This window comes from Gouania willdenowi, chromosome 21 (genome assembly GCF_900634775.1).
Source record: "Gouania willdenowi chromosome 21, fGouWil2.1, whole genome shotgun sequence".
Taxonomy (NCBI): domain Eukaryota; kingdom Metazoa; phylum Chordata; class Actinopteri; order Blenniiformes; family Gobiesocidae; genus Gouania; species Gouania willdenowi.
Genome location: NC_041064.1, coordinates 12,592,291 through 12,880,648, shown reverse-complemented (window position 1 = coordinate 12,880,648; position 288,358 = coordinate 12,592,291). Strand labels below are relative to the sequence as shown.

The 288,358-nt window shown below is 37.6% G+C and overlaps 15 protein-coding genes across 25 annotated transcripts in view; 4 read left to right on the top strand and 11 right to left on the bottom strand.

Annotated features, from left to right (window-relative positions):
• hat1 (histone acetyltransferase 1) overlaps positions 1-3,474 on the bottom strand; it is a 26,500-nt gene extending 23,026 nt beyond the window's left edge. For both annotated transcript variants that reach the window (XM_028436953.1, XM_028436952.1), the window contains exons 1-3: positions 3,319-3,474; positions 136-207; positions 1-31 (exon numbers count right to left, since the gene is read on the bottom strand). The exon at positions 1-31 is cut by the window's left edge and continues 45 nt beyond it. In XM_028436953.1, coding sequence (XP_028292754.1) covers positions 1-31; positions 136-207; positions 3,319-3,325 — 110 coding nt within the window. In that variant the 5' untranslated portion in view covers positions 3,326-3,474. The remainder of the gene's footprint in view (positions 32-135; positions 208-3,318) is intronic.
• Positions 3,475-6,952: 3,478 nt separating this feature from the next.
• LOC114455522 (calcium-binding mitochondrial carrier protein Aralar1-like) lies at positions 6,953-37,537 on the top strand. Its single transcript, XM_028436832.1, has 18 exons — positions 6,953-7,220; positions 7,569-7,622; positions 10,326-10,468; positions 11,474-11,589; positions 14,042-14,181; positions 19,167-19,313; positions 21,074-21,212; positions 22,167-22,260; positions 23,807-23,894; positions 25,074-25,149; positions 26,617-26,775; positions 28,235-28,287; positions 28,448-28,528; positions 32,612-32,752; positions 34,717-34,855; positions 35,980-36,138; positions 36,854-36,944; positions 37,027-37,537. The coding sequence occupies exons 1-18, from the start codon at positions 7,209-7,211 to the stop codon at positions 37,214-37,216; spliced, it is 2,022 nt and encodes a 673-aa protein (XP_028292633.1). The 5' UTR covers positions 6,953-7,208; the 3' UTR covers positions 37,217-37,537.
• dync1i2a (dynein, cytoplasmic 1, intermediate chain 2a) lies at positions 37,483-61,202 on the bottom strand. Of its 4 annotated transcripts, XM_028436836.1 has the most exons (17): positions 61,058-61,202; positions 59,160-59,274; positions 56,782-56,896; positions 55,437-55,524; positions 54,383-54,442; positions 53,976-54,091; positions 48,956-49,042; positions 48,711-48,870; positions 48,529-48,628; positions 47,610-47,735; positions 44,388-44,534; positions 44,197-44,310; positions 43,496-43,629; positions 41,663-41,807; positions 39,298-39,438; positions 38,327-38,452; positions 37,483-38,243 (listed from the first exon to the last, which is right to left on the bottom strand). In XM_028436836.1, exons 2-17 carry the CDS (start codon positions 59,262-59,264, stop codon positions 38,130-38,132), a joined length of 1,878 nt encoding a protein of 625 aa, XP_028292637.1. In that variant the 5' UTR covers positions 59,265-59,274; positions 61,058-61,202; the 3' UTR covers positions 37,483-38,129. The 4 variants fall into 4 exon arrangements, with proteins under 4 accessions (XP_028292637.1, XP_028292634.1, XP_028292636.1 ...); XM_028436833.1 differs by lacking the exon at positions 54,383-54,442 and having other exon boundaries at positions 61,058-61,201; XM_028436835.1 differs by lacking the exon at positions 54,383-54,442 and having other exon boundaries at positions 48,956-49,039; positions 61,058-61,201.
• A 138-nt stretch (positions 61,203-61,340) lies between these two features.
• cybrd1 (cytochrome b reductase 1) lies at positions 61,341-64,886 on the bottom strand. The gene is made up of 4 exons (XM_028436837.1): positions 64,571-64,886; positions 63,222-63,430; positions 62,127-62,281; positions 61,341-62,035 (listed from the first exon to the last, which is right to left on the bottom strand). The coding sequence occupies exons 1-4, from the start codon at positions 64,755-64,757 to the stop codon at positions 61,738-61,740; spliced, it is 849 nt and encodes a 282-aa protein (XP_028292638.1). The 5' UTR covers positions 64,758-64,886; the 3' UTR covers positions 61,341-61,737.
• A 2,534-nt stretch (positions 64,887-67,420) lies between these two features.
• Positions 67,421-74,095, bottom strand: dcaf17 (ddb1 and cul4 associated factor 17). The gene is made up of 14 exons (XM_028435988.1): positions 73,607-74,095; positions 73,419-73,522; positions 72,466-72,556; positions 72,237-72,373; positions 72,059-72,137; positions 71,446-71,535; positions 71,263-71,370; positions 71,077-71,176; positions 70,818-70,960; positions 70,162-70,271; positions 69,575-69,659; positions 69,271-69,354; positions 67,718-67,873; positions 67,421-67,638 (listed from the first exon to the last, which is right to left on the bottom strand). The coding sequence occupies exons 1-14, from the start codon at positions 73,718-73,720 to the stop codon at positions 67,501-67,503; spliced, it is 1,539 nt and encodes a 512-aa protein (XP_028291789.1). The 5' UTR covers positions 73,721-74,095; the 3' UTR covers positions 67,421-67,500.
• Positions 73,652-81,635, top strand: mettl8 (methyltransferase 8, methylcytidine). The gene is made up of 11 exons (XM_028435989.1): positions 73,652-73,784; positions 77,188-77,345; positions 77,481-77,572; positions 77,677-77,810; positions 77,890-77,958; positions 78,074-78,123; positions 78,411-78,471; positions 79,679-79,818; positions 80,159-80,265; positions 80,352-80,417; positions 81,006-81,635. Exons 2-11 carry the CDS (start codon positions 77,194-77,196, stop codon positions 81,149-81,151), a joined length of 1,017 nt encoding a protein of 338 aa, XP_028291790.1. The 5' UTR covers positions 73,652-73,784; positions 77,188-77,193; the 3' UTR covers positions 81,152-81,635.
• Positions 81,636-84,074: 2,439 nt separating this feature from the next.
• tlk1a (tousled-like kinase 1a) lies at positions 84,075-101,157 on the top strand. 4 transcript variants are annotated; one of them, XM_028436057.1, is made up of 21 exons: positions 84,075-84,267; positions 89,014-89,135; positions 89,224-89,295; positions 90,628-90,703; positions 90,784-90,827; positions 91,011-91,106; positions 91,187-91,279; positions 91,394-91,486; positions 91,573-91,683; positions 91,747-91,883; positions 93,891-94,079; positions 94,215-94,281; positions 94,729-94,826; positions 94,951-95,032; positions 95,121-95,212; positions 95,298-95,387; positions 95,465-95,634; positions 95,718-95,853; positions 98,555-98,666; positions 98,756-98,863; positions 100,100-101,157. In XM_028436057.1, the coding sequence occupies exons 2-21, from the start codon at positions 89,019-89,021 to the stop codon at positions 100,268-100,270; spliced, it is 2,154 nt and encodes a 717-aa protein (XP_028291858.1). In that variant the 5' UTR covers positions 84,075-84,267; positions 89,014-89,018; the 3' UTR covers positions 100,271-101,157. The 4 variants fall into 4 exon arrangements, with proteins under 4 accessions (XP_028291858.1, XP_028291856.1, XP_028291857.1 ...); XM_028436055.1 differs by having other exon boundaries at positions 84,075-84,277; XM_028436056.1 differs by lacking the exon at positions 84,075-84,267 and adding an exon at positions 84,335-84,542.
• A 665-nt stretch (positions 101,158-101,822) lies between these two features.
• LOC114455129 (Golgi reassembly-stacking protein 2-like) lies at positions 101,823-110,470 on the bottom strand. Its single transcript, XM_028436171.1, has 10 exons — positions 110,289-110,470; positions 106,993-107,073; positions 106,717-106,920; positions 106,551-106,637; positions 105,553-105,683; positions 105,267-105,399; positions 105,062-105,188; positions 103,469-103,552; positions 103,274-103,390; positions 101,823-102,195 (listed from the first exon to the last, which is right to left on the bottom strand). The coding sequence occupies exons 1-10, from the start codon at positions 110,349-110,351 to the stop codon at positions 101,963-101,965; spliced, it is 1,260 nt and encodes a 419-aa protein (XP_028291972.1). The 5' UTR covers positions 110,352-110,470; the 3' UTR covers positions 101,823-101,962.
• Positions 110,471-122,135: 11,665 nt separating this feature from the next.
• LOC114455185 (glutamate decarboxylase 1-like) lies at positions 122,136-139,684 on the bottom strand. 2 transcript variants are annotated; one of them, XM_028436244.1, is made up of 19 exons: positions 139,462-139,684; positions 139,221-139,228; positions 138,668-138,713; positions 138,478-138,587; positions 137,106-137,168; positions 134,822-134,983; positions 133,738-133,980; positions 133,522-133,612; positions 129,621-129,733; positions 128,591-128,706; positions 128,410-128,489; positions 128,270-128,324; positions 127,127-127,243; positions 126,982-127,046; positions 125,356-125,434; positions 125,094-125,243; positions 124,602-124,709; positions 124,252-124,341; positions 122,136-123,316 (listed from the first exon to the last, which is right to left on the bottom strand). In XM_028436244.1, exons 4-19 carry the CDS (start codon positions 138,572-138,574, stop codon positions 123,143-123,145), a joined length of 1,803 nt encoding a protein of 600 aa, XP_028292045.1. In that variant the 5' UTR covers positions 138,575-138,587; positions 138,668-138,713; positions 139,221-139,228; positions 139,462-139,684; the 3' UTR covers positions 122,136-123,142. The 2 variants fall into 2 exon arrangements, with proteins under 2 accessions (XP_028292045.1, XP_028292044.1); XM_028436243.1 differs by lacking the exon at positions 138,668-138,713 and having other exon boundaries at positions 139,221-139,684.
• A 9,615-nt stretch (positions 139,685-149,299) lies between these two features.
• sp5a (Sp5 transcription factor a) lies at positions 149,300-152,754 on the bottom strand. Its single transcript, XM_028436300.1, has 2 exons — positions 152,360-152,754; positions 149,300-151,882 (listed from the first exon to the last, which is right to left on the bottom strand). Exons 1-2 carry the CDS (start codon positions 152,408-152,410, stop codon positions 150,788-150,790), a joined length of 1,146 nt encoding a protein of 381 aa, XP_028292101.1. The 5' UTR covers positions 152,411-152,754; the 3' UTR covers positions 149,300-150,787.
• A 2,747-nt stretch (positions 152,755-155,501) lies between these two features.
• On the bottom strand, positions 155,502-226,730 carry myo3b (myosin IIIB). 2 transcript variants are annotated; one of them, XM_028435985.1, is made up of 36 exons: positions 226,590-226,730; positions 226,307-226,334; positions 220,992-221,175; positions 219,264-219,398; positions 218,179-218,283; positions 217,818-217,917; positions 217,229-217,305; positions 216,480-216,625; positions 211,383-211,448; positions 207,636-207,791; positions 202,248-202,332; positions 202,060-202,176; positions 201,790-201,894; positions 201,180-201,263; positions 200,881-201,083; positions 200,713-200,811; positions 200,505-200,619; positions 200,289-200,415; positions 198,605-198,815; positions 197,687-197,834; positions 196,270-196,423; positions 196,075-196,163; positions 195,597-195,726; positions 188,990-189,069; positions 185,686-185,763; positions 184,333-184,538; positions 180,685-180,796; positions 180,391-180,553; positions 179,881-179,961; positions 178,404-178,500; positions 176,776-176,827; positions 175,739-175,862; positions 164,418-164,518; positions 163,991-164,037; positions 163,459-163,612; positions 155,502-155,650 (listed from the first exon to the last, which is right to left on the bottom strand). In XM_028435985.1, exons 1-35 carry the CDS (start codon positions 226,654-226,656, stop codon positions 163,480-163,482), a joined length of 4,005 nt encoding a protein of 1,334 aa, XP_028291786.1. In that variant the 5' UTR covers positions 226,657-226,730; the 3' UTR covers positions 155,502-155,650; positions 163,459-163,479. The 2 variants fall into 2 exon arrangements, with proteins under 2 accessions (XP_028291786.1, XP_028291787.1); XM_028435986.1 differs by lacking the exons at positions 155,502-155,650; positions 163,991-164,037 and having other exon boundaries at positions 163,465-163,612.
• A 3,076-nt stretch (positions 226,731-229,806) lies between these two features.
• Positions 229,807-272,839, bottom strand: ubr3 (ubiquitin protein ligase E3 component n-recognin 3). Of its 2 annotated transcripts, XM_028435343.1 has the most exons (40): positions 272,124-272,839; positions 268,594-268,733; positions 268,218-268,370; positions 267,491-267,646; positions 266,911-266,951; positions 266,573-266,639; positions 266,109-266,239; positions 265,735-265,963; positions 265,329-265,508; positions 264,465-264,598; positions 264,225-264,311; positions 264,078-264,143; positions 263,903-263,992; positions 263,686-263,814; positions 263,560-263,612; positions 263,340-263,473; positions 262,583-262,668; positions 262,354-262,495; positions 261,433-261,529; positions 259,138-259,279; positions 258,753-258,857; positions 258,517-258,687; positions 256,885-256,917; positions 255,060-255,505; positions 253,579-253,667; positions 251,817-251,966; positions 251,141-251,274; positions 250,603-250,713; positions 250,204-250,404; positions 249,265-249,401; positions 245,317-245,402; positions 241,577-241,682; positions 237,359-237,459; positions 236,585-236,709; positions 234,537-234,644; positions 234,163-234,288; positions 233,836-234,015; positions 232,923-233,132; positions 232,334-232,473; positions 229,807-231,634 (listed from the first exon to the last, which is right to left on the bottom strand). In XM_028435343.1, the coding sequence occupies exons 1-40, from the start codon at positions 272,555-272,557 to the stop codon at positions 231,517-231,519; spliced, it is 5,568 nt and encodes a 1,855-aa protein (XP_028291144.1). In that variant the 5' UTR covers positions 272,558-272,839; the 3' UTR covers positions 229,807-231,516. The 2 variants fall into 2 exon arrangements, with proteins under 2 accessions (XP_028291144.1, XP_028291145.1); XM_028435344.1 differs by lacking the exon at positions 256,885-256,917.
• Positions 272,840-273,543: 704 nt separating this feature from the next.
• On the top strand, positions 273,544-275,941 carry mettl5 (methyltransferase 5, N6-adenosine). Its single transcript, XM_028436766.1, has 6 exons — positions 273,544-273,958; positions 274,049-274,233; positions 275,155-275,237; positions 275,345-275,396; positions 275,463-275,512; positions 275,822-275,941. The coding sequence occupies exons 1-6, from the start codon at positions 273,744-273,746 to the stop codon at positions 275,861-275,863; spliced, it is 627 nt and encodes a 208-aa protein (XP_028292567.1). The 5' UTR covers positions 273,544-273,743; the 3' UTR covers positions 275,864-275,941.
• Positions 275,548-282,751, bottom strand: ssb (small RNA binding exonuclease protection factor La). The gene is made up of 12 exons (XM_028436765.1): positions 282,630-282,751; positions 280,922-280,985; positions 280,735-280,838; positions 279,317-279,491; positions 279,065-279,172; positions 278,878-278,981; positions 278,072-278,143; positions 277,953-277,995; positions 277,732-277,872; positions 277,459-277,645; positions 276,110-276,238; positions 275,548-276,039 (listed from the first exon to the last, which is right to left on the bottom strand). Exons 2-12 carry the CDS (start codon positions 280,976-280,978, stop codon positions 275,960-275,962), a joined length of 1,200 nt encoding a protein of 399 aa, XP_028292566.1. The 5' UTR covers positions 280,979-280,985; positions 282,630-282,751; the 3' UTR covers positions 275,548-275,959.
• A 159-nt stretch (positions 282,752-282,910) lies between these two features.
• On the bottom strand, positions 282,911-286,889 carry klhl23 (kelch-like family member 23). Its single transcript, XM_028436764.1, has 4 exons — positions 286,789-286,889; positions 285,479-286,711; positions 283,958-284,110; positions 282,911-283,878 (listed from the first exon to the last, which is right to left on the bottom strand). Exons 2-4 carry the CDS (start codon positions 286,704-286,706, stop codon positions 283,565-283,567), a joined length of 1,695 nt encoding a protein of 564 aa, XP_028292565.1. The 5' UTR covers positions 286,707-286,711; positions 286,789-286,889; the 3' UTR covers positions 282,911-283,564.
• Positions 286,890-288,358: the final 1,469 nt, after the last annotated feature.

Here is a 288,358-nt window from a genome sequence, read left to right as displayed (position 1 = left end):
CTGTCATCGTCAATATCTTCTGGAAATCGAACTAAGTGGGGATAAAAAACAATCCTGGTCAGATCAAATGAACTGATCATCTACAAGGACATGATGACAGATCATCAATAAAAAAAAATAAAAAACCAAACTTACCAAGCTTCAAGGCTATGGCTTCATTGGTGTCACATTTGTACTCTGCTAGTTTCTTCTCCATGGTATTTATATCTGAGAAAAAAAAGCAGACGATAATAACTGTAGATGCAATGCATAGTTTGCTCCTCATTTAAACATTTTAACAGTGGGTACTTTTTTAGTGTCAAAATTTAAAAAAAATTCCTGGAATTTAATATATTGATATAATTTCTTCCCCACTGTTGCAATTAATATATATACATTCTAAGGATGCACCAATCGATCGATCGGTGCCGATTGCCTTTATTTTGGGGGTTCGGCAATCAGCCGATCCTTGCATTTGAAGCCGATCTTTTCCGCCGATCCTTTCTACCTCCGCAAAGGTCATAAAGTCAGTCATAGATCAGCCACTGTCCCCTTCTGCTGTGAGATGACTGACACGCCTGCCCTACGGGTCATATGTGCATGTGCGTGCTGCGCATGCCTCTACTACACAGGATAACAACAACACAACACCTGGAGCACAGTTAGCTTAGCATGTCTGCAGTATTACACAAAAAGAGAGAGCAAAAGATCGCAATTTGTAATTCCTGTAATGCGAAATAAGTCTTGATGGAGCTGCAAACAAAACACTATCTCATTCATCATTTAAAATACCACCACAGCGCTGAGTATGCAGCATTTGAAGCTAGTAATCAAGCTAATGCTAAAGCTAAAGATAGCGGAGCAAAAAGCCAGTGGTCCGCTGAGAGCACTTATCTGTGAGAAGAGCAAAGCGACTACGAGGAAAATGATGGAGATCACGGCTTTGGAGTTGAATAATAAGCTGCTTCTAATGTAGCTACAAATGCCTGCAATAAGTCTGAGGACAAAAAAACCTGTGCCATGTTCATTCTGTCATTACACGTTGACTTATGAAAATGTTACACATGATGCACTTTGTTATTTCTGTAGAATATTTGACTTTTAGTAGCTTTTATCCTGTAAGATGTTGCAAGTTATTTTTAGATTAATATTTTTACATTTAAATATCCACAAAGCTGCTGCATTTGGATATTTTTCATTTTTGCATTACATGGAAACCTAAAACTCTAGACAATTTATTGGTGCTTTAAGATGTTTTGTTAATTTGTCCTCTAGATTCTTATTATATCATCTACCCCAAACCCTGTGATTTTCTTTATTTGTAAAACCAAAATACTGCTGTGCACTTTATTTTTGACAAAGAGCTCCAAACAGGTCTGCAGTGAAAGTGAAAGACTTAAGGTGATAATTAGTATTTTGGACAGCAATGTTCCAATTTTTTTATTTAAATTTCAGATAACTACCTCATGTGCAGTTAAAACAACACATTTGTGTTGTTTCACAGGTATTTTTCAATGTTTTACAATAAAATAAGATTGGAACATTCAAGGTGTATGCTGTCAGTTATATATATAAAAAATTGGTATCGGTGATCAGCCAGAAAATTGCAATCGCTGCACCCCTAATATATTCGGTGTAATGTGGCTTTATTTCAAAACTTAAAATCGTTACATCTAAGGCTACATTCAGACTGCAAGCCTTGATGCTCAATTCTGATTTTTGCTTTTTTTGGGCAGTCCCATTTAAAATGTGACATGTATCTGATTCCACTGTGAACTAGTGTTTGCAGGTCCGAACTGACCCGCATGCGCCCTTGCCTCACGCTGTTGCACAAACGTAAGCATGGAGGAAGTTAGCATTTTTAATTTTTCTCTCAAAGTTTTTGTGCAATGGGAGCAACAAAAACAATGAGCAGGTGCAGAGGACGACATGGATAAAAAAAAACAGAGCCAAATTGTTTGTTTTGGCTTTTTGTGGCGCTTTTAAATACAGACCAGTTCAAACTTTGCTTGTATGGAAGTGTCACCCCATATACTTATTAGGTCCAAGACCTCACTTGCCCTCCATTGACTTGCTCCATCATTGTTATCAGCCAGTATGCACATGACTTGTGCTGATATTGCATCGAATTGATATCGGTATCGGCCAATACTCAAGGCAGCAATATTGGTATTGTATTGGAACTGAAAAGGTTGTATCGGGACATCCCTAGTATCAAACGTGCATCAAATCCCCCATGGCTGTTCATAGTATACAGAGGTCACATTGGAGAAAAAACCTGATCTGTATCTGATTCAGGACCACATATGAAAGTGGCCCAAATCTGTTCTGGAAAAAAAAACAGATATGGACCAGATTAGAGTGTTCACACTGCTTCTAAAAAATCTGACCTGGTCACTTGACTTCCAAAAAAAAAAAATAAAAAAAATATTTGGGTCACTTTTGCTTGCAGTGTGACAACATATATAGATTTAAGTTTTGTTTTTGGACAAAAAAAAAAAAAACATTATATACGTGTGTTTTCAACAGCTATTTTTGAAAAACTTAATGTGGTTGGTTGAATTCTTAAAGAGTGGGTCACTATTTAATGACCATGGCAAAATGTGTGGGTCCCAGGGTGAGACAAGTAGAACAATACAAAGGCATTGTTGAGCCAGGCTGACTTAAAGGGAGAACAAACTATGTGATGGGTGTGTGACATCTTCCAAGAAGTCCGTTATTAAGATGACGCCTATGTCATTCCTTGGAGCCTAAACGACTATTTTTAATAAATTAAACGGCAACACGTGCACAAATCAAAGTGTAGTAGTTAACTTTCTGCATCAATAAAACCTGTATTTTCTAAATGTATTGACTTGTGAAGTAAACCCAGAGTATATATACAGTAAGAACCACTATAAATAGATTACTGCGCCAAGCTCGAATCTGAGTGTCAATATTTTCAAGACAATGTGTTATATCCATTAACGGTCAAATGTAATAAAATAAACAACAATACAACAAAATGTCTGCAGATGAAGTTCAAAAGGTACTCGATATGCAACCTTAAATGTGAAAAACAGTCAGTCAAAGGAAAACTAAGCCCTCGTCCTGAGACTCTTTCAGACTACTAACATGCTCTGACAGCTTTAGAGCAGCATGATGCTAACTGAGGCTAACACACACACACACAGGCCTGCAGCTGCTTTAGCGACAACATTACCAAGCACAACACTCTGACAACATTAAGCGGTTTACAGCGTCCACAGGCTGAGAGCAGCACTGGAGAGCTATTTGACAACGAACACAACTTCACGCCAAGAAAAACTCCAAAGGGCATTTGAAAGCGTAGCTCCTTACCCGCCATTTCTGCTCTACGTTGTTGTGAGAAGCTTCGTCAGGCAAAAGACCCGCGGAAACACAACTACTTCCGGGTCTGCGTGTTTCCGTGAGAACGAGATAGCCTCGCCCCCACTTTAAACGTCACCCAGTTTCCCTTTGAGGGAACAAAAAACCCAAAACAATTTTATCAGGACATTGTTAACATTAACAGTAACAAAGTTACATACACTTTTCAGCACTGTAACGCGTCATACCAGTTAGTTAGAATATAATATAATACAATAGAATACACCTTTATTGAACCCCAGAGGGGATATTAATTTTTTCAGCAACACTATAAAAAGAGTAGAGAATAAGAAACAATAATAAATATTAACATACAATAATAGGGCAAAATGTAAGAACATTGGTTTAAAAAAAAAAAACACACACAACAATGTGCAAATGACAATCAAAGGAAAGTTACACATCTTTTAAAAAAAATAATAATTAAATAATCGATTCTCAACTGGTGGGTTGGGATCCAAAACTGGGTCGTGAAAAACTGTTTTCTTTTGACAGGCATCCTGTGTACTGCATGTTGCATAGGAAAATATATAGATTTATGTTTAAAAAAAATAATATATATTTGCAAAATGTGGGTCCCAGGGTGAGACCAGTTGAGAACCCCTGATTTAAATAACATTTTCCAGGCTAAGTTCACATCAAGATGGTGAAAGAGAAGTATTAATTTCATCCTACAGCCATTTACAAGAAAAATGCATTTTACTGTTTTGTTCTTTGTCCTTCTTATGCATCAAGTATACTATGGCAGTGGTTCTCAAACTGGGGTCCGTGGACCAAGCTGCAGTTTGGGGGTTGGTAAAATAACCTAATCATTAAACATTTTAAATGTATTATTTGAGTAATATCATTACAAAAGTGTATGACTACATGGGGACCAATTCACCAATAAAACAAACATGCTTTACATGTACAGTGTGTATCCTGGACATGACACACTGCTGTATTATTGTCAAGTGTGATTTCTGTCTCAATGGATATAAAATCATGTTTTTTTCAAATAAATGTGCACATATTTTTGTTTATTGGTAAAAAAAAAAAAAAACATTCTATTTTACATATATAACACAGCCAAACTCCAACCAAATCACATGATCAGCAGGAAATAAATAAATAAATCAGTGTGTGTTTTCACTGTGTGTACGTTTTCTTTGTTGTAATTCTTTGCAGGCTCTATACATTTGCCTTAAAAATGTATGTGTATATGTATGTGTACTGTATGTGCTCAACAATAACTCAATCAAAAATAAAACGTCACATTTCTTTAAACAATATTCTAATAGTTTATCAGCATTAATTAAATCATGTAAGAAAGCTTTTGCACTTTCAAAACATTATCTGAGTGTAAATAAAAAGAAATATGAAATATTTCATCTTTTAAAACATGTTATACAGTATACAACAGTGAGATTAGTCAAAGCTCATTAATTGACATTCAAACAATAAGGTAATTTTTGATGTTTGATAGTGAGCAGAGACTTTTCTTTATTTTTTTGTTTCCTAAAGAAATCAGCAAAGCAAAAATGTTTTTAAAATCTGGATAAATTTTTTTTTTTTAAATTCCCAGACAGGATAATTGTCCTGAATATGTTGTCTTGGTCATGTACACAAAAAGGATTGTGTTGAATGTATAACCACAGTACATGACAGGATTCAAACGAGGCCTTAATAATGCTTCAACTGTTAAAAATATTACCAGTTAAACCAGAAAAGCATCTTAACCAGTCTTTGTACAACTGGTTTTGATTTTTCATGTAAGTCTCACCTCTAGATGATAAATATTCACCATCCTATTTTACAGAGGAGTAGGTGGATAATTACCGTTTGAATGGTTAGGAAAGCATGTTTCATGGTTAAAAACATACAACAATCTTATTTTGCAATTATCTTTAGCAGGTGGTTTTACTGCAAATTAACTTTTTAGTTTTGCTTTTTGAAACATGAGTGCAGTATATCAACTGCCTGTAATGTACTGTATGTTGTGTATTTTAATTAGGGATGTCCCGATACAACTTTTTCACTTCCGATACGATACAGATATTGCTGACTTGAGTGTTGGTCGATACCGATATAAATCCGACACAATATCAGTGCGAATCATACATACTTTTATGACTTATTTTGTGGTGTGGAATGTTAGAAAAAGCTTGATCAAGTGATGTTACTCAAACAGAGAACAATAGTCAGCAACAGTAGGGATGAGAAATACTGACCCATTTATAATTAACCAATTGATTACATAAATTTTAACTTTCAATACAAAATCTACAGTATTCTACAATTGAATAAATATAATTTTATATATAGCAGAGATTTTAGATCGGGACGCCGCTAATTTTATTCTATATCTATATTTGAAAAAAAAAAAAAAAACTTGGGCTCCACATACTCAAAGAGCACTCAACATTTATTTAAATATACCTTGTAATCCAGTGATTCTTTACCAACGTCAGCTTTAAATAACGAGCCACGAAAATGAGCCAAATAATGAGCCACGACCCAAACAGGCTAAAATCGTTTTATGACTTTTATATTATGAATTTCATATTTTGATAAGCGCACTGAGATGACTTTGTTGTAAATTGAGCTATACAAATAAAGTTTAATTGAATACATGCAGTCCTACTATATGAGCTACTTTTTACTTGTACTTGAGTATTTTATGCATGAATTACTTGTACTTGAGTGCAATTTCAGTCAACTAACAGTACTTCTACTTGAATAGAGTATATCAGTACTTTTTACACCTCTGCTACTTGGTAATAAAACTCTTTCTGATTCTAATTACAAGTTATTTAAGACTACCATGCTTTCATCATACCAGTTAAATCACTGTATTAAAGTAATTGCATGCGGTGTAAATTAAGAGTGTGACGATATCTCAATACGGCCATATATCGCAATATTTTTTTGCACAATCGATTATCGATATGCTCGTGCTAAGTATCGATTTTTTTTATTTTCAAAACCCTTTTCTGCTTTTTTACTAAAATGGAACCAATATATTGTTTACTGGAATATTACACTATAATGGTGTAACTGGTAAGAAAGACCCTATTTTTTGTTTTACAGAAAGCACTATTATCCATACTTATTGGTTTACATTGGTATGTTGAAACTTATTTACAGAAATGTTGCACTAAAATAGTGTCCCTGTTCATAGGACACTTTTTCAATGTATTGTCTTTCAGAGATATAAAATAAAACATTTATTTTTTCACTTAATCTTTTTTTTTATTATGTCATAGATTATCGTAGATTGATTTCTGACCAATACATCGATAACCGCAGTATCGTCATATCGTGAGATAATCGCTACCGTGAGCTTTGCATCGTGTATCGTATCGTGAGGTATACCCAGAGGTTCCCAGCCCTATTCAGGATTACACATGCTGATACAGTAATGTACAGTATATTCAATCTATTTCTGTTTCAATCAACACAAAAATGTGGAAAACACATAAGAAGTCATGGCATAAGATGCTTTCTGTGACGAATTCCGTAGTTTAGTTTCAGTTTTCCTCTTTAAATGGTCATGGATTAGTGAAACCAGTTTGTCCACATCCACAGTTCCGCCCTGTCTGTCTGTTTGTCTGTCTGTGGTGCAGTGTACTGTCCGTAAAGAAGCAGCACGTCTGTCCTCGTCACTTCTGACTTGTTATCGTCCGTCTTCAAGGCTGCTGGAGGGACGATATTCTGCTAAATTTAGCTGGTTGTGTGTGTGTGTGTGTGTGTGTGTGTGTGTGTGTGTGTGTGTGTGTGTGTGTTCTGTGGCCGCTCACAACACACGGGCAGAGTCAGACCAGCGCCTGCGCCAGTTCACTACAGCTGACGTCACATCCAGCATGGCGGTCAAGGTGACTCTGTCAACATTTCTTATTCAGATATTCCCTTTTCTTCCAGGTTGTGTTCACTGCGGGCTGCTGTGTTAGTGAAAGCGGGGCGGAGCTGCATCAGACCCGGCCTGGTTCACACTGCTTGGTGCTCCTCAGCTCTGCTGCTTCTCTGTCTGTGCGTCTGTGCTTTAATCCTAGGCGGGTCTGTGCTGCAAGATCACTGACTAATAGTGCCTGTCTGTGATCGATGCTGCTGACTCACACAGTCAAAGATAAACACATAGACTGCTGCTCATGCATGGCCGAGATGCCTTTAAATAAAACCTGTGGAGCATCATCTGTAGAGCAAACCTCAACTTTGTTTTGTAGGTTCAAGAAACAAGAAGAGGTGATCCTAATGACTTGAAGACCATTTTTCTAAAGGTAAAGCTTATGAAGCACACACACACACACACACACACAGGATTCAGACAACATGGTGTATCAAAGATTCAACAACATCTTTATAACAATGTGTCATTCAGCAATAGAGCCGGGTATCGATTCGATTCACCACCTCAATGATGACAATAATACCTGCATCACTTGTATTTATGTATATATTTATCATTTAGCCTTTATATTTATTATTATTATTCGCACCAACTACCAAGTTAAGTTCCTTGTACTGTTTTTAAACTGTACTGGGCGAATAAAATCTTTTCTGATTCTGATTCTGAAGAGCCCGATTCGATTTGTGAATCAATCCGATTCCATTCTATTTTCTATTTTCAGACACAGTACCAGTTTTACTTGAACGTGGAAGATATTTCCAGAAAATGTGCTGTAAATAGTAGAAATGAACTCTTAGCTTAGTGCTTTATTAGAAATATTAATGTTTACATTAATATTTGAGCACTCAGCATTGGATTACACACGATAGAAAAGGAGTATTTATTGAATTATCGATTTTAAGACTTTTTGAATCGATATTGGTGGAATTTAAAGTAAAATTGATTGAAATCATTTGATCTTTTCTTTATTTATTTTTTTCACCGGGCCCTATTCAGCTTTTCATGACTGTGGATCTACTTCACTAGATCCTTATGGTAAACAGGTTTAAACGCACATCCACACACATATTACACTTTAAAGTTGTGTAACAAAGGCCCACTAACATGCTGTACCAGTGTCTCCAGTTTATGGTCCCCACAAAGTTCATTAGTACCAGTGTGTTGTGTGTTCTAATATTCCTACACACAGCTTTCACCCCATAGTTGTGTATATCACAACTGTGTGTCTGTGTGCAGTCCCCACAAAGTTTGTTCCACTTAATCTTTGAATCCATCCGTGTCCTCTATTCCTCTCTCCTTCCATGTCCTCTGACTGGGAGCGACACCATTTTCCATGAATGCGTAGATGTGTTTACGCTCGTCTTATTTGGTGTGTAAATAAAACTCCCTCCTTCTGCGTCCCCTCGCTGCACTTTCACAAGAAAGCATGATTTGTGAAGCACGTTCAGGTAGGATTGGTAATTACTGACATCTTGTTCTTCTACATGCCTATAATAATTTGATTAAGAACTACTTGAGGCTGACTATCAGGGACAAACGGTGTGGCATTAAATCCTCTGAATTGATATTTTCATTTCAATGATTACTTCAGTTGAATGTATTAAATTACAGTGTCGGGGGAGAAAAGGTTAAAACATGACGAGGTCTCTGCGTGCTTCCGCCCTGTTCTCCTCGCAGCATCTGAACTTAGCTCAGACCCGTGAGCCTTGCCCTTTCTGTTGCCAGTTCATGTTACCACAGCTTCTGTCTGATCCAGCTTGAAACCCAAACCAGGGTCTAAAAATGGACATAACATCTTAAGGTCTGATCACAGGTTCAGAATAGCACTGCTTTGAATGTTTCATGTATGAAAGAAGAACTGCAAAATAAAAAAAAATAAATAAATAACACAAGGCTTCAATGAGGCATTTCTTTTAATTACGCCAGAGGTAGGAAACTTTTATTACAGCGGGGGCCACAAAAATGTGTTTGTTTGATCGGAGGGCCACATGATCAACATTCATGTCAGCATTTAGAATAAGGCTGTGGCTATCCGTACAGTTGCCGTATCAATATACCGACATTCTATCTACATCACCCCTATTTGGCAAGTTTAGGTCACGTGATTGGTCAGTTATTGTCTAGTTTAGGTCACGTGATAGGTCAGTTTAGGTCAAGTGACTAAGCCTAAACCTAACCCTAAAAATTGTTGTGATATTGGGTTATAACCTAACCCTGACCCTAAAACGCTACGTACGTGTACTTCGGTAACCGTACAAATAGACACTTTCTTAGAATAATGAGTGATCTGAGCAATAATACAGGAAAGTGTATTTATAGTAATTTTGTGTGTTTTTTCTCATCCTGTGTATGTTTGTTGTTGTCTTGCTCATTGTGAGGCATTTTGTACATTTCTGTAGTCCTTTTTTGCATTTTTTGTGTATTTCTGTTGTCGTTTTGCTTGTTTGTTAGTACTGTGGGTTTGCAAAGTCATTTTGCATTTATTTATAGTTTTTGGTGTACTTTTGTTGTCATTTTCTGTTTATTTGTATATTTTTCTGAGTAATTTTGTCGATTACTGTTGTTGTTTTGTTCATTTTTTTACTCGTTTTGTGTGTTTTTGGAGTATTTTCAGTGTTTTTCTCTTGTCTTTTACTGTATTTTCTTGCAATAATGTAATTCTTTGTGTGTTTTTTATTGTATTCTTACTCTTCTTTGTGTATTTTTCTGTCATTTTGTACATTTACTTTGTGGGCCGCATAGAATTAGACTGAGGGCCGAACGTGGCCCCACGACAAACAAAACAAACAACAATGAAACAAAATTTCATCAAAATGGGTAAAAATGTTTTACCTTATTGAAAAAAGGTAAAAACTGTGAATATTGTTTTTCAAAACTAAATAACATAACATGTGCAATCACATATGGTAAAACAATAATAATGAAGTTTTATCTATCTATCTATCAACGTTAAACAAGGTCGTTTTTGCGCCCCCCAATACGAACTAAAACCTGCAGGACTGCATTATTGCACCCCTTATTTATAAACCTCTTCTTGTTTCACATCCACACACATTGCTCTTTTTGTCTGCAGTATGCCAGTGTGGTTGAGGATGGAGAACACTATATGACCCCGAAGGACTTTGTTCAGCGGTACTTGGGTCTGCACACACAACAGCACCACAATCCCAAAACTGTGGACCTGATAGCTGGAGTGGCTGATACCACTAAGGACGGGTGAGTGAGCGCGACTTTAAAAGCACAGGGTCACGTTTGAGCACATTTACAATTGTAAGTGCACCTCTTATTTTGAAAGTTTATACAAAAAAAAAAAAAAAAAAATTCAAAAAATCTGTCTAAATACTTGTTTAATAAATATCTAATAAACCTGGACACAATCTGTTCAAACTCTTCCCCTCCGGCAGACGTTACAGATCACTGTACGCCAAAACAACCCACCATAAAAACAGTTTCTTCCCCCAGGCTGTCACTTCTGTGAAATAACCCTGGAACTAAACATGTAACAAACTGTCACTTGAATGCTCATGTACATAAATGTATATTATTTAATTTAAATGTTCACCTACACTACTCATCACTGCACTACTGCACTATTATCCTATTATTATTATTATTATTATTATTATTATTATTATTATTATTATTATTACTATTATTATTATAATCTTGTTATATTATTTTATTTAGTTTTGCACATATTAGTCTTTAACTACTGTTTATATTTATGTTTATATTTTTTCTAGTTGATTGTTATTATTTAACGTTTACATTGTATAACATACATTACATGGCCAATAAAGTTGATTCTGATTCTGATGTATATTCAGTAAATATCTTAGTTTGATTATCCAGAAAAGCTGAGAAACTTCCAGCAAATCTGTTGTTGATGGTTAATGATTAATAATAATTGACGCTTGTGAAGTGAATAGTCGCCTTTATCAGTCACAGGCTTATCCACTGATAAGATAAGTCCACATAGAATAAACACAGTCGATCACTGACTTCCTTTTTAATGCTGATGGATTTTCACTAAAGCAAACAACATTCTCTCAAAGCACATTGTTTCAGTCGAGTGAACTGAATTTATAGACATTTTTATAGTAAATGTTGAAGTGCATCAACATCTAAATTTGTTTTTTGAATGTTCTTTAATTGTGACGATGAGCCTAAAGCTTCTTTTCTTCGTTCACGTTACACTTTTTCTCTCTTTCGTCCACACAGGCTAATCTCGTTCCAGGAGTTTTTGGCCTTTGAATCAGTGCTTTGTGCCCCTGATGCCCTCTTCATAGTCGCCTTTCAGTTGTTTGACAAGAACGGATCAGGAAACATCTCATTTGGTATGTAAAAGTGCCGTTTTTAGCTTTTATTTACGTATTTACTCTTTTAGCCTCATCCACGAAAGCTGACAGGGTTTCGTCGCTCCCTCTGTGATGGACTAGTGAAATGATTAGTGGGTATCAAAGATGAATTAAAGTTGACTTAAAGTAATCAGCGCCCAATGGGAGACATGAAGTTAGATGTGACTCTTGTTAAGAAATGACAACATTAATCTGTAACACATCCACGCAGGAATAAATCATGGCGTTTATCTGATAACTGGTTGGTTTGTGGGTTGTGCTCTGTGTGTGTGTGTGTGCGTTGTATTTTTAACAAGCAGAGGATTTGGTTTAAATAAAAAAACTTTGACTTTATGTTAGCAGTGAATTTTAACTGTAACCTAAGTGGGTTACAAACATTAAGATAATAGAACTTTTTTTTTTTTTTTTTTTTCTGTCAAGAATAGTCTGGAAACCACCATCATTCCCTCTTTTTTAGGGGTGAGTATTGGCAAGGATGTTGTAATACGATACGTATCACGATACTTGGGTCACGATACGATTTTATCGCAATATATAGTGGTGTAACCACCACTGAAATATTGCACAAATACACAAAAATATTGATTAAATATTGAAATCGATTTAAAATTGGCACCAAAAAATCGCGATATATCGTGAAATCAATTTTTTTTTCACACCGCTACTTTTTTTGTACGTTCATGTTGCGTGTTGTGTTTTCTGGTTGTTGCAAGATTTTGAGCTAAGTTGGATGAATAGATTCTAGATCAGTGTTTCTCAAATGGGGGTATGTGTACCCCTAGGGGTACGCGATGGCACGACAGGGGGGTACTTGAGAGAGAAACTGGAAAAATAACAAACCAAATTATATTTTTAAAAATGGGGTTTTATGATGTTTATTTTTAGTTAAAATGATAATCATAATAATGATGATGGAAATGATCTTGATTAGAACATTAACTGAAAATATGAGGGTCAGTCTTGGTCCCACATCAGGTGGGAGATGACCAGAAATGATAAAAACTATAGAAATACATTAATTGAAGATGAACAAAACACTGTTTAATTCCACTTATTTACAATGAGATTCTTTCAAATGTGTTTTATCACTCATTGTCTCATTCATTCAATCTTTATTCTCTATAGTTGTTTTTTTGTATAAAATTCTGTGCAAAATGTTGAAGACAAAGGGGGTACTTGGATTCAGAAATAAGAGAAAGGGGGTACATGAGCCGAAAAAGTTTGATTACCACGTTTTGTTTGTGGTGTGCTGTGTTGTTGTTATTATTATTATCGGAGCAAACTATTACACACAGTACGATCAAAACTGTTCAATACCTAATTTAAAAAAAAATCTCCAGATGTGGGGTCTGTAATGGATAAAGAAAAATCTCTTCAGATTTAGAAAATCCTTGTGTGTAAGGAGGATACGCTGTACGACTTTCATAGCCTTTACTGCAGACATGGGCAACTGGTGGCCCTGGGGCCACATACGGCCCTTGGTCTAATTTTGGGCAGCCCCCAAAGGAAACGCACAAAAGGACGCTAAAAACAGACAAAGTAACTGAAAAATACACAGAAGGGCCACTAAAACATACAAAATGACTCAAAAAATACACAAAATGATAGAATATGACACAAAATAACTGCAATTAGACACAAAATGAAAGAAAAATACACAAAAAGGACAAAAAAATACACATAACGACTACTAAAACATACAAAATGAATTGAAGAACACAAAAAAAACTGCTGTAAATGACTCCAAAAAGTTTCAAAATAATAGAATAAGACAAAAAAGGATTTGAAAATTACACAAAATAACAGAAAAATACACTAAAGGACAATGAAAACACAAACTGAGAGAGAACTAAATACTTTCAAATTGATACAAATTACAAATAACAATAGAAGTGTACAATATAGTTTAACAAAATGACTCCAAAAACATACAAACTGACAAATGCACAAATGTACAGTACAAAAATAGAGAAAAAAAAACACACATAAGCAATAAAAGTCAATAAAAATACACAAAGCCTTTGTTCTTTCCTCTGGTTGCCGTTCTAGTTGCCGAGCTCTGCTTTACTGAATCTGTAAATAGTTTAGCATGACAGTTAAAAGAATAGGATTAAGGAAATGGGGCTGATGAGGGATGATGGATGACATTACAGCGAAACAAGGAGAGGGCATCATGGGGGACAAGAGGGTGAATTCAGACAGAATAATGTCTTACAATGCATTAAGGTTCTCTTTGTCAGGTTTTTTGATGTTTTGGTGGAAGTGACTGCAGGGATTAAGAGCAGAAGATGCAGCCGGACCTTCATCTTTAAACATTTCAATTAATTACCTGATTTGTTTTAATTCAAGTTTCTCCCCAAATAAATCTCAACAGGTGTTACAGGTGAAGTATTTTCCTTCACATATTTGCTCTCGTGTCTCCATCCTGCAGAAAATGTGCGTGACATTTTCAGCCAGACCGCAGTTCATCATCACATCCCATTCAGCTGGGAGTGCGAGTTCATCCGGCTACACTTCGGCCATGAAAGAGACAAGAAGCTCAGCTACACAGAGTTCACTCAGTTTCTGCAGGTAAACACCCACAGGTGCTGGTGCTTCACTATCACCTAGGGCAGGGGTTCTCAACCTGTTCAGCCTGCGACCTCTAAAATAAAGGGGACCCCTACTGTGCCTGAAGGTGGTTAAACACAGACATGAACAGTCATGTGGAGACATCTATTGGGGGAATAAAGGAGAGAGCTTTTTAGGATCCATCCATTAAATCAGCAAAATGATGGTCCATTGTTCTATGAATCTGTGATAACAACATGTATGTATTTATCTGAATAATATCCACCATTATAAAGTTTATTATTATTATTTGGGCCATAGCATATAGTCATCTTAAAGATTTAAATCCTAGTTTTAATCAGAAATAAAATGAGTTAAAAGTGACCGAAAATTGTGGAAAAGGTGGCAAAATGGGATTTTTAAAACCACAGAAATTGGTTTAAAGTTGCACATTGGAATGGCCAAAAACGAACAAAAAAAGTGGTAAAAAAAAAAAAAGGTTTAAAGCGTTAATATTGGCTTAAAAAAAGCAAAAATGGGGGGGTTGGGTAATTTAAAAAGTAGGAACAATTAGTTTAAACTGGGCATAAGTCTTGAATGTGGATAAATTGGCAGAAATTAAGCATGAAATGTGGTGAAAAGAGCTTAAATGGTGAAAATAATGCTTCAACATATGCAAAAATAGATGACAAAAGTGGTGAAAAGGGTTTATAAGTGCCAAAAATGTCCTGAAAGTGGAACAAATATGCAGAAAAGGCATTGAAATTGGATGGAGAAGTGGCAGAAATGGGAGGAATGTAGCAAAAATATGGCAAGAAAAAGTGATGAAAATAGGTTCAAAATGTGGCAAGTTTGGTGTTGTTGCAGAAAAAGGGTAAAAAACAAGAAAAAATGGGCTCAAATTGTTAAAAAAAAAAAAAAAATTCTTAGTTTCTTGAAGGCGCCTGGCGAACCATTCCCACTGTCTCGTGATCTCAAATGGGGTTCTGCCCCTAAGGTTGCGAACCCCTGACCTAAGGGACACAGACTTTGTTGTTTGGATGATTTATTAGAATAACTTTTCCACCAAAGTCAGAAGGAATCAAATTAAACAATTGCCATCAGCAGTTACCACTTTAAAACAGATGTATGAACTCCTTATCTTTCATGTAAAGGTGATTTTGCTCCTTTAGAAGAGACAAATTCACTCTGCAGTTCCCGTGTTGGCAGCAAATATACTTCCTTCCATCTGTTTATCTTATTTACCCACTGGGGTGTTGGAGACTTCAGCATGCTTAATTCAGGGTGCTTTCACACCAGCTCTGTTTGGTTTGTTTTAAATAGTTTGCCTGTCTGGCCAGCTGTGAATGCACCCCTGAACTCAGGTGAACTCAAAATTGGATTCCGGTTCTCTGATCATTTGCAAAGTGAACCCTACGGCTCGGTTTAACAGAGTGAATGCAAACAGGCTTTCCATCCAATCAACAGAGAGCTGACATGCCGCTGTGGTTACACAGCTTTATGTGTACCCTGCATTCATCTCATGCACAGATGGATTTTGCTGCAAAAAGACTTGAACACACAAAAAGTGTGTCGGTTTGTGCCTTTAATCCTCCGATCGAAACAAATCCTTTGGCCGATCCTGGTGTGAAAGCGGTTTCTGGACACATCCTTTCATTCCTCTGGTCAAGTTCAAGTGATCGTAAATGGATTTCATCCCAAGTGTTCTTGTCGAGATGCAATGTCACAAACTTCAGAAGACATCAAAACTCAAAATATAAAATCAAAGTAAATTAAAAATAAATGAAGTAAACTATTACAGGGTTCCAGCGGATCCTTAAAAAGTTTTAAAAGGCATTAAATTCATGAAATAAGGCCTTAATTGTCATTAAAATGTCTTAAATCAGTGTTTCAAAAGTCTTAAATTTTATCAAATAAGTATGATTTTATGATTGGAATTAGTCTCACATTTCAAAATAAATGGTAACATTCGTTTAAATTTTTTTTTATATATATAATTTACCGTAACATTGTGCAATCACAATAGCAAAAACTTTTTTTTTTTAAATTTTGTTGTTTTATAGATTTCTGACTATTTTTGTTGTCAGTTTGTATGTTTTTTGATTATTTTAGTCTGTTTTATTTGTGTCATTTTCTGTATTTTAATTTGACTGAGGCTGTAGGAACCCTGTATTAACATTTGCTAAAACAAGGCCATTAAAACAGTAAAAAATAACACTTATATCACAGATATCACTTATACCTAAAATAATGTATTTAAAAAAAAATTATAAATTGTTTTAATAATTTGATGAAAAAGGAAATTGAAGTTTATTTACAGTGAGTTACTATGGAAAAGCTAAGCTACAAGGAACTCTTTTGTGCTTAAAAAGTATACGAATCAGTGAAATTCAGTGAAATGTTAAACTGAACGTTTAAGGGATTTAAAAACAGATCCGTAGGGTTTTTAAACCATAAGATAAAAATTGTTGGATAAAAATAATTTAATAAAACCTCCGACAGGACTGAGATTGTGCTTGTCGTGTGTTCTCGACAAAGTAAAACTTATAAGCATCAATAATCCTGCGCTTGTAGTTATAGGCGCTGTCATCCTGCTGTGGAAGTAAAATGGAAAGTGAAACTCCGTGCCGTACTCGATCTCCTGGAATAATAGAAAGGAAAGAGAGTGTGGAGCTGCGTCCTTTAATGGGCTCGGCTCCTCAGCTGTGCCGCTGGTTTTGCGGATGCCTAATGTGCCATTAAGACGCTCGATGTTGTTTTGCTTTATTTGATTTTGCTCGCGTCCCACTGAGGCTTCTGTGCCATTAAGGAGCAAAGAAGGAATGTGTTTTTGGAGCTCAGGGATGTGGTCTCGGGCAGAAACTGGGTGGTCTGAGCTCATCACGTCTCCACTTCAGAAGTGGAATCCCTCAGAGCACTTTGTGGTTCATCATACTCCACTAAAACTTCCCACTACTGCACCAAAGACCCCTCAGTGCACCAGAATCCATTGACCTTTTATCATCAAAGAAATGAGCGACATCATTTGTCAGGTTCAAAATCCATTCTAGTAAACTGTTCTTCTGGTAATCGATTAATCTATATTAACCAATTAATTCATTATTGATTATTTAAGACCAAATAATCGACATTGCCTAAATTAACACAACCTTTTTCATTTCGAGAGACTTTCGCCACTAGTTTCACCTCGCTTGGCTGACTGCTCCATGCGTCTTTGGGTAACCATGGCAACAGTTCAGTATCTGAAGTAAGAGCAGCAGTGCTTCAGGAATAGTCGTCTGGGTGGAGAGCGGTGCACAGAAGAGATCTGGTAACGATAATTACCTTCACCAAATGGGTTTAATAGTATCACCAGTGTTTATTCATTTGTTTGTCTGTTGTTAGCAGGATTAAGTCCAAAATATAACTGACATATTGTCACAAAATTTTAGCCAAAGATAAACAGCCATTTAAGATGCTATTAAATTCTGGAGGGGATTCGGATCAATATACTAATTCTGGATCAGTTTAAAAAAATCGAAAAATCCTAAACACTTATCGGCAACATTTCAAAAATTCACATCTTTTGTCTTAAGTGACCAATCTTTATCATATTCAACTCAGTTATGTCGGGTTTGTTCTTCAATTACTCCACCAAGTTTCATCCAGATCCGGTTTGCGCATTTCATCGGGAATTTTCTGAAAGTAACGGGGTGTCCAAAGAGGATATTTGGTGCTTAGCGGAGGTTTTCGTTGTCTGAGGGCTGTTGCTAAACAATGCAATTACTTAGACCACATGTGACAAACATCCGGCCTTTTAGAGCATTAATTCGGCCCGCAGGATGAAGTCGAAATTACAGAAAACGTGAACCATTGTGTAAAAATACCAAGTAATTCAGTGGTAGACAACTCAACCCTTCCAAATACATAAATTCAATGAATATCCCTTGTATTTGCAAAGGAACTCAGTTTTTCTACGCTTGTAGCACAGGATGACTGTCATTTTTAATCGCAAATTGTTGGTAAAGAAATCTTTATCTTTGCCAAAATCCTGTAATTTTATTAAAATTATTCCACAAAATGTTCCCAAATTGCATCACAATTGGTCAAAAACTCAAGGAAATTTAAAGATTAAATATGGCCTCAACTTCCATTACTTTACATATACTTATAGAGCAGAATAATGTTGAAATTGCTCTTTTTCCTGCCTATAAATGTGGGCCCACTTGAGATCCGACTGGTCCGTATTCGGCCCTTGAACTAAAATATGTTTGACACTCCTGACTTAGACAATTTGCTATGACCTATTTTCTTAATCCGTTTAATCAACAAATCGTTTCAGGCCTACAATAAATGATCAATGTTTCCAACAAAGAAACACCCGTTTGTAAAAGTCTGGCCCATAATCCAAACTCTTGATGCTCCAGGGAGTTCTCACAAGGAGAAGCGTTTGTAAAGTCTACTCTAATAGGTTTGTCTGCTCAGTGACTCAAAAGTACCATCAGCTGTTTTCAACAATATAATCAGCAGGCATTGTGGGAATTGTTCCCCAACAACAATCCTCTGATTAGGACATCACCAGAGTCTGAGGGAGGAAGAAACGGCTCGATGTTGCGGTGACGTTTCCCCCCCACAATCCTCTGCTTTTTCACTCGATGAGCTCTGACAGCAGACACTGACCCGGGGTCACCCTCCCCTTACATCCCCTTCTGATTGCATGGTTGTCATATTGAATCATCTCATCGCAGACACACCTGCTGGAAGTCTCACCCGCCGCTCAGTAGATCAGACTTCCCAGGACATGGTTTGCATTAGTCTCCAGAGACGGTGGTGATTACAAACAGCACTGTCACTCCTGATGAATTTCACATCTGTCTGATGCAGATATTGTTAGGCAGTATTCCTTAAAAGTTCAATTTCACCATTGATCCTTGTTACAGAAACACACTTCCTGCTCCTTTTTTGTCAGCTAACTGTGCGACCTTCCTGCTCATGCTGCGTGTGTGCGTGTGTGTGTGTTCCTGCAGGAGCTGCAGCTGGAACACGCCCGGCAGGCGTTTGCACAAAAAGACAAGAACAAAAGCGGCACCATCGCCGCCTTGGACTTCAGCGACATCATGGCCACCATCAGACATCACATGCTGACTCCGTTTGTAGAGGAGAATCTGGTTTCAGTGAGTTCTAATGCTAAAGCATCTGCTTTGATGTCCACGTTAGGTGATAATCATAGCCCTGCAGTCAATCAGCACGTGTCAAACTCGTGGCCCGGGGGCCAAATCCGGCACTTTGGAGTAGGGCTGCACGATTATGGCAAAAATGACAATCACGGTTATTTTGATCAATATTGTAATCATGATTATAATCACAATTATTTATCATGTTTACAGTGCAAAATGAAGATTAAAAAAAAAGAAAGAAATGAATCCAAGAATTTAAAATGTACCAAGGGTTAACTGAATAAATACACTATTACAGAGTGCTTTCACTAAATGCAACTTATTGGAAACAATTACAGCTCACATCAATCCACTAGATGACTCAAAGCTGCCGCTGATTATTGGCTGAGAAAGTCCTTGATTTAATGTGGTTAATTTGATCGTGGTAACCAAAATGGTGATCACAATAAAAATTCGATTAATTGTGCAGCCCTACTTTGGAGCATCCAATTCGGCCCACAGGAGAAAGTCAAAATGACAGAGAAAACATGAATTATTGTGTATATGAAACAGTTTTCCCGTTGCTAATATCGCATGATTGCAGTCATTTTTAACGTTAAACTGTTGAAAAAACTTAAAATTCTTACAAAACCTTAAATTTTCCTCAAATTATTACACAATATTTTCCTTTATTCAATACAAATTGGTCACAAAATCGAGCAAATTTCAAGTTAATTTCCTATCGGGACTGATATTTATCACTTATTGCTTCGACATTGTTAGTTTCTTACATATTTTGTATTTTATGCATACGTCATTGTTCGCGTGGTGTGCGAGGAAGCGCCACTGGCATGAAAAATTTTGACTCTCTTTGAGGGCCAAATTTTGTGAAGTAAAGCTAAAGTTTTTTGTTTTCTTTATCTTCGTTACTGCTTTACTTTGAAGCCAAAAGTTATTTGTTATTATAAGGGGTAGGATCATATAAGTCTATACTTCCTCCTACTCCTTTTCGAACATGTACAGGTTTCACATGCAGGATTTTGTAACCATTTATTCTCACTTTGCTTTGTTTGATTTTTTAATTACTACCATTATTATCATTTTCATTGTGGTAAATACACTACTGTTGTGTTCATGTTAAAAAAAAAAAAATCAATTAAAAAAACAGCAGAAAATCCCCTACGTTTCTGAAAACGCTGGCTAGAACCCTGTGCGTAGAAGCACAAACTAGGGCACAATAATGTTGAAATTACTCGGTTTTCTTTAATAAAATCTGTGGCCCACTTGAGGTCAAACGAGTCATGTCCCGATACAACACCGATATTGCAGCCTATGGCCGATATCAATCCGATACGATATCATCATGAATCATATGTACTTTTATGACTTTTTTTGTGGTGTGGACTGTTAGAAAAGGCTTGATCAAGTGATGTTACTCAGAGAACAATAATCAGCAACAGTAGGTATGAGAAAAGCTGACCCATTTATTATTGACCAATTGGTTACATACATTTGAACCTTCAAAATAACATCTATAGTATTCTACAATTGAATAAATATAATACAATATATATATCGGAGATTTTAGATGCAGCAGGATAATATTCGATATCGGAACGATTTCCAATATTGGATCGGGACATCCCTAGATTAAACTGCTCAGTATTTGGCTCCTGAAATAAAATGGGTTTGATACCCCTGAGCTAGAGGGACAACTGTTGTTTTAATCTGTAGTGCACAGATCCAGAAAGACAGACTGACCGGGCTTGTGTTCACAGGTTGCAGGAGGAAGCACCACCCACATGGTGAGCTTCTCCTACTTCAATGCGTTCAACGCGCTCCTCAACAGCATGGAGCTGGTTCGCAAGATCTACAGCACAATGGCCGGCACCCACAAAGACACGCTGGTTACCAAAGGTACACCCGAGCGTCTCCTCCACCGCTCGTCACGTGATGCATCACAAATGTTCTGTTGGATTATATTGTAACTTTCTTGACAGAGTGGTGTGAGTGAACACACAGGGAACATTTACTGTAGCACTAGATTACAAAGGTAAATGCACATTTTTAATCTGGTAATCAGATCACCCCCCCCTCCCCCCCTCCTTTACATGTGTACTGCCTCAGTGACGATAGTCGTACTGTCAGCCACATCTGTCCTGATTGTGTTTCCCATTGAGATGTGAAGTGTTGACTTCTCCTTTGTTTTGTAGAAAAGACTTTAGGCAAATAGTATTTGCAAATAAATTAGCGTTTCACTAAATGCTGTTAGCTCAACACTTGGTGTCAGCTTTGTAAGTCACAGAAAGAAAAAAAGTATAATTTTGCTCCTCAAGCTCCAAAAGGTTGGAAGCCTCGTGTCTAACAGGAAGGTCTTTGTGGGCAAAGGGAAAGAAAACTTACTTTCTCCACCTCCAACATCCACCATTAGGTTTCCTTTTAGAAAGACCACCTGATGGTAATGGAGCTTCTCAGCGGGCAGCAGCATAGAACTGAATATAAAGCACATATAAAAGAGTGGTGCAGGGTGCTGCTGAGAGAGAGCGCGTGTTCGGTTAGCGGCACGCCAAGAAAAGGAGATGAAGCTCATGCAGCGCTGGCTAAAAGGCTGTGTGTCTTTTTGTCAGTAATCTCTCTGAGTGCACTGTTTAGCTGCAAACATCCGCAGCCTCGCTGCAACACAAGAACAAAAGAATATTTGCAAATACTATGTGAAAAATGCCTACTGTAGTGAACTCCTGATGTTTTAAACCACTCCACATCCTGGTTGATTTCAATATTCTGAGGTTGTTTTTTGTTTTTTTACGTGTGAGCGAGTTCTGTTTGGTTTGACAGCATGTTTTCTTTTTTCCTGTCTTTGTTGAATTCTAGAGGAATTTGTTCGTGCTGCTAATAAGTTTGGTCAAATCACTCCGTTGGAGATTGATATCCTGTACCAGCTCGTTGGTCTCCACTCTCACTCTGGGTAAGATCTCATATACAAAAAGATGATTTTTTTTTTTTTTTTATCTGTTCACATTTTATTTTATAAGTACAATAAACAAGACTGGAGCTAGAGTAAATCTTTACTCAATCTTATTTAGTGTGGCAGTTTTAAAATGCTAGGTCACAATATTATGCTTGTTTTCCTCTCAAGAATTCTATATTGAGAAAAAAATAAAAAGCTCTTATCCAGGAATATTTCCTGCACTAACATCCGTCATACAGCCACAATTGGCCATATAACGTGTATCGTATTGTGATCTTACCATATCGTCCCACCTCTAATATATGCATATGTATTAATGGTGGGACAAGATATCGGGATATTAAAACATCTCAAGATGAATTGCAGAAAGTACGAGTGGTATTGCGGGACAGATATAAAAATAAAAAATCCACACAATCGACTACACACCAGATTGTTATGGTTTGTTTTTATTTTTTTTCCCGTTAAGTTGAGTAAGTTTGTATGTTTGTCCAGAGTTAAAGTCAAATAAAAGCAATTTTTTTTTGGTCATTTTTCCTTGCCAAAAATTGTATTATATCATGAGCCCATTATTGTTTATCATACTGTATCACAAACTCAGGGATACGATATGATATTATCATAATATGTATATGTAAAATATAAGAAAGTAAACGTGCTAAACTCTCATTTGTTTATTACAATCTTCATTAAATGCCAAATTTCCGAGTTTATTCAGAATGCACCACCTATAGTTTAAATTTTTTTTGTTGTAAATCCAAAAATTTGACAATTTAAAACACATTTAATGTCTGTTATGAGAAAAACATGCCAAAAAAGTGTAAATATGATCAAATAAACTTTATATCTACATTTTAAAACATTAATGATTTAAATAAAAGCTGTACATATTTTACGACTGTACTGTACTATTTTCTTCCCTTCGTATTTAGTCTTGGTATCAATAATGCTATTGGGATTATAACCCAAATGTAAAGTCAATTAATGTCATCCACAGTAAACTTACGGTGGAGCCCGTCAATAAACCGGGTACAATCAATCAATCAAGTCCTTTTTTTTTTTTTTTACAAACCTGTTCTTTAGTTATTGTTTATTCCAGCCTGACTGAAGTAAACATGGCGCAGATGTGTTTATTAGCTGTCAACATGCCGCTCCTGCTCAGCCAGCCTTAACGACTGTGGCTCCACTGTCGGTTTTTACAAGACAAACAGAAAACCTGGAAACAGACTTTACCGTGCATCCATCCATTCATCCAGCCGCCGGGCGATACCTGCTTTTCAAATGTTTTCCTAACAAAACACTTTCAGTTAGTCACAGGGCTGCTGGCACTCACCCAGCCTTGTTTGTTCTGTTGTTTGTTAAAAAAAAAAAAAAAGAAGAAAAAAAAAGCCTGAATTAAAGTTGCTGTAACTTGAATTTATGTGGCGGTAAAAGGTCTGTGGAAAATCTTACAACGCTGGCTGCTCCCAGGAGGAGTAGCTGCAGTTTGTGTTTCTTTTCCTGGCTTCAATCCCTCTCTTCCTCTGTGGTGTTGTGCATTCAGGCGGCTGAACCACGCTGACATCGAGAGGATAGCGCCGTTAGAGGAAGGAGCGATGCCGTACCACCTCGCAGAGAGCCAGACACACGAGGTAGCCTGAGTGACTCCTTTAATACACTGCACGTCCTCCAGCCTTTCATCAGAGCCTGCGCCTCTGCTGAAGGGAGAGTGTTCACTCAGTGAATTAGCAGAGTGTTTTTCTTCCCTTGTAAAGTGCATTTCTTAAACTCCCACATAAAAGTACACCAGTTACAGCCATAGAAGAGGAACAGATAGCGGTGGCGTTGCACCCCCCCCCCCTTCTTCCATGAAAGGCTTCTCCTATTTTAGTCAGCGTGTCCGTACATAGACATCAGCTACGGTCGCACATCTGAGACGCTAATAAGAGGCTTTTATCAGTGTGTAGCCCCGAGGAGTTTTAGGAGCCTTTAGCAAAGTCTGCTAATGGCAGGAGGGGAGTGGGAGTCAAGGTGGACGCAGTAGTTCCTCCTCCGCCGGATAACACGGCTCAACATCAGGCCGTGGTTCAAGCCTCTGGTGCTCCAGGGACTCGAGCTCGGAGGTCTTGGAGGAATTTGATTCCCTTTTGAGGGAGAGGAAGGGGGGTGGCGGCAAGTTTTAGGCCTGCTCTGTAGTGGAAGTAGGCTAATTGTTCAAAGCCTTTGATCAGGACCTCCATCTTGTTAGCATACAACCCTGGGTGGAATCATCTGGGAAGAGGAAAAGAGCGATCTGCTCCTCCGTCTGGGAAAAGTTACTCACAAAACATGCACACACACACACGCACGCACGCACTTAATGAGGGTCCCACTCCAACTGTGTTATATTCATGTAGATGCTTATCTGAACCTGGTCGGGGCTTGTAGGGCTAATCTGTTCACTTGCACCACAGTGAAAACAAAAGGGCTCAGCTTTCCACGTCAAACACCGACCACTGCAGATCAAGTGGATAAGAGAGAAATTATAATCTGTGGTAAAAATAAAAGAGGACCTTTCGCCCGCAGCCTCCCACATGCAGCATGTGTGTGGAGAAGTCAAGCACAGGTTCACACAGTTATTCTGTGACATTCAATCCTGGCCGCTGATGAATCAGACATTATTCCACATGTTGCATTCCTTTCCCCCTTCCTGAGAAGCATTTTTCTCTCCACAATGTATCTGGTTCGCTATAGTTTTGATAGCGCGCCGATTCATGGTTAGCTGTATGATCCCTCCCCGTGTCTTTCTCCAGATTCATTTTACCGCCGGTGTCTTTTTTCTTCCCAAACAGCACGAAGCCTCCCGGCCCATCTGGCTCCAGGCTGCAGAGTCTGCCTACAGGTTCGCCCTGGGCTCAATCGCTGGAGGTGAGTGACATGTCTGCAGCAGGGCGACGGGTAACCCTAGCTGTCCGGCTGGCGCTCAGAGGCCCCGGGGCCGGGCCATTGTGTAGCAGGGAGAAGGGCAGTGATGTGAGGCTCCAGCATTGTGCTGCCGTGCCACCGCTGGCTCCAGGCAGTCGTTGGGAGTCGGAGCTTTGGAATGACACAAATCTTCCGGAACCCGCACTCTGGAATCTCCCTCTCTAATTACACTGGAGGGAACTGATACAAGGAACCACTAACATAACTGCCCCACTGATAGGAGCACATGCACAGTGCGTGTGCGTGTTCCAAAAACATACAAAGACTCACCAGTTGTGCTTCAGCAGTAGCCAATTCAGGTCAGAGAGGGAGAAACATCACAGGACGTGCAGCATAGAGATAATGAGCACTTTCTCACCTTTTCTGCTGAGCAAGCTGTTTGCATGTTTCACACGAGTCATTACAGCGTCCTTTGATGTTGGACAAGACATGACAGGCAAAGAGTGGGACAACTTTGGTCTCTACACTTTTCTGCTTTTAAGATTCAGGATTCACATAATTGTGATTTTAACTGCTTCTTTAGAATTTTGTCGACTAAAAATTGTTGTGATAGTTTTCGTCGACTACCTTTTTATTCAGTAATAACTGAAAAACAATACATGTGAGCTAAAACTATATAAAAAACATATTGATATCGTTAACTTGTAAAAAAAAATGGGACAAAATCCAATCAGAAATAAGTTTCTTTTTTGGAAGGTATCAATCAAAACTACTTTTGGAAGTGATCCAATAAGAAGAAAGCTGATAGTGTTTGCGGATATAAGACCGATCATGTGGTCTTACATATTTACCAATTGATTTCATTGTATTTTACTGTATCGTGTCAGTGTTGGTATATTTGTTTGATTACATTTTGTGCACTGTCACGTCTCTGTGGATCCCAGGAAGAATAGTCGTTACTGCGGTAACTAGTGGGGCTCTGATCTAAATAAACAAACATTAATATCATCCCATCAGGTTGATCAAATGGTATTTGAATCTTTAAAATAAACGCATAAATTATATTTTATATCTGTAATAGATTTCGTCGACTAAGATCTCTTAATGTCTTTTAGTTGATTAAAACTAGATTATAAATGAAATATTCCTGATGCATTTTAGTCAAAAGGCTATGACTAAAACATTCAAAATCAACACAGCTAAGATCATTACCATTGTTTATCATCCTTCAGCTAACCCTATAACAGATGAGTAAGGTTAATGAGACTAAAAACTACATCCTAAAATGTAAATTATAGTATAGATTTGATCAAATGTGCAAGAATAAAGTCTTTAGTTTCATGGCTCTTAAAAAAAATCATTAAAAATGAATACATTGGGTCATAAATGAATGACTCAACAGCGATGAAGCTACTGATGTGGTCACATGGATAGTAGACACACAGTAACTGTTGTCTTTGTGTTTTGTAGCCACTGGTGCCACAGCCGTGTACCCGATTGACCTGGTGAAGACACGCATGCAGAACCAACGCTCCACTGGCTCCTTAGTCGGAGAGCTGATGTACAAGAACAGCTTCGACTGCGCTAAGAAAGTGCTTCGGTATGAGGGATTCTTCGGCTTCTACAGAGGTACATCTGCCTTTAGACTTTAAACACAGGAGGTGATCAACTCTGTGTTTAGGTTTAAAACAAACCCAGTGAACAAGTGTGGTTTGCTCACTGTGGCCAGAAACCTTTACAATCCATATTCAGCTGCAGATAAAGAGGGGTCACATTTTCAGTGTCTCTGCGTTGATGCAGCAACAGCAGCATCAGCATTAGTGAGAGGTGATAACGGTGCTGACGGCTGCTGATATGCAACACTTCAACCCTCAAAGCTGCTAACACGAGGGAAGTGAAGACTGCCATCTACTGCTTGGCTGGCTGTGATCTGCCTCCCACTGCTCCACGTCCTCGATAAGACGCTGATTGACTCAGAGACGGACACGCTCGGCTGTTTTCTGGCTGCATACCAGCAGCAGTCACTCAGCAGCTCCTTCAGAACTTTATCTGGCCTGATGAAGGACAGACGGTGAAACAGTATGGCAGTTATCGCCACTGTAGCACCCGGCCCCCCTACCCCTACCCCCCCATACATCTCCATCTTGTCCGTGACCACACAGCTCTCTCTGTTCCCCACCAACAGAGGGATCAATCCTCCATAATGTCAGTTTCTCCTCATTGCACTATAACAGAGGTGGGCAACTTGTATCACACCGGGGGCCGAAATAATGTTAGTTTGATCAAAGGGCCACATTATGTCAGCATTTAGAATAATGACCGATCTGAGCATTAATACTGGAAGGAACAAAGAGTTTAGAGTAACTTTTTGTGTTTTTCTGTCATTTTGTGTTATGTTTGTGGTTGTGTAAAGTCATTCTGTGCATTTCTGTTGTCCTTTTGTGTATTTTTCCTGTAAAATGTATGTATTTTGGAGTTATATTGTGTATTTGTGTTATCATTTTCCTTTTTTTGGAGTTCCTTTTGTTTGTTTGTAGTACTGTGCATGTTTTTCTTGTATTTTTGTGTACTTTTGTTGTAATTTTCTGTAATTTTGTATGTAATTTTAGGTATTTTTGCTGTCATTTTTTGTGTTACTGTTGTTGTTTTGTTCATTTTTGTAGTAGTTTTGTGTGTTTCTGGAGTATTTTCTGATGTTTTTTTTTTTACTGTATTTTATTGTATAAAAGTATTTTTTTGGTATATTTTTGTTTTGTGTATTTTCTGTCATTTTGTGCATTTACTTTGGGGGCCACACAAAATTAGACCGAGAGGCGGCATGTGGCCCATGTCTGCACTATAGTGTCATATTTTTCGACCCCCGTTGCATTTCAAAGCGACGTTTATGCCGTGGAGCATCGGATGGATCAGCCACCATCTGTAAATATTTATGGGTTTGTTTTACCCTCAACACAATCCAGCAGCTTTTATAGCTGGAGCTGTGAGTCGACGGTTTCACACAGCAAAGATGGAAAATGTGCATTCATTTCACAGGCCCGAATCCTATGTCTGGTATTCTAATGCTATATCTATGAATAATATTTTGCAGGACTCCTCCCGCAGCTCATTGGCGTCGCCCCAGAGAAAGCCATCAAACTCACGGCAAGTGACTCCTCGGTGTAGTTTAGAAGTTGCTCTGAATGCATCAAAGAGATGCATAGAAATAAAGAGTCTCCTTACAATCAGGACTCGACTCCGCCATCACCGTCAGGATTGTGTCTCATCTGCTTTCTTGTGTCTTTTTTTTTCTTCCCGTTTTCAGATGAACGATTTTGTCAGAGACAAGTTCACCACGCAGGATGGTGGCATCCCTCTCGCTGCAGAGATTCTTGCCGGTGGATGTGTAAGTGTTTAGTTTGTGGAGATGAAATTTAAACTTAGAACGGAAAAAAAAAAAGATGAAAAAGGAGACTTTTATCGTGATGGTAATATATAACCAAAATAACCATTAGGCTTTATAATATCCTGTAGCAAGATAAGTACAAACCAGTCAAAGTTAAGGAAGCAGTGGCAAAATTAGCATCTAAACAACAAGTTCCGGTATTTACACTGTATGAACTTTCTTTGTTACTATTACTGCATTTTTAACTTTTTATTTACGTACTGAAAAAAGAAAATTGTTGGAGCAACTTCATTGAATTGTTTCGATTGGTAACACATAAATGAGTTAAGTTCTTTGAAAGTTACTTAAGTTAGTTTAACACAATTGATTATTTTAATTGTTCTCAAATCAATGTTTTTGCATTAGTCCAACTTAATCATAATGTAATTCCAAGTTGAAATACTCCACAAATGTAGATTTCCTTCACTTAAGCAGAAATCTGAATGAAACCATTCTGAATAACACTTTGCATTACTTCAACAACAGCAGAAATACAATTTTTTTTAAGAGTTTAACTTATCTGTGCTTATTCCCATCTTGTGTAAATTTAAAAGACACAAAAAAATAAAAGCATAAATAATAAAAACAGATAAAACTAATAAATGAAGTAATATATATTCAATAAATAAGCTTGAATTTGATCGTCCCTTTTACAGCAGCTTGGGACGATAACTAATTTTTTTTTTTTTTTTTTAACTGTGCTTGTGTTTCATCCACCACTGATGCCAGTGTCGCCGCAAAAACACTGACAAAGTGACATTTCTGGTGTTGTCACAGATTGAAAGTTGTACCAAAACAAAGGCAGATGTTGATATTGTGGCTTTCCACGGAAACACCCGAATACAGCCAATGTTTAATGTCTCGCGGAGTGACATCCTATCATTTGTAACTAACTCCACAAACAAACCAGAACAGAAATGACTGGTGAAGAGACACAAGAAGTCACGGTAAAAATGAAGTTAAAACACTTCTTTGGGGCAGTATTTTTGTTCTTCTAAGGCAGGGGTCTGCAACTTTTACTCTCAAAGGAGCCACTTTGCCTCACTTGGATTAAAGTCCTCCTGGATCCGAAAAATACATTCTCAATGAAGCCAATACAGTTTATTAAATTCTATACAGTTAAAAATTATCTGATTTCAATTGATTTATATTAATCATGTAAATGGCAACTTAAAAACACTTTGAAATAAAAATAAATTAAATTAACATCAAGAAATAACAACAAAACAGTATCTTGCGTCTTCAAATTCTTACGCATCTCAGTTTACGTGAACACAATGTTATATAAAGAAGATTTTTTTAGTTCATGTATTTGAAGGACCACAAAAAGTAACTTGAAGTTAGATAACGCATGATCATGTGGTCAACACATGCTAACTGCTCATTTCTTGCCACACATAAAACATGCATATTTAAGCAGCACATTGGCGGTTAAATGAATCTGTCTCCACACAATTAAAATCTCTATTTTCTTCTAGAATAGTGTTTTTTTTAGTTTAAATCTTCAGGTTAGCCACAGGTGCAATAAGGAAAGTTGATGGCCTGTAGATGTTGCAGGAAGTGAAGTAGGAAGGTGCAGAGTCACTGCACATGATTTATTTTTAGATTAACAAATTGTTATATCACAATTTTACTTGTCATTAACCATTAATAGCCTCTGTAAGGAAATAACTTTTTATTTCAATTTTTTTTTAAAGCTATACTAAGCCATTGCAAAAGAGCCAAAGAGCCACATGAGCCTCCAGAGCCACAGGTTGCAGACCCCTGTTCTAGGGGATTCCAAATCCCACAATGCAATGCATTAAACTTAAGTCAAAGTCACATGACCATTTGTCAACAATCCGATTGTTTGTAATGGAGTCAAAAACAATGTCGCGGTGGTGGTGTTTAGCTCAGTGGGTAGAGCGCCCGCCCCATGTACAGAGGCTATAGTTCCTCACCTGCAGCGGGTCCAGGTTCGATTCCCGGCCTGGGACCCTTTCCTGCATGTCATTCCCTGCTCTCTCTGACCCCCTTTCCTGTCAAGCAACTGTCATATAAAGGCCACTAGAGCCAAAAAAATCCTTTAAAAAAAAAAAACAAAAAAAAAACAATGTCGCGAGCTTCAATTTCAACCTTCGACAATTGGGAGTAAATTAATTTTTTTTTGAAGAAGAAATACTTTTGATATATTGATCTATGAAGCCTACACTACGTATGTCTTTATTTATGTTATTAAAAATTATTCGTTATTTTCCCCAGCAGCTTTAAATAAATATCAGTAAATGTCATTCAGCTATTGTGCGTTTTTTTAAATGAATATCTGAGTTGTTAGGTGAAAATATTGTCGAGATATATTTTCCCCCCAAAGTTGTTGAAGCTGAGGACAGAAAAAAACTGAAGGTGAAACTCCACACAGGTGTTCCCACAAAGTCAACCAGAGGTTTACTGTGAAAGGTTTCAGTTGTCACGGCTTTCATGCTCAGGTCCTGGGGGGTCACAGTCCTGCATGTTTTAGGGCGTGTTCACAGAGGCGGGTCCTCTCTCTTTGCTTTAAAAACTTTAGGATTCCATTCCTCGGAAAGTTTACTTCATTTGCTCCTGTGTGAGCCCACTACGTATATAAATCTGACAGCTGTGTCGTCATCCAGCAACAAGTGACTGATTGTAATTAGTTGCAAAGTAAATAAGCAGGACAGCAGCCCTCGAGGAAGGGTGTTCACACCTTTTTTTTTGTCTTTTTGTGTTGCTAAATGAAGATATGGAGATTTTGTATCACCTCAGATTCAAACAGCACCATTTTTTCTCTAAATAAGCAGTAGGAGGAGGATGAGAAGTTGGAAATGTGACATTTTGTTAGCAGAAGGTGATGGAAGCTGTGAAAGCTACAGGAAAACAATCTCTTTTCCATTATCGTAAAACACTTCAAACCTGTGACTGAGACACCCAGCAAACGTTAAACTTTAAATTAAGTCAAACTTAACTTTCCAAAATGAATGAGGCTTCATGGACATGATACCAGAATCAGAACGTTACCAGATCCAACCCAGGACTCAAACTCATGGCCTGTTTTCCATGAAAAAAAAAAACCTCTTCCACCTGCTTTTTTAACGACCTAAAGAACACACTTTAGCTTCAGAATAAAAGTAGGATTCCTTCACTCTACCTCTGTGTGTAAATGAATCAGCCAGTTTGTGGACCGGAGGCTGCAGGGTCCTCTGGGTCGTGACCCCTGTCAGGGTGTAATTGGAGGAAGAGGCCCTGGAGGGTCCTGGATGAAGTGGGCTCCAGCTCAGCCTGATCGACTTTGACAAGGCGGCTCATACCTGAGGTGTGGTCTGTGCAGCGTTTGTACAGTTTGATCATGTGACGTGAGGTGTGCTGTGGTGTAGTTAGACTTCAAAGTCTGGCTCTTGTGATGATTCCAGTTCCACCAGTGGAGCAATGGAGATAAAAGAGGTGACGAGAGCATCAATCAAAGAGCGGCGGATATTCCCCATCCTGAAATGACTCAACGTCCAGAGCTTTTTTTAGCTCCTTGCTCGGATGTTTACAGATAAGACCTCTGGCCCCGAGTGTCACCAGCAGCCGCCCTGAGGCCTGATTAGATTTGGGGAGGGTGATAAATGTTCCAGAGTCAGAGGGGGCCGTGCCTCGGGGCCGTTTGCTTCCCTGAACCCAGAGCCGTCCGGGTGACTCAGCGCTCTCCCCTGGGAATGGGGGCGGTTTGGGGAAGCGTGCGGGGCGAGGGCCATAGGAGGAGCCCGGAGGGGGGGGCCGAGGGGTCAGAGGGCCGGTGCCAGGGTCACAGCTTCCCAACCATGAGCCGAGACTTCTCCTGCTCTGTCCTGACCCTGCCTGTTCTTTCATCAATGCCGCCTTTTTTCCTCCCAGAGTCCGACATCGAAAACCAGGAAAATGTGTCTTTTGTGTAGAAGTTTGCAGAGATAATAAAAGCATTCCTCGCAGACACAAATGCTTACACATCATTATCATTTTCACCCACAGTTCACCTCCCATACCTCCCCCCTCCTCCTCAGCTGTTTGTCCTCTGTTGTTCTACAGGCGGGAGGTTCACAGGTGATCTTCACCAATCCATTGGAGATCGTCAAGATCCGTCTGCAGGTTGCCGGAGAGATCACCACACGCTCGAGGGTCAGTGCCCTGGCTGTTGTGAGGGAACTGGGCTTCTTTGGCCTCTACAAGGTGAGTCCACACACCTCAGCAGCATCAACCTCTGCGCACGCACACACACACACACACCCACAAGGTGAGACGACGCCCACAGCACAAGAACTTTATTTACAAGTCGCTGTAGGATTTAAAGTTTAAAGGATTCCAAATGCACCACAACAATAGTTCCTTTTCTATTGATTTACACATTTGTTGTTTTGAAATCTCAGATGAGATCATCTCTCCGTTAATCAAACTTTAATCACTTTGCTGTAGGGCTGGGCGATCTTGCCTAAAAAAAATCTCCGATTTTTTAAATAAAAATTTGAGTTTCGATTCGATTTTCGATTTTTTTTTTAATTTTTTTTTATGTATTCAAAAATTACTGCAGACATCAGATATATTGTCAAAAGTGCAACTTTATTGCTGTGATTGTCCTCATGAGTTAAAATGCATAGAACAATCCCAAAATAATAAGTAAACGAGGCTCTGTCATTCAACTATTTCAAGCTTTAACCCAGGTTTAAGCAAAAGTCCAACAACAACTTCACAGTAGCTTAAATTTCCTGATTAGGAAATCACATAACTACATATTTTATAACATATAACATTACAATTAAAAAATAATAAACTCTTCCCTTAGCATCTCAGTGTAGTGGGAATTAAACATTAAACATGCCTGTGGCACACATATAGCCTACTCAAAGGGTAAACACATGTAAACAAAGCGGGGGCTGGCTCACATCAGAACACGAATAAGTCTGAAAAAACTGTGGTGGAAAAAAAACAAAACATTAAAATTAAAAAAAAAATTTTTTTTTTTTTTTTTTAAACTCGAATTTGCAAAATAAAAATCGTTTTTATCTACAAATTCGATTAATCGATTAAATCGATGTTTTTGCCCAGCCCTACTTTGCAGTTAATTTTTGGGGAAATATTGAAATTTTCAAACAATAATTTAAATTTGCAATGAGTTGACAAACATGTTTGATTTGTTTCCATTCGTTTACAATGACCTTCACCAGCAAAAACTTACACAGTCAGGTAACATGTGCATATCAGGGGGGTCTAACAGCACAAATTATACATGACAAACATTACACACTTCTTGATTCTTGTATATATCTGTATTATTATTTTTGATCTTTTATTTATTTATTTCTAATGTACTGTGCGCACTTTATTTATTTAAGCCTTTTACATAATTATGTACATTTTCTTCTTTCTTTGTTTAGTTTTTATTCTTTTCATTTGTAATATTTCTCGAGCTTCTGTGACATAAGTCATTTCCCTCTGGGATAAATAGAAGTATTTCGGATTCTGATTAAATAAAATTTAACTTAAGTACACAACGGTTCTCAAACAAAACCTGACATGAATTTTGGGGCAAAGCTTCCAGAAAATGTGTAAAAAATGCAAAAATATTTCTACACACACACACACACACACACACACATACAAAAAGTCCCAAGGATCTGAACTACAGTATGTACTAAATTATCAGTGGACCAAAAAAAAGTGTGTTTTTAAACTGAAAAGTCAGCCAAACAAGCACTTTTTATCCTTGTAATGGTGTACAGCTGATTATTACGATATTCACACATATATAAACCAAATACTGAATAAAGAATATGTTGAGGATTACACTAGTTGATGCTGCAGCTCCTTCTATTACTCTATACACAGCAGCTTTCTTGCATTCATACGTGCATATTTTAATGAGCGGCAGCTTGTTAAAGTTTCTTCTTTTTCAATGACTTCCTGTTTGGAGGATGCAGCTCAGTGAGGTCGGTGTGTGTCAGATGTCTCTGCCTGAGGCTCCTTTGAGCAGCCATCATCATGAAAGCCCCCTGTGGCTGAATAAATCATCTCCCAGGCTCCTTTAATCCTCCACTAAAACCTGCTTCACTCCAGATTGGCTCATTTCTCAGGCCTGTTGCACGGAAAGTTTTAAAAACACACATTGTTGTTTTTTTTTTTTTTTTTTTTTGTATCAGGGAGCCAAAGCTTGTTTCCTGAGAGACATCCCTTTCTCTGCCATCTACTTCCCTGTTTATGCCCACACCAAGACGGCGCTGGCCAATGAGGACGGAAGCCTGGGTCCATTACAGCTGCTCACAGCTGGAGCTATCGCAGGTATGATTCTGAGTGTGTGCACCAGGGTTGAGGTCAATTATAATTGCAATCGCGTAATTGGCATTTAATTAAAATTAGAAAGTGTCTATTTGTATGGTTGCCGTACGGACAACCTCCGATGCTATTGGTACGGTTAACGAAGTACACGTACGTAGCGTCTTAGGTTATAACCCAATATCGCAACAATTTTTAGGGTTAGGGTTAGGTTTAGGGTAGTCACGTGACCTAAACTGGCCAAATAGGGGAGGTGCGTATGGATAGAATGTTGGTATATTGTTACAGCAACAGTACGAATAGCCACTGCCTTAAAATTATGACATACTGTATATATAATTGTAATTTTAAAAATTGGTTGCTGTTGTAATCGTAAGTGAATTGGAATTTAGATAGTTGACTTTGTAATTAGGATGAACATTGTCATTTACAATTTAATTAAACATAAAACTGGGGAACCATGTTACAGTTCTATGTACAGTATGGCTTACACATACTGTACGTAGTTAATTAGTATAATATGTTTCATATCAAGTTTTCTCTCGACCGGTCAGTTCGATTGAGGATCATTTTATCATTTTAAGTCAATTTAAATCGAGGGGTACACAGACGCCCACACCAAAAATATTAAAACTAATATTTTCATGGATAAGGAAGCAAGTAAACAAGAGATGAGAAACAAATTGGATGATAGATCATTATCATAAGAGATGACAGACAGCTAACACCAGAGGAATGTCATGTTTTATGGGGTTATTTAGTAAAGGATCAGTAATTGTGATTAACTGTAATAAATAATATAATTGTAATTGACTTTCAGGGGGAAAATAACTATTGTAATTGGAAAAAATTCCAGTCGATGTAATTGTAATTTAGTTGTAACTGATCAAGCATAATTGAAGACGTAATTGTAATTTGAAAAATGTAATTGACCCTCACCCTGTTGTGCACATGTAACCGTGCTGTGCATTTATAAAGTGTCAAAGCCAGGAATATGTGTCCTTTGGTTCACTGCCGTCACCTCACACCATGGAGGTGGAGCCATTTCAGGCCCTGCGTGATGCGGCTGTGAGGATATCACAATGTTGAGCAACCATACACTTCATTATGTGTTTTGTGAACAAACAAAGGTGTACCGGCGGCGTCGCTGGTGACCCCCGCTGATGTCATCAAGACCAGGCTCCAGGTGGCCGCACGCGCAGGACAGACGACGTACAGCGGAGTCACCGACTGCTTCAGGAAGATCCTCAAGGAGGAAGGATTCAGAGCTTTCTGGAAGGGAGCAGGAGGTAAAAAACACACACACATTTCATATAGTATATGTGATACTGCTTCACCTGGGACAGGGCGGGGTATCAAACTCAATTTAGTTCAGGGGCCAAATATGAAGTAGTTTGATCTAAAGTGGGCTGCAGATTTTAGACAAGAAAAGAGCAATTCCAACATTAATGCCCCCTAGTTTGTACTTTACACGACGTATAAATGAAACAATAAGTATAAAGTATGTAAGGCGCCGACAATATCCAAGCAATAAGTGACAGTTGTCAGTCCCTGCAGGATTTTCTCTTTTACATTTTATTGATTTTGTAACCAATTTGTATTTAATTTGGAGAAATAATGTCAAGTATTTGGTTTTTTTTTAACAATTTTAGATTTAAAATGACTGCAGTCGTGTGATAAAAGCATGGAAAAATTGCGATCCTCCAAACATTGTTGATTTTCATTAAATTTGAGTATTTAGAAGGGTTGAGATATCCACAACTGTAATATTTGGTCATTTAGACAATTTGTTTTTTCCTTTCTCCTGTGGGCCAAATTGGATGCTTTGAAGCGCCAGATTTGGCCCCCAGACCTTGAGTTGGACACATGTGACCTGGGACATTCTTAGACATGTTGGGATTGTGAAATCATTTCTGGATTCTGGTCTCATGTAAACTCAGTGTTACCAAACATGTTGGAGAAAAGAAAAAGAAAACTCACCTTTCTGTTTCCCTCTCCTCTCAGCTCGTGTCTTCAGGTCGTCGCCACAGTTTGGTGTGACCCTCGTGACCTATGAGCTCCTGCAGAGATGGTTCTATATCGACTTTGGAGGACAGTAAGTACTTCCATCCATTTGACCTAAATGGGGTTCTAAAAAATGCTTCAAAGAGTTTCTTCTAACTCAACGTTGTCCTCAGTCGCCCTACCGGCTCGGAGCCCATCAAACCCAAGGTTGAGGACTTACCGTCTGTGACTGCGGAGCATGTTGGCGGCTATCGTCTGGCTGCTGCCACCTTCGCCGGGGTGGAGAGAAAGTTTGGTCTTCATCTTCCAAAGTTTAAGCCTTCTGCACCTTCTGTCAAATCAGCGGAGCCTCAGGCCTCATAAGTCGTCCTCTCTGTGGAAAACATCTTCCAAACTGCCTTTTAAACTCTTTACATTTAATCAACTGCCTAATTGAAAATGCTGCATGAAATGCTCGGCTCTGCTTTTTTTTTTGCGTCGCTTGCACAGTTCTCTTGTACATATTGTACTTCTGATCACAGGGACTGTTTCTTGGTATGCAATAGCTTTGACCTGCATGTGTGAGAAATGTGAGGATGTACAGATATTTTAAAGAGTTATTTTAAAAATCACGCACAGGACTCGGGGAGGGAATAATTTAAATGTATTTATTGTATTTTATTGAAATAAACCATTCAAACTGTTCTTACTGTGTCAAGTACATTCTCAGTGTAGACATCACGCTGTGAGGAAACCATCGACTGATTAAATCACTGAGCAGATACAGCATAATGATTATCTTCTGAGGCTTTGGGAGGATTTTTCCAGCTTTCGGGTTGAACTCTGCTGTCCTTTGAAACGTGTAGGAATGCATATAAAGATTTAAAGAAGTCTACAAAAATAGAAATGACAGAAGAAGAGTTTACATTCCCTCCTGTAGATGGAAATCATTGTTTTACAGCCGTGTGAAGGGGAGGGAAACCGACTTTCATGCAGAGTGAAACATTTGGCTTAAACATAAAATTAAGGCTTGTGTCAACATGCGTTGGAAAGAAGAAAAAAAAACTCTTTAAGGCATCAGGTGGAAGGATGAATCACTGGCTTTGTGTCTGAGGAAGACTGTTAACCATCCTTTTTAAATGAGCTGGTAGCAGCCTGAACAAGAGACTGCATAGAAATCAGACCGTGTCAGTAGAGCGTCTTTCTTCTTCTTCTATTCCGGGTGCATCATTGCATATTTTCCTTCTGTCCAAACAGGGATGATGATGATGACGTTAGCGAGGCACTAGTGAGCAGCTCACACAGCCAGACGCTGAGCTGCCAGCTCCTCAGCGTCATCCCTGTTCTCGTTGATCTCTGCCAACGTGCGGACGAAGCGGTTCCACTCGTCATTACGAGGAACGGCGATTTGCTGAAGAGGAGATAGAGCGACACCATGCATCATACGGACAAATCAATAGTGATTCAAACTCGGATGATTTTAAACACACTCACCTCTCCGACCTCAAAAACTCGCACTTGTCCTTCGGAGTCGCCCACAGCGATTTCTCTGCCAGTGTTTGCCCATCGGACTCTGTTCAGAGCCGGATTCCCCTCCACCACCACACTGGCTGTGGGCACCTGATACAACATCATCATCAATCAAACGACTGGGAACAGTCTTTACAGCAGTGGTTCAACAGTTACATGATGATGCAAGTACCATAACATTACTGTAGAGAACAGTCAGTCTTTCAACAGTTTTTCATCCAAAAATTCCAAACTAATGAATTAAAAATCTTAATGTAAAGACAAAACGGTGTATTTGATCAGAAGGTGGATACTGACAAATTCCAAGGCAGGGATGGCCAAACCGTTATCACAGCGGGGGCCACATTATCAACATTTCATTTCAACAGCATTTATAATCATGAATAATCTTGAGAATTAATACAGGAGAAAACAAAAGTGTTTGTATGTTTTTGTTGTCATTTTGTATATATTTTTCATTCATTTTGTGTTTATAGTCATTTTGTGTATTTTAGTTTTTATTGTCCTTTTTGTATTTTTCTGTCATTTTATGTGTTTGTGGAGTTATTTTATGCCGTTTTATGGATTTTTTGGAGTCGTTTTTAGTATTTTTGTTATCTTTTTGTGTAGTCAATTTGCGCTTATACTTTGGGATTACACAAAATTAGACCGAGGACCACATGGGGCCCCCTGGCCACCAGTTACCAATGCCTGCTCTAAGGAAAAACTAGGTACCAAATACTTCAACCCATCGTAAGAAGTGAGAATATTTTGCAGAAAAGTGATTTTAAATTAAAAACACAGAATTATAATTTCTTTTTTTTTTTTCATTCTCACTAAAAAATGCTTGTGATCCCCTTTTGGGTCCCGATCCACAAGTTTCGAACCTCAGGTTTCTAACATGTATGAGCTTAGGTTATTGTTGAGTTTGTATGCCTTAACTCCTAAAGTAATACCTCAGTGTCGTTGTTGAGGTTCCACAAATCGAGTCGGCCGACTCCGTCCACACATGCAAACAGAGCCGGGTGAGTGGGAGACCACATGACATCGTACACGTAGTCAGAGTTATCCTCAAAGGAATACAGCGGCTTATTGTTCTGTAAAGGAAATGCATCACGTTGAGTAAGCAACAGGCTTTTTCTGCTTAGCTGCAATGAATCACAGAGGATTCTGTGAAGAAACACTGAGAAAAATAGTCAATAGTTTCATGTTGCTCCATTCAAACATCAGCCACAAAGATGACAGCAAAGGCTTGACTGAATCTTACAGGACAATCTAAACCAGAGCTTTAAAGTGATGGTTTCATTTAACGTCACCGTATTGTTTCTATACGAGTGAATGCTGACTGAGCTGACACATTCAGCTTTTAAAACAACTTCATAAATCCTTACAGGATGAAAAATAAAAACAGTAACTGTTGTTGAAATGAAGCTGCTGACCTAAATATTCTGTCCAACTGCATTTCTTTTAGCTAAAAAATGTTTAAATGTATAAAAAGATACTAAATACGTACCGTAGTAACTTAGCATATATGCACTCAATTTGATATATATATATATTTTTAATGTTACTTACTAAATTACTTTTGTAATTTATTTTGTTAATGAAAGTGTCAAAATATCATGCGACCAAGCCCGATGGTGCCCATCTTATGAAATATGCTGTGAAAATCATTTATGTCATTGACACATTTCTCAATGTTTCATTGCTGCTTAAACTGGACAATGAAAAGCATCCATCATGAATTAAGATGTTGTGTTAAAGCAGGGAAACGTCTGAAACAAGGAGAATAAAGGGCAACAAACTCCAACACATGAGCTGGACAATGGAAAGCTGTTTGAGCAGTTGATATCAGCGATATTTACATATTAAAGCTTTATTAGTACTCAAATGTGACAAACATGTACTCTAAAGGCTCAAACATACTCGGGCGGACCGCACGCACAACATACTCAGCGTGGACTGTCCGCACTCCTCAGGGCTTACATACTTGGGTGCACCGCCTCGTAGTAGCTTCCAATAAATCCTACATGTCCCATGATTCTTAGTGCTTCTCTGTAGTCCTTGTACTCCTGGGACGTGTTTTAAAGGCGTCGCTACTGTCGTAGCTCGTCTGTCAGTCTCTCCTCTAAGCTCGTGTTCATCTCTCCTGCTCTGATTCACCAGGTGGTGAAATACAGGTCAGTGTTACATTTAATGTGGGTCGATACAATGCCGAGCAGTGTTTTGTGTGACACCAACTACGCGGAGGAGTCAGCGCGATCGTAAAATCTGAGCTTTGCTTTTAATTGGCCTGGCGGACTCCGTTTTGCATGCGTCCGCACAAGAATGTTTGAGCCTTAAATTTGTAAACTAGTCGATACTAGTAAGCAAGCATTATATGCTAATAAAGGGGTGGAAAAAAAGGTAAATTCAACCTTGTCATTGGCTTTTGAAAATATTACAACCAGTAAGTTATAATCCCTCCTACTTCATTTGCATTAGGTCTATTAGTACTACTAGCGAATTTTTTGGCTTTACTGGCTGTGTTCGAAATGGTATTTTCCCCACTATGAACTACAAACCCAGTGAGTATATACTGTCTACTATATACTATAAGTATGGTTAGTATGGTGACCATTCCCACTGAAGTATATTTCCAAGTTTCCCAACAAAAACCTGAAGCACATTGAGACTAAAAATTTCTGTTGATTTTCCCCCTTTGAAAGTTCTGAAAACATTTTAAGTGATAAAGTGACCAAGTAGAGATTATCGGCAACCCGCCATTGTGCGACTTCCTGTTAACTTCAAAACAAGAGCCCCATTTACAAAAGCGTTCAAAAACTAATGGAAGAAGAGATACCTTTGTTTTGAAAAAGGGAATGTTTGTCTTTTAGCTTGAAGTCAGTCCCAGGACCCTTTTACATTCCGCTCGCAATGCATCATGGGGCGGTTGAATATGACTAGTGTGCCCACCGTTCATACTTAGAAAATGTCCCGATATAGTATACATCCAGGTATTTCTCACATACTCAATCTTTTCATACTATCTAATGTGAACGCACGAAATACTCATTTCAGACGTCAGACAAAGTATGAGTAGTACGTTAGCATGCAATTTCCAACACAGCCACTAAGCAAATAATGCTGACTTGTAACATTTTTTTTACTAGAAGCTACTTGAGACAATTTTTACTTGACTCGTAAATTTTACTCAAATCAAAATTGAGTACACATACTCAAAATGTACGCACTAGTAAAGCTTTACAACATTGATATCTCTGATAGAGAGAAACAGCTTGGTCTTCCCTCTCCCAATATAAACTGCTGTGTTGAACATACCTTGGTGCTCCACAGTTTGACGGTCCAATCAAACGAGGAGGTGACAAACAGGTGAGAGAAGTCCAGCGGCCCTGCTGCCGTGTGGCAGTCGATCCCAGTGATGGGGCCGTGGTGGCCCTCAAACATCTCACTGATGCCTGCTTTACTGTAGAGAGGACGAGTGAGTGCAAACACATCATCAGCTTGGAGTGAGTGAAGCAAAAGTAATTCCTAATCAAGCAGCAGATCTGATGTTTCCCATTGTGAAACACACACAACAAGCATCCACAGCAAACTAGTGGGACCATTTAGGCCTTACATTAAGAATGATTCACTGTAATCACTTACTTATATCATGTAATTACCAGCAGGGTGGCAAAAGCACCCGCATTACTCCAACCACATGTTGCAGAGCTGTTATCTAACGAAGGCTCAGATAATTAACGCAGAGAGGTAAATACTCAGCGTGAGTGATGCTTATGCATTATTAACCGCGATCACAGTATCATACCATCACAAATGAGCTGGAAAATTATTCGCCCAATTACGGAGGTGATAGCGCCACGCAAAACCTTTCCAGCTCTGTGAACTCCCTACAGGACGCTGACACACTGGGAACTGGTAACACTGGTTTCTCTGCTGAGAACCGTCCGCCTCACCTGGAGTGAGAGAATGATGGAACGACAGCAGGAATTGATGAAGTGAAGGTTTACTTCAGATGGTAAACCAGTGGTTCCCAACCTTTATCGAGTTGTGACACCATTTTTATATCACATATTTCTGGCGACCCAAGATACGTTTTTGATCATGTTTGTTATACAGTATTAGTGCACAAAAGATGCACAAGATGTGCCAGCTCAGATACTGTATATTTTTTTACTGCATTTTATTTGAACTAAGATCATATTTGAAAAAGTGAAAGTATAGAAATCTAATGTTTGAGATTGTGTGGTAAAGAAGTATAATTAAATAATAATAATGTATTAACAAGGCGACATATTCATCAACATCCCCCGGAAGATTAGGTGTCATAACTCACAACCTTTTCCTAATTGTCCTAAATCTAAGAACTTAGATGTATATATAAGAAAATATTATCACATCAGAATATAAAATTACTAACTAACTCTTAAACGGTTTCTAAGAAATGCTATACCCTTTGAAGATACCTTGAACATAGTAAAGAAAAACAGAACAAGGGCAATAACTCCGGAAAAAAATAATACTGCACCTCTCATTTTCGAACTCCATCAAGGTATTGATACTCTGAAGCCACACACCAAATTTAGTTATCCTATCTTAAACAGTTTCTAAGAAAAGATGTCCCCTTTGAAGATACCTCGAGTCAAAAAAACGGAACAAGGGCAATAACTCCGAGAAAAATAGTTGCGCCCTTCTCATTTTCGAACTCCATCAAGGTATTGATACCCTGAAGCCACACACCAAATTTAGTTATCCTATCTTAAAAAGTTTCTGAGAAAAGCTGTCCCCTATAACTCAGACGAATGGATGGAACCCAAACCTATGTCCCCTTCCACTTTGTGGCGGAGAATAATAATTAAAAATATATATAAATATATAATTTAAATCAGTATATTTTTCTTCTATTACTAGATTTTTTAGGCGACCTCACATGGGGTCAAACTCGAACCCAGTAAAACATTGTGAAAGGAAAAAAGAAGTTCCTGTTTACACTGAGGGACCTTTAAAAAAGGTAATTGACAAATGACTGGATGACTGGGCAGGAGTGAAACTTTTAAACAGCAGGATCTGTGCCGTGTTTATTTGACACTTGATTCAAAGTGGGACCAACAAGTGGCTTCAGTCTTGGTCTGAGCTCGCTGACAGACTCACCTTCCATGACGACACGACATGTAGACGGAGCCGTCCTCGCTGCCCACCACAAAGTTGTTGACGTCACCGAGAGGGAAAGACATGGAGGTGACGGCGACTGCTTTGGACTGTTTGAACACCAGCTCCATACTGTCCTGTGGAAAGAAAGGAACATCATGTTGAACACCACACACATTAGGCAAGGCAAACCAAATGTATTTGTAGAGGCAATTCAATGTGCTTTACATGATTAAAAAGTGTAACAAAAAAAATCAATAAAGACATTAAAATCAGAGAGAAAAACATAAAATCAACAATAATGATTAAAAATCTCCCTCTCAGTCATATACAATAAAGAGAAAGTGCCTTTAACTTAGATTTAAAAATGTTCACATTGGATACTGACTTCAGCTCTGCTGGCAGTTTGTTCCACTTCTTTGCAGCATAACAACTAAAAGCAGTGCATTATGTATTTAGTAATACATAACAGTTTGATACAAAGGGCTTGTTGGATGGACAAAATCAAAAAGCTTGCAGAAATGAATTCCCTGAAAGTGACAAATGAGATATAAACCAAGCAGGAATAATGAATCCAGCCAAAAGGTTTGACATTTAGCATGACTGGAGGAACAAACGTGAAGTGTAAATGTTTGACGATCGCACCATGGCAGCACTTGAGAACACGTGCATGCCTTCTGGTTTCTACCTTTCAATGTTTCTACCTGAGGCTGGGAGAGCATGTCCAAACTCCATGAGCAGATCTTTCCATCGGTGGAGATGCTGATGAGGTTGTTTGCGTTCTGTGTGCCGACCACATTCACACAGTACACTGGATGCTGTGAGGGCAATAAAGGTGAGCATGTGTTCTTCACCTGGACAGAGGCAGCTAATGCTTGATAGGTGTGTACGATACCGTGTGAGCTGCGGCTGACAGAGGAGTCCTCTGCACAGGGGTCCTCTTGTTGCTCCTGTTGTCCCACAGAACGATCTGGCCTGAGTACGTTCCCCCCACCACAACGTTTGGATGAAACTTCGCAAAGGATGCAGACATGACTGCCGACTGTAAGAGGAATAATACAAGAGTGAGAACAAAATAAATGGAGAAGAAAATGTTTAACCTCACGTGGTGATGTTGGATTTTTAATACACGTATTTAAGAGTTAATAAGTAACACCTATTGATCTATTCCAAAAATTGGCAACTTTTATCACAGTGGGGGCCAAAAAAAATTATGTTTTCTGATCCGAGGGCCACTTTATTAAAATTATTGCAGCCTTTGGAATAATGAACAATCTGAACAATTATACAGAGAAAAAACAAAGGGTTTGGTGAGTTTTTCTGTCATTCAGTGTGTGTTGCGAGTCATTTTGGGAATTTTTTTTTCCCTTTATTTTTGTTGTTCTCTATAGTTCTGTGTTACTTTTATGTATTTCAATAATCATCTTTTGAGTTTTTCCAGTCAATGTTTGTAGTTTTGTGTGTTTTTGCTGCCATTTCTGGTATTTTTGTTATACTTTTGTGTATTTTTGGGGTAATTTCGCATATTTGTGATATTATTTTGTGTATTCTTAGATTCATTTTGTGCATTTCAGTCGCCCGTGTCTGATCTATTCTATCTAATGTTGTCATGGTTACTGTAAGTGACAGTCTTACATACCCATTATAAATTGTGGATCCGTTCTGTTAAAATGAATTGATCTGTATCACCATAGTAACGGTGACACCATACATTTCCATGTGAATAATCAAAACATAATATAATGATTAACAAATGAAGTGCTTTGTCTTGCATCCTGGTGTTAGGTTTCCATTAAATTTGCAGTATTTTTTTCTTATCCTCAGCACTTTATTTGTTTCCAACATAATTGACTACATTCTACATTATTGTAATCTGGGTGGCCACTGGTTTGCAAAATAAGGCACTAATCACAAAGTTCCCCAAAATCCCAACATGGAGTGAATCAAAGTGGTTCAGCTGTGTTTCTACAAAGTTGTAAAAATATATTGGCGTGCATTCTGCTCCTTAGAAACGTTACCAAACACAGGCCTAATGTGTTTATCCTCAGTGTAAAAACTCAGGAGGGGGGGGTGAAAAGGGTTTCTGAGTGTGCTAAGCGGGGATGTCTTTTTTCAATCACTACATCACCAAATACGCCAATTTTCTTTTCTTTTTTTTTAATTTTAGTGGAAAAACTGACAAGCACTGGGGGAAAAATCCTTTCCAGCAAAGTTGGAGGCAAAAGGTAAAAGAAAACAAAAACAGAGCATGTATACTTCTGTTCAGTTTTACTCATCTAAGCAACACGCCTGCACCTACATCCGCTCTGGAGGCAACAAACATGTGGTTTCACTCAACTTGGTGAGTGAGCCTGGGGCGAGCATTATAAATAAGGCCGAGCAGCGCAGAGCAGAGCGGTGCAGCACCACTATAGTCTCTGAGCTACTTGTTTGAACACAGGGCCCTTGTTTCACTGCATATGATAAGCAGAACTGGTGCTGCTCACTGCTGCTCCTCTCAACTCCACCACCACAGCTCTTCTCTGGGGCCTCACCAACATGTGTTTGTATATAGATGTGGTGGTGGACTCAGGGTGGAGGGAGGCGGGGGGGAGGCTAAAGAGTAACACAGGAATAATTCAAGAGTGAGAAAAAAATAAATGGTGAATCAATTGTTTAATCTCATGTAGTGATGTTGGATTTGAAAAACAAATAGAACATTTTTCGCCCGTTTTGATGTCTTACCATAGCCTTACCTTCGTTCCGAGGTGTTTGAAAAATGTTTGCACGTTTTTATGCCTTACTATAGCCTTATCTTCGTTTTGAGGAGTTTGAAATTTTTTCGCCTGTTTTCAAGCCTTACGTCCGTGTCGAGGAGTTTGAAATGTCTATGTCTTCCAACTTGCCCCTAGTCTGCAGACTGGCCTTAAAGGGAAATGTTGCTATAGGAACAATAAGTAACACCAGTTGGTCTATTCCAGAGATGGGCAACTTTTATCACAGTGGGGTCAGGTCTGAGGTCACAATATCAAAATTATTGTCAACCTGAACCATTATACAGTGAAAAACAAGGGTTTAATTAGTTTTTCTGTCATTCAGTGTATATATCAGTGTTTTCAGTGTTTTGCTTTGTTGTTTAGTTTAGTTTTGTTCATTAGTTTATTTGACATGGACAATGTACAAAATACATAAACCTTACGATGAACAGTAATTATTAAAAAATAACACATAGTGAAGAATGTTTGCTACAATATCACATTTTTAAAATTTAAGTGCGCTGATGCTGACACAGCTGGTTATCGAGGATGAATTTGTTTAAGTTATGAGAGAAATGATTTAGTGCTACAAACAACTTCAGACGGTCAGGGAGTTGATTCCATTGTTTAATGGTTCTATTGAAAAGGCAGAGGACAGCACAGTTTCTGTGAGCAGTGGAGCGAGATGTTTGGGTCGTTTGTTCATAGTAAAGTTTTATAAATTCTTTTATTTGGGGTGGAGTAGTATTATTAACAATTTTTAAGAGGGTTCTTAAATTTGTATAGTGAATTAGATTGTCAAAACCTAATATTTTATCTTTACTGAGAATATTGCAGTAATGATAGCGAAGGGCTTTTCTGTCGAGCACCTTTAACGCTTGATTATAGACGGATCTGAGTGGCTTGAGTGTGGCTTCATTGGCCTGAGACCAACAGGACAAATAGTAAGTGATGTGTGGAGAGATCATGGCATTAATATACAGGACATGAAAGATGCTTCAGTTGTCAAACTATTCCTAATGTGTCTAAAGGTGGAGATTATATAGTTAATGGAATTTCACATTCTTTTAATATGCTTTTTAAACCTCAGATATATTTCTGTTTACTTAAGTGCATTTTAATAATCATCTTTTGAGTTTTTGATGTCAATGTTTGTAGTCGTTTTATGTGTTTTTGGGGTCACTCTTTATGTGTTTGTTGCTGTTTTATGTATTTTTGTTGTCATTTTGAACATTTTTTATAATTGCGCATGTTTTATGGTTTTATTTTGTCTATTTGTGATATTATGTTGTGTAGTAGCCCTTGTCTGGTCTATTCTAAAGAGTCACACAGGGTGAGCAAACTGGGTGGTTGGATGTAGATTGTCGAGGGAGATGGATCACCTGACAGTGGAAGACGTACTCCGGGGTCGATTTTTTGTACTTCATGTTCCACACCAACGCCACGCCGTCTGGCTCATGAGGAGCATCCTCGTTGTTGTTGTATGAGGCGAGCAGGAGTTCTGGATACTGGTGACAAGAGGAAAAAGCAAACTGGATGAATGTGTGGAGTAGGGGGAGTGGGGGGGGGGAGCGGTGCCCTCCAGGCTTGGCTGGCCTGCCCCGTGTACTCCTGATGAATGCCTTTAAGAATGACTAACCCCTTCCTCTTAAGATTTATGGCTCATTTAAGTCCCTTTACACTACGAACAACTTCTCTAAATTATGTTTTTATTACCTTTTCAAACTTTTTAACCAAACCTACAGTGAAGCAGTGGACTCAAAAATAAACAACACTCACAGAGGAAGCTTCAAGAAATGATGTATGATATCCAAACTTAGCCTGCGGGAAACGCTAAACAGATGTTACCTAAATAATAACCCTTTAAAATATCTCACAATTAAAGATTTATATGCGTCACTTTAATGCATGAAGAGTGTTTGTTGCAAAAAAAAAAAAAAAAAGACAATGGACAAAGAGCTGGTGTTCAATCTGCTGTCACAAGCCATTGCAACATCATGCATTAAATAACCTGAGACACCAGAGGAAACAAATCATTACGACCTCCAACTAAGTGACAATTTGTATGGGACATAACCTACTTTTCCTCGGGGAGTTGTAGCTCAACGTAAATGCTGTCAAACTAAAGCCAAGTAATCATAAAGCATTATTGGTCTGCACATTGAACTAGCGTCCCAGTAGAGGGAATAATGCTACTAAAACAAAGCTGCGTAAAAAGATTGGTATCGAAATAATTTAAAAGTTTTTTGAAAAAGACAGATTGGATTATTTAGGAAATACTTAAGAAAAAAACTAAAAGACCTGAGGAGACCAGTCGAGGCAGGTGACCACACGGTGCTTAGACCAGCGCTCGTCCAGAAAGTGCTTGTTGAGCGACAGCTTTGTTCCGGCTTGAATTTCCCTGAAGAAAACCAATTAAAACCACATCAATAAACATTGTTTTTTTAAAAAGAAACAATTAAAACTTTTGTCACAACCAGTACCCCTCCTTCTCCTCCAGGGCTCGGCCACTGTAGTCGAAGAAGAGGTCCACGTGTTCACAGAGCGCGCGCTCAATAATGCGTGTGCTGTGATCGAAGAACGTCACAAAGTCCTCCGAGTGCAAGATCTGGAGTTTTTCCTCCTCGGTCAACTCGTGTGGGGCTGTTTACAGACACAGAAAACAGCATTAAAATATGAAATTGTGAAATATTAAGGATAAACTAATGAAACACTTTAACTGAAGTACCTTCCTCCTCCTCTTTCATGTCCTGCTTATCAGTTTCAGCTTCTGTAACAGGTTGAGCTGCTGCAATCTCTTCCTCTTCTTCATCTTCTGTGGGTAAACAGTTAAGTGGGTCAGAAATCAGAGCACGAACACCTTGGCCTGAATAAAGTGCGTGAACGTCAAGCTTTAAAAAATCAAATAAAGAGCAACAATGTCAACCAAAGTAACAATTATGTTTCCCTACACACACTTTCTGGATTCTCTTTCAAACTGCTTTCATAAAGAACACCAGTTAGTGATTACATGCTCAGCCTTGGACTTGTTTTGCATCTCTGTGCTGACGAACCAAACAAATGTAAGGGCAATGTCTCTTTTCACTGAGAACCATGGCTCTTTAAAGAAGCAACGCTTGTCATTTGTGTTAAAGGGCCAAAGCTCAGCGGGTGCCTAGTTGTCATAGGGACCCCTGTCTGTTCCGACGTTAATGAGACTCTCTCCATTCAGGGAGTCTAGCTGTCAGTGTAGCAGTTTCTCCTCTGTGTCCCATGCAGGAGCAGGCTGCCCCCTCGCAGGCCACGGGCCGGCGGGGCAGAGGGTAAGGAGCAGCTGGCAGGGATCGTCCTATTGGAGCGGGCCAGATGACGGCATGGTGCATAGGCAGATGGTTACGCAGGGATTGTCTTGTGCTTCTTAGCGGTGGCATTGGGATGGCACAGAGGTTTTCCGCTCGGCTGCCCCGAGACAAGCTTCTCCCTGAACGGCAAGTCTGAGCAATTACCGTCATAGCAGGAGGTCTCACAACTCCCATTCAACCTCTGAGAATGTACAACAAAATACAGCCAGACCAGCTGGCAAACTGCACGTCGGCTCTTCCTCAAAGAAGATGAACAAGCCCGTTCAAAACCCCTTTTTACAGACAGTATATGACCTTTGATTCCAGTGTTAGATGAAATAAAAGCAAAAACAGGACCAAACAGCTTCAAGGGGGAAAGGGAAAACACTTGTCTGGTTCCTTTAAGCGTTTATCTGGGTATGAGTTGAACAGTTAATCTAAGATGACAGCGCTGCATGCCAGAATTTCCTTCCTACTGAGATAATCTAAATGTTAATGTCATCTGCCACTTTATCCATAAAGTGATTTGTTCCTTTTTCTCAGACGGAGGTTTTGGGGGATGAAGGTTATGGGTGTACTGATGAGTTTACAGAACTGGGTTGATGACACAAGCCATTTCAATGAGCCGCCATACTCTGCAACCAACAGGAGAAGGTTAAAATCTTTCCTTTCAAGGGCCTCAATCAGGCTTAAAGGAAAACAGTAATCACTGTCTTTCAGCGAGTCCCGGCCATGCTCGTCAGCCCTTTCCTCGGCGAGGCAGCCAGAGCAATCAACCTGCCAGGCATTAGGAGCAGATAGACAATCTGAAAATAAAGGGTATATGATGCACCTGCCAGCCCAAATGGCCATTTGGAGAAAAGCTAGTGATCTCGGTGACCCCGCTGGGGATGCGTAGGGGGGGGGGGAGTAGGAAGGGTGGGTGGGTTGCATTTAACAGAATTCACTCGGATCACTGATGTCCCACACACTGACACCTCCTCTCAAAGCAGGCCCAATTACGCCTTTTGTACCACTTACAAAATAAAAGGTTTTTTTTTTTTTTTGGGGGGGGGGGGGGGGGGGGGGGGAAGGAAGGGGGAAGTAATCACGAGCCCAAGCCAATGGACAATATATTAACCCACACATGGCATGTGATCGACTATCTAACTACATGACCTATTTGCCTGTTGCAGGTGTCTTCCAGTTTCTATAAGTTTAAAGAAAACAAGAGAGTTCAGCATGTGGGAAACCCCAACCCCACATTATTAACCTTCATCAGTATATTTCATACAGTCTTTTACTTAATTATGTACAGCTTCTTTTTCTTTTCTTTTAGTGTTTCTTCTTTTCATCTGTAATATTACTTGAGCCTCTGTAAGAAAGTAATTTCCCCCTGGGATTATTAAAGTATTTCTGATTCTGATACATGTTTCCTCAATAAGAAGGCTTTCTCCAGCAAAATTTTAAAAAAAAAGAGAAATAACCATTAAATAACCAATTAAAATTATGTACGGTTAAAACATGGTAATAGAAAAAATTAACTGTTAAGCAGAGGTGTCATTTAGCTCATTTACCATCTAAAATCGCAGACAAAACTAAAAGATTAATATTGAAAAATTTCTTAAAAAACATATAAAGAATATAAATGTAATTATGAAAATTAGAGCAACATTTTATTATGTTGTTTTCAGATTGGATGCATTTAAATCAAACTAAATATCTTTAACATAATGAACGTCACTTTATACAGCCAGAATATTCAAATACATGAAGCTTAAAAACTGAGCACGTTTCCGTCAGACAGGGTTAACAATATGACTGAAGGACGACGATATTTCCCAGTACTAATCATCAAGTGTGTAAAAGCTGACCACAATTGCAAGTGCCACTTCAACCGAGGAGGCCGTTGAGGGCTTTTGTGATTAAAAGTTTTGACCTGCTTCTGAATTCACACTGATTAAAACAATCACATTAAATTAAACCTTAAAATTTACCAAACGAACTCACATTTCCGCCAAGCTTTTTCTATTTTTATATTATTGCCGTCCCTAACCCACCCTTACTCCACCCCCCAACCTCCAACAATATCTTGCTCCCATAATTACAGCCTCTTCTTTAAGAGTGCGTACTGATGCTGCATGGTCCCTGCGGCGCCGATTGGACACATTAGCAGCCAAAAACACATCAGAAAATAACATTCTGAGTTCTCCTCTTTTGTGTGTGTGTGTGTTTCCATGGTAACTGGCAAGTTGATCATACTTATCTCGAGATACACAAAGGAGCATCAGTGTATTCAATAACTTACTTTGAACGTGTTAAAATTAGTCACGGAACATTTTCCTTTTTGGTTAAAGGTCAAGATTTAGGAGCTAAATAAGCGATTGCACAAGCACAAAAAACAGCGCAAAAAAATATTGTCATCATAATATCATCATATTGGATATTGCTCTAAATCAAACAACAAATTATATTCTTGATAAATTACAAACCAAGCGTGTTAATTTACCTCATTGTTATGAATAAATGAGTTTACAATGTATTCTAATGCAGTGGTTCCCAAACTGTTCAATAATGTACACTTTCAGACATTTAACCTGAAGCCATGTACTTATCTTAGCAATAACAATAACGTAGCATTAGCCGAACATTAAATATTCACCCAACATTAGCTTTAGCCCAGTATTAGCATTAGCCTAACAATAGCATTAACCAAGCATTTACCATTAACTGCTCTATTTATATTCTAGTTTCCAATGTTGTCAGTGTTTTCAATTTTTATTCACATACCCCCATGACAATTTGCGTACCCCACTTGGGGAACCTAGGTTCTAATGCAATCAACAATGCGAGATAAACAGCGTGACTTTCATTGACCTACGTTTGATGTCCCTGAACACATCAGTCAGACTGCTACCCACATTAGCTCATCGCCACCAACTTTCTGATGAAGATTTTGATACAAACTCTTCTTCTTGTTTGAGTTGAATGAACAAAAGTTGTCCTTGACCTATGCAACATCCAAAATGTAGATTTCATTTTAACACTGCACTCCTAGCTGGAGGAAAATGTATTAGCTACTGTTGCCACTTGTCAATTACTTCATCTTTAGTGCATTTGGGAGGATTTCTGTGTTAAATTGTGTTTAAGTAGCATCAGATCACAATCTGATCCCTCAGAAAGGGATAGGACTTCTGAGGTTATATTAAGACAACAAGCAGTGTCTTTCATCAAGGTGGACAAGGAACACAACATGATTCCCATTGCCATGAGTGTAAAATTAAGTTGCAGGCAACCTCGACAGTCCCAAAGGTTCCCTTTGTGGGGCAGGTGATGTTAAAATCGTTGCTGGTATTTTCAAGACGTCTTGCTGACACGGTGGGAACCCTCAGTCTACAGCAGCCGCTCCCTCTAATGCCACCGCCCGCTGACCTTGAGAGTGCTGCATGGTGCCTCTTTTGACAACATGATAAATCGCTCAATCAGAAAGTAGGTCTGACGCCACCCTACACGTCTAAAACGCACCGAGGGGAGCGGGCTGGAAAAAGGGGATGCTGCCTCATCGAGTGCCAGGAGTGATGGTGTGAAAACGCACAATGTCACTGAATGTGTTTTGTTATGTGCCTGTTCAGTGAAGGGAGAAGACAGGGAAGCGAGGGAGTTGATGAAATGATTACATAGTGGCAAAGAGGGGAAGGGGGCCTCTGTGTTGAACAGCTGGCAGAAACCATTGGAGTTTAACACAGTTTTACAATGCCCAGTAGAGTCCGAAGTAAAGCGCGATGAGGAACATGGGGATGCTCTTCATCTTTCACTCGTTCTGCTCACAGTTTTCCACCAAATCACCCAATTTTATCTCCCTCGCGCCGCGCGCTACCTCGAAATTTTCTTCACATCACCTGATCGAACAACAACCGACAATCAGCGCTCTGTTTATTATCCTAACCAGGCTTTCGAGGATGCTTAAAAACACGTGTCAGCTGGCGCAGATAAATTGAGACAACGGCTCCAAAGGCAGACTAATCCATGAGTGGTGAGATGAGGCGAATAATCCTAACCATGATTTTAGTCGAGCAAATTATTCAACATCTGTTAAGAGAAATGCAAAGATAAAAAGCAGCAACCGCCAGAAAAAAATATTGCATATTTTGAGGAACATGTGTTCAGCATGTGCCCTCTAATCGCCACACATGAAAGCGTCGGTGCCGCAATTACATACATATCGACACGCTTCAGAGCAGTCAGCAGCCCAATGCCAAGACCTTTATATCTGTCACTCAGATGGAGTTTCTCCTCCCTGACACTAGGTTTCTCCTCTTGTGCTTAAATTACACAAACAGCCGAGGAGGGTTTTTGTGGTCAAAGGAACACAAGTTGTTCAAATTTAATCTTTAGACTCAAAAAGCTGCAGACATTCATACAAATATGAACTAAGCACATACAAGTCACCTTCTTTGGATTGAGTCGGAATGGGTGTTTGGGTCTCTTTTGTGTAGGACACGGTTTCACGTGGTGGGAAGTCCACTTGTGTGATTTTGGTCATTCCCAGTTTTGGAGTTCCACGCCTAAAATCACAAATAAACCTTAAAACTCTGCAAAAACAGTTAATGCAGCACAGATATCACATTAAAACGCACAAAGACACAAAAAACAACACAAAAAAACATCCAATACATCTTAACTCTCATTTCCACTTGTGTTGAGATACAAATTTCAGATTATACCCATGTACTACAGATGCTTCTTTTTTTTTTTTTTTTTTAACTAAGCACAGACTTTCACAGACAAAGTAATCATGCCAAAGATTGAGAGAAGGGAAAAATGACCAGGAAAGGAGAGAAGAGAGTGTCCAGTACCCCAGCTCAGAATCAGAGTGAAGCTGAAGTGTTGAAGGGTCAGAGTCCCAGTGCAGAGTCCTGATTAGTGTCACAGCAACAAGGTAGCATTAGTGATGCAGAGAGACGGGCACAAAGAGCACAAACCAGGAAACATTAACATCTTAGTGGCAAAAAACATGCAAGACTCAGACATTAGACAAATGCATGTTTAATTTGATTTGTTGATTTGTTGCAGGTTTGTTCTCCACCCAGAAGATGCTGCATGTGCATGGACACATGTTCTGAAAAAGGGATGACACAGCAGGAAATACACAGCCTGCAGGTCTGACGGACCCTGAACTGTCACACCAAAGGCTCAGAATGCTGTGTGGACAGAGAGCAAGGAGAGGGAGAGAGAGAGAGAGGAGAGAGGAGCACCCGCAGGGAGAAAACATGACCTCCATGTGTGTAGGAAATGGCCATGTTGGTGAGGGAAATGAGTCAACACGTTGGGAGAACAGCTCACCAGGCTTGATGGGACACTGGGGAAGCTTGAATTTCAGCCCATGGATCGGGCTCTAATTAGAGGTTAAAAAGTCCCCCAGGCGTCACGACAACCCGCTGCTTTATTGTTCATTTAGTTTTGTCATAATTTATCGGTTCCTCAATGGAAAAAAAAACACGCATTTCGTTGGGCATACATTTTGGCATCATTCACTGTAATGATTCTGCAAAAAAAAAAAATGTTGAGTAGCCTTGTGGGTTTTTTTTAAAGTTGTTCTTCATGATCTCCGGGGACAGTTGGAAGAGCAGCAAAAACAGAAACAGCAACGTTTCCTCAGGCTGGTTCCAAAAAGCTACACAGCTGCAAATTAGCATGCAACGCAGATGCTGAAAATGTATTGTTGGCTAAAACGGCTTTAGCGCCAAAAAATAAAGCACTTAGCAGGTAAACATTTGGCCTCAGGTGGAGACGCCTTTTATTTTACTGAAATTGGGTGAAGCTGCATTGTTTCCTCACATGTAAATGACTGAATCCAACATTAAGAGAGAGTGGATGGGCGTGTCTGTGTGTGTCCGAACGTGTGTGTACCTTGGTCCCACCACTCCATCCGAGTCCTGGCTCCCCGCCTCACTTGGCGTACCCGTCGATTTGGCCGTGGGAGACGTGGGAGGAGGGACTACACACAGAGGGAACATGTTATATTGAAACAATGAAAAGACACAAAATGGAGCGAAACCACAATGTAACACATTTATAATTTCTTTATGCTTTGTTGTTTTAAATTTTGGGGAAAAAAAACATCTTTAAAAGAGCAGATTTCAGAAAAAACAGATTACTTGGATCTCCATTAGAAATTTATGTGTAATAAACAATTACGTTAGAAAATAAGAAACTTAAGTAAGGCTCTCAGATTTAATTTAATACACATTGGAAATCTAAGCACATGTAGAAAAATTGTAATTAAAGATAAATAGTAACAAAATCAAAATGATCAAGCTGCTCTAAGATACTTATGGATCTCCTCTGCCCCCTGGTGTCAGTAGTGTGACAGTGCTCTGAGTTCAGCTTTTTGAGGTATTTCATGCTCATGTTTTAGATTAATTCAAAGCATATGACAGAGAAAACAAGTTGCATAAAGGGGTAAGCAAAAATTGTTCCAGTGTTAAAAACATTTGAGCTCATCGTCTTGAAATTTTGCTAAAAAAACCAAAAACAAACAAAACTACCATGAATATGGTTTGGTTAATTAACTTTCCACCCAAAGACAAATAGTCCCATCAGGCTTTGAGTTAAGAAGCAGACAATGAAATGCTTTTTAATGTGTGTTAGATATGAAAAATTATGAGACAACCAATTTTTTTTAGACTACCCGTAGAGAAAATAAATACAATGTTAACCAAGGAATTAAGTGAAAATTCTTGAATGAGAATTATCTAATTTTAAAAAACAGATTTTAACATTTAAAGAAATAATTTGGTTAAAGAGCTTAAAGAAAATTAAGAATGTTTAAAAAAAAAAAAAATTATAATTCATAAAATGTCCTGTCATTTTAGAGTATAACTGTGTAATAACACTTACAATTCAGACGGGATGGCAGCCCAATAGTTTTGTATATTGAAGGGCTGAGCTTGAGCATCACACTCCAAATCTTTAAAAATAATCATTAATTTAAAACTGAACAATGAACCCAAAAGTACTGCACTGTAATTCTAATATGTACAGATTCTGCATTAAAGTGACGGTGTTATAAAACATTTAATGCTGTTTACCGGCATAACAATATATAGATTTCATCCTTAGAAACAACACATGAGGAAATCAAAGCTGTAATCTATCCAAGCATTAATAAAATCATTTAAATCCAAACATGTTTGTTTCACTTTATATTATTCAAGGTAAAGGTCACTAAATGCAGAGTAAAATGAACACATACCAACAGCCACATCTGTGGCGATGCCCACACTCTGCAGGAAAGCTTCTGTTTCTCGTCTTTTCTTCTCCAGGTCAGAGTCCTCCTGATGGACCACAACCTCTTTCTGCTGGTCCACCTGCACACACAGCAACACATCAATATATAGTTAATTATCTAAATATCACATCAGCCATCTGGTTTTATAATAAACAAATTATAATGTCATGATCTTTTCATATCTTTAGGCATAGAAGCTAAATAACCAAGTGTTATGTGATTTTCAGACAAACCTTTTGAATATCTTGTGATTTAGAGACTCCTACCGCAAAATTTTTCTTATTAATAAGGCTTTAATTTAAACATGAAAAGCAGTTTGATTGAGCAATTTTCATAGGAGAAAGTGCATTAACTTGTGGGAAACAATCGCTCACCAACAAGTTAAAGAGAATTGTTTTTGTGTAAGCTTCAGCAAACAAATCAACCACAAATAGCAAAGCCAAATGAATAAGCTGACTTTTTCTTTTTTTTTTTAAAAAAAACATCTGCTTACAACCAAAAACAGCTGGAGGACTTTGCAGGAGAGTGATAATGACATCACACAAAGAAAGAGGGAGAGCAGTATTTGACATTTAGAAAGCAGCAACAATGTCACCATGCACTGTCAGAAAAGTCATTAACCGAGAAGTCAGGCAAAATGGATTAAAACAACTTCTACATACGAGAACATTTTTATTTTAAGCAAATTTCACATGTCAAACAATCTAATAAGGGTTACACAGCCAAAGAAGAAACACAGAAGGGCAAACAAAAACAAAATCTGTAGTTTTACACCTGGTTTTTCATTTACTCCTGGAAGGTCTCAGGCAGTCAATCTAAAAGTTTAGTATAGTATTAGTATTATATAATGTTGTTTTTGTCGTCTTCACAGAGACAGCAAGGCCAGTGTTTTCAGAAAAATAAAATTGTTTTGGTTGCGCTGAAAGCTCTTTCAGTGAGGAAGGATAACAACTAATATTTGCCTTTTCACAAAATCTTGTCCTTGTATGACCCACCCCCACCCGCTTTTTTTTTTTCTTCCTCAGAGCAAAACTCCAATGTACAATGTAAAAACACCGTTGCCTCATTAAAAATATAATTCAAAAGCTTCAGGCCAAATAAAGGCAAGGCCTTAGAACAAGTTACACCTGTGTGTTATGGCACGTTCACACCAAACGCGTCACCACATCAGGTTTACATAGACAATATTTGGTGGACGCGCTTCTCTGGAGCGTCAGAGGTCCCGCTGCGTGTCCCGCGCCTCCTGTGTGGCGCGTTTTGAAGATTTTCGCATGGCGGTCACTGTGCATTTTGAGATTTCAAGTTTTTGATGTGCGTCCGGCACCTCCAACGCGGCCAACGCTGGAGTTGGAAATGTTGAACTTTTGGGGCACATCGCGGCGCGTCGACCAATCAGGAGCGTTACCCAACCGTGAAGTATTTAGAATAATGAGAAGAAAAAAAACACTAACCGGAGGCAGAGACAGATGGACAGGCACTCTTCTGCTGGAATAGAGCGCCTGTAGTTGGTGTTCTGGTAGGAGATGCGAGCATTGATGTGGGTCAGCAGGTCGTCAAACTGGGCATGGGAGAGAGGAAGTAGCGCTGAAGGCGACTCTCGTCTGAGCACAGCTCTGGTGAATTCAGAAACGGTGCCGAGGCGCAAATAAAGCCAAGCCACTCTCTCGATAATGTAGAGCCGATGAATGGAATTCGGAGGCAGCGTTTTCAGCAAAGAACTCCAAACTTTATTCTCCATTCACCACACTTCTCTATAGCCCTCTAACATCACAGTGCACACACTGAGTCACACCAAAATACATCCGGTTGGAAACACCGCCTTCTCTACACAATGTTCCCCACCATATCACAGTCATTGGGTAAATTATGAACGTAACTGATTCATACATTATATGAACACCACCGGCAGCAGAGAAGACCCTCCCCTCAACGCGCTCCCTTCCCAATTTTATTTGGACGCGCGTCCCAAGCATCTTCAACGCTGGTGACAAGCGTACTCATTCACTAAGCACAAGTGTCCAACTACGGGCGTGAGGCAAGATTTAGACGCCCCAAAGCGCATTTGGTGTGAACGTACCATTAAATAGCAATGCATTGTCAGGACAGGTCAGTGACGCACATCAAGGCTTTTCTCTGTGTGCAATGCATTAAAAAAAGATATGGGAACTATTAAATGTAAGAGCAATTTTTAACAGAAAAACATAAAATGAGATGAAGTATATGGTCACAAAAATATATCAAAAAGACTTGCAATGTGATGCTGAATGTGTTTGAAAGTGGTTTATTTCCCTTAAGAGATACGGTTTCTCTCAATATCATGAAATCTTCTAAATAATATGTACCGTCTTCTTGCGCTCCTCCTCTTTTCTTCGTTTCTCTTCTCTGATTTGTGCCAGCCGTTGCTTCTTCCTCTCCAGCTCAGCCTTCAGTTCACTTTTCTCCGACATAGTTACTCACCTGTTACACAAAGACACACTTTTAGCTTTATTTATATGTAAAATGGAAAATAAAGAGGCTGTAGAAGACAGTTGGACATCATCAGATCAGTACAAACACGAGAAAAGAATTATCACTTAATGAGGGTTTACTTAATCATAAATTAAAATATGCCGCTTCCAATGTTTTCCTAACAAGTTTACATTTGTAGAACAAACGTGAACTCAGCCAATATGACCTTAAAAAGGGTTAGAGGATACATATCAAACTCAAAGGCCTACAAGCCTGATCAGGCCTGCTAAAATAATAGGGAATACATTGATCATAATGTAGAAGCATAATAATAATAAACTAAATGCATCGCCGCCCACTTGATGTGAAATGTATTTTTGTTGTTTATGAAAATATAAAGAAAGATAACTGTATTTATAGATTTATCAAATCAGGCCAATTTGATAATAAATAGCACCAGATGTAGAAAGTGCATAAAACGAGTTAAATGAAAGATGGATGGGTCATCTCAGGAGGACACAGACTAATCTAGTTCTTCATCCATCCCAAACTAAAATAAAATTATGGAAAAACACAAAATTGACACTAGGCAAATATTTGGATGTGTACACAAACCTGAAAGCATTAAAAATAGATTATCTGGCAGGTAATGTGATGTTTCATGACTATATATAATTATACCATGAACTCACTGTCTGACCATCCCATACAGGAAGCTGGTGCCATCTTCTTCAGGATTGTCCAACTCAGATTATAATCCATAACACTGACTAATATTATCCCTACTGCAGCTGGAAAACGTGTTAAGAAATAAACCGGATCTTGCAACTTCGTGTATGTGTGTCAGATTACTGTCAAAGAGCTAACATAGCCACACCCAACATCAGGTGTAACACACTTATAAAAGGTCTAATTCATAGGTGTTTAAATGTACCGTTTAATCGCTAAAAACCTGCCCTTTTAACCCTAAAAATAAACTAGGTTTAGTTTAATTAATACTGGAATAAACATATGCCTACTATCGGCCTGCCCTGAAGCTAGCATTAGCCTAACCTGGTGATATTAGCCATAAAAGTTATCCAAGCTATCCTCGTTGTATGACAAAACAATCAGCCTCACTGATAAATGAACTGTTGTCTGAAAGTAGTGTTTGGTTCAAAGTCATATTTATCATGAGAAGAAAAAAAAAAAAGAGTCCAGACACATAATCGGACATACGACGGGTAAAGACACGGCTACAAGCTAGCGCCAGCCGCGTTACGGTTCAATCGGTGACCCTTTCAACTGGTGATTTATCTCCTACCGTATGATGCTGGCAAACAGATGTTGAAAACGTAAAATATAACCGATTCATCTTGCAATGGTCACAGATAATTGTCTAATGAAGTTATGAGATTAGGCTCCATATATATTTTTTAATATTGTAAGCATCCGTGAAAGCGTCAACTAACTTCCGTTTCGTGGAGCTAATACTATACTTGATAATCTCAAGAAGAATAAAGAAAACGTGAATAAATGGTTAAATGGTTTTAGTCAAAAGCCAAATACATCGGTTACACACACAAAAATAAGCAACTAAAACTTTTAACAACTGGCTACAGAATAAGGAAGTGTCAAGAAGTAAAATCGTCACTAGTTAAACCACAACACCCCCAAACCAATCAGCTGTCAGTTTGAAATTTGGACTAAACTAAAAGATTACGCTTAAAAACACAGTTTGGCTGCAGGTAAAAGTTCTAAGTGCTAGTTAGTAAAGTACAGATGACTTTAATGACCAGAAAACAAAACTCACAGTAAGCTTTCGACGAGACACCAACTGCTTCTAGCTCTCACTGGCTAACAATCAGACTACAGGAGCCGAGAAAAGTCAGAATTAAGTTACTCGTTGCAACGCGTTTGCGCTGTGGTCATCTGAGGATAAACCTGGTTATATTACTTGGATTATAGATGTTCAAAAAGCAGAATAAATTAACAGATGAAGTTGATTTCCATATGAGTATTCTGAAAAAAATATCATTTAGATTACAGTGAACAAAAAACGAAGCATTTCATGTAAGGACTACTAAGTAAAAAAGTAAGAAACACTACATTTTTATTAAAGATATGCTGAAAGTAAAAAAGAAAAGCATGGCAATTCAGCAAATGTATAGCAAGTACACACAAATTGTGTCATTATCCAGCAAAAAAAAAAACAGTACTGCACCTAGTTAGAAATAAACACATTGTCTGAAATATGTTTGGGTTATAGTAAAGTTAAACTCTCAAAAGTTTGCCATAATCTTCTATGAGTTTCATTATATGGATAGATTTACAGTGATAGCACAAAACATGTTTTGCCGCCTATTTGTAGTAGAGTTTTTATCATAAGATAAAGATTTGACCAACATTTTATATTATTTTGATGACCTCTGTGCAGTGTAGATAAGTTGTATTTTCAAACACGCATCAGTTTTCATCATGGTTTATTGTTACTCAGTTATCCTCAGTATCCAGTTTGTTGTTCCTTCTTCTGATTTCTGCGCTGAGCTCAACATCAGCTTCAAGTACTGCAATTTCTTCAACTTGCTCGGAAAGGGGTGGAACGACTTTGGCGGTGTCTTCTTCACCTTCCCCATTGGTATGCAGAGTATGCGGGATCTGTTCACTGGGACGCTTCCAAGATGTTCGAGTGGCAATCCAAAGGATTAGAACTCCAAAAACAACCAGGAAAACTCCCAGAAAATTCACAAAGATTGCCTCTGGTGGTGAGTCCTTATACTTTGGGTCCTTCCTTTATCAGGCACATATTAAATTCTCATTACCATAAAAGTCATATTGAAATACAATAGTCTTGAGCCTTTGATTTGCCTACAAATACTTACAGGCCAAAAATGAGCTTCTCTGTGATGCCCATTAGTGACACAGCTATGACACTGGTGAAGAGGAAAAGGCCACTGTAGACGTGGAACGGCATAAACGCTACTTTCCAGGATATGGGAGCAAGTGGTATCAAGTACATGCCAACGCCAAGGACAAGCTGCTCATTGAGAAGAAAGAGAAATGCAGGAACGAGATTAAAAAAACAAAACTAAGACACATTCTAAGTCAACAGTGTTCCACAGTCAACGAAAACATACTTTTTGTGCACTTTAGCATACAATAGTGCAAATATACGACTGTGAGACAGACATAAATTAGAAGAAGAAAAAAAATACAAATAAAATAAAATAAATGAAAATTAACGTTTGAAAAAAAATGTTTGTGTTTATGTTGGTACAGTAACTTAAAAGAGCCTGTAAGTCATTACAGACAGAAATTGAAGTTGACAATGCCTTCGTTTTCATTGTCATGTGTCAAATACAGATTATAAATCATAACCGGAGAATGCAAACCTCTGCCAAATAAATCTCTTTGCCAGATATTGGCTGTTATCTGGATCAATGATCCTGATCATGGTACCATGATCATTCACACTTTAAAGGCTTGGAAGAAATTGTTATCCCCATTAATAACAATACAGCAAGTCCAAATATACGTGCACCCCCAATTTTAATCAAAAAACTGAGAAGAAATGTGCAATTCAATCCGGATTAAACTCTGCGAGGTAATCGAAAACCAACCCCATATAACTGAGTGAAATTTCTTAAAAGATCAGTGAATTATAAACCGAGATGTGAATTTTTCTTTATTTGGCCAATAATGATAGATGGGAATATTTTACGGATTCTTCCATGGCATGTCAATTTTTGCCGAAAGTTTTGTAAAAATCCGTCAAGAACTTTAAACATGTTCCTTCTAACAAACAAACAAAACAAACAAACAAATAAATAAATAAATGTTACTGAATATACAAAAGTGTGTTTAAAAATAAGATGTTCAGAATAAGTGATTCATTTGAAATGTTCAGATTTTGAAGGTTGTTAAACATCATTTCCATACAATATTTAAACTTACTACTACTAATCAAATGTATTTACCTGGAGACAATACATTACCACAGCTCCTATGCCCAGCCAGCTGTGTAAACTGTACATGTTGGGGATTTTGGCTCCGTTGTGAAAATCAAACACGGCCACCACCGATACGACAGCCAAAATGAAGGCTAATAGATTTAGGCCAGCGTGGATGAACTTCATTGTCAGTTTGCTGCAATGCCAGGTCCAGGGAAGCCTGTAGATAATTATAGCTGCAAGAGTATAGAGAGAGATTTGTCTAAAAAAATCCACAAATGTACTTTACACAATTCACAAGCACAATTGAAGATTTACACTTGATAATTCATGATAAATACACACACAAATTGTAAAACACATGTCTAAATTGTGGATATATTTGTGGATCTGAAAAACACGTGAAAATCATAGATGTATTTGGAAAATCTGAAAAATACATGTGAAAATTGTGGCTAAGGGCCCATTCCTCAGTCATAGAACTGAAATGGGAATTCAACTTTATCTTAATCTTAATGTGTTTGAATCAGATACATGAAGGGTATCTGAAAATCCCAGGGTGTTGTGTTGTGTTTATATCTATGTAGATTAAAGAACAAAAAAAAGAAAAAAAAGGGAAAGCAAGTAAACTGTTGTATATGATATTGCAAAAACAGCCTGCTCTTTTAATGTATATTTGATGTGAGAATACATATATACATCTTGTTATGTCAGCTGTTTTTTATATTGTAGATGCTTTTCAAAACATAGCTAAAAACAAAAAATAAACAAAAAAAAAAGAAGAAAAAAAAAAAAAAGTGGGAGGGGAAGGAAATTGTGGATATATTTGTGAATATTTTTTGAGACAAATCTCTCCCCGTACATGAGAAGGGTATTCAAGGTCAGCTGATTATTGGTGATGCATATTTTTTTTTAAGGTTTTTGCAAAATTATTCCCGGGGCGGTTATTAATTCAGTATTATTTATACTTTTTTTTATTTTATTTTTTATTGTTCAATACAATTATTACACATGAGGTTTTACTTCCTTCATGGAAAGAGAACTGGAGGCTGACTCAGAGTTTAGGAATGCATTGTCATTACACAAAATCAAAATATTCACACCTCAATCAATTTAGGAAAACCTTTTGGATCGAGATAAAAACACGTGCATGCACAAGGAGAACATGCAAACCCTTGAACACAAACCAATGAGCTTGTTATGACTTCCCAATGCACAGATCTGAGTGCAGATTACTACTCATCAGTTTTGCATACACAACGATTTCCTTCTACAGTTCAGTTTAGAGCCACATTCAGGTCTCACACTCTGTCCTACAGTACAGATTATTATTATTATTATTATTATTATTATTATTATTATTATAGAAACCTCACCGAGTCCCTGCAGGGACACAAAGCCGATGACCATGAGCACTGGGTGCCAGTTGAACTCAGCCAGGCCACCGTCCCAGCCCAAGCCCTCCTTAAAGTGCAGGACCCAGGTCAGCACGAAGACCGTGGAGAGGACGCCGACCGCGGCGGCCATGGAGAAAACCACCAGGAACTGTGTGAAATCCTCCATCCCATCAGTGTCAGAGGCAGTTGACTACAGCAGCTGTTGTTACAAAATAAAACTAGTTCAAGAGGAGGCTGGAGGGGACGGGTTGGTCACGTGACCCGCGGTGCGTAACCGTCTGTTTCTAAATACTGTTGCTTTTCCTTTTACCATTTCTGGTTTCTGTTGCTTTGGGCTGTGTGAGATGTTTACTGAGAATTTCACTGGCAAAGATTCGCATAAACAAGGCAAACACGACTGAAAACTATAATCTAGTGTAAATACGGATTATTATTCATGGTTTCGTTTTTTAACATACGTATTTAATGTTTGTATTTACCCATAATAAAATGTATTCAGGTCTACTTTCTCAAAGCCTTTTTTTTTTCTTTCTTTTTTTGTGGAACAAACAGTTTCAAAACATGTGATTTCAACTTAATCTAAATCTAACAGCAACACAAGCATAAGTACGTAAGCAATGAGGTAAATCAGATAAATAACTGGGACACTGGGATTAACACTAAAAAAGACAGTTTGAGCAAAATGCACAAAAACTAAATTGTTACCAAATAAGAATAATTCTATTTCAATTATTAAACTTAATACACATTAAACAACTCAATTACATATACCTAATAAATCAAATAAAGCAGACACAATAGACCCCTAAATGATAAATAATAATAAATCAATCAATAATCTTGAACGTAATTTGTATTGCTTTATATCAGCAGTAAATGTCATCTTTAACTAACTACAATAACATCATTTAATTTCTAAATATAAAACATCTTCTAATGAAAAGAATACTGTTAAATATTTACTATGGAAATCTATGCTTTAACCTATATAATGTGTGTATGTCTTTGTCTTTGATTAACTCATGCTTGACCCTGACAAGCACAAATGTTATAGTGTCATAACAAAATCAAGCATGGTGGTGGTAGCATAATGCTATGTGGATGCTTCTCTTCTGGCAGCACTGGGTAACCTGACCAAGGTCAAAGACATCCTGGTTCTTGATGAGAAGAATGTGTCGGAATACATCGACAAACTCCAGCTCAGCCACAACCAACAGGAAAAAGTGAACCAAAATCATATGAGATACATGCAGGAAGCACATTCAGGAATAATAGAAGTGAAAATAAGGCTATGCTGTGGATGGCTATTAAGGAAAGACATTAGATTCTTATTATTGAACATGACAATTGAAAAAAATAATTAAATAAAAACCATTATCAAAATTCCCCTTAAATTATATATATATATATGCACACTGTATGTATATAGCTTTTATTTTTGAAAAGGATTTATATATATGCGTATGCAACAGATTTGCATCAACATATTGTGTAACAAATAGACACATTGATTCATTTGCATTCTATTGTCAGGTGGTAGTGTAGTTAAACCCTTCGCTGACTTGGTGTCACTAAACTTCACTCTTCTGCTTAAATTAAAAAACTAAATAAATAAAGAACACCTTCTATTTCTAAACTAGGATAAAAAGCTGTCATTTATAAAGCATGACACTGTCATCATATTCATTCTGCAGCTGTGAAATCACTTTGAAAAACATCCCTATTGTCACGTTAGTTTATCAGCAGTGATTGACAGGAGCTTGTTAATAAAAACAAACAACATACTTATCATTAGATACTGTCATTTCATGTCACATGTTCACATATTTTGGCTAATCAATCTGTTCCAACAACATATCAGGCTCGTGTTAGTGAGCAGTAAACAGCAGAGTTGTATAAAGATGGTACATGTACTTACCTTGGATGGAACTTGACTTTAGATATTGATCACATTTACCCATTCACACATTAATGACAACCAAACTTAGCGGCGCTAACAGTCTATTGGGAGTATGAGATTCTGGTTATGCCCATCAACACAGACATTTTAACATGGAATTGATTTGCTACTTCCTAACCTTAGAATTGGAAAAATATATATATAAAAATTTAAATATTCATAAAAATAAGGCTCCAAGAAACTAGATTTTATTTATCATTTACATTAGATCGATAGGGTGAACCAGATGTCATTATGAAATGTAAAATGATTAAAATTATAAGAGAAAGTGAATCTGTCCACTTGACTGCTCTATTAATTTGTTTTCTGTATGATTTAAACATTTTCATTGTCAAAAATCCAGTCAACTCATGCCTGTTGCTTTCTCTCTTTATATCGCTATTATACATGTTTGATTACTCATCTACTACACATGCAGACATTCCATACTCTGTCTAATATATTATTTAATGAACGTGTGTGACATATTTAGACTTTCTGGTTGGCTGCGTCGTCTATAAATTCACAGTGAAGGTCCCTAAATAATTGTTAAACACCAAACATCAAGAGAAGATCATTCATGATTTTCATTTTTATTAAGTAAGAGAGATTAATAAAAAAAAAAAAAAAAAATAAGCATTTTATTTAAAAAAAAATGTATGCAATGAAAATGTTTTTCTTGTAATTGTATTGGTATAACATATGGAATGAATGAAGAATAATCAAAACCTTTCAAAACAATAAATTGAAATACAATCAGAGTCAGATTTTTTTTGTAATTTATATCAAACTTTCACCATTTCAGTGCAAAAACATACAACATATGCAAGAAAATCTTCTTGTAGAATGAAAATGAATATAAGTCAAATTACAATGAAATAACTGCTCCTTAGTTACAAATGTACAAATATAAAATCAGCTCAAATAAAGCTTCTATTGGCTTCATAAATGTGTGCCTCCTTCATAAACCTCACTGCACGTCACTTGTCTCTTCAACATCTCGTTTACGGACAGTTCTGAGTTTGTAAACATGGCAGCAGAACTTGTTCTTCCTTTCTTCAATATGAACGATTGTGTCTTTATCAAAGAACAACTGGTGTCCGTACGTCTGTCAGACAGAAAACACTGAATTCATGACCCGAGACACACAGTCCTTGATGTTCACCACCTCACGCCCAATCACTCACCTCATCCCAAGACTCCACCAGATCGATGGTACGTTGCCAAAAGCCACTCTGGTTGTCATGGAGACGAACGCACGCTTTTCCCTCTTCCTCCTCCTTATTAGTTACCACTACTGCTAAAAGGTCAAGCTCATCCTCGTACTCTATAGTCCGGAAAGTCTGCATCACACAAAAAAATACATTGGTTAATTCCCTTCATCTAATTTATAGGCATCAATTTATTGTATCTTTAAAGTAAAACTAAGTAACTTGTGCTTAGCGCTCCCCCTAAAGGTCCTTTTGGTTATATCACTGTTGTAAAAACTCTGCACCGCCCACCGCCTGCCCCACCCCACAGCTACATATGCACCTTTGCTCTCCCAAGACGATAGCAAACGATCACTGAAAAATCCTAATACAACAGTGACACTAAGGGTGCTTTCACACATATAGTCCCATGTGACCAGTATGAAGAAGAGAGACAAGTAAAATAAATGAATGATGTGGGAGTAATATGGAAGGGAGTGTGGAAATGTGTGATGTGTTTGTTTGTGTGCTGGCAAAGCGATTCTGAAAAAGGATAGATGAATGGATAGATGGATGGATATTTGTGTGTGTGCTGCCTGACTGAGTGCTGGGTTGTGAGTGTGTGTGCGTTCCTGTTGCCGCAACGACAGTGTGTTTGTATTGGGCTAAAGTAAAGCAGTACGTCTTGCCACCGGGTCGGAGGCAGGAAAGTTGCTAGTGCTGTTTTCTGGCCAGAGACAGCAGGGATAGATGAAATCCCCCAATCACCCATAAACACTTGTATTACCCTCAAAGGGACTACAAGAAGGATTTATTAAGGTGAAAAAGTTACTTTGTTTCGTTCTGCTTTAATGCTAAAGTATTATTTGAAATCGATGCAGCAAACAACAGGTCAAATTCTAAAAGGCAGGAAAAGAGAAGTCATCGAAGTGCCTTGAGATACCATTGGTTATGATTTGGCGCTATACAAATAAAGATTGATTGATTGATTGATTGATCGAAATTGCCAAGTGGCATTTAAATAAAATGTATACAAATTAAACAATAAAAGCACTCAGAACCAAACACTTAATATTAAGATTATTGTTTTCACCCATTCATATCAAGAACGTAAAAAAAACCTCAGCATCACAAATAAATACTACTATTATCGGTAACACTTTACTTGAAGTTTTATACATAAGGCTGACATTACGCTGTCATTAGCATGAATAATGTGTCATGAAGACTGTCATTAATCTGTCATTAAGTGACATTCGCGAAATTATGACACCTTTGGAGCTATGTTGACATTTTTTAGGTTAGGTAGAGGGATCTAGTGGGGTTAGGTAGGGTTAAGGGTTATGAAGGGTTAGGATTAGGGTAATGAATGACACTTGATGACAGCCTTCATGACACCTTATTCATGCTAATGACAGGTTTCATATCATAATAATGACAGCGTAATGTCAGCCTTTATGTATGAAACTTCAAGTAAAGTGTTACCCAATAATCTACTGACACTGACCCAAAGTGCTGAGGAATATTTTTTGGATGTAATCAGTTCCTACCTCTTGATTCGAGTCATCATCCAGTCGCTGAACTCTGCTCTTCACTGTGCGTCCTGACAAGGTGACGGTGAACTGTGCGGGAGGCTGCAGGAAGAGGCCAAAGAAAATACATGAACCTGATATCTAAGTTTAGAAGCATTAGTACAAGAATATTAGTTTTTCCTATTTGAATTGTCTGTCTAGTGTTTTAACCCAGAGTCTATGGTGTTCCTTGCCTTGCACCAGATGAGAGGTGGAACATGCACAATGTAACACATTATACTGCACATGGTTAAATTCAAAAGCAAAATCAGTTTGAACTTACACTGATTCGTTGAGTTTCCAACAAGAAATCCTCAACTATTTTTGATGGCAATGAACTGTTCATCTCGCTTAAGATTTTCAGGACACTGGGAGAGAAAACAAAAACACAATAATAATGATATTATTGCTCCTAAAGTCACACATTATTATTTTATTAAAGAGTAACTAAACCCTAAAACCTTTCTTCTGCTGAATACATATGCATTGGGTATTAAGTAGTGTTGTTGATTGATCCTGGCCCTACTTTTGACATTTTAGTCAAAGAATATCAATTTGTAAAATGTAAGAGTGACTGCCCTCTATGGGCTGAAACCAGTCTAACACAAGTGCATTTTGATGGTGGCTTCACCCATTTTATTAAATAAAATAGCAACCGTGGACTTGGTAATCTGTGGTGAATAGGTTGGATTGAGAGAATTGTGAATAGAGAAAAAACAATAGTGAGTATTGAGGGGCTAGTTAGATTGTTCTTTGGAACTTTTATAGTATAGACTGGGTGTGGCTTAACTGCTCCCCCTAGTGGCATGTCAGGCAAAAAATCTGGGGGTTTAGTTACACTTTAAGGTGAATGTTGATAGGATATCACACTTTATTGTAGTGGGTCCGATGTGGATGATCCGTCCCGAGTCGTCAGGATGAAAGAAGATTCGGTCACACTCTAGAGACGAGTTGTTCATATTTCGAACTCCATTTGTTGCCTGAAAGGGAATAAAAACAAAACACTGAAGCTGCAAAAAACAAAAAAAAAAAAAACAAAGCCAAAAACCCTAAAAGGGCTTGTAGCAAAGACATAGCAGCAGGTGGCGGGTGGATTTAGTAAAGGATCCACTGGTTTGTCATAAACCAATAAAGGGGGCGTCATTCTTACTACTTATGTGTGTAAATTACAATCTAACTATTTAAAGCCACGCTGATTTATTTCCACTGAAAAAATACAAAAAAACAGCATTGATTTTATTGTTACCTCCGCCATTTATTTATTTGTTTGCTTGTCTGTTAGCAGAATTACATCATAATGCTTTACACATTTTAATAGTATTCAAACCAAAGATTAACTTTAGGCCATTGAGAAGATTCCATTCTACTTTGGAGGGGATCCAGATCAATATACTGATTCTGGATCAGTTTCAAAAATCTAAATTTCAGAATTCGGTTCGTAATTGACCGATCTTTACAATTTTTTTTTTAACATTCCCATGCTAATGTCATCTTCGGTTCCAATTGGTTTGTCTTGTGTACTATACCATTGTTTTGTTCTGGAGTGAACAGATGTGGTAAGTCCCCCTGTGTCTTGTCTGTGGCAGTGTGAAGATGTAGTGCCATGGGTAGCCTCCAATCTGGACCCCATTTCTATAGCATGACACCTCGAAAAGTACAGGCGGGGAATCTGAACAAATAAACCAAAGTCTGAAAATCCAATGGTACATTTGCACTAGAAAAAATATGCTCGCATATGCATATAAATACATAAACAGTCATCATTTAACATTGATTTTGACACACCTGTACAATGAATATTCAGAGGTATTCCAAAAGGAAAATCCCCAACTGTGCTGTTTCCCAGTGAACACTCCTTTCCGAGGGTTAATTTCTCTTTAAGGTACTAAAAAAAACAAATATAAGTTGATAAAGTTAAATACAATTTAAAAAAAAATAAAATAAAATATAAATGTAAATTTGACAACATACTGTTTGAACAATGTGCTCAAAGCTGTACAGCTTCACTGACATGTTGCTGTGTGAAACGGCAAGAACACCTTGAGACAGAACAGCATCTGTGACACCGTTTCCAAAGCCCTAAAAGACAGAACAAGTTTTTACAGACGTATATAAACTATGTTAAATTTTGATCAAACATGCACACCCACAAACCTTTCTGTTAATCTCCAAAACTCCCAAGACTTGCAAAGGAAACACATTGAAAATGGCCAACTGCAACGCAGTGGAAGACGAACTTCCTGTCTGTGACGTGAGAATAACAGGAGTGACACTTTAATCTCTTGATATGTTTCAAGTCAATCAGTTTAGAATAAGCTAGTGTGAACAAAGCTGCCTATTAGAAGTGGGTCAAATCATGTCTTCTTTTTTCAGCTTCTGAAGTGTTAAACTTCAAACTAAAGAAATCATTGGTTTGACCAAACTTTGACCATACATTTTTTGGTGTATTTAATCAGACAGGGTTGCTGTAATCTATATAACATAGTAATATTAATACAACTGTACATGATACAGATTATATTGCATTGTTTTGGTAAGACAAAACACGTCTAATATTACTTTTAAACTTAACGAACAACTTTATCCTGTAATTTTAAACGCCCTGATCTATTTAACATTAACTTGACTTTGTGTGAATGTAAATTAAATACAATAATGTTTACCATTCACACGTAAAATGCTCAGTCAATGAAAATAAATGTTTTAATTTTAGTTAATTAAAAGTTGATACAAACACCTTTCTATTCAGGGATTAGTAAAGTATTACCTGTCTCTGTGAAGGAGTTTCCTTGCTTTGAACTGATTTTGCATAAAAGGTCTCTTGAGAAACATCCCAGCAGAGATATCTACAAACCAACAACAGGAATGATTAGTCCATGTGATAATTAAAACAAATATACAACATTTCAAATCCAAATCCATCTATTCTAAAGCTTTGATGATACCTGAACTTATATTTTGGTGAGAGGTAAACCTTCTGTAACTCCTTCCCTGTTTCAGCTGAGAGGCGATAAAGCCAGTTGTTAGCGGTTAACGTCAACAGACTGGGCTTATGATCGGAAGGACAGGGTAACGTCTCCTCCTGAAACAAAGAGAGGAAACAACTGGGTTAGTAAATCGCCACAAACACATCTATCTAAAATAAATAAATAGATAAAGTTTAGTTATACTCACAAGTGGACTTTGACATAACAAGGCATCTTCAAATTTCTCCTGTTTGGACCTCTTTGCTAAACTGTACAATTGACGAGGCTTATGGTCAATACTGGAAAGATCAGAACGGTATTTTTATTATTTTGTTGCGAGCAACTCAACATGCACCAAACAATGTTAAATAAATGGTTATAAATAATAATAGGCAGTGGCTATCTGTACGGTTGCCGTATCAACATACCGACATTCTATCCATACGCAGCGCCCCTCATTGGCCGGTTTAGGTCATGTGACTAAGACTAACCCTAACCCTAACCATTAAAATTGTTGCGATATAGGATTATAACCTAACCCTAACCCTAAACTTAACCCTAAGACGCTACGTACGTGCACTTCAATAAACGTAACACTTATATTATAATTATAATAATAATAAATATATTATTTATTTTAATAATAAATAAAATGGTTATTTTAAGACTCAAAAGTGATATTCTGTTATTGCAAGACAGACGTAAGTCACCATTAATTGCAACAGCTTTTAATCAGTACCTACTAGGAATGCACGATATGGACAAAATTTTATATCTCGATATTGAAGCCAGATGTCTTGATATTGATACAATATGGCTATGGGTTCAGTGGAAAACTATGCACTTTTTCAGAAAAAAACTTGTAATACAAACGGTAGTTGAAAATTTCCACTGGAAAGTATAGTTTTTTTACTCTGCCTTGAAGCATTCTTTGTTTAAAGATATACTGTATATATAAATGTATTTACTACAAAAAAGCTTATCATTTTATCGTCTTAGGTTGACAAGACATTTAGGGGAATATTTCTATACAACGTATACAATAAATACATGTATTTCTTCTTCTCTAGGTCAGACGTTGAATGACTGCATCTCAGTGCTACTCCAACCCGTACCCTCAACCCTTCTGTTACCATAACAACCAGGAAACTGGATACTTACCAACTGTAGCAGTCCAAATAATTATGAAAGTATATATTTCCATTTTCATACATAATTGGAGATTTTGATGTCTTGAGCCAGACTTCAACAAAGCGTCTGTTATCCTACAAAGACAGTGACAACAGTCATCATTTGGTGAGATGGTTGTAAATAATTCCCTAAAGCATGCACTGTGTCTCCATCATCACCTGGAGCAGAATCCCTCTGAGGATCTTTAGGTTGAGTCTGTTTAGAGCTGCTTTTCCTCCTCTGCTCCTCTGATCCAGCAACTCAGTCACGTTCAGTCCTCGCTGTAGCGCCATCTGCCGGCAGCAAAAACGACAAAAGGGTCGCCCTGTGCTCTCCACCACCGGAAAAAGCACGCAGGTAAGAATGTGTCTTCCTGGTCCAACTAAACCTGACTAATCTTCATTTTGGCTCTCGGGTGTCCTCCTTCACAGTTTCAGCTAACGACGAATGACTGGTCATGTATAATCCTCCACACCGCCAATGAATATAAACCCTCGAAAACGGTCAAATTTTAAATAGTTTTCCTCTCCGCTCCGAGGATGGAGAAAATATATGCAGTGAGAAACAAAGAATAAACATAAGTTACGTTAAAAAAGTCGCTGTAGACTAGTAGTTTCACCGTTGTGTTATCATTAGCTGGCGACGCTGACTTCATCTACGGTGGAATCAGCAGCTGAATGCAGGCTGAAGGAGCCTGGAGCGCCCCCTCTGGCTAATGCCGCACACAGCAACAAGTTTGAAAAGATCCCCATTTTGTAATAAAATTCATTTTATGGCTTAAAATGACAGTATATTTAGTAGCTGTAGCCATAGCTAAAGTAACTCAGACTCTTCAAATAAACATTTAGACCTACTGTATTGTTATTAATGATGATAGATATAATATTAAAGGGAGAATGATCGAGGTACCATGATCAGAATCACTGCTCTAGATCAGTGGTTCTCAAACAGGGGCACATGTACCCCTAGGGGCACAGGAGCACAATGCAGGGGGTACTCGAAAGATTTAAAAATTAATTTAAAAATAACAGTTCCTGTTTAGGCTATTTTGGGGAAAAACTCACCACAAACTAACAGTAGTGTTGCTCAATAAAATACGATATTTTTGTGTAATTTACTGAAACAGGATTATTTTGTCACACTTTTGACAATAGGAAACAGTAATTAGCTACATTTGACAAATGAGACAATATTTACTTACTAGTGTAGTAACCACATAAAAGTGCATGGTACAGTATTTAAAATAAATAAATAAATCCACTTTAAATTCCACTCATTGTTTTGAAGTTGTAGATTAAGTCTTGGGGAACCAATGTTCGAGACACAGTTAGAGGTTTAGGAGAGACCGCTGTTCCACTAATGAAATTATGGAGAGGATACTTATGATAAGAATAGGGGGTACACATGATTTGACAAAAATGCAAAGGGGGCACACAGGAAAAAAAAGAGTGGGAACCACTAATCTAGATCATATCTGACAAAGAGGATATTTGTGCTTGGTGGAGGTTTGCACACTCTAAGTGCTCTTGTTTCTACTGTAGCAAGATAATAACAATAATGATGTACTTTATTGATCACTTTGTGGAATTATTTAATCTGCATTTCCCCCAATTCCCCTTCAGGAGTAGCAGTTGGCTGCCACAACATTGCGGGCACTCCGGGAAGCAATTTAAGGTTAAGGGACTTAGAATAGGAATAAAGTAAATAATGAAATTTTTTGTCAAGATCACTATTCATGTACTTTATTTTATTCAACACCATAATTGGATGTAATAGATGCCTTTGGGTCATAATTTATTGTTCCTTTATGGGGTGTTTTTGTATCCATAATATTTTACTCATCATTTACTGATTATTCCTTTGATATTTTGTTCTAAATATTCATATAAGCATAATACTAAATAAATATAAATACATTTCTTGGTAACACTTTACTTGAAGTTGTATACACTAGTGCAGTGCCCGTGGGAAGTATGTCTTGCGATAGAAAAGTGGGAAGTTAAGTAGCTTTTTCATGGATGGTTTATATGGGATAAAAGTTAAATCCTCTTTAAAATGACCTTGTAAACACTCAATTCCTAATGCAAATTTAATTCTTACACACACGTACACACACACACAGACAGACAGAGATTTCTTTTTTTATAGATAGATAGATATAAGATAGATAGATAAGGCTGATATTACGCTGTCACTATCTATCATTATCATGAATAAGGTGTTGCTGAATTATGACACCTTTTGCGAAATTATGACACCTTTGCAACTATGTTGGCATTTTTGGGGTTAGGTGGAGGGATCTACTGGGGTAAGGACGGGTTAGGTTTTGGGGATAGGGTTAGGGGTTAGGGGTTAGGGTTAGGCAGAGCTTAATTTGGGCCGGATCCTGCCGGAGCAACATCCGGCACCTCCCAGATTTTGACCGGTGTTTACCGCCGTACTGAGATTATAACCCTAACCCTAACATAATCCAACAAACTAATAAAACACGTGCCCGTTCACTTTAAAAACAAAAAAGTAATTTTTTTTTCAGCAAAAATTCATTTTCCGGTAGTGCGCATGTGCGCGAATGCACATATACAATCTCAGTACGATGTGAACTCAGTACATGACACTGACACTTATTTGTGATTTTGCACAAAAATTGTTTCTCTGTCAGCTTGGAAGATGGTAGAAAATGGCTAAAAAAGGCCGTTGATTAAAAGAGCTTTTTGAAGCCAATAAGTGAAGCTAAGCTTGAGGTAAAGGGCTCCAAGGTTGTTTCTGTGCAAATTGTGGAAATAAGCAGCAGCACGGCAGCAGTTAGCATAGCGAGAAGCAGCACCTGTAGCAACGATGCTAATGCAGGACACAGAAGGAGAACTATCCAGGGGACATGAGGAAGACTCAGGGACAGAGAGAAGAGAAGGAAACAACAGGGAAAGTTCTGGTATGGACATTAAGACCAGGGAAGTCTGGACAGAGGCAGTTCAATGAGCTGCTACTCTTGGCTTATGAAAGACAAGGCAGGCCTCAGCTGTGAAATATGTAAAAAAAAAAAAAAAAAAAAAAAAAAAGTTGCGAGGATACAAAGTGCTTCATGGCTGTTTTTTTTTGGCTGTTTTGACAAATAAAAAAAGTAAGCACATGTTTTATTTTCATTTTCTGCTGTGCTGCTGATTCATTAGATGAGTTTTGGCCTTATGGGTGTAAAAGTTTTTAAATATTTTGCATTTGTGGGTTTTTGTGTTCTGAAAGTGTAGGGCCCTTTGTGACGAGTGGCTAAATTAGCGGTGATTTTGCGCTGTCCTTGGTGCTGAAACACGGCAGATTTGACAGCTGTCACTCAGAGTGGATGTGCTCCGTAACGGGAGATTGTCCGTGCTTTTTTAAGGCTGATTCATCATTTTTTCATTAAACATTTAGGTTAATTGCTTGTTTGTGTTCACGCGATATTATTGGCTCATTTAGTTAGCAAAAGGCATTTTTTTAAAAATGTATTACGTAACATTTTTGTCTCTCTTTTACTGCCACAACTACAAGCGGCGTGTGTTCTGGGACCTGATGATTTACAAATTAAGCACTGGGTGGGTAACAAACGACATTTAATGACAGCCTTCATGACATCTTATTAATGCTAATGACAGGTGTCATGTCATAAAAATAATCACAACAGCCTATTGTCTGCCTTTATGTATAAAACTTCAAGTAAAGTGTTATCCATTTCTTTTCTTAACCTCAGCAACTCCCTGTTTAAGATGTCAACCTCTTATGTTTTCAGAGTGAAATGAAGATACTTCAACGGCTCTCTGCGAGTAAACTGACTCCAGTTTTCATCAGATTGTTTTTAAGATTAAAGAGTTCCAGAGAAAGACCGTCAGCTCCGCTGGGCTCCCGTCTGTTGACCAATCCAGATGATGTTTTTAAGCACAACACATGGTTAGTGGTGTGATCATGGTTCATCTGGAAATCCAGTGAATATTTAATAATAGCTTCATGTTTTGTTTACACAAAAATGTTTAAATTATGTTATAAATGAATGAGCTAGTTAAAAAAAATGACTTTATTTGTAAGGGATCACGTACAGTGGACAGAGGAAGACAAAGAAAATGCACGACGGAAGGTGGAGGAAAACTCCACCGTTCAACTACCTCTAAAAGAACAGGGTAAATCTGATTCATACTAATATTATATCACATAGACTGTTTTTTTATTTATCCTGTGCAGAGAAAAAAATGCTTAAAATCATCCCTGATTTCTCCTGCTACAGATGAATTTGACAAAGAAGCATCCTTGCACTGGAATAGTTTTTATGAGGTGCACCAAGACAGGTTCTTCAAAGACCGTAATTGGCTGTGTCTTGAATTCCCAGAGTTGTTTCCTTTAGCTGTAAAAGACCAGACAGTGAGCAAGTCCAACAGTCACCATTCACTCCAGCGATCCTATATTCCATCATTTAAACAGAGACATGATTTGTTCACAGGGTTCCAGTCAAGAAAGTCCACAAACTTTTGCTTTTCCAGGACAGCATGCATCCTTCAGGATTTTGGAGGTTTTCAATTATAATCTTTAATCAAAATTAATTTGTTAACATATATTTTTTATGCTCGTGAGGCACATGATGTTTAACAGACGGATGAGTTTTTCTCTTTTTTTGTCCTTTATAGGTTGGATGTGGGGTTGGTAACAGTGTGTTTCCCATTCTTAATAGCATCAAGTAAGTTACTGTCATTGCTTTGATTGTTGGTGGTAATGAGATAAATGAGCTTGTTGGTAATTAAGTGCAAGACTTTAGAAAATGTTAAAGATTATTTTAGATTAGAACAAAGCTAAAAGTAACATTTTTACAACTCTAGAGCTATGAATCAAATGAGCTCAATAAAAGCCAAATTAACTACAGTCTTCTTTAAAACATGAGGCTTGTGTTTAGCCATCAAGCATTTTCATCAAGGTTTACTTGTGCTTGTGGCAAATTGAGGCTCATACATTTTCTTATTTTAACAGAGAAACCAATTCGTTTTTATACTGCTGTGACTTCTCTCCACGAGCCATTAAGTTGGTAATGGTAAGTTTTCTTTTTTTGGCTTCAGGTTAAAACATTTAGTGTCTACACAAAACTAAATGTTGATTTAAATGATTTTCTGGACTTAATTATATCTTTATAATAGAAAAAAATCCACTTCAACTCTGATTCTACACATGATTGAAATTAGGAGTACCTGGAGAACATGCAAACTCTGCATGGAAATTATTAAGGACTGCCGCTGTGAGGCAGATATGCTAACCACTAAACCACAATTATTATTATGATTATTACTGAAGTCAGGGTTTAGTCACTCTAGTGATTCACTCTAAACCACTCTAGTGATTAACCACATGCTAATGGGTATTTATGCTATTATGTGAGGACATGGATGCAGATATTGTAATTACCATGTGATGCTATCATCTAGCTAACATCTTTTTAGGTGCAATACTGGGCCAGGTGCATCTGGCTCTTGTACAACAGCAGATGCATGTGTTTCCTGTCTAAGCAGCTGCTAATAGGCTAACAATTTGCTTGACATGTTAGCGGGTGTTATAGCTCGAGGTGTAAACAGCACAATATTGTTCCAGATGAAGCCACTGACTCACTTTATATTTTCAATATAAATTATGTAATTTATTATGTTTTATTATGTTTTGTTTTGTGTTTCTTTGTTTCATCTTTAATATTTCTTGAGCCTCTGTAAAAGTAATTTCCCCCCTGGGATCATTAAAGTGTTTCTGATTCTGATATAACCACTAATAAGAATCAGGGAACATACAGTAGATTGTTTGTTTTTTTTCTATGGGAATTTCTACCGGAAACAAGTTAAAAGGTAACACTATTGACGGAGAAGGAAATCTTGAACCCATTTTTTTTTTTTTTATGACAACTAACGAAACTAAAGGCTAACCAATGAAGTGTCCTGTGGTTAAATAAATAAATACATCAGCAAAATATAGCTTCTTTTTCGTCACATAAAAACGCTGACTAATAAGCAGTGAGGAATTTAGCATCTAATATTCAGTTATGCTGTTCACAAAATTTTCAATTTTTTATTTACTTTTTGAACATGTGTACAAGGCCTGAAGAATCCCCCCCAAAAAAGTATAAAGCTAAATAAAATATCCAATGTCAAAGCTTGGCCACTGCAATTTATGAGCGAAAGTGTAAATTACATCTATAAATTATCTTGTATGACAATGACAAGGTTATGAAAACAGTCGTGTTAATGTCTGACTTTTAGGAGCACCAGGACTATGATGACTCTGTGTGTCACGCCTTCGTCCATGACCTTTGTGAGGCAGAGGCATCCTTTCCCTTCCCTCCACAGAGTCTTGATGTCATTCTGGCCGTCTTTGTGCTCTCCTCCATTCATCCGAAGCGGTAGGTGAAGGCTCCAGCACAAAGGTGGGACGGCATGGTGTCATTTATCACCTGCCAGCCCCTCCCCCCGCCACAGCCTCCACAACCCTTTATCCCACCATTACATCCCCAAGCCTTTGTCTTTGACTCTAAAACACAAACAAAAATATAAATCTGAATACATATACAAGTATTGAGCTTTCAATTTAGTGAAATACAGTTGATTTATAGAGTGAAAGCATGCTCATTTAAGCATTTAGTAATATAAATTTTACTGATTTGCTTAATTAGCTTCTTTTACATCTCATTCTTTGAGCTTGGATTTTTGTTCAACACTTCATCCATTCAATCTCACTAACAGAATTGAAGGAGTGATCAACCGGATTTCTGCATACCTCAAACCCGGAGGGACATTCCTATTTCGAGATTATGGAAGATATGACTTGACACAGCTCAGATTTAAGAAGGGTGAGCCTCCCGTTATTATACACATATTAATTGTCTGTTAATAAGTCCTCACCAATTAATCATATCATTTTATTGTTTCCAATCAGGACAATGTGTATCAGAGAGTTTCTACATGCGTGGGGATGGGACCTGTGTTTATTTCTTTACTAAAGGTACTGATATTTTTATGCAAATGTGCAGTGGTTTCAGTCAAATATGGATTTTATTGCATTCATTTTAATATTAATAATCACAGACATTGGAAAATAAAGAAATGTGTTTCCAATTGAATAAAATCAAGTCATATTTTAGTTTGCAAAGAATACAAAGTTTGACATTAAAACCAGACTCAAACTAATTCTGATGACTAAATACTAGAACTATATTTATTTTTTTGAAATTTGGCACACCAGTTATTTATCCAGAAATAGGGATTTCATAGCATTGATTTTAATATTGATAATCAAAGACATTGGAAAATAAAGAAATGTGTTTCAATTTGAATAAAATGGTTGATCCTGGCATTTTTTACACCAAAGAACTAACCCCAAATTTCCTGATCATGTGTTTACATTGTAGAAATCAATAAACTAGTAATGGAAACTGGAAAATGTAGTGATTATACAAAGTGAATTTATTACATTTTACATGACATTGTTTAGAAATGACAGAACTTTGTCACTGAGTCTTTGAATGAGTCTGGACGTTTCTACTCATCTACTCTTTTGTTGCTTGCATTCTAATATATATTTCTCTTGCAGAAGAGGTTCATCAGCTGTTTACTAAAGCCGGTCTGGAAGAGACACAGAACCTCGAAGACAGACGCTTACAAGTAAATCGAGGGAGAAAAGTCATAATGCACAGGGTGTGGATCCAGAGCAAGTATAGGAAACCTTATCTGCATTAATAGCCAATGTTTACCTCAGCTATTTAAAAAGTCTTCCTACTCCTTTGATTTCTCATTACCTTGTAATAAATTTCTAAATCATATTGTCTACAAAGCAACGTTGATGTCATCTTTATACCTCACCCATTGATGAATGATTATGGTAAATTATAGTATTACACTTGAAAATGTTAGCAATTGCGCTTCGTTTGCTTAGTAGGAATTTATCTTAACAAACCAAGCAAGAAATACCAGGTTGGACAAGTTGCCAGCCCATCACAAAGTGGTCAATGTAAAGGAATTTTATTTGTATGGTGCTTAGATTACTCTTACATTCACATATGGGACAGATTTATTCTGATTCTCATTAAATATTATCTTATTATACCATCTGAACACTTAAATAAAATTATCCTGCAACCCACTCTCAATCATGTCTAAACAGGTTTGGGAAACACTGATAAAAATAGTTTGATCAGAAGCATTTCTTTGGAACAAAAGCTGAGGCGATATACAGTATATAGGACACACCTTTACACAACACCAAGTATTTCTATTTTGGGCTTTTTGCGGGGTGAGTGAACTTCTAGATAAATATAAAAGTGTGACAAAAAAGGCTCCCAAAGACTAAACCTTATTAGAACTTGTGTTATTTTATTTAAAAAAGAACATTTTATTTTTTACAGATGCCTTTGTGGAAAATAAATGAAGATTAAATCGTGGCTTTTGTCTTTATTGGTCATATATGTTATTACATGAAATTTGTCCTCTGCATTTAACCCATCCCTGAGGAGCAGGGATGGCTACTGTACTTTTTACTTGTACTTGAGTATTTTATGTATGAATCACATGTAGTTGAAGACAATTTTGAACAAGTAGCAGTAGATTATATATCAGTACTCTTTATTAGGGCTGCACAATTGATTGAAATGTAATCATGGTCACGATTTAAAATATGGGCTCTCCACTCTGTAATAGTGTCTTTATCCAGTTAACCTTTGGTACAATTTAGATTCTTGGGTAATTTAAAAAAAATATTTTTAGTTTAATTTTGCACTGTAAACTGTACACATTGTTTGTTTAAAAGCAGTGCAATAAAAACACTGATTTCCCCCTAATACGATAAATAATTGTGATTACAATATTGATCAACATTATCGTGATGTCATTTTGGCCATAATTGTGCAGCCCTACTCTATCCAGGGGTCATCAACCTTCCTGAAACTGAACAGGTACTGAATAATCCGAATGGCCACCAGTTAGAAAAGCACTTCTTAAATACTATATTTTAATGGTTTCACTTTAATTAGAGGGTAAGATAATAATAAGGAAAGCCAGCAGTAACTTAAAAAAGGTAGTAAATAATTCCAGCGAGTTATTTTTGTCTTCTTTTTGAATAATATGTTAAGTTTTCATTTATTAAGGCAACTGTTTTTCACATCAAAGCAATCAGCATTCGCCTCTGAAGAAGACTGGCAGTTGACAGTCAAAACATGTCGGGGGATCAAAGTAAATTTCCCGAATAACATGAGTTTGTCTGAATAAATGAAACCATAACATATTAAAGGTAGGAAATATTGAGGTTTCAACATGAAACGCTTTACTTCTTCTAATTATGCAATTGTTTCATTTTTAATAAATTATTTATAGAAAATCCAACTTGTGTGTTTTCTAATATATATTATATATTCTATATCAGGGGTTCTCAACTGGTCTCACCCTGGGACCCACATTTTACCACGGTCATTAAATTGTGACCCGGCCTTTTTTAGAATTCAACCACAAATTTATTTATTTTTTCAATTAGCTGTTGAAAACACACGTATATAATCTTTTTTAAAAACATAAATGTCTATATTATCCTGCTTAACATGCATTTTACAGCATGCCTGTCAAAAGAAAAGTTTATTTCAAAATAAAAGACAAGTCCAACATGAGAGATATTAAGTATTCATTTATTTGTGACCAACTGTCCTTGACCCACCCAGTACAGGTCTGCGACCCACTTTTGGGTCCCGACCCACCAGTTGAGAATCACTGTTCTATATAAATACCACTGATCATACACCAGACCTGCAACATTTAAAAACATTTGTCACAATGTTTAAGTGAAACATTTAAAGATGGTTAATTTAATGGATGTACTTCCTGTCATGGAACTAAACATAACAACCTTGGATCAATCTGTCACTGAGAATGTTCATGTACATACTATTTAATTTAAATGTTCACCTGCACTACTCATCAATGCACTACTGTTCTATTATCTTATTATTATTATTATTATTATTATTATTATTATTATTATTATTATTTTATCTTGTTATTTTATTTAGTTTTGTACATATTAGTCTAACTACTGTTTGTATTTATGTTTATATATATATATTTTTTTTTCTAGTTGATTGTTATTATTTAATGTTTACACTATTAGAGAGAGCACAGTTCACCAAGTCAATTTCCTCGTGTGTATAACATACATTACTTGGTCAATAAAGTTGATTCTGATTTAATACTAAAACTTTATCAGCAGTTTTTAAGTTTACAAAATACTAAATACATCTGTCATATATATTTATATTTGAGTTTGAATCAGATTATAGATGGATCTCGGTGGTGAATAGAGCTCCTGGGGGGCCCTCAAATGGTCCATGCGGGCTACTGGGTGCCCACCATGTTGGTTGGTGACCCCTGCTTTACACCTAAAAAAGTTTACATTTCTTCCTACTATTTTCCGCACATGTAAATTGAGAAGTTTAAATGTATGTGGATCAATTTAATGTTCTATCTATGCTGTTGTAATTAGTCTTTTTTTTTTTTTTTTTTTTTAATCATTTTACATGTTCGAAATAAAGACATCAATCAAAAGATACACCCAGCGTTTGGCATTAGTGAGACTGAGTTTGTGTGTGTGTGTGTGTGTGTGTGTGTGTGTGTGTGTGTGTGTGTGTGTGTGTGTGTGTGTGTGTATAAACTGTGGTAGATGGTTGTGTGTGTGTGTGTCCGTGGAGATCCCGTCATGTTTTCCTGCTGTCAGTGGGGAGACGTGCATCACCCTCGCGATAGGCACTTTGCACACGATGCGTGACGTCTCGTGGAAGACGAAGCGGTGCCCGGAGCGTGGACGCCCTGCTGAGGTGTGAAGAGGTTTGTAGCCTTAAAAAACATATCCCTAACCGGCCTTTTTCCCTCCGTGCCGGACAGCAGAGCCGTGCCCAGACCCTCCGCGGTGTGCTCATCCCTCGGCCTGTGTGTGAACGCAGCAGCCGCCGACACACGAAAAGTCTTTCTATGAGTATCTAAAGTAGTGGAAGTTTGGAGGGGACGCCATCTTTGGTCCCAGTTCTCCACGTCCCCGACACGGACTGAGCTCAGAGCGGCTCACCGCGGCGGGGTTGAAGGCCCCGGGAAGGTATCGTTAAACGTTTAAAAAAGCCACTGTTTGCGCTGCTTTCGGTTGTCTTTTTTTTTTTTTTTTTTTGGCGAGGGGAACATTTCTTTAAAACGGACCGGGCAAATCTTTTAACTGCAAGCTAATGTTACAGTATCGTGTCAAGCTCCAAACTCCATTGAGCCTTTTTGGCTAGCTCGTTGTAGCACTGAAGAGCAGCACATATAGTAAATATATGCTTAAACTAATGCATGGGGAAGGAAGGCTGTAAAGCACTGTTGTAGTGTCACAATAGTAGTCGCTCCATCCTCCATTAAACATGCAGCCGATACAGCACCGGCAGATTAGCGACGGATGAAGAATTGAAGCAGTTAGATGTGGATGCAGAAGTGCAGGAGCCGGGTTTATTCCTGGTGATGTGACCGTGGGTGAGCCATCCTTTGTGTGTTTTTGTGTGTGTGTCATCTTCACGGTGCAGGACTGTGTCTGAGGTGTTGTCCTGTGGGGGCATGCATGGTCTCCTGGATGTCCCTTTTGTTATAGATGCTAATGCTGTGGAAACTGGTAGCCTTGATTGACCTTAGCTCTGCGGGTGAAGTGAACAAATAGTGTAGATTGCAGTGCAAACTGTAAGGAATGCAGGCTGCGGGTGTTGTGCGGTATGCAACACGCAATCAGCCATTTTTTTTTTTAGTGGAAATCTGTCACTATGTGTCATTCATGCTTACGTGCATGTCAGAAGAAGTCACTGGATAGTGTTATGATGGAGGACGCCCACACTCTTTTGTATTAGCAGTTTACACATACACTTCTTTTTCGTGGTGAGCATTGGTCTGATCTGAGGACTTTCCGTCAAAAGATCCACCCTGAACGACTTCCCCAGTGTCTGTTTGCCATAAACAGGTGGTCATTCTGCTGAGCTGCATGGAGTTAAAATGACATCCACTGCAAGAGCTGCAAGGGTTCAACTGCCTGCTCCAGCAGGGGCTTCCTCATAGATAACTGTTGTGCACCGAGGCCTTCACATGTGGAACAGAAAGAAACCAGTGCATGTGATCAGTAATGATGGGATGGTTTATAAAGTTCACGAGACAATATACGATACAAGACAATATTTTAGGAAAAGGGGGGAAAGGACATACTCTGGGTATGACATTTTCAATTCAATAGAATTATATAAAAATGACAATAAACAATAACATAAATAAGACACATTTTTCCTATTTAAGGGGCCAAGCTGCAAATAAAATGCATAACAAGTGACTCATCAAATCCTCTCATCATGAAATTCTTCAAAAAATATTGTTAAAAATATATTTTCTGTGCATTAACTTTACACAAAAGGATTTTTACATCAAAAATGTTTTACATCAATTTAGAACCATCCACACAGCCCAGATTTCAGATATCAACTCCTTTTTAAAGAAAATTAGCATGTCTACATTTTATTGCATTGACTTTGTCTGCAGTAGAGAAAACACACTCCACAAAAAATAAATAAGAGTATCAGATTGTATCGAGTCTGGCCTGCATCTGAAATCTTACACACAATAATATACATTGTTTTTATTGGATTTAATAAGGTTATTTTTAATGTATTACTAATTTTATTAATTGTAGAATATTCTTTTAAATATTCTTTATATTTGTGTTATATTTTGTATGTAATCCATCAGTTATTAATTAAAAGCTCAGTTTTTCCTCATACCTACCGTTGCTGACTGTTGTTTTTTGTTTGAGTAATATTACTTGATCAAACCTTTTCTGACATTACACACTACAAAATGAGTCACAAAAGTATGTATGAAGTGTGCTGATATCGGACTCAGCAAATACTCAAGGCTGCAATCTCGTTATTGTATCAAAAGTGGAAAAAGTAATTTGGGACGCCCCTAGTTAGGAGGAAGCTCTTCTTATACAACAGCTAATTCATGCTCATTAATCTGATATCAGGTTGCAACCAAAACTAAGCATTTTACTCCGGGGTAGTTCATAACACACTTTGTGGGGATTTTCTTTGTTGTCCTTAAACAAAGCATCCCTATATTAGGTAGACGGCAACATTTGCTCCGCTTAATTTATCAATGTATTCATATATTAGGTTAGAGGCACCCGTCAGATGAGATCATTTTGCTTGTATTTAATATATAATCTGTGTCATCTCGCACATATTTAAAATGCTCTGACCAGTTTTGTTGGAAAGGTAGATGCAATTCCTCACAGTACTAGTAGTATCACTCTGTTTATGTTTAATCTCTACTTATTATTAATTAATTAATACAGAATTAGTTAAACTTATCTCAATTGCTTCTTCCCCTTGCAGAATTTTCTTAGGAAATATATGTTCTGTCCTGCGGATGTTATACATGATTGCTCATTGAATTGAAGTCAAGTTAACGAAAACACTTGCTTTCCGTTGGGTTTTTTCTTAGTATTATGGCAATCATTCATATTAAATCTGGGTTACAGTTGTTTTTCAAGCTGTAGGAAGAGGAGAGGTCAAAGTTTTGTCATTCGACTGGTAAGGCTGGAAGTAGGTGACATGTGCCACCAGTTAAAATGTCCAGTGCTATTACGAGACGGACAGAAAAAGGCCTTTGTGCACATGCCATGTAAAACAATCCCCGACAGTGTTTAGAAAGTTGTTTGTGAATGACATAACTGTTTGTAAGGAATTGTAAAAGTTTGATTGGAAGTCACAGACCCATTGTTATTGTGAGTGTGACAGTTGTTGATGTGATGCTTCGAGGCAGAAAGCATAGGCTCTGTAAGACCTGTGACCATCTTTGGCTCAGTTGTAAAAAGTTTGACCACAGTTTATGGATTAAGTGTTGAAATATGAAACAGTCACTGATTAAAAGGTTAGCAGTCATACGATGGAAAATGTCTATTAGAGAACCATGTCGTAGTTAATTTATAGTCACCATCAGATGTAACTGTGCATGTACTATTGGGTATGCATTGAATACATTTTAGCTAGATTATGTAAGTAAGTTAAGAGGTTTATATGATTATATAACATTTATTAGAATTCTCCTAAAGTGAGACACCATATTTGTTGCAATTTTAAGAAACAGCATTTATTTTTGAATTTCATTCTTGTGTACTACTAAAATGTACAATCCAACAGCTTTGATTTGTTTAGCTTTAAATTGCAAATTTCTCCCGTTGCTGTTTTATTAGCCATTGAAACAAAGCTTGCTCATTTAGGATGTCCCAATCTGTTATTGATATTGGATATGGGTCCCTTATTAGCAAAAAAATAACTAGTATCATTTAAAATCTCAAATAATCTATATTTTTTTTTATTCAGGGTCTTTTAATTTATTTTATCAAATTGTAGAATATTGTTAATCATGTTTAAGATTAAAAAAATGTATGTGACCCATTGGTTAATGATAAATGGCTCAGTTTGTCCTCATACCTACTGTTGCTGACTATTGTTCTCTGTCTGAGTAATATCACTTGATTAAGCCTTTTGTACCATTCCTCACTACAAAATAAATAATGAAAATTGGTATGATTTGTGCTGATATTGTTTTAGATCAATATTCGTTGTGGCCAATACACAAGAACACAATATCAGTAGCATTGTATCGGAAGTGAAAAGGTTAAAGAAGGACACCCTAATGCTCATGTATCATTTTCTTACAAGACAATATTATTGACTGTTGGTGTTTGTACCAGTTTTATTATGCTATTTTGTTTTGTTGTGCACAATAACGCAGCTGTAATAATACCTGCTTTGCTCCTTATGTGCTTTAAAAATCTTTATTGTTATTCAAGGCGTCCTGAAGTTATAAATCAAAATAAATTGGCTGATAAGTCAGACATATTTTTATTACAGCCAGTTTATCCTTCTGTTTAAATAGTTTAGTGTTTGTTTCTTCATGTGAAGTGCAGAAACATTATACCCTGCTCCTATTTTTGCTTCTACAGTTAAATCATTTATTTGAATTGACATTTTAATTTGTTGCAGGTAGCAATCGGTTGTATTTATTATTTTCGTAAACCTTTAACTACAAACAGGATGTCCTCTTGTCTACCAAAACATTTTGATTATGTGTTCTTGAGTGTGCATCGTACATTGTTCCAGTGAAGTGTGCTGCCTGCTGTAAGCTGGAGTACAGTCAGTGCTGAGGCTCCTCTGGCCTTTGTCGATTCAAAATGGTTGTCTCATTAAAGCGCAGGTTGGTGAGCAGACAGTAACGTCTGCTGCTGCTGCTGCACTGAATCCCATTGAGCTCCTGCATCGCTCCCCCTGGGCCGCTGCATGTGGAGTGCCAAGAAGTTGAAACATTGCTTTTCTGACTCTCGTGATAAAGCGCCGGTTTATGCTTGTATCATAGGTTGCAGTGGTAGCATTGGGCTAAGACCTGAATGATTGGTCTACTCCTGGTATACTCACAAAAAAACACAATACTGTCTTTCTGTTGTGTTCGTTATCGAAAACTGAGACATGATCTGTAACAGTTGTAAATGTTTGCTGCAGGCACCATGGAGGAGCTGCACAGCCTGGACCCCCGGAGACAGGAGCTGCTGGAGGCACGGTTTATGGGCGCGGTCAGCGGCAACACAGGGGGCAGCACCGGCAGCATGAGCGGGGGACCCAAAGTGAGTCATCAGTCAACGTCAACAGGGATTTTTGACTTTGCTCAAGGATTTTTGTTCACTTCTTCTTTTCTTTTTGTTTCTTTTTCAGGGCTTAGCTAACAACGAATGTTCAAATCACAGTTTTGGAAGTCTGGGATCTCTGAGTGACAAGGAGTCAGAGGTATGGATGAAAATGTTGGATCAGTGGTTTCCTGAGCTGATAATCAGAACTGCATGTTAGCAAATGTGCACGTTAACCACATCGTACTACAATATATACAAGATATTGATGAAGGCGCACCTTTTCATATAACTTTTATTATGAACCAAAAAAAGACCCAAGTAAATAGTTAAAACAACCCAACTTGTTTTAGAAGGACGGTGATTTTATTGAGCCTAAAAAAAGGTAGAAGTTGTGTTTTTTTTAATTTTGTGTTTGTTTTCTGGACCAGTTCCTAAAATGAAGTTAGTTTATACAAGCACAATGTATTCTACCTTCTAAGTTTCTTACTTAGTGTAAGATACTGCATCTACAGAACTGTAGATGCAGATTTGATGCAATGAAAGTGATTATTAACAGTAGGATAAAAGCAATACAATCTTTTAATCATTATTGAAATAAATCAAAAGACAAAATATTAAGTATATCAACTCTTTTTGTAAGGGCTACTTAACAAAATTTAGCCTGTAGGTAAAGCGATAACATCTATTCATGTTGTCTATATACATATAATTTGAGATTCAGGACTAATCTGATTATGAACTAATAAAATCCTTGTTTGATCTCTCAAGTGATTATCCTTTTCTCAACCAAAACGTTCAGACAATAAAAGAGGCCATTCTCCTTGTGTTACACTAAGGATGTCTCAATCACAATTTCTGTCTCCCGATTTAAAAAAAAAAAAAAAAAAAAAAAAAAAAAAAAAAAAATTAGACTTTCTTGCTAATCTCAATGTTTTTTCTGTACGTAGATTTCCTTTGATCATAGATCTGCATATATTTTCCGATTTCCTATTTAAACGACTCCTACTAGTGGTGAAAGGACACTTCAACCAGCTGTAAAGCAGTCAAACTATCCCAGTTGATAAAATGTATTCAGTGTGTCCAAGTGGGAGTTGCTACCGCTGTTACAAAGCCCTATACAACCATTTCCAGCACTTTGTCAGGACAAAACCAAAATCAACTGAGTTAATCAGGCTTAAATTCCGGTCTTATCTCTCCCAAAAAATTGCTATCATCCCATATACAAAGTTGCAAACCCAGTCTGGACTTCCATAGTTAAAATTATATTGTGTATATCTCAATTTTCTTTGTTGATGTTTTTTGCATAATTTAAAAACAGTCGATGATAAAACAGTAGAATCTTTAAAAGTATGAATCGGCTTTATAGTTATGGCTACTAAATTGAATCAAAACTTAATTTAGAGCATTATAATGTTTATTAAATAGGATCAAAGACTTCTCTATCTACAATACAGCAGCAGGCATAAAGAGTGTTGCATTTCTCTTTCAGACACCAGAAAAGAAGCAGTCTGAAACAACCAGAGGAAGAAAAAGGAAACCTGAGATCCAGTCGGAGAGCAGCCAAGGTCTGCACAAAAATCTCTTTCTTTATCTTGTTCCAAACTTTTTTGACTCGCAACATTTTTTTCAACTTCTTTTTCAACAGGAAAGTCAATTGCGCGCGGACCCAAAATAAGTGATTACTTTGATGTGAGTTCACTTTTGTCATCTGTTACTAACTTCAAAAACAAATAAATAACCTCTAAACGCTGAATTACTTTTTTGATTATTTGACCTTGCTGTTACTAGTAAGATAACAGTTTTAAAAACACAAAAGAGCAGGTCTGTTGTAATCTTGTTTTAAACAGTAATGGTTTTTATTTTTATTTTTAGTTCCAGGGAGGAAATGGGTCTAGTCCTGTAAGAGGTCTCCCTCCGATGATTCGTTCACCCCAAAACTCACATTCCCACTCTACTCAGGGCACTGCTGTAAGTCTTATTCAAACACACTGTTATTAAATAACTTTACATAATTTCCCCTGTTGTTAAACAATCATGTCGTCTTCTAGGCGCAGGTCAGACAAAGTAGTTCATCTCCTACTAGTCTGTGTTTTGGGGACCACATGACATATCCAAAGCAACTAGCGGTCAAAGGTGTTCAGGTGCGTCTGACCTTTGATCATCCCTCTCCAAATGATGTTGACATTTACTGTTAAATGTTTTAAGAGTTTCCTGAGGAAGTTTGTAACACCTTGTTGTGTTGTTTACCTGCACAGACTGAACTTACGGTGTTAAAGTTGGCTGCCCTTGAAAGCACTAAGAATCTAGACCTTGAAAAGAAGGAAGGAAGAATAGATGACTTGTTAAGGGTAAGAAGAGAAACTTTTTTCAACATTTTGATAGAAAATAATTGTTATTTAATGGAAGCTAGTGTATTGTTCCCTTCTTTTTTTAGGCAAACTGTGATCTCAGGAGGCAGATAGATGAACAACAAAAATTACTTGAAAAATACAAGGAACGCTTGAATAAATGCATCACCATGAGCAAGAAGTTACTCATAGAGAAGGTAAAATGATTAGCAACACTTTCTGTATTTTGTGCAAAGCTAAACAAAGTCTTTGATGTTTAGAGCAACCAGGAGAAGCAGGCCTGTCGTGAGAAGAGCATGCAGGACCGGCTACGTTTAGGTCACTTCACCACAGTGAGGCACGGGGCCTCTTTCACAGAGCAGTGGACGGATGGCTATGCTTTCCAAAACCTCGTCAAGTAAGAGCCATTTATGTACAGTATTTTTCATCTTCTTCCTCTTCTACCTGAATTTATTTAATGGTACATTTACAGCAGGAAAGACAACACGATGGAACTTTCGTAGGGTCCACAAATGCCGCTTACTTTTGACCAAAAATCCTTGATGCGTCACTGGTGGAGCCAGTGCTGTTTTTACTTAATCCATCATTTTCAGACGTAACAAGAGAGGCAATAAAACAGCTAATCGATCATTAATTTAAGTTAAAATTTTCTTATCTGGATCATACTCATCACTTTGACACTCACAATATTATATATTAATATTTAGGCTATAGGCTTTACATGATCAGGATTTATGGGCTGATCACCGATCAGTGAATTTAAAAAAAAAGATCACCAATCTGATGATATGAATTCAGGTTGTTTTTTAAGTACCGACCAAATTCCTTTCGGTACTACCTGATACAGTTTCACGGAAAATCAAGCGGTACCATGTTTCGGGACTTGTGAGTGTGAGGGAGTGGAAGAGTTGAAAAATTTCCATGCAGGACTTGAACATAACATTTGTTGTGTGTTTGTGTGCGTCTGTCAGTCCCTTTAACTGCTGGACCAGTGTATGGAATGAGGGAATGTGTACGACTGGAGCAGATCAATAATAAGCTGTATGCCGTTTTTGAGTGATAAACGTTGCAGCTGTTGAATTAAACCGGAGTCCCATGTCATAATCAATGACCGCTGTGATGCAAGGGTGTTCAGTGTCCGCCATCACCCTGAAACGGACAGAAGTCTGAAAGCGAAAGTAAACGGGAGCACATCGCTCCGCTCTAAACTTTCCGTTTTAACAGGCTCAGGTTGAATAAACAAAACAAGCGCACACACACTAACAGCAGACGATGTCCCCGCTTTCAGAGCCAGTAGTCTGGGTAAAAAGTACTGCGCTCAGCCGCTCCACTCCTACCAAGTGACAATTTTGCCGTTTGTTCATAGGTTTTCATCTTTGTGCACAAATGCGAGTGAAATAAAGCCATGTCACGTAAAGTAAACAACTCTTCGGTGTAAATGAGATGATAAAACAATGCAATGGGAGCATCTACAGAAAGTTTAATCGCGACATTGACGTCAAAGACATTACAGCCGATCACGATAATTGCATAAAATGCAAAATATCTTTGGATCCAATATAGTTGATCTTAAGCCAAATAGGCTGTAGTCTTATTGTTGTACTTAATAATAATGATAATAATGGCTTGGATTTATATAGTTTTTTTCCCCATGAAACTCAACGAGCGGTACAGAAACCGTTCTTCATTCACATCAGTCATACTGGTGGTGGTAAGCTATATTGTAGCCATAGCTGCCCTGGGGCATACTGATCGAAACGGGGCTGCTATCACCAACATTCATGCATAATTCATACCCAGTCATACAAGGCAATGTGGATTTAGTGCCTTGCTCAATGACATAAGTTTTCGTCCTGTTGAATTAAATTCAACTTTTTACATATATTGAATTTGATCGAATTCTTTGTAAGCTATCATTTTTCTCTAACTTTTTCATTCATTTAGAAAACATTTTTTGTTTTTGAAAATATTTATTTATTTTTGCAAGACTGTGAACAACTGATTTATTGAATGAGACCTGTGTCAATAACCAAACTCAGGCTGATTTAGGTACTTTAAGAGGTGAGTCACATTTTTGTCGTTCAATTAAGAAAAGTTGACATTAAATGATACTTAAATATATATATTAGAATTATGGGTACAATATTGTCTGGAAAAATTTTATGAAACGGTACGATCATGGATCAAAATCGATCACATGATAATTTTTAATTTATTATGTGATTATTGATTTGTCTAATGTGGTCCCACTTTTACTGAGTGGTATAATTGGCTCTCAAAACCATGATTACGTAACAGTTATCTGCAGTTTATTCAACATATTTATTTCATGGTCATTGGTTTGTGTTCATCTCAATAACTTTGGTGATCTGCTTTTTTATGGAACACTGTGTTCCCCTCACAGACAGCAGGAGTCGATCAACCAACAGAGGGAGGACATCGAGAGGCAGAGGAAGCTTTTAGCCAAGAGGAAACCTCCATCTTCCAGCAACTCCCAAACACTAACCACAAACTCGGAGCCAAAGCAACGCAAAACCAAGGCAGTGAACGGCGCAGAGAGCGATCCCTTCCTGAAACCCAGCCTACCTCAGCTGTAGGTCCTCACCTCCTAACATGTTGGAATGATCATGTTTTTGAGGCTTACTACACATGCACATAACGTGTTTTAAAAAAAAAAGGATTTCACATTTAAATAATGTTATTTTGTTCTTTGTTTCATCCCTGACAGGCTGACACTAGCAGAGTATCATGAACAGGAAGAGATTTTCAAACTGCGACTTGGACATCTCAAGAAGGTTTGTTAGATACTGAACACAAACAATGCAAAACGATAGAGGATGCAGCAATGTTTTTGATCATCTGCTTGACTTTTCTGCATTCATGTGAAGCAATGACCTCGTAGTGAAGGTAGAAACTCATGAGGTCATTGATTGCCTTTAAAACCAACTTGAGTCACCAAACCTCTCAGATTTATTTTTATGCAGTGTACAAAGTGAGATGTAACCAATCTTTCATACTTTGTCCTGTTGATAAGAAACGAAAAGTGACTCTGAAGTTTATCCTTTTTTTCTCTTTTTATTCTTAATTAATTCGTATAACAAGGAGACTGCTCAGTCAGCTGTTAATATTTAATTCCGAACTAGTCTTCAAAGTACGAGTGTGTTTTGATGGCCTCCTCCTTGTAGTTTGCTCTCTGAAGGTTCTTCCCTCCGCTTGTGTTTGTGTGTTTGAATGATTTATAGGAGGAAGCTGAGATCCAGGCAGAGCTGGAGCGTCTGGAGAGAGTACGAAACCTGCACATTCGGGAGCTGAAGCGAATCAATAATGAAGACAGTTCCCAGTGAGTCCAAATCCTCTCCTCCATCTGACACACACTGCTAGGAAGAAATATTCAGTAGTCAATATTTGATCATGTGGAGCAATGCTTCTTTCTATACCAATGAAGACTGTTATTCTTTCTCTAGATTTAAAGATCACCCAACGCTGAATGAACGATACTTGCTCCTGCACCTTCTAGGCAGAGGAGGCTTCAGTGAAGTATATAAGGTATGTTAAACTAAGCTTCAGTTTTTCATTACGGCAAATGCTTTTTTGTGTGTTGCATGTAAACTTTTAACTCTATTCTTCTTCCAAGGCGTTTGACTTAATTGAACAAAGATATGCTGCTGTGAAAATCCACCAACTGAACAAGAACTGGAGGGATGAGAAAAAGGAGAACTATCACAAGTATATGGATGCACATGGAACTACGTTACCGATCTACAAAACCACTTAATTTCTAATATTGACGTATTTGTTGTCCCACTGACAGGCATGCATGTCGAGAATACAGAATACACAAAGAGCTGGACCATCCCCGGATTGTGAAGCTTTACGACTACTTCTCACTTGACACAGACACGTCAGTCAGACGATTAAAAAAACTTTTGGTGTAGTTTGAGATCAAATTTACTTAAATTTTTTTAATGTATTCTCCAGGTTTTGCACCGTCATGGAGTACTGCGAGGGCAATGACTTGGATTTCTACTTGAAGCAGCATAAGCTAATGACTGAGAAGGAGGCACGATCTATAGTGATGCAGATTGTAAATGCATTAAAATATCTGAATGATATCAAACCCCCCATCATCCATTATGACCTCAAACCAGGTAGTTAAATTAACCTGGGCAGCTTTCAGCTCTTAACATTGAACACTTGCTTTAATGCAGATTTGCTGTGGTTGATTTTGAAGGTAACATCTTGTTGGTGGATGGCACAGCCTGCGGAGAGATCAAAATCACTGACTTTGGTCTGTCCAAAATTATGGATGATGACAATTACGGAGTGGATGGAATGGACTTGACTTCACAGGGTGCTGGGACCTACTGGTGAGTACAAATACTATGATATATGACGTGTGTTAGTCAGAGTAAGACTGAACAAAGAATTATGTTATTATTAATCAGGATTTCAATGTGTGTAAAGCCGGTAAAAGTTTGTGATTTGAGGGAGATGAGTGTTGTATTTGTTTTAAATTGATATTATAAGGCAGTGGTTCCCAAACTTTTCTGCTGCGACCCCTTTGAAGAATGAAAAGCTATCATCGCGACATAATTAAAAAAAAAAATTAAAAAAAATGGGTAGATAAGTGAAGTGTGAGCATTTTTGAAAAAATAAAAATTTGGACCATTCTTCTTCAAATTGTATATATTGTTTATAAACATTTGCAATCACATATAGACATAGATGAATAATAATCAAATTAATTAATTAAAAAATAATAATAACTTGTATTGACTCTTGGGCGTGCTTCCTGTGCTCCCCCTAGAGCTTGGTTACTTGTGATGCAAGCAAGATTAACCCAGAGGTTAAGAGTAACCTTATTATATGCAACAGTGTCAGCGTATGGCACGATTTAAATAAATATATGGGAACGAAAAATATAAAATCTTTGCTCTCCCCTATAACCCATAATCCGGATTTTCCTCCTGGCATTGGCTCATCCATGTTCTCCTCCTGGTTGGATAGAGGGATACCGGTAATTGGTGACCTATTCAAAGATAACATTTTAATGTCCTTCCAACAGTTATAATTAATATTTGATATCCCCAAGCAAAATTTCTTTGCATTTCTGCAAATGAGGCATTTTATATCTTCCCAGGTCACACTCTCCTGTCGATTTATCTAGTAATCACATTGAGAAATTCATCCTAGAACGTGAAAATGGAAAACATTTTATATCATCATTTTATTCACTTCTTGGCTCCTTTAACATGTATGACTTACAAAATATTTCTAAGAATTGGGAAAAAGATTTGGATACTGAATATATAGATGATGACTGGCAGGCTGCTACATGTCTGATCAATACCACATTCACATGTAACAGGCTCAGGGAAACTCAGTACAAGATACTTCACAGACTTCATATCACCCCTGTCATCTTGCAGAAAATGAATCATTGCTTTTGGGAGTGCAAGATGATCTCCAGATTTTGGACATTTATTTCCAAGGAGATCAGCGGGATATTTAAATTAAAAATTAATAAAGACCCCGACGTTTTCCTCCTTGGCCTATCCTCTAGGGCCGGATTCCTCAGACTTTTAGATGTGTCCCTGCTCCAACACACCTGAATCAAATGAATGGCTCGTTATCATGCTTCTGCAGAGCTTGATCACAACACATTGGTCTCCACCAGGAGTGTTTCAGTAGGGACACATCTAAAAGTCTCAGGAATCCGGCCCTCGAGGACTGGAGTTTGACACCTGTGCTCTAGGGTATTATGCCTTCCTGCTATACATTACAAACTTCTTGAGAAGCTCCTTGTAATTGCGCATTTTGCACAGTTGGATTAGAGCTTCTCCTCCAAGTGTTACCCTTTGGTACAGAGAGGTGTTTGGCACCCTCCCTCATGAAAGATTACATACTGTCTTAAAGGGGAAAGATGATCTTTTTCCAAAGATCTGGACACCTTTTCTAGATTTACCTGCAGCCCTGAAGAATTTGCTTCAAAAGGGAGGAGACTTCTCTATGTGGAAGTCCCCTCCAATGACCTTTACATGATGGTTCTGATGACTGGTTACCCTAAAATGTACATATAGTGGGCTGACATATGTTAGCACTCTCAAGGTTAACTGTTTATCATTATCATTATTTTCATTATTCTTTATTTCATTGTTTTTTTACATGCCACTTCAAACTATAATTGTTTTTATTGTTACCTTTGTATTTTTGTGTTCTTTTATTGTATGACTGTCTGTGGGGGGTGGGGGGGGGGGGTGTTGTGTTATCCGTTTGTCATTATTTGTTTTGTAATTATTCATTATTGTAAAATTCAATAAATAGTATTGTATTAAAAAAAAATATATACAGTATATAATAATAAATTATCACATTATTTACATCACAGTAATAAAACTCTTTAAAGTGCAAAGAGAAAAACATTTTCTTTTTTCAAGTTCAATTTTCAGCAAGCCGTTCAGGTGTCCCTCACCCCCAAGTTTGTTTTAAGCCCCATTTACATCCAAGCTTTGTTGTTAAATCCAGTTAGTCGAGGTATAACGTACAGTTCTACTGACCAAAAACATAACTTAATGGATAATGCAGCACATTTTACATTTTGTTGCACATTGGGAAAAAAACCTATTAGCTTTAGCTAACGATTGAGGTGTATTTTTTAACATTTATCAGTTTGTTTTGAAGACGAACACAATTTCACCAGTCATCTCATAGTAAGCCAGATAAGCAACGTGTGCACTACAATGTTTTCATCACATTTTCCAACGCTAAATTGGACACAATGTCAGACTCAGGAATACACAAGTATTAAAGACAGAAACCATTCTCCGATGAGGGCCACAATCTCATTCACCTCCATCTTACACACCCGTAAACTACTGTTACGTGACCGTTTTTTTTGTTGTTTTTTGCCATTGTTGTTTTGTGCTTCCTTGTCTATTTGGTATAGGGCAGCCCTCATCGTGTCAATAACAGCTTTCTGTTTTATGGAAGTTATAAATGAAATGTTTCTGTGTAGGAGTCAAATGTGCAGAATTCTCAGTAAGCTTTTCCTCTCTGTTTGGCTGTCAGGTACTTGCCTCCAGAGTGTTTTGTGGTTGGTAAAGAACCTCCAAAGATCTCCAATAAGGTGGACGTGTGGTCAGTGGGCATTATATTTTTTCAGTGTCTCTATGGACGGAAGGTAAGGAAGTGTTGTTAAAAAAAAATAATCTCGGTGAAGTTTGGTCGTTTCTATCAGATGATAAAAAAGATCTTCCTCTCCTTTCTCAGCCTTTTGGCCACAATCAGTCCCAGCAGGACATCCTGCAGGAGAACACCATCCTCAAAGCCACTGATGTCCAGTTCCCTGTGAAACCAGTGGCCAGTAACGAAGCAAAGGTACAGTGTCTGCTTGATGTTAAGTTGTTCAGTGTTATTTAGTGAATTCTAACCCCTCCTCCAGGGTTGGGGTCAATTATAATTGTAATCTGTTGCTATTATCATAATTTAAATGAAATTGAGTTCAGATAACTGACTTTGTAATTGTATTTGGCATGGAAATTATTAGTAATTATTTAATTAAACGCAAACCTGGGGAACCATGTTACAGTTCTATGGCTTACACATGTGTCAATCAATCAATGTTTATTTATAAAAAAGCGCTTTTCATACAAGAGATGTAGCTCAAACATAGTTTAAAATACACCCACCCAGTACAAATCCCATCAACCACACAGACACACATGTTAAAATAAGGACACTGGCTCATGGCTGGGTACAGAGGATCTAGGTAAGGAGACATTACAAGGAGCCGTCTGCACCAGGAGCAGGACACAGACCATGGGCACAGGGCTCTGAGACAGAGCCCCCAGCACAGCAACATAGCAAAAGCTATTCACCATCACTGAGGGCCGCGAGACAGACAGCACCAGTGCAACCACGACCCATCACAGCCCCCAGTGCAGAGGACTCCCTCTGAGGAAACACTGGGAGAGTAATCCTAAAGAACATAAGAGATAACAATCCTAAAACTATAAAAACTACATAAAATATAACCATCCGAAAACTATAAAAACAACAAAAGATAACAATAAAATCATAAAAGATAACCTTAAATAATCCTTAAAATGAATAAATAATTAGTTAAAAGCTAATTTGTGTAGTTAAAAAGCATTAAAATATGTTTCATATCACATCTTCCTGCTATCTGTCAGTTCTCTTGAGTATAATTTTACCATTTAAAGAAAAAAAAAAGAATATATTTTCATTGATTAGGAAGCCTAACAAGCTAACAAAGAGATGAAAAACAAGTAATATTTTTAGTGCATTTTACAGCTGATTTAAGACATGGGTCAAATCGATCCATTATTACAAGAAATATAAGAAAAAGTTAACACAAGAGGAAGGATACAATTTATGGGGTTATTTATTAAAGGCTCTGTGCTTTTGAGGAATTGCAATTGAACTTTAGTAATTTAAAATGTAATTATTTCCAGGAAAAAAATTATAATTTTAATTCTAATTGGAAAAAATGTTGGTCACTGCACCGTAATCATAATTGAGTTGTAATTGAACAAGGATAATTGTATTTGAAAAATGTAATTTACCCCAACCCTGCCCGCCTCTCTCCTTCAGGCCTTCATCAGGAGGTGTCTGGCGTACAGGAAGGAGGACCGCATTGATGTCCACCTGCTGGGGAGCGACCCCTACCTTCTTCCTCACATACGAAGATCCAGCTCCTCTGGAAACCTGCAGACGAGCACCGCTGGCTCATCGCCGGCCTCCTCCAGTGTCATCTCATATTGACAGACGTGAGCCAGGACGGACACTAGACTAAGCAGTAGAGTTGCTGAGCCTGAGGAGGTCCTCTGAGGCCAGCAGGTGAGGATCCTCCCCCCACCTCCACCTGGCCTCCTCTGACCTATTGCCAGCGTTTGACTCGCTCACCAGGGCTTGATTTATGGACAGTGAAGGAACATTTAAAAAGGACATGAATAAACGGATCTTTCCGGGGTCCAATAAAAGCACTGAAACTTTCTGCGTACCTTGAAGAAAAAAAGTGACTGGATTTGGTTGAGAGAGAGAAAGCCTTAAAGGGCTGAAGGGAGATTTTGCAGCCCGCTGAGAACATGGAATGACTTGGTCCTGCCTGGGTGCAAATGATTCAGCTGCTAGAAGTGAACTTACTGTGAGGACATGTCCATCATTGTTAGGTAGAAGTGCAAACATTTCATAATTGATTTCAATAAATGTTTTTTTCTCTTCCCCCCCCCCACAGATGTTAGGCTTTAATTTGAGTTACTTAGCCATGAGAATGTAATGTGTAGCATACAAGTGGCATTTAGTGTCATCTAGGTTGGGCAGTTTACGTGTGTTTAATGCACAAAGTAACCAAATGTAGAAAAATGTACAAAATCCCTATGCAGGAATAATGATTGAATAATTAACAGAGTAATTGGAAACTTTATATGCTGTACAGGTGAATTTTCAAATTTGGAGGTGCAGAAGTGATCTGTATAAAGTTTAATTCCCCCACCTCCCTCAAGTGTTAACATGTCTCCTGGAGTGGTTTCATTTTGCTGCTGCGTTGCTCTTACCTTTTTAAGGGCTGTACGTCCCACTTTGGGTGCAAACTGTAAACTTAAGCAAAGAGTGGATAATAATAAATTCCAGGATGGTTTTTTTCCCTCCCAGACAGTCAATGGTGTCTCAGTTATTTAAGGGTTACACATAATTTTAAGGTTTGATGAAGGAAACTGACACCCTGTGGATTTGTGTATACATTGGTATACATCTATTTTTATGCTAATGGACACTTGAAAATGACATTTTATTTAGAAAACATTTAGTGGTTCCAACCTTTTTTGTATCGTGACCCTATTTTTATATTGCACATTTCTGGCAATCCCAAAAATTTTTTATAATGTTTGTTATACTGTGTAACAAATGCAGAGTAACCATGATTAGAGCACAAAGTGACACAGATGTGCCAGCGCAGGTATTTTTTGGTCTTTTATCTTCCGTTCTTTTTTCTGTATTTTGTTTGAAGTAGATTTATATTTGAGTAATTGAAAGTATAGAATACATTTAAGATTGTTTTAATTAGTTATCAGTAATTATTTTTAACACATTCCAGGCAACCCCACATGGGGTCATGACCCCAAGGTTGAAAAACACTGATTTAGGTTAAACTACCAGTATCTCCAAAAACAAAACATGTCTTATTTTGGCAAGTAAATGTTTATTGAAGGAAAGTCTCCAATTGTATAAATCACATCTTGCAACAAGTGGAAAACCCCCAATTTCACATTTTACAGATGTTCAGTGAAGAGATCATACTGAGTTCAACTACTTCTTAGTTGGTTCTGCATACGTTTTACTGGTTCTCAATGTTTTCAGATGCAAGACTCGTGATCAGTTTAAGAACCAGTATTACCAGATGATCCAGGATCAGTCTTTAGGAGCGTTATTTTAGCTGTGAGCGTTCTAGCTGTACTGCTAAGATGAGTCCATGGACATAGTGATATTAACTGATCCACTGTTAGTTGATGTTATCGGGATCTCGATTAGCGAGCTATTCATTTGGATAGAGGAGGAGGGTGAAGTCGTGGTTTCCTGTGTGACAGCAGGTGTAGTCTTCATAGTGATGGGAAGGGAAGTGAAGTCGGGTGGAGGCAGAGAAACGCCCGGAATGACTCCGGTTAGATCGAGAGAGGGAAGAGGAGGGAGACCTGCAGAGTGGAGCAGAGATACAATCTGAACTGCATCACAGTGCTTTAAAATTACTGTAATAGCTTGAGCAATTCAATTATTTTTTATTTCGCTATTTTAACCTTTATAACATTTTTTTATTGAAATATTTCTTTAACTACAGTGTCGGGGCAAAAACAAATGTACATCATTCTTCAGTCTTTCTTATAGCGATGTTTTTATTTTCTTCTGTCTTCCTGAAAACTGACCATTTTAACCACCTTTCTTCAAATTGTATTTCTTAGTCATTTGTGAGTTTTTCCTTTACAAATATTTGTGCAGTACACACTTCTCTTCAGTCGATGGTTCCATTTCATACCACGATCTGGTAATTACTTTTTTACATGCCGATAGTAGTATTTTTAACCTGATACTCATCTTTTCTTATGTCATGTCCCAAATTTTCCAAACACAATGTCTTGCACGTTTTGAGTATCGGATATCCGATTACCTTTGGCAACCTCTGCAATATTTGATCCCAAAACCCTTTTAATTTTTGGAAAGACGAGAATGTGTGTGTATGGTCCACGTCAAATTGCCCATATAATCTCCAACAGGGTTGTGGTGTAGATACCACTTTTTTCATAATTTTTGGAATAATAAGGAATCTGATATTCTTCAAAGTGAACTCCCTCCAAACGGTGGAGCTAGTGGCCATGCACTGCGACTTACACATAACAAACCATTCCTCTTCTGTTGTTTCTTCTTTCAACTGTTTTTCCCATTTTTCTTTAAAATATGGAGAGGAAGACCTTACTGTTTCCTCTCATAAGCCTTCTGAAATATCCCAACAATTCCATTATCAGTACGAGTTTTTAACTCCTTCTCAAAATAGTCTAAGCAATTACATTTTCAGTGAATGGTCAGAATAAATTTAACACATTTAATAGAATAGGTGTGAAAAGTAAAGTTTTTTTTTTTTCCCCATTCTTCCCAATAATTTTTTATTTATGATGGATTTAACTTGTTGATGACCACTGCTGTGACGCCAATGATTCATATTAAGGTTTATGTAAAATTTGAGTAAACTGGATTAATCTCTGATGATCTAAACATTACCTGCATGTGGTTGTAATCCAACTCCAGGAGGCAGAATGTGACTCACATCAGGCAGTGGGACGTTTAGGTTGGGAATATTAGGAAAAGGAGGGACAGCTGAAGGAAAGGGCATCATGCCTGTGTGATTAAAACATGAGAGCCATGTGAGCGTTAGTGCGCACACGCAGAGGGCTAGCACTAGTGACTTTGACCAACCTGGTAGAGTAGAAGCTGTATTCATGGAGAGTGAAACACTTTGTGGTGAGGTGATGTGTGTGGGTAGTGGCACTGGAGCAGCCCCTGAAACGTGGATGGAAAGACCATGAGCACTCGGACGGCACGAAATCAAGCACCAAATATTGTTTTTGTCAGATATTGGCAGTTATCTTTGTTCAGTGATCCTGATCTCAGTGCGGTAACTGAAGAACAAGCTCGACATACAGTAGCCGGATCAAATTTCATAAAGATTGGTCAATTACAAACCGAGATATGAGTTTTGGAAATTGATTCAGAATCAGTATATTGATCTGGATCCCCTCCAAAATTAATAGAATCTTCCATGATGTGATTACTGTTGATGTAACTCTGCTAACAGAGAACCAAACAATGATTGTTAATAATTAAATACCGTAATTAAAAGTGGTAATGCATCAATATGGAATTTTTTCCCTGATAATTCGATAACCTTCAGTTCTTTGGATGATAACTTGATGAAAAACGTACAATGTTGACTCCAATCAAATAAAAATATCTTTAGAAAACGGTTTATTTAAAAAAAAAAGTGGAAAAAGTTATCTATTGTAATTTCTAAATAAACAAAATTCAGTTTCCATCTTTTTTCCATAATATTAAACATATAAAAGGAAGTATACTGTTCAAAGACATATACAAAATAGATCTGTTCCTGTCAAAGGTGAGTAAATGTAGAAACTAGAACTAAATAAGCAGTTAATCTAAGTTTGACATGCTGCTGTTAAACTGTAAAGATGAGAGGTGCAATCAGTGTTATTTCTAAAACTGAAAAATGTCCCATTCCCCTCTTTCAAGGCTTATTAATTTATTATACACATGATAACTAGCAGTATAATAACTTATATTATAAATATGACATGGTATTGGACTGAAAATTAACATGTATCTATGAAATTGAACTAGAACACAAAAACTTAACCAGGCAAAATTGATTAGAAACATGACTACATAATTTCTGTTTTGTATAATAAAATTTTGAATGTATTTGTCCAATGCCAATTAACATCTAAATAAGTTATCTATAATTAAAAAGATGATCCGCAAACTAAATCTAGGTGATTTCTAGCTTCACCATATATCAAACACACAACTAGGGATGTCCCGATACAACTTTTTCATTTCCGATATGATACCGATATTGCAGCCTTGCGTATCGGTACCAATATTGGCATGAATCATACATACTTTTTTTTTTCTTTAAAAAAATAATAATTACTTATTTTGTAGCGTGGAATGTTAGAAAAAGCTTGATAAAGTGATGTCACTCAAACAAAGAACAATAATCAGCAACAATAGGTATGAGAAAAACTGACCCATTTATTATTAACTAATTGGTTACATGATTTTTAACCTTCAATATAATATCTACATTATTCTACAATTGAATAAAATAAATAAAATATTAATTGGGGGGAAATTTTTATCTTTTTTTTTTTTTTTTAAATCAGAGAATTTGGAAATTTGAATCCGATATCCGCTTTCAGGCTAATATCGGACCGATATCCGATCGGGACACCCCTACACACAACAGGCTGATGTATGGATGTATCAGCATACCTGGTTGAGACGTATTTAATACAGCAGTTGGAGAGCTGACAGACAAACCAGCCATAGAATGCTCCAATCCTGTGGATGTAGCTGCCACGTCGACAGGAACCGTGGGAACAACAGCTGAAAGTTGGACCTGATGAACAACATCAGTAAGTCAGCCAAGGTCGTTGTTTTTTTTTAACTGTGTTTACATTATCCATGACAAAGTCACCTCTGTGAAGCCATCCTGAGCTGATAAAGCTGCTTCATTTTGAGTTTTTCCAGAAAAACCGATTTTCTTGCCCTCCAAAAAAGGCAAAGTAGGTATTCTGTGCAGGTAGCCGAAGCCGATTCCACATCCCAGACTGCAAGAACACAAATGAAATATTACACACTCAAGGTAGCAACGAGTGGTGAGTACATTTGACCTAATTTATGTATTAGCTCAAAAAAACCAAAATTGCTTCAAAAAAAAACTGAACTAGTAAAGTGAATTCACTACAACAATAATGACTCACCTGCCCTCTCCCCCCCAGTCAGAGTTTGGGGTGATGACCACCTCACGACAGTTGTCTGTGTCAGTGTTGTAAACGTACAGCTTTAGCTCCTTCTCTTCATGAGTTTCCACGAGAGAGAAAAGATCTTCACTCTGTTATAAGACACTTACAATGGATCACTAAGCAAATTAAATAGACAAGAGACATACGTACACAAAATGACTCTTGCCCACCCCTTCCATTTTCCTACACTGACTCCCTCTTCCCTGTTCCCTTCCCCCTCACCTAGGTGTAACAGTGCCCTCTTTCTTTATATTCTCCCTTTAATAAAGTGTTTCTTACTCTTCCCTTGTGATGGTCACAATTATGCAATAAAATACATTTATTTATTTAATTGCAATAACAAAGCATGCAATGCTGTCTTAAAATGAATGCACTACTTGTAGTGTTGACCTTCGACAGCATGTACAGACGGAGAGAAAAAAAAAAAAACTCCAAAAACTAAAATTACAGAAAAATGACAAACATGAATATAAAATGAACATGAAATATGAGTATAAAATGAAAAATACACAAATTGACTCCAAAAAACTAATTGATAGCAGAAATTCCATAGAATGACTGCAAAAACACACAAATGGCTAAAAAAAACCCCACAAAAAGCAGAAACAAATTTACACAAGATGAGAGAAAAATCAATTAATTTACTCTCACAACAAAAACACACAAAATAATGACAAGAATACATAAAACAACAAAATAACAATGTAATGCACTAAACAAAAAAAAAAAAATACATAATGAATAAAAAAAAAGACACCAAACACACACAAAGACAACAAAAATGTACAAAATAATTCTAAAAAGACACAACATGACAATAAAACCCTCTGTTCTTTCCTGTATTGATTTTCAGACTGGTCGTTTTTCTAAATACTGACATGAATGTTGATAACGTGGCCCTTGGATCAGTTTCTGTTGTCCATCATCGAGCTGTTTACAATCAGTGGAGCACTTACCTCGTTCATAGCAGCATCAGCTCCAATAATGTAGTCGGCGTAAGGCCTCAGACCAGCGAGAGCAGCCGGAGAGTTCGGCTCCATATCCTGGACTCACAGCAGCACATACACACAAATTACAACACGTAAACACGCAAACCGAGCGTCCGTCTGTCCGTATACGCACCAGGACGTGCCACACGTTCTCATTGGCTCCTGCGAAGCTACAGAAGCGGATGCTGACTCCCAGCAGCCCCTGGCCCCCCCACAGGCTGCTGGGGACCACCGTGGTCTCCCTCACTGACAGAGTCTTACTGCTGTATAAGATCATCTTCACTGGCCTCTCCACGTTCATCTTCAGCAGCTCTTTAAGGGTGTCATTGTCCCTGTTCTGATGGATCAATAACACAGTCAGTTCATCACAAACCATTATAATGTATCTCTCCTGTGGGAGGAAACTCACCAGCCTGGTGTCACAGACGGAGATAATGAAATCAAAAAAGGGCTCTAGTCCTGCTCGGTGACCGGGAGAGTTCTCCTGCACCTATAAAAGAACAACAGACCACAGAAATCATGACCATTGTTGTATATATCTGTATTATATTTGTACTTTTGTATAATTATCATTATTTATCTTTTTTAATTTTGTTGTACTGTAATGTATGCACTTGTATTTAATCCTTATTTAATTAACAGTCTTAATTAATTATGTATGATTTTTCTTTCTCTTTCTTTCTTTCTTTTGAGTTTATTCTCTTTATTTGTAATATTTCTTGAGCCTCTGTAACGCAAGTCATTTCCCCTTGGGATAAATAAAGTATTTCTGATTCCGATACTTTATGATAGGGATGTTGAAAAAAATCGATTCGGCGATATATCGCAATATTACTGTATGTCGCGCGATTCTTAATGTATCCATATCTATTTTTTTTTTAAACAAAAACAAAAAAAAAATAATTTTTTAAACTTTTATTTAACCAGGAAAGTCTTTTTCACTGCAGGAGACATTGTAACTGCACAAAGAAGTGCACTGAAACCTGGGCATGTTGACCAGCTTGTGTTTTTTCAATAAAATCTAAAAACAAAGTACTAACTTTCTACATTTATTTGTTGTTCTAGACATATACCTCAGTTAAGTTGCACTAAAGTCATGTTGCACTACATCAAAGTTGGTTTAAAAGCCACAGGCAGATTGTATGTTATTTTTTTATTTTAAGTTGTTGGCACATGGCATGTTAAAGCCAATGTTTTGAGTGTAAAATATGCCAATAAAATATATGTCATACATAATGATCTCATGAAGGTGTAGACATTTACAGATTAGTTGTTTCTTAAGTCAAATATTTATCAAAAAAAATTGCAATAGTCACCTTATACTTAAATATCGGGATATCGTATTATGATACTAATTGTATCGCCAGATGCCAGGCAATACATACCCCTACTTTATGAGATGAGATACTGATTGAATCCTGTAAGACAGGGGTTGATTTTGAATAAGTTGTGCTGAGTAATGGATTTAATTCCAACATAATGAGTAATTTCTTGTCCTATTGCAGACACTGAATGTGTCCCCCAGACAGTTTTTCCACTTAAATGGCATTAATGGAAAAATAATGTGACCTTATTTTCCTACGAATCCGTTCCTCATATGATCAAGCTGCCAAACATATAACCAGATATGAAATATGTATGAACAGATACAAGGAAAAAGTTAGTAGATTATAAGGGTTGGATAAAATCTGGCCCATACTCACAGGAAATGGCAAAAACTTGTGTTCTAAATCAGAGTAAATTATACAAATTGACATATACAGTATAAGCCACTGTTGCTCTTGCTGCAGAAGATAGTTCGTAAACATGTAAACAATAGACTAATAGTCACTCAATTAATTTGAATGATGGAGGAGGGTTTAACAATCAAAGCCAAAGGTGAGGAGTGGTACTACCAACCCTGGACAGGACGCTGGCCTGACACAGAGCAACACAGAGACTGCTTTTAACAGAACGTAGATGTTTGAGGGTTGAGAAGAAAGACAGGAGGAGAAAACCTACACAAGCATGAGAAAGACATGCAAACATTCAGGTTTCAAGTTTATACCGAGAGTCATATTCCAGCCTTAAGGCACTTTGCTGTCTCAGTGCTGCACTCACATAGTTTAGACACTTTTTAAAGATTCACATTAGATATAGATGCAGCCTTGCTTCTTTTTCAGGGAGAAAAACTTGGTTCTGCTGTATTCACCCTGTGCAGAAAATGATCTCACTGTTATTCAGACTCATCTAATCCTCTCAAATGTTTGATCGCTGTGTATAATATGTCAGCGGATAAGATTCATTGGCCCCAGATCAAGTTCAGAGCGATCCATCCATCATAACAAGACATGTTCATATTTCAGAACTGATCCTGCTTGTTTGTGATGGTGTAGGAGAGCTCCAGATGGCCAATAGGAGGAAAGCATAAAGTCACATGACTAGTGTACAAGTAAAATGAAACATTAAGTCAAAACAAAATTTGCAGATTACGGTAAACACTTGAACATATCCAATTAGAGAAACCAGATTTGGTGTTACGCATCTACTGGTGTCCCTTGTTTCTTGTGATTTTTGATCATGTTTGTTAAACTGTATTTAAAAACAAATTAAAAATACAGAGTAGCCAGGATTAGTGACAAGTTTTGCCAGCTCAGATATATATATATATATATATATATATATATATATATATATATATATATATATATATATATATATATATATATATATATATTATTTTTTTTATTGCATGTAATTAATTAATTGATTTTTATAATTATTACTATTATTAAATAGATTATATTTATCAATAGAATACAGTTGTTCAAGATTGTGTGTTGTTTTATTTTCATTTTCATTTCATTTCATTTATTTATTTGTTTTTTGTTTTTTTCGAGCAGGGACAAGAAAACAAAACACAAAAGGAACAAAAAAAACTCTTTGTGTACAAGGAACCTCCAACAGAGAAAAACATGTGATGTTCAAAATAATAGATAAGATAGAGAAGAAAATAATAATAATAATAATAATAATAATAATAATAGATAAGATCCATGTACACTTATAATTGTGATAATATGTCAGCTCAAAAGTGAGTGGGAAAAAGAAAGAGTTTTCTAATCCCACCCCAAGAATAAAAAAGAATAATAATTAATAAATAATAATAATAATAATTAATCAGTAATTATCTATATTATTACTATTTTATTAATTACTAGATATTTCAGGGGACCCCACATGGGGTACCGACCCCAAGGTTGAGAAGGCTGGTGTAAGTAAATAGCTGTAACAAAGTGTCATAAAAGTGTGAACAGTTTCCAATCACTAAAGTCCTGGCACCGGATACCACAGCACACCTTTAAATACTGGATTCTACAGCATCAGTGGCTTTGCTGAAGCACATATTCCTGCTATTATTGATTCGATCCCAACATGTCACACCTGTTTTTGTTTGGAGGATAAATCACAGGACGTTTCCAGTCAGTGAACACACCCAGTCCCACATCCCAGTGCAGGTCACACCGGTTATTCAGGTCAATGTGCGCGCGCGCGCCTCTCCAACGCACGGAAATCTGCTGATGATTGTGAACGTCATCAGTGACAATAAACACGTGCACGGGCCGAGCACCAACCATCGGACTCTCACATGATGTTAGTGTTGGAGCTGCATGGAGGACTCACACAGTGATGCAGATGTTGATGCAGGTGTTGTGTTCTTCTTACCCTCAGTACGTGGTAGCCATCGGATCCTCCTCCTGGTATGTCCACGCTCTGGGAGCCTCCCATGTGTGTGTGTGTGTGTGTGTGTGTGTGTGTGTAAACCTGTGATCTACTATCGGGTGGATGAGGATCTGTCTCTCATTCTACTGGCTGAGGTTCTCCAGTCCGGTTCCTGGTTCTACGCACTTCCGCTGTGGCGCAATGGTGTACGCACAGCATCCGTGACGTCATGAAGCGACGCATCGGTAGATAGAAACTGAATTATTGTTTTGGTCAAATATTACATTCATAAAGCTAAATACACAAAAAGCCAAACCCACCGGTGTTGTATTGAAAACAGAAATGGAAAGATACCTGTTCGCATTAATAAATAAAAAACTGTACTCGAAAAGAAGAAGTGAAAACCATAAATACAGTATATGCAGAAACTTTCAACTTTTTCTATTCGTCATGTTCATCTATTTCTGACTGTACTCCTTTACTTTCTTAACCCCTCGCATTATTTTTTTGTTTTGTTTGTATGTTTGAGTTTGGTTCAATGTTCCTTAATTCTGTTCCTCTGCATCTGCCCCACGATGCAACCCATACATGTATTGTGTCTTTGTAAATATGTCAATAAAAAACGTAGAAACCTGAAAAAAAGAAAGAGAAAAAGAAACGTAGAAACCTGGAGGTTCTGATCAGGCCATAGTAAAGGAAAGGGGCTGCATATAAACATGCAGAAATGAAAGGATTACTATAACTAAAAAATTACAGTAACGTGAGTACTAGTGATCACGTTACTGTAATGGAGTTGTACTTAAGTAAATTGTCACATTTTTTTTTTTTTTTTTAATTCCGTTTCATTTAACATATGTCAATTTTTTATGCCTTACTGCATTTTCATCCCAGTTTTAGTGTGTACATCATATTTGCACTAGTTTTTAGGGTCATGTGATAGTCTTATCTCAAAAAAAACAAAACAAAAAAAACAAACATTTTTTTCAATTTTTATGCCTTACTATATATAGCCTTACCTCTGATTTGGGGTGTTTGTCATTATTTTCCTCATCTTCAACGTATTCAATTTTTTTTACTCCTCACTGCATTTTCAACCCAGTTTAAGTGTGTGCATCATATTTCTATTCGTTTTTAAGGTCATGTGACAGTCTTATCTAAAAAAAAAAAAAAAAAAAAAAAAATCCTTTTTTTTCCTTTTCTTTTTCAATTTTTATGCCTTACTACAGCCTTACCTCTGATTTGGGGTGTTTGACATTATTTTCTAATTTTCCACGTTTTGTAGTTTTCATCCCTTACTGCTTTTTCACACCAGTTTGTATGTGCGTCATATTTTGATTAGTTTTAGGGTCTCGTGAAAACATTATCTTGCAGGAAGAAAAAAAAAATCCTCAGTCCCTAAATAGAAGTCCTAATTTCCTAAGTTTTTTCATTTTTATGGCTTACTGCATTTTCACCCCAGTTTAAGGGTGCTGATTATGTTTGCACTAGTTTTTAAAGTCTTGTGATATCTCATTAAAAAAAAAATATCAAAAGTTTTTCAATTTGTTATGCCTTATAGCCTTTGATTTTTGGTATTTGCATTTTTTGCTCATTTTTCATTTACCGCTTTTTTTCCCTCATTTTTCACACCTCACTGCATTTCCACTCCAGTTTAAATGTGTGCATCATACTTGGATTAGTTTCAGGGTCTCTCCGTGTTTGATATTCTTGAGGTGAAGCCTCTGGACCTTCAGTCAAAGGTGAAGACTATAAGCTGGTTAGCTTTATTTTTAAATTAATTCAGGGTAAGTTGGGGAAATAATTTAATTCAAATTCAGATATCCTATAACACATATTTTCAAGCATTTTTTTTTTATTGTTCATGCCTGAATTTTGGAAATATTAATATTCATTGTATAAACCCTTTCATGTAATTCATCATTTGCCTGTGAAATTTAGAAGAAGAAACATTTTCAGCATCATTGTTATTCTCATTGCTATGTTTTATTTTCGGTATTTTTTTTTATTGATGCGTAAGAAAATGTATAATCATTTAAGAGTTTCTCAATAATAGAAGTTATAGTGTTTATATATTCCACAAACCATTATTATTTTTTAAATATCATTGAAGATTACATGTGAATTTCTAAAAAAGTGGAGTCAAGATCAAACAGCCACACATTTAAATGTGTAGAAAATTCCAACTTTTATTTCTAACACCTGTATTGTACATCCATCCATCCATCCATCCATCCATCCATCCATCCATCCGTCCTATTATTCCTTAGCATGTAATGCATAAAGCTCCCTGCAGAGGGCGCCACTTACAAGCACGCAAACTCACTGCCAAGTCAGAGCCTCTGAACAACATAACATATTTTCTACGACATGGTAAAACAAGATAATGCAAACAAATCTCACTCTAGTTCTTGAAGAACATGCAAACTCCACTTGGTATATATAACACACTCCTGAACCAAACATTTGGCATTGTTGCCTAACCAACCACCATCACCAACAAGCAAGCTTCAAACCTGCTGCACTGAAATACATTATGTTTGTTAACAGTAAACAATTAGCCTGAAAATCCAGACAATAATCTATTTGTATTACAGCTAGATCTGTCACTGGTAAAATGGCTGAGTCTGGAACAGTTCAAAGCGATATAGCCTTACCTCTGATTTGGTGTTTGTCACCTTTTTCCTCATTTTTCACTTTTTCTAATTTGTCAAGCCTTACTGCATTGTAATACCAGTTTAAGTGTGCACATCATAATTGCACTAGTTTTTACGGTCAAGTATCAGCCTTATCTCAGAAAAAAAAAATCTAAATGTTTTCTGTTTTTATGCCTTACTAGCCTTACCTCTGATTTGCGGTGTTAGTCATTTTTTTTCTAATTTTCCACTTTTTAATTTTTTCCATGCCTTACTGCATTTTAATACCATTTTAAGTGTGCGCATCATATTTGCACTAGTTTTTATGGTCATGTGACAGCCTTATCTCAGAATTTTTTTGTTGTTAAAAAATCAGTTTTTATGCCTTACCTCTGATTTGCGGTGTTTGTCATTTTTTTTCTAATTTTCCACTTTTTTCCCATTTTTCAAGCCTTAATGCATTTTAATACCAGTTTGAGTGTGTGCATTATATTTTTATTAATTTTTAAGGTCATGTAACAGCCTTATCTCAGAAAAAAAAATTAAAAATAAAATTTTTTTATGCCTTATTATAGCATTACCTCTGATTTGCAGTGTTAGTCATTTTTTTTCAAATTTTCCACTTTTTCTATTTTTTTATGCCTCAATGCTTTTTAATACAATTTTAAGTGTGCACATCATATTTTATCTCAGAATTTTTTTTTGTTAAAAAAATCAGTTTTTATGCCTTACTATAGCCTTACCTCTGATTAGCGGTGTTTGTCTTTTTTTTCTAATTTTCCACTTTTTTCCCATTTTTCAAGCCTTAATGCATTTTAATACCAGTTTGAGTGTGTGCATTATATTTTTATTAATTTTTAAGGTCATGTAACAGCCTTATCTCAGAAAAAAAAATTAAAAATAAAATTTTTTTATGCCTTATTATAGCATTACCTCTGATTTGCAGTGTTAGTCATTTTTTTTCAAATTTTCCACTTTTTCTATTTTTTTATGCCTCAATGCTTTTTAATACAATTTTAAGTGTGCACATCATATTTTATCTCAGAATTTTTTTTTGTTAAAAAAATCAGTTTTTATGCCTTACTATAGCCTTACCTCTGATTAGTGTTTCTATGAGTTTTTAAGGTCATGTGAAAGCCTTATCTCAGAAGAAGAAAAAATGAGTTTTTATGCCTTACTATAGCCTTACCTCTGATTTGTGGTGTTTGTCATTTTTTTCTAATTTTCCACTTTTTCTATTTTTTTATGCCTCAATGCTTTTTAATACCATTTTTAGTGTGCACATCATATTTGCACTATTTTTAAGGTTATATGACAACCTTATCTCAAAAAAAAAAAATCTAAATTTTTTCATTTTTATGGCTTACTATAGCCTTACCTCTGATTTGCAGTGTCATTTTTTTCTAATTTTCCACTTTTTTATTTTTTCATGCCTTACTGCATTTTAATGCCAGTTTAAGTGTGTGCATCATATTTGCACTAGTTTTTAAGGTCATGTGACAGCCTTATCTCAGAATTTTTCTTTGTTAATTTTTTTTCTAATTTTCCACTTTTTAATTTTTTCCATGCCTTATTGCATTTTAATACCAGTTTAAGTGTGTGCATCATATTTCTATGAGTTTTTAAGGTCATGTGACAGCCTTATCTCAGAATTTTTATTTGTTTATTTTTTTTCTAATTTTGCACTTTTTAATTTTTTCCATGCCTTATTGCATTTTAATACCAGTTTAAGTGTGTGCATCATATTTGTATGAATTTTTCAGGTCATGTGACAGCTTTATCTCAGAAAAAAAAAATCTTTTTTTTAATTTTTATGCCTTACTATAGCCTTACCTCTGATTTGCGGTGTTTGTCATTTTTTCTAATTTTCCACTTTTTTATCATTTTTCAAGCCTTAATGCATTTTAATACCAGTTTGAGTGTTTGCATCATATTTTTATTAATTTTTAGGGTCATGTGACAGTCTTATCTCAGAAAAAAAAAAAAATTTAATTTTTTTTTTTTTTTAATGCCTTGCTATAGCCTTGCTTTTGATTTCGGGTGTTCATCATTTTTTTCAGATTTTCCACTTTTTCTATTTTTTTTTTGCCTCAATGCTTTTTAATACCGTTTTAAGTGTGCACATCATATTTGCACTAGTTTTTATGGTCATGTGACAGCCTTATCTCAGAATTTTTTTTTGTTAAAAAAATCAGTTTTTATGCCTTACTATAGCCTTACCTCTGATTAGCGGTGTTTGTCTTTTTTTTTTCTAATTTTCCACTTTTTAATTTTTTCATGCCTTACTGCATTTTAATGCCAGTTTAAGTGTGTGCATCATATTTGCACTAGTTTTTAAGGTCATGTGACAGCCTTATCTCAGAATTTTTCTTTGTTAATTTTTTTTCTAATTTTCCACTTTTTAATTTTTTCCATGCCTTATTGCATTTTAATACCAGTTTAAGTGTGTGCATCATATTTCTATGAGTTTTTAAGGTCATGTGACAGCCTTATCTCAGAATTTTTATTTGTTTATTTTTTTTCTAATTTTGCACTTTTTAATTTTTTCCATGCCTTATTGCATTTTAATACCAGTTTAAGTGTGTGCATCATATTTGTATGAATTTTTCAGGTCATGTGACAGCTTTATCTCAGAAAAAAAAATTTTTTTTTTTAATTTTTATGCCTTACTATAGCCTTACCTCTGATTTGCGGTGTTTGTCATTTTTTCTAATTTTCCACTTTTTTATCATTTTTCAAGCCTTAATGCATTTTAATACCAGTTTGAGTGTTTGCATCATATTTTTATTAATTTTTAGGGTCATGTGACAGTCTTATCTCAGAAAAAAAAAAATTTTAATTTTTTTTTTTTTTAATGCCTTGCTATAGCCTTGCTTTTGATTTCGGGTGTTCATCATTTTTTTCAGATTTTCCACTTTTTCTATTTTTTTTTTGCCTCAATGCTTTTTAATACCGTTTTAAGTGTGCACATCATATTTGCACTAGTTTTTATGGTCATGTGACAGCCTTATCTCAGAATTTTTTTTGTTAAAAAAATCAGTTTTTATGCCTTACTATAGCCTTACCTCTGATTAGCGGTGTTTGTCTTTTTTTTTTCTAATTTTCCACTTTTTAATTTTTTCCATGCCTTATTGCATTTTAATACCAGTTTAAGTGTGTGCATCATATTTCTATGAGTTTTTAAGGTCATGTGACAGCCTTATCTCAGAATTTTTATTTGTTTATTTTTTTTCTAATTTTCCACTTTTTATTTTTTTCCATGCCATACTGCATTTTAATACCAGTTTAAGTGTGTGCATCATATTTCTATGAATTTTTCAGGTCATGTGACAGCTTTATCTCAGAAAAAAAAAATCTTTTTTTTAATTTTTATGCCTTACTATAGCCTTACCTCTGATTTGCGGTGTTTGTCATTTTTTTCTAATTTTCCACTTTTTTATCATTTTTCAAGCCTTAATGCATTTTAATACCAGTTTGAGTGTTTGCATCATATTTTTATTAATTTTTAGGGTCATGTGACAGTCTTATCTCAGAAAAAAAAAATTTTAATTTTTTTTTTTTTAATGCCTTGCTATAGCCTTGCTTTTGATTTCGGGTGTTCATCATTTTTTTCAGATTTTCCACTTTTTCTATTTTTTTTTTGCCTCAATGCTTTTTAATACCGTTTTAAGTGTGCACATCATATTTGCACTAGTTTTTATGGTCATGTGACAGCCTTATCTCAGAATTTTTTTTGTTAAAAAAATCAGTTTTTATGCCTTACTATAGCCTTACCTCTGATTAGCGGTGTTTGTCTTTTTTTTTCTAATTTTCCACTTTTTAATTTTTTCCATGCCTTATTGCATTTTAATACCAGTTTAAGTGTGTGCATCATATTTCTATGAATTTTTCAGGTCATGTGACAGCTTTATCTCAGAAAAAAAAATCTTTTTTTTAATTTTTATGCCTTACTATAGCCTTACCTCTGATTTGCGGTGTTTGTCATTTTTTTCTAATTTTCCACTTTTTTCTCATTTTTCAAGCCTTAATGCATTTTAATACCAGTTTGAGTGTGTGCATCATATTTTTATTAATTTTTAAGGTCATGTGACAGTCTTATCTCAGAAAAAAAAAAAATATTATTATTTTTTTTTTAATGCCTTGCTATAGCCTTGCTTTTGATTTCGGGTGTTCGTCATTTTTTTCAAATTTTCCACTTTTTCTATTTTTTTTTTTTGCCTCAATGCTTTTTAATACCGTTTTAAGTGTGCACATCATATTTGCACTAGTTTTTATGGTCATGTGACAGCCTTATCTCAGAATTTTTTTTTTGTTAAAAAAATCAGTTTTTATGCCTTACTATAGCCTTACCTCTGATTAGCGGTGTTTGTCTTTTTTTTCTAATTTTCCACTTTTTAATTTTTTCCATGCCATATTGCATTTTAATACCAGTTTAAGTGTGTGCATCATATTTCTATGAGTTTTTAAGGTCATGTGACAGCCTTATCTCAGAATTTTTATTTGTTTATTTTTTTTCTAATTTTCCACTTTTTAATTTTTTCCATGCCTTACTGCATTTTAATACCAGTTTAAGTGTGTGCATCATATTTCTATGAGTTTTTAAGGTCATGTGACAGCCTTATCTCAGATTTTTTATTTGTTTATTTTTTTTCTAATTTTGCACTTTTTAATTTTTTCCATGCCTTACTGCATTTTAATACCAGTTTAAGTGTGTGCATCATATTTCTATGAATTTTTCAGGTCATGTGACAGCTTTATCTCAGAAAAAAAAAAATCTTTTTTTTAATTTTTATGCCTTACTATAGCCTTACCTCTGATTTGCGGTGTTTGTCATTTTTTTTCTAATTTTCCACTTTTTTATCATTTTTCAAGCCTTAATGCATTTTAATACCAGTTTGAGTGTTTGCATCATATTTTTATTAATTTTTAGGGTCATGTGACAGTCTTATCTCAGAAAAAAAAAAATTCAATTTTTTTTTTTTAATGCCTTGCTATAGCCTTGCTTTTGATTTCGGGTGTTCATCATTTTTTTCAGATTTTCCACTTTTTCTATTTTTTTTTTTTTGCCTCAATGCTTTTTAATACCGTTTTAAGTGTGCACATCATATTTGCCCTAGTTTTTATGGTCATGTGACAGCCTTATCTCAGAATTTTTTTTTGTTAAAAAAATCAGTTTTTATGCCTTACTATAGCCTTACCTCTGATTAGCGGTGTTTGTCTTTTTTTTCTAATTTTCCACTTTTTTCTCATTTTTCAAGCCTTAATGCATTTTTTATTAATTTTTAAGGTCATGTGACAGTCTTATCTCAGAAATTTTTTTTTTTTTTTTTTTTTTTTAATGCCTTGCTATAGCCTTGCTTTTGATTTCGGGTGTTCGTCATTTTTTTCAAATTTTCCACTTTTTCTATTTTTTTTTTTGCCTCAATGCTTTTTAATACCGTTTTAAGTGTGCACATCAAATTTGCACTAGTTTTTATGGTCATGTGACAGCCTTATCTCAGAATTTTTTTTTTTTTAAATATTTTAATTTTTACTGCTTACTATAGTATAGCCTTACCTCTGATTTGCAGTGTCATTTCTTTCTAATTTTCCACTTTTTTATTTTTTCATGCCTTACTGCAGTTTAATACCAGTTTAAGTGTGTGCATCATTTTTCTATGAATTTCTCAGGTCATGTGACAGCCTTATCTCAGAAAAAAAAAATTAATTTTTTTTTTTTAATGCCTTGCTATAGCCTTACCTCTGATTTGGCGTTTTTGTCATTTTTTTCAAATTCTCCACTATTTTCATTTTTTTATGGCCCAATTCTTTTTAATACCATTTAAATGTGCACATCATATTTGCACTAGTTTTTAAGGTCATGTGACAACCTTATCTCAGAATTTTTTTTTGTTAAAAAAATCAATTTTTATGCTTTACTATAGCTTTACCTCTGATTAGCGGTGTTTGTCATTTTTTTTTTCTAATTTTCCACTTTTTAATTTTTTCCATGCCTTTCTGCCATTTCATACCAGTTTAAGTGTGTGCATCATATTTATATGAGTTTTTAAGGTCATGTGAAAGCCTTTTCTCAGAAAAAAAATAAATTAAAAAAATAAATTTTTATGCCTTACTATTGCCTTACCTCTGATTTGCGGTTTTTGTCATTTTTTTCTAATTTTCCTCTTTTTCACATTTTTCATGCCTTAATGCATTTTAATACCAGTTTAAATGTGCACATCATATTTTTATTAGATTTTAGGGTCTTGTGAAAGCCTTATCTCAGAATTTTTTTTTAAAAATGTTTCATTTTTTATGCCTTACCATAGCCTTACTTCTGATTTTGAGTGTTTGTCATTTTTTAAATCTTGGAGAAGTGGTGAAAGTAGAGGCGCCCTCTGCAGGGTGTACCCCGCCTCGTGCCCAGTTTGAGCTAGAGATAGGCACCGGCAGAACCCTGTGACCCTGAAAACAGGAATAAGCGGGTCTGAAAATAGATGGATGGTTGAAAGCAGAGATGATCGCATCTTAACTGTTACATTAAAGCAGCTCTAAGATCATCTCTTTGTTCAGTCACATGGTTCTCACTCATTAAGCAGAAACAGTCAAGCCTGTGGAAAGCTTTACAGCACAAAGCATCATTATGTTGTCCTGTTCATTCAGCACGCACGAATACATAGACTTGATGAGCTGCAGTGTATACTCTGCTGCAGTGCATGAGCTAATTTGTTTTAAAAAATGTCTAAGTGAAACAGCACATTAGCTGAATACCCCTCAGTCTCAGAGAGTACAGGCCTTGGACCATTAATCTGCACCTGGAAACTACTTCCTGTCCAGATTTATCAGGTCGTAGACATGCAGTCAATAAAAGGAGGCAATTTAGATAAGTGTGACCTATTATAATTAATTCTGTTATCACTGTCTTTTAAAGCACAATTTGTGTTGGGTTTAAACAGAGAACAAAATGGAACGGAACAAGAAAGCACCCAATTGTAAATGGCAAAACATCAGAAAAATACAGATATATGGCTTCAATTATTTTCTCTATGAACATAGGAGCCGATGGCCTGCAGGCTGCTGTACATAAACACACAAAAACTGATGGATATAGGCCTACAAATGATCATTTGACGCAACAACAGCATAACATTAGAAAGGTGGGATAACAATAAAAGAATGGCATAAAACAAGCAAGAAAATCATAGTATTTCACAGAATTCAAATGCAAAGCAACAATTTTATTGAAACTGTTTTACTCTAAGCAGAATAAACCTGAGATATAAGCTGTTTTTAAACGAGGTGACTGACCCTGTGATTACTGTCCAGTGTTACTGGACTGTGACGGGCTTAAAGATCCAAAGTCTTTGTGTAATTTGCATTTAATTACTTTAATACTCTGCAGCACCTGCTTCCAAATGAGCTACATTATTACATTTTGGCACATTTAATCTATATGATGATACCTGAACAGTGAACACAGGAAGAAAAAAAAACACAGAATCACTTTCTTCAGTCGCAGGTCAAGAAGCCAAAGGTTGTTATTCCTTTCAGAGAATCACGAGCATGAGTCTTTTAACCCTCTGTCCACTGTTACTGTTAAACGAAGCAGCATGTGCCTGCTGGAGGAGGGGAGGGAGGAGAGCTATATACGCTGGTGTCGGTATAAAACACAGCCAAGCAAAGCTTTGGGATGGGCTCCGTCTGGAAAAGAGAAAATGTTAAGGGAGCACAGTCTGATGCTTTTTATGACTAGAGTGTTTGAAATGAAAGAAGTAAATGGATTGGCTGGCAGAGGAGGAGTGTAAAAAGCTCAGCCATATGATGATTATCTAACAAAAAAGTCCCTGTAGGGAGATTCATATGAAGAATGGCTCATACCTGAAGGTGAGATTAAAATTGGGAATTTATTTTTGGATTTATATATATTTCAGGAAATACAGTATGGTCTCTAGTGAGCAGATTTATCTTTAATAAGCTCGTCATTTAAATTCATGATACTTCACAATTTCCTGTTGGATGGAAGTAAAACAAGTGATAAACATCATACACAAAACTTTCATCATAGTTTTCCATAGTGATCCATTATACCAATGTGTAGCTACTTATTCACGGCTCTTGGTTTTATTTTCCTACTTCTTTATTTTAGTCCCACGATACGCATAAAATATCATCCGCTTCTTTACAAGCAACTATTGCTAACAACAATTGGTAAATTGATGCTTAAAGATTAGGGATGTAACGATTAATCATAAGGCAGTTAAAAATCGATTCATAGGTATCACGGTTGATATCGATTTTCTGACAATTGAATCGCAGTACTTTTTTTAATCCGGAAGTGTAGGCGGCGGGCGGAGTCTGCTAATAGTTTCTTTCTGGCCGCCTTCTACTCTTAAATATGTTAATAAATGATTCATTATCCCTTTAGCACCGAAAGAATATCTGTAATATTACTTGAATATCTGTAAAAGTCACGTTTTTCTATTAGCTCTGTCTGCTAGCATAGCTTCTCTTCTTCACTGCAAGATATCTGCATGCCAACCGACCACTGGGTTACCAGCGCCCTCTGCTGGTCCAAACAAATATGACGTAAATCAGTGCAATGACGTTTTTTTTTTTTTTTTAAAGTCCATTTGTTAAGGCACAAAATACATTTTCAGTTGCACTTTTAAAAGAAAAAGAACTAATTTGCAGTTTTGCATTGTTTATTATAGAACCAGAATTTAAATTAATAGGCTTCATTTTCATTTGTATTATTCCTTTATTTCTTTAATTCAAGATTTATTTTTAGTTAAATTGCATTGTTTTGAATAGTTTATCAAGGAATTCTTTTGACAATGAAAAATAAAAGGAAAATAGTACCGTATTACCGTAAATTTGTCTAGAGTCCCATTTTGTAAAATAAATCGTGAGAGAATTGTATCGTGAACCCAGTATCGTGAATCGAATCGTATCGGGAGTTGAGTGAATCGTTACATCCTTATTAAAGATATATAACGCCGTCAAAGCAGTCCCTACAATGAATGAGACCGAGTGTGTTCATTAAATACAAATAAAAGGTAGATCTTCACACAATATTAATGTTTAACATATATGTTTATTTGCAAAGTTTCAAAGTGACAAACTGCAAAGAATTGTACAACAGCTCAACAGTAATCCTCTGCAAATGATTGGTTAAAGTGCGACTATGACGGAGCATGTTTTGTCCTGACTATTCAGGAATGTACAGTACAATGTGCTCAATAAATCTCATTTAAAAAAAAAAACAAACTGTGTCTCCTTTACATAAACATGTGATGCGCATGTTACAGTTTTACTCCACATATCACATTTAATACAGACATTAATACGTCCTTGAAACAGAGGCAATACCCCACGTTTAGCGTTGTGCTTTTTAATTGTTAACCAAAGCGGAACCACAAAGACGTTGCACAGTTACACAACATTGATTGCACTAGAGTTAAAAGGTGTCTATTTATTTAAATACGTGTGTACGGACACGTGTCGAATCCATCAATGAGGGAGAATACAGGTAATCAGGTAACTTAACCCTTCTTTGGTTCACAATTACTCACATAACAAATTATTTCAAACACTGTAGTAAAGCAGTGGCTCCAAAACAGGAAGGAGAATACATTACAAATGGATCAGTAGCAGATATTCACATTTATAATCTCATAATATAAAGTGATTCATCTATTACATTCTATACGGTAGGATCTGCTTATTACACATGTAACAATACTATACACAATCTACACAAAGGTCTAGAAATACAGCAACCAAGTACGTGACTTGTGACAAGGAATGCATTATATATCCATTCATGTTTATATCTCAAAGGAATAACAGCTGTAATGTGCCATTGATATAATGATTATAGTTGATATAAATAATATATTCCAATGCCATTATTTTAGATTCTCTACTGTGCTTTGTTAAATCATCTATTTTAGAGTTTTTAGGTATTTTTGCTTTCGTGTATCCACAAATATTTTGTATTTAATATATTGTCTTAAGATTTTCTTGCATATCGCGTTTTTTACATGAATATTGCCATTTTTTTAAAATCATTGATCAGTCAATAACAGAGAAAATAACACACAGGCCAAACTTTCTTACTCATTTTTAGTTGATGGCCGTCTTCTAATGGGATAAAAGGCCATTGTAGAGATTGAACATAGATTGAATATGTCACGGCACTAAAGTATTGCACAATTCTAATCAGGACTCCTAACAGTATTGTTCTTACAAATCCTGCCCCAGTCGCTCAATCTCCTCGATCAGGAAGTCAATGTCAGACATGGTGGCCGCTGGGTTGGAGATGACCATGCGGAAGAAGTTCACCTTCTCTCCCTGTGGCTGATAGCCCACCATCGTCGTCCCAGACTCCATCATCATTGCCTTGATTTTAGGGGCCACCTTTGGAATAGAATGTACAGTACAGAAACATGAAGGTGCAGTCGTGTTTGTACATAACTGGTGTTTACACAAAAATGTGATTGTCTGATCCATAACCAATAACCAATTTATGGAGTAATACAGGAAAGTGTAATATGTATTATAGTGTAAATGTTTTTGTGGATTTATGTTTTTTTCCCACTTTAATTTTTGTATATTCTTGTTCTTGTTGTATGGTCTTTGGTTTTTATTTTTGGAGTCATTTTGTATATTTATGTTGACATCTTGTGTATGTTTTATTGTACTTTTGTCGGTTATTCCTTATTGGTGTCATTTTGTTTGTTTTTGAAGTCATTTTGTGTATTTTTGTTATTCTTTTGTATCTTTTTGGAGTGATTTTGTGTATTCGTGTTGTTGTTTTGTGTATTTCTATTGTAGTGTGTGTTTTTACTTATTGGTGTCATATGTTTTTCTGTCATGTTGTGTGTTTTGGAGTAAATTTATCTATTTTTCATGTTGTTTTGTATCCTTTTTGTGGAGTCATTTTGTATATTTGTTCTGTAATATTGTATGTTTTTGGAGTCACTTGGAGAATATCTATTGTTTTGTGTCTTTTTTGAGTCATTTTGTGTATTTTTCAGTAATATTGTCATTTTTAGAGTCATTTTTTTACTGTTGTTATGTCTCCTTTATTTTGTGTGATTTATGTCATTTTATTTGTTTGTGGAGTTTGTGTGTTTATGTCATTGTTTTGTATCTTTTTGGCATCATTTTGTGTGTTTTCTGTCATTTTGTCGGTTTTTTTTATGTATTTTGTGTATTTACTTTAGGGGCCACACACAAATTAATTGAGGGCCACATGTGGCCATCAAAATCAAAGTAAAAATAGATGTTCAGTCTGCCGGGGTGGAGAAAGAAGAAATGAGGTCTTAAAAGGCAGATGAATGAGTCATTACCTTGTGCAGCCGCTCCCGACTCTCTTCACCATTAGGAATGCTGCGCAGGCTCGGAGGAAAGTACCAAAAGCAGACATTGGTGTGCTGCGGCTGATAAGACAAAACATAGACAATATTTTTAACGAGAGCTGACAAAAGCTGCTCTCAGCCATCAAATCGTTTCTTGTCATCACGTCTGCCAAACAGAATGAGTCAATCCATCCTAAAAAAGAGGAGAACGACTGAAAGGTCGCGCTCATCTATCCATCTGTGCATTGTGTGTGAAGAAAACAGAGATAACAGTGATTATCTCCACTTTTGCATCGCAGTTGTGAGTAAATTGAAAAACATTTTTAAAATGATTCTCTCACCTCTCCATCAAAAACCATCTCATAGCCTTCTCGGTTTTTAATCTTATTGTAGAGATACGCCGAAAGGTCCAGGCACTTGTCAATGTGCTGCTCAAACCCAACAGTTCCCTGTTAGAAGGACGATAAAAGAAGGGTTATTCATCTTCTCCTGACACCTAAGGTAAACATACAGCTGATATGAGATAGAATAGCTAATGCAAAAATTAATTGCGCAGTAGATAGGAGCTGTAGAACCACAAAGCCAACATATAGTAACCAGATATCTAACAAGTTTCAAGTTTTAAAAACAAATGTCAAATTTGAAGCATAATCAGTTTGATTTCCTTACAGCAGGCGTGCTCATGTCACATGTCGTCCTGCTCTAACACACATGAATCTGATGATTGTCCTAATGCAGCTCTACAGAAAGCCTGACAACAAGCTGGTCTTTATGGGCAGCAGCTAAAACATGCTGCATAGGGGGAAAAACGTATGACTATTAAAAACACACACCTTTGCTTTCCACATGAGCCAAAACTTAAAGATGTCAACATGGCGTCCACACTGAATGGCCTTATCCCCCGTGTCGTACGTCACATCGTACTGTTTGTCTGGTTGGAAGAGGTATCCCGCACACATGGAGTTACAGCCTTGTAACAAACCCTGCAGGAAAAGCAGATGTGATAAGACAAGAGAAAGACTGGGACTGTGTATGTACAGTATGTACAGTATGTAGGCCTACGCATGTGTTGGGGACACACTGACACACACTCACCCTCTCCCTGACCAGAATGGCAGAGCACTGCAGTGGAACTCCCATCATCTTATGAGGATTCCACGTAACTGAGTTGGCCCTGCACACATATTAAACAGTATATAGAAATATAATAAGTGTTCTACTTTCACTACTCAATCAGCACCAGTATGAAGCACATGAGCAGGTCTTCACCCCCTCTATGTGCATTAATGCAAAAGTTCTCAACCTGGGGTCACAAGGCACTGGGAGGGGGTTGCCAGACGCCTTCAAGAAACCAAAAATATGTTTCTAACAATTTGAGACCATTTTTACTTATTTTTAACCTTTTTCTGCAATTACACCAAACTTGCCATATTTTAACCTTTTTTCATGCCTTTTTCTGGCCATATTTTTACTCATTTTAATGGATTTTTGCTACATTCCTCTCATTTCTGCCACTTCTCCATCAAAATTCAATGCCTTTTCTGCACATTTTTTACACTTATAAACCCTTTCCATCACTTTTCCCACCAACAGTAATGTCACATATGTTGACCTATTATTGTCATTTTTAACCTCTTTTCACCATATTTAATATGCTAATTTTAGCCAATTTAACCACATTCACAATTTGTCATGCCCATTATTTGCCAGTTTAAACTAATTATTCTAATAATGACACTTTGAACCCCTTTTACCACTTTTTCTGTCTGTTTTTTGGCCACTCTAATTTCATCACCTTTTCCGCCATTTTTGTTGCTCAAAACAATTCAATTCAGGCAATACAAATAGATTTGAAAAGAGTTTTTTTTTTAAATATTTTTTTAGTCTTCATTTGAAGGGACAATCCATAGAAACATTAAGATCATAAACGACAAAGATGTTCTACACCAGTGTATAGCTAAACAGCTGGTTGAGAACCACTGCATTAATGTTGAATTATATTGAACACTGCAGCAGACTGGAACTCTTACAAGTTTGGAGATAAGAAAACTACATTTGAATTTGTTAGTAAACTTTTAATGACGTCTGCAGACTTTTTCCAATTACAATTATGTAAATGATCAACTTTTCCTACTCTGGGAAGGAAGAATGTCATTTTTTTCTGCTTTTATTGTAAAATCCATTTTTGATTGAAGTGAATCCATCCAGAACGGAACTGGTGAGTGATCAGTGACATTGAAAGAGAACTCTGATGTGGTAAGACACTGTCTTACACTGTCTGAGGAAACTTGCTTATACTTTCACATTGACCATATACCATTATGACCATATTTTATTGTGCTTTTATTGAGTCAATTTGATCTTTTTCTTTAGTTATCTTTTGGTTCGGTCAGATACCTTTAAAACAAAGAAAGTCCATCGACCAAATGGGCAAATGGTCAAGTAGTTAACTGGGTGAGTCACACTCTTACTTATTTATTCTGTCTTTTTATCCCTTTTATATTTTATTTGTGCAACTAAGAGTATTTTAATCATTATATAGACAGATTGTGTTGTTTAGCTTGTTATGTTTTGTAGATTAAGGGTGAAAAGGATGAATTTCACATGATTTCAAAACAAATCTATGTAACCGATGGGTACAAATAAAGGCACCTGAACCCTGAACCTGAACTCTGACACAATATAAATTCAAATAGAAGGTTAAAATGGAGGTGAGCTTACCTCTCTACTCCGCTGAGTTTGTGCCTGTGTTTCCTGGACATCAGCAGACCTCCTCCCCACGCTCCCTGCACGGCCCAGCGCACACTATGGTTAGCTCACACCCTCTTAATGCTCACAGTTTAATTAAAGAGCTTAATTTCCTTACATCCACATGAAGCCATATGTTGTACTTTTCACATATGTCTGCGATTTCATTAATAGGATCGAAGGCTCCGTAGACAGTAGTGCCAGCGGTGGCGTTCACAAACAGAGGCACAGAACCCTGCAAGAAAGAACCAGGAAAACAGAGGTGTTGCAGAGGTGAAAGTAACAGATTACAAGTACTCACGTTACTGTGATTGAGTTGCTTTTATGGGTAATTTAGATGTACTTAAGTACGTTTTAAAAGAAGTAAAGTCATTCCTGACATTTCTACACCCAACCTTTACTGAGTAAATTATTATTTTTTGTTTGAAAATGATCAACGGATGATTAAACGTAACGTAATGCACGGCGCCAAAACAGCTTTCAATGGAGGTTATTTTCTCAGTTTTAGAGTTCATGAATGTATTTATACTTAGAGCATGATAATTTTATTATTTTGATTTGAATTAATTGGTGTTAATTTTATTTTTAAAATAATTGTACATTTTGACAAACCTTTAATTTCACACAGGTGCCTTTGTGGAAAATAATGTGGGAGGTGAAAGAAACTAGTAACTTTAACTTTGACTACTATTTAATTGAGCTACTTTTACTTGTATTTGAGTATTTTATGTATGACTTACTTGTGAATGTACTTGAGTAAACAAACAAGTAACAATACTTCTACTTACAGGATATTTGCACCTCTGCCATGTTCCTAAAGCTCCCTTAGTGATAAATCAATTAAATGTGAATATTAAATATTAAATTAGTCTTTCTCATTCTCAACAAGAGCTAGTAAACTTGTAACTAACTGATGACATTATTCCCAGTTTGATCATATAAAGAATATCTTAGAGATGTTTAAATAAAGAAATACAATGACTTCTTTTTATTGATCGATCACTTGTTTACTGTTCCTAACTTATTCTATCAAACAGGAAGTTGTGCCCATATGTATTAGAATAAGATGAATAATGAACTCTGCAGAGAAAATGTGCTTTCTCATCAGCTTTCTTTAGAAAAGAGAGATACTTTGTTCTCGTGCAGCATCACATATGAACAGCCTGACACATTAACCTTGTTATAATCTCCTCACTGCTCCAGCACACTGACTTTTTCCTTCATTACTGGGCGATGAGTTTTATTATTGCTGGCATTTTACCTTTTGTTTGGCCTCGATTACTTTGGCTTCCAAATCTGCGGGAATGACTCGTCCTCTGAAAACGAGGGGACAGACAAAGGTCATTCAGGGACGTGATGTTTAACTCCTGAGTGTGTATTAAGGTGACACACTAAACAAACCTTTCATCCGTCTTTAAAAGGATCAGGTTCTCTGTTCCGAGGCCGAGAGCGGCGCTGGCTTTCTTGATGGAATAGTGGCTCTGCAGGAACAAAAACCCAACAGTCACAGTTTAAGATGAAGGAACACGTCCAGATGTTTGTACAGTAGATGAGAGATAAGGTGACACAGTGTTGGACTGACGTGCTCTGAGGTGAACAGGATGAGTCTGGGAGCAGCCGTCATGCCTTTGGTTTTTACTTCAGGGAAGAACTTGTATCGCGCTATCATCACGCTGTACATGTTGGAAATTGCTCCTCCTGTTGGATTCAAACATCATAGTCAGAGGTGGACAGTAACGAGCTACAGTTACTTCAGTCACTTTTTGAGTAAACTATACTTGTCAGAGTAGTTTTAATGCCCTATACTTCATACTTTTACTTGAGTATTTTTGTGAAAAGGAAACGTTACTTTGACTCCATTACATTGCGTTACATTCTTCTCGCTACTTTTATTCTAATCTATCTATTATTGCTTGCAGGACTGATTCGTTTTGGTGTGTCAGGGAGACGTCTGCCTCGGTTGCAGTCACGTGACTCTGTTTTATCGTCACTAGGGGTGACGTTGGACTCATTTCACCAATCAAACGGAGCCAGGCAGTCACGTGACCGCACACAAAATCCCCGCGGCCCAACACACAGAAATAAAGTGAGTAATTTACGTGAAATATGTTGGAAACAACAGAAGAAATGTGTGCGACTCACAATCAAAAGAGGCAGAACAACCCTGGATCACATTTTATCCATATTTATCGTACAGTCTACAATATTCAATCTAACACCACTTATTGTGGCTGATTTTGGCATTTTTTTATTTTATTTTTTACTATTGTTTTAGTTAAAGTAATATTGTTGGGCAATGTCTGAATTTGCACATTCCTAGTTTATATTTTTGTCTATTTGACGTTCACGCTCTGAATAGAAAATAAATAAATCAGAAGTTGCTCAACAGTTACTCAGTACTTGGGTAGTTTTTTTGCTGAATCCTTACATACCAGTACTCTTACTCAAGTAACTATTTGGAGAACTACTTTTTACTTTCACTTGTGTCATATTCATCTAAAGTAACAAAGTACATTTTGACTACTCTATCCACCTCCTATCATGGTAATGACACATTCAGGGGCCTTTGTAGTAGTTCCTTCTTTAACACATGTTCACGTGAGTTCTTTTACCTGGAGAAAATATCCCATCACCCTCTCCATCAGGCCAGCCGACGATCTCTCTCATCTTTTTCAGTGTGAGTTGCTCCATGAGCACAAAAACCGGTGCTATCTCATACGTAAACCTGGAGAAAACAAATAAAGACACGTTTACTGAAAGTTATCACCATCCATCCACTCAATGAACTCCTTTGCTTTTGACCGTTTTTCTTCTTCTTTTTTAAACAACTTTCTTTGAACGACATTTCACTCCCATTGATTACAGCAACTAATTAGTAGTTATTGAACATTACGTATACATACTCCCCTTGATCACATCCTCCTGTAATAAACACATGTAGCTCGATTATGTTTCTGAGTGCCTACATGAATAAATTTAACTTCAACAATTTGCTCAAGTCAAAATTTGTGAAAACAGTGACGCTAATAAGTTGTACTAAATCCACTCTAACCAATGTTTCATTATATCCACTAACAGCTCCTCCATGATTCTCTCCCCTGGGGTGAAGAGTGTTGGTGTTATCCTCGACAGCACATTCTTCATATAATACAACACATCCCATGTAGCTTTTACTCCCCTCTTAGCCCTGCTTCCTGCCACACTCCACTGCTTCACAGTCTCACTTCACCCTTTAACTCCCTTCTGATTGGTCGCTTCTAGAAGACCCTCCTTATAACGTAACTCGTTTAGTGAGATTACATTTCACCAGCGTTTGTTTTGTTTATTTTCTTTGTCTGTTTGCAGAATTACGTCAAAAGTACGAAACAGATTCTGACAAAATGTTTAACCAAATGAAGACCTTAGGCCATGGAAGATTCCATTAAATAATGGAGGGATACAGATCAATATACTGATTCTGGATCAGTGTTAATTTTTTATTTTTTATTTTTTTTCAATCTAAATTTCTCATCACTTGCAAAATTAAAAAAAAAAAAAAAAAAAAAAAAATCAGTACTTTGTAATTGAATAAAAAAAAAAAATAAAATAGGGGTGCCCATATACATTAGGACCTACTTATCAATAATGGGGGACAATATTTCTACCAAGCCTTTAAAGTGTGCTCTTGTTTTCTGTCTGCTTTTATTTTGTAGAGATTTTAACCCGATAAAGTTTCCTCCATCAAAAACACCCATAAATTCAAAGTGGTGTTATCTTTTCTTGCATGTTGATTATTGTATATATCTGTATGATAGTTGTACATTTATACATATGTATTACATCATTTTATTTTTTATCTTGTTGTATTTTTTTCTACAGTAATGTGTGCACTTGTATTTAATCCTTATTTAATTAACTGTCTTCCTTCTTTCTTTCTTTATTCTTTTTTATTTGTGATATTTCTCGAGCCTCTGTAACAAAGTGCTTCCCCCCTGGCATACATAAAGTATTTCTGATTCTGATTGTGATTGTGATGTCCCTTTTCCATGTTATAAACCTTTGTAAAACATGATGACGCAGAGATGACCCTTCAGTGACCTCTACGTGCTCAGGGAAAACATGCAAACTCCACACAGAGATTTGCTGTAATCGCCCCACTGAGCGGACCGCCTTAGAGAACAGCACAACCCATGTGACATTACGGTGTAGAAACAGGCTGATCTATCTGTCTATTCAAGCAAAGACAGCGAGTGAATGAGTGGAAGATTACAGTATGTCACATCATGCCCTACAGCATCTTCACCACACAGAAACATGACAGGAGGCTGGAAAATAAACATGTCAGATGCCACTTCACAGATGTCGCACAATAATATCCGTGGACGCATCCTCGCTCAGCGTGATTGTGTAAGACTTGAATGTGATTTTCGATGTAGTGTCAGTCAATATGTGCCAGGGGTAATTAGGGTTGATGGAGTCATTAAAAAAGGTAAATTAGAGTGTAAGTCACCTACATACACCCTCTGGTTCCAGTTATTCACATGGAGGCTGTCAATAAGATAAAGGGCCTTTAACTACAAGGCTCGTCTTCTAAGTAGATAGCACCAATCAAACTTTAAGCACTTTGTTGAACTTACAAAGGGTTTTCTCTCCTGTCTGAAACATATTTCCTTATTTTTCAAAGTCTGTGAACTATTTTATCTTATCTAGGATGTGACACTCTGTTGCTTTAGCTACATGCCTGGTTCCAACTCTCACACACAACTGTGCACTATTTACACATGACTGGATTGTGAAAATATATGGCCAAAACATGTTTTTTTTTTTTACCAGCCTTCCTCATTGTACGGGGTAGAACCCCGCCCATAGGAGATCTGTTCGACCCTTTCACTTTTTAACACACTCATTTTTTGCTCGCCACCTGCGTGTGTGCTTAGATTAAGGAACAGCAGGCCTGCTAAAAACTTTATTTGTGACTATAACTAGAATAAACATCTCTTTTCATCTGTTCTCAAGCTGTTCAATAAAAGAACCTTAAGAAGAACCGAACATGTAAATTCCTGCTTGTGTTGTACGTTTGGACAAAAGCGTCCGCTAAATAAAATCATAGAATTGTAATGAGATCATGACTGAAGCAGTAAAAGGAAACAAAATGTCCATTGGGATTGTAATATAAAGTTAAGATTACCTTTGGATTCTGATTTAAAATGTGACCCTTATAATGTGAGGAATTTGTCAGACATTTCCAGAAATTTTTTTAGAAAAGGCTTTGGCATGACTCAGCTCCAACCTCTAGTTTTCCTTTTCTTTTTGTTAATGTTGTGGTCAGTATATTTTACTGCAACTCTAAATTCCTCTTTTTCTCTAAAACCTCAATTTATTGAGCAAAACATTTGCATCAAAATGAGTAGAAGAGAGTCTGATGATCTAAAATGACATGTGGTTCCTATAAAAAAAAAAATAAATGTGTATAAAAGCTGAGCCGTTTCTTACTATATGCAGACAATGCATGGGGCACAGGCTACAAATGGTTATTTTGAAGCATAACTATTATTCTTGTAGCTGGTTGGTTTCAATTGAATGTCAATTGCGAGACAAAAATAGTCTCCACTGCATTGTTAAAATAGAGAGATCTGCATTTTTGGTGGAAAAAACAGGTGGTCAAAAAAGCTAAAAAAATTATTAAAGAAAAGGTCACCTTTTACCCAAATAAGCTAACTTTTGCTCAATAAATACCACTTGTTTCATTTTTTCCCAATATTTGGCCTTTTTTGTTCCACATTTTTGCCCTTTTTCACTAATGTTTGCCACATTTTGCCCATTTAAGCTTCCTTTAGCCATTACATACCACCTGGTTCATCTTTATTTGCCCATTTTTGGCCACTCTTGACTGCTTTTGGCCCATTTTAATCACTTTATACTTTTTTCTTGCCCAGTTTTTTCCAATTTGCACCTACACGGTGGTTAAAAACTATGTGGAAATGAGATACTGACTTTTATTACTGTCTGTGTCTGCTGTTTGAAATGTATGTATGGCCTGGTGGACTGCCAAACTGAATTGCCCTTTGGGATAAATAAAGTTGTCTAAATCTAAAACTGTTTCCTGTGGTGGTGGTGGTCTGAAGAGAGTATTTAGAAAGCTAAATAAAAAAGGAGAAATGACCATGGAAAGAGAAAACAAGTGACAGCACTTTGTACTGATACCCGTGGCATCCTCCCCTGCCGTGATCATGTCACAGGAACCAGCATAACATGAGGCAAAAACACCATGTACTTTGTGCACACTGATCAATATGTAATTATTTTTGCCTGCAGGGCTGAGTTATGTCATCCCAGTCCAATACCACTGGGATGTAACTGCAAAAATGTCATTGTCCTCTTTGTTTCCTTGCATGATTGACAATCTATTAGAGCGTGCTGTTAAAGGCAGTAATTACTCTACATCCTTTTAAGTACGGTATTCCTCTTAGAGCCAGAGGAAAACATATCATCTGTATCTGCTCCGCTCTGCCTTTATTTACGCTGTAAACTCACATGTTAGTGTTGGCCGTAGAGGTCAGCCACTCTCCTGCCAAACCCACAATGTCTAACCCAGTGGACAGCTGGTTGAAGAACCTGGGGTGACCTGCATTTGATAAAGACACAACAAAAAGCGACGTCACACTGACAGAACAATTGATCAATGTGAGAATGTGCCGGGCGAGCCGGCAAAACCGTATTGATCCAGCTATAGCGGCAGAAACCTCCCACCTGTCCTCACGCCATATTTCAGGGTGTCCCTGCAGTCCACCAGGATCTGCTCCAGAGACTCCGGCTGCTCAGACAGCTCCAGGTTAAAGCCCTCCATGCCCTCCAGAAGCTGATGGGGGTGGTGGAAGTCCAGGACTTTGGTGGACCGGTCAAAAGTCTTCTTTACGTAGTTGGTGAGGATTTCCACGACCTCCAGCAGGAACTGCATGGTTGGTTCTTCTCCATTTTTGGCAGGCAGCAGATCTGCAATATCAGGCTTTTTAGTTTATCTTTCTTCATTTGGATTTTTTCAGTTTTGGAGTGCCTGCAGGTTTCCCCCTTTTCTGACATCAGGAGATCAATGTTTGACTGGTCAATAATTTTCCTTTTAGCTGCTCCTGTTTAGCGTGTCATCCTTTCGATTATTGTAGAAGACCTTTAAGGTCCATTTTCTATAAGCATATAACATACTGTATATAATTGAAATGAATGTACATTATAGGTTAGTGTTCACTTCATTTAAAACCAAAGAAAAACATTAGTTTATAATTTTCTTTAAATATCAAAACAAGACAGATAATTCCCAAATATATGCATGGGTTATGTTGTTATGAGTGTAAGCACATTATGTATTACTGTAAAAATGTCTAATTATATTTGAAGAATGATGTTGACATTTAAATGTCAACATTTTTCATTTATTGTTTGTGTTTTTAAAAATGGCCTTTTCCTGATACCTTACAACTCATGTCATTTTTGATGGAGCTATAAAGACTTTCCATTAAAGGTTATTCTCACACAAACCTGTTTACTGGTAAAACTAGATTGAATTTCAGGTGAAACAAGCTGCCCTTTCTTTGAGTTAGTTTCCCTTGTCTTTTAATCTAATGTCATACTTGCTCACAAGTTGCGCTCAAGCAACCTTTAATTCCAATGAAACCAATGAATTAATAATATTCAGAAAAAGAACACACGCATGCAAAGGAATGTATTGACTTTTTTTTCTGTTGATAAAATGTATTCACATCGATTATTTACATTTAAATCCAACACATTCTTTAAATTCTAGGTGTTTAATAAAGTTTTGGGTGAATAAAGGAAGTACCTCTTGCAAACAGGTTGGAGAAGTCGTTCTCGCTCCTTTTGAAGCGCGCGTCTCCGCCCATGTTATCATCACACGTGAGCTGCAGGTTCTTGGCTGTGCGCTCTTTGAAGGAGGTCACCATCCTGGTCCTCTCCTCCATACTGTTGTTCTTCTGCAGGAACCCTACACACATGCACGAAGGTGAACCTGGAGGAGGAGCGCATGCACTCTCCATGGAGACTCATTAAGGCCTGGAGCTTCTTCTTCTTCTTCTTCAGGTCCAACTTTAATGACTTATGATTGATCTACTTCTGTCCCTCACACTGCGTGGGGAACTCCACTGCGCTCTAACGAGGAAACGAGGCCACGCTGCGCTATTTATGCGCTCTGGGGAGATGAGTTCAGTGACGTCATCATCATCATCATCATCATCACCACATCCGGCAAAAGCAAACACTGATCAACTTAGAAAGTTACAGTTAGTCTGACAGTAAAATAAATCATTTTGTTATATATATAAATCTGATGATTTCCTTGCTTGATGAATTCCATATCCGAAAAACTAACCCACACTTTACAGAGAAATTAGAATCCATCAAATTAATTAATCAATAATAAGAAGTCTTTCTACGCATTTAATTTGATAAATTATTTATTTAATAATTAGAACTCCCACTGCCATAACAGACTGCAGATCGACCTGATATACTGTACAATGCCTCTATTTTTATTTATTCCTTTATATTACTGTTGTTCATGATGTCATGTTTGATTACTTTTATATTGTTATTGATAAACATGAATGTACTGTGCATATAACATTTAATAAAATAAATAAATACACACTGATCAACTTTTAAAAAAAAAACACACATACACGTGATCGACTTAGAATTCGGACTTCCTTATTTTCATTTCCTTTATACAATGTCTATTTTTATTTTTATTTTTTTCTTTCTATATTGTTGCTTATCATGTTCTATGCACTTCTTCTTTCTTTACTGTTACCGAGAAGCATGAATGTACTGTGCATAACACAGAATAAAAATATGAATAAAATTAAATAGAAACACTGATCTGTCATGCAACCACTGAAATGTTCCTGAGGTCTCTGACACTGAAGTCAAAGGTTGCACAACCAGCAGGACAACAAAGAACCTGCAGCCAAAACTAAAAAAAAAACCCTTCAGCGTGATTTGACAATATTTAATGATAATTTCAAAAGCTGAATTATGTGCATAAATAGATCACATCATGAATCATCTTTTTTTTCTTTTTTTTAAAAATTATTTATGTATCTTTTTGCTTCATAAATGAGTTAGATTATGTGGTGTAATTACGGCCTAATGAAACCAGCTGACCGTGTGCACTGACGCACGACAGTCACCATTATGGCAGATGTCCGTTCGTCCTTGGTTGCTTTCAATAGATTGAAACTGAGTCTATTAAAAGTAGAATTCATGGATTTCTGTTGTACTAGACTCATCTGGTTGGCTAAAGCCACGATCTGATGGGATTGTTTTAACGATATATATATATATATATATATATATATATATATATATATATATATATATATATATATATATATATATATATACCCTCACATAGATCTATAGATCTACTTGTTTAAATATACTGTATCACAAAAAAGGACAATTCGAGTGCCAGTTTTTTTTTTTTATGTGTGTTTGTTTTTAATGCATATAAAATGTCGTTTAATGTGTTTTTGTTTTGTTTTTTCGTCCTTGGGTAAACGAAAAATCAATAATCTTCTAAATTCAACTTATTCCTGCATGTAACTATTGTAACTATTGTGCCAAAGTTTCCCTTGAAGGTAAAAATGAAGCTGGTAAACAAGCATGGCCCGCGGGACAATTTTGGCACGCCAGACTGTCCAGATCGGCCTGTGACTTAAAGAGTAAATAATTATCAATTAAAATAAATGGAAAATTGGATGATTTGGGTTTATGTTTATACAAAAAATGAAACCATTCATCAAAGATCATTATTTTCCTTTTTTTCATCAATTTTACATTTTTAGGTAATTAATCCCATTTATATTGTATACCAAAAGGAATTAATTTCTTCTATTTTTGTCGGACAAAGCTTTTCAGAAACAGTTTGAATTAAAAATATCAAAAAGTCTTTTTTCAGGTTGTGATTTCAAATGTTTGCCATGACAAAAAGTAGAAAAATAAAGATAATAAAATTAACAATTAATATATTAAATGTAATTTTGCACATCTTTGAGCTAAACTGACACACATAAATATAATAAAATATTGCTGAAATGTGAACTTACCACAGATTTTCATCCCCAGTTTTCTTGTACATCCATGAGCGACACCACACCAAGCATCATAGCCTAAAATACATGAACACAGCCTCACATTTCTGTTTAACCTTCAACAGTTTCCATATACATGCATGATATAGAGGTCGAGGGAGCAGAACTAGTTTCCAACAGTGCCATGGGATTATTTTACATTTATATGAGTGTTATAGGCTGTCCATGACCTCAGCAGGGACTTGTAATTAATTAGAGCAGAATCAGAGGCGGACTAAAGGCTAATTGGGTGAAAAGATGCTGCTTAAAAGGCGAGTGTGTGAGAAAAGAGTCAGTCTGCACTGACAGATAGAGAATTACTGCGTTATCTGTGGCTTCCAGCCAGAGGGAGGGGAAGGGCTGGGATGGGGGTAAAAGAAAAATCCTCAAAAACCGCAATTTAGGGAAAAGGAGGAGGAGGAGGAGGAGGAAGAGGAGGAGGAGGAAGAGGAGGAGGAGGAGGAGGAGGAGGAGGAGGAGGAGGGGTGATCAGCAGCTCCCTCATCCTTAATTTCACCCTGGCTTTGGATCATTAGACAAATCATTGGCCTGTTCAGGAAATGAGCAGCAAAATGAGTCTAAGAAGGGAACAAACAGCAGAGGAATAAAAGATAGTGGGTGCAGAAAAAGACTGCATTTGTGCAGCTTCACTAAAAAAAAAAAAAAAACATGTAGGTATATGTATTATATGTGATTGGGATCAGTGCATCTCTCAGACACTGCAGCTGACATGAGCAGATAACACACACGCACGCACGCACGCACACACATTCTCAATTTTACTCCCAATTTATTCCTGCACCTGCATGATCTCAGACCTCTGTGATCTGGTTCACTTCTTTATAATTGGCAGCTGGCAGTGAAAGCACAGAGAGGGGAAACTGAAAAGTGGCTCAAAATGACCAAAGTCCTTTTATATAAGGGCAATTTAAAAAATAATAATAAGGCTGGAAAAAAAAAACAAAAAAAAAAACAGCAACTCAAGGGCTGCTTTAAATGTCGACTTTTAATCGAAATCAATCAAAATCTCGATTTAAAAACATATTAATAATATTAACTAATAATTTAATTTTTTTTTGTTGTTGTTGTTGTTGTTTTGTTTTTTATTCTAAATTATAGGGAAAACAGCCTCATATTTGTTTCCAGACTGACTTCCATCAGCCGGTACCGGGAGGTTCGTAAACGGTGATTTGTGTTGGAGGAATGCCTGCCCCCCATCACCCCCCCCCCCCCCCCCCAACCACCTCACCCCCTCCTCTTTCTCCCTCCTACATAAAATAATGATGAATGGCCCGACAGACAAAGTAAATAGCACCATGAAATAGCATTTAATCAGTGATGGACCTACTTGAGCCCGGCGGCCGTAAATTAGTCGTGTTGGGATCCGCTTCACCACCGGTAGATGAGGAAGAGGAGGCGGAGGAGGAAGGTGCAGACGCCGCCATCACTCCACAGACCCTGTGCCAAAAATGTTCACCTAAAAAAACCTGCTCACCTCTTTATATATATAAATATATATGTATTAAAAAAAAACACACCAACTCCATCACCAAAATCTGTCCATAGATGTGTTTGAAACGCGCCCTGCGAATAAGACGCGCAACTATCACTATTTTTATGATTACATTCCCAACACAGAATATCTTAAAAAAATAAAATAAAATAGAACAAAAATAAAATGTATATTCAACAAGTGCATTCGTGAATAAATAATCAGCTCTAACAACTTTCAAACTAACCACATTTAAAACTGCACTACGTCCCATAGTTTATTGTTATATATAAATACTTTTGCATCAATAGTGACATGATGTAATGTAGCACAAAAAACAAACACAGCACAAAAAAAATAAATAAAATAAAATAAAATAAACTATATGAATGGCATGATCTAGAAATCCATCAATAATCTCTCACGTCTGCATGTCAAGGTGAATAATACAGGTTAACCTTAAAGTTTGACGTCATTCATAAATCACACACATTCACATTCACATATAGTTTAAAAAGTGCTGATATAAACACCTGTTAGAGCATCACCTCCAATGATCAACCCCTGACAGCTGCACATAAGGAATAAAAGCCTCATACCTGATGTTCTGTGTCCAGGTGAAGTGGAGCAGTCCAAAAAGAAAAAGAAATTTAAAAAAAAAAAGAAAAGAAAAGAAGAAGAAGCAGAATAAAAAACAGAAGAGTGAATTTATCAGTAGACTAAATCCTGGAGGAGAGGCTGATGCGGTGCAGCCAGAAGAAGAAGAAGAAGAAAAAGAGGAAAAAAGAAAAATAAAGCCCAGAGCTGAGATTCAAACTGATAAATCCCACAGAAGGTCACCTTGATCTGTGGAGCACTTTGTTTGGTGACATTCAGAGACAAAAATGCTGTGACTTCCAGTCATTGCGCACAGGCTGTAGTAGAGCTGAGCTGTGCTGTGCTGGCAGTCTGCAGCAGGCATCGACTCATATGCCCACAGCTATGAAGTGTGACTTTCTCTGAAGGCTTGAGTGTCCTCCTGATCTATACAAACATGGTTGGAATCCTGATCACGAAGCTGGACCTGAAGTTTAACGTTATGAGCAACACATTAACGTGCAGGGTGGGTGTGTGGGTGGGGGGTGTAGAGGGAGGGAGGGGGGGGGGGGGAGAGTGGAGGTGGTTCTTTGTTGTGGAAAAAAACAAGAGAAAGAAACACAATCAGCATTCTTAAAAACCATCATCACCATCATCTCCATCATGTATCCATTTCAAATAAAACCACCAGAAAAACAAAAAAACAATACATTTTTTTTATGCAAATATGACCCATGTCCTGTTCCCTGTCACCTTCAGTTTCCCACTTTCAGAGCTCACAGCTGCTGAAAATGTAAAATGGGACAACGACATGAAAATAGTCCAACACGTTGCTTTCCACAAGGTGGCAGTAGAAACCCAGAAATGACTCCTATGGGGGGCAACTCAGTGGTCCATGAATGGAAAAAATGCAGTTTGATAGATCTGACTATAAACCCACTGATTATTACCCTGATACAGACGCATTAACAGACGCTGCAGGCTGTGGATCCACAGACAGACAGATCCACAGACAGACAGATCCACAGACAGACAGAAAACCGCTCAACACATGAAAGGTGGCCTTTTGTTTTAGAGCTATGCACCACCATAACTCTGTGTTCATCCATCCTTTGATATCCTTTATTCACTTGATCGTGCAGATGGTGGTACGTTTACAGACATACACACCTATGACCTATTATTAGTCGTATTAATACTGGACTGTGGAGGAAATCGGAACTAAAGAGAGAAAAAAAGAGAACATGCAAACTCCACATGACAACCATAGGGAATAAAAACCTGGACCGTCTCTGTATGAGACAAAAGTGCTAGATTATTTATCATCTCAATTGTATTCTCATTCTTATAATTATTCTCATTATGTTTTTAAATGGATTATTTAGTTGATTTTGATTAAAAGTGACATTTAAAACAGCCTTTCACTTGTTCTTTCAGACTTATTCATTTTAAATTGCCCTTAAAAAAGGACTTTATAATAGTATAATAATATTATTATTATAATAATAATAATATTCATAATTATTATAATAGAAAGTGAGAGCTATAATTAACTAATGGACGTCCACATCTTTATTCACACAGATGTAATTCAAGTAGGAGTCAGTAATGACACTGGTCGGTGACTTTTCCCTACACCTTCCATTGTCCTACCCTGACTCCCTCTTCTCTGTTCCTTTCCCCCCCTCATAAAGGTGTAACACTGCCCTCTTTTATTATATTCCCTCTTTAATAAAGCTTTTTTCTCCCTTCCACAGGTAGGGCTGGTGATGGTCACAGTTATGCAATAAAATAAATGTATTTATTTCATTGAAATAATAAAACATGTATAGCTGTCTCGAAAAACATTGTTCTACATGTAGCGTTGACCTTCAACAGCGTGTGCAGACAAGGTACAAATAAAATAAAATAAAAAAAAATGTATTCCGATATTCCTGCCTTGTTTATTGGCCAATTCCAATAATAAGCCAATACATTATCAGCAAGAATCATACACACTTTTATTATACTTACAGTATGGAAAGTTAGAAGACGCTTGATCAAGTCAAACAGAGAACAATAGTCAGCAAGTATGAAAAAAAATGACTAAATTCTTATTAACCAATGGGTTAAATCAAATTTAACATTAAAACATAAAAAATATTCTACACTTTAATGAAAAATAACCTCAATAAATCATATATATGTGTTAAATTGGAGATTTTAGATGCAGGAAGTCTAATCAGATATTCAGTTTTTTGCTGATATTGGATATCAATATGTGATCTGGACATTTTTAGTCACAAATACATTACAATTTACAGTTGGATGCAAACAACAATATATATTTACAATATTACTTTTACCTACAATGTGCTGCCATACAGGTAAATAAATATCCACTTACACTGAAATCTGGGTGTTTTTGTCCAGGGCTGCATCAAGAAATCAATATTTATTATAATAACAACCTTTCTCTGGATTACACATCCATCCTGCATCCATCCTGCATCCATCCACTGCCACAGGAAAACAACACATATCTGCATGACCAGAGAGGGACAGATCAGAAACAAAACAATAGATTACACAGACAGAAAGGAACATCTGGATTTATAACAGAGGGAAAATGTCCACTAGAGGGGGCAAGGACCTCGTGCAGCAGATGATAGAGAGAGAAGAAATAGTACTTATTTGTTTATTATTTAATTAATCATGTTAAATGCAAAAGTGTGGCTTGTGTTTTTAATATAAATCAACAGTTTACAGTGAGTTTTTCTTGAAGGTCAAGTGCTGTTTCTCTGTTGGTAGCCATCTTAATCAACTTTCATTCATTCATTCATTCATTCATCTCTTATATCTTCCAGGCTTCCTATAGCTGATCTTAAGGCCAGTCTGTCAAAGGCTGACAGGAAATATTCTCACACTTGAACCAAGTTCCAAATAGGCTCTAAACCAGGAATGAACAACTTCTATCACAGCAGGGGCCACAGAACTGTGATTGTCTGATCCAAGGGCCACATTATCAACATCCATGTCTGCATTTAGAATAAAGTCAGTTTTGAGCATCAACACAGGAAAGACAGGAAGATTTTGTGTATTTATATTGTTGTTTTTTTGTGTTATCATTGTTGTTTTGTATGTTTTGTCAGTTTGTGTTTTTGGAAGGATATCTGTGTATTTGTGTTGTATATTTTCTGTGTTTTTATAGTCATCTTGTGTTTTTTTTAATAGTAATGTGTAATTTTGTTGCCCTTTAGTGTTTCATTAGTCATTTTGTGTTTTGGAGTCATTCTTGTGTAGTTTTGTTGTCTGTATTATTTTGTAGTTGTCTTCTAAGTGTCTTCCACGAGTAATTATGTGTATTTTATTCAGATTCTTATGTTTTGGGGGTTTTTTTGGTTGTCATTTTGTGTATTTTTGCGGCTCGTTTTGGTGTCTTTCTGTGCATTCGTTGCAGTTTTACGGCCCCCGTCTGTGGAACAGTCTGCCGGAGAACCTCAGGGCTGCAGAGAACGTTCATGTTTTTAAGAAAAGGCTCAAGACCCACCTTTTCAAATTAGCTTTTAGCTAATTGTTTGTTTATTTTAGGATTGTAATCTTTCATGTTTTTATTGTTATCTTTTATGTTGTTTAATAGTTTTAGGATTATGTTTTATGTTGTTGTTATAGTTTTAGGATTATGTTTTATGTTGTTTTATAGTTTTAGGATTATGTTTTATGTTGTGTTATAGTTTTAGGATTATGTTTTATGTTGTTTTTATAGTTTTAGGATTATGTTTTATGTTGTTTTTATAGTTTTAGGATTATGTTTTATGTTGTTTTTATAGTTTTAGGATTATGTTTTATGTTGTTTTATAGTTTTAGGATTATGTTTTATGTTGTGTTATAGTTTTCGGCTTCTGTTTTCTGTTGTTTTCTCGTTTTCGGCTTCTGTTTTATGTTGTGTTCTCTTTTTCGGCTTCTGTTTTCTGTTGTTTTTCTCGTTTTCGGCTTCTGTTTTCCTGTTGTTTTTCTCTTTTTCGGCTTCTGTTTTCTGTTGTTTTATCTTAGTTTTAGGATTATGTTTTATGTTGTTTTATAGTTTTAGGATTATGTTTTATGTTGTTTTATAGTTTTAGGATTATGTTTTATGTTGTTTTATAGTTTTAGGATTATGTTTTATAGTTTTAGGATAATGTTTTATGTTGTTTTATAGTTTTAGGATTATGTTTTATGGTGTTTTATAGTTTTAGGTTTACGTTTTATGTTGTTTTTATAGTTTTAAGATAGTTACTTTGGATGTTGTTTTTAAAGTTCTAGGATTAATCTTTTATGTTGTTTTTATGGTTTATAGGTGATGGGTCGTGGTTGCAGTGGTGCTGTCTGTCTCGTGGCCCTCAGTGATGGTGAATAGCTTTTGCTATGTTGCTGTGCTGGGGGCTCTGTCTCAGCGCCCTGTGCCCACGGTCTGTGTCCTGCTCCTGGTGCAGACGGCTCCTTGTAATGTCTCCTTACCTAGATCCTCTGTCCCCAGCCATGAGCCAGTGTCCTTATTTTAACTTGTGTTTCTGTGTGTGGTTGACAAGGTTTGTACTGGGTGGGTGTATTTTAAACTATGTAAAAGCCCTTAGAGCTATGTCTCTTGTATGAAAAGCGCTTTTTATAAATAAACATTGATTGATTGTTTGATTGATTTACCGTGGGGGCCACACAAAATTTGACCTAGGGCCACATGTGGCCCCCGAGCCATCAGTTGCCCATTGCTGCTCTAAATGCTCTCATGAGCTCACACATCAAAGTGGAGAAAGTTTGCAATACTATAATAACGCAAACACATTTCCTGTTTCCCATCAGCCAAAGTCAAAATGCACTTTTCTAAAATTCACATAGACCAACAAACAGAAACGTGGTGAGAAACGAGCCATGGCTCTGAACCTGGAGCTCAGCAGACAGGATTAAGGAATGGAAGCTTAATGCAGAGCTGTGTGGAAATCCCTGTTTGATCTCATTCAAGCAGGTGTAACTATGATACCATCAGCAGCAATAACACACACACACACTAACACACACACACACAATGCCTTTAACAACTGTTAAAAAAAAAAAATTGATTCGTATCACATTAATTATGATTTATTTGATTTACTACAGTTCAAAACTAAACTCATCTGTTTACAATCACAACTGTTTACGATCAACTGCTCTTCCATCATTGTCCACCATATTTGCTTTGTTTATTTTATTGTTCTTTGTCTATTTTTTGTCTATTCTTTGTATGCTTTTATCTTGTTCTTATCTTTGATTGTGCAGTGACCTTAAAAAATGCATTATTATTATTATTATTATTATTACAGCAGCCTGAGTTCAGACCCTAATGACTGTGCTTGAGTCACATATAACTCCAACTTTTGAAGAAGTTGAATCTATCAGGCTTTGGTGCAGGTTCAGCTTCTGTTCTTTGTCCCAGCGTAACCGTCCCATTGATGACTGATCCTGGTTAAGGAATTCGAAGATGCTTCAAAATGCAACTGATGAGTTTCTTTGTTCAATTAATATGGATTTAAATGGCCAAAGATGTCATTACTCTTAAGAGTTTAAACATTTAATGCCAAAAAATGTTCACTCCTTCCTCGATCAGGGCAGTGTCAGGGCAAAAATTGTTAGTTATGTTTATTAACATATTTATTCATAGACCTTATTCTTTTTAAGGCTTTAAGTTGAGACTTTTCATTTCTGCTGTCTCATGTTTTCTGCTCTCTTCTCGAGGTCAGCTTCCCAAAACACATCTTATCCCTCAGACACAGAGGCATGACTCACTCACATGCCTACACACACTCACATAGTCACACATACACACCCAATACACATCCATTCATACACACAAACACCATACATGCACACACCTCCAACACTCACGACAATCAGGAGATACCAGAGAACTGGTTGTTTTGACCTAAAGAAGAAACTGTCTCTTTTCACCCTCTTCTTTCACCTCCTCTGTCCTCTTTATCTCCTGGGGGGAGGATGGAGGGGGACTGAGGGGGAATATACGTGATGAGTTAGAACTGTGCCACTCTGTCATCGGACGTCCGCCCGGGGCGGTCACTAATTTTGTCCATCTTTGTACTCCTTTTTATTTAGTTTTATAATAAACCTTTTTTATAAAATCATCAATGCCTCGCCTGGACTCCATCATTCAACCAGAGCAATAAATCATGTCTCCAAATGAGGTCAACCGCAAATTTGCCGTGACAGCAGGTTCATCAAAAACAAGATTATTTGACAGGAAAAATCTTTTTTTTTTTTTACAGCCATTGAGTAATCTACAGAATTTTTGTACCTAAATTATGCACAATATAATTCTAAATGTGTCTTATTTACTGCTGGATTAATAAAAATGAGTTTGTTAAAATTAAAAATAAAGATATTCCTGCATCTTTAAAGTTGGTGTATTTGACATTTTCACCTGTTATCTTCATATTTTTTTTTTTTAATGTGGACCAAAACTGCTCAATCATACTTATATTTGATTACCTCCTTGTTTTAGGATTTCTGTAACTAAGATGCATTGTTTTTAACTCAGACAAGAAAAACTAGAGATGCTTATAAAACCCTAAACAGTTGTGTTCCAATTTTTTTTTAACAAAGCTTATATATATTTAATAATTCATTTGATCAACAGTGTTCTCATAAAAAGTTTCAAACATACATTTCATCCACTGTGCACAGATAGGTAAAAAAGAGCTCAGAAAGAGACCGACTGACCCTAATCTATATTGAAGAGATGTTGTTTCATTCAGAAATACCATGAAATGTCCTTACTATTACAGCACTTTTATAAGTCTACATTTAATATGTCAAAGTCAAAAATTCAATTAAACAATTCTTCATGGTTTAAGTACCCAATGCCCATTCCCACAGAACCAATTAACCAGACCAAAAGTACAGGCCGTTAGTTTTCTCATAAAAATGGAAATGTCTCAAAATGAGCCCAGTTACAATCAGAGCAGTTGTCTTTACATCTTTTTTTTTTTTTTGAAAGAAATGCTCATTTTAGGGTCATATGTCAACATTGATATACTATTTTATTTGAGGAAAATGGGCCAGATCAATAATTTTAAAGCTATATGTAAGTCTTTATTGTGACCATTAAAAACCAACAAGTTTAACTAATGCTCAACAGAACTTCAGTGTAAGTTGAATCACTTTAAACAGTAAATCTGCTGCCATTTGAAGGACTATTTTAGGCAGGATTTAGAGGACACTGATTTGTTTTGCTTTGTTGGATTTACAGTTTGTTCCATGACAAGGCCGAGAAGATGCAACTTTAGATCTACTGAACAGGATGCACCATGATGCATTCAGTGTGTTTTGTTCTTTTGCAACATATAAATTATGCAGGGGAAAAAAAAAAAAAAAAAAAGCAGCAACTGAGTCAAAAATGAATGTATGGATGGAAGTGATGCAGAGCAGTGACAGTGTGTGAGTCCAGTTCTTTTTGGTCCCTTTGAAGAATGAAAAGGTAAAAAGAAATGGGAATATTCTTCAAAACTCATAAAAACAACATGAAACGCAAAATAACAAATGTTTAAAGTAACAAAGTTGTTTGAGTGCAAAGAATAAAAGGTGTTTCTATTTTTCATGCTGAATGTCAGAAAGGCCATTGTAATGGCCCTATAGGGGTCTGACTTGATATCCCCCGTTGATTCTAAATGTGTCCAAAGTGTTTCTTGTTTGAGGAGAACATTTTTCTCTCCAATATTGGTCATTCCTGCTGATGCAGCTCTATTGATGTAGATGTAGAAGAAAACAAATCCAAACAAACCTATTTGAGACAAAAGAAGAAGCTCTACGTTCACAACATTGGTAGACATTTTTATTTATTTTTTTTCTTACTGTTGCCTATAGTTTGAAATTGTAATGTTTCCTATAATGATATATCAGGACAGGGGTTCTAAACTCATGGATGGTGAACCCAAAGTGATTTGCAGACCTATTTTAAGGGGAACAGCCGAGGACTTTTGCCTGAAAGATGAAAATCCTGAGCTTTTACTTGTACTGGTACATGCATACTTCAGTATAAGGTAGACATGCTATTTGTATCAAAGCACAAGCAAAGTTTTTTAGTACGAGGTGTGACGCCAATATTGTGGTAATAAGTTAGACCTTTTTTTTTTTTTTTAAAGAGGCAGACTTAGGAATGAGTTAGCATTGATCACAGACCATTTGTGAAACACTGTAACATCTGGTCAATTTCTAACTGAGGAAGTAAACAAACTAAACGTGTTGATAGAAACAACAAAAAGGGGCGTGGCTCGATTCAAACCAAAGCTTCTGTGTGACTTCATAATTAACAGCCATCATAAAGCTGAAACGAAGGCACTTATGGTCATATACGCTAAAAAGCTAAAACTACTGAAAAATAAAGGCCCATTTTAAACGTAATACCCTGACTGTACTGAAGTATTTGTGATTTCTGCTAGGATGAATTTATGGGTGATTTTGTGCTTTTCATAATAACAAGTTGGTACATTTTAAAATGTAAATATTTCATATGATAATAAAAGTACCTGTGACAGTCGAAATCCTGTAAAAATGATATACACTAGTTTACTTGAGGAAGAACTGTTACTTTAAATAACAAAGCCTTCAGGCTCCAGTGGTTTCCAAAAGAAGGAGGTTTGGTTTTAAAGAAGACATGTGGTGAGGGAGGTGGTGGGAACTCAGCGGTGTACTTTGATATTCCGTCATCCAAAATGATGAACCCAACTTCAATCAGGGTTTCATAGCTCAGTCATAGAAGCATTTATTGTCCACTATCCTGAACTTGTATGCTATATTTTGTAAATACATCTTATAGATACATTTCAGTGACGTAACAGTTGTAAACTAAGTCAACATGGCCTCACAAGTGTAAAAGTGGATACTGTTAGGACTAAATTACCTATAAATAAAATGACCAAGTATGTTCAGAGAACTTGAGTGCATGTTGCAGGCAGTGATCATCTAAATACTGTACGCAGAATAAAGAGATATTTACCGTCATAAATAAAGATTAAGAAGTAAATGCACGAAAGCTAGAGTTCATTCTCGCAATGTTTGTCATATATGTTCATGTGTATAATTTACAAGTTACAAACAACCCATATTGGCTCTAAAATACATTTATTGGACTTTTTTGTGTGACATATTTTAGTTTTTTGTAAATATGAGAAAAAAAACAATTAAATAAAACTACATCTGCATATTTTTCTGTGGGTACACCAGTGCTCGTATAATGCAAATGAAGCTTGTCTTAGTCACAGCCATTTGTAAAAGCTCATATTTGTCCTTTGCGTGAACAGTTTTGCATTAAGACCCCCAGCTGGGTTGGAGAACTGTTCCTGTATCTTTAACAATGGAGCCAAAGCCCAGTCTTTGTGAAGAGTCCGTCTGGGTGCATTCAACACATCTATCCCTAGGCTTTGTTTTATAATAGGATCAGAAATTTAGGATGAAGACTTTACAGATCAAATGGTCACGTCCAATCGTATGCGCTACTTTTGTTTTTTTAATAAACGTAATGTAAAACAGGACGGTGGATTTATGAAGAATTTTCGGGGAACAGATAAAAAAATTCAGAAGTTTAGAGGTAAATATTGACTGTGTGACCCAAATGCTACGAACAATAAATACAACATAAAACTCAAATAGGCAGATTTTTGATGAAAAATAAAAAAAGAATGTGAAAATTTTACCTAAAACAACAACAAATAAAACAGAAATATCTTAATTTCGGATTGGAGGATGAAACAAGACAATGATTATGCAGAAATGAGTAGATACAGTATTTTGCTGATGCCTGGTCACTATTTGGTTCAAACTTGGAACATTTTGCAATATTTTTTTTTACTTATTTTATTTGTATTATTCTATTTTGTAATTTCAAGTTGTTAATGCAATATTTTTGCTGAGCTCAATTCAATTTCAAAACTAGATGTAATCATTCTAGAGAAGCATGGTAACAGCAAAACAGAACACAGAACATTTCTTTAGTGAATTTTTTTTGTTTAATTCCTGGTGATAACCACTGCAGCTTACTAAAGGGGGCGCTGTCGAGACAACAACAACAACAGCAACAACAACAAAAAAAATCCATGATAAAAACTTATGACATCTGTCAGTGATCCAAAGGAAGACGCAGACAGACTGACTGACAGTGATGCTGATCCATGTTTTAGATTTATTCTTCCTGAACTCTTTCTCTCATGGTTGCATTAACACTCAGACAATTTAAATAATTAAATTAATTTTAAAAAAAACAAACAAACAAATTAATGTCACCTCCAGATAAATTTGAAGGTAAAGTCCCCAAGAATAAAATCAGAATCAGCAAAATGACAGAGAAGCCAGGTGTAAAATTTCACCTGAACTTAAAAGTCTTGTAAAAGTTAAAGAATTAAAACAAACAAAGGCATATTTGATTTTACCTATAGTGATCAATATCAACTGTTGCACTACAAAAAATGTTGATTTATCATAACTCGGCCCAAAGGACCAAAGTGAACGAACCCGAGCATCACTTTACAACCTTCCTAAACCTGACTAATCAAAAGAAAAAAGCATTAACTGAGCATTTGTTATAAAAATTACAGAACATAAGAGAATATATACCAACATATAAAGTGTCGTTTTTTTTTAAATTGTATTTCAGGATTTGTGAAATTCTCTGCTTTTCTTACGCAATAAACTTTGAATAACATTATTATTTTTTTAATTTAGTCAGTTTGGGCTGATTTTAATTCTATTACGAGCAATAGTTTGTATCACAAATACTGACAAAATGCATCAACATTTTCCATTTGATTCTCTGAAAAGCATCAAGCACAGCCTATTTCTTGCAAATATTCAGCTTTTCTTTTAAAGGGAAATAAAGAGGAAAAACAGTGAAGTCGACTCTTATTGGAAAATACTTTTTTTTATAGAAAAATATCAATTTTGGTTGAACCGCCCTATTTTCTACCCCGAACGAACACCTGGAATTAAAATACTAACAGCCATAAACAATAATATTATTTGTGGTTTTCATTTCAAAATGTTTTTTATTTTTTTAAAAAAAAAAGTAAACTAACTTATTGGGCGTCAAAGTTTACCAACCATAACTTAACAGCTTACAAATCACTAACATCTTAGTTTTAAAGCCTTGATCATCACGCTCATATAACTGAGGGATTTCAAATGAGTTTGTTCTGACATGAAGAAACAGTTTTTATTTGGGTCATAATAATAATAATAACAATAGGAGATCTGAGAGCATGCTTTAAAAACACCCCACATGGAGCGAGAAACAGACACTTTCATTCAACAAAAGCTATTAAATATATACTTTACAGGGGACTGAGATCTTCCACCGAAGAGAATGATTAAAATCACAAGTTGAAAACTTGTTTTGCTTTATATGGTGTATAGACAGTGATCCTCAACTTCTTTATGGTCCCTTGTGAAGCTTTGGATTATGTACAGAAAAGACTGAGAGCAAATATAGTTAAGTTTTGTGTGAGATGTCAACCATTAAAAGAGGAAAAGCATGTGTGAGATAATAATACAGGATTGTCTGTATTGCACTGTGTGTGTCCTGGTTCTGTGATGGTTACAACATACTCCTGGTGTCCTCTCTTTTCACGTGTTCCAGTGTCTTTTCGTGGCACTTGCTCTTTTTGTTCTGGTGCGTTTTCACGTGCTTTGCCAGGTGGTCGCTCCTCATGAACCTCTTGCAACAGTCCGGGCACACAAAGCGCTTCTCCCCGGTGTGAGTCCTCAGGTGTCTCTGCAGCTCGTCCGAGCGGGTGAAACTTTTCCCGCAGAACAGCCAGTTGCAGACGAACGGCCTCTCCCCGGAGTGCCACCTCAGGTGCGCCTTCAGGTGAGAAGTTTTCCCGTAAACTTTCCCGCAGCCCGGGATGTGGCAGATGTGCTGCTTCTTCTTACCGGGCTCGTCGCTGCTGGACGTGGACGACTGACAGTTCGGACACCTGCACCTTCTGCACCTGCGCGCTGTGGCCAGGGGGGACTTGGTGTGCAGCAGGGCGGCGATCTGTGTCTGGTACTGCGCAAAGTCCGAGTGACCCAGGACCAGACCTCTCTGTAGCTGGAAGCGGTGCGCATGACCCAGGGAGGAGGAGTGGCCGACGTGGTTCCCCTGCTGGAGGCTCCACCACGGGATGTCCTCCCCCGGGTTGGGGGACAGCTGTCTCTGCTGCTGGTGCATTAGGCCGGACGGTCCTGGGACAAAAGTGGGCATCGCGGGGGGAATAGATGCGGGGGGCGCGTAGCTGACCGCAGGGACGTACGTAGGGGGACAGGTGGACTGCATGGAGCAGGGCAACATCTTCACCGGGGAGAAGTCATAGGGGTAGGAAGGGTCCGCAGGGGGGGTGAGGGGAAGTTCGTGGTGGGAGCTGAACGAGGTCTGGAGGTGCGCGGACAGCTGAGGCTTGGAGGGTAGTCCGAAAGAGGAGCTGCTGGTGCTCAGGTTGCTGGGGGGGTTCCCCTCGTTAGTCCACGGGTGAAACAAGCGCGAGGGAGAGCCCAGCGTGGGGTCGTAGGGCACCTGGAGGAAGTCTGTGTGGTTGGAGCCGTGGTGGTGGTGGTGGTGGTGATGGTGTCCGATCCGGTTACAAGTAGCAGCGAGGAGAGCCAGCGGGGAGTGCTTACAGTTCTCAGGGGAAGAGTTAGGAGTGCGATCCTGGAAAACAGAGACACATCAATCAATTCAATGCAAAACACAACAAACTTTAACAATTGCTCTAAAAACACAGGAACATTTTAATTTAGCCACTTAATGTCAATCGTTTGACTCCAAATGAACGCAAACACTACACATCACAACAAAATTAACTTCATAAATCCACCCATACAACACTAACTAACAACAGCTGACACGTTATTAATCACATTAAATATTTTCAGCCTTTGCAAAAACTTTTTTTTTCTTCTCCGTCACAAAGTTCTGTAAAGTGTTCAAACAACACTAATTTATTAATTCTAAAAGTAAAACTTTTAGTTTTGGATTGAAACTTAAGTTAATAATCTTTTATTTATTTTTTGGATAATTCTTGACACTAAAAAAAAGTTCAAGCGTGCACGTGCCTCACACTAATATCCGCTAATTTGTCCAAAAATATAAAAGTGGATTAATTGAGGAGAAACTTTGCGCACAAACCTGGAGAAAAGCCTGCAGTGTTTCATTCCGGAGCACCGCCACTGCTGCCATGGCTCCCGTCCTCCACCTTCAGTGAAGCCCGAATTAAAAAATAAAATAAAAAAAAAAGCCTCTAATTCAGATGATAAATGTGTACATTTGGTAGTAAAATGTCTCCCGGAGCAGGTCTTCCCTCCGCTGCTGCTGCTCTCTCCGATGTATCCAGGCTGTATCTGGGAAGTGAGGATCACTTCTTTAGCATTTGATAAGGACTTTGGTGGGCCGCCGCCAGCCAGTCAGAAATAAGATTTATTACTTTGAAGTTCGCCGCTGCCCAATCATCAAAGAATGGCGGCTCTTTGAGAGGGGAAAGCAAATCCTTTGAATCCACAAAGCTCCTATGGTGTGTTTGTTGGTCTGGATAAAGGAGCTGATTATTAAGGGGGCTGGGAAGGGAGGAGATAAAGGCGGGACAATTAATGAAGTAATCACTATGTGGGAAATGTATATACACAAATAATTGGATTTTCTTGATCAAAGACCCCCATGCCGCCTGGAGACTCCCGTATTGGATGCTGTAGTCATCTGATCCCCTTTTTGTAATTAAGGATTTGTAGCAGAACCCTGTGTGACAATGTGACATTGTTATCTCTGGAGATCTCTAAGAGCTTTGCCTGTTTGATGGAGGAAAAGAGCCCAAATCATGACTCAACACAAACTTCTCATCTCACAAGAATCTGTTTTACATTTCTAATTTGAATTAAAATTTCCTTTGTTGTGTCTTTGAACTACAACACAGCACTTCATTATGCCCTCTCTGAATTATTAAAAAAAAAAACACACACATTTTCCTCCATTCGCTTCATCTACAGTCTTATCGGACCCTCGCTGAACGGTTTGATATCAAATTTTAGTTTTAAAACTCACCGCCTGAAAATATCATGTAAATGACAAAGACACTTTGTTTTCAATCACACAACAAACAGGGTGTGTGATGTCTCATCTATGTGTCCTGAGTCTATAACTCATAATAAACTCAGAAAAAAGAAAAAAAAAACATTGTTAATTTCAATGTTAAACACTGATGCACGCTGGGAGAAAAGCTAGAGGAAAAGTTCTTAATAAAGAAGCATTTATTAATTAGTACAATTACAAAGTTTTGTGTAAAAGTCTGGGAATTGGAAATTGTAGCTCAACCCTCTGATCTTCATCAGGGTTTCCAGCAGAAACAATCACTGTCCTCACAACAGATTTTGAATTAGATCTGTTCCTTTGAAGGGATTAATGTTCCCAGTCCTCTCCCACGGCTTTACACATAGTCATGAGGGAAAGGGGGAGTCCTGCTGGGTTGAACTGGAGCCATGTTAACCTCCAACTTTGGCTACTGGATGATGTACTCACACAGTTGACTGATTCATCTAGTGGAGATGAATCTTGTTTACATCGAGTGATGCCATGCACCATGTCTGATGTTCCTCAATGTACATGATTGAGCCTACTTTACACATTTAAACACACTTAAAACTTTATTTTAACATGTAATATTAAAAAAAAAAAAACTGTTTGTAATTACTTACAGCAACCATGGCTAACTTCTTTCTCTGTTGGACTCAAGGATTACAGACCCTTTCCAAAAAATATGAATATCATGGAAAAAATGTTTAATTTCCATAATTCCATTCAAATAGTTAAACTTTCATAGATTATATGAACCTTGAACCACTGGCCAACAGCCCAGTCCTTATTCTTCTCTTTTTTTTTCTGCAAAAACTGAAACATGAATGGTGATTTATTCACAATATTCTAATTTTTTAAAATCCTGTCTTTGTGGGTTTTATGAGCTGGAAGCCCAAATGATGTAAAAATAAACAAATACTTGAAATCGTTTCAATTGTGGGCCCTGCATCTATAATCTATGAAAGTTTAACTTTTTGAATGGAATTATAGAAATTAAACATTTTTTCCTTGATATTCTAACTTTTTGGAAAGGGTCTGTATATGTCTCCCCCATGCATTAAAAAGCATTGACTGCTCTGTCAACAGATCTCTCCTTCCTGTGACTGCTTTGGACTGTTACTGACCACTGCAGACTGGAAAATCTGAGTTGAATTGTTATGTTTTTTTTGCTTTAAAAATGCACAATAACATATTTTCCATCATTTCCAGCAATCCACATCCGATCTGGATGAAACTCAATGCGGTAATTTAGGAAACAACGACATAACTGAGTCAAATTTCATAAAGATTGACCAATTTCAAACCGAGATATGCATTTTTAAAATTTTGCTAACGATAGAAGGGATTTTTATTTTAATTTTAAAACTGATCCATATTCAGTATATTGACCCGGATCCCTGAAGATTTTGTCTTAATCTGCTAAGTACTTTTGATGTAAACCTATGAACAAACAAACAAATACATAAACACAGGTGAAATTACAACCTCCTTGACGGAGGTAAAAAGAACTAAATAGTCTATTCAAGTTCCAACCTGTGCCCATCTCCAGTTCTTAACAGGCACTAGACAGGCTAAGACTATTCACTCCTAAGGTAATTTAGATTTTGCATCTTTTTGAATGGCGGAAAACACAGAAACAGAGAAATCTCACAGAAATGCGGGGAGAACATGCAAACTGCACACAAAAAGAACCCAAGACCTTCTTACTGTGATGCAGACATGCTAACCACTAGACCACCATGCTGAACCTAATGGTCCAAAATATGTAAACAACATGTTTTCACCAACATTTGTGAGATCATTATTAATAGATTTACTTCATGTAGCACTGACTGATATAATCCCATAACAACCGCTAACTGAAGCAATCAGCAACCCCAACTTAACTTTAATAGAGATGCGTCGTGTGCTTCTCTTTGATAATACACCAAAGCATAAGGCAAGAAAATGCCAAATATATGGAGACAGTAAATCCCACCAAGACTTCCAGAGGTGAAACATGCATTGGAGTCAGAGGGAAGATCTCTCATTCTCCTCTCTAGTGCAGCACGTTTTAATGTGACGTCAGGCGACGGTTGGAAACACTTTTGCAGTGACTGCTTGTTGGCATTGCAACAGTCTATCTTCTAAGCATGTTGTTCCTTTTATATTCGTCCCATCACCAAAACGCAGCCTGACCAAATATGACGGCTCGTCAGCTGTCTTTTTAAAGTCACAAAACATTTATAGATGAAGATGAAACATCAAACTTAATTTATTAAACATATATAAAACAATGACTCTCTAGAAATAAATAACAATGTTACAGGGATTTCAAATGAGTTGTCGATTTTTGGTCCAGACGAAGAAGGCGATCTGTGGGAAAGAAACAAAAGACATGAGTTTTACTGAATACTAAACATTTTACATCTCTGATAATACCACATGATTTAGGTTTTAGTTTCGTAGAACAATTTGAATCCAATTTATATTAAATCACAAAGTCTGAGAGGATGTGTAACAGTGCCTACTTTTGACAACTGTAGCACGTGATGGTCAATGCAAACTTAGCTTAATATTCAATGTGTAATATATGTAGCAAGGGTTTCATATCTGTCTCATAGAAGAGATATAAAAGCTTTGGTGATGGTGTGAGGGAGTTAGGGTGCCAGTGTGAGAGAGACAGAGCTTGGGAGAGCATGGGGAGACAGAGGGAGAGGAGCTTGAGGCTACTGGGTACTTGAGCCACTATAATGGTGTCTCATATGAGAAAACATCTGTGAATTTCCTCAGTGATCTACAACAAAGTATAACTCAGAGCAGTCACTCAGCAGACCTTTGAAGTCGCTGTCTGACAGAAAGCTGCCATTGTTCGCAGCCTCCAACACACAGAAAGTCCAACTTTGGTCTCACTAATTTTCCCTGCAATGTGATACAACTCTTTCTTCTCTCCCACTCTTCTGAGCATATGACGCTGAGATTCTCTGCATATTCAACAGTTAACTGCAAATTCTGGATAAGGTCCAGTGTTGCCTCGGGGTTATGTGAGGTGGGACAGGTTGTTTTACCTTCTCTCAGTCCGCCCTGGGAGCAATAATACACCTTTACGGAGGAAAACATCCACTACAATCATAAAAAATGGTTGTAGACCCACGTGCTCTCAGAAGAAAACAAAGACATATCCATATGCTGCCTTGTTCCCAACATCAGCCAGGATAGACTGAATATTACAGATACTTTTTAGCTTGGAACTCAAGACTAAACTAAAACACTGTCAGTTTTGAAGAGGACGTTATCCCTCATTTATCCATCTATTTTTCCAAAATTAAAGTGTAAAACCTTTCAGAGTTTACTCAACGCAGGGTAATCTGTTGCAAATGCTACCGTAAGAGTTCATCACTGCTAAATCTAAACAGGTTACCCAATCATTACATGGGAAAACCTACAGAGAACCTGTAAAATCTCAGAAAAGCTAAGCCTTGAATTTGAATTAATGGCACTCTCGTCTAGATAATAGACTTCAGCAGCTCAAGGGCACAGACTAAGCATGTAGTTGTGTGTAAAATACATAATTTACCTGCTGAATACTCTATGTGATGAAATAATTCCTCAAACTTACCAAATATGACAGCTGATCAGCTGTTCCCCGTGAGGACAAGAGGTGCATTTTGACACTTGCTTAAAAGCCAAGATAGGATTGTGCCGAAGAACAAATCTGACCACATCCCATTTATTGGTCACCACTAATAAGACCTATAAAGCTGGGGACACACAGAACTATTTTCTAGATCTGAATAGATATTTTATCTGTTACAGACACCAAAGATAAAGAAAGAAAAAAAATCTGTGTGACCATTCTGTCCATTCATAAATCTTGCTCCAAGCCAGAAATTTAGTGTAATCAAACAATATCTAACAACATGATGTAATTCTCCGTTCTAAGCAACTCGGGGGAAGATTCACTAAGATCTGAAATAAAGGGTAGTAAACCAAGTGTGTCCCTAAATCCTTTGGTGATGCAGTTTCCTCATCTGCCGCGAGGAATTCACTAAGACTGCAGCAATGATTAGTGCGTGTGCAGAAGCGTTTTGCTCGTTCAATGTGGAGAGGTGAGTGCACAAAAGCACACAGACATTTGAGGAAATTAAATTGAAGGCAGATGGACTTCTCTGTCTGCTGCACAAACATTTAATGTAGAAAACTTTAAACAACTTTAAAACCTAATTATATTTTCCCACTAAATGTGGCTGCTCCGTCAGATCCTGTAACTTTGCTCTGATCAGTCCATGAAAAATAGGCAGATTTGAACAGAAACCGTCCTATTGATCTGCCATTGATCCGAGTTAATGCGGCAACACAGTCTGTCACTCAGTCTGCACCATTTGAAGATGATCTACTGACCAGCGCTGTCACACACACTATCATATGTGAACATTGCACCATCACTGTGTAAATTACGCATCTGATCAGCTGATTCTGGCCTGACATCAACGCGACACAAGAGTTTGACGATCAACACATGGAGAGAAAGACACAGAAGCTCACTGGAGCTGTGCGTTTTTCTCATTCAGTGAATGTTAATATTGACTATTGTTTTATTTGAATTATTTTCTTATACTAGAAAGGTTAACTGGAGCCTTTTTCTCCATCTCTGCTGTGTTTTGTGTCAACATTTACTGCAGCGGATCTCTGCGTGTGTGTTTGTACCTGCTTGTCAGTCGTACTATTTTCCTGTGCTAAAACAATCACAGCAAACAGTTCCAGATTTGATGAATTACATTGCGCCCACTGCATTAATCTATTTGCATATCCTTCTCCCATTTTTTCATTCCCCTTGTGAGCTACTATACATATTCATTAGAGGAAAACGCGTTAAATGGATTGAGGATGCATTGCGACGTGCAGCAGCTGCGCACCCCTGATTCCCTGGGGTTTGTGTGACTTGGCTTGGAGTGATGTTTGCACACGTTTTAATATCCCTAAACCTTTAGTGAATTTGCCCTTCAGAACACAGTATTTTCCAACTTTTTACTTGAAAAAGTAACTTGGAACACCACCTAAAATCAGAGCTTCTCCTCGGTAATGTCATGAAAAAAATCTGATATATCGGTCAGCGTGTTTGAAATTTTTCAACGTGCTGCCACTGACCTCAGTTGAACTCAGAGATTGGAATTTCCAAGTTCCAAGTTGCCTGGAACGCAGCATTACATGTTTCTCAGTCAGCTTGATTCTTAATTGTCACATTCCATTTTAGAACACAAATTACAGGAGTCGTCGGCTTCTCCCACACACGAGTTGCTTTGGTCATAAATATTGAACAGGTTTGTTATTTACGAGTGTCGACCCGACCCGTTTGGGAGTCGATTACCAAGACAAATTCACTCTTAACACACACATATTCTCATAAAACATAAGATAATCTGGCATTTGCTGTCTTTGGTTGGGAAGGGGGACAAATGGGACAAAAACAGCCCGATTATCTTTATGTGTACAACCCACTTAACTTGTTATACATCTACTAGAAAGCTCTTCTCAATTTTTCAGTTGGAACGCCTTCAACACATTAATCTTTTAAACACCAGGTAAATCTTTTCACCTCCTCCCTGCATATAAACAAGCTTCTTGAAATATTTTTTTGTTTATTAAACTAAAACAAGATAATGGTTATTTAAGCACCATTACCAGTCCATCATTTACCCAATGGCAGCTGGTCCAACCATCTGGGAAAGCAATGCTGGAGCAAAACTAAACAGGTCACACCTTTGGCCATGCTAAACCCTCACTCTGTCTCCGAAACAGGGAGAGGCTAATCACAATTTCACGCTCTAATTTGTCAAATCCTATTCCAACACCGGAGGCACCAAGAAAAGTTTTAAGTCAATAAATTTCATGGCATCCAGGATAACAGCTTTTCCATAGTCTCCAATGTTCAATGGGAGTCTTTTCACAGGGAGAGGAAAAGGCACCGTTACATGCATGTTTTGCAAATGAAAGGAAGACTGTAATTTGGATTCAAACAGCAGTCACCTCCCAGCATGGCAGGCTGAAAAAACCCTCTTGTGTCTTGCATACATGCATTTTATAACCATGCAAAATGGTAACAACAAAACAGTGCATGGAGAGCCCTCCACAAACTGCAGGTGAGAGGAAGCTGAAACAAAAGCCACTGTAACCCTAATGGCATCCCTTGTCATTAAGGGACCTTTGATGTATGTACTCAACAGACTCTTTTATCTCTCTCTTCCTCCCTGCCTCATACTTTGTGTGTCTTCACCCAGCTTCACCGGTTTCTTTTTAAATGCACCTTTTAGGAAATGTCCTCCACCTACATCTTCCCTTTTTGGCACCCCCCTTTCAATTATTAGCCAGCAAAAAAGCCACTGGAACCGCTTTAACATAATGCTTTTCTAATTGTAGTTTCAAAAACTATTTGGAAACCCTTTGGTTACTTTATTGCAGCCTTCAAAACAAAATGGTTACAATCTTGTGTGATTAAATAGTTTAGTGTGGTGATAATACAAGACATCTCGCAATCAAAAGCACATAAACTGTACTGAACAGTTTTTTAAAAGGGCTCTGCATAATATGCATTGAAATTCTCCCTTTGAACTCATAGGATATAGAAACAGAACAATGTTGTCCTCATCGTGTCCTCTCTTTGAAGTGAAACATTATTATTAGGTGAAAATATGTGCATACGTCTTTCATAAATAAAAGCTTTTCATCATTTAGTAAGGACATACCAATATAACAGTAAAAGTTTATATAATGTTAGAAGCTGGTTTGCCTTTGCCTCACTATGATAAACGAGAGTAGACGCTAATAACTAAAGTGTCAGCATTACCATACTTCACCTGTACAACAGATGTTGTCAAGTTTAATGAGGTTTACAAAGCTGTATTCACGCAATTTATTTATTTATTTTCTTAAATAGAGCACTCAGGGAGGGCAAACCTCAGGTACCATTATGAATAATACTTTAAAGGCTTGTAGAAATTTGAAATTAATGGGGACATAAATTTCTATTCCCCCATTAATAATGTTACAGAAGGTCATGGGCACCCGCCTTTTTCCGAAAAAATTGCGATGAAATGCGCATTCTGGATCCAATCACAGATGAAACTCAGTGGAGTAATTAAGGAATCAACCTGACATAACTAAGTCAAATTTCACAAAGATTGGTCAATTATGAACCAAGATAGGAATTTGTGGCAATGAAATTTGATGGATCCTTCAATGGCGCAAGGTCTTTTTTTAGTTAAAATTATGTAAATTTTTTATTTATTACATTCATTAGGTCAAAGCATCTTATACTGGAATGATGACATTTCATAACATTTGCCTTTTGCAGTGCATAATCGGCAATCCAAGGCAATTACACATACACACACACCTCTGCTCACCTCCTCTCATGCTAAATCAGGCAATCAGCCAGGGAGTTAATTTGGCAGAGAAAAACATGGAGAGAAACGCCCACTCCAGCACCATTTGTCACCACAGTCCAACCTTGTTATTCAAACTAGGGAGCTTATTTGAAATTCCGCTCTGTAGTAAAACAGGGCCAAAATAATCAAGGGAGCATGATCACACTTAATTGATTCAGTGTACTTTTAAGATGCACTACAGGGTGCTGGGGTGACCTATTTCAGACTGCTCTTCAGAGGAACCAAAGATCCGAGCTAGGGAGTAATGAACGAGGACTTTAATTATTGCAGAATGTGTGGCTGCGACCGGAGGTGAAATGCTTCTGAACTAAGTGTGAAGACACATTATAACAGTTCCAGTAGTGGAGACTATCCTGCTTTGAAATCTCTGTGCTAAACACTACAGTAATGTGAAAAAGGGCAGCTTCTTGTTCTATTGAGTTGTTAAAGAAATCCAAAATAAAGTAATTTCTAAAATTTTTATACTAAATACAACAATATATTGTCTAACAATTTATAATAAAGGCATTTTTGAACAATTTATTACTTACGTGAATCATCAAACATACAAACATCCTCCTGTTGTTCATCCCTTTTTCACCTAAACATGGGGCGCCGCAAATGGCTGTTCCGGTGTGTTGATGTGTGTTCTTTCGCTGCAACTACCAAGTCAAATTCCTAGTATTGTTCTAAACTGTACCTGGCAAATAAAGCATTCTGATTCTGATTCTGATTTTTGGGAACAGAAAACAAAAGTTACGAATGTAATTACGATTCTCTGATCCCGAATTACGCCAGAGGCGGAGCTTAAAGCACCGAATGTTCCCTTCGTGCATGCGCAGTTCGAGTATGCATACCAACTATGCAACCTGTGACCCCTGGGTGACCCAAGAATGGTAATAAGTTCCGGTGTCACCCGAGGTTCGTTTATTACAGAATCTTCTCTCAGGAACACAAGAATTCTGAGTGACATGACGCTCTGGCGGTCATTCGAGATTCATAGAACCGTAGTTACATTCTTAACTTTCGTTCTATTTCATCCCGGCTTACCGCCAGAGGCGGTGCTTAAAGCATTGAATGACTTATACCAGTGTAGTCCCAAAGAATCCCAGACACCAACCCTACTGCTAAGATGGCAGTTGTCCGAGGGAGGAGTGGTCATCCCCTATAACAGGGGCAACCTGCTCCAGTCTAGACCCCCTCAATATATGAATGCATTACTAACTCAGAAAGAACTCACTAGAGCACACACCTCCGCCATGCCATAGCATTCCCCATATTGCATTATCCTCTAAATGTCCACTCACTCTTTATTTTCTCATTCAGTGGCTGTTAATATTGATTATTGTTTTATTTTAATTATTTTCTTATACTCGAAAGGTTAACTGGAGCCTTTTTTCATCTGTGTTGTTTTTTGTGTCAACATTTACTTAAAGCGATGGAGTCATAAGCATCAATCACCCTGAATTTCACTTACAAGTTTCAACAGTGACAGAACTGATAGGAAAGCATCAGATTTTGTAGCTAACTTGATAAATCAGGATAATTATAGTGCATGGAACATGATGTTAAGGTAATGAGTCAGTCCTCAGAGTCTCAAACCATGTCTGACCATAAGATCAATCAACTGAAGATTTGACGAACACTTTGGCCCCTTTAAACCCACCAGGACTGCTGCGAGCTTTAACCTAAATGTAGCCAGTCTCACTATCAAGGCAGCGCTCTAATGTTTTCCCCGCTGAGTATAGGGAGGATAAGATCCTCAGTCATACCACCCTACTCTTCCTATTAAGATCAAAATCTCCTCTCAGGCCCTCGGGTGTCAACAAAGGGAGATGCAGTAAATGATATGCAAATTGAAAAGAAGAAAAAAAAAACTCCTCTACAAATCAACTCACCAACCTTGTATTTCCAACACATGAAATCTTAAAAGAAAATTCCTGCATTTAGGATGAAATTCTAAGTGGGGCCTGGCTTTGCCTGTGTGAAGCTAAATGTGGTGTTTCCAGCAGTCAGACAGCACAAAGCCCTTCTATCTACCAGCAACTCGCTGTGGGAGAATTCGTCCAAGTTTTGGGTTTCACAAGGATTTGTCTTTAGATCCGACATAAGCAAAAGACCAAAAGCCGAGAGTGAGTGGATGTTTCAGTGTCAGGCTAATACTGTTGAGCTTGAAAACGTGGAAGATTCAACTCATTCAGGGAAACACCAAACGTTCTAGATGTGCACGTTGGGTGAAAACGACAAAGTGATCTGTTGTCTGGAGATTTAAAATCACATGAAAGTGTTTTTATCCATGGGTTTTATTACGACTCTGCAAAAATAAATGTATTAAGGCCCTTGCGGTACACTACATGATGGTAGATTCTTCCTGCTTTGTTTGTGGTCATTAATTTGTTTATTGATGGAACATCTGCACAAGGTTTGTGAGTTGTTGTTTATTTAATTAGAGGATTTTAGCCTCAAGAAAGCTGTCAAACCATTAAAACAATCATTTAAATTGGACTGCAATGTCAAGAACTACAAATTGTTGGATTGTGCACATGAAAAATTCAACCAGTCTCATTAAAATTATTGTCATTAAACCCATGAATTGATGCAGACAGTAAGAAACTGCCATTATTCCTTTAGGTGAAAAAGGCATTGCATGTAAAGTTAGCTTGTTCTGTACCGCTGATACTTTTCCATATGCCAAAGTGCGTATAACTCTGGTGATGCTCTTTGGAGTGTCTGTCTGAGCCTCTGAAGCGTCTGTCTTACCGGCTGACTTGGTTGTAAGGCTCAGCCCTGACTGACAAGAGGCCCACTGGAAAGGGTGTGAGGGGGGTTGGTTGTACACTCTTCTTCAGGGATTGACTCCACAGTTGACAGTAATTTGTAGTACTCATCCTCTCCATCCAGCACTTTGATTTGCCTGGGATGAGTAAGAAGACATGATAGTGGAAATAAGTTCCAAAGGAATGCAGACCACACAGCCAAAGTGTGTAAAAACCTACAGATTTAGATAAATAACGCAGCAGATACAACAAAAAGGCAATAGGATGTTTTTAAATATACAAACAAAAAATAATAGCTGCAATGTTTAGAATATGCATGCTGACAAAGGCTTAATATGCCCCCGCGTCTCTCTTTCTCTCTCTCTAATGACGCAGTGCATCTCTTTAAAAAAGCCTACTATTTTCAGCTCTCCATTTACATTATTAAAAAACAACAACTCCATTTCTGGATTCTCCTATTCCACAAAGGGCCTGCTCTGTTTAGAGTTGCTGTAACTAGGAATGCAGTTATTTACCCAAGTTTTCTCGGCTTCCTCTTGCTCCCCTGGTAATCCAGAGTTCTCTGAGGAAAGGGCCAAGAGCACACAGTCAAAAGATGAGCAGAGAGTCATTAATTTTTAATTCAAAGTGATTTTGTGTTGAATACGAGCAGATGCTGATAATATCAGAAGTCACAGCATAATTTTTTTTTCTGATCAAAGGGCTCAAGTGAGTCTGATGAAGCATGCATCTTGCTCAGCTTTGATAAACCACATCAATTATTCACCGTGAAGGCAGACATCCTGACATGAAAGCAACACATAAAGAGCATAAGCACATGTTCAAGACAAAAGGCACAGCAGCGTGGGGGTGGGGCTGCAGGGTCTGGCACAGGTAGGTTTAATTGTATTATCATGTGGAACCAAAGTCAGACAAAGGCCTTTATCAGCACTTTGAACTCACATTGAGCTGGTTGTAGTATAGGCTGTCTTCGGGGCTGTTCAGCAGCTTGGGCTGGTGGCCCCGCCGGCGAGGAGCTCTCTGCTGCAGCTTCATCACTGGACCTGCAACAGAGAAAAAGTGAAGGCAGGCGTCCAAGCAAGCGGGAAAAAAAACAACAAGCACCAACCCCGTAGTAGCGATGACGACAGCAGCAGAAAACACATTCTGCCTTTGAGTTTTTTTAATCCGTGAGTCACAGAAAAACACAACTTCATGGAGATTATGTAATCAATTAATGAAATGACTCAATAACAGTTTAATATTAGTCAGAATCCTCACTTAATCCCATCTTCCCTCACAGGTGTTCATCAGATGATGTGCAAACTTTCAAAGAGTGACAATATTTGTAGGCAGAGACAAAACTGGTTTGTTCTAAGTCATAATTTGAGTAGCAGTCTGCTTGTTTGTCTCATGGATGTCTTACAATCATCAAACCAACGTTAGTTTCAGACTCGCTGTGTCGAAAAAAACACTGCTTTAAAAATGACAACTTCATTTACAGTACAGAGGTAAATGAGAGCTGTCCAAACCAACCTGTCCCAGTGTGGAAAAAGTACCTGTGACTCCCTCTTAAATCATTATTATTTACACCTCCTGTGCTTTCATTTTGGACTACACTCTGCAGTCAGAGCAGCTGCTGGTTTGGAAACCAGTTCCAAACCAGCAGCTGGGTTCATGTGTACGCAACTCGAAAGCCACATATTTAGGTGGAGCAGTTTTCACTTGTGGTTGAAACCAAAGTTACAATGAATCCAGATACAATGAACTCTAAAGCAACAAGAAAAAAAGAGAAGGAAACTACCAAGATCAAGTTTTCCAAAATGGCATACAAACATATCACACATTACCTCATTCTTAAGATCATAAACAAATACAGAACAAATCATTGACATTTATGGTTTTAAAGTATTTCTAAGGTTGTGTAACCTTAAATTACAATTAGATAAATAAAAAGTGTGGTTAACCCTTTCTTTAACATTCCTAAAAGAACCAAAAACATCTGTTTCTCTTCTGTAAATTGTCTGTGCTGCAATTACATAGATACAGCATTTCGCAAGACTTTAAATCTGAGGCTACTTTTATTACGTGATAGTTCTGGACTCACACAAACAGGTAGAGAACAGCTCATAACTCTTGATTTCACTTGGTTTGAGTTCACAATGCCCTTTTGGAATTATTCCAAACTAGGACTGGGTGATTTTGCCTAAAAAAAAAAAAAATCTCAGATTTTTTAAAGAAAAATACGAATTTCAATTTGATTTTCTATTTTTTTTTTTTTAATGCACTTAAAATGACAGCAAGACATCAGATATATTGTCAAAAGTGCAAACTTTATTGCTGTGATTGTCCTCACGAGTTAAAAATGCATAGAACAATCCCAAAATAAAAAGTAAATGAGGCTGTCATTCAACATTTCAAGCTTTAACCCAGGTTTAAGCAAAAGTGACACAGCAACTTCACAATACCTTAAATTTTCTGATTAAGAAATCACATGACTACATATTCTATAACATATAACATTACAATTAAAAAAAAAAAAAACTCTTCCCTTAGCATCTCAGCATAAAAAATTAAACATGCCTGTGGCACACATATAGCCTACTCAAAGACACATGTAAACAAAGAGGAGGTTGGCTAGCTTTGTACCTGGACTTTTCTTTTGTTTTTAGTAGAAGCTTTGGAGTTTTGGAGAGTTCCAGAGTGATACCTGTTTGCTGCTGTGACGCAAGGCCTTGTTTCCTTGCACAGTTCCGCATTCACTTTGATTAACAGTATCCGCAACAGGAAGTCGAAGCCTATTGGCTGGGCGATCACAGCGCAATTTTATATTTGTATAGGGGTCTGTAGGACGAAGGCGGGACTTATTTACATTGACGTTTATGAATGACCACCGGGAGTATACCATAGCAAAAGATTAGTTCGGTATTTTTTTGCATTTCAAAAGAATGATACATAAACATAAATTTCTCAGAAACTCTGCATACTACTGTAGTTGTAGTGACACATTTTAGCTTATGAACTCGCTATCATGTGTATTACCATCTGTCTCTGCACACAGCGGTGTGAGCTGACAGTCTTACTACCACAGCAGTGAAGCCCATAAGCAAGGCATTTTTTTTGAATTTCCCTCCTAGTGGCAGGGGTGTAGTTGCTCTTTAACCACTAGGCAACCACTCCCCATATTAGCACTAATTAGTAGATTTTCTGATTTACATTCACAAAACCAATTACAAAAATGACATTTGTTCCAAAATCCAAATTAAGAGACTAATTAATTATTGTGTACTGAATCAAATCAAACTTTATTGTAATTTATACCAAAGATACAACCCAATTCAAAGTCACACACACTTTTGCAATTAAGATGACTATAGCATTCTTCAAAACCCAGACTAAACTCAATTATCTGCTATTTTATCATGAAGTCAATAAGTAAGGGTTTATTGGTGTCTGGTTTTTGAGGTGTGTTTGCTGTTACCTTGATAGTCTGTAAGTACGGTAAGTGGAATGTGATGTATAGACGTTATAGGGCAAAACCTCTTTAAAACGGCGATGGCATCCTTTTATCAGCCTGTAAAAAATACATTTTCACCTTTCACACATGAACCAGGAGCTGACTAAGCAGATCTGTACAACAGCAGACAAAAATGTTTTGACTGACGACACAAACGTAAGCTGTGTCTGATTTCTTGAAAATAGTTTAAAGCTGTTGGTGCTTCTACAGTTTCAATATGCTCACATAAATCAGTTTAAACACAGGCTAGACATTCTGGAGTCAGGTTTGTCTGATGCTTGAAAACAGAATTTATTTTTACAAAAACAATTACTTTTAGGACAATTTGGTTCCAACAATGTTCATTCTATGATATGTTTAGGTTTTTATTGGGTAACTTATGCATTTTGAAATATCCATATTCAATATTGGAAAAGGGTTCCTTGTCGTCCTTTGCGTTTCGTGTCAGAAAAGACATTCGCTCAAAATGTCTTGCTACACCTGCCTCTCAACCTTGACTAAAGCAGCATTTGCTCATTCCATCTTAACATCACTTTGTACTGACTTTGAACAGATCTCACCACATCTCAATCCTATACATCAAAGAGCAGTTCCCTGGCCACCCCTTCAATCTTCCCTCGGCATTCCTTGATCTTATTCAAACCAGCATCAGTTTACCCAAATCACACTTTGTAAATGCCCAGAAAGTTCCTGTCAGCTCAGAGATATTAGCCAACTTTTATGGTGAATCTTATCTCTCTAATGCCTTCAAGGTGTCAACTGTCCATAACAGGAGTGCTGTGAGTATTTGAGCTTTTTTTGGATGTTTCTGATGTGCTGGAGAAACTGCCTGTAAAAGATAACATTCAGTCAATGCCTGAGCACACTACGTATATAAAATGTTGACACTTTGCATTGCTGTTCTTCTAGGTGTGTAGAAATGCTATATTATCAATGTCCTTTGATCAATATGGTTAAAAGGATAGTGCAGAACAGACTCCACTATTTTAAAAATTATTTATTACTATTTCTTTATTTTACCATTATTAATAAATAATAATGTCATTGAAAAGGTTCGGAATTTTCCACTTCTGGATAAACGTTAAGGGGTGTGCTTGTAGCTGGAGGGTCAACCGTCTGACTGGCAGAATGAACAGCACCATCTGCCCCACACTGATGGATTGGCCCTTAAACCACAAATATTTCCCAGGCCCTGCACAGAAGCGCAGCCACTGCTCATCAGGGATTACTTAAATGTAGAAGGCAAAATTTTCAATTGATCTTAAACTCAAACTAATATAATAATATTCATTATTAATTGTAGCAAGTTAAAGTTGGCAACAGTATATTCAATAATACAATTAATTACTCCTAATTGCTGCTACCGGTAATTAACAGTAATTTATTGATGCTACATTTATGTTCTATACACACTTAGTCTATGCACAGTACATTTATTGACCGCTGTTGCCCATCGTCTAGTATTTTACATATGTTAGGATTTCCCTACTACAACTTAGAACTGAAGCCAGTTCTCCTTGACTATTGGATTCAATCTTTATTGTTCTTTGCTCACAATAAACCTTTTTACAAATAAAACATTAATAGCCAATTTCCATCAACTTCTACGCGCAAACCTATGGCGTCCACCTCGAGCTTTAATCCCTAGCTTCATAGACTTGTTTTGATGTAAGACTATCCCAGCTTATTTATAGATTATTACATCTGCCAAGGAGGTAATACATTTACCAGCATGTATTTATGTGTTTGTTTGTCTTTTAGCCGGATTTATTCAAAAGTTTACAACAGATTTTTATAAAATTTAAACCAAAGATAGACATTACACCATGGAAGATTCCATTAGATTTTGGAGGAAATCTGGATCAATACACTGATTTCTCACAGTCCCTATTTCTCATTGGTGAAATTTCAAAAATTCATATCTCAATTTGTAACTGATTGATCTTGATTGGATCCAGCGGATTTCATCGCGATTTTTAGAAAGAAATGGGGTGCCAATACATTTGGAGCCACTGTATAGTTTTTCAGGGGGATATAAATTTCCTACACGTCTATAAAGTGTGAAAAGTCATTGATCAAGATAACTGAATATTTGGCAAAGAGGATATTTGGCGCTTGATGTTGATTTGCGCTCTCTGAGTGCTCTTGTTCAGTTTGTTTTTAATATTCCAGTTTTAATACTCAGAAATATGATTGAAGACATGAAGCAGTTTTATTTTGGATCAGTTTACAATAAGTGTTTGCCTGACATCTCTCAGCTGCTTTTATCAAGCCCTGCAGATCTTAAAAAGAGGTTCAGCCTTTTCATTCTGACCTGCAGCAGTAGCAGCATGTAGTAGATCAGAGGATGGGTCAGACCTCCCATGTCTCTGCCTCTATTTGGGAAATCTCTGTCATTTGATCCCAGCCAGCCCAGGAGGAATGCTGCTCCTGCGGATATATTACAACCAGAGTGTTGTCCATGACTGGCCTCCAGCATGGGAGTGGAGAGCTGACACGAGCAGGCCGAGACAGAACAGGGTCAGACTGTGGGTCACTCTGGGGCTTTACCAAATGATCACGGGTGATGTCTGCTGTTAAGCGTGCAGAGGAAAAATATCCTCATGGGAATATGGAGGCAGTGTGTTTCATATGATATTAATTTCTCTAAATGAAATGTTTTCTAAAATAAAAAGGCTGCAAATATTTTTTACAAAGATGATAGCAGATGATTGATCTTACTTCTGTAATTACCACTGAAATAGCTTTAAAATGCAATACAATAAAGATACAACAGAAGCCACTGGAAGGGATTTTAAACAAAGGAATTTACAAATGCATTAACTTACGGTAGTTCTCAAACCTTGTTCAGTTATCACCTACATTCCCTCAGACTGTGCTGTGCTGAAGCACTTAGGCTTTGTTTGTTCAGATGGAGCGAGCAGAGGCACCAACAGGCATGGATTATAAGGAAAAATCAGCAGCAGGGTCTTTGATGTCTAAATGAGGCATGTGTAAGGCAGACCTAACTCACTATCGCAAAACATGCACGATTACATTATTCACCTCCAAACACAAAGCCTAAACAGATATGTCAAAAAGCTTTTCTGTAGGTCTTCCAGCTTTTCTTTTTGACGTCATTTTTAACTTCCACTCATGTGCTTTGCATTAGTAGACAAACTGATCAAATATGGACAGAGAAAGCTGAACAAAAAGAAGGTGCTTCTGCATCTGTTTTCACTAATGCTGGCAGAGGATGTTATTAATTATGAGCCTTTTTTCACACAGAAATCAATCATTTCACCTGACAGCAATCTTGGTAGGTGGACTCCGGGAGAGTCTCTGAACTTTGGGGAAGTCAGTCATTTGTCAAAGACTTAATATATCAAACCTAAAACTATAAGAAGGATTCTTTAAAAGTATGTAGTGCTGGGAGGAAGTCTTGAATGACAAGAAAAGTAAGCTAAGAATAGTTTAAATATGCAAATCTGAAGCATTGGTTCTTTTTTCCTCATCATCAGAGGAAACCATTTTGTTTAATAAAAATAAGTAATGATATCTCATTTCCTATAAAGTTTTGTGTTCTGAAAAACTTTGTCAAGGTTTGTTGAGGGCTTAATAAAGCCGTGTGAAATCACAAGTTTTATTTTCCACCTTGATTTTGTGTCTGGGGAGATTATATTTGGGTAGAATTGTGATGATGAGTAGTTTGGAAGTACATCCTGTTAACTACTCCCACTGACATTAAGAGGATTACGTAGGTAGCGTCAGACAGAGGCAACTCCTTCCGTTGAGTTGAGTCTTTCCTATCCTCTCAAATCTCTGCTGCCGCTATGCTGAGCCTGTAATTTGCCTAAAACTGAAGCCATCCGGTTGAGACGTGGCAATACAGACAGATAAATCATATTCTGGGAGACAGCAAGAGGGAGGGAGAGTATTTGTCTAGTGAACATGGAGAGGGTGGATCATTTGTCTTGCAGATGCATGTTGATATGGTGATGCTGCTGCGTCTGTGGTGGTGGAGGGTTTGTGGAGCAGCACCTGGTGACAGGACAGGTGGGAAGATGCTTAGGAGCTGAAGGAAGGAATGCGAATGGATGAAAGTGAGAAGCACTTCTGAGTGAGTGAGTGAGTGATGGACTCAGTGTGTTAAACTGTGCCACGGTTCCATCAAGCTCCACCAGCTGCAGCTATAAAGCAAAGACAGCTCAAAGCAACAAATTAAAATCAATTCTCATTGACTGGACTGTGTTGTGCATCGAGGGGGGCATAGCTAAAACCAGTAAGGCTGTATATTTTTGTTTCTTCTCAGTGTTTCATCCTTCCAGGCCACCAGATTAACCATCTTCCAATGCCTCAGAGGTACATTGGCGGTGTGTTGTGGCTCTGCTTTATCAGTGTCTCTCTCTTGACATGTATGTTTACCACAACTATAATCTTCAAAAAGCCTGTTAACATAAGTAGCTCAGCTTTCATAAACCATAAAGTCAACTCTGACTGATCCTCGGCACCATCCTGTTTACCACGCTGAAGAGCAAAAAGCAGCACTCTGATCATATCTGCTGCGTACTAGCTCAGGCGTTCTCTCTCTGCGTGCCTTTCTGACTCATTTCCAAACATGTTGTATTTAATATTCAGACATGGGAGACAGGTGATGAGAGGTGACGCGGCTTCAAATGCACAGCTTACACGACTACACTGTGTAAGTTTTTCACTGACAAAGCATGGAAAAATCAAAGGTTGGTGATGTAGACAGACGAGAGTGCCTGGAGTAGCAACTGCTTTAATGCTCTCTTCACACCATGAAATACAGCACTGCAGTTATTTGCCTAAAGAGTAAAAGCAGTCGTCTTGCCTGGTGTAAGATATATACTTGGCCGAATTGATCCAATGCTCTTTACAGCTTTTCTGCTGTGTTTTTCTTGTAAAACTACTGAACAAACATGTCGCTGCCACAGAAGGCTTTGTTAAATCACACAGAAAAGACCCAAAGTCTGTCAAACCCACAGAGAGGTTCCAGGTCAAGCCATGGTGCTTTTTTGGAGGGTGTCTGTATGTGTGTGTGTCTGGAGGGGAGGAGTAATTCAATTTTCACGGCTAATTTTCTTGTTTCTCTCCACTGATGTCCTGAAACACTCCAGGTTGAGCTCCAGCCCCAAAAAATAGAGAAAGATCCAAATGCAAACACCAGAGGCGACAGCAGGATGAGACACAGGAAGGAGCCTGGTCTCCAAACATCTGGCAGGGCAAGGCTTCCACGACTCACTCAACATCAGGATGAAAACAGGCCCTCAGATCTGCAGGGATCAAAGTGTGCCCTGGGTGCCTGAGCCACTGTGGCCTCCCTCAACTTATTCAAATTGAGTTTCCTGAAAGACGTCGCAGCCAAAAAAACAGGTCGTTGAACATGAATGAGGCAGGAAAAGAAACGTACTGAATCCCAGAAAAAGCTGAATGGTCGTCACATAAGAAGACATTTTCTTTGACAAGCTTCATCTAACTAATTTAACTAAAAATCCACAAGAGTAAACTAATGAAAAAACCAATAAAGCTTTTCACAATAATAATAATAATTAAAGCTGCGAGGAGTGTCGTAGGGTCCGAAGAAGTGGCCGGGGTCAATTACGTGTATCAAATATGAGACTGTTTGAACTTTGTGTATGAGAGTTATCACGGTTTTCTATTATGGCGTGCATCAACTGAGAACGTAAAGCATGATGGGTAATTTTCACATTGATTCTTGTTTAGGGCTGGAGAGTCATCATGTGTATCAAATATGAGGCTGTTTGAAAGTTGTATATGAGAGTTATAGTAGTTTTTCTAAAATAGCGTGCAAAATGGCGCCAGTCGCAAAAACCCAGTATGAAAGGGAAAACCAGTTAAAAATCACTCTCAGTGAATTTGATGCGAATCTATTGAAAAATATCCAAGATACAGAATTTTGAATGTGATGGCAAAGGATTTTCTGGTGACATTATAGGCCCCTCCCACTGATCACAGCCTGTCTTCATCAGCGACCTGCTCCCATCTTATAAGATTCATCCAACACTATTTTGAAGTCAACGCGACATATGGTCTTTCGGCTAGAGCTGTAAGTTTTGAACGCCACTAAAAGCGGCGGCCTCTGAGAACGCAAGGCATGATGGGTAATTATCACATTGATTCTTGTTTAGTAATGAACAACCATCATGTGTATCAAATGTGAGGTGGTTTGAACTTTGTATATTAGAGTTTTATGCATTTTTCTATTATGGCGTGCCATAGTTACGAACAGTGAACATGACCGTAAATGGTGCCTGTTGAAAACACAAGGCATGATGGGAAATGTTTCAAGGCAGTCATGAATATGTCATTTGTGGGAAATTTGAGGCTGATTGAACTTTGTGTGTCAAAGTTATGGGTTTTTTTAAATTGTGGCGTGCTTCAGGAATTAGCATTGCAACTTTGCTGAAGCCCCTCAGACTAGTTTCGCCTTTTTTGACATTTGACTCAAGATGGCCGACTTCCTGTTTGGTTTTGGGCGTGGGTCATCTGGTAAATTTTTGTTAATCTTGGGGTCAAGAATACATGTGGTGAATTTCGTATGAATCGGGCAAACCTGCCAGTCATGCTGTTCCATCATATTTTTGGAATCCATAACGCTTGCTTTGCCCATTTTTTTAGCGATTTTTTTCATTGCACCAAAATATCTAATTGTTCAGCAGACCTGAGGTGCGTGAAAATTTTGGTGAGACTTTGGGCATCCTCAGGGGCAAAACCAAAAATACCCAAGAAAAGCAAGAACAATGGGTTCCTACGGCCAGTATGGCCTTCAATGGCCTTCAGACCCTAATAATAAATATTATATAAATACAGTATAAAACAGGGACACTATAAATTCAAACTTGTTTGAACTCATGGCCTGTGAGTCATCAACGCATCCTTTGATGGGTTTATTGGTAGAAATCTCACAAAGAAATCATAAATCTATTGGGAAAACATAAATTTTTAGTTTCTAATGTCGATGACTTTTTGCACCTTTGTAAATGGGTTCTGTATTAATTTAGACAAGATGTTAATAGAAAGGTGTTTCTGTACATTGTGTTAATATACTGGGAATGTAAAAAGATCATTTCAGTATTTATTCGGAAGACATTAATAAGGTATGCAGAAGAGGGATTTTTTTTTTCCTAAACCAGCCCCCCTGAGATCAAAGTTTCACCCCAAAGTTAGAGATTGTGGGGTTCATCTATCACAGTTGAGGTTAAGGGCTGACCATTTCAGTACTAAGTCTTCCTGTGGTCAATTATAAGTTTTACAAATAAGTTTAATGGTTATCGGCCACATTTACATGAGAGCTAATTCCTCTTTAATTCACAATAAAAATTAAATCCTCTTTAAATTGACCTTGTAAACACCTGATTCGGAATGAAAACAGCTATTCCGAATTAAACTTAAATCCAAATTAAGTGGCTGGTTTATTCGGATTTTAATTCCAAATGGAATAATTCCTGCACATGCTCGTCCTGTCATGATAAACGTGTTTCCACATAAACCTCAATTTAGAATAACACTTTGATTCTGAATAATTTATTTCAGAATAATTAATTCCGAAACATCATGTAACTGTGGCCATTAAAAAGGTATGCAGAGTTTTTTTTTTTAAACCAGCCTCCCTGAGATCAAAGTGTCACCCCAAAGTTAGAGATTGTGGGGTTCATCTATCACAGTTTGAGGTTAAGGGCTGACTATTTCAGTACAAAGGCTCTTTGTGGTCAATTATAAGTCTAAGATTGACTGTTATTCTGATACATACATTTTCAGATAAGTGAAGCACTTTTTACTAAATGTATACATTATATTATTTAAAGAGTGCTTACATTTTTTAAGCCTTTCTCTCATTTCAAAGTGCATACATAAAAAAAGTAATAAAAGGTAGATTTCAATTTTAAAAAAGAAAACACACCCCTAAACGAGCCCCGTGTCAAACATGCTGCATAGTTTGCCTCAGATTTCTGGTCTGAAATGATGGATTCTTCGAACCCTGTCGCTCTTCAGCAGCCATGATGGCTAGGAGCGTGGGGTCACCTGTATGGAGCATTACCGAATTAGCCCCTATCTAACCCAGACCTGCTGTGGCGTGCTGACACTAATCCCGAGCCCGCGAGAGAGCCCTGTCTGTGTTACATTATCATGTCTAATCCCCATAATCTCTCAGCCACACCGCTAAACGCTATTCCACCTCCGTCTCTTAGCTCATACCACTCTAATAACATTAATGAAGGGCCAGGCCCCATTCCCAAGGCTGCCTGGTGGTGTGCTGGGGACGACCATGAACGGAGGCCCCCTGCACAGCCACCCACTCAGCCTCACAGACAGTAGGAATTAATGCAACTCATCGCCTGTGGCAAAAAGCAAAACCAAACATATGTTCAACAAATCAGGGTTTGTGTATTTTCTTGTCACTGTAACTGTGCAGGTCTATTAGAGTCACTGATGAGATCCTCAGTGAAGGGCCCACTGAGCGGGAGAATGAAACCTTTGAAGTGTTCATGGCACTTCGAAAAGCCCCCCAACCTGCCACGAGACGTTTATGATGAGCTGACCTGGGTTATTAAAATACCACGGGAATGATCACCCATAATGCCTCTCTCTTTGGCTGTCAACAGAGAATGGCAGCAGAGGATTGGCTGGGATGAAAGGTTGAAAGGGGTCCCGTATTAAAAATGGCACTTTATCCATTAAAGCAGGATTTCTGCTGTCTCTTTGTGTAATTACCTGCACCCACCAGCTCTGTGCCTGGGCTTACCTTGTTTACACTGCACGTCTCGCAGTCGGCCTGTCTCCCTGTGAGGCTTCGTTACACTGTCTTCTGCCCTGCCTTTGTCTCTCTTGAAGTCTTTCACTTGTCTATCTTGGCTGTCGGGGCCAACCTTGAAAGAGGAAGCGTAAACACACTCAGAGGAGCAAAGTCAATGGAAACACAGCAGATGAATAGATGCAAGTTAAAGCAAGCCCCGTAATGTGTTTTTTTTTTTCAATTTAGTCATGTAGATGTTGTATTCATTTATTTACAATTTACAATTTGGCACTCATATAACTCAAACCCATTAATGTGCTTTGCAATGTTAATCAAATGCTAATGCAATTGCATCTCCCCTTTCTACTTGCCCTACCTTCTAGCAAACAGCGCCACACTGACTTAATTGTGAGAGAAAAAAACAGCACACACAGAGACTCCAGCTCATATTTAATTTTATCTTTGAATAAAAAATAAAAAAAGCCATAGGAAAGTATTAATCTGCTTAACATTTCTAAGTACATCCTCCAAAGGATTTTGCTTTTTTAATCTTACATATGCTCAGCAGAGTTACTGGCAAAAACTGTACATTTTCCTCATTTCATCCTTTCAACATCAAATGGTGAGCAGCAAAAATTGGATCAGACTTCAAAGACTGTGATGTGCTCCAAGTCACGGAGTGGCTCTTCTATTTCACATATTGAATCCGAGCAGGATATCAAAGTGCTACCAAAGAACCTCAGGTCTTTACTAAAAAAGGGGTCTAACATCTGTAGAAAGAGGAGCGCAAAGACAAATCACCTCAGGGAAGAGCGAGCATTTATTCTCAGCCGTGAATTTCCAGCCTTTTGATTCTCTCGTTCCTGTACCACCCTGTCGTCTCTGCTGAGATGGAGGTTGAAGCAAGAGAACTCTTTTGTCTCAAGGACTCAAAAAAAATTCCCAACGAATAATCTGGGTTAAAGCTGCTTTGTAGACGAGGAGCTTTTTTACATAGAGAGCTGAATAAGGCAGGAGAAAATGCTCATTGATATTCTCTTACTCACATTTCTTTTATGTTTTTGATCCGTTTGTGCCTCGCCGCTTTTTGAGCCATACCTGTGAAGAAATGTATTTTAATGTAAATAATAGGGTGATCATTATAAAGCTATATACGCATCTGCTTAGCATGTTACAACTCAGGCACTCTTGTCTTTCAATGTTACAATAGGCTTTGATATATGATTATGCAATTATGCAACATCACTCATATGTATTATGCAAATAACAAACATTATATAGACAATATCTGCACACACAAAGCTGTGTGCAAGTCTCTGTCATGATTCTAGTTCAGATAAACAAAACCTCATCCAGTTTGGAAACGTAATGAAACCGGAGGCTGTGCTGACTGTCAGTGAGGAGCGATGAGAACAGCATGTAGGTGAGAACACAGATCGTACAAGATGAAAATGGGCCAGATCATGTCAAAATAAATATATATGGAGAGATTCCAGCTCTGATTAAACAGAATTGTTAAGTGGAGGTTTGAAGTCTTTCTCACCAAGGAATATGATTGTAAACATGGAGGGAAAACTCCCCAATGAGCCTCTGCTCAGTTTGAGTATACAACAAGCACAACATTTTGTGATGTGTAAATCTGGTATTTTGGAGTTGCAATGTGGAGAAAAGTCTGCAAAATTGACCAAAAGCCACCAAAGTTTTGAAGATTTATCTGATAATTCTGTGTGCATTAACTGAAGAACTTCATTAGGATGTGATGCACAAAGATTTGTAAAATATTATAGTTAATATATAGTTACATTTGCATTTATTTGTTTGTCTGTTAGCAGGATTACGTTACGTACTTAACGGATTTTGAGGAACGTTTTAACTAAAGGTAGACCTTACAGCACGGAAGATTTCACAAAATTTTGGAGCCGATCCGGATCAATATACTGAATCATAATCTGGTTCAAAAATCTAAATCTTTTATCATTGGAGAAATTTTTTAAATTAATATCTCATTCGTAATTGACTGATCTCAGTTATGTTGGGTTGGTTTCTCACAAAGTGTCATAGGGATTAAAGATTAAGCATTTAAATGCATTTTTCAGGATATTTGGCACTCGGTGGAAGTCTTGGCTCTCCGATTGCTCTTGTCATGTTTTTTTACTTTTTACAAGCAACTCTTGAACCAAATTCGCTATTGACACAAACATTTTTTGTTTGATTAGGATTCATAGGTGTAGATAGAGATTAAACATTCAGGCTTAGCCCACCATCATCAACTTTTGTGCTGCTGTTCAGTCAGTGGCTGCTCTGCACATACTTTGGTAATGAACAGCCTTCCCATGTGCAAAAAAAACACTGAGTCATCTGCTCACACATCTGGAGACCAGTGCAGCACCCAACCCCGTTTGTGGTTGGACAAGTGTGTTATCTGGGTGGAAAAATATTTATTACGTTTATGAAACTGAAAGGGGTGGTGCACGAGGAGGAGCTCTCTCTCTCTTTTTTTAAACAACAGGGCAGTATGGGGTAATATTATCTCACTCAGGGAGGGAGGTAATGGGACAGATGGGTTGGCTAGAAATCCCCAACAATTCTCTTTTTTCAGATAATGAAAAAAAAAAAAGGAGCCGCTGCCCTCGATGATAGAGAACCCTGCAGAACAAAGTGTGCCCACACTCACCCGGTTGGCTCCTCCTTGGTGGTCTTCCCTTTAGCCTCAGGGTGACACCCGGGCTGCTGGGGTCCAAGATTTTGGCGCACCCGATGACCTCTGTAAGCTGCATAGGATATGGATGTCAGAAAATTTTGAATAATATGAATATCAGAAAACCAGCAGTTGTGATCTAAACCATCAGACATAAGTAGAGGAAATCCCAAAGTAACACTGAGTTTAGGATTTCAAATGTTACATTTGTTCAGAGTAAATCAAGAACATTTAGGCCTGCAGAGAAGCAGAAGGCGAAACGTGTGGTATAATTATTGAGACACACTGGGCTCAGGCGGGGGTTAAACGTAGCCTGCCGACTTACTCCGTTGACAGGCTTTTGTGTTTTTTCTGGAAAAATTATATGCACAGGGAAAAAAGCTCAAGTACATTGTTGAGCAATGGTTCTACTTTGCATGGTCTAATCAGATCGATGGAAAGCTGGTCCCTCAGGCCCTGCTGAGATCTGAGAAGCCACCAGGCTCATACATTTGAAAGGCATCTGTTTATTTTCAGAATGCAAATGCAGCCCACCTCAAAGGCTATAAGCTGCGGAGAACACACAATGTAGATGTGCTGGAGTGCCCCGCCGGGGGGCTGAGGCCCCACTTATGTCAGGTTCAGGTTCTCCCCCCCCACCCGCCCTAAACCCCAGTGGCCACACACAAGCATGCTCCTCCCCGAAATAAAGACATCGGCTACAGAGAGGCTTTCCTCACACCAGAACCATGTTTACCCATTCTGCAGCTTTATTTACAAGGGTTTAATGGAGGACATTTACACAAGGTGCACAGACAACCAAGATGCTTCATGTGACAGATGAGGGCAGCCCTTAGGACAGCAGGGGGAGACAATGCCAAATCTCCTCCCCCTGCCCTCCTCTCTCCTGCCCCCTCTGGCACCCACCCTTGTCCTCCAGTGAGAGGCTCCATGGGGGAGGGGGGCTGGGAAGGTTAATGTGCCCACTTTGATCTTCGTCAAGGCACACTGAGTAAGAATTTATTTACATTTCAGATGAAAAGGTTGACAGTATAAAAAGGCATCGTGTTTCTGGTATGTGAGAGCTGTGTAATAGGCCAAGAATTTGAGAGAGGAAGTTGTGAGGAAACAGAAGGGATAAGCCCCTCTTTTGCCTTTACTGGGAAAGAGATGAAAGGGAAAGAAGGGTTTCAGTATGCACTGTTCTTCCGAAACGTGGGGACCAAATGCTGTGCAAACTCTCAAAAGCTTTACGAATGCATTATTAATTAATTTTTAGTATTTCGTTAGCCACTCAGGAAGATCAAAAAGGTGTTTCACAAAGACATAAGGTTTCACGTTCTTTAGTCTTCTTCCTTTTCATTTTCTAAAGTTGTTTTTAAGTGGTGCCAATTTCTATTGAACGTGAGAAATTCCAGATGTCTGCGTTTGTAAGCCCAACGAACATCAGAAGAAACTTTACACATTTCTATACCTGACTGAATGCGCACAGCCGCCTCTTCCCGCTCTTTTTTTATTTGCTTGAGGTTCTGCCGAGCCTTGTAGCCCCTCCAGGCTAGAGAGAGAGAGAAAGAGGTATGGTGAAAAAAGGTAGTGTGTGTGTTGGTGCGTATGTGTGTGAGGGATTGCTGACCTACCTCTGTGAAACAAAATAGACTGCACATACTACACAAGATCCCACTTCAAAACCCAGCTAAACCAGGTGGCAGAGGGATGGATCCCTTTGAACTCTCTGAGGTCTTATTGTCTGCTCTGAAGCATTGCTCTTAACCCTCGTAGGTCAAGCTGTGGTTATCAAACTCATCTCTTTTATGAAGCCTCACAGGAGCACAATAGACTGAAGGTCGTTAGTAAACCGGTAGTCAGATTCTCATCAGGTTTGCACCTGTTTCATCATTTTGTGATAAAAGACTTTCCAGTTGAACCCTTTTGACTGGAGTTTCAATAATTCCTCTTGCTTATTTACTGTTTCACAGCACTTTACCTGATTGAATGATGATGGCTCCGTGGCTTCTCTTTTCCTTTTCTTTTCTGTAACGTCGGGCTCCGAGCCAACCTTTAGTGTAAGCTTGCATCACCACCACCCGAGCTATTACCTCTCGCAGCAGCAGATTCAGTTGCTCCACGTGATAATACCTCAGAAAAACCTAGAGGAACAAGAAATAATAGTAAAACATCTCACATATTACTTTTCCTCTCTTTTAAAGTTCTGCACTATAAATAAAACCTTAGTTTAGAACAAATCCTTGATAATAGTTGATTGTGGTCTAAATGTTACCTTTGTCTTACCCAGCACCCAGTCCTCTAGTTTGGCTCGCTTCAATACGGCAACAGCATTTTCTTTGCTGCTCTCTGGCATCTGGTGAGCCCGAAATGCAAGGTAGTAATATCTGTGAGGCAAGCAAACATCAGTAAGTAAAAAGGTTATTTCTACATAATGTATAGATTTGAACAGAAATAATTATGTGGTTTAAGAGACACAACCTCAATGTCAGTCTCCCTTTATTTTTGGGAAAGGAAACCATAAAGCTCAGGTCAGAAGACCCCAGAGCAGTTAACAGATGTAAGTGGGCACCTGAAAGGGGGCTTACATCGAATGGGAAGGCAGTAGATAACACAACAATAAAGTTGAGCAACATCTCAAGGAGGACTTTGTGAGGAGCCTCAGAGCAGTGTTTTGAGATGATTGTGAATGATCGACAGAGGACTTAGTGGAAAGAAGGTTATGGGTTTGTGCCTCAAGGGTCGTGAAATGCTATGGATTTCCACTTAGGCAAAAACTTGAAGGTGTCACTCACCCCTGTAGTGGGTTAAATTGATTTAATAAGAATATTTATCTACTTGATAGGCTGAGATCACGAGTATTTTAAGGTTAGCTTTTTTCTTATTCATGTCCTTTTATAAAAAGAACAAAGCATGAGCACTCAGATAAATTATCTTTTATGCCAGATACTGTATTGGCAGTTATCTGGATCAGTAATCCCGATCATGGTACCTTGATCAATTACACTTAAAAGAAAATATAAGAAACTGTAAAATATTTCTATCCCCATTAATAATGATACAGTAGGTCCAAATGTATGGGCAGCCTAATTTTTTCGAAAAATCATGATGATTCCTAACATGGATTTGGATGTAATTGAGGAACCAGCCCGACATAACAGTCTATTTCTGTAAAGATCCGTCATTACAAACTGAGATATGATTGTTTTCAATTTTGCCAATGATGACAGAAAGGAATTTTTAAAATTATGATACTAATCAATATTGATCCGGATCCCTCCCAAAAATGTAATGGTGTCTTCCATAGCATAAGATTTACCTTTGGTTAATATTTTGTGAAAATCCATCAAGTACTTTTGACGTAATTCTGCCAACAGACAAACAAACAAACAAACGCCAGGGAAAATATTGTCTCATGTCTTTCTCTGTGTGTGGGTTCTACAATGGCCCGGGGACATTTCGCTGGTGTACCATCTCAGTAAGTAAGCACCTATTACCTTTGTTATTATACAACCTTGATTCAAAAGGCAGATATAGACAAATAACAGATTTGTCAAAACATGATTTGAATAAATTCCATGTGCCATATAACTGTATACTATTACAGTAGATGGCAAATGTGCAATAATTCATCATAGATGGAGCAAGTAAGCACAAAGCATTGCAATAGGACATTAATATACTGTATCTCGAAATTAAAATCTAGAGTAACTGCTCAATAACCAACAAGTGGTTTACTTAATCCTATTTAAAGAAATAGAAAAACAATTCCCTCAAAGTATGAAGTCATCTCTCACTTATGATGTCAGTCTGGTTAGAGCAGGGCCGTCCAATTTAGGGCCCGCAGACCAAAGTCGGCCCACAAGCGATTGGTTTTGGCCCGCTGTCCATATTTGAAAATGTTGTTTTTTTTTGTTTTTTTTTAAACATATTGTTGGAGCATGTTTTGATCTCTAGAGTACTCTACTCTATATAGTACTCTATATAGTATATAGTATATACCATAATCTCTATTTCAACCAAAATTTATGTAATACAGTACAGTGATTTCTAAGGAAAAAATCAAAAGATAATCTCCAATTACATTATTTTTCTTGAGTTTTAAAGGATTGTTCAAGGCAGTGGAAAATATAGTGTTTTGATTGTATAGGCGGGGTGTGTTGTGTCCTATTATGTTGAATTTATATTGCACTAAAAGTTTTTGAAGACATTTAGATGTTTCATGTTTTTATACCAGGGAACATACTACATTCATACTAGGCAATGTGGGTGAAGTGTCATGTTTAAGGACACAATGACAGATGCCACTGGAGCGACTGCCCCCCAACTGTGGCACCTGGAGTTCTCAGTGGTCTCCCATCCAACTACTAACCAGACCCAGACCTGCTTAACTTTTGGGATCTAACGAGATCGGGCAATGACAGGCTGGTATGACCAATATTTAATTTCATTGAATGTTTAGTTTTAGCCCCCGGCCCTCCGCCGCGATTAATTTTTGGCCCTTCAATGAAAAGAATTTGTGCACCCCTGGGTTAGAGATTTATATCTTTCACAGAGCCTCATTGTTGGAGCTCTTTTGAATGAGCTAACATCTTTCATTTGAGTGGCCACAAACTATCAGCATAGATCTGCACCATTTTTATCTGGATTCGTCCTCTGATCCTGGCGTAGCTTACAAAACACCAGCATAGAACCAAGTGGCTTTAACTGTTTGTTTGGGGACACTAGGTTCCAAGAGAAGTGGTTCAGCTCTCGTGTTTTAGAGTTGGCCAAAAAAAGAAGAACAACAAGAAGAAGAAAAACTTCTTTGAACTCCCCTCTCGCCTCAGTCTACAGCCTTTCATTCTAATTCCTGTTGATACATGTTATTTCTTTGATGGTAAATACAAAGCTCTGCAACATCAGACGAGCCTTTGATATGAGAGCACAAATTTAAATCAGTTTTCACTAAAGGTGCAGTTTACCCATTCAAGTCTGTCTGTACGACTTCTGCTCGGCTCAGGTTGGATGATATGGATTTAACAGCGAGGGCGAAATGTTGCAACAGGCTCTCTTGTTCACACCGTAGCTTTCAAAGCACAGGGGACATGTATGAGCCTCACAGTATCGTCTTTTCTCGCTGGGAGCTTAAGTCGGGCATGTCAGCAGAAACCATGTAGTCATCCTAAAATTTAGCTCATTAAAATTAACCATTTTAAAGCAACAGATGTTTTCATACTGGCCACAAACCCAAGGTAATTAAACTTATATCATCCAAAAGTTATCACATTCCAACTGGATGAACTAGTTTTCAAAGATGCATAATATAGATCAAGCATGTGTCTTCTGACATTTTCCCACCAAGTTGTCGAAATATAAATGTTTTCTTTCAAAATGACTGAAGATGTTCAGATGTATGAACTTCTAAAAGTGGGTTTGGCATTAAAATAGACATGTTTTTAGCACACAAATAATATTATAAGACCCTGCCCCAAATTTCTAAAGAAACAAAACAACAGCATTCTGTAAAGTCCTCCTAATGATGAAACTCCTTTTAATTGTGTTATAACGGGACAGGGAGACTGTGTTTCAGGTCACAGAATGTAAGAACAAACTCTTTATGATTAGTAAAAGGAGATGTATTAAACTGCATCACCCCTTATAATCACAGTTCCTCCCTGTTTTGAGTTTTATGCATATTTTCCAGACTGGAATAGCTACCCAGTTAAAAGAGCTGTAGGATTTGATTTTGCTTTATCACTAATGACTGCCAATTAGTCAGCCCCTTGCTCTGCTCAACTTGCACCCTAATCTAATTAAAAAACCCGTGTTTTGTGTGATGCAGAGTGTGGCACACTTGTTCTCGCACTAACCCTGGAGTTATGTCAGCACTTGTGCCCGCTACAGAGTGGAGTTGCTTTCTGTCGCCACGTCTTATACTCACCTGTTGACAAAGTCTTCAAACAGGATGCGGTGAGAGTAGCCTTGGCGACGGATGTTTACGGTCTCCAGGATCCCGGTGTAACGCAGCTGCACCATCACCCGCTCCCTGCAGAAGCGCAGTGCCTGCCTGTCATCGTTGGGTTTGATGCAGCGAACAAAGTGTGGCTGCCCCACCACCATCTTAGACAGCAGGTCCATCAGAGAGTACTGAGAAACCAAACAGGGAGTAGATCTTTTAAAATTATCAAGGTTAAGTCCTGAAAATTGATTCATACTTCTCAATGAAACCATTTAAAAATCAAATATCGTGTTTTTGAGCAATCACATTTCTCTGAGATAAAACAACACAAAAATGTCAAAGCTCCAGATCAACCCTGACATGGATTTATTCTGAACTTCTTTTGCACTTCAATGAGGAAAATGTGTCTCTAAAATAGCTTTCCGGTGATCATCATACATCAAATCTAAATCATCAGCAAGTGACAAGTCTTTCTGACGTCAAACCCTGTGGGTGCTGTGTTTTGTTACCGGCTATAATTATGCTGATTTAATCATTCATAATATTTTGATGAAAACTTAAAACTGGGATTCAATTAATAATGAGGAGGAATAATTGATGTGGGAAATTGCACTTCTGTTGTTGCCCCTTGTGTGTTACTGTAAGTTTTAAACTTTCTGTTATCATTATTAGCAGTTAAAGACACAGTAAAAACTATTGCCAATAAAATAGAACAACTGTAAAGTTTTAAAGAAAATTATTTATCCTCACAACTAAATGTAGAATCAGTTCAACTAAGCAAAGGGTGTAACAGCAATTAAAAGTGTGCAAGTCCTTGATTGTGACATCCTGGGTAGGATCAAATAAACATTTGTATCCAAGTGGTTACCCAATATCTATGTTTATTTAGGCAATAATTCAGCTGGAAAATTAAATGATTATAGTATTAGGAGAAGTTTCTGCATGTTGTATTTACTCAGTGATCAGCGATGGTTGGTACAATGGTTTTTGCTATTTATAGCATGCTGCTTTTCCCTTGTTGGATGCTATTGTTAACAAACCATGCTACAAACAAAAAAAGTAAAACAAATTTTCTCACAGCCAAGATTGAGCCAAAAAAGCAGTAAATATTATCCCAGGCTTTTAGAGGGAACTTCAGCCAAAATACATAAAATGGAGAAGGAGACAAGTTGTGAAACATGGACAAATATTGTTGCTGAACTTTTAAATTGTCTAAAGTAAGGCCAACATCTGCAGTCGTTTATTTAACAGTCAGACTGAACTTTTAAGTGGTTCCATTGCAATTTGAGGATTTTAAAATAGGATGAACAAACAGGCTGAAATGGAAACACCTACACGAAAGTAAGAGGCCACGGTCTGTCTCCTCATGCTGGTGGTTTCCTCTGGGTGACGCATCATCTCCATGGTGTCCACCTGAACACAAAAAGACACACTGAAGTGACAAACAGATCAGACTCGGGAGGAGTCACGTTTAATAGGCAGCCAATTCAGATGAGATGTTGTTCGACTCCCCCATGGCAGACTCTGCAGAGATGAAGGTGTTATATTGCAGTTGCTCTACCTTCTCTAAATGGGCCAGTCGGGAGTACACATCTGTAGTAACGGTGCTTTCTGTACAACATAGCCTCATAAAACACTTAAAACTAACAATCTAGCAGATAATTCTGCACTGCTGTGGGGCATTGGAGGAATTGCAGAGCATTCTGAATAATGAGAATAGCCGTCACTGAGCAGACAAGCCAACCTGACGACGACGGATTAACGAGGATGCAATATAAGCTTCCTAATGGCCTTCGCAGTTCATGGCTTCATCAAAATTAATGATGCAATAGATATTTTATGGTAAGTCTACACAGCGCTGTGCATATCCTAATGTTTGCTCCGCGCATAGAAAAAAAAAAAGAATGTTCGTCAAACGTTCTCGAAGTTTCAGAGGAGTTAGCTGATCTGACACTTTGCTGTTCTAAAAGCAGATCACACACAGGGAAAAAAAACGCTTATCTGGGACTCACTTCCACTATTCTAACAACCATCTCATTTCTTTCATCTGCCAACTTTTCCTAAGCATCGCTTTCTGTCAACTTTCCTCCAACTCTGACTGAGAACATGACAGCATACATATTACATCACACACATTGACTTCTTGTTCAACTGAGTCAAAGTTCATCGAAGTACAACGGTTTCTCCACTGTAGCTCTTTACAAAATGTTGGCCTGTTTAAACCTTATTAAAAAAGTAAATAAAAAACGACAAATAAAAATACAATATTGTGTGAGGTACATCTTTTAAAGGTAGAAGGGAAACGATGATAGAACAGAAACTGCACACAAAGCTCTACAGCTGCTCAAACGTTGGGAGATCCCTTAGATTTGATTCACAGTATGATTATGACTTCACTATTAATGTTTACATTAGTTGTGTTTTATGTATTATCAATAAAGAAAAGACATGCACTTTTTAAAAAAAAAAACTAAAAACTTTAAATGTAGTCTGAAACTAATGGGGATCTGCCATTCAAGTAAATGTACTTAAGCTCTCACCTTAAGTAGTTTTTTTGATAACTGTACTTAACTTGGGTATTATTTTTGAGGGAAAGCTTCTTTTTTCATGCCACTATATTTGAAAGACAAATGTGCTTTTTACTCCACTACATTTCTGTTAATACTCTCGTTACTCAGTACTTTTTTTCCTGTCAGCTCTCTTTTATTTATTGCTTCAGTTCTGATTCTAAGTTTCTGTTGATCGTCATTATTGGTTGTTCAAGTTCAACCAAACCTTTAATACTGTACGTCATGCTTGTCAGTAGCTGCATTTTCATTACCCTTGGAAATGTGCAAAAAACTAAATAGAACTACAAAAACTGGTAAAGGTAACACCTGAATTAAAAAAAAAAAACACTCAAATATCACTAAAAAGTTTTTATGCTTTCATGAGAAGGTATTTCAGAATTTTCAATATTGAAATGTGTTGCAAAAGCGCTATGGACTTTTTCTGCAAATACACATCACAGAATGTGACGCATCTGGTAACATGATGTGAGGTACCTGGTCACATGACCACTTCTCTCCGAGAAAACATGGCGTGGTCCATGTAAACAGAAGAGGAGACGGGACATTTCTTAGCATTATACTTAAAAACTGCTACATTAGACGTGAATCAACAAAGAAATATAGAGTTTTATAAGGAGGTTTGGAGCGTCCATCTTCCTGCAACGAAGTCTCGCGGGATGAGATTTCACGGGAGTTACGAGACTCCTCCCCAAAACAACATTCAATGGAAACACGTTTAAAGTGCGATCATACTTTGTCCACATTTAGAAATATTGCTTTTATTTTGTGAAAATCTGTAATGGAAACCCAGCTGATACAAAAGCAAATCAGAGAGAGATCACATCTAACAGGGTTGCTATTTGAACAATCGCTTTGGCAGACATTAACTCATGTACAGTACTTTGTCCACCACTGGTTGTGAATTCAGGGTTATCTGCTGCAGGTAAACAGTGTTCTGTGGGTCGACTGCATTTCAGTAGTAAAAGATAAGGCTAGTAACTGTGATAAATTAAATGAGAATTGTTGGGTTGTTGTAGCCAGGGAAGGAGAAGGCTTATGAGGACAGTGATCACTATTCTAGTGATTCCCAGGAGGAAAATGTGATAGCAGTTGGCTATCACATGGTGCCGATGCCCCTAGAGCATATTGACGGTAACCTGACCTTGATGGTAACCTTACAAATTGTAAGTTCTTATTCTCTGTTATTATCAGCCCATGAAGGAGACAACATGGCGCTGACAACGCCTTGCTGATGGAGCAGTTACTTGTACCTGTGGCCACATTAATAGAACTTATGACAATATAATCTAAACAAAGCTCCTGGTCACAATCTTTTGCAATTAAAGTTCACTACAGATACTGTGTGAGGGAATTAAAATTCTCTAAAGTGCTCTCATGATTGGACTGTGGTTTTACAGTTAAAGAAGGTTTTTCTATTTCATTTTACACTATATACTACTTCTATCATGTCTTACCTTCAATAGGTATTTGGGGGACTTTGGGAACAGTCGACGAATTTCATGAAAATAAAGCGAGAAAGAGAGAAGGATAGACAAAGAGTAAAGAAGCTGAAATGTAACCATGTTTTCTCTTGTAAAGCACATTTCTGAAGTATTTTTTAAAAGAAGTTATTTGGTGTACAACATGCAGTGTCAATATAAGGAAACAAAAGAAAACACACAAGCAGACAAACAATGTTCAAATTATATTCCTGTTACCTGATAACAGATAATATAAAACCTAGATAATTCTACAAAGACTCTGCACAGTTAAAACCAGACAGAAGTCATTTGATAGATTTTTTTTGGACAACCCACCAAAAACCCCAAAACATTTAAGAGCTTTAGTGCTCGTTAACGGCAAAACAACATTACTGTGTGTGAGAAAGTGCTTTTATGCTGTCGACACCAAATGCCAGATGGTAATGCTGCATCACCACAAGCAAGACAGCAAACATAACAGGGTAGTCAATTAGAGTGGCTACGCTTCGCAGCGCAGGTTTTTAGTGGGTTTTCTAGCCTGTGAGCATCAAATAAAAAGCACAACAATCTCACGTGTGATGGTTTGTGTGATGGGAGCGGATGCCTCACCTTGGTGCGTCCTGAGCTCAGCTGTGGAGGCAGAGATCGGGAGGCTGCAGTGATACGAGCCCGGGATGTTGCCAGGTTTCCTGTTGAAAACAAAACCCATGTCAAGACCCTAAAATGCAAAAGTGTAAAGAGGACTGATATCTCCTACTCAAGTACAAGTACTGTTACTTGATTTAAATTGTACACAAGTACAAGTAAGTCATAATACGGAAAGTACCATTACAAAGTAGCACAATTAAATAATAGTCAAAGTAAAAAGTTACTACTTACTTTCACCCTCCACGTTTATTTTTGGTAATAAATCTTTCCACGGTTCCCTTGCATACAGTAAACATCTCATGTATAAATTTAAAAAGGAGAGAGACGAGATCTTGCACAATTTCAACTTAATTTATTTTCCACAAAGACATCTGTATAAAATATAAGGTTTGTCAAAATGGACAATTCTTTTTTAAACAGACCTTTGCGAAAGTAAAATGACTGAAATATGAATAGACTCAGAAAAGTACAAGTACCCATAAAAGCAACTCAATTACAGTAACATAAGTACTTGTAATCCATTACTTTCACCTCTGTTAAAATGTCATAAATTAAGGATTTATTCAAGGTAGCTGCCTTTAAATGAAAAAATGACTGAGAATCAACTATAAAGCAATGGGTTACAATAAATTCTTTTCTTTTTTTTTTTTTTTTTAGATGAAAAATAATGGGAAACAAAATGAACTAATGCATCAATTTGTAAGCACACACGCAGGAGCAGTGCACTATTACACAGCTCAGAAGTAGTCTAAGCTGAATCCCATGAAGTCAGGAGTGCAGCTGCATCACAGCAGTCCAACAGCCTCACAAACAACGGAAATGATATGAACGTAGCATATGCAAGACAGTCTGAGTATTTCAAAGTTTCTGCACAAGATGTCCAAATGTTTTCTCTGGCTATATCTTCACAGGCTAAACTGTGATTAATAGCAGTGAAAGAAGCCTTTGAAGCAGGATTGGTGACATCAAAGTCCTAATCCATGGGTGGCAGGATTTTTATAATGAGTGGGAAGTATCTTAACACATTTCAAAGGGTTTAAACCATGAATAAACAATAGCAGCACAGATGTGCCACACACACCTTTAGAAAAATACGTCAGGAGACACAGGAGGCAGTGTTATTCGACCTGCCTGGTATGGGAAGGAGGAAAAACTTTTTACATTTTTTAAAGATAAAGCTGAACTGACAAGTCAACAATTGTTATAGTTTTTCCTTCTTAAAATGCAAATGTTAAATTAGCATCTGCAACTTTATTTCCAGACTTCCGTCAGAATGCTGAGCCAGACAGTGCAGGACAGCAAGTATTTTCATCCTCTGAGTATTTTTTCTACACACTATTGTGTATTATAGGTTTCACCATCCTGCACGAATCAAAATCAATTAATAATCGGCCAGAAAACCGGTATTTTAAAAATCTGACAAAGAATGTCCTGTTTGTGCCAAAGGTTTGGCAGTCACATAAAGCAATGTGGTGTCTCATGGGACAAAAAAGGACACACACACACACACGCGTGCACACACAGAGTCAAAACAAACCCAAACATACAAAGTAAAAGCACTTCAAAGAAGCCTTTAAAGATAGTGGTGATGCTGCTTTTACTGTTCGACAGTTATCTACTCAATTTTATTTATTTATCTGATCATTTATTTATCTCCTAACACGTTTAACGTTTCGCTAACGAAAAACCCTAGACATTCTGTCATCTAAAAACATGCTTTCAAAGTAGTGAAATCTCTTGGGAAAACATAAAAAAATATTGTGAAAATAAAGGAAAAAAAAAAAGTAGGAGAGTAAAAAGAATGTTATTGGAGGAGCTACTTGTCTCGTTTGTGTAATATTCTCTTCTTTTACACGGGTAGCAGACCTTAAACCGCTTTTGGAAAAATCTGCATGCACCCATAAATGTGCACGAAACGCACACACACACACACACACACACACACACACAAAACTATGCTCTTTGTGAACGAGGTCTTGTTAAACTGTGTCGGGTGCATTACTAGCACACAGGCAGGGAGGGCCCGGCTCCAATTAGCCCAGAGTAAAGCTGGCTGGATTAATTGGAGTGGGTCTTGTGCAAATGAAGTACGCTCTCTCCTCTCCCCATTAGTGCTGCTGGGCCAGATCATCTGAGCACATTTGTCATGATGAATTAGCGGCTGCGGGTGGAACGGGCTCGTGGAGTGTCACTGTGCTTTCACGCCTCTCACTTCTATGACACCATCAAGAAGAGATGAAGGGGCTGCGCCACGATGAGAGAAACTATGACAGTTGCACCTAAGCCTGCGAATGGACACTTGCTGCTTTCTTCATGTATTCCTTGGCGGGCCGTATTAATTCATTCTTCTGGCGAGTTGCATATCCCCTCCTGACTAGATGATTAGAGCTTGGGTTAATAGTCAGTATCCTCAAAGATTTTCGCCTCTAGAGACACAAAACCAAGGGAACACCTGTGATGTCCGGCCTAAAAGAAAAACTTCTAATTTAGATATAGCCGGGAACTTGTCTAATGATGTGGATGATAATTATTCAAACACAGGCGAAGCTGAAAATCATGGTTTATTCTTGACAGTGAACATGGTTTAAGAAAAAGGTGAAATTTTTTTGAAATATCTGGTGACAAACTACAAGTCAGTGCGTAAAATTAATTATTGAACTCACATTAAAAGACAAAAGATTAATAATAACGTAAAGATGAAATTGAGGGGAAAATAAATTACATTAGGTCATTAGGTGTTAAGAAACAGGTGGAGAAGCGTCCCACTGATCATTTCAGTTTTACGCATGTTGCTTTTGGCACAGACTTGCAGGACAAATACAGGGAGCGGCTGTGTGTATGCGTGTGTGTGTGTGTGTGTGTGTGTGGAGAGGGGGCAGAGCATGAAGAATAAAAAAACCTTCCCTGGCATCTGTGCGTTCACTTTGAAAATTAAGCCCAGCAAGAATCCTGTTGGAGAAAAAAAAAGCTCAAGCTGGCAGTTGTATTGGAGCTCTATTGACAAGAATAGTCAGTGTGCTTGGGATTAAAAAGCAATCCCGCGTTCAATATGACACCTCCCTGCACGCTTTTATGAGTGCCAGTGTGCGCCTTGTACTTCAGAAGCTGTGGATCGCGCTGTCGACACAGGGGACAATCAAAGTAGTAAGAGAGAGCAGCCTTCTGGAGCTGAGTGAGCAGAGGCTTGCTGGATATCTCTCATGCTCTCCTTTTTCAAAACATGTGATCAAGAAACTCAACTCAGCAACCACACAAATTAGATTAAAAGCCCCCATAACCCTCCTCACCCTCCATAACCACCACCGTTTATGCCTGGGGAGGGCTCCGCGAGCTGTTGATTTAAATGCCATCCACTACTGTCAAAGCAGATCAATCATAAAAAGCATGGTGTAATTGGCTTTTAGTGACACAACACAGTGTTGTGTTTATCAAAGGATGTTGCACCATGTGACTTTAGGGGAGCCAGCTTCCTGCTACTGATGTGCAAGGTTGTATGAAAAAGAAAAATCCCACTGCTGACTCAAAACATTCCCCCGTATACCACGATTAGGGTGAACGTGAACAAAAGTATTACTTAGGGAAGGTCTCCCAGAGTACTTGGAGTAAGGATAGTGGAAATGGAAGTGGAGTGAAAAGCAGCAGTGTCTGCCCAAGGGGATGAAAGAGGTTTGAACTAAGGGTGAACAAAAAGACAAATGTGGCACAGTGCAGGGAGAAGTCTGTCAACTCTACACTGGATGATCTGAAAACTACAAGAACAGGAGGGCAACGATGGAGAAGTAAAACCAAAAAGTAACTATTGGACTCGGATGATGGGGTTTGACTTCATGATGTTAAAAAACAGAGCGATCTAGATTGAGTACAGTGGTTTGGAAATATTAAGATGTTTTTACTGACAGATACTTTGAGATTGGGGACACCAAAGTGGAGCTGATGACTGCTGCTATATATGTTCAATAAGTACTAAAACATCCATCTATCCATCCATTTTCTGACACGCTTGTTGCTTTTTTCAGGGTTGCCGGGATACTAAAACATATAATAGTAAAAGCAGCATAAACAGCAACTAAAATATAGATATATTGGTTTAAGACTTATGAAACTCATAAAAAGAATATTAATAGTTTAGATTGAGGTCCTAATTTATACAGTTATGATAAACATATAGAAAATATTTTTGATAAATAAAACAAATTTAAAAGACAAATAAATAAATAAATAAAAATAAGATCTGGGGGAAGTAATTTGACTTTATAGCTAAATATTTAAACTGGATAGAGTGAAATACACAAATCTAAACAGTGATTGCAGACACTGTCATGATTATAATAATTAAAATGTCACTTCACTCTTTTAGCACCAACTCGTCAACAATCATTTTAAACACATGAACATTACAGCCCACTTAAAGTACATACAAACTTCTGAGGCTCCATCTGTATTGATGAAATAATCCCAACACTGTGGGATTCAGTACCAACAGTTTTAATTTGATCTGTGTCATCAAGCTCTGTAGAAAGGCTGGTAATATGCATGTTTTAGTATCAGGTGCGTCGGAGTAGGGAGACATCTACAGCATGCAGGACTGCATCCTCCAGGAAAAAGTCCTGTCACTCCTGTTTTACCTAATCCTGTAAAAAAATAACCTAAAAGGACATTGACCTATAATTCCGTAAGTGAACGTTTGACGTGTAAAGCTTCACTGTGCAGATCCAGGCTGTGCTGTGACCGCAGACGGTCCAAGCCCTGGCAGGCAGTTCAAACACTGTGATCCTCCTGATCTGGGAAAGCCCGAAGCTGGGAGGAATTTGTCCTTATACTCACTTCCCATTTTGTCTGACAAAACACTTAACACATGTGCAGGCCTCAAGGACCCACATTCTGCTCAGCTCGAGTGGCCTCGTTATTCACTGGCAGGGAGCTTTTTTTTTACTTTTCTGGCGATTTTTGAGCTTCCATGCTGCTCTTACAAAAAATAAATAAAAAACACCATTCTGTTTCTGGTGGTAAGGTCAGGAGTGAAATTATATTCTCTGGTTTGAATAAAATATTAAAATACTCCTGGATTACCAGTGTACTAACTAAGTAGGCCAACAGAATAATTGACTGTGTGTGTGTGTGTGTGTGTGGAATCTAATATCCTTTATTTCACTTCTACCTCGGTGTATTGCTGGAGGTCTAACAAGGGTGTCCCCTAGCGGTGACACAGTGAGGAGATGAGTGTGAAACCACCCTGGTGTAAAACAGATTTCCATCAGATTCTTGAAGATAATGGTAATTTCACAGATAACACCGAATCCATAATGTGAAATAAAATGCAAATTAAATCCCCCCACATTTACCCCGAAGAATAGATTTATAATTTTCTTTTGCTGGACTGTATCTCACTTTAAACAGAGCTTCATCTTTCCCCGAATGATAAGCTGGAGTGGAGTGTTTCATAGCTTTTATCTGAGGCGATGATCTGCAGCTTTACACACTGGAAATGGGGGAGAGTTGGACCTCCAACTCCAAAGAAATAAAAACTAACTCTGAGCAAACAGTCTTCACACCTAAACGAAAACCCAAAGTGATTACCAGTGAGCTTTAGAGGGGAATTTAGGATGAAAAGAACGTAATACAACTGAAAGCAAAATAAACAAAGATTATTTGAGCTCAAACTGACAGTATGTCAGCTACTGCAAACATTACATCACCTCTTGTTTTAACTTCTACGGACGAAATTAGGTTCTGGTTTTATTTTTATTATTTGTGTGCAGTGTGCTCCACTGAAATGGAAAAAGGGAAGCGGCTGAATTCACACTTAGCAAACCCAACACAAACGTTCACTGACAGCCTCAGCTTGATTGCTTTTTTGTGCATTGAAACTCTTCTTTAACACCACTGGGAGTTTAAAGCAGGCATTTACAAGTCCCTAAAAAGAACGTCGCTCACATAATGTGGCTTAGCTGAAATAAAAGAGAAAGTGGAAATCTAATAACTTAAGACATCTATTACATTCACAGCTCAGTGGAGTGACCAGAAGGCCTCAACCACAGCTAACGACAAGCACTCTTCCTTCATTAAACACACCGAAAAGATGAGGGAAGGTCTGCTTTTGTGTTCTCTAAATACAGTTTCATTATCCCCCTGGGTATTTAGAAACCTTATCATAAAAATATCCCACTGTACCCACAATCTGTAGATAGCATTCAGCAGTGGGAAACCAAGAGGGACAGCTTAGTGAAAATAAAAACAGAGTGCCGTGCAGAGAGCTGAGCCTCTCAAGAGATAATGGGGACTGCAGATTTATCCGAGCACGGCATATAGAGGCATGAAATAAGGCGGTGGGGGGAGGTGTATGAGTGGATGCCTGGAAGCCATGTCTTTAAAAAGAACCACTTACCTGAACGTTTATGGGAGCACAATTGACTTGTAATATAGACCCGGCATTCGTTAACGATAGTTTGTCTCCAATGGAAAGTTTAAATTTCTATTATGGTTAGTGTTGAAATAATGTTCCTCTTAAAGAGTGCTGGGGATTTCTGGGTGTGTGTGTTTTACATTCAGGCCTTTGGTCCTCATGTACCTGTCTTAGTCAAAGGGCTGGAAAACAGCTGCTGCAGAAGTTTGTTCTCTGATGTTCTCAACACCACAACAATGTCTGCAGGAAGAGTGTCTCTGTTCTTCTCCAAGAACCCGTTTACATTGTACATGACCTGTCAGGAAAACAATGACAAACATTAGGAGGACATTCACTCTCTCACATAAAGACAAATAGTCAGGAATAGCAGAAGATTGACCCATTAACCTCTTCGTTGAAAAACAACCTGTGTAGTGATCACCTTCACTCTCATTTGAACAGAATATAAATGTAAGAAAACACAACAGCTTTGACTTTGATGGATTTGTACTGAGGCCTTATTCCTGTGAGGTGCAAACCAAAACACTGCAAACACAATATGTTAGAAATGTTTGACTCTATAGAATAAGTTACATTGTTTCAAACTTGACCCACATCCACCTTGACTGATATTATTGTTCTGATATTAAGAAAGGTTTGATACCTTTCCGGCGTAATGTTGAATTCCAAAGCAGAGCTCCATTCTCTTTGGGATCCAAAAGTATTTGCAGCGCAAATTGTCTTCAAACTTATCTGTGAACAGAGAACATTTCATTAACTCAACTTATAATTCAAAGCACAATTATTAATTGTCCTGCGACCTCCTTCTTTCATAATTTAGTCTGATGGATTTAGTTACCCACGAGGGTCTGGTCAGTGGCCTGAGGGAAGCGGCTCTCCTCATCCAGCAGGGACAGCAGACCCATGGGCTTCTGCAGGAACATGTCCAGGATCGGCCTGTTGTCCTCGTACTCCACCAGGCTGGCATCAACTCCCTCACTCTGATACTCCATCTAATTACCAACAGTGAATGCAGATCAGACATTGATAATAGTTTCTCTAAATGACCCAATTAAACAATCTGGGCTGAAAATGATTTGGGTGAGTGTGTGCGTCATAAAAGAGTTTCTGTCGATAAAGTTTACAGCATAATAGAGTGTTTTCACTGAATGCATAAAACAGAGCAGCTTCAAACTAACAAATAGAGCCTCTTACTTATTCATAATTTATATAACTGTGCAAATAACCCAGAGATGCATCATCGCATCTATTTAATTTCAGATCAAAAAGTTGTGATAAATATATATTTTACTAAAAATTTGAACTGCCAGATTTAAACATATCTCATGTTTAAATTATCAACTTGGAATAATTAGCCTCTGTGTGGTGCAGGAACAGGCACGCGCGCGCACACACACACACACACACAGGCTGAATTAAAACTGCTTTACATTCAAGCCTGATCTCCATATCATCAGTAAACTACATAAAAAAATAATTAAAAAACTGAAGGAATTAATTTCACCATTTTGGTTTTGTTTGTCTGAAGCTTTAGGCCACAGCACAACATCCACAAAATCAATAAGAGATGTTAGACTAAAACAATTTCACGGATGTAGCACTTATTGAAGAGCGCAAAGATTCAAATCACAAACAAAAAGAATAATAGGTAAAGTTAAAGGTAAGTAGATATAATTTGCAGTTGGAAGGCCCCCTAGTGGCTGCAACATCTGTTAAATGTGCATAAAACAATGCTGGGTTGTTGTGAAAAGTGTAGATTGTGCAGATGGGATAATGAGAAAGTGTAAATGTGTAAAAATGTGGCTACTGAGCTGAAATTCTAAAAAGTTATGAGTCTCTGTATACAGTCCAGTTTGTACTTTTGATGTTTACTTGTAAATAGAGGTGAGGTTGCAAATACTAAATATACATTTGGCCAGTGTTATGAACCTGAATGACGCGAGAAGAGTTAAAGCATCTTCAGATTCTTTATGGTATATGGGTTCTAGATAAATGTTAATTTACTTTGATCAAAAAAAATATGGGCGTCTTCAATTTAAATGTAAACAGTTTAATTAAATTCATTAGGAGAGCCATTTGAGTCCAGATTTTTACTTAATGCAGATAAAGGCAGCATATTGAAAGCATTGTGGTTTGTTTACCACATGTTTTCTGTTTGTGCCTATTTCCCAAGCATCTTAAAGTGATGCAAGTATTAAAGCTAATTGTTTATTTTCTTTGTCTCCGGAAAGAAAAAAAAACAAACAAACACTTACCTGTTCGAGGGCAAAAATGTGCTGGTTAAAATAGAACTGAATCTGCTCGTTTGCTATATTGATGCACAACTGTTCAAACGAGTTCTTCTTGAAGTTTTCAAATCCAAAGATGTCCAGGATTCCCACGTTCATGCAGCTCTCAGCGGCACTTCAAAGGAGAAAAGGGGGACAAACAAACTGTTTCTTTCTTGCGAGGAAACAAGCAAATCCCCAGTAGCCATATTCATTGATAAAACTTTAATGACAAGCCAAGTTCAACCCAAATACAGAATATGGTCTGGATGGCCTAGTCTAATAGGAAATCATAACATTTTTTATTTTCCGAAGTCTTTTGAAATGGTTTAAATTTAATTCTCTATTGATTTAACCTTAAGTCATTTTCAATATCTGCACAAACACGTACACAAGTCAAACACAGCGAAGATACTCCAGAGCCTACATTTCTTATTCAGAGCTGGGAGCTGCTACTGTCATGATCAGTCGTACATGGCTGTGTGTAGAGGTCACCTTCTACTGAGCTACTGTGGTTATTAATGATAATAAAGAAACAGCAAAGATGACTGGACTGCAGACAGACCGTGGCCTCTGCGACTCCTTGACAGTCAAAGCTCATATTTATGAAGAAATCCTTTTGGATCAATGAAAAGCCTCTTCGCAGTCTCTCTGAAGTCTGTTTAATCATCTGAACATTATTTTCTCAGCACGCAACTCTCTATCAAAAATTTATTGAAACTTTGCTTGCTCTCCTTTTGCTTGTCCTGTGCCTGTCCATTGATATTCTGCTCTGTATGTTTGCATTTATCTCCCCCGATTGCAATAAAGGTCATCAGGGTTCTAAGAGAAACCTGGCATGATCACTTTAAACAAAGAGAGAAAAGACTGAACGAGAGGACGTCCATGTGAATGTTCGTCACTTACGAGGTGTTCGTGTCGGGCTGCAGCAACGAGTTGATGCGGTTTACTATCCAGCTGAAGAGGCGCCCGTACAAAGCCTTGGACATGGCGTCTCGGACGTCCGCTGCTTTGTCTACGGTGTTGGTGCGTATGATGGTCTCACCCCTCGTGACCACACATTGAGAGGTCAGCGCTTCCTGGAGCTCCTCAGGGCCAATGCTAAGGAGACAAGCAGCTGATGGGAAAAAGGACAATGTGAATCAGTAAGTTAACATCAGTTCTTTAAAACCATTTTAGTTAGTGGTTATTCATTTTCATTACACACATTCAGGGTATTCTTAATAATATATACATATATATAGTAAACAGGGGTAAAAGTTACTTGTTGATAACAAGTATATAACCTCAGGCCTAGTCGGGTCTGAGGATCTAAAGGCCCAAACATACTGGGGCAGAACGTAGCTGGAGACAACTTCTCGCAGACTGTCCGCACTCAGAGCTTTAATAGTCGAGCAGACCTGCTGGAGCGCACTGCAGCGTAGTAGTTTTTTGTGAAATCTTACATTTTCCACAATCCTTAGCACTTCTCTGTAGTCCTTGTACTCTTTCTGGGACGTGTTTTAATAGGATCCATACTTTCATAGCTCGTCTGCCAGTCTCTCCTCTAAGCTCGTCTCCATCTTTCCTGCTCTGTTTCACCAGGTGGATGAAATGCAAGTCGGAATTACATTTAATGTGGGTCAATGTGAAAAATATATGCCGAGCAGTGTTTTGTGTGACACCAGCTATGTGGAGCATAAAGTGAAATCTGACTTTTCGCACTAATTGGCCCGGTGGATGTACGCGTGGACCTCCGAAGTCAGCTTCGCGTATGTTTTGCCTGAGTATGTTTGAACCTTAATTGTGAAAGGCTATAAGCAGAGGTTAGTGATATGTGTATGTTGGTTTGCATGTGAGTATGTTGTTAACAATAAAGACAGTGTATCACTGTTTAACCAAATAAATTTGTATTTTATATGTTTATAACACAGGAAGTTGCACCCATAATCAAGAAGTAGCAACATGAGGAGTGAGCTAGAGCCAAAGAGCCTGAATCCAAAAAGACATAAAACATTAAAAATATTTATTTTTAATCATTTATAGCATTGATTCTCAAACTTTATTGGCTCAAGTACCCCTTTCTCTTATACCTCAATCCAAATATCATCTATGTCCGACTACAACATTTTGCTCAGAATACTATGAAAAAACAAGTACAGAGCGTAATGATGGAATAACACACAAATAATCCCATTTTGAAAATAATTGGAATGAAACAGTATTTAATGCCTCCTGAAAAGATTTATTCCTATATTTTTCATCATTATCATCTCCTGTCTGGTATGGAACCAAGACTGACGCTTGTATTTTCAGTTCATGTTCTAAGCAAGATCATTTACATCATCATTTTTAGGTTGATCATTTTTAACTAAACAATATAAAAGCCCATACGTTTAATGTTTTCCTTTGTTAATTTCCACTCTTAAGAACTTCAAAATGCAAGATACTGTTTCGTTATTTCTTGATGTTTTTTTCGTTTTTACCTGTTAAATGACTCTCTCTCTCTCTCTCATGTACCGCCGTAGTGCCATCGCGTACCCCCATTTGAGAAACACTGATTTAGAGGAAAAATGAAGCCGCTATTCCCATTATGTTGGCTGATGCTCACCATTCTCTAAGGCCTCTGAGTTGGGCACTTCACTCTTATCCGTCTGGTGTTGGGATGTGATGGCAGCAAATTCAATATTGCCCGTGTTTAATATAGCGGAGAGAATTTGATAAACAGAGTTCACCTCCTGTAAACAAAAAAGTTAATTACCCCTGTAAGTTGTTAAAGCTCTGACTTGTCACTAAATGATAGATGTGTGATTTCAGTGTTGAACACCTCCTCTGTGAAGCCAATGTTTCGGAAACACTCCTGAATGGCGTCAAACTGCTCCTTATAAAGTTTTCTTGAAATGATGTCTGGCATCACTTCGCAGTGCGGACTGTCAATGTACCTGCAGACACACAATGACCGTTCAATGTTAACGCTATGCTAAATAAATAGCACTGAGTAAAGATAGTGAAGCGTTGCTGTGTAAAGGTCAAACCTTGGCGGCGTCCTGTCCGGCAGCCTGTACGTCTTTAGTTTGTCTTGATGGTAAAGCCCGGCATAGATGTAATAAAAAATGTGAAAGTTTTTCTCCCCGCTGTCAGAAAACCAACAGCAGTCAGAGAGTGAGGCAGAAATAAAGTTTGAATAACTGAGTGTTGCTTACATCGCCTGTTTAATGACCCTCGACTTCTCCAGCAGGTACTCAGATATTTTGGCTCCGATCACGGCTCCGGTCGGTGTGAACTTCATCTCGAGGTATTTTCCAAAGCGACTGGAGTTGTCATTGATGGCGGTGCAGGCATTCCCAAAGGCTTCGACGAGAGGGTTAACCTGAAGGATCTTCTCACGGAGTGTTCGATTGTTAGCCTGCGAGGGAGCGCGGACATTACTTCAAGACTGAAACGCAGCTTTAAAGAAGTGTGTGAACTTATGAAACAGCCAAAACAAACACTAAAACTGTACCTTCCCCAAGAAAGTAAGATGTTGAACAATCAAGTGAGCGCTTTCTGTTTTCCCCGCTCCGCTCTCTCCACTGATGATTATACACTAAAACGTGAAACATCATTAAAACATGGCAGAAGCCTTGTGCTTTCAGCAATTTTGCAGGTCCAATCCAGATAAATGTCTGGTTATTCTTTTGTTGCCTGATTGGACCAATTTTTTTGTGTTTCATATATTTCTTTATTGAGGTGTATACAAGAGAAACAGAGCATATGCATAAGGGCAAAGTGGCATCAGCACCAAACATTTGTACCCAACTTCCGTCAAGTTTAGATTTTAAATAGAACACACCAAAAAAATAAAAAATACATAAAACATTTAATAAAATTAATGTAATTTGATTAAAAAAAAAAAAAAAAAAAAAAAAAAGGGTTGGACCAATTAAAAAAACATTTTTTGTCCAGCTAGGATTTCATTGTGTCGGGAAAAAAGTAACAATAATACCTAAATAACTGTCAAGGTTTTATTTTTGGTTAATTTTAGAAAAAAATAGCAATTTTACACTCATTTTCAGAAGATGCCTGTTTAAATAGCTACATCCTTGTGGTTGACTGCATTGTTTTTCTCCTACCTGGTCTTTGCAGAAGGTAACCATGCTTTGGTAGGCTGCATCTGCTGTGGCAAAGATGTGTGGAGGATTCTCAGCTCTCTTTACACCGTGGTATAGTTTGGAGAACTAACAGGACACAAAACAATTGACACCATAATTAACATTGAGAAGAAATAAATACACATTGTAAAGTAAAAAAACTGATTGGTATTTTAAAGACAGTCAAGCCTTTCTAATGGGAACTGTTCTTGTAGAAATGACTTGAAATATGAATGAGTCTAAAAATCAGACCTGAGGAGAGTAGATGCTGAGATTCTGAAAAGGATTGAGAGCGATGAGGATGTCTCCAACATACGTGTAAACCTGCAGCTCATCATACCTCTTGTGGAGATGGCTGATAATAGTCTCCTGCAGAAAAAGAAAACACATATTCAGTGTTTTGGATCGATGCGTTATGTGATAAACACGTTGAACCTCACCTCATCCAGGAACTCCAGGTTTACCAGATCATCGTCGGGGCTGCTCTCTATGATGAGAGTTTTACGAGTATTGATCCGCTCGTGCCTGCACAAAGTCAAGGACATGATAATGCCTGTAAAACCTGCAAAGTGACCATCAAATGAGAAACAGTGGTTTGACGAGCTCTTCCAGCATTTGTGTGAAGCCCTTTAAGCTCTCCCAGGAGACACATCTCCCATTATCACAGGCTGTGATTGCACTTCATCTGGGTTTTGACCTATTACTTTCTAATGATCCCCAGTGGGCAGAGGTCAACACAAGTTCAGCTGCTTCTGGGAAATCCAGCAGGGACAACACAGGGTGAGAGGGAAACCGAGCCTCATGCTTTATGACGACAATCAGCCACTGAGATTTAAAAAGGTTGGCAATGTCTGTGTTTTTTTTCTAATCCAATGTGTGTGTCTGTGGCTACAGCCTGACATGTCACATGACTGTTGTTATGGAAACTCCTGAAAAAAAATACAAATGCCTTTGTGACACATGCAGCTGTTTTGGGGTCAGTCGTGCTATTATACAAGAAGAGGACAGAAGGTGGGCAAGGGACTCAATTTACTGATACAGATTGATTTGTAGTGATTAAGTGACTGTAGAGCAGTGGTTCTAAACTGGTCCCACCCTGGGATCCACATTTTGCCCTGGACAGTAAATTAAATTTTTTTTTTTTTTAAGAAATCAGCCAACAAAATTAAGTTTTTCAAAAATAACTGTTGAAAATATACATATATAATATTCTTTCCAACATAAATCTACATATTTTCCTGTGTAACATGCATTTCACTGCATGCCTATCAAAAGAAAATTTTATTCCAAAAGAAAATACAACATGAGAGACATTAAGCATTTATTTAATTTTGACCAGCTGTTCGCGACCCACCCAGTACAGGTCCGCGACCCACTTTTGGGTCCTGACCCACCAGTTGAGAATCACTGCTGTAGAGAACATATCCAAGTTATCTTCATCCAAAAACGGACTAAAACAGGAAATCCAAGGTTTGAAATCAAGGATCTGTCATGTGCAAATAATGTTTAAAAAATGTGTGTTACCTCCAAGTTCAAGTATTCTATGATAAAAATGTCATCACTGTATTTCATACTAAGGCATTGGATAAATGATTAATTTTTAATAGCCTAATAATAAGCAACCCAATAAAACCGTTGTACCATAAAATGTGCCTTCATATAGAAATCATACATATGAGACAGGTGTATGCAATAAAGTGTTTGGTACAAGTTGGAAAGAATTACCATATATGTGTATTAAATTTACAGTAAAACCACATGTTTTATTCACCCGTCATGTTCCTCTTTGATTTGAACAAAAAGACAAGTGTGTATATGAACCTTTTTCATTGGAGGAGTCAGTCTTGTTGCTTGCCTAACCTTCTTATAATTCAGGGTTTTAGGGATAAAAACAATGGATCTAAAAAGCTCCATAATTAGCCATAAATCATATTCCAATATGCAATTCATAACCTGCATCTATATTTAATGACAATAAATAATCAATCCCAAATAAAAAGTATTCAAGCTGCAGGTTAGAAATGGCTAAATCCTTAGAGTATCTCCTGTATTCTGAATATAGTGTAAATGCAAAAGTAGAAATGCATGCATTCAGTGGTTGCTGTGAGTCCACATCATCACGTCGCTTCAAAAAAGGACTTTGTACCTCTGGCATCGAACTCGCTCCAACTTTCCTCCTTTGAAGTGAATCACACGATTCCACCTACGGCAGCTACTTTTAAACCTCCCTATGTCTTCATTCTTATCAGGAATCATTGTTTGCTGATCGGTGGCATGGGAGACTAAACCAGGCGAGCCCAGTTCTCGCCCTACAAGCTCCTAATCCCATTATCCACTTTCACTGTGGACAGGAATTTGGGATCAGGCTCAGGCGCCGGTTCTGCACACTCTTGGGAGTAAACAGAGCTGGCAAGACATCAAGACTCTCAGTCAAGGGCAGGTTCAGCAAACGCTTTTATAATGAAGATTAAGCATTGCCAAAGTCAGTATTTCTCCCTTAAACAGCTGACTTTTTGCTCAGCCGTTCGCTGCCATAAGAGGGTCTGGCTGAAGTATTAAGACCTCACTTCATATGTGCATAAATTGCCTTCCTGAATATCTCTGTATGTATTGATGAGGCAGAGGAAATTAATGTATTACATGCTATGAAGATATGTCTGTGAGGGTTATTAATCAACCAGGTCATTTTCACGTTTTCTCAACTTTGTGAAAGTAACTGAAGATTAACATTTCTTTAAAGCTCATGGAGGTGAAAGTAATGGCTCACAATTACTCACGTTACTGTAGTTGAGTTGTTTTTTATGGGTACTTGTACTTTTTTGAGTATATTTCTTTTTTTTGAGCATATTTCTAAATCAGTAACTTTACTTGTACGCAAGTAAATTTCAAAAGAAGTAAAGCAATTCATTACATTTATACACCCCACCATTATTGAGTAAATTATATTTTTTGTGGTTATTTTTTATTTCCATTTCATGGTGTCTTCTTCCTGTTCTTAGTCGCGCCCAGCCACTTTCTTGGGTTCAGGTTGTGGTTTCTACCTATTATGTTGTAACACACATTGCACATTTGACATGGCACTGTTTTAGAGTTCATACATTGAGCTATACTTAGAGCCTGAGAATTTTTACTGTTTTGAATTTAATTTATTGATGTTATTTCATTTTCAAAAAATATTTAACATTTTGACAAACCTTTTATTGTATACAGATGTCTTTGTGGAAAAAAAATTAAGATTTGATCTTTTCCTTTTTAAGTTTATACATGAGATGTTTACTGTATGGAAGGGAACTGTGGCAAGATTTATTACCAACAATATGGGGGCCAAAGTAACCAGTAACATTTACTTTGAGTACTATTTAATTGAGCTACTGAACTTTGTACTAGTACTTGAGTATTTTATGAATGACCATCACAGTTCTTCTACTTGAGGAGGTTATATCAGGCACTCTCAAGGTAAATCTACATGGGCAAATTATTGCAAATAGAGCTAAAAACACAATGCTTAATGATCTATCGCACTCAATTGCAGAGATCGATCAGCAATACTCTTCTTCTCCATCACCATCTCTGTTTAACAAAAAATTGCGGCTGCAGACAGAGTATGGGTCAGCTTTCTCCTCTTTTACAGGCACTTTTTAATAATTCACTATCAGCTGGTGCTCTCCCTGTATATACTTCCCCCGGTCTAAGCACTGAAATTATCTCATCTCTTGACGCACAGAAAGCATTTGACCGGGTGGAGTGGGGATTTTTATTTATTATACTCTGAAAATTTTGCTTTAGAGAGGGTTTCATTTCATGGATAAAGTTACTTTACTTGAACTCGGTCACAACAGTTATAACTAATGAGCAACAACCTCAGTACTTTTCTCTAAGTAGAAGCACCCACCAAGGATGTCCGCTGTCCCCCCTCCTCTTTGCGGTTGTTAGAGACCCACTGGCCATTGGCCTTAGGCAGGCTGATAACTTCTGAGGCATAGAGCGGAGCCATAAGCGTTCTCTGTACGCATACAATTTGATGCTTTATGTATCTGACCCAAAATCTTCTCCCTCTCTTATTATCAACTTCCTGGGTCAATTTGGGAAGCTCTCAGGATATAAAATCAACCTGAAAAAAAGTTTGCTGTTCCCACTAAAACAAGAAAACGTCACAGGTTCTCTTGACATATTCCCATTTAAAATAGCCAATGGCCTCTAGGTTCATTTGTATGCACTGCTTTAGCCCCCTGCGGCCATACAGTCAAACTTAATCGTCTGTCAAACTATTAAGATATGGACACAGTTCGGGAGGCATTTTGGCCTAAAAAATACCTCTATATATGACCCCATTTGAGGAAGCCACAATTTTCCGCCTGGTTCCTTGGATGCATCTTATCAAGAGTGGCATGCTAAAGGCAATACATTTCTGTTTAATTTGTTCTCAGATGGACTGTTCATTTTCTGAACTGAGTGAGACTTTTGATCTTCCAAAGTCAAGTTTCATCTACAAATTTGAAGCTTTGTCAAAAAAAAACTCTCTTCCTTTCCAAACATACCAAATGATATCTTAGACGATATTTTTTCAGAGTCACCTACTAAGCAAAGATTAATTTCTACCCTGTACAAATCAATAAATGACTCTTATCCCACCTCACTTGAGGAAATCAAGAAGCGATGGGAAACTGATCTGGGTTTAACAATTAGTGATGAAATATGGGAGGCCACTCTCAGACATATACCTGGATCCTTAATCTGCGTGCGTCATGGATTGATGTAGTTGAAGGTGGTTTTAAGAGCTCATCTCACCAATGCAAGGCTGACAGACATGTATCCTGACACAGACCCCTCTTGCCCTCTCTGCAAGGGTCAACCAGCAGACCACATTCATATGATCTGGTCATGTCCTGCACTCTCCATTTTCTGGTCAAACATTTTTGATTATTTACAAAAATCATTAGGAAAAAAGAATGCCCTAGTCCCATAAGTGCTATATTTGGAATTAGCCCATTGATTTAACCGAGCAATGCATGTGATGTCATTGCTTTCACCACTCTCATTGCAAGGAGAATCATCATGCTTTATTGGAAACGGCAATCTTCACCAAGCTTTACAAGATGGATTAGAGAGACAATGTATTTTTGGAAATTAGACACAATAAGATTCACTCTAAAAAAAAGAGAGACCTGGACCCTTTTTCTGAACTATTTTGAGGAATTACAAATATCTCTGGATGAGGGGAATGCTGAATATGACTAATTTTATGTTTGTATATCTTTATCTTAGTCATTTAATTATTTTAAAGTATTAATTTAATTGCTTGTTATTACTACTTTTTTAATTTTCCATTTTTTTTTTTAAATAATAATTATTTGTATTTTGTTAATATACATTTGTAAAATGATTGCATACCAGTTGTAAATTGCATATCCTTGAAAGTGATGCCTGGGTAGGCGGGTAGATGGTTTTGGCATTGATGCGACTTGACAATATGTATGACAAATGTAATTATACATCCATTTTTTGCTGATATTTGTTCAAATGAAGGTAAATAAAAATAAATAATAAATAGGAGTAGGAGGCAGAATTGTTGTGCATTTGAGTTAATAATTTGACTTAAATCAGCACCATTATTCCCTCTGAACTAGTCTCACACCCATCACTTCTTTAATCATCTCATTACAAACTCCATAACTGGGCCTCATCTTCATCTGTATGCTATTAGAAGATGAGAGCCTGCCCCCTACTGGACAAAAACTATATCCCTAAGCAATCAGTGCACAAAACACAGACCTCCACATGGAACAATTCCTACTGCGACTGGGGAAAACAAACCGGTGCCGACTTACCTGGTTTTGGTTTTGCAGCCAATTTCCTGCTGCTCTTGTATGAGAGTAGCCAGCTGCTGACGGACAGCCACTTCTTTCCCATGGGCCTGTTTTATGAAAGGGTGCTCCAGGAGATGAGTCACAGACGGACGAGCCTCAAAATCCTTTATCAAACACCTTGAGAGAATCAAAGAAAAGTCAGTCACCTGAAGAGAAAATCAGAGATGAATTATTATTCTCACATCTTTAAAAAAAAAGAAATCACCTAAACATTGTAGAGCTCTGATCTTTCTGGGTGTGTTGTGAGTGACACCCACAGCAGCAGGGAGCTACTTTTAAATGCCCGAGTCACTAATCTGTCCTGCACTGTCTGAGTAGCACATGGTCACTATCAGCATAGCCCTGTGTCGTAATGAGCCAGCACACAGCAGTGAGTCCTATCTGTGATGTGCAGTGTTTGCCTGGGAGTAAAGTCAGTCCTTCACCTTAGACAGGGACGTTAACAAAGCAAAATGAAAAGACGAATTAAGGGACAAAAACGATCAAACTAAAGGACACCAATGATGATGCATGTGTCTTATTTTCCTGTTCAGCTAAACTATTTTGAATATGTGAGCTTCAACACAAAATGAGCTGATATTCTGTTTGTTTTATCAGTTTGCATTGGACGTTATTTCCATGAATTCATTAGCATCAGGACATTAAGCAGAGGTTGCTGCTATTAGTAGGGCTGAGCTGAGATGCTGAGCCCACTTTGTCACAGAAGTCACTGCCCAAGTGCAGACATTGCTGATGGATTTATTATCCATGCAGCCCCTCCACAAACACACACACACACACGTGCAGGCATGCACACAAAGGCCTGAAAAGGTTTCACAAACAGCCTGCAAAGCTTGATAACATTGTCCACATGTTACACTGTGGGCTTTGTTTGAAGAAATTACATTTTTAATTTTTTTTTTAACACTATTCAAAAATCCATTGATTATAGATTACAAAGCTGCAGTACAAGAAACCACTATGATGACTTGTGAAAAAAAACACAGATAGTAGTATCGCAAACTGTGTCACAACAACATCCTGGCAAATCATTGAGTATACAAACACCAACAGACCTCCAAGGCTGATTTTTTTAAATGATTTTCTTTCTACCGTTTCAAACATAAATGTTATCCAAAGAGGCCTCCTAAAAAAAATAATTCTCTAAACAAATTGAATTTTATTTTCTCATTACAGCTCAGGCTCTCAAACCTCTCTGCAGTGTATATAAAGGCTGTATATTCTAAGTAACCATTACAAGGCGCCCTCTGACATTATTAGCTTTGCACAGTGGAGGAAATGATAAGTTATCGGAGGCCCAGATAGAGCAGATAATTCAGGTGAATTAGTTCACACCTCCTTGGCAGATTTACACAAATGAAAGCCGATGAATGGAGAGACAAGAAGGGTTGATAGAATCTGGCAATAAAATATCAATTTCAGCTGCTGCTGTGTTTACATGCTGCCTGCTGAGGCTTTGTTGTCACCAATGTTTATGTCGGTTTGATTAAAACTGCTTTGTCTCCTTGTATGTTTAGAAACGATAGTAAAATACACCCAATGTTCATGTGTCTTAATGTGTCAGATGAAGACAATATTATAAGATGTTTACCATGTGGTCCCATTATGTGCCCAGTTTAATTTCAGAATGGTAGCATACGTATCTACTATCTAGATTACTAGTGAAAAACTAATCAAGAATAAATGATTATAAGACACGGAGGCAAGCTACAAGGACCTTATGTAAAACATTTTCAATATCGGCGAGTGTTGAAATAGCCCCGAAGTTGGGATCCCGAATAAAAATGAAGTCGAATAAAGAAAAATTGCTTTATATCCCAAGAAAGATTTATACGATAAATTAAAACAGAGATCAGATTTTTTTCTTACATGTAAACGTGCAGTTATGGGCCAATGAAAACAGTTTAAAAAATTGTTTGTTTTTTTTTATTTTAAGAGACTGTCACCAATGCATATATCTGACTAATCAGATATATGCTAATCATAGCTCAAAACTGATCAAGTTACAGGGAGCTGAAACATATGTAAAATTGTTAAGGGAAGCCCAAAACATGTTGTAGCCAGGGCTGCACGATTTTGAGAGATATTGCGATTCGATTTACAATTTTGAAAAATATTTTATACATTTAAATGCATATGCGTTTAATTTTTTTTCTAAATTCCGTGTTTTCCACATTAATTTTTTTTAATTCTTTTTTTTTTTTTAAATATTAATCAATTTTTCAGAAAATATTAGTTTTTAACTTCTGTGAGGAAACAAAATAAATACTAATAAATTAAAAAAAATTGCAATTAAACAAAAATATATGTCAAAAAAATGTAATTTAAAATAATGAGTAAGATACAATTAAAAAGTAAATATAAGTTGTACTGGCATGGGTTATTCTGACTTTTTAATTTGAACTTTTAATTATTCACATCATATAAAGTATGAGTACAGTATGTATGAGAGCAGCATTGTCACCCAATTTCCCCTCAGAGATCAAAGTTTTACTGAATCTGAGCAGGTTTATTGATTAAGTTTTGATCAACTTAATTTAAATAAACCTAATTCAAATGATCCTGATGACATCATTCCAGACCATAATGATTAAACAAAAAAAAAATGGACACAAGGATGCATCAGTTATTTCACCACTAGTGGCCAGAGTATTTTAAAGCATTAGAAGTTATCATTAATCTACAATGTTTAAGACTCTACAATCCTAGCATCATTGGTCTCGTCCACAGCAACAGAACAACCTTCATCCACAGATCTTCTGTAGCTCTGATGAGATGTTCAAACGCTCAAACGGACGGAGCTTTACAGACACAGCAAAGTTAAGCGGGCACTGGTCAGCTCTGATTTAGGAGTCAATGATGATTTGCATAGTTTTTTGCCAGTTTAGACGGTGTTTCGGATGGTTTCGGTGGTGTTTGAAGCGGCCAGGATGAGAGTGGGGAGGACCTTTCCGCATAAAAAACGTCCTTTTCCTCATGGTGACGGCGTTTCAACTCTATTCTGTCCATTTCCGCATTCAACAGTAGATTCCATTTTAATTGGTTGATTCCGTGATTCCGCTAATGTGGATTTTATAGGGCCCTAGTGTAGTTGCTGTTAGCGCACTCAGAGACTCGCTGCAGAGCATGTGTCCTGTAACCATCTCTGATTGGCCAGCAGCCCAGGAAGGCGGTTCTCTGCATTTCTGATTGGCGAACATATATATCACTCAAATGATGGAGGTGAAAGAAAAAACCTCAGCATCTGAGGCTACGTTATCACAGTAGTGAAAACCTCAATATCGATGCGATTAAGGTTAATCGTTCAGCATTTAAAACCCTGACCAACTTTTTTCCAATTTTGAGGGACTGGCATGTCTTCCAGTTAGGAAGTTTTTCTGATTTCTTTAAACATTCTGAGAGTGTAGGTGGAGTTGTATTACTATACCAAATTTCAGTTTCCTATGTGATGTAGTTCCTGAGACATTAGAAGCTGAAATGAAAAAAAAATAAAGACGAGCGAAAATCGACAAACACCTTACTATATTGGTCATATCTCAAAAAGATTTAATACGACCAAACTAAAAAGGTACAGTGTGCCTGTTGATTAATCAATGAACAATTGGAAAAAATTTCTGCATTTTATGAAACCAAAATGTGTGGGCCATTTTTTAAATGACATGGAATGACCCTGGTGCTTCTTGTAAATTAGAGTCCCAGGACACTTACTGGCCGATGAAGTGGCTGAAACTTCGACACCACTGGTCTGGATTTCTTAAAGTGGGAGACGGATTTCTGAAAAACAAACAAAAGCAAATACATTTCTATTGAATATGCAAAAATGAGTACACAGAGTAACAAGGAGAGTTCTGTCAGGGTTCGAGGGTGTGCGGCTCTGTGGCAGCCACAAAAAAAGTGACAAATGATAACTGCTCCTCCACTGCCTGGCACTGAGCATCTGTCAATGGGAGCCCAAGTTATGAGGGTTGCTTATACCTCTGTCAGCAGCATTTACTGCGAGGCCATCGATAACGAGGCCAACACTTTCAGGTGCCAAGGCTGGACAGGACCTGAGTGCGGTCGTCTTCTCAGGAAGCTGTCAGCACGAGAGCTGCAATCTGAGCAGTTTCTCACTGTCAGACTCACCTTATCACAGTTCAATGTGTAAATATCAATTTAGATTGAAGAAAATGAATTACTGAATGACGACCTAGAGCTAGATGCATCTACATATGTAACAATATTTTAATACAAGAGGGTTATATTACGAAACCGAATCTCTCATTTTCCACTGCACTAAGTTGATAAGAATTCAGACAGGCAATCCTTTGCAAAGTGCAGATCAAAGCCACAAACTGACTGTTTAAATGCAACCTCTAATATAAGCCTGAAGACACGTTCTCGCCTTGATGTTGTATAATTCTGCTTAAACATTACAAAGTCAATATAGCAGCAGTGTTGCTGATAACACTGTCAAGTGTGTGCATTGTGCTTAGAAAATTCAGGGCCTGCCCCCCACTCTCTCCTCTTTGCTGTATTTGTGGGAGTGCGGGCAAACATTGTAAACACAAATGGCTTATTCAAATTCAGGCCCAGGCAGAGTGTTAACTGTCAGTCTTTCTTTACTGTGGATTGAGGCAAAATCAGAGAGGCACTAATGGCTTGTGACAGCTGTAACAAAGCTGTAATAAAGGACAAAAATCTAACCAATGCAACATTTGAATATATATTCAATGTTGTGTTTTGCACAAGTTCTAATAGGATCTAAGACATCATTGAATCGTCAATGGACTCCTAATGTCAGACGTACTAATGCTTATTTTTAATGGAAATGTTCACATCTCAGGTGTTTGAAGACAAAAACCTTCATAAACCTTCATTTCCTAATTTCTTGGAAATTGTCAATTGCATCGATCAAAAATGTGACAAATCCAATGAATTAGCATTAAATTGTGAAAAAAAATTGTCACCAAATGCAAAATGCTGATTCAAAGACCAACTCTTGACATAACTGGTTTCTAGTTGTAATATAAGCATAACAGTAAGAAACCACAAAGGCCAAAAGTGAAGACTTATTCAACAAACGGGCACACGTTTAAAATTTCAGATCATCCATCACTGCAGCCATAGCACCAGCACCTCCCTGAGCTCCGTGCATGAATAGGAAGAACCACATTTATCACGGCTCCTGGCAGCTACACGGCCAAAGCTGCAGTCCAGAACGGCACTGAGCGCAGTGAAATTACTGCATTAAAAGGTGGTGATATTAATGTTTGCAGAATCAGCCAAGCAGCCAGTGATCTTTTGTCTGGGTCCAAGATCACTGTTTGATCAGTTTGAAGCAGTGAGTTACTTTACAACAAAAAATAATATTGCACTTTTCCATAACTGAAGTAGCACAAATGTTTATATTTGTTTATGTTTATTTGTGGGATACATCTAATGGGGCATCACATTAAAAGTAGCCTTAACCTGTATTTTCCATGGATTATTATATTATGTGATGTAAAAGTAGGTTTGTAGGGAGGGGATCGGTGTATATATTTGTATCAGTAAATATTGTAAGTCGAAAATTTTGTGTTGGACAGTATCAACATATCAGACATTAGCAAAAAGCGAAGACACCCGTCTATTCCTAAATGAGATAAAAGCATGTTTACACCATAAACAGATCGCCAGTTCATTACAGAATCAGAATACATGTCTGATTTATACCCGCAGCCCAAAATCAAACCCTGATCTTTTCAGTGAGAGGCGAGGTCACAATCTTCTGCACGACTGATCCACCCAAAGATTTTCTCTTTATGTGACACCACAAACTGAGCTAATGTTCCTCATCCTTAGCTGTTCTGCTCCACAGACACTGCCTATTGGGTTTTTTTCTTATCCTCTTGTCTGGATTTCTCTCCTTGTGATTTCACTGTCGTCTGATGCTTTTGACGAGCTACCATTGAATTCAGAGTCTGTGGCACTTGTTCTGCTTTGAGCTCAGACTATTGTGCTTTATTTCTACTTAATCCGTGACTGATATCGCCAATGATCTGAGTCTATAAACACAACCTTGGATGCCTTTGTTTGAATGAACATAAACTAAAGTAATTAACCGTTCCGCACATTAAACATATAAGACGGTCTTTTTCTTGCATATCAGTAATTAATTTTGCAGATGATGATTTCACTACATTGTCCTTTGGCATGGTCTATTACCTGCTGTCATACAGACACCAGTCATATGCACAGCTAATTTGGATCAAAGCCAAGAACAGGTGACTGCATGACTTCACATTTTATTCTAAAAATAAAACAGCGACATGTACAACCTCAAATGTGTACTTGGATCGACAGTGTGTCACAGCTCATCACGTCGCTGATACATCTGAAGTACAAACAGAACATGCACCAAGGTGACCCTAATTCATGGAGCTCATCAGTGTCCACTAGTACAGGTATCACAGCTCCTCTTATCGTTCATGGCCTGCTCATCTCCACCTGTGCAGGATTCCAGTGGCAGAGACAAAACAATGACATAATGGTTCCCTGCTGTTGATAGCACCGAGTGTTTATTCTGCCCTCCATTCAGAGCCATTAAATCTAAAGCCAGATGACACTGACTGTCCAGCGACACAATGGTGTATATAACATAACACAACCCCCGGCGGGCGGCGTTTGTCTTGTATTGCGCTATCTCGAAGTGTTTCTGAGAGGAAGAATGATGCCGTGGATGACACAGACAAGATTAACTACACGACACTGGAACCTGTGGCCTGTAAACGCATTACTGTGTGAAACTGTAAAGCATCAGAATGATGAAAATGCTTATTGCATGTTTTACTGTTTCCTGGGGTTTCATAAAACATGCAGCGCCCAAGGACAATACTTCAGACGAGTCTCTTCAAATGGTTTGTGACATAGCGGGTAAGGGGGGGGGAAATCAGCTCTGCAATTGTCAAAATGTGACAGGATGAATCTTTCTGATTTCCTCATGAATCACTTCCACCACCCAAAGGTGAAGCACATTTCCTTATTCAGAGAGCAACTCATGCAGCGGTCATAAAGGCATTTTCTCGTCATATCACTGCACTGCTGCAGCAACGAGGGAATATTTGAGATAAATGACATGTTAACAGAATCATTTCATGGTTCAACACTTTGGCTGTGATTTATGGCCCCAACTGTTACACCTTTAAGGTCCCGGCTCACCTCTGAAAGGAAAAATATATTTTCCAGTTGGAGTGGAGAGGGAGCAACGTCATTTTAAAACATCTGATTCGATCATTGTCTTTGTTATCAACAAAGTAAGTAAATTGCTGAAATCTAATGAAGGGAAATGCGTAAACTGCCTCAAATTAGCAGCACAGCTGTTCTGCAAAGAGAAAACATGCACAAATTTACCGCTTTTTAGTTTCTTCCCTTTAGCATAATCTTGTATCCATCACCCTTTCTTTAAAAAAGGGGAAATCTTACAGATAAAAATGCCTGAGAAGCCTTTCAGGGACCAAACCCCTTATATTTTTTTACAATTAGTTGAAAATGTGGTGTAGATAAAAAGCTGAGTTGGTTTCCTTAGTTCCTGCTGCATGCTCGCTCCTCTGTCTTGGTAGAGAGGAGAAAGTGCTCTGATGGGAGGAGGTGACAGCCTCATTTCAAAGTGAATGGAGCTAATCAGTGATGCAAATTGCAATCAGGGGAGTACATCTCCACCTAACTGAGAGATAATTGCACAACTGTGCCGATAACAAAAGGTCAACCTCATGCACCACAAAGCTCTCAGATGATCAGTTTCCAGCAGGGAATATTTTTACAGACTAAATCACTGCTTTCATTTCAACCCCCAACACTACAGCATCTGTTCTGACCATGAAGACTTTTACTGTTGTGACGCTGCATCTCAGACAGAGGATGAAACAGAGCTGGCGACAAAGTGTGCATCAAACAATCCCTTTAACTGTCTACTAATAGTGCCAGGCAGAGTCCATTGAAAAGCAGGCACATGGATTCATTGATCTTGATGGAACATTCATGTTTTTGGACAGTGAGAGAAAACTGGAGTATCTCTTATGACCTCTAAACTTTGATTCACTTTGTCAATAGATATCATCCACTTTTCCCAGGTCAGGTCCACTTTTTACACCATGTCCAGGTCTTTATGTTTTCCAAGAGACATTAAAATAGGTAATTTAACTGATGCCATTCCCTTATAAACCACTACTACTGTATCACACACGAGCACATCTAGGATGAGGCAAGCAAGACTTCATGATTTCAAACTGTACCTTGAAAAATTAGCAAGCAGGTCAGAAAATGGGTGGATTAGATGAGTGTATATATGATTGTAAAAAAAAAAAAGTGTATTGAGTAAGTTCTGAGAAGCTTGTTAATTTGTTTGTGCGTCTGTAGTCATAAAGAAATATATACTGTATGGTGTACGACAGAAATTAATGTCTCTTTTCTATTCTTTATATTCATATAATGTAATCATAATATAATATGGATATGTTTTGTATAACTGTCCAGATTATATTTTTCCTCAATTTAATTTCTGAAATAAGCTATACTTTTAAAATTTGAATAAAAATGAGTTGACCAACATGCTGTAATCCACTGTGATTCTGCACTGAACCTTAATTCAAAATGTCTACCCAAATAGAAAAGGCACACTTTGACTATTTAGCAATTGTAAGGCCTATTTTAGTCAATTTCAAATACATTTAAAGTATTTTACCAAACCCTGACACCATACTCTCCTCACAGACTAAAGAAAGCATCTGTGTGTGTTTGTTGGAGTTCCCTATAGTATGTGGTGAGAGCACCCTCTACTGGACTCACCGTGGGATCTTGAATAGAGCTTTAACAGGATGCATCTCAGCCAGCGGGGGGTCTCCGTCTGCCAACTCAATAGCAGTGATGCCCAGAGACCACACATCACAGCGGGCGTCATATGAGTAGTCATACTGTTGCTCACAGGCGATGACCTGGGAACACAACACAGCAGGAGATGTTTAAACTGTACCGTCTGACTCTTAGCGATCAAAGTGTGTGTGGATATTTCCACGTCAGGTCGCTTTAATCCATTTTTCACCCTCTGGAGTGGCTGAATTTATGAATGAACAGTGTCACGGTATTGTAAAAAATAAATAAAGAAGGCATAATAAGAGATAAAGATCAGTCGTACAAAGACTAATCATGTCAGATTTGAATGATCATCACTTTAAATACCCGATACCAAGAATATAAAAAAATAAAATGACACCTGGATATATTTACGACCTTTAAGAAGATGAAAGGTGGCTCAACCCCCCACCTCCCCACACACCGTCAATAATCATAACTGACACTACCTTTTACAGCTGATTTTATTCTAATTGCCCCTGAGGGCCCCCCCATTCACTCCAATCACCACTCCTCATTTCTGCCCATGAGCGAGCTGAGGGGCCTCAGACTCCCAGCTATTAACCTTGAGGCGACCTCTGGAGCTGCACCCGTAGAGGGGAACCGGATGGGAGGGGGAAAGGCACACAAAAACACTCTCTCTCTCTGCGTGTGAGGGAAAAACACGTGTGCATCCAGACACTGACCTCGGGAGCCATCCAAAAGGGCGTCCCGACCGATGTGTTCCTCCTCAATCGAGCGCTGGTCAGTTGAGCTGAAACACCTGAAGCCAATTGAAGCAATAAATATTAAATCATCAACCATTTGATCTCACTGCAGCTTGTTTTTCAGGGGGATTTTGAAAACACCAACATGGATTTATTGTAAATAAAGAATGTTTGGAACAATCAGCATATCCTGGCAAATAATTCAGTGTTGGCAACCTGCCAAGCAGCAGTAATAATGGGCCATAATCATTTCAAATTATGTAGGACAGATTTTTATCAGCGTGAGTCCACTTCATCTCTATGACACAGAGAACATAAACATGGCTGGGGGCGACTGAGAGTCATTTGCCATCACAGTTTTCTTTTAATATGCAAAGGATCAAATAATGCAATTTAAATGAAGCAAGAATAGCTGGAAGTTAAAGCTATTCTCCATGAAATAAAAAAAAAGATGCTGCGATAAAAGCAGGACTACAGTGAAATTTGTTTTCAGGGCATAATTTCCAAACACACACAAATTGGGTGTAAATCTTTGATTCATATTGGCTAAACTTCCTGTCATCATTACCAAAGTCAACCAGTTTGACTCCTCCCTCGGTCGTCAGGAGAATGTTGTTGCCTTTGACATCACGATGGATGATCCGGTTGTTGTGTAAGTGCTGAAGTCCCTATAAATCAGAATGGAAAACATAAATGTGCTGAACACAGATCAGGATCACAGCTCCGTCACTAGTCATTTGTCTACATTACAACATGACAAATTAAAAGTTGAAGGTACAAACTATAAAAAAAAAAAACGCTCCAACAGCTGTTCAGGAGGTGACGCATTTATGAGTCAAATAAATCCACAGCACCCTCGTTTGCGGGTTTGCATCCCATCCCACCCCACACCTCCCAAACATCAGCAGCTTTGCAGAGTGCAGCCTTACCAGGAGGGCGCTGTATAAGATGTATGAGATAACGGGCTCCTGCAGACGTTGGCCTCGCATGAGCAGGCTTTTGATTAGTTCTGTGACAGCGCCACCGTTGCATAGCTGGGAGGGGGGGGGAAACAAAGAAACTCCAGTGACTCGTCCATCACTCACCACTCTGAGATCATGATTCAGGGCAGGAGCTGTGCCACACGCACAGGTGTGGAGAAAGCAAACACAGTTTCATAAAGCAGCAGGGAGGCGACCATTACTGTGGAGATGGGCTGTCATGGAACGCTGAGGCCTGATTTAATGATACTAGAGATGCTTTGACATATTTGGAATAATTAACATCGATTTAGCATTTAGATTAGAGTGACACACTGAGGTAACGTAACATGTAAACAGGGACACATCACCTGCCATGTATGAGCGGTTTTCCTCCTCAGTTTTTGCAGCCTTTTATATTTTTTTTAAATTTTTGCTACAACATAGTCCTAAAGTTTCATTTAATGTCAACAGGTATTTTACAAATATTGTAAAATATTTTTTTTAAATAGATTAAATCATAATGCATGCCTCAGATTAATCAAACATCATTCACTCCAAAAAGAAAGAAAAATGGTCAAAATTGCCACTGTAAACACTGCATAGAAGTGATTTTATTTCATCTTGACATCACGGGGAATACCAGGAACAAACTAGAAAAAAATGGTGTCAAGGGAATCAAGGTCCTATCCTTGTTTGAAAAAAACAAAAACAACAAATCACAGTAAGGACAAAATAAAATGGATGATGCAATATGAGAAATGTTTAGGGTGGAGATGGAAACAAACTTTCAAACTTCAATTTCAACCTTTTTTCTTTTCTTTTTGGAATAAATGATGTTCAGTTAACTGATCTATGAGGCCTACATGATTTTGTCCAATAATATTAAAAAAAAAAAAAAAAAAACATATCGGGTAGAAGCTTTAAGGCCAAGTAAGACACAGGCACTCCAATCAAAATAAAACAAAATAATTGACCTTACATATGCTTTTCTAGAATGTATACAGATCTTAAGTGTTTTTAATAGTAATAATAATCGTATACTAAGGGCTCACCTCCAGTACCAACCAGAGCTGTCCTCCTGACAACTTGTCCGACTTGTAAAACATGCCAAAGAACTTCACCACATTGGGGTGGTTGGACAGCGACCTCAAAATATTGTATTCTGCTTCAATCTCCTCATCCACGTCCTTATAGAGCACCACACAAGCATAGTTTAAAACATATGCAATAAAACATTATGATGACATGAATAAAAGTGTCCCATATGTAACTGGGAAGTTATAACAAGGCAGGTCCTCAAGGCAGGGTTATAACTCAGCAGCAAAAGGAAGGAATGCAACTGTGTGCTAATCTATTTCCTGAAGGACTTTCAATCAAAGTAAATCTAAGAGGGACCGAAGATCAACAGTCACCGAGGCAGGATTTCTCTTCTTGGATGTCTGAGTGATAGTGTCAGCAGTCTAATCAGGTAGAGCGATGGGTGAGAAGGGAGCTTCATCTTCATGGACATAAGGGGAGCATCATGGTGAATAGCATTGCCATGGGGATGCTTACTCTGACACAATCACAGCACACCTCATACCAAGTCCCACTTTCATTCACACTGTGCTGCCAATCCCGAGCTCCACCGCGTCCTTATCTCACAGCCAAACAAAGGGAGCCATTGATAGGATAGTAAGAGCTAAAGTTTCATGTAAGACTGCTTTGGACCGAACATGACGGGAAATAAATGAAACTGGGAGACAAGTGCAGCTACAACTACATCAAGACTGAAAGGAGGGAGAAATAGGCTGGCAACTTACACGGTTTGAATGAGTCGAATGCTGAGACAAGTCACAAATAACAAAGAGAAACACAGCGGGTTCAGTCGGGCCTGGATTTTGTCATATTTTCAAAAGTCCATCAAATTTGAGCTGTGGGAGATACCTCAGCAGCAATGCATAAAAGCTGCTTACAGTGTTCAACCATTTACAGTCAGGAGTGTAGCATTGTTATGTAACAATTATTATTATTATTCACCAACATCGAGTACCTTTTAAGAAGATTAGTATGGCACAGTATTAGTTTACTGGCAATTTGTAGATCTAATACTTCTTGTTTTTGTCACTCAGTAATAGGTAGCTGTGCATTATTTATCAGATGTTTATAGATTTATAGTTCAAAATAAAAAAGGAAGGAGATCTAAATAGATTTTCTGTAGGACTGTCCTGTTGGCCTCTTATACACTTATATTTAGTGCTTAAAAAAGTGACATGAAGTATCATTGAAATAGCCAATAATCTAGTGAGTGAATGCAGCAGCTCTTGGGTTTGTATCTAAAACTACTCATAATGTCACAGGTAAAAGGCCTGTTTATATGATTATATCTGATTTGTCTGTTCTCGTAGCTACAGTTTATGCTAATGTACATAGTATTAAATCAGGTGATCTTTGATGCTTTTTGTTTGTCTCCGCCAAAAATAGTTGTGTTAATTAGTTTTAGAGGTTTGGTAATGGCATTTTTCCTTCTCTTTGCTGTGATGCAACAGTATTATATAGCATTATAGTGCATTGCTTTGAATAGATTCATTTGAAAGGAAACCAATGAAGGCCTTGGGGGGGACATTAAGTCCAACACAAGACTACATTAGCAAAGTTTCTTCTTTAAACTCTACATTTACATTTGGCACCAGAAAAGAACTAATACTACACTTTAAAAAAATGAAAGCACATCACAAACCTAATGTTTGAGACAAATTAATCCTACCCTACAGTGGTCTACAAAGGTGTATAGCACTTACATTAATGGGATCCAGCACTTTCACTGCCGCCTGGCTTCCGTCCTTTTTATTCGTCACTCTGTAGACTTTCCCATATGTTCCTTTACCAATGGTCTCCACTATGTCCCAGTTACCTGAGGGATCTCCCAGGTTCTCCAGGCCAATCATGTTGGACTTGTATGGATACAGTCCATACAGTGACCTCCTAGGAGAATTAAAATCACAACCTTAAATCCATATTGCCAAAATATCAATGTCAAAACCTTCCATTCATTGGCATCATATTTTTTTTTAACTCAAAGAATATTTTAACCTCATAGCTTTTAGTATTGTCACTGCAAGACAGAAAACGCACCATCTTCTATCAACCGCCACAGGAAGCATCTAATTAAATATAAAACCTGTGCTGTGTCAGTGTAGCACTCAAGGCAGAACAATTAGTCCCAAAGGTCTTTTTATTAAGCTCAGGGTAAAGAATATATCAACCAGTGGAGCTGCTTAACATGGTTAAAGCTGGAAAATGGTAGAAGAAGACAAGCTGCAGAATCAGAGGACACTCGTATGTACTTACAAGGCAAGTGTTATTTTCTTCTGAGTCATCAGTGATGAGAAAAATCACCCAAAAAGGCTTTGATGATCATAACACAATCTTCCTCGGGAGGACGGACAACAAGTGGCTCTACACACGAACACTGAATTAGCCCTCTCCATGGGAACACTGGCACTGACCATTAAGACGACGAGTAACCTTCTCAAGATCAATTGGATTGGTCAGAGATTAACTTGACAAGTGGTGTCCTGAATGAGCGCTAAGGTAGCAGCACGCATCGCATCCACACTGTGAAGTGATTATTAATATACTTATCCCTATGGGTTGTTGTGCATATCTGCAGTTTAGGACACAGGTCTAAGGATTCAATAATGGTCAACGAGCAACACATAAATCATCCTCATGGTAAACATGTGGTTATTGTGTGATAAAACACATTATAAAGGTCCAATGATGTCAAACATTACATGTCAAAACAGCCAAAACAACATGATAGAATAGGAAATTACTGCTATGTTGGTAAACACATGCATCATTTTTTTTTTTTTTTTTTTTTTTTTTTTTTTAGAAATTGACACATTTCAGATAAATGTGATGGAGAGGAACATTTGCTCTCTTGTCATAAATGCATCACAGAGGTTGTTTGACCCTGAGAGATGGAAGGAGGGGAATCTTTAGGTTCCTCCATTGGAGCTCTGCAAATTGATGTGAAAAGCATTGATGTTCAACCCTCAAGGGTGGTGGCAGTTCACACATGAGGACTGATTTATGAATAGTTGTGCATACAGCGTGAGCAACGACACGCTGGGCCAGATAATAAATGGATATTCCTGCTGTGAGATGCTCAAACGTGCGGTGGGAAAGATATGAATGATATCCTTCGGTGTGTCCTTCAATAAATGGCTGCACAAGTCGAATATATTATATACTAAATTTGTGCAATTAGTATTCACACATTAAAATCAAAATAGAAAACAATTTTAAATACATTATTTATTTTAAATATTAACAATAACATTTTTTGAGGGTCAATTATCATTCAAAAGTGAGAAACGACGGTATTAATAGAAATCTTTAACTAAACAATACAATCTTACATACACATGATGCATATGTGAAATGCAAATCACCCAAAGTGAATCATTTTGAAATAGAGAAGTCCTTATCTGATGTTTATATAATGCTTTCCACTGAAATTATTGCCTGAAGCATATAAGACCTACACTACATTAAAAAGCATGTATTATCTAGCTTTGACGATCATATAAACATGTATTTCTTTACATCACACAAAAGCTCCCTCATCAGCACGTGCACAATATTTAAAGTAATTTCTAAATAGAAGTAAAGTTCCCATCATAAAAGCAGAAGTCAGACATACCTGTTTATGTGAAAGTGTTCGTCACTGTCTCACACAGCAAAAAGCCACAATCTAAAGGGATTAATAATTCACCCTTGATCTGCAACCTGACCCCAAAGTCCTGTTAAATATTCAGGTACAGGTGCATCCCCTCATAATGGATATTAAGCATCTCGTGTTGCACGCAGGTAACCAGGAAGTTTGTGATAGTTTCTATGTCACATGGTTACTGCTTTCAGAACATAATGTTCTTTACACGTGGGGCTGATGCATCATTGCTTTCTTCAGAGAGTCAGACTCTGCCTTCAGTTCATAACAGTGAAGCCTGAACAAATCAAACAGAATTTATAGTTTCACATTTTTGCAAACACATACAAAATGCAAAAGAAAATGAATAAATAGAAATATCTATTTATAGAATAAGTCAATTTACAGTGAAGATGTAAACTGACTTAAAAAAAGCAACAGCTATTTGCTGTTGTCATGTGTTCAAATCCCCAAAGAGCTGAGAGAAAGGGCGGGAAGACTTTCAGCATTAGGATTTAAGCCAAGAGGATCTTCAGCTGGGCTGGCCAAAAGTTTGACTCTTTTCAACAAGAAAACTAAATGGTTTTTTGATGTTTCTTCCTTTAAGTTGTTCACAGCTAAGGTCAGGATTCAGTACACACTAAAAATCAACACCGTAAATTAAGTGTTACTGTGGTAACTGCTGCGAGAACATCCATCTATCAATTAGTGGTGTGCCAAATTATCGATACAACAATATATCACGATATTTCATCTTGCCGTATGTTGTCGATATACTGGCGACAAATAAATATTTTTTAAATTTTATTTAAATTTTTTATATCGAAACATACAAGACATGACATTATCATGACAGTATTGTATCTATCTTACACTTGTGAATGCTGTTGATGGCTGAGACACAAACACACACAGACACAACTCCAGTCAATTTTAAGACTTTGATGGATAATGCATGCTTTTACTTTTGATACTTTTGGACTCTATCAGGAGAAAAGAAACCTGGGGAAATATTTAATCTAAACTGAGTGGCATTAAGTATTTAAAACAATGAATTTATTTTTGTGATGCAGCTACCAATCATAGCTAACTAGCATATTCACAAGGTGGTTATTTTAATTATTCTAAAATCTAAATTGTTGACTTCTGTTAAGTTTTAGTGAATTAAATCACTGCTAATTTAATTACGAATTAGGTGGCTGGTTTATTCCGTTTTTAATTCCAAATTAAATAATTCCTCTTTCTTGTAAACAGTTAAAAACACTTAATTCCGCTTTAAGTTAATTACAGTCGTTTTGCGCATGTGCGACTTGCGACAATGATGCGCTTGGTGACGACATAATCCAACATGGCGGCCCGGAATAGAGCCGACACTATTTAATAAGAGCCTTAAAAGACATGGATATGATAAAAAAAAAAAAAAAAAGGAGTCGGACGGAGGCATAGACATGTGGACATAAACACGGACTTATCACACACATGGAGATCAGCAAACGGAACAGGCTTCATCGGACGGGTGAAGCCTGTTCACCCAGAGATGGAGTAAATGCGTCCCCCATACTGCCGGAATTTTACTGGGCTTTTTTTTTTTTTACTGGTGATTAGTTCATATCTCTCTTCCGCTCCGTGAACCAAAGTGTGTTATTGTCCATCTGCTGTTTCAAAACTACAATCAAAATAAAGGTGAAAACAGTTCTCGCGTGTGGTCTTACAGCCGACAATAAAAGGCTTGTTGTGTGTTTTTCCTGATAAACATGATCGTCATGATACGTCCAATCAGAGCCTTCCCAACCCCCAGACCTAAAGCCGAATTAACTAAAGCCGAACAAACCGGTTTTCCATGTAAACCTCAATTCGGGAATTACTATTTCCATGTAAACACAAAGCAGAACACTTTAATTCGGTATAACTAATTCCGAATGAAAAAACATCATGTAACTGTGGCCATTGTCTTAAATTGAGAGCTTCCTGCACCACACAACAGTAGGCTACAGAGTAAAAGTGAATAATCTAGTTCCTTACTTCCATCAAAACGGCACAATTCCTCCCACACTGTTAATACTTGTTAAGACCCTTGTTAAGTCTAAGCATAGAAAAAAAAACGAGTATAATCCCTTTTAAGGGGATGTGAAGAGGCTTTGCCGTAAACCTCCACCAGCCACGAGTCAAGCTTCAGGCAGCGTGCCCCTGTTCTCAGCGTGGATCACTACTGCCTCACACCAAAGAAACATATCTGTTAACCCCTTTATCCTCAAAACTTTGAGAACACAAAACATTAGCCAAATAAAAAATGAAAGGGTTTGTTCATAGCTGTTGTCTTAAGGCACCTTGATATTTCTTTGGTGTAATATTAATAAATAAACACTTGTGATGACACAGATCCCACTGCTTCCCTTAAATGCGCAATGATAAAAAAACAACACTAATAATATGTATTTATCATATAATATCATCTTGGGTTTTATTATTTAAGAGAAAAGGAGAATTCTTTTAAATCAATCAACAATTATTTAGTTTTCTTGTATTCATTTAATATGTATTTACTTTGTGTATTGCTTTGTATAATTTTACAATCTTAGTTATATTAACTCCGCGACCCTAAAAAACAGGAACAAGCAGGTCAGAAAATGGATGGATGAATGATTATGGCAATAATTATTGACATTGGTTATAATTAAACCTTCCAGTGTTACATTGTTTAAAAACAGTGTATAAAACCATTTCACATTTGATTGTGCTATTTTTTTTTCCTTTCTGAATTGTCTTTAAGTTCCAATCAATTGTTCGTTTACAGACACCTCATTATATGTTGATGATAAAGGCAGCCATTAATGTATTGTATCCTTTATTCATCTATCTGCAAAGAGAAGGCAAACACAATTTAACTGAAAAGTCTGCTAATATATAAATTAAAATACTAATTGTTCTACAAGTTGCATATAAAGGATTTTAATCAAGTGTATATATTTTTCTTTGAATTGAAATAATGAACTGAAGAACTAAAATCATACTAATTCGGATTACACACAAATAAGTGCAACAGTACAAATGGTGTTGCAATCTTACCTATTAAAAAAACTGCTGCTAAGTGTATTTATATTATAAAAACAGAGCTTATGTTTTGTTTTTTAAAATAATGAGATATTCACACAAACTGTACTTTGTTTTTTAGTTTTTATATAAATACTTCCAAATCTATTAAGACTGTAGAATTAGGCTTAATCCTAGTGTTTTGCTCTGCACTTTTCTTAACTACACTATCATTAATAGTTATAGAGAATGTTTCTAATACAGGTTTTCATTTCACAGATTGTTTAGAATATTAAAATGAAATCAGTCAAATCCTTATGTCAGATTAGTTAAAGCTGTCTTTATACATAAAGAGTAACACAGTCCTACCTTGATATTGATGCCTTTGAGTCTCCATCTGTAGACAAAATAAAACTGTTAGTCTTCACATCATCACTGTACTGTTAGATCCAACTCTTGGGCTGTATCTAAGTTTCTTTAACAAAGCTACAGTCTATGAAGTTTTTTAAATCACCCATTTACATTTAACTTACCCTCCATAGCAAGACATGCAAAGCTATTTCCCTGTTTGCCCAGTACAGGGCTTTAATTATTAACAGTATAGACACCTGAGCAGGTCACCTGACTGAGCGGGGCCCTCAGGAGCACCAACCTGCACATGTTGTGAAAGAACACACATCCAGAGAGGCCTTCCTCAGCACCGCCTGTAGCACCAGCATCTCTCAGACTGGAAATCAAGGCCCCCACAAATGTTCATCCAACAGCCTTATTTTCGGTCCTTTCAGCCCAACTGCTGGGAAAACAGAGGCTTTGTGTGTCTACTGGTCATTACCCAGAAAGCCTCTCTCTCTCTGTGTGTGTGTGTGTGGCTTAGACCAATTATCCAGCCAAGGCTCAATCATAAGGTAGTGAACCCTTCACAAAGCACTGTTCACCACTGGTTATACGAAGTAGTTCACAAAGATTTCCCCGTCAGACATTTTAGTTGCTACCATTTTGATTTTTTATATAAAGCAAATTCTGACATTTTCTTCTAAACATGTTAAATAGGTCATAAATGTATTCTTTGTAAATGTATATTAGGCACACAAGAATCAAAGTAATCTTACTGTGATTCAAAATGTAATGGGGTCGGTGATCAATATGAAGCCCTAATATTCTTTTCTCTAAAAAACAATGCTAGCCAAGAGATGGAGTTTGCTTAGGTGAAAAAAAACATATTGACAAAAGCCACAGTGAGAAGATGAGCTTTTATTTTCTAAATAAGGTGCAAAGCCCCCATAAAAAGGGGATATTCAACTGACAACAGCTGTCTGAAATGCACTCAAGTCTCAGAAAACTCTCAGCACGTACAAAGCCATTAAATCATTTATAATTTAATTATGGAGCTCGGCTTCAAAAACTTTGTTTCCAATTTCTGTGTTCAGAAATCAGGGTCGCGTTACATAACGGAGCCATCATTAGCATAAACCCGCCCCTGCTGCTGAAGCACACCAAACTTTTACGGCCTCCAGCAGGCGCAATTCGACCCCTAGGCAAAAACAAACGTATTTGGACTCAGGGGAATAAAACGCATCCGCTGGTGCCACATTTTCTATGAAATGCGCACGTTTATACACTGCAATTTTGTTTTTCCACTCTAGCAGGCACTTTTAGAAGCATTATCGATGCTGGAGCCGCTTTCACACTGCTCTCTTCCATAGACACATTAAGGAGGCGGCGCTCTTCCTGCGCCTCCAACTGACGCCCCCAGCATCTCAGAGCAGAGAGAAATGCTTGTTTTTCCATGTTTGGGAGACCTAATTTTATATACTTAGCAAACGTTTTCATCTTTCACATTTGGCTCAGTGGTCAATGACATGTTTCTGTGGTGTGACAAACTCATAACACAAATTTATTTCTGCTTTTCACGGACTTTAAAGTGGACCTTGTGGTTTTTTTTACACCATGATCTAAATATAGAGGGTTTTCACAGTGTGTCATCAACCTGGAAGTCGCCATTTTGGAGATAAAGCAGCAGGTCTACAAACAGCACACAGACAAGAAAATCCAGAATTTCGAGACAAAATGTTGAACAATTGCTGTTTTATAGATTGCCAAAAATCATCACAAATCAGGGAGAACAATCTCACAAGTTATCAAAGGAAAGGAGGCGCTTGTGACTAGCAAAGCTAAACCAGGATCTACGAGATAAAAATCTGGATCATTATGTATCCTGATATCATCAACTACCTAAATTTCACCAAGCCCATACACAGCGGAAGACCTTAAATCTTACAGAACTTTGGAGGTCGGCTGCGGCTGCAGAAGCTCGCGTTAGCAACGGATATATAACGACTGACAACTCAGTCCGTTCTAATAATTTCACAGTGAACCTGCAGCGTAGTTACTCTAAAATAGTATACGACCACCAGGCAATCTTAGATTCAGGCAAATCAAACAGTCATAGTCCGTTAGATGCTACTACTCTGGACTTTGAGCCTCGGATTGCTACGCCGGCTACATCCAGCGACCTGTGGAGCAGCGGTGTCCGCCAGCAGAAGCAGGAGAGCGGGGATAACAACCAAGCTAAAAGCTAATCCTCAGAGAACGCCACTTCCTTTCATCCTGCGTTCTAATGTCCGCTCCCTGGAGAACAAACTGGACTACCCGAATGAAGCTGGATTTATGCAAGACGGGAGATGAGGACGGCAGTGTTTGCATAAACACAAATAACAACTGGTGCAACAACGGTGAGCTAATCTCATGTCACTGAGCTCCTGATGTAGAACTAATGACTATGAAATGCAGACATTGTTCTTCCCCGATCTGTTATAACTTTTGGCAGTCTATAAAACTCCACGTTTTTCACGCTGACCGATTAGTACAGCCAAAAACACGGCAATAGTTTGTGTGCTGTTTGTAAACCTGCGGCTTACCTCCAAAATGGCGACTTCCGGGTTGATGATGCGCCGTGAAAACCCTCTATACCTGGACAGTTAAAGAACAATCTACCACAAAAAGGTTGAGGACAAAAACACAAGGAACAACAATGAGAAGACATAAAAGTAAAAATAAATAAATACAAATGTTGGCAAAGCTTTATTGCCCAATTTATTAGATATTAGTGAGGTCCAAGCAGTTTGTAAAAATGCTAGTTCAAATATGCTAATTTAGGTATCCAATGCGCATGCGTACTGAAAAGTTTTTTTTCCTACGGACAGATGATTGCAATAAATTTCAGTCGACAATATGTCAACCAGTCCTTATTATACAGCTTTAAATGCAAAAGAGTGTTATAATATACAAATTATGCGAATATACACTACCTTTTCTGACGAAGACCATTGACGCGATGTTATCACACGTGCCATCAGGAGTCAATTAACGTAGAACTATTGCACATGCGCAGACGAAATCACAAACGTGATTGGTCTGAAGCATGTTGACAATGCCAAAGGAAGTGAACAGCGTCACAGATACCTATGATAAAGGCCTTTATTATAGATATATATGGTTTATTTGGCATGGCAGTCTTTAGTAATTCAGTGGAGACTGAGAGATTTTAATAATCGAAATGTTTTTCATTTATCAGTTGAACTATATGTTCAAATTATAAACTCAGATCACCTAACATTTCACAGACAGCAAAATAGTTTTGTTTTTTCCCAGAGGGGATACCAATTATGGGACCTTATTACTGTGGTAAATGTAGACTCAACTGAAGACTAATTAAGAAAATAAAACGTTGAGTTTATAAGTTGCAGGTGAACTAAGTTTTCTAATGGCAAATTACATTCAGTATTTTGGCTTATTTAGTAGCTGGGTACTATATGGTACTTTAGAATGTACAGGCGTTTATCTTTATAAATGATGAAATCACAAAATAATCAGGGTGTTTATATTTTATTAACATATGTTACATTTTTGCATTTAATGTCCACATCGTAGTCATCCAGCACCTACAGTAATGTACTGTATCCTCTTTTCATTTATTGAGAACACACACACACACGCACAAGCTCTCACTTACAATTTACACCCAGTATTCATTGGCTATTTGGTTCAGTCATTTACAAAGTGGGTAAAATGGAAACTCAGGAAAACGAAGAAGCAGCATGCATGAATTCAAGACGATGTTTTTTTCAAGTGTCGCGTTTTTGTTGACGATTCCTCACGCTGGCATTTTAAAGACCTACACAATAGTGTAGTCAGCTCAAAAACAACAAAAGGAAAAAAAAGAAAACCTTGCAGGCACAACTTAGAGAAAAGTCTCTCCGTTGCTAGAAATAAATGATAATCAAATGATTCAGTTGCTAAGATCTTCAACAATGGTGGCTTAAACAATGTCATGCACATTGTGCAGCAGAAACTCCAGTCTGATACTCTTGCAAAGCTGGAATGCAACTATAACTCACGACTAGATGACGCACGAATAGAAGACGGTGATAATAAACGTTGAGCACTGCAGTTTTAACTATCAGAACCATGAAGTCGGGGGGAAAAAAGCCAGACAGATCAATGATTACTGGCATTTCTTCTCACAAGCAACTTTCCTTTCACCCAGTTTCACATCTTGACAGAAAACTTTGACAGAACTGATGAAGTGTTTCTGCTCTCTTGGTTTTGCCGATGCAGCAGAGAAAGACACCTTTAAGAAGTTTACCTTCAGCTTTCAGCTTTGCAGTGAAAATTTATCAAAGATAATTCCTTGATAAATCGTAGCTTTCTGCTGCATTAGGTCTCTAAAAGTTGGTTAGAGTTTCTTTTTCCATCCAGAAAATGCATGTTGGGAGCGCGGAGGGTGCAATCAGGTGACTGCACAGCTTTAAAAGAGGGAGTGGATTTGAGTAATCACTCCAAGCTGTCAACAGTAAACTCAAAGCACAATGTTAGAAAACAAACATTAAAAGTATTAACTTAAATGATGAGCAGCAGCATTTATTTAAATATCTAAAACGCATCTTAAACAGCAAAAAAAAAAAAAAGTCATTCCTGAGGATGATTTATAACAAGACCCCTCGGACGAGCCGTGCTTGCAAAATAACTCTTGTGTGTGAATGGGTGAACATGTCCTGCCTACCGTCACATTTCAGCAGACAAAGTGCACACTGCAATAATATTGTCACACTCATCAGGAGCTGGAAACCCATGCAAGCACAGCCTTTTTTTGTGATAAATAAAAAGGGATAAATTATAATCTTCCTTACTGCAAAAAGTCTTTAGACTTTGACTTTCAGCACTTGATGGATCCCTCTTCCTGTTTCAACCCAAATAAATAAGAACGGCTTCCAAAGTACTTTTGCAAACAAATCAAACATTTGGGCTCAGTTGTGCTTTTTTTAAACGTTGATCTCATCATATTCTGATTTCCTCTGTTGAGAACCAAATCACTTGAACACACACGCACGCACACACGTTTTAATCTTTAGGCAGGACAATACACCAAACCTCATAATAACCAAGGCTGTGGCAGCAAAACTCTCACAGGATGCTTGTGTATCAGCTTTAGGGGGGTTTTCCCAAAATATTTCACTCGAGGCAAACCCAGGGTGGGGAATCACTTCATCTTCGGGTGGTGGTGGTGGTGCTGGAAGATCTTAGAGTCCATTATAGTGCGGCCCCCAACGCTTATTGATGTGATCGAAGGTGTGCGAAACCCACTGCTGTTCCAACACTCGATACCTCTCCTCACATAAAAACAGAGGCTTGCCTCGGCTAGAAAGTAAAAAAGAATGAACCAATGACAATGTGTAAAGCAGCGTTACATTATAAAAATGATAATAAAGATTAATAAACAGAGGTCGCTAGGGATAGCTACCTTTCACATTTCAACAGATACTCGGGACCTCTGAATCGATATCGGTACTCAACTGTACCAAATTTTGGTACTTTTTTTTTAATGTATTTCTCATATTATTATTAATATTAATCAAATATAAAACATAACTTCTAACAGTTTGTGTTGTGGCAATATTTGTTTCACAAATTTCTTCATCATGAACACCTTTACCTACAACTACCCATCTATAATGCACAAACTGAAAAGCAGCTCTATGTGACAGGGCTCTATATTGCGAGTATTTCACCTGCAGCACATTTTAAAAAGCGGAGCCTTACTTTTGACTGCTTTCTATCAGCCATTGCTGAACACAGAGCTACTGCAGTCATTATGCTCTTGTGCGCACAATGTTGTGTTCAGGATGTGCACAGGAAATTGCCTACTATTCCACTCCCTCACAGTCTCAAGGATGCGTTTTGGTACCAAAACATGGTACCATTTAATTTGATGTGAATCGGTACCAGGTAATACCGAAGGAATTCAGTCAGTACCTAAAAAAGTACCCATCCCTACAGGTCGCCCACACAGTATTTGTTCATCATCATCATGTGGCAGGAGGATTGTTTGTGTCATACCGTAAATCTCGATCCTCTTCTCCATGAGCGTCGAGGTAAACGGAGCCCCACAGGCAGAAGCGATGACCACGGATGATGATGATGACTGAGGCATTGATCAGCAGAAAGATGCCTGTAGCTGCACCACAGTGCTGGGAGTGCTGAGGAGGAACACACCACTAATCACCACTGGCCAACTCTGACAGGTTGTGACTTTATTAGCCTCGCACAGCTTTCAGTAGTGTAAGAACCACTGAAAATATTTCTGCTCATCACTTCTTTGTAAGTAAGTAAGTATTTATTTATAAAGCGCTTTTCGCAGATAAAATCACAAAGTGCTGTACACAGAAACAATAAACATACATTTACATGTTTATCATGGGACTTCTCGTTTGGAGGTTATATTAATAAAAAGTGAGCATTTCTTACAGACAAATGGCTTGAAAAAGAGCCACTTCTAACTTGGTAGCAAATAAATAGTGCAGAACAAGAGATGAAAAACGCCTCAACAAGTCAGAGCTGTTTGCGTGAGTGTAAAGAAATCTTATAAATATTATCGAGAAGATTGTAATAAAAGGGCTGATTGGTTTTTATTGCTTCAGAAACTTACCAAAATACATTCACAGCTTCCCTGTTGTTTGCAGCACATGCCTTTGAGGCAGACGAAAGCGCCACACACGAGGCAGAGAGCGGGGTCTTTTGGCACCTTTTTGCAGGCAGTGCACGACTTCCTATGATAGTACTGGAAGATGATGTTGTAGTTATCAGGTAGCTGGAGAAGGTGTGGTGCTGCCCACTGAGGATCCTGGATAAGCAGCGTCTACAGAGAAGAGGGGGAAAGAAACCAAATTGTATTTTTGTAATTATCCGTTTTCTCTGATTTGACATTAACACTCAACTCAATAAATCACAGACATTTAAAAAAAATCCTTCAGCACACGTCAAATAAATGTTCTGTGGTATTATCATTATGGAGCCTACATTTCCTGTGTCACTGCAGGTGCAGATATCTGATCAATATATAAATATCTTCATAAGCATGATGATCTCTCACAGCATACTAATAAACCCCAGCACAGCTTCAGAAATTTTATTTCAACTTAATACTTAAACCATCTCAAAGTGAGACAAACAGGAATCAAGCCAGTTTCTTGACTTTGTCAGATTTACAGTTGCGTGTCCTATACTTTGTTGTTGATAAATTTGGTATCAAGGAATATGACAACCAAATAAAATCTGGCACACGCACATTTTTTTTTATTTCTTTAATAAATGGTAGAAAACACACAAAACTTTCTGTGGAAACAAAAAACAGGGACTTAGACACATGGCCAAAGGGCAATAACTCTCCACCGAGAATTCAGACCTTGTCAACCAAGGCTGAAACTAAATGGAAAATGTCAGTTATGTTCTAAAACCAGACATTTGTGTGGTCTGAACTGTTGCAGTGCGTAGTAAAGGTAATTCATCTTGTTTTTCATTACATAATGTGCTTAAAATACCCAGATTTTGTAGCGACCTACCAGTGATTGCTCGGCATGTGTCTGAGAGAGCCTTGTGACCTCTGCGCACCACTGCGTCACCATGTTGAAGGCGTTACTGGGCCACTCTAGACATGAGGCACTGTGCACAGCGTTAGAAGGCTGAGGCGCCGAGGGTAGGAGTCCTAAGCACACAGCCAAGGATGAGAACTCCTCTTCCTCCTGTGAGCAAAGCAAACGTGTGAGATTAAAGGTTTGAAACCCAAAGGACATGTTCTTGTTATACATCATACGTGTCTATTAAATCTAATTATTGTTGCTGTAAAAAGGCAAAATCAGCAGCACAATAACATTTGCAATGAAACCTACCAGGCAGCCATTTAGGTTGTCTCCATAAAGGTGGTGCTGCAGAAGGCAGGCGAGGCGAAGGAAGGGCAAGCAGAACTGCTGCAGGGTGAACTCAATGGACTGTGGGGACCACACATTGGAGCTCAGCTGGGGAGGGAAAACGGCAGCAACACCTGATCAATAAATGCCCCAGCAGCTCGCTGATAACACAGTGATGTATATCTCTCCTGGAGATTAGCAGCGATATTACGCTGTTGTCTTGCACAGTAATGGCCAATTTATTGCTGAGGTGAAAATGAAAAAGACTCTGAACAAAAGGATAGCAGTGATGAAGGTGTGATCAGAGTAGCTCTACATGTCCTAAAGTGTTCCACACTCATTTTTTAGTGCCTCACCATTGTTGTTTCTTCGGCGTTCACCTTGTAGACACTCGTGTCCTTAGCGAGCTCGTTGATAACGTGGCTAAGCAGCGCGTCAAAGGACTTCTCCGAGTTGGCAGAGTTCTGTGGCATTGAATAAAAATATACAAATCATTCATTCACTCATTCTATAGCTGATCTTTCTTTACAGCACAGGTGTCAAACTTGAGGCCTGAGAGCTAAATCCAGCTCACAAAAGCATCTCATTTTGCCCGCCGGATGAATTTTCTCAAAGTGAAAAATACATTAAAAAACATGGTTCCTGAAATGTCAAACTCTTTTTATTTCAAAGGCCACTTTCAACCCAGTTTGATATCAAATTGAATGAACCAGTTTAAGAATTTTTAGGAAATAAAAGAATTTTACCACAACTGTGCTTCCGTTGACATTAATCAACGTACATGACATACACATTAAAAAAAAAGCAAAACAGTGATGCACGAACATCTGAAAGATTACTCTATATGTTTTACTTCATAATTCCTGTTTTCCAAGGATTTTTCTCTTTCAAATTAGCAAACTTAGACGCTAAGTATGATGTGTCAAATTTAAGGTCCGTGCTCTATTTTTGACCTAAGTGGATTAGTCATTTAGTAAATTGACGCATAGCTCAGTTCTTGTTATCTTTAACTGATCTCTTTACTAATATCCTTAACTAAACTCCTTCTCAACCAGGATAAAACTGAAGTGATTTTATTTGGTCCAAAACACCAAAAAAAAAAATGATCAGAGCAAATAGTGTCTCTGGATGGCAACACACCCAGCAACACAGTAAAAAACATAGGAGTTATCTTTAATACCTACTTATCCTTTAATTCTCATATTAAGCAAATCACAAGGACAGCCTTCTTCTACCTCCGTAATATCTCTAAAATCAGGAATATCTTGGCCTAGACGAGACTATTGTAACTCTCTACTGTCAGTATGTCCCAGTAACTCACTAAAAAGTCTCCTGTTAATTCAGAATGCTGCAGCCAGAATACTAACGAGTACAAACAGGAGAGAGCATATTTATCCAGTATTGGCTTCCCTTCACTGGCTTTGTGTAAAACAGTTTTGTGTCAGTTTATAATAACTGAGTACAAATGTGTGCACATTGTTGTATATTTCCATGTGCTACGGAGTTGTGATTTTCTTTAAAAAGAACACAAAGAGAACAAACAAACCTTGAAACGTGACACCAGTGTTTATTTGAAGGATTTTAAAGACGTTGGCTTTCTGTTAAGCTTACATTTAATGATAAGTTGTTGTAAATGTTCTCATTGTGGGTTAAAAATCTGTTATCGGTGAGAAATCTTTCTTTAAAAGCATCATTCATTATAGATGAAAACGCCTGGGAGAAAAGCTTCAGCTATTTGTCTTTTGAGATTCCCTCCAGCTGTCTGCTAATACTGTCTTAATAGACTGAAGACAGATCGCCAATTAATACAACACTAGCAGTGCCACTTCTCCAAGATAATGAAGATTGATACTGTAGAAATGATATGACGAAAAAGCGGCTGATACAACTCAATAGAAACACACACACAAAGGTTTAAAGAGTTTAAGATGGTTGTTTGTAATTGAGAATGAAGACTCAACAATAAGTGGATCCTTAACGTGCTCTGAAACCATTAGGAAAGAGACAAGAATAGTAACTCACTTTTTAACTGGTATTAACTTCACTATTCAGACACAGCTGATTGTATTTCACACGCAATGGTGCCAACTGTGATACTGTTGAGAATTGATTACAGTCATGATATACAATAGACAACTATTAAAAGAAAAAGCTTGTTCAAAACATGTAGATTTTTTAATGATTTGGCCATGAAAATAAAGGCTTTTTAGAATTTCTTTCATAATTTTGATTTTGTCATTTTTGGAGTGCCTAGTTTCCATTTTTTAAAACATTTTTAATAGAAGAAAATATTGAAAGTAAAAAAAAAGGATGAAAGGAAAATTTCTCTGACAATATGAAAATTGGTTCAATAATCAAAAAGTACAGTGATGTCAGACATTTGGCCATCACTACTGTGATTTACCTTCTTGAGAGCTCCAGATGTGCTCCAGGCCTGTCTTTCCTCTGAGCTGAACTTAGCAGACAGTGCAGCCAGTGCTTGAGTGAACTGCAGGTTGTACAGCATCTTCACCACACAGCTAAAGTGCTCTGCACAGAGACAAGAGGCACTATTGTGATATTTGAATGGTAATGGCAGGTGTATTCAGTCTCCCGGGTCAGCAGAGAGAACGTTCGCTCCACAGAGTGCACAATGATTAGCAGGGACCTTCATTGATATTTAAGTGGGCACTGAAAAGAATAACAACGCAGTGCAATTTGCTTTCTTTTCCAGTTTCTGTCATGGTAACTGTGACAACAACCACAACATACAAGTGCTCATAAAAAGTAGCATTTAAAAAAGCAGACCCTTCGCTCCGAGGTGTCCTTTATATGTGGTTTCAATAAAGAGAAGTGGGATCACATCTCCTTCAATGGATTGTTTCCTGAGAGGCCTCTTCGTATGGTTTATTAGGAGCATGTTAAACAATACTATGCATTAATCTGCATAATATAAAACATAATAAATTAAAAAAATCTCCATTATCCAAGACAGGTCTCTTCTGTTTATGCAACAATGCCTTTGATCAAAATGCTTTTTTACAAGCCTGTGCACTTTGTGTGGCGATGAGTCCCCACTACATGATGTAAAATGTTTCTTCCTCACACAGTCTGATAACAGAGCTTTTCTTATTGTTGCCATTGCTGATAGTTTCTGTTCTTATCAAGGGTTAGAGGTGCTGAGGAAAAGTAAGTGTACCTTTACGTAGAGGCTGTGGCATTGTTAGCACAAAGATTATCAGCAGGGATGGGACATCCCGATACAGCATGGGCACCTCAGGTCTCTCCTCATCAAAACCACTGCAAAAAGTGAAAGAACAAAAGCACTTTTAATCGTTCAAACGAATCAACGCATGTTCAAATTTTTAAGCTCCTGATTTATTCAGGTTGTACTTTTTATCCACAAAACCACACTTCATAAATGGACACAGTTTCTATGTCATATTGAAGTAAACTTAGATATGTAATCTACAACAAACATGTTGATAGTCACAGCCTTGTAAATAATTTGTTGATGAAAGAGGTTCAGTTAAAGGTGGTCGAGTCAAAATGTCTTTACCTGGTCAATAACATGACTGTGATTAGCACCCTAACCGTATTATAATTTCAGGCACTAAAACATTAGGTTATGTATATAACCCCAGTTCTATGAGTAATATGAGTGAGATGTCTCACAATGGGATATACGCCTCCGTGTCATATTCACAGAAGCCCTTTCTCATACAGCCAACCTGATTGGCTGGTGAAATGTATTCATCGTAGCCCTGCCCCTATAAGTAGGGTGGGCGGAGAATACATTGGAATTCAATAAGCAAACTTCTTCTCACTCAGGTGGCAAGAAGGGTTGTCTTTGTGAGACATCTCATGAAATAGGACATTAGGTTATGTATATAACCCCGGTTCTATGAGTAACATTCGTTTCGATATCTCACTATAGGATTATCGTAGCTCCCGTATTGCAGTCAAGCTTTTCGCAGGCAACACCAGCCCGCAGAGCAGTAACAGGAAAAGAGAACCGCCCATGCCACACATGGAGCGGAAACATCCAAACGGTAAAACCGGACAAAAGTGAGGGGCGAGAACTAACTCGTCGCCACACAAATATAGACACAAATAGACAGTCCCCTGAACAAGGCCCAGGAAGTGGCAAAACCACAAAACAAATGTGCACGCAAGCCTTCAGGCAGCCGCAGACCCTGACTCTAATAAGCCAAAGCAATTGGTTCCACCACCCCATGTGACAGGTGTTGCTTAGCAACAGGCTTCCCCTTACGGGGCGGAGCCCAAGAGACGAAAAGCTGATCGCTCACTCTGAAGCATGCGGTTATATCCACATACGCACGCACAGCACGTACAGGACACACCCAGTGGGGCTGGGAAGGCCGTGAAGTCAATAGGAGAATACGAGCCCTCAAAAAGAGGGTGTTTAAGACGCTCCAGAACTACCTCCATGGTGGCACCAGTGGCCTGGACACAGGGAGGAGCCTACATGTCCTTCTCATAAAATGAACAATCAGCGAATGCTGACTCGCTGTTTTATCCCCAAAATCCACATGACAGGCAACGATAGCTACCAGATAAACTTTCGCCATGAAGAAAGCCCTCCAACTGTCAATCAGCTTCTGCAGAAATTACAAGATCACTGCCACGGAGCGTCTTATGGTGCTTATAGTGACATGTTCTGCTGTTTTGTGGTTTTTAATTTGCTGCATCATCAGCCATTGGCCTGGGTGAGTCAGCGGGGCATTTAAATTTATACATGAAAAGCGTGGGTGCGTGATTGTGAACATTTCCCTCTGCCAGAACCTCCGCGGAAAAATGTTCTTCCTTCCTTCCTGGTGACCTTTGGACTGAGCTGTGGCTGCTGGGAGGCAGACCCGTGGGGGACCCCCGGGAGCATGCTGAACAGCACAACAGGTGGAGCTGGAGAACAGCGAACATCCAGCCGCATCACCAAAGAGAGAGAGGAAGGCTGTGTCAGGCCACCTGCTTCTTCTTCCTGGCCTGGTTGGGGTTGTGGAGGCCGGGGCGTAGACAGTTTTGGGTTTCTTCCTTCCACTCCTTCCATGGAGGCGGTAGAGGTGGTGGGCTTTTCAGCCTGAGCCGGGGTTATGAAGATGTCGTCGTCCTCCTTGTCCTCTGAGATGATGAAGTTCAAGGTCACGTCATCTTCATACCCACAGTCCAAATCGAAAATGTCCTCTCTGGGCGGAGGGACAAAGGTGATGTCAAAATGCAGCAACGGATTCGGCGGCGAGAGGGGGAGGGAGGGGTCCCTCCTCCGCCAGGCTGACCTGTCATGCCAGCCGCCTGTGGAGGCTCTTCATGGTTAGGCCGCGCAGTGGGGGCAGGAACCGGGAACATCCAAGGCCCACTGGGCATGTTCCAGCCCGAGGCACCTGGAGCAGACCTGGTGCCTGTCACGTTCCAAAATCTTATTCCCACACCTGCAGAGGCGAGCCACTGAGCCCTCAGCTCCTCCGGTGTGTGGGGCATTGCACTCCATCCTTCCTCGCTGGGGTGCAGCAGGAAGAAGAAGCTAGCTAGCGCTAGTGGAGGCCGACAACCAGCGCCTGGCAACCACGTGGGGTGGCGAGAGCGGTGTCGTGACTGGACCGCCAACTGGGGTGCCGGGTCAGGTACTCGGAAGTCGTGGGGTGGCGTTGAGTATGCAGACGAAGAGCCGAGCCAGAGACAGGGGTGTCAGTGGTCGGTTCCTCTTTGACAGCCGTGGGGGGCATCAAAATAGTGAACTTTCCGAGGGTGGGGGCACGGAAAAAAGCACTGGTTGACCTAATGATCACAAGAAAGGATACAGCAACAGCATCCGTCGACGGAATCCGAGGTAAGGTCCACCTGTCGACAATTGAGCTGCAGCTGCAAGAAGCTTCCTGATGAGAATAGGTTTTTGAATGCCAATGTATTCTTTGCCCACCCAACTTATAGGGGGGCAGAACTACCTGCTACGGATGAATACATTTCACCAACCAATCAGGTTGGCTTTATGAGCAAGGGCTTCTGTGAATACGACATGGAGGCATATATCCCACAGTAAGACATCAAAACGAATGTTATGAAATATGAAATTTTTAACCCTTTTCCCAAATAAGAAATTGTTCATTTAAAGTCATTTATTGATCAAGATAAAGATCAAGATAAAATTTTCTAAAAAAGAAGTGCATCCCCAACAATGCAATCATTTTTTTAAGGCTAACAAGAAAAAAGAAAAACTGCATCCATCTCTTTTATGTCAGGTTTAAAATAATAAACACACTGTGGTTCCTACTGTAAACATTTAATGTGATATAAATATATTTTAAAAAACCTGTAAAAGTCACATTTCTAAGAAAAAATAACACCTACTATGAACCATTGTTGCATCAGACGCATTTAAAACAGCCTTTCAGAAATGTTTTCATCTGCCGCTTGCATTACATTATTTTGCTCAACAAAATGGGTTTAAAAAGGCCCATTCCTCACATCCTCTGACTAATGTCCCCAATGTAGCACTAGGTTCACTTTGGACGTCATCTCCATTAAAATGTCTTTTGTTCAGCTGGCAGTTTACGAAGGTCCCCCTCTCCGCTCTCTCTGAAAGCCTTCGGGAGTTTTTAAACAGAAGGAACCGCACTTAAAGAATAAAGCCCTCCATTACCAAACCACTAAAACACTCAACAGTTAATTCATCTCTCCGGTGATGCACATTGGAATTGTTGACAACTAGTCTTGTCTTTCCTTTTCTGATCATAAGGCAAGAGAGATGTTGTGTCTGTATGTAGAAACATCTCTCTCCGTCCCATTTACTCAACTAGACTAGAAAAGCCTGACTGCCCCGGGGTGTCAATGACTGTGCTCTGCTCCTGAAACCCTGACAAAGTATTTTTAAACAGCAAATAGCTCCTCTGAGAGTACTTTACAGAGCTAGGAGCACTTTAACATTAACAAGTGTAAAAGCAATCTTACAGCCTTAACAAGGAGGAGAAGTTGTTAAAGGCCCATTCTTTGGGGTACAGTGATTTGTTTTTCTTTACTTTACAACAGTGATAATATTCAGTTGTATTATTTATAAAAGAAGAATAGATTGTGTATTAAGGACTTCCATAGAATCCACTGCAAGGCTGCTGGAAGCTGACACACTGTCCTGGTTTAGTAAAGCTTGTTCCTTTGTGAGAATCTTGACACGGTTGCTTTCCTCACCGCAGAGTGCCCGGCAATCTGCCAGATGCTGCAATTATTGGTATCTATGGAAACAATGTATGAAGCCCTTTCTATGTTCTAACTCCTCTTTGTGTGAATGCAAAGCATTAGGGGGAGGAAGAACATTATGAGGGCTTTTAAACAGGGCACACTTTTGACTGTACCTTCATGTCAATGTATGGACTTTTTTTTTTTTTCAAAAGCCAAAAACAACACCTACTCTGGCTCTTTGTCTTGTGCAACTTGAGTCAACTTTGTCCAGGGGTTGTAGGCTGAATCAATGCTGTATAGACGCATGTGCATGGCCAACACATGGAACAGCTGATCTGAAAAAGGTGAAAAATAAACAAAACAAATGAATAAACATTTTCTATGGGACTCCAACAAGCTTCGATAGGAGCAAAACAAGCAAGCATCGACCTCCGTGTTACTTGTCGCAGCAGACAACACAACACTGCTGATCATATGATAAAAGCACTTGACTTATACTGACTTCAGGCTAATGCGCCGCCCGGATAAAACCAGGCCAGGCCAGATGGATTCATGGTCGTGTTTGATAGCCTTCAGCAGCTCTCTACTCAGGCTGCACCTGTTTGTTGTGAAGCTAATGGAACATGAAGACAGACTTCCTGTGCACACACACACATTGACTTACTGACTGAATAGCACAACAGCTTGCAATCGTAATTGTGTCTGTATGCAGCAAAACCTGTTTCAAGTAGCACTCAATAATTCTACAACAAGTAGGCAACTGTCTCATTTACTGTATCTTTAACGCATGAATCAAAAAAAAAAATTACACAAAGATCCTAATCGGAGCTCAGTCTCAGTCAAAATTTAGATTTTTACTACATGGAAGAAGCGTGCACTGGAATCACTGCCACTGGACTGTACACATCCTCAGAGATTCCTAAAACCCAAAACTTCACTAATGAGCAACATTAATCTTGTTTGAATTTGATTTATAGAAAAATATTATGCTGTAATGCAGTAAAGCGCCTTAAATAAGCTGAGCTGCAAATGAACCACTAAGCCGCCATTACTTGAAGCAATACTGCCCTCCACAGGTTTAATCAGACACAGCATTGAAAGCAACGTCTGGTTACATCCCTGCATATTTTCATTATAGTTGCATCAACTGCTGAAAGTCAAATATTATTAGCTTTAACTGAAGAGTCAAAGAATGAAATATGCATTATACATTCATAGAGAGGAAGCCATGGCCGATTTTGCCACATTTGACCTCTATTCATGACAGAAAATAGTTAATGAATTTTTTGGCCTGGCTGCACTTTATTTAAAGCTGTGTCAGGAAGCCAACTTGATGTTATTTATTAAAAGGAAGAAACACACACAACAATGACTCATGACTGAAACAAAAGATCAAGTCAGCCTATATCAGCGGTCTGTAACCTTTTCTCTCAAAGGAGCAATTTTGCCTAATCTCAACTGGATAAAGTCCTCCCGGAGCTGAAAAATACCTTCTCAATGAAGACAATGTGTGTATAAAATTGTATACAGTTAAAATTATATCGAAAATTGTTATGTAAACAAATTTTCTTTTTTAGTTAATATATTTATGTACAAAAAACAACATCATGTCAGTCAGCACATGCTAATGGCTAATTTCTTGCAACATATCAAGCATGCATATTAAACCGGCATGTTGACAGTTAAAAAAATCTTTCCCCACACAAATAAAATCCCTATTTTCTTCCAGAATAGTCTTTTTGTTAGTTTAATTATCTTACCAGGAATTTAAAACTTGAGGTTAGCGACAGGTGTAAGGGAAGTTGATGGTCCGTAGAGGTTGCAGTAGGTGGAGTAGGAAGGTGGCTGAGACGTGATTTATTTTTAGGTTAACAAATGGTTTTGACATTATTTTATTTGAAGTTAATGCCATTTGTCACCAATACCCTCTGTAATAAATAACAATTTCTTTTTTTTATATATATAGGGAGCTATTGCATAAGAGTCAAAGAGCTCTTTTGCAACCCAAAGCTCCAGGACTGCAGGTTGCAGACCCCTGGCCTATATGAAATGAACGTCATTCCATTTGAGCTGTTTATAAACGTGGTTGTAATTCAGATATTAAAGTGTAAGTACAACCCCAGGTTTTTGCTGACCTGCCACTCGAGGGAAATTCAAAAAAATGCCTTGATTATGGGCATTACTCCTCGAGTAGTTAAGACAAGCCCAGTCACAGGAGCCACGTCCCCACAGCGCTGCACAGTTCCACATGGAGCTGTCAATCAATTCTCACTGAGGGCTGTGATAGGAGGAAACCTTCTTCTTTGGCAACCAAAGCAAGAAGCATTACTGCCCACAGGAGGAAACCTTTCCATCCTCCCATCTTTTATAGGAGGGGCGGGGCCAAAATGACAGTGATCTCAGCCAAAAGCAAAATTTGATTGCAATTGCAACCCATGGAGGGCAGTCACTGACATTTTACAATTAAAAATGCTGAATTGAAATACTTTGACTAAAATGTGACGAATGGGACTAGGATCAATAAACTACATTACGACCTAATCATATATGTATGTATTCAGCAGGAAAAAGTGGTTTTAGTGTGAACTTACACTTTAAAACTAATGCATTTCACTATAAACTGATTAAAGGTAGGGTAGGTAATTTTCTCCAGATACACTTTAAGTTTTTGATTGAAATTTCCTTTATGTCTTGACAGAAATCAAGATCTTATGTTCTCTGAAAAAGGAACGAAGAAAGTCTGTCATCACAGGAGCTGTAAACCTGTAAAAACAGTACCTTGCCTTTAATATTAATAATCAGTTTGCAATAGCATGGCAGGATTTAAACAGGGGCAAATGGACAAATCTGAACAGAAATAAGCTGTAGGTGTAAATGTATTACCAATATTATAACATTTATAACAAGATTTGAAGAACACTGATATTCTGGGCTTAATAATTCTGATTGTACTTTACAAACACTACTACTGTCGTTTTTTTCCCCCCATTGGACTTGATGATACACACTACTATTAAAACCACCAACTTTCACAAACACTCAGCACAAAAATAGAAAACAGAATTCAATATAAAAAATAAAAAAAAACAGATTACAAAATGTAAGATACAACTCCACGTTATTGAAAATGTGAAGTATCGATGAGGTTAAACATTTCCTCATCAGGTGAAGACACAAAATTGTCACTTAAGGCTTGAGCTTATAACCCCACGGGGTGAACCAGCTGTCAACTAACGCATCTCTTTAAATCCATTTCTCAAAGAACAACGAGCTCTAATGCTCTGCAACTGAGTAAATTTGGCTGTCAGTATGGCTACATGGTTAATGTACCTCAAACGCAGCAAACCTCAAGTGTGAAATCTCTTTTCAGCCACTCAAGGATGACAGGCCATTTCACTGCTGGAGCCCAAACTTTGACAGAACAATTAAACAAGTGGAAAATGGAAAGTAGTGCTCACATCAGCCTTAGCCATGCTCAATTTAACCTGCTTTCACATGGCTTCACCCATCAATGTTGTACAATGAGTTTTGTTGTAGATTTTAATCTCATTTCATTTTACCCTTGGAATTAGGAAGGTCTGCGTGTTTCACTATTAACCCTACCAAAGAATGAGCACTGGGCCATTATTAATACCACAGCTCACCTATTAGTCTTTATTTTTTCAAATTATGATATAATGAAAAGGAATCCCATCACAACTTAGGCAATGAAACACGGGTGAGGAAACGGGAACAAAATCCTACACCGACAAAAACCATTTTTAAAATCATGGATAAAAACAATGAATTAAAATATTTATTTTATTATAACATTGCTTTTCTTAGAGTAACAGAAGAGCACATTAAAGACCTTCAATTTATTCATTATTTGTAAGTGATCAGAGACAAATAAACAGTGGAAATGAATGCAGATTCCCAACACAGTAAGTGATGAGTCAGTAAAACCCAAGGAAAGAAGTGAGGACTTACTCAGACACGAGCGTTTGGCAGCTGCACTGGCTCCTCCAGAGCAAAGGTTCCCTCCTCGATGCACAAGCTCCAACTCCAGGTTGGTCCTAAATATGACACAGCAATGAGTGGAAAGCAACACATCTGACACATTACTGTGTCGATGTTGCAGCTGTACAATAAGACACACTCCACACATTACAGAATTAGAAATAACCACCTCTGCGAAGGTTTTCAAAGCAATGCAGAAAAATATCATTTTAAGTACTAAATCTTTATTATTCAAGTATTGAGAAATCCATATAACTCATTTTAAATAAGACTTAGACAAAAAATGAAGAACCGCATTCAAGATTTCCAGCACCTAACATCGCTTTAAAATTAAGCACCGATCAAAACCGCTTGCATCCATTTATTAGGTCTTGTGCAGTTTGTTCATAGCGCTTTTAACAATATCACCATAGGAAACACAATAGCACAGTTTACCGGGAAATAATCTGCAGTCATTTCATTTTTGAATCGTAGGCTTTTCAACCCTTTTTGTTGTGTTTTCATCAATGTTTTTGATACCCAACAGTCAAGTGTCACTTTTGACTTCTGGGATTTTAAGCAGGAAGTATCAGTGAAGTCACCCCAGAGATAACTGGCTGGCAGAGGTCAAATGCTCTGTTACTTTAAAGGGCCCATGTTAAGCTAAATCAACTTTTCTATGCTTTAAACATCACAACAGTACTATTTGGGCTTCATAAAAATGCCCTATATGTTTTTTTCATTGATTCCCTCAATCGTTAGTTAGATGGTGATTTGCTCCTTTCTTACTGCAGGGTGAGCCCAAACACCTCGCTCCAATTTCATGACGTGTTCCCACTTTGATGATGAATTTGACCTGGCACTGAGCTGGCGATGCCGCGCCTCCAGGAAGCTGTCTGTCATGACTGACATGTAAACAGACACCCCCACAAAAGTGAGCATTTTAGCGTCCTTCGCGCTGTGCTATGTATGTATTTTTTTACAGTCTATGTATGTATCGGCAAACGCCCCGCCCCCATGCTCTGTCTCGTGTTTATAAAGCAGCTCGGCTACGGAGTGGGTGGGAGGAGGGCGGGCCGTTCTCTGGCCCTACGTCAACGTGCGGAAAGGAGGAAGTCAGTGTCCCGTCTATAGACACGCCCACTCATGAATACGCATAAGTAGGCAGCAAATCAGCCTGTTTATGTAGAGTTGCTCAGAAAGTGACTTTTCAGAGGCTAAAACTCTGGAAAACAGGCGAGTTTGGGAAAATACTATGTTTTTGGGGTTCTTAAAACAAATGGAGATGGGTGAAAAATAGCATGACATGGGACCTTTAATGTAATTTCCTCCTATCATTGTGAAGCAAGTTTCACCTATCAACAGTGTGAGAGGCTAGTTTTACTAATCATGATGTGTTGTGATGAAATTATTTACTATATTGGCAAAAAGTCAAATTAATGCATGTTAAATCTCAATATGAAACTCAAATGACACGACTTAAAAGCTATTATTTCTGCTTATTTTGCAAAAAGCATTTTTAGTCAATGAATTCAACAAATAACACAGAAGGAATTTTGAATACAATTGGCTAATCAAAATGGAGTGGCTCAGGAATCTCAAACCTAATTATTTATTGTTAATAAATGCATGCATCCCTGTCAAGGATCACGTTTGGAGGCACTCAAAATTGATCAATTAATAAATAATTAATGAAAATAATTATTTCATATGATGCAACAACAAGAAAATGCCAAGGACAGAAAATGGGTTTTTAGATTTTGATTATGTCGCCTGCATCCTTAAAACATATATTAAAGGCAGGTGAGAGATTTTGCAGATTAAAGCCATGTTCTTTATGCTAACAACAATTCTGTGACAAATGAACGGCAGCTCTCCAAAGTAGATTTTCTACCAAGTGGACCATCAGAATAAAAGCCCTTCTGACTATGCTTTTTGCATAATCCCTCATGTACATTTCTCATGCATAGCCAAAGACATTGAACATCTGAGTTTTAACCACAAAATTACAAAACAGAGAAAATAAACCAAAACCTTACAAAGGATATAGATGTGACAACAGATAAATACAAGGGGAAAAAAAAGACTGATCAGGGCCAGTTTTCATCCAACCATTGGCTGCTTCTTCCAATGGGCCAAAAAAAGGAGGGGGCAAATCCTTTGGTTTCCTCTAAGAAAAAGCAATTTCACATAGATAATGTAGCCACGGTGAAGCTCCATCTGGCTCTTGCTGATAAGAGCACCCCTGTGACAGAAGAATTTTCCACTACTCGAGCAATTTGCGCTGCTCATTGAACTTCAGAGAACCTCCAGGCACCCAGACATAGTCAAGGGATCGTTCTGTTCAGGGCGCAGAGTTGGGGAACCATGACATTGGGTGAGAAAAAGGTCTCGATGGTCACACTTTCAGAAAGTGTGTGCAATGAGGGGCGTGGACTCATAGACCCTAAACTGAATATGGGGTAGGGGAGGGAGCTCCATTTCATTTTTTTTGAAATACATACCAAATTTGACCACAAACACAGTGGATTTGCTGTTTACCAAAAACAGAAAGTGTGTGATTTCCAGCTGCATTGATAACTAAACAATGCTTCAAGCAGACTATTTATCTTTAGATATTTCATTTTAAAAGGGCGCTCTACATTTGCACTCAATCCTGCAGTTTAAACTGAAAGCAATGAATGGGAGAGTATAAGGAAAACAAATCAAAGGCACTTTCACAGGTCTCTGAGCAACTTCAGAAAAATCAACAGCAAAGTAATCCATACATTTAAAACAAGTGAAAAGAAACTCAGGCATTGGATTTTTATTCCACCCCAAGGTGTCTTTCACGACTGAAAGGGTAACAGAGTAACACTCCTGGCAATAAAGTGTGAACGGTACTGTCTCTTTGCATCAGTGAGTAATGTTATTCATCCTGAGAAGCTGGCATTAAAAGACAAAAGAACAGACCGGAATGTAAAATAGTAGCTGGAATATCTGAGGTACATTATAATGAAAGTGACCAAATATATAAAATTGCAAAGTACAATGTTTCTGTTTAATCCAAAACCCTTGGCCAGACAAACATTATATCAAAATATATAATTACACATTACACACACTTATTGAACAACTGTGTAAGGGTTCAAAAGTTTAATCCACAAACGTAAAAATGCTCTTTATGCATTTTATCTATATTTAAACAACAAACAAATGTAATCAACTTAAATCAAAGTAAGGAAAAATGTTGTACAGAATATAATAAAATCATTATTAAACGTAACTGTTAAAATACATTGAATAATCTCAAGCATTTGTGGATAAATATTAACAAAATAGCTTATTATTTGTCCGATATACAGCTTTTGCATGTAGATATTACCGTAATAAACCAAAATTGTGTTTGTGTTACGGAATGAAAAGCTTTCTAAAATCTTCACCTGAAGGGTAGAACAATGTTTTTAATTAAACATTGAAGCTCCTCTTTTTGGGGACAGAAAATAAAATAAGATCTACATTTCTGTCCAAAGAGATCATCTTTTCTACAGGAATGATAACTCTGCCTCCCACCTAACCTATTCACAATAGAGAGCCAACCAAAAGGAAAAGGAGGTTTGATTAAGATTGCGTAAAAAACAAAACAAAAGCAAACCTCTGCTGTGCTAAAATAATGTGTACCAAATAGAAATTATAGCTAGAATCTTAGCATCAGTGCAAAGTCCTGGTTTGCAAAGACTTTGATTGACTATGGAAAAGAAATATTGGAGAACATTGTAGCCGACGCCAACAAACTCAGTTGACCTGGAAAACACACGGTTAAGAGTCGTTGCCTGAGCGAACAACTTTTTCATAACCTGATATTTTCCACTACAGTTAAAACCATGTGGTGTAAATGAGCCTTATTAACACTGACACCAGTCATTTAGTCTCATATCTTCCATTCACACTCATAGTTACCTTGCAACTGAATACATGAAGAGGAAATCGTTGTCTGGAGAGCCAGGGTTCTTGCCGTAGTCCATGTATTTCTTCTGGGTGGTGTTCTTGATGTCTTTGATTACAAGCTCCATCTCTTTAGTCAAGTTGGACTCTGTCTATGGGATTAAAGCAATTTAGACATTAATTAACAAGTCACCTCAAGAAGGGAAAAAAATAATTTTAAGGTGTTAAAGAAAAAATAAAACTACACCTACATAAACAACACTTGAGGCCCAAAGACTTAGTATATGCATTTCTGACAAAAGTAATCTGATTTTTGTAGTTTATTTTGCCTTTAAATACAGCTATTTCTTCTGATTTCTCCAAAGTTAACATAGTTTGTTGACACTTGCAATTCTCTATTGTATTTATCACCAAGCACAATGTTTTTAAAATTACTGAGATGTAGAATTGCTTATATCAGGCATAGAAAAGTTACTGCATGTGTGACCGTGCTACGCTCCATTCATCGAATTACGTTGAAAAGCTAAAGTGTTTCACCCTCAATTCCATTGCAAAGAACCATTACAGTTGTTTATCTTGCTTTTCCAACCTTTCTAGATCAACAATGACATTTTTTGTTGATCTGTTTATATGTTTATTTATTTATTTTTTATCTTCAAAAAAAGAAATAGTTTATCCTTTATCCTGATCCTCTATATACCCTTTAGCCCTATCATCATTATTATTATCACCGTTACTGGCTTGTGTTTTATTTTTTCTGTTCTGCGCACCGAATACCGAGTCAAATTTCCTGTGCTGTTTTTTTTAAAACTGTACTTGGCAAAATAAACTTTTTTGATTCTGGTTTTCTGAATAATATTTGCTGCCACCTGCTGGTAATGTTTTAGAGCATTACTGAAATTTACAAATGGGACGCCCTTTATTAAGATAGTCTTGACTGGTTGAAAAACTTACTGGGAAATGGCCCATTTTCTCCTGAAGATCCTCCACCTCCTTTACAAGCACACATGTTTTCTTGTTGGTAGGTGAGTGCCAGGCCCCGCCCTCTGTGCCACGACCCGGGCGACAAGGAAGCACACTGTTGGCGAACTGCCGACACAGTGGGCAAGTGAACTCACCCTTGTCAACAGAGAAACCCTGGAGGACCTGGTCATTCTGAAGTAAAAAAAAAAGATACAGAATAGGTCTTTTTAATTTTTTACAAAACAATTTTTTGAGCTAGAGAAAATGAAATGTTTCAACTCCCCATTTACAAACTTGCATTTCACCGGGCTGGAGAAATGTTAGAACAACTGTAGATTCTCACACAATCAACGAATCAATTCTAAATACAAAGAGAGTCTTCTTCCTCACCCGCAGGGACTCCATGTATGACTTGTGGCAATCTATATGCAAAGTGTGTCCACAGGTCTGAACATAGACACCTCCATCCCAACCTATTGACACCGACTGCAGGCAGGAACTCTGCAGAATCAGAAAAGAAAAACCACATCCATTAAGGTATGCTTATGTCTTTTAGGGCATTTGACTTTGAGGAGGGTGTGTGCTTACAGTAGTTTATTAAGAAAAGTAGTCACGTTTCTTTAACGTGAAAAATCTTATCAAAAACTATGACTAAAATAAAATGATATCCAAATAAATGAAGTAGCAAACAAGAGCAAATATAATATATTCTTAATATGTAATTATATTACCCAATTAATCTAATAGTGTAGCACTTTATAAAGATAGGCTTTATGTCACTATATACAGTATTCACTTAAAATGTACAAAAGTTAAACATCCTTTGTTCATGACTTCGGAAGATGTAAAGGCATTAATCCTAAAATTATTCCTTCAATCATGTTTACGATTGTATATAAGCAAACAACGGTTTCTGTGAGGGACCTACATCTTTGAAGAAGCGTTGCATTAACGTAAGTCTGACATCATGAGCTGCACCACATGTGTCTGCAGGGTATATATGCTCCTCATCGCTGGTGGGTAGATTCTTTGGTTCCTGGCTCTTGCAACGGTGCCCGAGCACTGAAAGAAAGTCACAGTTGTCAGTATTGGTGACTTATTGAACTGTATCTGTATAATCTTAGCCATCTAGGTCTTTATGATGTAGATCAGTGGTTCCCAAGCTGGGGTACGTGTAACCTTCTCAGGAGGTACACAGAAACATTTGTCAGTTTATTTTTTAACGTTCTAGATTTTTTTTTTTTTTACATGCACACAGATTTGTGGCACAACTCTTTCAAATACACCAAAAGGTGAAGTTCAAATTCTAAAACAAACAAAACATCAGAAATAAATGAATAAAAAGCCCTAAATTCAAAGTGAACGTTGAACGAGACACAGGAAGAAGTTTAGACGAGCCTGCAGGCACAAATAATGTGTAAAATGAGTTCAGGGGTATTTGCAATAAGAAATAAAGGTTAAGAGGTACATGGGGCAATAAAATTTGGGAAACACTGATGTAGATTAAGATTAAGTCAGTTCTCAATGCAGTCAGTTGTGTTAAAGCAGGGAGACAGATCTAATCCTTCTGATCCTGATAGGAGAGAGCAAGTTGTCAGCAATACCAGAGGATGCCTGAAGAAGAACAACTAATCCTGTGGGTCGGTCCTCAGTCGAGGGTCCGCTCTGGCCGCAGATCACACAGTCATAAAGGATCTCAGACTCCATTACTTCTGACGCTCCAAAATCCATGGATGACTCCGTCTCTGGAGATTCTGAAACAAACAAAGGAAAGAAAGAGGAGTGAAAAATAGCCTAAACAAAAACTTGGCAATGATTTTAAACTGAATTCCACTATTGTGGTAATAAGAAGGGTTCGGGTTGTGGTATTTAAATGTTTAGCACAGAGTAAATAAGTGTTTATACAACCAGTTAAAAAACATTATGGAGGGATCAATTTCTTTGGTTACATGACTTGAGTTTAAAGCACATACGACACAGTTAAGCAATGACGGACATCTATAAACTAAAGAGGGTAAAGCCTAATTGAAACTGCACAGAAATATAATTTTTTTAGTAAAGTGAAGTAAGTTTTAACTGTTAAGAACAATATTTGATAGGAGCAACATGGAAGGGAGCAGCAATGTCAAGCTATGTCAGAAATTGATTTATAGTTTTTTTGTTAAAGCGTGCTCTCCGGAGAGGTCAGTGTTTCCTGGAAATGAAAGCAGTTTGCATTAGATGTCAAAGCTACTGCTTTAGCCGCAAGCAATCTGAGTCCACTGTAGCACGAATGGGAAGGCAAACAAAGACCAAGTGCAGCAACGGCAGTAGAAATTGAATTCCGTTAAAACTATTTTGTAATTTAAAAGAAATTTTGAATAAACAGCCTCAATTCAGGAGAACTGGGGTCACTGATGGTTAACATTAATTATATAAACTATAGTTATATTCCCTACTCTACTTTCTTTATTTGTGTCCAAACATTATAAAGCCAGTTTATATACTTTGCTAACTGAGTTGCAGTATTGCATCTAAAGTCTGAGCAGAAATAGTTCAGATCAGAGTTCAGCACAACAGCTATTATTCATCCGTTAACTGTTCTGTGTCAGAGTCGGCCCTGGGACTCTGACCTACCATTAGTGCTCAGATCCTGTGTGCCCTCACAGCTGGCAACCACGCAAAGTCCCACTGCGTCACCTTGCTCTCGATTTCTCAAAAAACGGCCTGCGGAGACCAGATTCAAGGACTCGACCCTGTGTCCCATATCATAGAAAGTCCTTCAACCAAGATATTCAATGTGTGGTTTCAGTTTTTACAAGGTCCACACAACAGAAATACTAGGCATGAAATGAAAAATGAATGAGAAGTTTTACAAATATCAAGACAAAAACCTCACAAGCAATACTACAATATACAACCAATTCATTTAAACAGACTTATAAAACTATAACCTTTTTGCTCCAGCAGTTTGTCCTGCAATCAAAGCGACGACTTTGCAAACATTATTTGTCTTGCTGAATTTTGTTTGGACCAACATGTAGAAAAACGTGGACTTGTATCATTTTGATGATACCATAGGAACTCTTAAAGCCATACTGTGAATTAGCTTTACTGCTTTCTTTTTTCCGTCCATAATTTTTTCCTTTTGAGTTCATTTCAGGGGTCCTCGGGTGGGGTCTCTGGCTATGGGTTGGATGGGGTGCATTTTACTCTACTTTTGATCTACGCATACTTTGTTGCAACTTAATTCTGCATGCTTTATGCAAGTAATCTTTCCTTTCTGTAAACTAGCTGTAGCTTCTAAGTACACACAACACTATGAACTTTTTTGAAAATAATAAAAAATGGATTAAAAAAGAAAAAGGTGGGCTGGGATTTTCTTACCAACATCCATGGCTGTTTCCATGAAACTCTTCTGCCTGGAGGCGAACTCAGCGAGTAGCTTCTGCTGTCTCTCTCTGGCCCGCTGACGCCTGCAAGAATGAGCAGCTGGTAAGAAACTTGTCACCAATTGTGAATTTAGAATCAAACTGAGGTGTTCAAAACAGCTGTTTAGATTATATTAGGGGAAAACATGCAAAAGAGCTTTTTGTCATTCGTTAATCACACGAAGTATTTTGCATTAAGTTTGAAAAAGAAACTTTATTTATTTAGCTTTTTAAAAAACTACATTTTCACAAAATCTTTAAAAGAACATCACACATTTTTAATTCCAGCAAGTTCATTTTGTCTTCTTTTTTGAAATAATATGTTATGGTGTCTTTGATGTCATTTAGATGACACCCTTCCCCTTTTTCTAGTCGGCCTCTCATCTCACATGAGTGTCTCCTGTGCCAAGCATGTTCTGCAAATTCATTCCTGTACTTGGGATGCTGTCACATAAACAGGCGATATCCGATTCCAACAAGGCAGTATCGCTCAGAGGTTCGGCTGTTCAACTATTACGTGCGACTTGCCTCACTCTGCAGACAAAAGGGCTGAGACCAGACTGTAGATTAAGTCCCTAATAGGAGGACATAAACAAACGCTGACAGGATCCGTCACAGCTCAGCAGTTTCCAATCATGTTTCAGGGGTGTCAACAACCGGCCTGAAGAAGGGGCTTTTCAGCTCGAGCAGCTGTCCACCACATCCCCGTTTGATTGTTGCCCTGGAAACCGTTGTAGCTCATGCAAATAAGGGAGGCTCTGCCTTGAATTTGTGTAAATGCGGTGAAACCAACCCCAAAAAGTAAACCATTATCAAAAAGTTATAGCCTATTCCATCATCATTAAATAATAATAAATGTATATAATATTAGGTAATGTATATTTACAGGTTAAAAAGAGAAAGGGGATGTATGCTATTGCATTAAGACAGGGGTGTCAAACTATTTTAGCTCAGGGGCCAAATACAGACTGGTTTGATCTCAAGTGGGCCACAGATTTTAGGCAGGAAAAAAAAGAGTAATTTCAATATTAATGTGCTTTAGTTTGCACTTTCAGGTCTTAAATTACACAAAGTATATAAGAGACACACAATATCCAAGCAATAAGTGACCTAAACTTAAATTACTTATATTTCCTTGATAATATGCATAATTGCTATTTCATTTAGTAGAATAATTTAAGCAAATTTGCAGGATTTGCTTAAATTGTTTTTCTAGCTACAAATGAATGATTTTGTAACTTACACAATGATTCATGTTTTTTCTGTAAATTTTCCTTTGTTGTGCAGGCTGAATTAGATGCTCTAAAGGGCCAGATTTTACCCCCAGGCCTTGAGTTTGACACGTGTATTAAGATATTGGAAATTATGACGTTGCAGAGCAGATTTGGAGAAAACCAACATTTCCTAAATACATTTGAAAATGCATGTGTGCATTACCTCTCCTCTTTATCCATGGTCTTCTTGTCTGTGGGACTGTTCTTCTTTGGTGGTACTGGAGGACACACCTTTCCACAAATGTCCTGGATGCTACGTTGGATCTGACAGCTGCGTGAAGCTGCTTTGGTGAGGATGCGCTCGATGGCCGTGATGCCATCTCCGTGGGCGAGACGGCTGGTGTCCATATCCTCCAACCAGGACGCGGAGAGGGAGTTCTGCTTGGATGATAACTTCTGGTGCAGCTTGAGGAGGAGGGACAGCATGCTCTCTCGGATCTCTAGGATCTCAGTGACCAGCTGTGGAGGAGTTCCTGGTGGAACCCAGCGTGTGGAGGAACTTTTGGGCCTCACCACCTGGGCGGCCTCAGTGGTGCTGCGGTTGATAATCTCCTGGAACTTTCTTCTGCGCTCGGCCACCAAGCTGAACACCTGAGCTTCACGCATGTTCTGGCAAACCACAAGAAATTCATTTTACATGTATCGAAGACTACCAATTGGTTTAATTCGTAGGTAAAATACTGTATCACTGTTGTTGAGTTTCACACATTGATTGAACCCTTGAAAAAAGAAACCTCCATGAGCAATTTATTGGTGGTATAGAGCAGTGGTTCCCCAACTTTTCACAGTCCTGTACACCTTCAGAGATTTAACCTAAAGCCATGTACCCCTACTCCTGCACACTTAAAAACATAATAATGTAATGTCATATACAATGTATCCCTAAAATGAAATTTATCTTTGAATTTTACCAATCCTGTTGAGGAATAATACAGAATAAAAAGAAATCTACCTAACATTTGTTGATTGAACATATACCAGTAATACATCATATTTATCACCTGAAACTGTGAAATACAACTGCATCATTCTGCAATGTTTGAGTCTGAGTTGTTCTCTACACAAAGTCTTTTTCTGTATTTTGTTTTCATGTTTGTAAAAGCTGAAAATCCATATATATGGTAGCAAAGGGCATCAAGTATGTTTTGCTAGCACAAAGCAATGAAGCTCTCACCATATTTTCTCTTTTTTGATGAGATAGTTTTTCTGTCACCACTAGAGGGTAGTCTTACCAAAGCCAATGTGTTATTTGTGGCAATGCATGGAGGCTCCTGACTGCTGGTCCATTTATATTCGAGTTCCCAATTTTGTCACACTGTTTTTAATTATTTTTCCACGTACCCCCTATGACAATTTGCATACCCCACTTTAAGAACCTAGGTTATAGAGCATTAAACTACAGAAACTGACTGTTTGCAAGTTATTGTTTCAACGATTTCCTTAAAAATGAACTCATAAATACTTTGATGGACTTGAAGAGATCACAGAGGTGCATTATTACCATATGCTGAGAGGAACAATTCACATAAAGGTGTAATTGAGTGCATATTTTCCTCTGGCATGTCATGAATACATTTACTGATAGTGCTCAAAATGACTGGATTGCCTGGAAAAAAAATTCCAATTATCACATAAGGCCCATGAGCAAGCTAAAGGATTGCCATGACCTGACCTGACAGAAAGAGCCAGAGCTGCACCGTTAAATAAACATACATCATACGGCGTAGTCAGGCGACATCAATCATCGTGACATGCGGTTAAAAAGCATTTAGCCCAAACCTGCATTACACACGTAATTAGTTTCAGAAGTCAAGCAGGAGGAGAACTGCTGAAGCGCAGCAATACACACATCACAGCATCACCTCCTTTGAGGAGCATTAAACTAATATGTGCAGAGAACTTTTTTCATGATTCAAAAAAAAAAAAGAAAATTAATTAAGAAAGATTCTGCTATAAGTGACATCCAAAGCATCAGTGCAGACAACTACCTCTCTCCAATTCCCTGAAAGACGCCTGGAATTCTGTGGAACAAGGACAGTAAAATGAGCAATAATACTGATGGTGCATAAGTCTGACAATACAACCTTTTTAGGTGATATTTCTAAAATATTTGAGGGCTAACAGTATCTTTTAAGTTGGATTTTAGGGGTGTTATTCTGGGATTGATTCAAAATGAATCCATATCAATTTTTTTTACCTTTCTTTAACCAGGAACGTCTTTTCCACTGCAGGAGACATTGTAACTGCAAAAAGATGTGCGCTGAATCCTGGGCATGTTGACCAGCTTGAGTTTTTTTTTTGTTTGTTTTTTTTAAATCTAAAAGAAAGTACTAAATTTCTGCATTTATTTGTTGTTCTAGGCATATACTGTACCTCAGTTAAGTTGCACTAAAGTCATGTTGCACTACAGTCAAAGTTGGTTTAAAAGCCACAGGAAGATTATATGTTATTTTTATTTTAAGTTGCTGGCACATGGCATGTTAAAGCCAATGTTTTGAGTGTAAAATATGTCAAAACATATTTCATACATAATGTTCTCATGAAGGTGTACAAATTTACAGATTAGTTGTTTATACATATACATATATATATATAAAAAAAAAAAAAAATCATTTTAATATCGGGATATATCGTATCGTGACCTATGTATCGGGATACGAATGATATCGCCAGATGCCAGGCAATACACACCCCGATTGGATTTACAGTACTGGTGATTAATCTTCACTTAAAAGCTCAACACAATGAGTAAGGAAAGATATTCCTACTAAATTAGCAGTTTAGACCAGTGCTTAACTGCCAAGAGTATTAGTGGAACAACAATGTGGCAGTTTCCCCTAGAGGTGAGACTTTTAACATCCCAATAGCTCTCTGATGGTTTGTCATCACACAGGTCATTAACCACAGCCTATCTCTGCGAGCAAATGGGACGAGAGCCAAAAAAAAGGTAAAGTCTAATATCAAAGCTGGGGCCTTCATATCAGACCGTTGGTGGAAATGATGCTCTCATTACAACACACTGGTGCTCATCACATTTAGTTTATCGTGTAGCCACAGTAACATTTGATCTGCGGTTTGGGACATTACCAAAACATGCTGCTCGTACTACAAAAAAATTTAAGTTCATAATAATAATCCTATTCAGTAATTAATGAACCTAATGAACAAGTCATTTAATACAAAAGGAAACATGCTACCAATGCCATCTGTTACCTCTTCTGATATGCAACTGCCGTAGTTCAATGACAAATTAAGATCATTTGTTTTTACATAACAGATTTGAAAATAACAATTTTGTGATCATCATTTTCTGACTGTAGTAAAAATAGGACTGTTGATGCAAAAAGTCATGAAACCTTGTAGTGAACAAAAACACTTTAAACCAATCAAAAATAATTGTGGTTAATGATGATTATGACAAAGATCAAAGCAGTTTGTATAACAAAAATAACTCATTTATGAAATCAAAGCTCCACTATAAGACATCTGAGGAAAGGAGTTGAGCATTTAGATTAGTTTCTGCTATGGTCCCTGGGCAGGAACTTCACATTTGATTTAAGGTTTATTGGATTACCACCATTTAATTGTAGTTCAGGCTTGTGTTTTTTGTTGTATTATACCTGAATATAGGCAGAAGCCTCAGCACTGGTGCTGGGAAAGTCTTCTCTCTTTGCCTCAGGAGCTGTCTCAGGGACACGAACCCTGACAAAGTTGATGATATGGTGCAGATTGGAGAGGAGATTGGTGCCTGGGAACCAACTGTCATGGCAGTGTTCCTCAATGCACGGCTCCTAGAAGCACAAGAAAGTTGCCTATTTAGGGAATAGAAGTCTCCAGAGAGAAAACCAGATCTTACCTCATCCCCTTTGTTGTCTTGAACTTGGTTGTCCAGGCCCAGCTCGATAAGGTAAAGCACCATGCAGAGCACATGTTCAGACACGTTCTGATGATCCATCCATATCTGAACAGAAATTAAATGCTTAAGTTCAGCTGATAAACATAATACTTTAAGGTCACAAAATGTAAAAATTCCTATTCATATCTACACAAAACATGATTATCGCCTTGATCAAATTATAATAGAAAGACACATTGTTACATATCAATGACATCAATTGAGGTGTAAAGCATTTTGTTTTTCTCCTTTTCCACTTGGCAATATCACATTATACTATTGACACAGGCCTAAGCGTATAAACTGAAATGCACTACAGTGTTGATTTTATGCATGATTAGCTCACCTTGTATAGTAGCGTGAATATCACAATGTGCAATGTCTTGCAGTGCAACAGCCGGATTAGACCTTTGTAACAGGGGTGCAGAGGAGTCCTCTCCTTATAAGGGGGCCACGGGTTGCCGGTGTGAATGCCAAACTGCTTCATACTAAGTTCAAATGCAAAGAAGGAAGATTAAAAAAAAAAAACCACATATATATATAAATGGTGTTTTTCCCCAGAGTACTGCAGTGCATACATACATTTTACATATGTATTTGTTGCTGTACATGTTGGTTGTAAAACAGTTATAACAAGATTGAGCCATTTTAAATACAACTAAGCAAGACCTGTATTCACAAGGTGAATACACATTTTGCAATTGAAAATTTAAAAAATTAGCAAAAATGACTATCTGGATTTGTTGACAAGTTTGTTCTTTTTTACTAATTAAATTGAAACTAATAATGCAAGAAAAACAGAAGACTGACCTTGACCTTAAATATGACCTTGAATGAAGGTCAAGGTCACACATTGAAAGAAAATGTTGTTCAATGGGACCAGTCTGAGCACTATATCTCAATTTGTGGCCAAGTTATAGAAAATTATTATATTATTTTTTGTGACATCATGAAATTTTACCCCTACCAATCTTTTTACTGATGGGTCGTACAGCTTCGATCCAATTAAATAAAATACTCAATTTGAGATGAGCTTTTCATAAATGTAAGCATTGAAATGAATAAATAAATATTCGTCGAGATATGGAAAATTTGTTTTTTCACACTCGAAGCGACCTTGACATTTTGGCTCCAAAAAAGGTTGACTGCACATCTTTGACATTGCCCCTATGAGAGGATATACGTGTCATTAGTGCTGCATTAATAGCCTAGGAGGAGTTCTAAGACTAAGCAAGTTGCGGAAGAAAAATAACAATAAGAACTCCTACAATTACAATGCAATTTGCAATTTTCAATTACCAAATACAACAAGAACTCAATACTTCTCTTTTTTTTTTTTTTTTCATTATTGTCAACACTGGGATGTATAAAATACACCAAAATAAGAAAATAATAACAATAATACAATATAATGAAATAAAATTGTAACACTTTTCCAGGGAGGCATTCTGATAGTTTTAAGGTGTTGCCATTCAGGCTCATTGTTTTCTATACAGTATCTAATGACGAGGACAACCTGTGCTTCTTGTCAGTCAGTCAGTCCTCTTCCCAATATTTTTCATCTTATCCATAAAGGAGACCCATTTTGTCCACATCTGTGTAAATGTATCCATTTGTAAATTAAGTGAATAAACAATTTTTCCATTTGATATAATTCATTCACTGTCTATCCATTGGCTTATTGTAGGAGGTTCACTTTGTCCATCTTCTTGTGATGTTTTTCTTTTCTGCCGTTACCATTATTCTAAAAAAATGTTTATCAAGATTCCCCATGATGGAGTCATCTCTTCCCAAAAAAAAAAAAAAATGATTGGGCAAGTTTGTGTAAAATATTTCCTCCATTATTTTGCATAAATCACTCCATGATACCATTTACTTTAAGCAAGACAGCTCACTGTAAATCACTGTGTGGCGATATTGTAATACTAATGATGAGCTCATTATTATATGAGCCAAAGGGATTCTGACAAGCAATCCATCACATTCAGACTGAATAAGTAACGTAAGGCTGGTATCAGACACTTAAGGTAGTAATAGCAGTTTCAAAATGTCAGATAAATGTGTTATTTTTAGGGCACGCTGCATCTGAGCAGAGATCAATTAACTACACCAGGGACCCATCCCCCGCGAACTAAATTTACGACAAAAGGAGAAGCCTAACGTCTAATTCCAGAGGGGCTATCTTCCCCAGTGCCATCTCAAATACAGAAGCACATTGTGAAAAGGTTCTCAGTATAATTGGCATGATCACAAGTCCCTGCAACCTTAAAGAAAATGAACTCTCTCAAGCTTGTCCTTCACCTCTGCTGGGACATCTGTACACAATCAGAAAAAAGAAAGCTTTCCTCAATTGTAAAACAATTCAGGTTGAAACCTTGATTTCTGCTGACAGCTATCTAATTGGAAACAAGTCCCGATGTCAGAAGCCCTGACCTTTCTTATCAGGGATCTTCTTGTTTCAGGTGAAAAAACTGACCTCATTCAAGTGAGCAGGGTAAGGTGGATTTGGTCATGAATGAACATTAAAAAACCCAACAGTATTTATACTACAGTACAAGGAATATGTAGGAAAATAACTGAATTGTATACGTTATTACAACCTAATAAGCACTTCTAAAATGAGATTAAAGCTGTGACTTACAATGCTGTGTATCGGTCCATTGCTGACTGTACGTCACGTCGATAAACGGTCCTGAGAATGACCATGATGGGGTCAAACTCCTTCTCCCACACCTCCGCTAGTTTACAAAGAGAAGAATGGGTTGTAACATCCTGTACAAAGAGACATTGTTTGTGAGAGGTGCAAGCACGCCCCCTAGCGGTGTTTTACGCTTGTAACAGTCCCGCTACTGACCATTTCTTGCTGCCAGTTTTCTAAAACAATTGTGGAGTAACATCAAGCATTGTAATGGGATGCACGATTTTAGGAAAATTTCCAAACGATTATGCACAAAAGTATAGTTTATAGTCTTAAGTCTCTTTAAATTTCAATACATTTCAAATCTACACACAAAAATGTTTGAGTGTGAAAATTATAGGTGTTTTCATGCCAGGAAAATTCTCTTTAATATTATAACAATGATTTTTAACAATATCAATCATGCAGTGAATATCTTCATACACATGCACCAGCTTGGATGAACTGCTATTATTGTTATTTTCCCTGTTGGCAAGGATCGGTTGCCTGAAGCCTTTGTGCTGAGTCATGATTCAGTGTTGAGTAACTTTTGCAGCATTTTCCTGAGTTTACATGACTTTTTTAATTCAGAACTTTCTGAAGAACCTGTTTTGACTTGTATAAGCATTAATTTAATAACAATCATTTCACTGTCTTCAGAATTGTCCTGTCCTCTACAGGAGAATGGGCCTTTCCCAACTCACATTTGGAACTATATTGTTGTGTTTTTCAAAATACAATGAAATGTTGCGGAACATGATTTTTTTTTTTTTTTACTTATATAAAAAAATGTCAACAACATCATAAAAAAAAAATTTTTTTTCACTTTTGCAAATGAGTTTAAAAAGGTCAATCAGACTGAAGGCTTTTCCTGACTCTTCCCACCTTTAGGTGTGTACATTCCCTGCTGCATGGAGCCTCCGGGCTCAAACACTGGGGCTTTGAAGTCAGCCACAGCTGAGAGCATGTCCTCAAAACTACAGCTCCCTGGAACAACGCCGCTCTTTGGGTTGGGATTTTCAGGAATCTAAAAACAAATCCTCTTAAGGACAAACAAAGACCAACGCTAACTCGAGCTGTTGTTCATGGCACATGTTGGGTCAGTAAAGGATACAAGGTCTAACAGAGCACTGTGTGTACGGTCATTCATGCACAACTGGGAAACCATCTCAGCTCGAAGAATCTCATCATCTGTCATTCCTGTCAGTAAAAAAGAAAAAAAAGAGAAGCAACTTTTATTATAAAACACACATTAAAAATGAAATACATATTTTTAACCACCAAAGGCTCTGAGGCAGACTGCAGCAATGATTCCTTATTAAATGTTTGTCTATTCTGTAAATGGGAAGGTCAGTGTTATTTCATGCATAATATAAATATAAAACCAATCACTAAAAGTAACACAGGATGTAACAAGAAAATTATATTTCTCTCTTTGCAAATTTCCTTGGCATTTTCCTTCTAAATTACAGTGAGATTTCTTTTTTATCTGCTTTAGAAATTATTCAAATGAAAATAAGTCATTTTTGGTCATTTGTAATTTGTAAAATGTGCAAAGGCTTAATCTGCATCTGTTAAAAATGACTAATTTATTTTAATATGATATTGTCTGCATCATCAACTAAGGTTATAACAGACGATCACTTCAGAATATCCCTTTAATGTAGAATTAATTCAAGATTTATTTGCATTTTTATTCCTCTGGTCCTACAATGGAACAGATTCAAAATACTGAAATCTAAAATAAACAATAACCCACAATACAGAAACAATCCAACAGTTGTCGAAAGTGAACCCAAAACAAATGTGAAAATACATTTCCAAAGCACTCCTATTTGCTGAAGTTATTAATTCTCTATTGGACCGCTCACCCAAATGAATGCGAAGGCTTGTCAGAATAACAAGGAAGGTCAGCGCTCCTTCCAGCATGGGCCGCTCCTGCTCAGAGTCTAAGACTGCGTTCTGGTGCTGAGACGCCATGGTCAACAAGTCCACCACTTTGAACCTGTGTCAGAAAACATGCAAGATTTACATTAGTGAGCGTTGACATAAAAGCATTTCATGATGCACAGAAATATCTTGATATTGTACCTTTCGAAGACACTTGAGATAAAATAGTCAGGGTCCAGCTTTGATGCACAAACCTGCAATGATAAAGAAGTTCAGTGAAATTCCAAAGTAACTGTAACTTAGGGTAATGTGGGTGCTGAGAGTTACCTGAAGTAGATACATGTCTGGGTCAATCATGGAGTTGCAGAAGTGGGACTGTACGTAGGTCATAGCTTGCCCTTTAATCTGGAGGCCATTCCTCACCCACATGTTGCTGTGAACTTCAGACAAGGAGGCCTGCAACAACAAAGACTCAGTCAACCAATGGGTGTGTAATGGTTGACCTTTAATTTTATAAGATACAGACTTCTATCTTTTTAAATACCTGGATCTGAAGTGGGTGAACCATGATCTTCATCAGCATCTCTTGGTCAGGCAGGAGGCTGTCCAGATCCAGACCTTGGCATTTAACAGCCTTTGCACGATCAACCAAATGTTTAACATTAACTAAAATGCCCAATAATGAATTATGGATTAAGAGTTACAACGGTTTGACTTACTTTACTGAGGAACATGGCATAGTAGCGGTGCAGAGGCAGGTGAAATGTCACTTGGTTTGGGGCAGGCTATCAAAAACACACAATGAGTTGTAAGATCTGAAAGAAGACCATTTCCAGGTATTACAGCAGTAATGAGTTGCAATATACCTCATCAATGAAGCCAATGGCATCAAACCAGATCTGCAGAGTCTCCAAACAGTATCGGACCACAGTTTTAGTATATTCCTGTGTCTCCTGTTGAAATAAATTAACTTGTGTTTAAATTCAGTTTAAGTTCAAATTACTAAAGACCTTTGCACTGGAGGCCGAAAATATCAACCAATAAAGTTAGTGAGAAACTGACAGAATAAAAAGGAGCGTTAGTGTGAAAGCAAATATAGGGCTTACTTTGACTTTGCAGTGTGTTAAAAGACCCCACATTGGTTGTGCGCAAGCCTCGAGCTCTGCTGCAAACGCTGCATAGTATGTCTGCGACTCAAATTCCACATGTTCATTCAACTCCCGCTTGTTCAGGTTCATACCTAACAGCAAGAATCAATGGAACTGTTAGGCCCATCCTAACATGATACACAATTCTTAATACTTATGAAGGTATACAAAAAATGAATAACACAACAAAGATTGATCATGCACCTGCTAAAATGACTTTAAAACAGTCCATAGCACACATGACTTAGCTCTAGATTTCTGTTAAAGGTGGATTACCACAACAAATGAAGTGCAGTGCACATGGCTACAGTGTAATAGCAACACTGTGTCAGCAAGAGGATACTTAGAGCCTACTATTCAAGTTAGCATTTATTTTTAGGATTGTGGTGCATGGCAAATGAGAAGCATCAACCCACCATTCAAGCTTGGTGACAGAGTTTAACACTTCAGAGCACAATTTTTACATTTAAATACATTTAAAATATTTGAAGAAAAAAAAAGCGACAATTCTATTTTGCAGTGTTTCAAAAACAATTGTAAGAAATGTAGAATAAAACCACATTAGGAGGGAAAGCAGTGGAACACTATCACATACAAAGAAATACAAAAAAAAACTTTGCAACTACAAAATATTTGAAAAAATTAAAAAAAACAACCTTAACAACCTCATCTTTAGCAAAGAATATTTATTATTGCACTTCGGAAATGTGAACAACCCAAAGCTTTTAAACATTCAGTGAGAATAAGCTAAACAATTTGTATTCATTTAAATGTGAAGTAATAGTGCGACAAATTCCAATCAAATAGATAGTAGTGACGTACCTTGGAAAAATGATACAAAGCTCATCCAGAGCATCAACAATGAATGGTCCTCCAGAAACTTCTTTGCTACACTTTGGTGTGAGAGGATGTTAATGAAATCACTGACTAACGGCCAGTAGGTGTTGTTCTTTAATAGGGCTTCACTGCAGTTCACCACAACGTGACGACTGTTTTCCTCATCTGAAGAAAGAAGGAAATAGCGTGAATAGTGAGAAACAAATGTGTGGATTTTCGTTTCAATCGCAGAAGCATTTTGTTCACTTGGAAGCAAAAAAGTGGAAATGCATCACAGAATTCGGTTTCAGGCATCTACAGACATAATAAGGCAGTTTTTATGCTTGTAGAGACAGAAATATCAGTGAATTAAAGAGAATCACGACCAAATGTAAAGAAAATAATCTCTTACCCTGAAGTTCACTTTTGATAAGGCAACTCTCCATCATGTAAAGGAGAACTGTGACCATGATGTCCAGCAGCTGACACTCCTCCGTTACATGTCGAGCTAGCTCCTCGTTGCTGAACAGCTGGACACTGATATGCACAATGCGGTTGGACATTGTATCCGACTCGTGGCTTTTCATCAGCGTTTTCATGATGAAGGCGTAATGCTGAACAAACGTTTTAGTGAAGGTGATCTGACAGAGGGAAAGAAAAGGAAAAAAAAAGCCAACAACAAAAACAATGTTATAAAAATAAAAAAACATTAAATACAATACAATAAATACAAATGAACAGTACTATTGGTGCAGTGTTGCACTACTGTGGGTTTGGTGGAAATACCTTGTAATCTTGATCTGGCAACATGTTTAATAGGAAGGTGACCATCTTCTGTGGAAACTCATATTTTATGGTCCAAAACAGCAACTCTTCCAAAAAGCACTTGTGCTTTAGCGATTCAATCACACAAGCGTCTGAAGACAAAAAAGGTTTGATTAGGTTTCTGTGATTTTGAAGCACCTTTTCTTTGGTAAATGGTAAATGGACTTGATAATATATAGCCACTCTGAAGCAGTCCCAAAGCGCTTTACATATCAGCTCATTCACCCAATCACTCTCACATTCACACACCAATAGGACAGGACTGCCATGCAAGGCGCTAGTCGACCACTGGGAGCAACTTAGGGTTCAGTGTCTTGCCCAAGGACACTTCGACACATAGTCAGGTACTGGGATTCAAACCCCCAACCTCTCGATCAGAAGACGACCCACTACCACCTGAGCCACGGTCTTTGAATAATAACCACCTTTAGTGCTGCTACTCAGCTTGACCCTTTTTCTTTGACCGACTGATTGTCCTCCGTCTTGATCGTCCTATAAAGAAAAATCCAAATGACAATAATGAACATTTATTTTTAATGGTGAATGCAGATCTGTTCAAATCGATTTCAGTAGTAAATGTTTCTCGGAGTTATTAGGTTTAAAATTCACATTCCATTTTAACCACATTAATTATTAAAAAAATAAATAAATAAACTGGACACTACAGACATATTTCAGACATAGTAAAAAATATATGATATTAATAACATTTAATTTCTATGATGTTTAAATCGTTTTCTCTAGGTATCATATTAGTCCATACCTCTTTGCCAGACTCATCTGGACTTCCTGGTCCCGTAGTTCCTAGAATTTAAAAAAACAAGTCAGGAACAGCATCCAACACACATATATATATATATATATATATATATATAATATTTGTCACTTCTACAGAAAAACACATACAACAGAAGTTAATAAATATATCCAGTGGGTAACTAGGGATAGTGGAAAAACAGAAAATCAATAAACCATGATGCTATTTTTATTTCAATTACACTACACAATATTGAAGGTGCTGTGAGGTGTCACTCAAAAAATTCAGCAGCTGAATGATGGTAAATTGAAGATTAATAATCAGCAACAATCAAATCAATCATTAGTATTAGAAAATCAGTTTGTAATTGACTTCAATACTCGGAATCAAATCGCCAAATTATGGTGATTAATAACCCCATTGGGAACTATGAGTCGTTCCAAAGTGACGTTTTTGACACAGAACTTTGTCAGTCCATCATACCAGCGTGTGTATGACATGACAAATATAGCGATTATTTCTAAGTAGGAGAAATCTAATCTAATTTTTGATCAAATCTAAATAATGACAGAATGAATGGCCTTACCTAACAGAGCCATGGCAACAGCACCTCCCTCAGCTCCAACAATGATATCAGCTGTAGCACCCTGGGCTTTCTCCTCCACAGAAACCAGACCTGAATTCTTCAATGCCGACAGATACTTATCGTAGTTCTTTTTAGCATGCAAATTGTCTTCTTGGCCTAAAAACATTATAGAAGAAATCAATGTCTGCAATTAAAGTCCATCTGTTATCAAGCATGACAATATTTACAAACTCCTCACAGCAAATAGTGTCATGATCAGTTTTAGTGTTTTCATAAAGTTCTATTCAGAGTTTACCTTATTATTGGCAGCTTTTGAATAGGAGCAACTTGTGATCGCCAGGTTTGTTTAACACACATTTGTCTTATAGGAGGAGCATTAATTCTCTATGGCTTAGGTTCCCAAAGTGGGGTACGGGTACTCAGGGGTACAAAAATTGTCATGGGGTACATGAATAAAAATTAAAAACACTGATAACATTAAAAACTAGAATATAAATAGAGCAGTTAATGTTAATGCTAATGCTAGGTTGTTGCTATTTCTGGGCTAATGCTAGCTTAATGGAAATGCTAGTTTAATTCAAATGCTAGCTAATTTTTTAATGTTTAAACAATAAACACATAAAAAGCTAAACGATTCAAGAAATTCTTCCAAGACAACACCAAAATAGGTGGTGAGTTAGAGTTTGATCATTATGAATCATGTCATAACGCATACCATAATACATACCCATGCTTAACTCTTTGAATGTTTGTTGATTGGTCAAGATCTTTGTCAACACGGTCCTCATTGCTCCTCCCATCTTTGTGAGCTCCTCCAAGAAAGAGATCTGAGGCTCAAGCTGTTGCAGAACCTTCTGTAGGTCTCTCTCAGTAGATGTGTCTGGTGAAACAAGATAAGAGATAAAAGTATTTGAGGGACAGAACCTCAAACACTTTTAACGCTGGAATCTGACATGAACAGTGCACTTTGTTTTGCATTATGAAAGCCCCAGCACAGCCATGTGATGTGAAAAGGGAAAAATAGCACTGATTAAACAATCAGATTTTTACACAGACAAAGGGGAAAACATCTTCATTTTAAGACCTGTGATGATTGTATTTACCTGGTTCAACGTATCCATCTCTGAGGTATTGTATGATACACAAGATAAAGCGAGGAAGAACCATCTCAGACATCAAAAGAAGGTCTCGAGGTATTGAAGGTATGTTTTCTCCAGTTCTCAACCGATGCCGTCGGCAGAAACTGTTGTGGATAGGGAAAAAAATGGATTGAAGATTGGTTGGTGGCAAAGACATACGTATTGTCTAATAATTCCAAATATGTATAATCTTAAACAGCTTTTTTTTTTTAATGGTTCTTTAGCTTTGTAGCAAAAAGATATTAAGGCGTGGCTTAGCTTGACGCTCTATGTGGTATTATTATGAGCCAGAACACCTTCATTACATTGTTGCTGATTATGTTACGTTCAATTGTCTTTCATAATCAATGTGTTTTTAAAAAAGAATTTCGGCCTCAAATATCAGCCATCGGTTGAATTTTACTTTTTTTTTTTTTTTTTTAAATCGGTATCGGCCATTGAAAATCCCATTTCAGTCGACCGATATGGCCAGAACCAGACAGATATTTCTCACTGCCACAAAAAAATTTGATTGTATAGGTAACAAAAATCAGATGGATTGCCTGAAAGTAAAATTCTAATCCTTACACACAACTTATAGCTCGAGATAAAGGAGGTACAAAAAATGTCTTAGTGTCTGATATTAAAAAAAACCTTAAGAGAATTAAGCAACACTTCTGTATTTATAATATGGAGACCTGGAAGCAATGAGGTGTTTATTTAGTAATTAATTAAGTCATGTATCTTTTGTTCTTGCTCTATCCTGTGCAGGTTTGCAGGACTCTGATGATGACACCTATCCCAGCTGACATCGAGCTGTTGTAGACCCTGGATAGTCTAAAACGTGAAGCAAGACATCCTATTCCCACACGAATTATCTCCTATACACAATTTAGAGACCCAATACAGATAAGCTCTCAGAGTGTGAGAGGAACCTGGGGAACATGGAGGAGATAACATGGAACAAACAGACACCACACTGGATGGTCACAGGTCCTCATCTCATCTTCTCCATTATCTTTGCAAACAAACACCAACAGTCTTTAAGCTCTTTACTACATCGATAAACCTTATCTGTAGTCGTCTCTTGTTTGACAGCTCAATCTCAAACATCCTCTGAAGAGAGGTTGTGGCTATATTGGACAACGTCATCACATGTAAAAAACCATCTTAACCTGGTCTCTCCAGGCCTCCTCTTTGATCAGCTACACGTCACCTGTTCCTCTGCCCGACCTGATCACTCCCAAAACTACTGCATCATTCCAGGTCAGACACCCTGTTTCTTAAGCACAACCATCAGAGCCCGATTAATCGGTCTGATTTTAGCCATCACTGATTAATCAACATCGTTCAATAATTGCCTGGCTAAATAATTGGTCAGGCTCTAACGTTAAACTGATGTATTAGCTTTTTTATCCTGTGAATACATGCTGTGTGTTAACTTTCTGCATTATAATCTTCAGTAATAATTACAAAATTATAATTTATAACATTGGGAGAAGTGCAATAGTGCATTGTTTACAGTTACATTTTGCCTTTTTTTTTTTTAATCCATGTTTACTCTTTGCGAGTTGAGCAACTTTGTTTTTGAATTATTTCTTTTGATACTGTATTCCGTAAATCGAGCTGGGTATCATGGCCAATTTCATGAATCGATTTGATTTCAATTAGTAAGGCTTTCAATTGATTAATCATTGGTCTTTCAAATTTTACTTGGACTTTCATGAGATGGTTCCAAGCAGAGCTTCATCTGCCATGTTTGCACTGATTTGAATGGACGCTCGCTTTGAGCAGGAGCAGTAGTCGACTTTGCTAACACCAGGCTATAGTGTGGGACTACTGGGGTTAGGGCAGGGGTCTGCAACCTTTACTCTCAAAGGATCCACTTTGCCTCAACTCACTTGGATTAACGTCCTTCAGGAGCCGAAAAAAATACCTTCTCAATAAAGACAATACAGTGTATACAATTCTATACAGTTAAACATATATAGAATAATGTTTGATTTAATTTGATCATGTAAATGGTAACTTGAAAACAGTTTAAAATAATATTAACATCAAGAAATAAAACAGTATCTTGCATCTTCAAATTGTTACGAATCTCTGTTTACATGAACACAATGCTATATAAAGAAGATTTTTTTTTTAGTAAGTATTTGAAGGGCCACAAAAAGAAACTTGAATTTAATAACATGATCATGTGGTCAACACATGCTAATTGCTCATTTCTTGCCATACATAAAGCATGCATATTTAACCGGCACATTGGCGGTTAAATTCATCTGTTCCCACACAATTAAAATCTCTATTTTCTTCCAGAATAGTGTTTTTGTTGGTTTAGTTATCTTACAAGAGATTTAAAACTTAAGGTTAGCCACAGGTGCAAGAAAAGTTGATGGTCTGTAGATGTCACAGCAAGTGAAGTAGGAAGGTGCTGTTATTGCATAATGTGATTTATTTTTAACAAATTGTTATATCTTGATTTTATTTGTCATTTTTTAGCCTCTGTAAGACAATAACACCTCTTTATTTCAATTTATTTTTCAAAGCTATAGGGAGCCATTGCAAAAGAGTCAAAGAGCCACATGAGGCTCCAGAGCCGCAGGTTGTATTTCAACACCTGTGAATCAATTTTGGAAATTTTTAATGAACTCGATTCAGGATTGATTAAAAGGATTTTTTCCATTCAGCTTTATCCGTGAATACAGTTTGCTTGATTTATCAGTGGGTTTACAGTCCTTTTGTTAACAGTGTTAATAATTAAAGTTCCTTATTTTCATTTAGTAGTGTTTTGCTTATTTGTCTTAAATCATAGTTTGGTTCATGAGTAGTTATGGTCCTTGCAGTAGCTTTTTGGGCACAAATATATATGTACACAAGTAAGACTGAATATAAATAACCTAATGACAAAAAAATAAATTAAAAAAAACAAAACAATCAGCTTTAATCACTGAGCATAGCTGTAACATTAGTATACATTAAATGATCGTAAAGTCCCAGGGCTCAGCTGTATGACAGGTAAGTGAATGAGAGCTTTGTAAACAAACCCGGAACACAATCACAGAAAGTGTCATTAGCTCCTCAGATTAGCGAGAGCTCGGAGCTAAGTTCCCCTATTACTAAGAGCTGTCAAATGATCCAGGTGTCTCGGTTTAAAGGGTGACCATTTTACCTGGTGGCCGATAGTGACAATTTATGTCTGTGAGATACACAGTTAAAGACACAACATTGAAACGGCCTTAGAAAGTGAAAACTAGAAATGCATAAAATAAGATATTACTAGCCACGTTTGGCGTTTTCGTGTATAGCATAGCAGGTGTCTTGAAATGATATACCGTCTTTGATAAAGTGAGATAAGCATATTTTTCACTCGACAGCCGTCGTGACCTAATGTCTATGGTCGTGACTATCTGCAAAGTCATCTTAAAGTTGACCATGATATAAAATGGTCACCAGCTGAACCAGAACCGGCTAGGTAGCTTAGCCAGCTTAGCTCGCAGCTAGCTGGGACTTACCCACTCTCTCTCATGACATTACTGTCTCCACAGTCACAGGCCCCACCAGCCTGGCTCCGGAACATGTTGAAATCATGGCCTGTGTGGTCTCCGTTATTAAAACACTCAGCGCACAGTGACATGCACGGAGAAATGCCGCATGTCCGACATCGATACGCCACAAAATTAGCGGTCCACACCAAGCCGCACAGGGTGGCGTTGTCATAGGACCGGACCGTCAGGCAGAACTCCTCGAAACCATCGCCGCCTGCTATCAGACATTTACACCAGTCCAGCGCCTCCTTGTCCTCTGCTGGTTTTTCGGGATTCAGCACAACATCCAGCAGCTCCTGAAGTTGCCGTACTCCCGAGCTATTGTCAGTCCGGTTTAATTCTGCTTTCAGGTGGGCGGCTGTAGCGTTCTTGTCCCGGCGCAGCAGTGACGCCGCCATCATGCACTCTGGCTTGTTGTCCACAAATTTATTTTTGTTGTCTTGAGTCCATGTTCTCGGGCGTTCTCGCGATACGGCTCGTTGATTCGTTGTTGGCTGGCAAATGTTTCAACACTCAGTGCAATCTAGAATATACTTTTAAAGGTTGAATCAGACACATGTGATGTAACACAGTTACGGTGTCAGACTGGATCTCCTCCCCTGTTCAAAGACTATGGTCTCAAGCTGCCGTTGTGCGTTGTTTCCAGGCAACCAAGTGTTTTGTTTAGGTCCGTCCCACCCTCAGAGGACTCTGCGTGCGTGCGCACCTCAGCCAGCCCAGGACTTAACGCCCTCATTATCAACAGAAACAGGACAATTTTTGTGAGAATATATTTCTTATGTAAATGTATTTTTATTTATTTTTTTCTAAATGAAATAAACCTGAAATTAAAAATAAATTAACAGACCCAAGCAACACATACTTTTCGGACTATTATCAATAAAAGTGTACCATGATGTGCCGATAAACTAGTTTTTGGAGAAAAAGCCATTGAAAGTTTGTTATTTTAATAGATTTTGTACGAGTTGTGTGTTTTATTGAAACACATTTGACATATGGGCATTTTAAGATGTTGAGCTTTCTGCTAAAATGTGCAAAAGGCCCCAATAATGTAACTGTACTCGTACTATTACAGTACTCGTTTTGGAACAATTGGATCTATACACATTTTGATGTAGAGAGAATGACACTTGTACACTTTACTTGTAGACGCCTTAATCGATTGTAAGTATTTTTGTTTCTTGTTTTTTAACTAAAAATTCAATAGAACTAATTTTGACATTTATTCTAAAATAAATTTAGAATAAATGTCTATATGAATGTCTACTTAATAACTGTCTGTATGACGCCTATATGAATGAATAGGCATTAATATAACCCCAAACCAGGAAAATGGAAAACATGAGTACATAAACGATTAACAAAATGATCGTATGACAGTGCAATAACTGTAGGTGGCGGAACTTGAAACATGAGTTCCGGCTCGTGAAGTCGGACTGTTTTAGTTGAGGCACACAGTCATGCGGAAGTGGTTTTGTGAAGTGATTCTCCAACTAACTTAATGCTAAAAAAAAATACATTTTATGTAAATTAAAAAGGCCAACGCAGCGTGGTTATAGCGACTGCTGTGCTGTACAGTCTGTCGTGATGAAACTGAAAGAGTTAGAAAGCTGTCTGCAGCAGGTGGACACGTTTGAAGAGCCTAAAATCCTTCTGGAGCAGTATCCAACCAGCGCGCACATAGCGGCGTGCATGTTGTACACGATCCACAGCACGTTTGATGACATCGAGGGTAAACTGGTGGCAGACCTCGGCTGTGGCTGTGGTGTCCTCAGCATCGGGGCTGCGATGCTGGACGCAGGGTGAGAGCCTCGGACATATATCATGTGTAAAGTGAGCACATGTGCTCGATGGATAGCGAGGGTAACCACTGTTTGCATCATCTGTGACAGATTGTGCGTCGGTTTCGATATTGATGATGACGCACTAGGCGTCTTCAGAAGGAATGCAGAGGAGTTTGACGTGTGTAACGTGGATCTGGTTCAGTGCGACCTCTGCTGTGTGGAGACAGAGTCTTATGCACAAAGGTTCGACACTGTAATCATGAATCCACCCTTTGGAACCAAGCACAACCAAGGTGAGGACACCACAGTTCACTGGTTATTTCATCTATGTATGGAAACTGTTTCTACAGATTAATAATAAAAATTCAAAAAACTTGAAGTATTTGTTGCATTCTTCTATAGTGAGAAACAATTAGGATTACATATCTGATCAGTGTTTAAATACCAAGTTTTATTGGAGATGGTTTTAGATTTATCACCATATATCAAACACAAAACATGACGGCATACAAATAAGGATGTCTGACATTGAGCCTTGGCAATATATCAAAATTCAAGATAAACCCGAGTTTCCCATTTTGACAATATAGAAAATTACAATACCCCCTATAACATATTTATATTTTATAGCTTACTTTGTATTAAAATACTTGCTTTAGGAGTTGCAGCTTTCACTTCTCAGAACAGCATGAAAACCACAGTAGGATGGATTGCTGAATGCATCCTAACCTATACCTACCCTTAAACAAGCCACACTACAGAACTCACTCACACATGCTGTCCCTTAAAGGAGAAAAATCCAAAAGTAGCACTTATTGTGCAGCTGTTTGTTAATGTGCCTGTGTGGTATTTTGCATTAGCAAATTTAACCCGGTACTGTCTGGTAAGACTTGAGTTAAGAGAGAATATCATATGTTAACATTTTGAGAATAGAGATTAATTTTAGTCCACATCGTCGAGCCCTAATTATTGTCCTATTAAGTCAGACATGTGTCAATGTTTTCCAAGTGATAAAAACTTTATAAGGTTTATTTTCTTATTGTTTGTCAGAAAATTGTAAGTTTGTATGCATTAACATTTTCTACATTTGACTTTGATATCAAAAGGGTTGAAAGGGTTTAGGTCAAGGTTTGCAAAATTAGATTTTTAAAGATTTTCTCTCTTTACTAACATGCAGTTTCCTGTTATTTCTTTTTTTTTTTTTTTAACGACAGGTATTGATATGAGGTTCCTGCGAGCAGCTTTAACAATGGCAAGCACGGCAGTTTACTCACTTCATAAGACATCCACACGAGAGGCAAGTTCACCAACCGCTCACTCAATGAATGTTTAAAATTGGTAATTAAAATTAGCTTACCTGTAAAAATATTATTCACTTATCAATGCAATTACTTTACATTGCAGCACGTTAAAAAGAAGGCCAACGACTGGGGTGTGAAAATGGAGGTCATTGCAGGTAAAGTCCAACAGATCATCACAGCCTAAACTTCAACACTGAAATTAAATCATGTTTTTGTTACAGAGCTTCGATACGATTTGCCAGCATCGTACAAGTTTCATAAGAAGAAATCAGTAAGTTTTATTGTGCCTCACACACAAAAAAAACATTCGATTATACATGTTTATTTGCTATTCACAAATGCAAAAATAACATAGTAAGCAAACCTTAATGATTTAGGATATCTACAAAATGAAGCTTGGCACAAACACTAACATGAACTAAAAAGTCTGGTGAAATAAAAACATTTTCAGAGAGCTAGTTTGTTTAGCATGGGATAAAAATGAAAGTTTCTTCAAAAGAGAAATGCAGACAGAAATAATAGGAGGCACAAAATACAGAGACTTTAAATGCAGATGACTAACACCAGGTTATCTTTCCAGGTTGATATTGAAGTGGACTTCATACGATTCTTTAAAACCTGAAGCACGCACCGTACTGGATTCATATTGCCTCTGTTATATTTTTAATGTTTGTAATAAATGTTTTGACAAAAAGAAAAACTGTCTGAAATGTCATGACTATGAGCCATTTTCTGTTTTGAGGACTTTTGCAGCTGGACCATCGGCTTCTTCTAATTCCCTTTTTGGAGCCACAGGAGCTGCAAACACAGGACAATTTAATGCTTAACATATCAGAAATAAAGTATAAAACTTTTCGTGACAACTTACCATCCTCTTCATTATCACTATCAAATTTCGTCTTCTTGCCTTGATACTTAGGTCTGCCGTGATCTCTGCCACCTCTTCCTCTTCCCCTCCCACGTCCTCTTCCTCTTCCACCTGATCTTCCTCTTCCACCTTTAAAAAAAAAAAAAACGGGATATAATTTTTACATTTTTTTTTTTAATGCTACAGCCTTTTATTTTCTATATTAAAAAATCCTAATTTTGCAGAGCATGGAAGCTCATTATAGCTTACTCCATCAGTCCAACACAGTTAAAATACTAGGAGCACATTCACTTTCCTTTTTACAACATTAACCCAACTTGTGCTACTTTTTTCTTGTGAGAAAATTGAAGTACCTTGAAGACACTGTCACTCTTAAATGGAGAGTTACAGCTGGATTAATTTTAGGATAAATGACGAGTTGAATTTATCGAATGAAATAGCATTTAATGTGGTATGGGAATCTGTTAAATTATATCTAAAATTGTTCGATATTTTTTAATCAAATCACATTTGAAAATGGACAAGTTCTTGTTTTTTTTCCAATAGCATCTTTGGTTGGTCAAATCAGGTAAAGTCCTAATCTTAATTATTATTTCTTTAAACACTATTTTGAGTTTGTCAACCAACATGCAGCCAATTGAATCAATTCACAGCAACTGTTTCAACATCTTTTAATTGAGTTTGACACATGTTGCGGTTTTTGAAAATAATATTTAAAAACAAAAACTGGTTATGCTTAAATTCTATGCTACATAAAATTGGTAAAATAAACAAGGCAGAAAAATACAAACCAAAGCATGCACTTCTGTACATTTGTTTATTTGCTGAAGCTCATTATTTAACTACGGCAACAAAGTGTTTTCAGGAGACTCAAAGCAAATTCTTTGTTAGTGACCAAAGTGGTGCAAAATGACTACAGTGCTCAATAGAGCTGAACGATTAATTGCATGTTCAATATAGGCTGCAATTTTTTCTTTTTTCTTGTCCCATTAAGTTCAGAGTGTTTAAGAAGTGCAGTCATGTTTACGTGTTTCATGAAACGTGATATTAGTTAGATACTGTATGTTGAAGAGTTAAAGCCACAGATTTGTTTGTTTTATTGTTGTAATCGGTGCTTTAAAATTTATATTTTACATTTATTTAAAGTTTAAATAAATCTGAAATTGTTTATTATGAAACAGATTGATTAAAAAATAATCACATATTAAAAAAAAAAAAAAAAAAAAATCGCAATTAGATTACTTTCCAAAATCGTTCAGGCCTATTACTCAAGCAGCACAGCTCACCTCTAGTGAGTGGCACAAATGGATATAGTTTTTGCACCCCATCAGATTGAATAACGTTTTTACCTCTGCCTCTGGACTTGCTGTAGGATTCTTGTTGAGCTCCAATTATTTTCTTTAGCATTTCCTTCTCTTCGTCTCCTTCAAGGAGCTCCCATGTGACGCTGCAGTTCTTAATTTTTAGCTCCCCATCATTTGCCTCTTGCGCTTTCTCAAGGGCCTCTTTAGCATTTCCATCAAACAGAAGAGTGCCCTATACAGCAAAGCATGAATGATATCAACAATCTTTCCTTTGTTACAAATATTAAATAATAAATCCAACACAGCATTTTAACTTACTTCTTTGTTTCCTCTTATGAAGTCGACCCACTTAATCTTTCCATGATCAGAGAACAATAGGTGAAAGTCTTCCCTTGAAACATTTTCAAGTTCTCCTGAAAATTTCAGCAAGCAACCTGTCTTTTCAGTGAGCAGCAGATCCTGATATTCAAAAGACAAAATGTCATTACAACAGCTGAACAGTAGATTTAACAGATTTAGGTATCAAAAGCTGATCTCACCATTTCTTTCTCCTCAGTGTGTTTCTGTTGTTCTTCCTTATCTCTGAAAGTAGGGAGAACATCAAGCTTTAAATATTAAATTAGCTTTAACCGTGAAGAGACGTTCTTTGTGTACTTACTGTTTAGCCTTGGCTTTAGTCTCTGCTTTCCAGCTTTTTCTCTCCTCAGCTTTTTTTGCATGATAGTCCTCCCTTTAATAAAAACCACATTCAATAGAAATTCAATGGCCTGTACATTTTATGAATTGTTTTACATTGTGTTACTCTTCCCACTAAAGTCTCCTAAAATATTAACTCTGTATAGGAGCACAAGTAGGATTAGATCATGCTTTTATAGGTGAATTCATGTATTTCACAATATCAAACTTTCACGGTTACACAAAGATCTTCTAGTTTGACACTAGTGGGAGACATTTCTGTGATTATAAAAAATGGACGGAAATCACTGAATTAACCTTCTAAAATGGAAGTCTCTTTTAGACATAATACATCATCTATAGCTTTTGAGAGAATATCTTGCATATTAACCATATTTTTTCTATTCAACAGACACTTCATTATTTAGAAGACAAATTAATATGCCAAGATATCCCTACGAAATCTGTTCATACTTATGAACCATCAAATATATACTGTATATATGTATTTAACTTAATTTATTTTTTAGTATTTACATTTTATGGCATTTAATTGAATAAAATTGGGAGAGCCGATTAAAACGGAAATTGCATACCCTAATATATTAATTGGAAAATGGGAGACCCTTTGGGAAGTGAAAAAATAAATGCAATTTATTTGTGGTTGAAGAATCTTTTCAGGTGGAGAAACTTTACCGTGTGACTTAATAGCTGATAGTACGCAGCACAAGTTCTTCAATAGCGGTCATGGTTTGGTGGTTATGCTGTCCTGTCCACCCATTGGCTTACCTGGACAACACCAGCATCTCATTGTCTTTGAATGACTTAATGTCCGAGCGTTCCAGGAACTTCTTCGAGGACTCTTCAGTGTCGAAACAGATAAAAATTGATCCCTGTAAGAAAAAAAAGATCAACAAAAGGTAAATAATTTAAACTAACCAAAAACTCCTCTTGACAATGTTTTGTTTTAATTTACTTTGAAACTCCTCTCCAGGTTTCGTCTCATCTGAATATTTTCTATGTTGCCTTTCCCATTCAACCACTCCTGAATCTCATCAAGGGTTGTTTGCAGAGGAAATCCTTTCTAAAAGACAAAAAATTTAAAGATGATAAAGACTACAAACATTTTGTCAGTCAGTCAGTCTTCTACTCTCGAGGCCATTTTAAATAAAATTAGGCTTCACTTTAAAAACAATACATCATGAAAGCAAACATTGTAAAGACTTACAATATAAACTGATTTGTGTTTGAGGGCGTCCTTGTAATCGTCATTTATCTCAGGTAAAGGGTTGCTAGGAGACCTCCTGATCTTAGTTTTGTCTTCATGAATTTCCAACAAGCCTGTCTTTGATTTCTCAAGAGCTGCGACGACGACGTTACAGTCTGTAGTCAAAGTCCTCAACCTGAAGTAAAGGGAAAAAGAACTAATATTTAACATTCATCATCACAGAGTGAAGTAATTTAATTATGCGGATGATTGGAGGAAAAGCACATACATTCTTAAGGCTAATATCAGTGACTGTACAAAATGAGGCACTGCTTATAAGCTGGTCTGCAAAGAATTTTTTTACACTGAAACTTAACGGTTTCAAATCTTACAAACTATTTTTTACAGGATACTTTGACTTACATCTGACTTCTATAAAATATATATATATTTTTTTTTAAATTGTACCCAATGGTTACAACCTTCAAACTGACTAAATATTATTTTGGCTAGTCAATTATTAGAACATCATCAATCTGTGCTTTCTTCAGAGATGCTTTAAGGTCAAAGCTCTTCTTGCCCAACCAGCTTAGCTTTATAGTCGCAATCAATTACTTTAGTAATTATTTAGTCATCCCTATGACCCTGAAAAGGAGCAATTGGGTCCGAAAATTGATGGATTATTTAGTCATCACAGCCAGTTTACACACCATTACATTAGTGTTGCAGGTCTTTTTCTTCCCCAGAACCCTGGTGTTTGGAACAAACACTGACAATTTAACTCAACAGTGAAACCACTTTAACAAAAATAAAGGATAAATTTACTAGAAAAACAAGTTCTGATGAACTACAGCCAGGTCCGCGGAATGTCTATTTTTCTTGGATGCTATAACAACAAACTACCCAACAGCAGTATAGTCAACGTATTAAAACAAAATAATTCTTAAGCCATAAAGTGAGTGAGTGATTAAAAAAAAAGTTACTAATTTTATATTTTATATACCATTTTGTACTATCATACAACATCTTACGGATACAAAAATCTGCGAATAAAAAGAAATAGTTTCCAGTCATCTTTTCCAGTTTGTTATTGATTATCTGCAATTAAACAGGTGTTCTATTGTTTATTAATATACACAAAAAACAAATGAGTAGCAGTGATTTCTGTGGTTCATCTTTGTGAGGGGCTGAGACCCCAACAACAAACACATCTAAGCTTGGGAAACGCAAAGAAAACAAAAAGAAATAACCCAAAGTTGATAGTTATGAGTTTGAAAAGAAAACTAGAAGTTAAAGTGTTCAAACATTTACATTTAAATAGATGCGCATTATTTTGGGCTTCAATGACCTAAAATACCAAACCAAAAGGCGTTAACTTTTCATTTTAATGAGATAGATGTTTCCCGACACTTCTTCAGTGACAGAGGAAAAATACCAACCTGTTGAATTTGAGCATGGTCTCCAGAGTCACCCAGCCATCGTCCAGCTGCAGCTGTTCTTTCAGAAATTTGTCTCTCGGGAGATTGTGATCCCCAAAGTAGTACTGTGTGGGGAAAGGTAGAATTTAAGGTCTGAGCAGCTAATCTCATTTACAAATAATCAATGCACATTAGGAATCTGAATTACCTCTACTTGACGTGCCACTTTCATCTCAACTGGAGACATCTCCTGATTTTCTGCCATGATTGCTCTGTGGGGAACAAGAATGCAAATTCAACTTGGAATCTTTCCATTAACTCAAAGTAAGTAAGTTATTTTGTGGCTCATACTGTATGTAACAGGTATGTTTAAATGTTTGAGGACAATCAGATAAAACAGAAGGCGATAAAACAGAAGAACAGTGCAATGTGAAAATACAAATCCTTATAATTCATTTAACGAGAGTTTTTCCAAGATGTTCAGCATAAAGAGATAATTGCTACTGTTTGTTTGGTTTTGACTTTAACAGAAAGCAGACCTGCAGAAGACCCAAGAGGTCTGGAATAAAACTGCACAATTCATTGTTTGATCATCGCCATTTCAATGTACGTGTGCGTAATTGTCACATTGCGGATCCTGCAAATTTAGCACACAAACACTGCACATATTTGTTCAGTGAAAGCGCTTGTTGGGAGGCATATCTGTGCACCGCCCATCAACCCTGTTGAGATGAACTGGGACAGTCACTGGATCTCTCTAAAAAAATTATCTGAGGAAGTTGTAGGAAAAGGAAATGCATTCAAGCACTTACAGCATTACTACAAGGACAGATGTAGAGATAAGTGCAGGTTAATACATGTCGCACAAGATGGTGGCATATCATGAAGTCCAATTGAAGTCATAAGGTGAAAATTCATGGATTTTTTCATCTCACAATATATATATCAAAGGGTTAAAAAAAAACCACACAATTCAGTTTTTTCCAATCCTGCGCCCAGCTCTTTTTTTTTTATAGTTTTAAAAGTTATAAATAATGCAGTTGATGAATGTTACCATTAATATAGCTTATTTCTTTTTAATGGGTACTGACAAGATTCAAAAGTAAACATCAATATCTTAATATTTTTATTATTATTCAACTCATCTGTTTTCTCTGTTTTGTTTATGTACATCTCACGATAAATTTTTGTCCGATCCGACCCTTTGACTATTCTTAACACATGTATACATGCTTTTGCCATTATTGTTGTAAAATTAATATTTTTCAAATAAAGAAAGAAAAAGAAACTCAAATGTAACTTGTATTCGTTCCATTGTAACGGAATATATATATATATATATACATATATATATACACACACACTACTATACTATGGAATATTTGAAAAGTAGAGATAAAAAGAAATGAAAAAAATATGTCACGAGTCATCTTTTTGTAAAATTGTGATCAACTATTAAACAGGAGTAAAGTTGATTTGTCAATTTAAAAAAAATGCATATACTATAATCACTTTAACTTGAATGAGAAAACGCACCACTCAATACAACGTCACTCATGGTGTAGCATACCACGTGTTCAAACTTAGTTCCGGCTAGCTCATCGGCTAAACCACGAGCTAGTTAGAAACGTAGCCTTTCCGTTTGTCCGAGGTTAACAAAAAGACGCAGTAGCTTTGTAAAATGTATTTACATTGGAAGCGCGTCTGGTTTAATGTTGCATTTGGCTGTATTACGAAAAACGTCAGTGACATTCGTCAATTAAACGCAGCCGTAGTCGATCAATGTGCATCACGCTGCTCAGTCGGCTCAAACACAATGATTGCTCAGTTCATAGTGTCCCCTAAAAACATTATGTAAATGTCAAAATGAATCGTAACAAATGTATGTTAATGTTTTCATACAAACTTGTACTTACAGGTTGTTGGTTGTCCGTCAGGGTTTTTTATAGGTTGCAGCCACACAAGTCCTCACGTCTCCGTGCACACGCTGGTTCAGCAAAGAACTACGGTGCACAACGAGGGACAAAAATCATCCAAGCGTGTTTGAACGATAAAGCGCCGGGCTGGATGTAATTCATAAAATAGTCACCGCGAGGCACTGTGGCGCCATAAACTTACATACCGGTACAGCCTTTTAAACATACATTTTAAAAGTAGCATCTACAATCACTTATTTATTGATTGAATTATCATGTAATTGTTTAATAAGTAATAGTGACACAATTTGCAACTTTTAACCAATTTCTGCGATTTTCCACCATTTTAAATTCCATTTTATTTTGTTATTCCCCTTATATTTTTAAACAATGGTTTAAATTATGTTCAAATCTATTCATAGCTCTGCCCCTTGTGAAACGTTACAATTTATAGCTCCGCCCCTTGTTATGTTACAATTAATAGCTCCGCCCTTGCTACATACAATTAATAGCTCCGCCCCTTGTGTCATGTTACAATTTATAGCTCCGCCCCTTGTTACAATACAATTAATACACTTATTAGCTCCGCCTCTTGTTACAATACAATTTATAACTCCGCCCTTTGTGTTACATTACAATTTATAGCTCTGTCTCTTGTTACGTTACAATTATTAGCTCCGCCCCTTGTGTCATGTTACATTTTATTGCTCCACCCCAATTTATAGCTTATAGATAGATCATCCTCAGGCAGTTACAACACAGTAGAGCAGCATTAATTATAAAATTGTAACATTAGATCACATATTCATCCACAAAAAGAAATGAATCGTAACTGTGGCACGCTGCAAACAGGATAGTCCATTTGGTTTACTCGGGACTGACTAGATTTATTTAATCATAAGCACAGTAGCATATTAGCGGTGATAAAACATTTGTCATGAAACACTGTGAAAACAAACGCATCCATGTGACCTGGTCGGGCTGGGAAGAGCCCCTATGATCTGCCATGTGTCCAGCTCAGGGTCGTATTTCTCAATACTTTCCAGGTAAGTCCCTTTAGAGTAGGAGTATCCTCCTGTTACGTGTATACATCCATTGATCACCACAGCTCCGCACTCCATCCTTCTCTCCTTCATTCCTGAGATCTGCTTCCATTCGTCTCTTTCAGTGTCGTAGCAGTCTGCCATTGTCGTCTGTCCCCCCACCAGATACAGCTTGTTGTTGAGAGACACAGAGGCCAGCCCATACTCTGAAACACATCATTTATGCTCATGAAACTGCATTTAAAACAGAAGATTCTTACGTCAGTCAAGTGTAATCTTTCATACCTGGATGTGGACTTGTGGTAATAATGCTCCACTCATTAATATCTGCTTTGTACATCTGTATTTTTTCATAGGTGCAAGTTCCTCTGTATCCATAGTGGCCTCCAGTCACGTAGATTCTATCTCTCACCACGCAGGCAGTGGCATTTCCCACACCTTTAAAAGAAACTGAAATGACAACTTTTTCCTCTACGGTCTGTTTAAATGAGAAAAAGGGAATAATTATCATATTTTCAACCAGGGGTTCTCAACCTTGGGGTCAGGACCCTATTTGGAGTCGTGAGACATTGGGAGTAGGTCGCCAAATACCTTCAAGAAACTAAGAATATTTTTTGAACAATAATAGCCCCATTTTTGCTTATTTTTACCCTTTTTCTGCAACTGCACCAAACTTGCCATATTTTAACCTATTTTCATCACATTTTCTTGCCGTATTTTTGCAATTTCAAAGCATTTTTGCTACATTACTCCCATTTCTGCCACTTCATCAAATTTCAATGCCTTTTCTGTACATTTTCTTTCCACTTTCAAGACATTCTGGCACTTATACATCCTTTCCACCACTTTTCCAACCTAATGTTGCATATGTTGACACCTTATTGTCACTTTTAACCTCTTTTCACCATATTTCATACTTATTTTTTTTTTGCCAATTGAACCACATTCACGATTTGTGTCCTACATCTTTAAATTCCATTTCTACAATTTGCAACTTTTAACCGATTTCTGTGGTTTTTTTCCATCTTTGGTTAAAAGTATTTCAAAATCTGTTTGGTGCCTTTGATGTAATCCTGCTAACAAACAACAAATTAATAAATGTTGGTGAAATAATTAATAAAGGTAATATGACAGGATCTAAGATTAATTAGTTCAGAAATACATGCTGTTATGTTTAAGATTTATCTGTGGTAGGGCTGGGCAATATATCGAGATGGCAATATAGACAATTACATTATCGCCTATATTAATATATATTAAAAAAAAATATATATATATACTGTATATATAATTTATAGCTCATTTCCTATCAAATACTTGTTTTAGTTTAGGAGTCACTGCTTTCACTACTTCTCACAACAGCATGAAAGGCACAGTTAGGTGGATTTCTGAATGCATCCTAACCCAGACCTTCCCCTAAACAAGCCACACTACAGCACTTACTCACATGTGCTGTCCCTTATAGGAGAAAAAGCTGAAATTGGCTCATATTGTGCAGCTGTTTGTTAATGTGCCTGTGTGTGGCATTTGGCATCAACAAATTTCACTCAGAATTGTCTTCTGGTAAGACTTAATTTGAATTAAAATTATCGAGATGTATATCGTATATCGCCATTTTGAGATGGGAGTTTTGTCCATATCGCCCAGCCCTAATCTGTGGCTCTAGTTCTGAAAATGAACCACTCCTGCAGAGAGACATGCCAAACCATGCATTACTGCAGCTATCCAGTGGAATTGCCTCCCGCAGCATTAATCATTCTCTCACTCTGCTTCTTTCTAGCCTGAAACAAAGATATTCTGACATACCTTGTATTATTTTAGCCACAGGGGACCATTTCTTTTGCAAAGGATCATAAAATTCAGTCTCCTGCTCCGGGGCCCCTCCTCTATACCCTCCGATGGCATATATGCAGCCATTCAGAGCCACAGAGCAATGGTAGTACCTGGCTGTGATCATGGGACAACCCTCTGTCCAATCATCACGGTCACAGTTATAGATCCACACCGAGTCCAAAGCCTCTACAGTGTTGGTCTGGTAACCCCCAGTTACGTAGATATTGGGGCCCAGTATTGTGACACCGTAGCTCTCTCTTGCATGCTCCGGCATGTCTTTTCCTTGCCTCCACGTTTTGCTGATTGGATTCCAGATGTGAACCTGATTCAGAGGGTTCCAGTAGTAACCTCCAATGATATACATATTGGACGACAGTGTTACATGTGCAGATCTTCTCATGCAACCACTTCCTGAAGTCTTGGAAATTATACATTTCAGTGTTTCTTGGTTTTTTATTAAGTATTCATTTGGTTCTTCAACTAAAGCTTTGAAATCAAGCTCATCCAGTTCTAGACTGATGGACTCATGGAGCAGGTCTGATACAAGGCAAACGCGCCTGTCCCAGTCATGTGCTGCCCATCTGGCTACAGCATCGATCAATAATTCATCTTTTATTGCAGTGCAGCTCACAGAGGCCAAAAGTGGCCGTAGTCTGTCCTCACTCAACTCTGAGAACTCCTCCTGCTGACACAGCTCTGTGAACAGCATCAGCATCACTCTCAGGGCCTCCTTCTCCAGCTCTCTACACACGTGCTGCTGAGCAAACGCATGCATTCCCAGACAGTTGTCCACATCCAGGAACTGAATGAGAAAGTCCTCACAGGCCTGTTTGACTGAGAGGAACTGTAGGTGGTCTGCAGCCTCCAGCAGGCTCTGGACGTTCATCTTGGTGATGCAGATCCTGGAGGTGTAGATGAAGTCCAGCAGAGATTCCAGGACGTGGGTGCTGACTGTGCTCAGGGTGACCACCCTGTCTGATCTCTCCCTCATGTCTGTGGTGAACATGACTCTGAAGTAGGAGCTGCAGGCTGACAGCAGCACCTTGTGGCAGTGGAACAACTGGCCAGTGTCACCACTCTGGAGGCTGATGTCAGTGAACACACCACGGATATAGAAATCCCTGAAGGCATCCAAGAGCTTAGCTGGATGGTCGCCATCACTGAAGTCAAACGTGTAGATGTTGGTTTGTGGCTGTGACATAATAGCTACAATGAAAGGGGGAAAAAAAGGAGAAGTTAAAACGATTATGAGCTGGCAGAATGAAACACAAACACAGACTTACTTGTCAGCGCTCCAGAACGGACTGAGTCTGGATTTAGCTCAGGCAGCTCGGACCTATTTTGGTATTCAGTGAGCAGCGATCATCCCCTCCTCTTCCCCCGCTATCCCACTGCTGAAACACTGCGACGTTCTCCACCTTTAAACCTCCATCCACGCTCCTGTGATGCGTTCACGGTCTGCACGGTATTCGTGTACCCACCAAGCTTATGGGGGTAGATTTTTGTCTTTATTATTCAATCAAAAAAAAAAAAGAAAGAAAAAAAAGTGTTCAAATAAAAAGAACATTTGAGACTCAAATAATTACATTTGAACACTTTTTTCTTTGAATGATTTTTTAAATTTGATTTTTCTTTGATAGAAATGTTTTCTTTTTTGATCGAATAATGAAGACACATGTACTACCCATAATATGGCCCAAATACAAAAAATATGACTTCAACTAAAAAAAAAAAAAAAAAACATTTTCAATTAAAAACAAACAAAAACACATTTTCAATTAAAAATATTTTCAATCAAAGAAAAAGTGTTCAAATGAAAAATATATATATATATATCTGAGACCAAATAATTGCATTTGAACACTTTTTTTCTTTGATTTTTTTTAAATTGTATTTTTCTTTGATAGAAATGTTTTCATTTTTGATCAAATAATGAAGACACATGTACGACCCATGATATGGCCCAAATACAAAAAAGATGACTTCAATTAAAAAAAAAAACATTTTCAATTAAAAAAAACCCATTTTCAATCAAAGGAAAAAAGTGTTCAAATGCAATTGTTTGAGTCTCAAATATTATTATATATTTTGCTTTTGAACACTTTCTTTGATTAAAATATTTATTTTTGACTGAAGTAACCTTTTTTGATTGAAGTGATTTAAAAATAATAATAATAATTGAATAATAAAGACAGAGATCTACCTCCATACAGGCTCACAGACACAAACCTGATCTCAGAAGAAGAATGTGTTTTTAACTGAATGCAGGTTCATTCATATCTAGAGCCATTGTTGTAAACCCTGGCTGACCAAAGCTTTTTCCTGATTCTTATTTAACAGATTAAAAGCAAAAGTAAAGCAGATTTTCACTATCATCAGCAGCTGGAACATTTTTCTGATTACAGGTTGATTTTGGATGTGTGAGACATGACGGTGCCGGACTGGATGTAATTTCTAAAATTAGCCACAGCAAAGCACTGTGGTGCAATAAACCTCCATACGATATATATCATGTAACAAAATATCAAGTGAATTCTTACACTTTAAAAAAAAATTAGAGCAATAATTCCCATTTATTGTAGTTTATTCAATATTCCCTTGAGTTGAAAAGGTTATACCCAGACTTAGTCATAGAAAAGCATTTTGCAAACAGCTTTTTTCATCCTTTCCATTTTTTTAATATCATCCCGTATTGTTATCGTGAGTCCAGTATCGTAAATCGTCCTATACATACAGTACATTCTAAAACAGGGCTCACAGATGTCGTCAGTGCTTAGTAGAGTTAAATACTGCAGAACTTGAAACTTGTTTGTATCAAATGAACAAACTTTCAAAGCTTAAATGTTGTTAAAA

What these genes read in the sequence shown, in the direction of transcription:
- LOC114455185 (XM_028436243.1), bottom strand. Translation starts at nt 138,574, where the DNA reads ATGGCGGCGTCTGCACCTTCCTCCTCCGCCTCCTCTTCCTCATCTACC. An exon ending in ACTGGGGATGAAAATCTGTG is followed by an intron (nt 134,984 to 137,105) that starts GTAAGTTCACAT and finishes GCATGTGTGTAG; the next exon opens with GGTTCCTGCAGAAGAACAAC. An exon ending in CCATTCTGGTCAGGGAGAGG is followed by an intron (nt 125,244 to 125,355) that starts GTGAGTGTGTGT and finishes CTTTTCCTGCAG; the next exon opens with GGTTTGTTACAAGGCTGTAA.
- dync1i2a (XM_028436836.1), bottom strand. Translation starts at nt 59,264, where the DNA reads ATGTCGGAGAAAAGTGAACTGAAGGCTGAGCTGGAGAGGAAGAAGCAA. An exon ending in GCCTCGACTGGTCTCCTCAG is followed by an intron (nt 47,736 to 48,528) that starts GTCTTTTAGTTT and finishes TCTTGTCACCAG; the next exon opens with TATCCAGAACTCCTGCTCGC. An exon ending in GAGTTTTTGAGGTCGGAGAG is followed by an intron (nt 38,244 to 38,326) that starts GTGAGTGTGTTT and finishes TCTCCTCTTCAG; the next exon opens with CAAATCGCCGTTCCTCGTAA.
- tlk1a (XM_028436057.1), top strand. Translation starts at nt 89,019, where the DNA reads ATGGAGGAGCTGCACAGCCTGGACCCCCGGAGACAGGAGCTGCTGGAG. An exon ending in GAATAGATGACTTGTTAAGG is followed by an intron (nt 91,487 to 91,572) that starts GTAAGAAGAGAA and finishes TTCTTTTTTTAG; the next exon opens with GCAAACTGTGATCTCAGGAG. An exon ending in GACTTGGACATCTCAAGAAG is followed by an intron (nt 94,282 to 94,728) that starts GTTTGTTAGATA and finishes AATGATTTATAG; the next exon opens with GAGGAAGCTGAGATCCAGGC.
- LOC114455522 (XM_028436832.1), top strand. An exon ending in TGAAGACCATTTTTCTAAAG is followed by an intron (nt 7,623 to 10,325) that starts GTAAAGCTTATG and finishes TTTTGTCTGCAG; the next exon opens with TATGCCAGTGTGGTTGAGGA. An exon ending in ATTCTTCGGCTTCTACAGAG is followed by an intron (nt 26,776 to 28,234) that starts GTACATCTGCCT and finishes AATATTTTGCAG; the next exon opens with GACTCCTCCCGCAGCTCATT.
- ssb (XM_028436765.1), bottom strand. Translation starts at nt 280,978, where the DNA reads ATGGCAGAAAATCAGGAGATGTCTCCAGTTGAGATGAAAGTGGCACGT. An exon ending in AAGTGGCACGTCAAGTAGAG is followed by an intron (nt 280,839 to 280,921) that starts GTAATTCAGATT and finishes TTCCCCACACAG; the next exon opens with TACTACTTTGGGGATCACAA. An exon ending in ACTAAAGCCAAGGCTAAACA is followed by an intron (nt 277,996 to 278,071) that starts GTAAGTACACAA and finishes CCCTACTTTCAG; the next exon opens with AGATAAGGAAGAACAACAGA.
- cybrd1 (XM_028436837.1), bottom strand. Translation starts at nt 64,757, where the DNA reads ATGGAGGATTTCACACAGTTCCTGGTGGTTTTCTCCATGGCCGCCGCG. An exon ending in TGTGTCCCTGCAGGGACTCG is followed by an intron (nt 63,431 to 64,570) that starts GTGAGGTTTCTA and finishes ATACTCTTGCAG; the next exon opens with CTATAATTATCTACAGGCTT. An exon ending in TGGTAATGTATTGTCTCCAG is followed by an intron (nt 62,282 to 63,221) that starts GTAAATACATTT and finishes CTCAATGAGCAG; the next exon opens with CTTGTCCTTGGCGTTGGCAT.
- sp5a (XM_028436300.1), bottom strand. Translation starts at nt 152,410, where the DNA reads ATGGCAGCAGTGGCGGTGCTCCGGAATGAAACACTGCAGGCTTTTCTC. An exon ending in CACTGCAGGCTTTTCTCCAG is followed by an intron (nt 151,883 to 152,359) that starts GTTTGTGCGCAA and finishes TCTGTTTTCCAG; the next exon opens with GATCGCACTCCTAACTCTTC.
- LOC114455129 (XM_028436171.1), bottom strand. Translation starts at nt 110,351, where the DNA reads ATGGGAGGCTCCCAGAGCGTGGACATACCAGGAGGAGGATCCGATGGC. An exon ending in AGAACGTGTGGCACGTCCTG is followed by an intron (nt 106,638 to 106,716) that starts GTGCGTATACGG and finishes CTGTGAGTCCAG; the next exon opens with GATATGGAGCCGAACTCTCC. An exon ending in ATTAAATACGTCTCAACCAG is followed by an intron (nt 103,553 to 105,061) that starts GTATGCTGATAC and finishes TCCACGTTTCAG; the next exon opens with GGGCTGCTCCAGTGCCACTA.
- mettl8 (XM_028435989.1), top strand. Translation starts at nt 77,194, where the DNA reads ATGAAGATACTTCAACGGCTCTCTGCGAGTAAACTGACTCCAGTTTTC. An exon ending in ACTACCTCTAAAAGAACAGG is followed by an intron (nt 77,573 to 77,676) that starts GTAAATCTGATT and finishes CTCCTGCTACAG; the next exon opens with ATGAATTTGACAAAGAAGCA. An exon ending in TGTTTATTTCTTTACTAAAG is followed by an intron (nt 80,418 to 81,005) that starts GTACTGATATTT and finishes TTTCTCTTGCAG; the next exon opens with AAGAGGTTCATCAGCTGTTT.
- dcaf17 (XM_028435988.1), bottom strand. Translation starts at nt 73,720, where the DNA reads ATGGCGCTACAGCGAGGACTGAACGTGACTGAGTTGCTGGATCAGAGG. An exon ending in TGTTATGTCAAAGTCCACTT is followed by an intron (nt 72,374 to 72,465) that starts GTGAGTATAACT and finishes TCTTTGTTTCAG; the next exon opens with GAGGAGACGTTACCCTGTCC. An exon ending in TCACCAAAATATAAGTTCAG is followed by an intron (nt 72,138 to 72,236) that starts GTATCATCAAAG and finishes GTTGGTTTGTAG; the next exon opens with ATATCTCTGCTGGGATGTTT.
- myo3b (XM_028435985.1), bottom strand. Translation starts at nt 226,656, where the DNA reads ATGCTGGTGCTACAGGCGGTGCTGAGGAAGGCCTCTCTGGATGTGTGT. An exon ending in TTCAGCCACTTCATCGGCCA is followed by an intron (nt 207,792 to 211,382) that starts GTAAGTGTCCTG and finishes GATTCTCTCAAG; the next exon opens with GTGTTTGATAAAGGATTTTG. An exon ending in AGGAAGCCGAGAAAACTTGG is followed by an intron (nt 163,613 to 163,990) that starts GTAAATAACTGC and finishes TACTCATCCCAG; the next exon opens with GCAAATCAAAGTGCTGGATG.
- klhl23 (XM_028436764.1), bottom strand. Translation starts at nt 286,706, where the DNA reads ATGTCACAGCCACAAACCAACATCTACACGTTTGACTTCAGTGATGGC. An exon ending in TGTGGCTAAAATAATACAAG is followed by an intron (nt 284,111 to 285,478) that starts GTATGTCAGAAT and finishes TTTCTTTTAAAG; the next exon opens with GTGTGGGAAATGCCACTGCC. An exon ending in TACCACAAGTCCACATCCAG is followed by an intron (nt 283,879 to 283,957) that starts GTATGAAAGATT and finishes GATGTGTTTCAG; the next exon opens with AGTATGGGCTGGCCTCTGTG.
- mettl5 (XM_028436766.1), top strand. Translation starts at nt 273,744, where the DNA reads ATGAAACTGAAAGAGTTAGAAAGCTGTCTGCAGCAGGTGGACACGTTT. An exon ending in GCTGCGATGCTGGACGCAGG is followed by an intron (nt 273,959 to 274,048) that starts GTGAGAGCCTCG and finishes CATCTGTGACAG; the next exon opens with ATTGTGCGTCGGTTTCGATA. An exon ending in GAAAATGGAGGTCATTGCAG is followed by an intron (nt 275,397 to 275,462) that starts GTAAAGTCCAAC and finishes TTTTTGTTACAG; the next exon opens with AGCTTCGATACGATTTGCCA.
- ubr3 (XM_028435343.1), bottom strand. Translation starts at nt 272,557, where the DNA reads ATGATGGCGGCGTCACTGCTGCGCCGGGACAAGAACGCTACAGCCGCC. An exon ending in TGCCAGATCAAGATTACAAG is followed by an intron (nt 265,964 to 266,108) that starts GTATTTCCACCA and finishes TCCCTCTGTCAG; the next exon opens with ATCACCTTCACTAAAACGTT. An exon ending in GAAGAGGATCGAGATTTACG is followed by an intron (nt 231,635 to 232,333) that starts GTATGACACAAA and finishes TTTACTTTCTAG; the next exon opens with CCGAGGCAAGCCTCTGTTTT.